Source organism: Gopherus evgoodei, chromosome 7 (assembly GCF_007399415.2).
Source record: "Gopherus evgoodei ecotype Sinaloan lineage chromosome 7, rGopEvg1_v1.p, whole genome shotgun sequence".
Lineage (NCBI taxonomy): Eukaryota > Metazoa > Chordata > Testudines > Testudinidae > Gopherus > Gopherus evgoodei.
Genome location: NC_044328.1, coordinates 15,176,275 through 15,464,632, shown reverse-complemented (window position 1 = coordinate 15,464,632; position 288,358 = coordinate 15,176,275). Strand labels below are relative to the sequence as shown.

The 288,358-nt window shown below is 41.4% G+C and overlaps 3 protein-coding genes across 7 annotated transcripts; 2 read left to right on the top strand and 1 right to left on the bottom strand.

Annotated features, from left to right (window-relative positions):
- The first annotated feature begins 38,529 nt into the window (after nt 1-38,529).
- On the top strand, nt 38,530-45,253 carry VAX1 (ventral anterior homeobox 1). Its single transcript, XM_030569937.1, has 3 exons — nt 38,530-39,103; nt 40,862-41,049; nt 43,616-45,253. Exons 1-3 carry the CDS (start codon nt 38,866-38,868, stop codon nt 44,147-44,149), a joined length of 960 nt encoding a protein of 319 aa, XP_030425797.1. The 5' UTR covers nt 38,530-38,865; the 3' UTR covers nt 44,150-45,253.
- An 83,968-nt stretch (nt 45,254-129,221) lies between these two features.
- Nucleotides 129,222-228,852, top strand: SHTN1 (shootin 1). Of its 3 annotated transcripts, XM_030570750.1 has the most exons (18): nt 129,222-129,355; nt 145,472-145,524; nt 154,796-154,856; nt 159,564-159,658; nt 161,706-161,874; nt 164,530-164,627; nt 165,585-165,666; nt 169,654-169,748; nt 190,223-190,369; nt 192,193-192,346; nt 200,065-200,167; nt 206,248-206,330; nt 208,478-208,587; nt 211,947-212,000; nt 216,696-216,822; nt 217,591-217,774; nt 226,504-226,767; nt 227,899-228,852. In XM_030570750.1, the coding sequence occupies exons 1-17, from the start codon at nt 129,298-129,300 to the stop codon at nt 226,724-226,726; spliced, it is 1,896 nt and encodes a 631-aa protein (XP_030426610.1). In that variant the 5' UTR covers nt 129,222-129,297; the 3' UTR covers nt 226,727-226,767; nt 227,899-228,852. The 3 variants fall into 3 exon arrangements, with proteins under 3 accessions (XP_030426610.1, XP_030426609.1, XP_030426612.1); XM_030570749.1 differs by having other exon boundaries at nt 226,504-228,852; XM_030570752.1 differs by lacking the exon at nt 129,222-129,355 and adding an exon at nt 132,137-132,222 and having other exon boundaries at nt 226,504-228,852.
- Nucleotides 228,853-229,648: 796 nt separating this feature from the next.
- Nucleotides 229,649-262,158, bottom strand: ENO4 (enolase 4). Of its 3 annotated transcripts, XM_030570858.1 has the most exons (13): nt 261,987-262,158; nt 257,332-257,460; nt 253,612-253,802; nt 250,738-250,883; nt 248,461-248,630; nt 248,045-248,176; nt 246,084-246,149; nt 239,033-239,200; nt 236,915-237,040; nt 234,269-234,464; nt 232,946-233,013; nt 232,264-232,381; nt 229,649-230,376 (listed from the first exon to the last, which is right to left on the bottom strand). In XM_030570858.1, the coding sequence occupies exons 1-13, from the start codon at nt 262,146-262,148 to the stop codon at nt 230,165-230,167; spliced, it is 1,884 nt and encodes a 627-aa protein (XP_030426718.1). In that variant the 5' UTR covers nt 262,149-262,158; the 3' UTR covers nt 229,649-230,164. The 3 variants fall into 3 exon arrangements, with proteins under 3 accessions (XP_030426718.1, XP_030426719.1, XP_030426720.1); XM_030570859.1 differs by lacking the exon at nt 236,915-237,040; XM_030570860.1 differs by lacking the exon at nt 261,987-262,158 and having other exon boundaries at nt 253,612-253,755; nt 257,332-257,414.
- Between the last annotated feature and the right edge of the window lie 26,200 nt (nt 262,159-288,358).

Below are 288,358 nucleotides of genomic sequence, written 5' to 3'. Positions count from 1 at the left end.
GTCCTGCTCCTATTTAGGCAATGAAATAACTTAGCTTGTAAACAATTTGGCGCAGAGACTGTCTCTTTGTTCTGTGTTTGTTCAGCATCTAGCACAATGGGAGTCCTGATCCGTGACTCAGAAAATGGCTTAAGAAGAGGCTATTTGACAGGATGGGCTGCAGCTGGGTGAGGTGTAGGCTCATTATACAACCCTAACTGAACCTGAAGCCCAGCTGGGTAGGAAGAGGCTGGGCTTGTATAAAACCAGAAAGAAGGTGTGTGTGTGTGCTGAGAGAAAGGAGGAGGAAGAAGTCTGGAGAATATAGCAGCAAAAGTGATGCTGCATGGGCCTTAGCTGCTGATTGTAGGGTCTCTAGGCTGGAACCCAATGTAGAGGGCAGGTTTGGGTTACCCTACCTGCCACTGTGGGAATGGCATGGACTGGGCAGTGGACTTTGAAGACTGAGTGAGGCAGTTTGGTTAGAGAGACTTTGATACCCTGGGGGGAGGGCACTATAGTGATTTGGCTGGAGGGCCAAGCCATGAAAAGGAAGTGCTGTAGCCAGGGCCGGTGCTACCATTAAGGTAAACTAGGCGGTTGCCTAGGGTGCCAAGATTTGGGGGTACCAAAAAGCAGTGCCCCCAAGTTTTTTTTACAGTGGTTCCTCCCTGAGTGTGCAGTCACTGCTCCACTTCTCCCACCTCCCAGGCTTGTAGTGCCAATCAGCTGTTTGGCGCTGCAAGTCTGGGAGAGGAGGAGAATTAGAGCAGGGATGGTGTGCTTGGGGAGGACACAGGGCAGAGGTGAGCTGGGGTGGGGAGGTGCTGCATGGCTCCAGGGGGAGGAGCTGCTGCAGGGGGTGCACCTAAGGGTGGGAGGGGACGGGGAGCTGCTGCAGGGCTGGGGGGGCGCAAAGTGGAAGTTTTGCCTAGGCAGGGCCAGCTCTAGCAATTTCGCCGCCCCAAGCACGGCGGCACGCCACAGGGGCGCTCTGCCACTCGCCGATCCCGCGGCTCCGGTGGGCCTCCTGCAGGCGTTTTTGCGGAGGGTCCAATGGTCCCATGGCTCTCGTGGAGCTGCCGCAGGCGTGTCTGCGGGAGGTCCACCGGAGCCGCGAGACCAGCGGGCCGTCTGCAGCCATGCCTGCGGCAGGTCTACCAGAGCCACCTGCCACCCTCCGAGCAACCAGCAGAGCGCCCCTGCAGCATGCCGCCCCAAGCACGCGCTTGGCGCACTGTGGCCTGGAGCTGGCCCTGCGCCTAGGGCACAAAACTTCCTTGCACTGGCCCTGGCTGTAGCTCAGAGTATGAGAGATGCTGTCAAGTGAGAGTCTGGGACAAGGGGGCTGAGAAACCACAAAAAGAGGCATTAAACCTGTGGTGATCTAATACTGAGAGGAGCCAAAAGGAGGTGTCAACACAGTGAGTGGAGTGAACCCTATAACACATTACAAATAATAAGTGGGCAGCTTTTTCTAAAGAGCTTCACAGTTTTTCTGTGCAGAGCTTTTTTGCAAGTCAGCCAGGCATGTTGCAATGAGGAACTGCTGGTTGTGGAGCACTTTTGAAAATCTGACCCTTATTTAGGTCTATACGTGGGAGCTTGAGTGCTTCTGAAAATCTTGCCTGAATTGTGGGTTCTGAATACTTGAAAATTTGGTCTAGAGTGTATGGTAAAAGCTCAGAGTTCAGTCACTTAAAATTACCACAAGAGGGTGCTTAAGGAATGCATGGTTTCAAACTTGATAAAGCCTCCCTCCCAAATAGCACCAGCAAGAAAACAGACTACTCAGAGCGAGAGCCACAGATTTCACTTCACCAGAACAGCCACATAGAAGCCAGTGTAACTAAATATCAACCAACCCACCTAACTGTTCAAGAGATCTGATAAAGTTACTGGGTCAGATCATCAGCCACTGTAAATCAGTGAAGTTCTATTGGCTTCAATGAAGCTACACCAGTTTACACAGGCTGAGGGTCTGGCCCAGTGACACTCAGACTGCAGCTTGTGAGCCACAAGTGGCTCCTCATTGAGTCTCCTGCAGCTCTTTGCAGCCCATGATATTAAAACGATGTGTGATTTAATTATTAACCAATCAGGATGCTTTTGCTATGTTACTGACCCATTAAGTTATCAACTTGCACTAAGATATTGACTGACTTACAATATTTCCCCTGTCATACTGCTTAAATATGAATAGTGCTATAGTAAATGAAACCATGAATTCACACTACTTTGGCTCTTTTGGGTAATGTTGATTGCTGATTTGGCTCCTGAATCACTGAGTGTCACTGGTCTGGCCTAGTTAAATCAATCTTTGTAATGTGCCATTTCATAAAGAAATCTTCATTTCTAGGTTATAACTATTTTATAACTGTTAATTAAAACTCTGTTAAAACGAGTAAACAAATGGAGCAATGATGTTCTGGAGAGGGTGCCTGGGCACTTCTGTTTGAAATTCTGACACCAAATACGTGCACACCTCAAGGTTTTACCCCCCACCACAGATTAAGGTTTTAATAACATCCATTTCATTAATGGCCTGACAATGCCCATAGGAGTCAACCAACTGTTAATATTCTCTATGAGGCAGATCTTCATAAGTTGTCATAGCCCCATTGCAATTTACTCCACCTTACGGTCTCTTCCAGTGGGTTCCCCACCCCCCGGAAAATACAGTCTAATCATTTGAAGCAATGTGCAGTTACATTTATGCTTATTGCTCCTGCCTTGTTGGCATTTATGAAGTGCTTTTGTTTAAATGGTAGAACTCATAAATATGTCCCCCACTGGATAAGAGGAATCATTTTTCAGGGAGCCTTATGTGAACACATGAACTAATCATCGCTGAAACAGACACTTGTGTTATGGTTTTTGTTTTGCAGGCAAGTATAGAGGAAACTGGGCCACTCTGGAAATGATGTTTGATTATTGTTGAGATTGCTGTTAATTATAACTTGATTACTGTAGCACCTAGGAGCCCCAGTCATGGACCTGCACCCCCTTGAGGAAGGTGCTGTGCAACACAGAACAAAAAGACAGCCGTGACCCAAAGAACATGCAATCTAAGTATAAGACAAAAGAGAACAGATGGATGTAGACTGACTAATGGGGGAGTACAAGAAAACAATACTTATCACCATGATAGGCAGTTGTTTCTGCACACCAACAGCCTATGTCATTGTCAAGATTTTTTTTTTTGCAGGCCTCATGGCAAAGGAGAGTTTCAAGGAGGGATCTGAAGTAGAACACTGAACTGGCTTTGTTGATGTTTCCAGGCATGGAGGGCAGCATGAGAAAAAGCCTGAAGGTACTTGTTTGACAATTTAACAAGTGGGCGATGGAGGCTGGCCTCATGGGCTGATTGAAGGCAGGTAGTCAACTTTTTTGATACTGAATGAGGGATGGGTAAAATGGGGGTAGGCCATGCAAAGCCTTGACAGCAAAGACAAGTAGCTTATGGTTGATATGACAGAGAAGAGAAAGGCAATGGAGGCATGCCAAGAGAGAGGCGACGTGGTCAAAATGATGGGCTAGGAGAATGATCTTTGTAGTAGCATTCTGAACGGCTGAAAGTAGGGCAAGTTGGCATTTGTCAAGGCTAGAGAAAAGGATGTTGCAGCAATCGAGACACAAGATGATGAGAGCCCGAATGAGAGCTTTAGTTGTGTGGATGGATAGAAAAGGCCGTATTTTAGAGAGATTATGCAGAAAGAATCTGCAAGAAGTAGACACAACCTGGATATGAGGAGCTAGAGAGGAGTCAAAGTCAAAAATGATGCTCAGGGCGTGGGCTAGGAAGAGCAGTGATTTGTGGAACATAAACAAGAAAGCAAGGTAACCTTATGTCTCCCTTAGATTTCAACTGGATTTATCCTCTTGTGGAATTTGGCATGCATCTAATTTCTAGATTAATCCATAAAAAAGCAATGTCAGGATAACTACATGCCAGATCCACTTCCCACTGCCCAAACCAAGACACTCTGGTGTCTGTTTTGAGTAGATCTTGAATCCTCTGGCTATTTCTCATCAACACCATGCACAGCTATGTAGAGAGTTCACCCAGAGCAGGCCTCCATGAGACACAGAGGCTGTGCAGCCGCCTGGCTGGCTGCCTCGATCCAGGACTAGCCACCTCTCTAACACAGCAGAACTCTCCCAGTTTCACTACCTGCATTCACTTCTGCATGCCTGGGGATGGGAATGGAGGTAGAATTGCTCCTGAGTGGCTGGTTATTTCATTTCCATAGTAATAGCTGGACTCAATAAGTGAAATCTGTGGCATTCTTTCAGTAGGATTTTTTCTTTTTTAGCTCAGATTTGGACATGGAGCCCTGGGAAGCAGGATAACACAATCTAAGTGGCTAACAGAACTTACCACTCAAACATGAAGCACATGGACGCTGATATCTTCCAGAAGGTGTAACAGGATAGGCATGTACCTGACTCCCATAGACATAAATATCCCTAAAGAGGGCATTAAACATATAAGACTTAGGAGTGTTCTCTCTTCAACTTATTGCATCTTCAACCCACTGAATCGATCTCAGCTGTGCCGTTTGAGCCCGTAGTGTAGACAAGGCCTTGAGCACCTGTTATTTACATATTCTCAAGTGAAACTTGTGTCCCAGGAGCCCGTTTCATGAGCACAGTATGTTGTTCTAGGTACTTGCTGGAATAAAGAACGCACACTAGCTTCCTCATATGCAGTCAATAAGGAGCTGTCCGCCTACATGTGGTTTGATTTTTTTATATATCTTTCATCTAGCGCAGAGATTCAAAGGCACACTCCAACACATAGGGGCAGTGTGTGGATTTCTGGCACTCTCCAAGGGATGTAGGATTCAGAACTAGAGCTGAGTGGAAAACAGTTTTCCTATCCTATGGATATTTTTTGAGAGTTTTACATTTTTTTCCTCTCTAGAATTAGAATGAAAAATAAAAATCTCAGAAATATTCATGAACCAAAAAAACCCCAACAACAACCCATGCTTTTTTTTTTTCAGGTCAATCAAAACATTTCATTTTGATCATTTTTAAGCACGTTTTGATTTTGACTGCTTTTCCTTTAACTTTAACTGAGGAGAAAAGGCAAAACCCAAAGAGGAGGAGGAGAAGCAGCAGCAGCAGCAGCAGGGGAAAGCTGGTACAGAGAGCCAGTGGGAAAAGCAAAAGTCAGATGGGGAGGCCTGGCCAGAGCTGGGGAACCTCTGTGAATTAAAGGACAGCTCTTGCAGAGGTCCCTGAGAAGAACCAGACTTGTTAGGAGAAGCTGAGCCCAAAAGAAGGAAGGTGGAGCTCTGGCACAGGGCTAGGACTCACAGGCATGGAGGCGAGGATCAGTGGAACACTATGAGAAGCCTCTTGCCGTAGGCCTGAGGGGAGGGCTGTAGGAAGATGAGCCCAGAACAAGGGACTGGTCCTTGAGCAGGGGCAGGGTCTGACTTGGGGCTACAGAAAAATTCTGATGGAAGAGAAGTGGGTCTTGAAACTCTCAGGCAGGAGGCCTGGTAAGTGAGCCCTGGAACAGAGCTTAAAGGTACTGGGATCATGAATTAATGATTCTCAGGAGGGTAACCTGGGAGTGGTGACCTTTGGATAGAATTGAACAGCTGCTGTGTTGTAACTTTGTTTTGCTGTGAGGTTTTGAGAGAAACTTCTTTACTACATGGGAGCTTTGGAGTGTGGCACTTTATGTGAAAAAAAAAGGTTTGAACTTACCACTAAGACAGACAACATTCCTTTGTATGGTGGCAGGTGGGGAAACTGAGGCAGGCACACACGTCATGCCAGGGCCTGCTGCAGTAGGTTGCACAGGCAGGGGTTGCCTTATGACAGGATCAAGTGAATGGAAATGGAGTATGATACATTGGTTGTTTTTAAAGTGTTCCACTGTGTAGGCAGCATGTCAAAGTCCAAAAACCAATTTGTCATATACTTGGCGGCATACTGAGATGCTTGTGTAACAAAATACAGCAACTTCAGCTGCAAAATCTTTCAATACATATTAGTCAGGCTTTCAGCTGTGAATCACTGTGTGTGTTTGGATCTAAGATCTATTTTCTTTTCTGTAGTCTCATCCCTCATTCCTGGAACAGGCTTTTATAGTCTCTCTTTCCCACTGATTGCTACTTTGTTAATTTAAAGAAGAATCCAAATGCACTCAATAAACACCTAATGCCAGGGTATGCTGCAGAAATCACCATTGTTATAAATTAGGCGACGCTCTCATTTACAAGACCAGGGCCTGCATTAAACAAAATAAGTTTCTCAGACTTTTATTCCATTACTGTATCTCCTTGGAAATCAAAACACAAGGCAGGCTCTTCCCTTGGCCTTGAACCTACGAGGGTTTTCTTTTCTTTTCCCTCTATCCTCCTGAAGGATTGGAAGTGTGCTAGTGTAGACGAGAGGACAATAAAAGGAGAGCGAGCAAGTTGACAGCTGTCATGACAGCATGAATCACATTCATCTAGATCCCTATCTCCCTCCTGATGGATATGAGTAACTTACACTGAAGCTGAGGACATGTATACTATGGTCTCAGGTGCTCTCACTACATCCAGAAGTTACTTTATTGTAGCACTTATTACCCCCACCAAACCCCAAATCCTTCTAAAATCCTAAACTTAGGGGTAGAAACTCCTATTAAAAAAACAAACAAACAAACAAGGAAATGGGAAGAAGGAATTTCAACTCACCTGTTTTCAGGATCTCTACTCTTGGGGACGCCTTAAGAGGCTGAAAATTAAATAGCTAAGGAAATCTGCCTCTACAAAAATTACTGTCCCTGAGTGTGGTTCTCCATCCCCTTCTCCGTTCAGTTCCTGTGTTGCGACCCAAAGATTGTTTATCCTTCTACAGTCCTTGGTCTAGGTATGTGCTGAGTGATTGATTGCTCAAGGCCCCTGTCATGACTGAGACCTCGGTTGTCTGACCTACTAGTTAGAGCTGGTATTGAGAGCCAGGCCAGGTCAGATACTGAGGATCAGAGTCTGAGATATGCCAGAGGCTGGATAGAGAGTCAGAGAATGGGCTGAGTCAGGATACCAGGAGGACAAGAGCAGGCAGCAGAAGCAGATAGCGCAGAGAAGGTAGCTCTAAGAAGGGGAAAACCCAGTTGCACAGACAACTACTTCCTGTTTTTCTGCTTGGTTTAAATAGGAGCAGGGAACCAATCAGGACATCCCAGAGCTCTGCCAATCATATCTCAGGACTGGAGTCCTCTGTTGTAGTTGAACTTCTAGTTCTGATGACTGTTAAAAGGTCATTTGGCGGTGGGTCAAAACTTATTAGCTCCTAAGAGGACAGAGGTTTGACACCTAAGGTCTCAGCCAGTCCCAGGCTTTAGTAGGGTTATAAGACCCAGGAAAAGCAGCAAAGAATCCTGTGGCACCTTATAGACTAACAGACGTTTTGGAGCATGAGCTTTCGTGGGTGAATACCCACTTCTATAAGGTGCCACAGGATTCTTTGCTGCTTTTACAGATCCAGACTAACACGGCTACCCCTCTGATACAAGACCCAGGAGGAGATCATATACGTAAATGGCCAGTTGGAAGAGACCCTTGTTCTGACAACCTTAACCCAGAGTCTAGAAGTGAGAAAGAGATAGCAGCACCATCACTGGCTGCCTGACCAGAAAATCCCCACTGCTCATTGGCAGAAGAAAAGCTTGACCGTGGTACCGGACATCACATAGAAGATAATCTTTGGAAAGGGAAAGAATGAAGACAACAGCTTGACAGTGAGGCTGATAGAAGAATAGAAGGACTCTTGTATGCCCATGAAGAGTCATGGTGCAGAGAGTTGGTCTTTTGAGGGAGAAAGACCATGGTTTGATGTAGGACATGAGCCAATATGTCCTGTGAAAATGTGTCCTTGCCTCATGCATCCTACCCAGGTGAGGACTTATTGTTTCTCCAATAACAAAGACCCCTGTGCATTTTCTTATATGCATGGGTCTTTATATCTATGGATAGCCCAGATTCTTCATATAAGAATAATCTAAGATGGTAGACCAAAATGAAGAAGTAAAAATCAATATATGACAATAGGGATAGCCCACATACCGATCTTATTTGCTGAAACCCCTCCAGAAATACCTATGGAGCAATGTATGGTATGATTTGTGTTTCCTTTAGTAAACAGAGATGCACCTATTTTTTCCAGCCTTTTTCTTTTTTAATTAGAGATCAGAACTAAGCCTAAGTAAGAGGTCTGCTTAATATCTGACCCTGAAAGAAATCCCTGTAAAGTCAACTTTTATTAATAAAGCATTAACTTGAAGTTGCATTAGTAGAAAATGTACAAGAAATTCCAAACAGCCTTACTAAATTAAAGTGATTCTACTTTTCAAAAGAGCCTAAAGGAAGCTCAATTCCCATGGAATTTCAACAGGACTTGAATATCTTCTGTACTTCCTAGTAGCTGTGTGTAGTTGCTGCTTAGGAAAGTAAGTTTGACATCATGACTTCTGTGTTCTACTGCTGACTCTTCCACTGTCTGATGCTATGACCCCAGGCAAGTCACTTAACTTCTCTGTGCCTGAGTTTATGTATCTTTACAATCGGAATACTGCTACTTCCATACCACACAGTACTCTCGAGGCTTTATTAATTAATACCTGTAAAATATTCCTAAACCTCAGATAACAAGCACTCTCTAAGCGCAAAGTGTTATTAGTAGAATAATAATATTCACCAAATACTGTATTTCCAGGATTTTTGGAAATACATTATTCAGTGAATATTTTTAAACTCTTTGCCCAGCTGGGCTGAACATTTGCAAATAATTAATTGTTTACTTATTAATTGTAGATTGTTCACAAATGAATTCTTAGATGGTTTTGTTATGGTTAACTATTCACCCAGTGCTAATTATATTAAATATGCTGTCGGAAGTGTGGAGGTACTCTGGTTATTCTAGACTTTTTAAAAAAAACTCTTCATCAATTACATTGAGTACCAACCCATGCTTAGCTAGACATTATAAATAAATGATCAGGCTGAACCTAATATTCATCTCTGGGAAAACCTGGATTGAATTTGCCAGGCACAGAGTCTTTCCAAAGTCCAGAAAACCTATTTTTCCTGAGTATTTTTGTTAAATAACCATGCTAATTGTTTGCCCCAATTGTGCAAATTCCACTGGAGCAGGAGGTGTTTCTGATTATTCCCTTTGTTTATGGTATTAGAGTTAGATTATTGTTGATCTTATTGTTCTTATTTGTAACATGTTTGCCTCAGTAGGACAGGCATTGTGTCAAGCAAGTTGGAGTCCAATCTACAAAGCAGAATTTTCAGAAGTGGAGAAAAAAGGCTTCAATTTCTCAAGCAGCGTGCATATTACTCCTCCACCAGGATTATTAAATTCTAATTATAGCCTGTTGATCCCAGTTACAATGTTGTTTCTAAATACAGTTTTCTAAGGCTTTGACTGATATGTGTTTTATTTCTTAACCTGTTAATGCTTAGTAAAAATACCAAGTTTGCATAAAAGAGCAGGTGCACTTTAGCTTTCTCCCAATCAAGCTCCGTGATATGGGCCTCAATACTATTCGAAACGGGATTATGCACAGGGTGTTTCATCCTTCCAAACCAGCATGGATAATCCCAAGAACAGTTGTCGCCAATGCATTTCTTTAAATGCATCAGTCTACCTGCAGAATCTCAGATTCAAGGAAAATAGAGATGCATGAGGCAGCGCTGTGAGCACTGACATAATGAATCTAGACTCCCAATCCAGCCCTTGCCTCAAGTTGTACTGTAGCTTTGTGCTAGTCACATCTGTCTCAATTTCCCACCTCTACCACCATCTGTTAAACTGGGAGAAGAATACAGAGCTGTTTCAGTCAAGGGCGGCTCCAGGCCCCAGCACGCCAAGCGTGTGCTTGGGGCGGCATGCCATGGGGGGGGCGCTCTGCCGGTCACTGGGAGGGTGGCAGGCAGCTCCGGGGGACCTCCTGAAGGACCTCCTGTCCACCGGCAACCGGCAGAGCGCCCCCCGCAGCATGACACTGTGCTTGGGGCGGCGAAATATCTAGAGCCACCCCTGGTTTCAGTGGTTAGTGACTTATTGAACTTGATCCTGCTCTAATTTACATCAGTAACAAAACCCCAGGCCTAAACTCTTTAAAGTTCATGACATGCTTTTGTACATACCCAAACTGCATGTGGGGAATATGGGCCCCCAGATTTCCACATGCACACACCCTAAACTTGTATTCATTCACTAGGCATTTTTCATGCAGACTGTATAATGTGTAGGCCTCATTGACTTCAGTGGGAGCACAAGCAGGCCTACTATTTGTCAGACATTTTGGACATAAAAAGCACCATGTAAGTGCTAAGTATTGTCATTAATTTCCATGCACAATAGTTTGGTTTTAGATATTCACAAGCATATGTGTTGGAGAATGGCAGGTGTAGCTTCCAGCTGAGTCCCATAAGAGCTGGGCTCTTTTGGGGCTATTTCGATTTTTGGAGGGTGAGGGTGAGGAAAGAAGAAAAGTGCTATAAAATAACACTTGGAGAAAATAAAGTAAAAATGACTTTATAATCAGAGCTATTGGATTTATTAGTTTAATTTAAATTCACATTACAAAGTAAAAATTGGAAAGTAAAGCAAACTGGAATACTTCTTTTAAAAATCCATAATCTGGAATGAGCCTAGAGACCTAGTTGATATCATTTCCCTTTCTTATTATCATGGTAGAAGTAGCTTTAAGATCATTTTCTCTTTCCAAGCCTTACTCCCTGAAACAGCAATACAGTAATGGTCCCCCACCCCTTCCTTCCTTGCTCCGTTGTGAATAATTAGAATCCCCAGGTAAAAGGTATAAATAAACTTGAGTCAATTGCCTTTTTAACTAGAAAGGGATATTGCTACTTCTGTAAATATAGATGTATTTTAAATAACACTTTAAAAATTGCGGGGACAGGTACGTTTAAAAAAAATATTTATTTTCTCTTTTTTTTTCTTTTTGACCATAGGAAGTTGGCTGTGTCGGCTTTGCCACTAGAGGGCGCTCGTTCACTGGCTGGGCTGCGATAAATCAAATTATCCCTAGTTCTGCTACTCTTTAAAGTAAAGATTGAAAGTTTGATTATTAGAACATGCCATTACCATGCCATGCCATTACCATGCAAGAATTTCACTGAATGCGCCCGGGCATATGTGTCTGAGATCTGTTGCTGAGCTGGCAGGGGAACGCAGTAGCAATGTATTGTGCTGACAACACTAGAAAAATCCATTTTCAAGAACAGACTTTGGGTTCACAGGCCCTGAGCTAGTGGAGGGCATGAGAGCTGGCAGAGACGATGTGCTCAATCTTGCAAGTGAGGAATAGGATGCACATGCAAAGGATGAACATGCCTTGCAGCACTGGTTGATCCCAGGGAGAATTCAGGGATTTATTCTGGAGCGGGAGCCTACCTTCTTTGTTAAAGGTAAGATACTATTCAGACATTGAATGCAGATGATTAGGGGAAAGAAGGGTCTTAACTATGAATAATCTCTGGGGGCTTGGGGGGGGGGTTTAATACATGCTACCAGGATCCTACATTTCTAAACCCAATGATCCCAGAGGACGCACTACAAAGGGATTTGCTTCTGATTAACATCTCAATTATTTTCTAGTGCCATAAGTACCTGGACTAACCCCTCAAAGTGCAGCAACCTCAAGCTCCGGATTGCTAAAGCGAAATGTGTAGTGAGCCATGCGAATATTTGCTTCTGTGTTGTGCCGGATCAGGAATGTGCTGTGATGGAAAAGAGGAGTGTTAAATCCAATCACTATTAAATCTGGAGTAGACTATTAGCCTGGGTGTGGTAGTCAAGATCAGATTTTTTCCCCGCCCCAAGATATCACTTAGAATAAGCACATGAAGCTGATTTTCAGGTTATTGAACTAATAATGTCCTTAGGAAATAAAAATCTAAAGTAATCGACGCATAGGGTGGTTCTCACTAAGCTCATTGCTCTTTGAAACTGAAGTTACTTTCTCGCATGATGCACACTGACAAATCCATACTCTAGGTTTTGAGCTGTGGTTGGATTAGCTGGCAGCTACACCAGAGGTTTTTTTAAAAGGGAAAACAAAAAAACAGCCTGTGGGTGACTTTCTTTTTCTACTTTATGGACTCATCCAAATACCCATCTCATTGCGTCTGGCTCAGCACAGTCCTCAGATATGTTGTTTCCATGGTCTCGGAGTGCACCTCTGGCGTGAGCAGGTGCTGAGTCTGCTTAGCACCTGCTGCATAACGTCCTTAGACTTCAGAAAAGGAAAGTTGGCCACGGTTGGGGCGGGGGAGGGGTGAATGATGTGCAAATCTTCTGCTATTGGAAGCATCATGTTCTGTCGAGCTGCTCCTGCTAGGATTGTTGGGTTTATCTGAAACCAGCGACAACTTCTAGCTTCGCAGATTGAGGGACTTGTGGGACCCAGGATATAGGGTCTCTTATGTGTTTATTTAAAAACTCCCACAACCTGGTCTTTATAGTCACTGAATCGGCATAGCTAGAAGGAAGGTTGTCTTCAGTTTTCAAATGTGTGTATCTAGACCCAGAGAGAATTACTATCCACAAATCATTTTGTTCTTTTAAAGTATTCATGCTGTTGGGTGGGAGAGCAGTGCTCTAAAATAGATTGCCCAGAAAAATTGTTTCTCCTCCAAGGAATAAGTCAGGAATTATATAATAATAATATAAAATAACCGGACAATGCCATCTAAAACTAGCTCCAAGCGAGGCGAAGGGGACCACACCCATGAAACCTGGGTACATGGAAAGAGATGTTAAGTGAGGACTTTCGGGCTAGGCTGGGAGCAGTGGGCACTGTTTTTAAGAGGGTTTAGCCCTTCCAGAGGCCTGGAAGAAAGAAGAGTCCCAAACTTAGGGCCCTCAATGCCCGGTTTCATGACAGAGAACAACTCGTCCGTTTCCCCCGGTGCCGGCGGGCTCTGTTTGGCGAGGGTTGTGACGCGCAGTGGGCTCGATAGACAGATACTTCTGCCGCGGAAGACACTCTTGGCTCTCAGACGTGGGGATGAGTGAGTTCTGGGGGCACAGCTCTGCCATTGATTCGTCCTGGGACCTCGGGCAAACCCTGCAGGGCAACAGGTTCAGAAGTGGCCCCCCACTGGAGACAGTGACTTTTCAGGGGTGCTCAGTAGTTCTGATCTCCAGGACAGTGGAGCAGGGGATGCTGCGCGCCTCTGACAAGTTGCCTGGGACGGGGGGCTCCAGGGGGGTGCCCAAAACACAGGGTGTGTTTTCCTGCACTCCGAGGTCCCCAGAGCCGAAGCGAGCGAGGAATTAAAAATCAGTGGCCACTGCTGGATACTTGGCCGCTAAGCTCGTAGTGCTCGGCTCCAGCGCTGTCAAAGTGGGGGGTGTCCGCGACCCACCTTCTTCCCGTGTGTAGAAGGGCCGCGGGCGCAGGAGGACAATATGCGGGGTCATCTCTGGTCCGTTTGTGTTGTGTTTGTGCCGCTGACATGCCAGCAGCTCGTGGGCTTTGTGACAGAAAGAGGCGAGCTCCAGGTGCCCCCGGCGGTGATCAGAAATCCGGGCCAGACTTTTTTTTTTTTTTTAGATCATTAAAAGCAGAAAGGAAGGACCCCCTCCCTTCCCATTTCTCAGGAAGGAAACCAGTCTTGTAACCCACTGCGCCCTGCAAGCTGGAGACACACCAGTGCCCCTGGCCACCCGAGATCTGGGCTGGGGACTCTGGGGCGGTTTGGCTGCAAACGCGTTGCGCGTGGAAAACATCGCTCCCCCTTGCTGTAAAAAAAACCCTAAACACCTCGAAGTGAAAGAGATCCCGGCCCCACCCAAGTCACGGGTGGCTTTGCCCCCGGAGCCGGGCTCTCACTCCGGTTGGCCGCTTGCAAGCGGATGCCGGGTTTCACGGGGCTCTGCCAGCAGTAGAGAGGCTGGGGTGGGGGGGTTAACAAGATCTGACCAGACGGACACTCGCCCTGCGTAATGCAGCCAATGGCGGGGGGGACATTTAGCTCGGCTCGGGATTGTTCTAGTGCTGGCCAAACTTAAGGGCACAAAAGACGGAGAAATGGGAGGTCGGTCTAGCAGAGCCCCTCTGCCAATCATACAAACACCAGCCAGCCGCTGCCTGCAGGGCACCATTCCCCAGGCGCTGCCCCGCGCGCACAGCCCCGGGACTCAGCCTGGGCATCACGAGCCAGCTACATCTCCCATTGTGTATTGGGGGGGCTCCCCCCACATTTCTCCCTCTGTCCAGGGCAGCAGCACACAGCCCTGTGGGGGCCAAACTAGCCAGAGGGGCTGGAACTAGGGGTGCTGCCACAGCCCCTCGTTTGAAGTAGTCATAAGGCAAATGCATGGCTTGCGCCTTCAGCACCCCCATCTCTAAAAATTGTCCCAGCACCACTGAAAATAGCCACCCCCCACCCGCGCCTGCTGAAGTTTCCGGTGCAGCTCTGTGTCAGTGAGCCAGAGGTACTAGGTGGCACTGCTGCTCAGCGAATGGAAATCCCGACTCCCTCGCGCTCAGCCCGACTCCGGATTCGCTCTGGTTGCCCCCTGCCTTCGGAAGAGGAGCAGACGCGCATTTCGGTGCGGTTTCCAACCCAACCCACCACTTCAGGCCGCCCAAAGCTGGCTCAACCGATCCCAGAGGCGGTGTCGGGTTTGAACAGAGTCAACGTGATTTAAAAAAAACACCCAAAACCAACGCGGTTGCAGCTTTACCAAGAGGTTTCCACCCTTATACACTGGCATCACCCGAGAGGCAAAACGAAACTCCGCCTGAAATTAACGCGTGGTCGCGGGCCTCACCGCTTAATTCAAATTGAATCTTGATTTAAACCAAGGCCTAGCTGATTTTACAGTGGGGGTCAAGGAATGAGCATGAAAACGTGCCCTCCAAATACCTTGTCCCTGCCTCCGGCTCAGTAGCTTCATCACTGATTTCTCAACAGGGGAAGGCGTTTGTGGGTTCATTGCTTTCCCATCCTCCGTGAGATGTATGTGAGATCATAGGACAGATGCATTTGTTTAAAACAATCTAATCCATGTGCCTAGGAAGAGTGCAAAGTTCATCTTAAAAGGGACACACTTTTCTCCACACACACTCCTCAACCCCCAAAAAGAAGGAAAAGCAAAAAGATAAAGAAAAGCACGGATTCATGCATATCATAGTCCAACTCGTGTTTTCGTAGTGAGAATCTATTGTTTTCTCCCATACCTCCATCAGCTCCGTTCATGAAATATTAACTGGAGATTGCTAAGGGCGAGTCTGACCAGCAGCAGGAGGTTTAAAGAGAAAAGCAACTGCGGATCAGGTTCTGCTTGCGAGCTCTGATATTTGTTTCTTCTTTCAGGCCCTTGGAGTCTGACAATTCCTTTGCCGAGAGCACCGTGCAAAAAAGTCATAAACCGCATTACGTAATTGGAGACTATCAATAAAACCCTCTTTACAGGTTTTCTTGTAGGGGAAAAAAAGTCAAGGTGATGATTTTCCTAAAGAGAGCGGTGTGCCTAATTTCCTCGGAGTGTACAGGATGTAGCGGGCGGGGACAGCTGCTCGGAGGAAAGTGAAAAGCCGCAATCTAACGCCTTTTAGAGGAAGATTAACACTGGTTTCCTAAAACTGTCCAAACTACCCTGAAGATAAATAAGAGGATCTGTGCAGATCTGGCTTGACATTCTGGAAATAAAAGGCCGTTTACAAACTTCAGATAATGCCAAGCGTGTCCTAAAATGATTTTTTTTAAGTTGAGGGAAATAGTTAAACTTCAAAATGTTTGTTTAAAAAGTGTCATTTTAGGGAATCAAGTATCAGAGGGGTAGCCGAGTTAGTCTGGATCTGTAAAAAGCGACAGAGTCTCCTGGGGCCCCGTATAGACTAACAGACCTACTGGAGCATTCACCCACCAAAGCTTATGCTCCAATACTAGTCTATAACGTGCCCCAGGACTCTTTGTCGCATTTTAGGGAATATTGACTTGCTCTGTCGGTCCAATCCCGCAGTCCTTTCTCGGGCCAAAAAAAATCGTTCAAGTCAATGGAAGATGTGGTCTTAAAGACATCTTAGAAATGAACTTCATAGGCGTGTGACTTGTTTTAATGGTTTCGATCTTTCCCTACGCAATGCATTCGTTCGGACTCATTGTTAGAATATTTTGTTCTTGGGGTGTTATTTTTTGTAAAGTCTGGGTCTGCGGAAGGCGAGAAAGAACATTCTGAGAGGAGAAAATATGTTAACATAAGATCGCGGTGGTTTTTGTTTATTAAATAACAAAGCTTCCTCCTAACACGTTGGAAAAGACAGAATCGGGAAGGATTGGGATCTATTCACGAACGAATATTCTAAAATCCGTGGCACTGTATTTAGGAGGGAGATTTTTAAATATCCGGTAACTATCCTGAATGCTCATGTGACTTGAAGGGTTTTCAGTCAAACGATCAGGAGGTAATAAAACACGTAATATCAAATTGGGTATTCAAAAGTAGCCGAATACTGAAGCATGTAACCCGTTTTCAAAGGGTGAAACCTAGAAGGGAGCCGCGTGGTTATCATATCCCATTTTAACCGTGCACCTGTGTTCTAGCCAAACTGTTCAATAGGTAAAACGTTCGTTGTATATTTTTAAGTGTCTCCAAGAATTGTATTGACTCAGGTAGAATTAATTCAGTTTTAAGATGCCAAAACATAACCTCAGTGTGTTTTCTTTCTGATTGCAATATTTGGATATTAAGGATTCGTTGTTTTTCTGTTGTATTGGGATGCATTAATGAGTCCCTCTTTTTTTCCTAGTTTTCCTTTCAGCTGAACAAACCCAGCCCTGTGCTCGAGTTATCTGTGTGTTATTTTCGGGATCTCCTTTGCTGCATTCGGATTTACTGCGTGCGAGCTGTGACATTTATTTCAAGAAACGGAGCTGAAACCAATAGGAGCCTACTCGGAACTTGAAGCTGTTTGTATCTTACTGCCGGGGAAACACAGCAGCGAGGCGCAGGTTTGAAGCCCGCTCCACGCCCCGATCCAACGTGACTTCAGAGACGGGGTGAGAATTCGAGCGGCCTCGCTGCATTTTCTCAGGTGAATTGCAGAAGTAGCTCTTGGCTCCTCCCGTTTCCTCTCGCCTGATGTTTGTGCCCTGCACAGAAAACCCTGCGAGTCAGCCCGCAGATCAGATGGGTCTCCTCTGGGCCTGTATACGTGCTCAGGGTAGAACCCGAGCCATGGCAGAACCCCAGAGAAGCGCTCATGAATCAAAGCCAGTGGACAAAATAAAAGCTGCTGCTTCCTCCTCCTCTATTAAGTCTCGGAACAAAACATTTCAGGTGCCTCTCCCTTTAAGAGAGGGTCCCAGACACAGAAGGAAAAGGAGTGGGACCTCAGGAGGAGAACAAGCTTCCTGCGCAAATTTGGGCCCCACCAGCATCCCGCTCCCCCAGCTCCCTGAAGTCAGAGTTACGGGCTCCCCTTGACCCCACACGCCTTAGGGGGTATTTTGCTGGGGGGTGGAGGGGTCATTGGTTCTTAGCCCCGCGCATATCCCATGTGCCGGGCCCGTTAGCGCTCTCCCGGGTCTGGCCTCCCGTGCTGATAGGGATGCAGCGGGAAGCCCCCCTAGTTTTGAGGTGGCAGGAGACTGGGGACCCGGGCCAGGAGGGAGGCAGCAGGCCCCTAGTCTCGCTAATGCTCTCCTACCCACATCGGTGGGACTGTCCCCTCCCAGCCGCCTTTACGCACCAGCCCGGGGTCTATTAAACCACCCCAGAGAGGCAGCGCTGCCGGGCTCTGGTCCTGCCTCCAGGGTGATTTTCATGGCGCTTCGTGTGGCCTTTCCAGGCGAACCTCACCAGAGCCACAAAGGCCGGGCAGGGCGCTGGCTGGCTGGAGAAGGAAGCGGGTGCGCGCTGCGGGCTGCGACTCGCCGATCGCTTTGCGCCCCAAGGGCAGCGTCCGGCGCCCAGCGTGCGCTCTGCTCTGTGCTAGCAGCGAGCTTTCCACTGGCAGGTTACCAAGCCCAGGACCTCCCACCGCCAAGCCGGGCCGGGGTTGATTCTTAGTCTGCACCTGCCCCGGGAACCACAGACTCCAAGACAATGAAAGACAGGGTGGCTCTGAGTGCCAGGAGCTGCAGCTCGGGCCCCGGAGGAACAGGTGAGTTCACACAGCGCCACCTTCCCCTGATTTAACTCCGGTGTAGACGTACCCAGTGGCTTTGGGCCTGGGCAATGAAAGCTGCTCCTTCCAGTGGGCGTTAATTAGGGCCACTAAGCCATCCCCACATACTTTCCCTGGGCCACACCAAGGCACTAAACAGGAGATGCCATTGCATGATTTTAGTGGCACACTGACCACTCTGTCTCTGGGACCACTGTCAGCCCTGCTGTGGCTCTCACTGCAGGGAAACTGGGCTTAACTGACTTTTCATATGTGGCTCCCTCCACCTCTATTCCCCCTAGCAGTCAACATTTTCTTCTGGAGGAGCAAATCCCCTCTGTTTTGCTGGTGGCAGGTGCAGAGATGAGAAAGTAACTGAAGAAGCCATTCAGATGGCAGGGTAGAATCAAGAAAGGACAAGGGCACAGTTGCATACAAATCCCAAGGGGAGATTAAATTCTGGATGGATAAGGAAACAATATTACTGTGTAATGAACACAGGCAGTTTCCACTGGCAAATTAATTATATTTTATAACTCTCGGATTCTCTCCTGGCCTAATTCCCCCCCTACCAGTTTTACTATATGCTACAGCTCAAACAGACACAGGCTTAAAGAAGAAATTATTGGGTGAAGTTCTTAGGCCTGTGTTATGCAGGTGGTCAGACTAGGTGCTCCTAATGGTCCATTCTGCCCTTAATCTATGAATTATTATTAGTAGTAATTATCAATTGTGTAGTAGTTTGAATCCAGAAAAAGCAGAACCTCACTGAGGTAGTCATTACACATATATCGAGTAAGAGACAATTTTTGCCCCCAAAACAAACAAAGGAAGCATATATTATCCCTCTTTTGACAGAGGGGGAACTGAGGCACAGAAAGATGAAGGGCCAGACTGTGATATCCTTTCTCACATCTACTCTCTTACACCAAGAGTTCTCCAGCTGACTTCAGTGTGGCTACTTGTTCAGTAAGCTACAACTCAGTCAGACTGTAAGCTCTGTAAGTGCCTAGCAATAGGGCCCAGGACAGCAAGTCTTACAGTAATCCAAATAATAAATAACTCAGTATGAATATGAATGTCACAATCTGGCCCTAAGTGACTTGCCCAAGGTCACAAAGGAAGTCTGTGACAGAGCTAGGAACTGACCCTATATAAAATAGGCACAGTACCTTAACCACAAGTCCTCTCTCTGTTCACCCCCATTACTCCATTTAATTTAATGAAGTGGTTCCTGATTTCCACAGGTGTACATGAGAGGAAAAGCAAACCAGTTACACTGGAATGTACAAGAGCCAAAACAGTGTAGCAGGCATACACCCTGCCCCCGATTCCCAATGCAATAAATGGCTGTAGTGAAGGGACATACTAGAATATTTACAGCTGCAAACGACACTGAAGTTGTTCACTGCCAGAGGAAAGAATAAAATAAAACCCAGCAACTTCCCAGTTTAAATGCTAGGATCACTAAGACTTTAAAAGTCTGTCACCAAGTCCAATTATCTAGACCTAATTCACTCCTGATAATAAAGTCAAAAATAATTTGCAAACACCAGTAGTTTCATAATGAAATATTTTTTCGGTTAAAATGTTTGATTAGTGTCTGATTCGAGTGTTTGGGATGAAGGGGAGAAGGGTTTGTGCGTGCGTGGGCAGTGGGATGAGATGTTTATCCAGATAACCCACTCCTTCATGAGTATTGGAATGGAATGGAAACCAGAAATTCTGAACTGAATTAAGGCCACCTGAATTCTGAATCAGAGCATCCACACCTGGACTTAACTAACCCACTTTAAATTTGTACCTTTGGATTAACTTCCCTGAGTGCCTCCATGTAGACAAGCCCTGAGTCTCTGTGCCTTAGTGTGCCCAGCTGTGAAATTGAGATCATAGAAATTTCCTACCTCACAGGAGATAAATATATTTAAAGATTGTGAAATGCTCAGATACTATGATAATTGGGTTTATATAATTACCTAAGATAAATTCTTCAGTTACCACTATTACTATAAATATTTTGCGATATTGGAGTCACTATGTGAAAATCATTTGTTGTTTTATCAGACTAATATGCTGCAATGATCTATTAATATAAATTCGAGATGGAAATGACCTATTAGGCCATCTAATCCAGTCTGTAGTAGATAGTTTTCAGTCCAGTTTTAAATAAAAATAGCCCATCAGAATTACATCCCTTCTGGAGAGATTATACCACTAATGTAATTCAGGGAGGAAAGAAAAGATAACAGTGGCTGTTGGAAAATGTTTCCTGACATTCAGCCTACAATATCTTTGCTTAATTTTCATTTTGTCCAATTACTTTGTGACACGTCTCTGTCACCATCATTGTTTTCTCCTTTCTTCACAGCTACACCTATCAGAATGACCTGAGGATCCTTTTTACTAAAGAAAATGCTTTTAAAAATATATCCTGTCTTTATTTTTTCTATGAAAGGTTAAACAGAGGAGCCAGGGTTCAAGTCCAGCTGTCAGTACAGATGGGAAAGCAATACATAAGGTGTCCATTGTGGATGCTATACATAAAGATAATTGTGTTTTTTTTTCTCTGAAATGATTGGTGTACTGGGATAATGTTTGGTTTAGGAGTCTACACACATTCAATGTATTTTTTTCTTTATGAAGCATCTACTCAAGGAAAAAATTAGTCCAGTTGCAACAAATTTACAATATGCTATGGAAGTGTGAGCTGTGTGTCACACTAATACATTTTTCATTACATTCCCAAAATACCCTTCTGTGTTCTTGTCCCTTATGTACCCAATGCACAGTGATACCAAGTGGAATATCTATCAGCTCATCACATTAATTTACATTACAGAACTATACAACTTTAGCCAATGAAAAACAAACATGCTTTTTAAAACATGTACTTGCATGCATATGGTGTTCTCTGATTGGCTGATATACAATTCTGTTCTCTAGGCAAAATTGAATACGGTTAAATAATTGCACAGGGAACAACAAAACATACATGAGAATGTTACAGAAATGAACAGATGTAAATGAACAATTATAATTGCTGGATTTAGACCATTGTTATAGTATCAATATTTCCTACTTTAAAATACATTTCTCATCTTCGCTCTCATGTTTATAATATATATAATATGCTTCCACTCTGCCTTGATATTTATCTAGCAGCAAGAGACAATTATCCTGTGACAATATTCCATTCCATTGTCATTATCGCTTAAGCAACTAAAACAATGCTAGGATTGGCCTCCATGCAAGGACTATTTTATATTGCATTCCCTGTTGATTTTTTGGCCTCTCAATTATGTACAATGTGTGTGTGACAGTGTATAAAAACAATGAAATCTTTCATCAAGTTTTGGTAATTTTGTTTTTTACTTTAAAAATACTTCAGAGTTTTTTCTAAAGGGAATTAAGTTAAACTCAGGGTTCTTGAGCCTCTGGTTCTTAGAGAGGACAATTAGGTGTCGTACAAATGAAGGGACTATGGGGGAGCAGCTATTTCTTTAGATCTCTACAGAAGCACATGGGAAAACTCCCATTTTCATAAGTGTGGCCAAGATTTCACCCAGGGCATCTGTGGCCTAAATTTTCAAAAGTAACATGAAAGAAGAGCTCTGTGTATGCTTGTCTCTTTCACTGACAGAAGCTGGTACAGTAAAAGATATTGTCTCGTCTGTCTTGTCTCTTTAGTGGTTCTGATGTTGGAGGGGCTACTCAGATGTACAAAGTTAAGCACGTGCATAACTGTTTGCATGGTTAGGGCTACAGGTCCTCAACTGAAGCTCCTTGAATTTAATAAGCACAAACTATTATGGTTGTTTACATTGACATTTCCCCACTGTTCTTCTGTTTTGTCGATCTCAGAATACCGTACAAAATGTTGGACAATCCTGTTATGTGCATTATCCACTGCCTCTCAGATCAAATAATCCATCTGCATCACATGACCATCAGTTCATACTGTACATTATCCAATGTGCTAAGTTGGCCTTTCAATTTAAAAAAAAAATTTAGTTAGGCATCAAGGTCTTCACACAACTCTATTTCATTTTTAGATCATTGGATAATTCTTTTCAATGAGCTCCAAATTCCATCAGTAGGTAATTTCTAGAGACATTTCAAGTAGCTCAACATAAAAGTTATGCTTGATCTGTGGGTTTGTTAGCTATGTTAATTCTGTCTGTAAACAAAGAGCATTTAAAATCTTCTCTGAAGAGTATGATCTTGATTCTTTCGACACCTATATCATCACGGACCCAATCCAACAAAGGACTAAAGCACAGGTTGTCTTTAAGCATGTGAGCATCAAAATCACTGGGATGACTGATGTGTTTAGAATTAAGCATATATTTCAGTGTTTTGTTGGACAAAGACCTGTTGCCTGTTGTATTTGCTTTTCATTTCAATAAAGTATTTTAACTAGTGTGTTTGTTGAGGTAGGGGAGAAATCCCTTGACGTTATGTAAATATAACCTTTTTAAAGGGAAAATAAATCCCTGCATTTTACAAGTGTCTTTCAACCATTTAATTTTGCTAGTGTCACAAGTTTAAAACAATCATATTCTTGGTCACATTTGAATTTCTTTATGTTCAATTTCTCAGAAAAATAATTGATTTGTATTGATATTCACAGGAAGCTTAAGGTTCCAAATCATGTGTTCATAATCTGCCATGGATCTGACAAAGTCTCTTTCAGTACTCTTCTTATTCCCTTGTTAATGGTCCAAACTGACCTTAATTTTCTGTTTGGAATTTCACAAGCCTTCTTTTTTAATTGTAATTCCATACAACTCTTAATACTCCTGTTCTTAACCTAGTTATTAGATTTCTAAAATGAGTACAATAACATCTCTCCGCACATGTCCGTTACTCACTAATGCACATTTATTTGCCCCAAAAGAAAAAGAACAGACCACACTTAGTCCCCCAGGCCAGAGACTCAGGAGAGAGATGAATATTAACAAATTTAGTCACTCTCAGAGCAAGGAGGGGAAATGAATTCCAGAGTTGAAGGCTCTCTACTAAAAGTCCATGGGGATCAGTTGCCAGATGTTTGAATCTAGAAACTGCGAGCTTGATAGTAGATTTATTGAAATCCATAGAAAAGCTCCTACTGACAAGAATGATGCAGGATCAGGGCCTATGTAATTAACATGCTAAAATCAGCTGCTGTGTGGTGTCTCATTGACTATCAGGACAATTGCCTCTCCTCCACAGACATTTAGGACAAAGTCAATGCCTGGAATTGCGCCAAAAAAGCACAAAAAAGAAGTAGTGCAATCGTTGCAGAAGAAGTATAATAATATGCCTGATAACTAACAGTACCAAAGAGGTGAGCAGAAGATAAAGCTTCCAAGTAGTCTTCAAGTATAGCCTCATGTGGATCACATTTCAGTATTTCAGTCAAGAAGTCACAGTAGCATGGATTACTGAGGTGTGATAAGATCTACAGTGGAGAGAAAAGGTAGCAAATATCTAACCAGATAACGATGGGGAGGAAGTGCTTTTGGTCACTATGCTACCTGTAACTCCAACAGTAGCTGATCCAAAATCAACCCCCATTGCTGAACCACACATATCCTCTCATTACCTAGGAGGAAAACCCCTCCTACATAACAGACTTCCTCTCAAAAGTCTTCCCCCAGCCTATTAACATCAACTTGCTTAGCTGCATTCAATTGCTGACAGCTTGCCCTTATCAACTGCCAATTTCAGCCAGGTAGCAGGAAAGCAAAGATATCACACTATCTGATAACAGTCATGCATGTTATCTGCATATTTTATAGCACCATACTCCAACCCATCTGACTATTGCTCCCTCTGGCTCTCACAGGAACACAGGAGGATTGATAAGATACCCCACTTGGGAGGAAGGATCATCCTGAAGTTAAAACACTGGACAGTGAATCTATACATCTGATTTTAATTCCTAGGTCTATCACAGATTTCCTCTGTCATTTGAGTAAGTACTTTAATCTCTGTGTTCCTCAACTTCCCCATCTGTAAAATAGGGATGATAACACTTTTCCTTACCATTTTTTGGGATATTTAAATGGTAAATGGATTAGATGGCAAAGGGAACATTTCTTATTATGTGTTTATGCAGTGCCTACAACATGGAGCCTTGACCTTGGGGCTCTTAGGTGCTACTGGAATATCTGAAAGATCTCTGGGGGAAACATGATGGAAAATGAAATACAATATTGATAAATGCAAAGTCAGGCCCATTAGAAGGATTCATTTGACCTGCTCATGCCCCATCTAAATTAGCTGTAACAACTCAGAAAAACGACATCACTGTGGCCAGCTCAATGAAGATCTCTGCTCAATGTGCAGTAGCAGTTAAAAAAAAACCCAATAAAATATTGAGGTGCAAAAGAAGGAGATGAAGACTAATACTGAAAGGAATAGAATACTATGGTGTAAATTAGTGATGGGTGAGATTTTCAGAAATGCCTATGGAAGCTAAAGTCCAAGCTGTCATTAACTCTCCATGAGTTAGGATCCCTTAGGCACTTTTGAAAGTCCCACCCACCATGCCCTCACCTGCACTGCTGGGTTCAGTTCTGGTCACTCTGTCTCCAAGGGGCTACTTGTAGAGGAAGATGCTATGAAACTAGAGTAAAGATATTAGAGTCTGGGCCATTATGGAGATCTGCAGAATCCCCCGTGTGTAGCATCTTATTTTGGCTTCATGAGTGGATGGAATTTGGACTGTGGGTGGAGCTAGGAAAAACACACTACCAATTAATTGTGTTTCCATTTGGCCCCTGTGATTAGGTCATTAGGAACATAACTCTGGCAAAAGATAGGGGAAGGAGTTCTCTCTTTCTCCTCAGTTTGTCTGTCTCTAAAGGAACACAGTTATAAAATCACTGCTGCGTCAAGAAGGGTGGCTTCCACAATTAGTTTTAAGGACACCTAGAGAGGCATATCTAGTCTCCAAAGAGGGAGACAGGAGAAGCTGCCCCTAAAACCTCCTAGATCATAGATTCCTTAAGAGTGATCTAATTAACTAGATAGGTCTGGTACTGTTCAAGTGTTTAATTTTGAGCTTTGTGAGTACATTACAGTCAGCTGTGAGCTGTTTACTCTGGACTACCAGAGATAAAGTGCACTGATCATGGATCTGAGGGACTCTTACGTTCTAATCCCAGTACTAACGCTAATGTGCTACCTGCCTTTAGGCAAGTCACTTCACTTTTCTACATCTCCTTTGCCACTTCTGCGAACTGGGGATAATACTACTTCCTTTTCCTTGTGTAGGTTACTTTGTTAAACTTTGTTTAATGATATGAAGATGTAAAGTGCTATAATGTTTTAATGGAAAGAAAATAAAACCAGACCTCAGGAAGAGGTTTTCTGTCCCTAAATACACCGGGGCAAACTGCCTTTTCCTTTGTGCTAATCACAGGGATTAAATCAACCAAAGGGAAATTTTGTCTGAATGAATATTGAAGTTCCCCCGAACAAGCCTTATGACGCTGCTGTGATCCCGCTGAAGTGGTGGAAGCCCAAACACTGGAGTCATTTAAAACTAACCCAGGCAAAAACTGCTAATATTCTACATCAACAAGGGGATGACCAAGATGATGGGAGAGGCCCTTTCCTCACTGATCACTGTGATCTGGCTGGAACTCACTCCATCCTTCTCTGCCTGAAAGCCACTGTTGTGTTTTCAAATAGCACCTTGAAACCATCCTGTTTGCTTTAGTCCGATAGGTGCTTAACCCACCTCAATAGTGCAGCTTTCCATTCTCCCTTTGATGTCTGTACTTTGTGAGGACTGTTACTTGCATCTTTACCATTTTGAAAATCCAGCTTTGCTATTCCTCTCCTCTTATGCATCATTTGTCCTTTTCCATCTAAATCAGTCACTCTACACAACTCTGTGAACTGCTGTCTCCCTATTATGCTGTCTCTCTTCAAAGCATTTTTATGATACTTCATATGAAGCGCACTAAATAAAAATAAAATGCATTGTAGTGTTTTAATAGCATAATTCTTAAACACTTATGGACTCATTCTCTTTTCATTCCCATTGACGTTAATAGGAGTTCTGCCAATAGAATCATGAATTACTTCCAGTGAATAGGGGTGGCGGGAGGTGGGGAATAGACTCTGAAGGGTCAAATTCTGCCCTTCAGAAGAAAACAAAGGCTTAAGAAAAACAATCCTGGGGGATAGCTGCATACTGTATGGCCAGTGGAATTTCTACCAGTTTCTATTTGTTAAATTCAGTGTGCTAATTCTGTGTATCACTGTAAATCAGGAGCAATTCTACTGAAATCAGTGGATTTACACCACTATAAGACAAACACACAGCCACAGAACCTGATTGTGATCTATCTGAATCAGAAAGGGTTTCCACATCTGAATTTCTGCCAAAAGTGGCTAGTGTTTCACTTAGACTATACACATGACTCTGAATAAAGCATTCCAAGAATGTCTGTGTATCTTGTTCTCCAGTAACATGTGTTTTGCTGGTGCTGCTTAATAATTAGCTGTAAACACAGACCATTAAGTAACAGTGAATTATTACTATCACTTACATATTTTGAAATTATTTTGATGATACCTGCCAAAATGGAAAATCTGTCTAAACCCAAATATATCTGTTTTATGGTAATATTGAAAAAGAAGGATGGTCTTATAGCAAAGCACTCTACTGGAACCGAGAGTCAATTCTGGCTTTGCCACAGACTTGGCGTGCGACCTTGGGCAAGTCACTTAACCTCTCTGTTCCTTCATTTTTTCCATCTGTAACCTGGGGATCATGATAATTTTTCCTCTTCCATCTTTTGTTTGCCTTGCCTATTCTTTAAGGCCTGGACTGTCTCTTACGATGTGTTCATGCGGCACGAAGCACAACAAAAAGGAACCTAATCTCATGTTGGGCATGTCGGTGCTACTGTAATACAAACAACAAATCGTCATCTCCTTTTGGCTTGCTGAGTGACAGAGACATCCTAGTCAACTAATAGGAGGCACAGAAGACACAGTTCAACTTGAAATTAATCTTTCTGAAATTTAAATTAATATTAAAGAGCAGGTACAATATTGTAAAGCCTTTTTTCTCCTCGTTCATGGGAAATTTTCCAGTGTTTGGTCTGTAAGAAAGATAGTAAGAAAATTGAGATTCTGTCTTTTTTTATCCAAATAATTCTCTCTCAACAGTGTCATCTAGTTATAAGTCACTGCGGCCCAATCCAACTCCTGTTTTAGTCAATGGCAAACTTCCCTTGAATTCAGTGGGGCTGGACCCAAGGAATTGTTATCTCCTCAATCTGTTATTTCTGTGTTGGGAATTGGAAATTTAGTGAATTCCCAATTTTTCTACTGGGGGGAGGGGTTGGAAAAATAGCCAGGGAGTTTGGTCCCCAAATTCTGCAGATCTTGAAGCTAAGAGATCTGCCAAAGGCCAGAGCCAACTGCACTAAACCTCTGTCTTCTTGCACTGCTTTCTGATTCCCCTAGACCTTCTTCCAGCTCCATGGTAGCCCAATTCAGATGAAGCACTGTTCTCAGGAATCTTCCACTGACAGTTGTCCCCAGAACTTCTACAGATTCCATAGTGCATAGGGTAACCTGCATTAAATTGTAATGGACTGCCCCAAAGGTTTGTGGGTAGCATAGTACCTCGGAAAGCAGCTTTCCCCCCTGAGCTCCCACCCTCCTGCCTATCCTTCATATCTATTTACCAAGGGTCTCCATCACTGGCATTGTTAAATCGAGATTGGATGTTTTTCTGAAAGATAAGCTCTAGGAATTATTTGGGGGAAGTTCTATGGTTTGTGTTATACAGGAGATCAGACTATATGATCACAACAGTCCCTGCTGGCCTTGGGATCTATTAATTTACAAAGTCTAAACCTTGCAGAATACTAGTGGAGAGATTTCCATGAGTTGGGGGAAATTGCCATGGAGGCAGTATTCCCACCCCACCCCTGCCAGCTTTCTCCATGTCTCCCTAGACATGCGCTTCCATTCGCTTTCAAAAGTGGAAGTGAGCATCTAGGCCTGTATCTAGCATGGACTGGCTTTTCTTCCCTGCTGCTGTTCCACAGCGATCACAGGGTATACAGCTTACATCCCCCAAGGAAGAGAGTCTTGTTTTTTCCAGAAGACAAATAAGGTAGCCTACAAACATTTATTAGTGTCTAAGAAGAAATGGTCCATTAGTTTCCCATGTGGCACCATTAGTCTATCAAATCCAGCCTCCTACTTCTGGTAATAGCTATTACCTGATACTTCAGTGAAGAGCAAAAACAAAAGAACAAATACAATATACCCTTCTGGAGTTGGACTGTGAAATGCTGTACGTCGGTGGAGAGCTTGGGAAGGGGTGGGGGGTCTTTCCTGCCTTCTGCATGTGATCAGTTTACATCCTGTGAGATTTGATAAACCCAGTCATTGTCCTAGCTTGTATAATGAAGTGGTCATAACATTACCAGTCCTTTTTTATATCAAGCCAGGATATTTTCTTCAACAGTAGCAAAGTCTGGCTATTTGCCTTCTACAGTAGCAATTCCCATAGGTTGGCTGTATGTGTGGAGAAGCATTTACTTTTCATTCCAAATTTATGGCCTTTTCATTTAATCTGGACTTTGTTCTTGTATGGATCAAAGTAAAAAGAAGGTCTGATCAATGTTTGCTGCACACTTTATAATTCTGATTGACACAATCAAGTCTCCCTTCATTCTTCACTGTTCCCTGCAAAATAATTCTAGGCTTTGCAGTCTCGTCTCATCTATAAATCCGACCATACCTGTAATTATTTTCATCAGTGTTTCCTGGAACTTTTTAGTCTCTGCTATATATTTCATAAGGGAAATTGACCAAAACTGAACACAGTATTAACATAAGTGTATACCATATTTCTTTATCATTATAGCCTTTTCTGCATTCTTTTCTATCCCCCCTTTAAAGCATCCAAGCAACATATTTTCCTTAAAAAAAACCTGAGAAGAAACAGACACTGATGATTCCTGCTGCAGGTCTTTTTCCTCAGAGGCACGTGCAAATTCAGAGCCTATCAGATTATTTGAGCAATGTAGCCAATATTTGGCAATGTGCATTACCTTATATTTATCCGTGATCAACATAATCTCCCATTCTGCTGTCCAGTCTCCCAGTTTGTTTATGTCCGTCAGGTAAAATATCCATCACAAGGTGAAGTCATCCCAAATCCTCCCACAATCCTCCGTAGATTTTAATAACCAAAACAGCCGTAATATTGGCCACTCTTGCTAACGCTTCATCCACTTTCTCCTACAAGTCATTAGTAGGTATACTGAACTATTATAGGTGCCCATTTGAGGAATGTCTTTAGTAACAATAATGAAACTCTCCCAGAGCCCAAGCCATAGGTCAGATCCAATAATGTATTGTAAATGTAGGTAAAAATCTCTTTTCATATGGTCCAACCGTCAACTCCTAATAGCTCAAGAGTTTCAGGGCAAATATTTGTACAGTCAGTATCCCAGGTTTCCTAATTGTTATAGTTGATAAAAATACAGAAAAAAAATTGTGGAACAGGTTTCAAATTATTCATGATTTTTTTAAAAGCAAACAAACAAATAGAACTCACTACTTGATAACCTAATTTCAAAAAATTGAAAAAAAGTGTTGTAATTTCAAAATTTTCCAACCATTTCTATTGACTGTCACATTATCTCAAATTCTGTGCGCTGCCTGAGTTTATTGGACATGCTGGTGTTAAGGGACACAGTGTAAAGTTGGGTTTCCTAGCTGTCATGTGATCCTAGCCTCTAGATGGTGCCTGAGTATACCAGGGGATGGAGATTCCCTGGTGAGCTTCACTGGTGTGACCTGCATTTCTTTGCTAGAGGGTTCCTCATATGGACTTCTAGGGAATAATTACAATCCATTCAAAAAATGATCATATAAGTGCAGGATTGGAAGGGCCCTTGATAGGCCATCTAGTGTGGTCTCCAGCACTGAGGCAGGACTAAGTGTTATCTAGACCATCACTGAGAGAGTTTCTTTAGACTGTTCTTTAAAACCTCCAATGACTGAGATTCCACAACCACCCTAGCTAATTTGTTCCAGTGCTTAACTACCGTGAGAGTTAGGAAGTTCATCCTAATGTCTAATCTAAATCTCCCTTTCTGCAATTTAACCCTATTACTTCTTGTCCTGTCCTCACTAGTTAAGGAAAACAATATTATCCTCCTCTTTAGAGGAACCTTTGGAAGACAGTTATGTCCTGCCTTCAGTCTTCTTTTCTTCAGACTAAACAATCCCAGTTTTTTTAATCTTTCTTTGTAGGTCATGTTTTCTGGCCCTTTAATCATTTTTATTGCTCTCCTTGACTTCCTCCAATTTGCCCACATCTTTCCTGAAGTGTGATGCCCAGAACTGGACCCAGTATTTCAGCTGAGGCCTTATCAATTCTGAGTAGAGTGGAAGAATTTCTTATGTCTTGCTTAAAACACTCCTGCTAATACATCACAGGATGATGTTTGCTTTTTTGCAACAGTATTACATTATTGACTGATATTTAGTTTGTGATCCACTATGACCCCCAGATCCTATTCTGCAGTACTTCTTCCCATGCAGTCATTGCCCATTTTGTATGTGTGCAACTGATTGTTCCTTCCTAAGTGGAGGATTTTGCATTTGTTCTTATTGAATTTCATCCTATTTACTTCAGACCATTTCTCCAGTTTGTCAACATTATTTTGAATTCTAACCCTGTCCTCCAAATCGCTTGCAACTCCTCCCAGCTTGGTATCATTCACAGACTTTATAGGTGTACTCTCTATGCCATTATCCAAATCATTTATGAAGATATTGAATAGAACCAGACCCAGGAAAGATCCCAGCAGGACTCCACTCTATATGCCCTTCCAGCTTGATGGTGAACAACTGATAACTACTGAGTACACTTTTCCAACCATTTGTGCACCCACTTTATAGTAGATTCATTTCAGCTATATTTCTCTAGTTTGTTTATGAGAAAGTCATGTGAGACAGAATCACAAGCCTTACTGAAGTAGAAATTAAAAACCTCTATTGCTCCCCCTATCCAAGGCTTGTTACTCTGTCAAAGAAGACTGTTAGTTCGACATGATTTGTTCTTGACAAATCTAAGTCAACTATTACTTATCACCTTATTTTCTTCTAGGTGCTTACAAATTGATTATTTGCTCTGTTATCTTTGCAGGTACCAAAGTTCAGCTGACTGGTTTATAATTCTGTGGGTTGTCCGTATTCCCCTTTTTAAAGATAGGTGCTATATTTGCCACTTTCCAATCTTCTGGGATCTCTGTCATCTTCCATGAGTTCTCAAAGATAATTGCTACTGGCTCAGATCTCTTCAGCCAGTTCCTTAACTATTCTGCTTGAAGACATTTAACTTGTCTAATTTGTAACTTGTTCTTTTCCTATTTTAGCTTCAGATCCTATCTCATTTACATTGATGTTCACTATGTTAGTCATCCAGTCACTACTAACTATTTTGGTGAAAACTGAAACAAAGGCCTTTAACACTTCGGCCACTGCTGTGTTTTCTGTTCTTGTTTTTCCCTCCTCATTGCATGGTGGGCCTTCCCTGTCCTTAGTCTTCCTCTTGCTTCTCATGTCCTTTATCCCTACAAATATCTCCTCTGGGGCTAATCTGTCTTTACTTCTGCTTGTAACAGGGTTCATTCACCATTGGGGCACCTCCTTGTGGCTGTGTCAGTGGATTAGTTCCACTGAGGTCAGATACCTCCCTTCTAATGATTGCTCACTCCACATTCTCCCTCAGTCCACAAAGATCCGTCTTCATGACTCAGCCCTCCAGCCAGGTCCCCGCATAGTCTTCCCCTTCTGGGATATCAAAGTCCCATTGGATCTGCTGTCCATATGCCATTCCAGGCAATCTTCTTGTCCAAAGCCAGGTCCTGTGCCACATTACCAGCAGCTGGTAGGGGGACCTGGGCCTGCCCACTACTCTGGGTTCCAGCCCAGGGCCCCTATGTCCAGCAACTACAGTCTGCTTGTTCCCAGACCCTGTTGCTATTTTCCTCGACTACTTCCTCCCTCAGGTTTATGGGTCCAAACTCCCTCCTCCCAGGGAGTAACTGTAGACTACTTCCCCTACAGCCCCTTCTCTTCTATCATCCCTATATACAAGCCCAACTGCTCCTTCCCAGCTGAAACAACAAGGAGTCTGGTGGCACCATAAAGACTAACAGATTTATTTGGGCATAAGCTTTCCACTGGACTCCCGGTTGTTTTTGTGGATACAGACTAACACAGTTACCCCAATACTTGACTTCCCAGATGAACTTCATCTTTAATTAAGATTTATTGCTTGCTGACTCTTTTCCATCTTAATTGACTTAATTTAAACTGCTCTACCTTGTGTGAGGTGGACACCCCCTCGCACTGCTGCTATCTGTTATGGGGTCAGTTTGCAACAGCTTTAGAAAAATATCACACTGCAAATGGCCTTTGTTGCTAAAGTCACTGGAGAAAAACATCTGAAGGAGTCTTTGGATCCCCAAAGGCTGGAGGAAATAATAAAGAGGTCACTGCCCCCCTCTAGGTTTCAGGGCCTGAGTTCCAGCCCAAGTGTGAATGTCTACACTGCTGTTTTTAGCCCCCTTGTATGAGTCCTGCAAGCCCAAGTCAGTTGACACAGGCTCTGAGACTCACTGCCGTGGGCTTCTTTTTGCAGTATAGACAAACTCAAAGAGTCCAACCTCTCAGTTCCCTATTATATCTTCAGATAATATTGCGTCTCGATTCACATTTTTTCGTGTCCAGGACAGTGTCACTGTTACTTTCCAATGGGCTCAGTTTAGTTTCTGTATTTAAACAATGCAGAGATAATCTGGCAAATAGTGGCAAATCTGCACTGGAGTAAAAAGCCAGACAGTTCTTATTTGTGTATCAGGTTGGCAAGCTGGTGTGCATCTGTGTAAACAGGTGTGGGAGTGAACTTCTGTATGTGATTATTTAATATAAATAGTTGAGTTAGCAACTGCTTAGAGCCCATATTCACAGAACAGGCATGGAATGACCAATGTGTAATAAGTAGGCATCACAGCCCTGTGCAGATGTTTGTTAAGAAATGCCATTTGGAACCCTGAGTTGTGACCCGTTTCGTATCAATGTCTTTCTTTGTATAGTCCTCTTTTGTGAAGTGGTCTTTTTACAATAGAATTGTCTTTCCTTTGCTGTGGTACATGTAATGGTCTTTGAACATTATGTGTAGGATGAATTCGTCACCTCATATCTTTTGGATATGGTAGAAGGATATGCATGTTTCTGGACTAGAGCAACAAGATATACCTGGGCATTAAGCCATCAACATAGGCTACTGTGAGCACATCAAACCTGTCCTCTGCTCTCTACATAGAATATCAAATCAAGTTCAAGGATCTCAATGTCCTGGGCTGAGGATATCTAAAAGATTGCCTACAGCTCCAGGGTGAGGACTGTGGTTGACAACTTGGCTCCTCAGCCACAGTGGGACTGTCCACTGCAAGAGTAAAGGTCATCTGTGCAGGAAACAGAGTGTTTGCAGGTCCTGGACTGTGGAGTGAACTTCCACAGGAACTAAGGACCATCACTAACCTCAACACCTTCCACCCCAAGTGCAAAGGCCACTTCTTAGATTGTCCCTTTCTAATGTAAAGCAGCATGTATATGTTAAAACAACTCTTAAGGAATAGATGAGTGAAAGAATGAACCTCACTGGACAGTTGTTAATCCCATTGCTTAATGCACTTTTGGAAGGTGCTCAGATACTACAATGATGAGCACAGTACCAGAACCTGTAGAAAAGAGAGAAGATGCTTCAGATGGGGATGTGCACTCTGCCTTCCTAAGACTAACTTTTCCTCAGAGTACCAAAAGTGTGACGTGGACAGTCTTCACCCATTAAATAACAACTTGATGGCCATGGAAGTTTCTCATATATTTCTCATGTGTTCGGCTATCAGAATTAACAAGGGTGTTGGGATTTGGGTAGGAACTATTGATAGCAGGATTCTTATCCTGCCATATTTCCATTCATCTGTCCCCTGGAGGAGGCCAGCAGCCTGCTCAGAATCTGTTACTCTAGCTCATATGCTGGAGTTTCGTTTGGTTCCACCTCACCCACTGGACACTCATTTTTGCATAATGTGGAATCACGTACCCCCGTCCTTGACTCTCCTACTTCCCCTATGTATCCTGCCCATATGCCCTGTTGAGCAGAGCTATGTAGCAAAGTGTGCAGAACCCGAGTTACAAGTTCCTTCGCCTTCTGCTGCATCTGGAGTAGGCTTTAGTCCACAGAATTTGCCCGTAAGCTTTGTGTTTTTCAGCTGCCTCTAGAGATCCACTGCCATTTCACCTGCACATCTCAATACTGAATTGAGACAAGTGTCATCATCATATGAGGCTGTAGCCTCCAAACAAAGAAAAAGCCTATTTGGCTGATCCTGTAATCCCTGGGTGTCAAAGAATCTCCAGACCAGGCTCTCTAGATGGTCAGAAACTCAGATCCATGAGGAAAACTATTCGAATAAGAGTCTGTTTTACGCAATAAACTAAGTGGGTTACATCACAAGATCCTTTTGCTGAGGGTTTTTTTCTTTTTTCTTTTTTTCTTCAGGCATAAGGACTGTAGTTCCACAGCAGTCTAGCAAGCCACACAGATTAAAATAAGCAGTAACATGTTGACTGCAGGATCAGCTATGAGAGAGGCTCTGGGACTTCAGACCTCCTAAACCAGGAATATTTCACAGACAAAGAAAAAGCTGCAAACTAATAGAAATCAAGGCTTTTCTGTGTTACTGAAGGAAAGAAAGTTGGAATACAGACCAAAAAAGCAGCATAATCAGCGGCTAAACTTTATACTGTCACATGGTTTTATATTAAACAAGATAAACTGTGGGGAACAGGGAACCATCAATGTGGTAGTATATCTAGTAGATCAATGTATTTAGTATTATCAGTATTTAGTTAATATACTAATATAAGCTTTTCAAAGCCATGTTCTACAAGGAATATTATAATCTATTTTCCAGAGAATGAACTGTGGGTTCATGTATTGTGTGTTTGGTCATCATTCTGAAGTTTGTTTTTTTTTTAAAGTGATAATTGGGTCCAATCCTGATATTACTAATTCCAGTTTCACACCAGCGTAAAGTGCACAGCTCTGCATTCAGTGGAGTTATTTGGATTTATGCTAATTCCAATGAGAGCACAATCAGGCTCCATCTCTCTCAGTTCTTGGGGAGAAATAATGTTCATTAAAATTTATTTTAAAAGTAATGGGAAAAGTAGGATGTGTTGGGGAGACCAAATTTGGTGAGTGGGGGGGCTAATTAATAAGTGATCTCTGAGATAGTGTTTACAAACATTGGTCCGGATCCTACAATGTAGTGACTATGGGTGGACCCCCATTAAAATCATTAGGTTCCATGTGGGTGAAGTTTGTTCCCACAGAGTTTAAAAGTTGGGTTGGGGTCATGATTATTTCTTATTCTTCCCATCATTTATCACTCCAGACACTTTCATGGTTTTTGAAAGTATCATCATAGAAATGTAGGACTAGAAGGGACCTTGACAGGTCATCTTGTCCAGTCCGCTGCAGTGAGCCAGGACTAAAAGTATCTAGACCCTCCCTGAGAGGTGTTTGTCTCATGGCAACCCAGAGGATTCAGGGGGCCTGGGGCAAAGCAATTTTGGGGGCCCCTTCCATAAAAAAAAAGTTGCAATACTATATTCTCGTGGGGGGCCCTGCGGGGCCTGGGGCAAATTGCCCCTCTTGCCCCCCGCCCCAGGCAGCCCTGGTTTGTCTAACCTTTTCTTTAAATACTCCAATGACAGAGATTCCGCAACCTCCCTAGGCATCTGTATTGTATTTTAAATGTATGCAGGCAAATTTAGCTGACTTAAGAGGGGAAAAACATTTTTTATAATTGTGTTACATAAAGCTACCTATATGTTTACAAACAAGTTTTATAGCCAAGTCCATAGGAGATCATTCATTTAAGGCAAAATTCCCATTAACTCTGCTGGGCTTTGGATCAGGTGCTTTACTGCAGGAAAGGCAGAGAGTAATGGCACATTAAACTCCAAATACCCTGCCTCAAATAGTGTAACTGAGTTGAATAACTACCTGTTTGTTATTATTCCTAGATATTAGCATAACTAAAAACTTGGGGGTGAAATGTCGTACACACACCCACACACCTATACGAATATAATTATAATTTCTCTCTCTCTACATTTCACAATTTACCTACTTTGTCTTAGAACATTTATTATGTAGAAATGTTTAAAATAATAGTCTTATTCAGAATTTTTTAGACTCAGATGGCCAGCCAGGACTGCTACTGCCACACTTCTCAATCATATAGATGTATACCTCACTACCTGCATGCTGTGCGTATAGCTCATTTGTGCACAAATGTATTCCTACTACTGTTACCTTTTGCTCTCTTACTTAACCTCTCTGTTTGTTTGTTACATCCACTTGTGTCTGTTAACAACTTCCTGTGCAGCATCCATGCAGGGAGCAGCTCACAGGATCGGGCCCTTAGATTGGGGGTGGGATTGTTTCTCCCTTAAATATCTGGAAAGTGTCTTTCACCATAGGGCCTCCAGCTGATTTGAAGCTCTAGCCACTACTGCAGAACAAAGAATAACTAATAATAACAAACCATCAGAAATTGCTGAAATTCATTTGCTTTAAGGAGAAAGAAACCTGTTCCAGGCTAGAGACATTCTGCATAATGTATATATTAATTATATATATAAAGCACAGGAACTGATCCAGGTCTCAGGAGTGACTTCTTTATCTACTTCTGACACTTCTGAGAATTATAATAGAAAAAAATCTAGCTGTTCCGGGCAATTATTGAACAATACTTGTTAGAGACAGAATAATCTGAAGTGTGTGTAAATTGCATTCACTTTTTAAATTTGATTTTATTTCTTGGTCTGAAATATGCCTATTTACATTAGTTTAAACTTAATCCATAGATCAAGGGCCTGCCCTAAATTATCCCAGCATGAATCACTAATAATTCTTTTGAAGTCAATGCAGTTACATCAATAGGATCAGAATCAGACCCACGAAGTTGAGCAGTGTGCAATATGCACATAACTGGGTGGGGTGCTGCAATCTGATGTTGACTTGCTATGCTGTTTGCAATGTTAGTGGTCTGCACAGTACCTTCAGCTGGGTAAAGATGCCCGTCACCACCCCTCAGACACAGAGAATCGGACACAGAGAGACAGGAAAACCTGACACTCCTGGATTTGTGTGAAAAATTCTCAAAGAAAATTCTTTCTCTCCCTCCGGCCCCTAAATTCTTTGTGAATGGGGCCAGTGCAACATGTGGCCTTTCACCCCACCCAAGCACCATTGCCAGACAGCCACACTCAGAGAATTGTTTGTTAATAGTCCAATTAGATAATTGCCATCTTTCACTCCTTTTGCTCTACATTTCCCATAAAGGAATGAATAAGGAGAGCAGCATGAAGAGGGCTTCTGCCCTACAAGGTGACAAGAAGGGCTGGAGCATGCTCTTTGCACAAGGCCATTTGCTTGAATTGAATCATTGTAGCCTAATCAATGGTCTTATTGGATTACTGGCTGTTGCGGTTCTCAAAGATATTGTAGCAGAGACAATGAAATAGACAGGGTAAAACTTTTTTTTTATCCTTTGGTAGATCACGCAGTGGAGATTTTTCACAGGCTATCTCTCTCTCTCCCTCTCTCCCCTCCTGGATCTATCCGAACACAAAGCTGGCTTCTTTTTTTTTCCCCTTCAATGAGCAGGCTCTACCAATTGGTTCAGTGTTTGTGAAGGTGCAGAATTAGAACACACACACACACACACACACACACAAAAAGCAAGCATCTGAACTGAATTAAGGAGAGGTAGGAGTTTAAGATGGCTGTCTGTGGAGAGATGGGTTCAGGAGGATTTCTGCTGGGCTGATCTTCGGCTTCCTTGGCTAGACCCTCTCCAGGGGGAAACTTTTTTTGTGTCTATTGGTTGGTTTGTTTTGTTTAGACTCCAGGCTGCTTTTCTGCCACTGCATTTTTCCAGCCTTTCCTAGCAGCTTTATTCAGATTTATTTGGCGTGTCTTGGATAAAGCTACTATATAATCTGGAGGGTCAAAGGCAGACTGAAGAAAGTTAATAATGGCTGCTAATGGTGCTAACAATTCAGGGTGAATCTTGTCAAAAGTTTTTTTTTTTCCACCCCCCTTTCTGGAAGTCTCAGTCTTTTGATTGTGTGTTTCCTGAAAGCAAGACCAATCATTTCAGTTTATTCACTGGCTAAACTCTACTTGATTGGGGACAAGCACACAAACCATCCATTACGATCTGATATATTATCCAAACAATTTAGTGTATTCATGAGGTAACCTAAATGTGGAGGCTGCAAAATTACCCGTAATCAATTGAAACAGCGAGTGCGCGTCCCTCTGTGTGTCTAACAACTACATGTCTCTGTAATAAGGCAGACATTAAATCATTTTGGAGTTGTACTGTTGAGTACCTGATCACTGGGGCTCAGGGAAGCTGGACAGTCACATTAGGACGCAGGGATTGAGGAAGAAGCAAGCTGCCTTTCTGTTGGGATCAAAGCCGACCCTTCCTGGCGAGAAGTGCTTTTCCAGATCCCCACGGACCTGACCGCAGGCTGTGCAATATCCAAGACTTTCTTTTCTTTTCCTTTTTTTTTTATTGCATTACATGTTTGGGAAACAAGACAAAATGGACGTTAGATGCAATTCAGAGGCTGAAGCGAACCGGGTCTCGAAGAACGGACATAAAGAGGGCAAGGAAAGCAAAGGATCTGAAGGAAATATTTCTACTTCTTTTTTGAAGGATCAGCAAGGGACTTATTCTGCCTCGTCCGTGTCAGAAGATTGTAATAAAAGTAAATCTAGTTCTGCAGATCCGGACTATTGCAGGAGGATCCTAGTTAGAGGTAGGAGTTTTGGAGGCATTTTGTGTGTGTGTGTATGAGCGAGAGGTCGGACTTTTTATATAAAAAAGGGTGTTGGGGTTTCGAGCTGTTCCTCTTTTACTCCGGATACAGAGAGGGATACCGCTGTAGATAGTAATGCGGTATTTCCAGTGGCAAGTGGTTCCAAGTCTAGAGCTGTTTGATAGGATCTGATGATTATTTTTTTTGTCTCTTTTATCAATGCACCTCTTTGGCTCATGGGAGAAGTCTATCTACTTTACATTTGTTTCCCACTTTTTCTTGGTGCTTCTTAAACACCAACCATTGTGGCTGTGAAATACATTGTTTACAGCCTTTCTAGATTCGCCATAGACTTTCGAAGCGATGCCCTGGTCTGCAGAGAGCATTGCAAGTGTCAAAGTCCCCTCGCGGGGCTGACGGTGTGTCCGAGGGATTTTGGTCAATGCGATGAACAAACAGTTTAATTTTGTAACACCTACGTTTCTCTCCCCCACGTGAAAGTCCTTGCTTTAGCTGCTTCTGCACTCCTCGGACACTAGAAAGGAGACGCCCGGAGAAAATAATGTATTTCACCTTCTGCATCTGGGTGCATATGTGTTGTTTGTGGGTTTTTTAGATTTTTTTTATTTGTGTGTGTGTGCGCGCGCGGAGGGGATATATAAAATGTAGGGGTTTCTGCTGTGTCCTCTGTCCCAGTGTCCATAATGTGATGTGGAACTGACAGTGGAAGAAGTATGTTTTTAACAATCACTGTTTACATAGCTTCAAAAAGAAGACAGGAAGGATTGAATGAAGTTTCTGTATATTTATTGTTTTTAATTCCCCCCTCCCCAACCTCCGGATCATTTCCCGGTCCACTAATGAAATGATTTTATAGAGCTCCGCACAAATTGCCCGTGGAAATTACCGTTTTATTAAGGTGTTTGGGGAAAGGGGAATAGAATTATAATAAAATTAGTGCAAAGCAGGCCTGGTAAACAATAATTAATCCTTGCGCGACCGATTGACCCCACAGAGGGGTCAGATTGAAATGATGTGGTTATCTATGACTTAAAGTGTATTATGGAGGTAAAATTACGGAAAGCAAGGCTGGGAATGCTTTAGTGTAATCTGAATCGAGCTCTAGCATGACAGTTGTGTTAATAAGATTTGTCCTGCTTTCTTTAGGCTGGTGCTAAAATAAAAGTGAGGCTTCTCGGTGTGGTTTGTTTTAATTTCCCCCATTCCCTCACCCTCCTGGCATTTTTAAAGAGGAAAGAAGCGGCCATAACTCTGCCTCTCCCGTGCCATTCGGGATGCGAGATGCACTTAAAATCCCAAACCGCCCCACGGTGAAACGGAACATGTTGTAAACTCGAAATGGCCCTGCCCAGGAACTGCTATACAGCTGCTTTTTGGCTTGCTAGCCGATAATAACAATAACCCAGCAGCACCAATGAATAACCCGACAGTGAACAGGGCCCACGGACGCTTGGTGTTTATTACAGCACTGAGATCTCCAGTGAAATGTATTAAACGCCCCTCAAGAGAAAGTCGGGCTGGGGGAATTATGTACAGCTCTCTGACCTAGCGCCTCCTTTTTTCCTGGGTACGGTAGCCCCATGCGATGTCCTGATTTTACCAGCCCGATTACCGCCTGGTTAACCTAAACGATCCTGGCGTTGGGTGAGGGCGCAGGCTGAAAGCCTGCCCGGCAGCTCTTTGCATGGCTCCGAGAGCGGTTCCTTGGTGTAAAGTGACTGCGCGTTTCTTTGCCAGATGCCAAAGGTTCAATAAGAGAGATTATTCTGCCTAAAGGACTTGATCTGGATCGCCCTAAACGGACCCGAACGTCTTTCACCGCGGAGCAGCTGTACCGGCTGGAGATGGAGTTCCAGAGGTGCCAATACGTGGTGGGACGGGAAAGGACCGAACTGGCCCGGCAGCTCAATCTTTCGGAAACTCAGGTAGTGCAGAGAAAGCACCTGCTGCTAGGTACCTCTGAGACCTCTTCCCCTCCCCCCCTTTCCCGAGAACACTGAGTCCCAGCACAGACACACTCCTCGGGGACACAGCTGAAGCCTCGTCCACCTAAACACCTGCTCGCAGACTTACATCGACTAGACAGGCAAAGGCTGCTTCTGTTTTCAGAGCGCAATGCCTGGTTCACACAGGATCACAGGCCTCCTGGCAGATACAGGCGCACACTTTGTGGCAAACCATTTCCCCACCGATAACCACAGTGATCTGTGAATATTCTCTCTCTCACACACACACAGAGCTGCTACACCCTGAAAGAAAATAGTGGGGCTTAAAGTACCTGACAACTCGGTTTGGTCACAAACTGAGCTACAGAATGTAGCAAATCTGTTCTGGAACTCAATAAATGAGGGTGAAGAGGTTTCTGACGAGACAGTAGGTACACAATGCGCATTATCAGAATGATGCTGGGGCGGGGGCTGGTTGCTTTCCAAATATGTGGCATTGAATTCCGTACTGGGAGGTGTCCAGGTTTGAAAGGCGATACAATGCAAACCACCTTTCATAACACAAATCCACATGCAGGCAGCTGTCACTGTTTGCATAGCTCCAAGGCTTCCCATGAACTGTTGGGTGGATTCGAAAAAAGTTTTATGCCCTTGTCAGCAGTTTAAAAAAGTACGCTACTGACAAGCATATAATCAACAAATACAGAGATCAGAACTGATTTTCTATTCGATATATTTACTTGCCCCTCCAAACTTCTCTTGTTTGATTTTGCCTGCCTATGTGCTTTACACTGATTTGTTTGTTTTGTTTATTTGTTTATGTTTGGAGTGTGTGAGAGTGCGGGGAGGTGTTTTCACAGAATCGCATGAGAATCGCGCTGCGTTAAAATTGACTAAAATACAAACTCTGTTTTGTTTCTAAATTCCTTTTTACCTGGCCGCCTGGGGGGGGGGGCGCGGTTTGCAACACCGGCCATATTTTAAGTTTTCAAGTGCAAATTTGACAACAAAAAAAAGTATTCTTTGCATCTCACAAGAAGCAGGTCAGGCCCCTGAATTACAGAGGGAATTGGCTCACCTTACTTTGCAACAGAGGTTCTGGGCGAAAAAAAAAACCAACCTCTCTCTAAAAACTTAGAATCTCCCTAACTTTTTAGAGGGAGATTTTTTTTTCCGCCCAGAATCTCTGTTGCAAAATAAGGTGAACCATTTCCCTCTGTAATTTGGAGTCTGCGGGTCCCTTCCTGCAGTGTATGGGGCAGTCTCTAGCATAGGAGGTGACTTGGAGCTAAGTATTCTACCTGGGAAGGAAATACTGTATGGAAAATACTCTGCGAAGGGAAGGATAATGTATTGCGCCAGAGAAAAAATGAATTGTATTATTAGCTGCTTTGGAGAAAAACGCTAGAAAATCCCCAGTGCTTCGTAACAGAAAATAGACAGTTGGTAAATAGTCCTACTTTTGTATGTGCCACTGAATTAAAATCGGATGTATTTATCTTTCATTCCTACCTATTATTACATGAAATAGATTGGTGGACAATAGCAACGGTTCTGCCCTAGGTAACTGCATCTCTTTTTGTTTTGAGGGATTGGAGGGGGGGTAGTTCCAGGGCCGTGAACAGTGTGGCCTGTATGATTGTGCACTGCTCGGGGAATAGTTATGTCCGTTCGAACAATTAAAAGTGCAAGGGAGGGGGTAATAACCCCTAAGTCAGCGAAACAAGAACAAACTTCTAAAGCCCGATTTGGTATGTCCTTAAAAGATCACCCGGTGCAATAAATCCCGCTGACACGCTAATGAGCCTTTCTTTGCCGCGGGACAGGTATGTATGACAAGTTAAACAGCCTCGGAGGCTATAGAAATACAAATTGTATTTCTTTTAGATAAAATCATATTTGAAAGGGGCTAATGGGGCTCTGACCTGCTATGAGATGTGGGGAAAGTGCAGAGCAGCTGCACCATGCCTTCTCGTTTGGCGTGGGGGCTGAGAGAGGCAGCTGGAAGGGAAGCGACAGAGAAGACCCACGTTGCTGGCACTGGATGAGCCGATAACTCCTCGCTGCCAGGGAGGGAAGAGGAGCGGAGTGTGCAGCTTAGGGGCCCGCTGGATTGTTCCGGGGAGGGAGAGGGTTCCACCCGCTCCAGGCTTAAGGCTGGCTCGGAAATAAAACTAATTTAAAGAGTCCGATCCTGCTACCGCTGAAACCCAGGGCAATATTTCCGCTGGCTGCAGGAGAGGAGAACCCGGGCCCTTTAAGGTGCCTCCCGGTGCTCCACAGCTCCCAAAGTCAGAGCTCATTAATCCTAGGCAGGATCCCCTCCCTCCCGCCCCCTTCGTACAAAGTGCTGCTGAGTGGTTCATTTCAACTTCCTAAGCTTCCCCTCCCCCGACCCCAGTCTCTCCGATGCCGTGTAAACCCCCTATTTCGGAGCGGCCAAGCCGGCGTCCATTCTCCAGCGCCCGGGCCGGGCCGGGGGTAAATGGAGCAATGCCCCTTGGCCCCCGGCTGGGCCCCGCTCACCCTGTGCCTCTCTCCCCAGGTAAAGGTCTGGTTCCAGAACAGGCGCACGAAGCAGAAAAAGGACCAAGGCAAAGACTCGGAGCTGAGGTCCGTGGTGTCGGAAACCGCCGCCACCTGCAGCGTCCTCCGGCTCCTGGAGCAAGGCCGGCTGCTCTCCCCGCCGGGCCTGCCCGGCCTCCTGCCCCCCTGCGCCACCAGCGCCTTGGGCTCCGCGCTGCGGGCCCCCGGCCTCAGCATCGGCACCACGGGCACCACCAGCTCGGGCACCGCGGGCGGCTCCCCGCACCCGCCGGCGGTGAGCAGCGCGGCTGGGCCCCCTCAGGCTGCAGGACTCCACGCCTCGCCCAGCGCCGGCCATAACCTCTTCAGCCTGCCGGTGCCCACCCTCCTGGGCTCGGTGGCCGGCCGCCTGGCCTCTAACCCCTTGACAATGGCCGGATCCCTGGCAGGGAACTTGCAGGAACTGTCAGCCAGGTACCTGAGCTCCTCCGCCTTCGAGCCCTACTCCAGGACCAACACTAAAGAAGGCGCTGAGAAAAAAGCCCTGGACTGACTCTGAGTAACTCTATGTATTTATATTTATAGTATCTATTTGTGGGAATATTTATGGAATAATGACACGTTAGCATCTCATCAGCCCTCCCTTCATTCCCCACCTCCACACACCATCCTGCCATAGCAGCCCCCCAACGACCATGCTTTCCTAGCCAGACTCGCTGCCGAATGCAACAAGGGACGAAACTATGTTTAGAGGAGAAACCAGGAAGTGGACAAACTTCTCACCCGAGTGTAGCAGCTAAATAAACGGATTCCAGACAAAACAGCCGGGAGGCACCGCTCTTAGTGATGGAGACCCCTTTATTTTAGCGTGGGAGGGTGTCAGGGAGGAAAGGCAGTTTGGGGGAGGTTTGCAGGCAGCTCAAAGCCAAACATTTTGACTGCATTCTGAAGCACACCAATGCAAACCTAACGATTTTATTTGGGAAACGAACTGAGGAGGAGCGGGGAAATGGGAAGGGGGAGTTGTTTGCAGTTTAATCAGAACCATTTTGACTGCATTCTGAATTAAACCAACGTCAACCGATGGGGAAGTCGATTCCAAACAAACAGACATAGAAATGGAACCTTCAGGTGGATTTAAATGTGTCGTCAAGACTTCAGTGACTCTAAGCACAAATTTGCTCAAGGTTTTGTGGCCCCATATATGTATATGATGACTGCACTACATTAACCGTTTGGTATCCTAGTTTTTATTTATATTTGCCCTTGATATAGACCCACTCCAGAAAAAAAGTCGTATCAACTTTTTTTTTAAAAAAAATCTTGAATCTTTTAAGGATCGGAACAGACTGCCTTTAAAACCTGTGCATTAAATGCAGATATAGAAAACAGTGGCTTTAGATTTGTTTTTATTTAAAACAATCTTTCACTTCGAGATAATGCAACGCCCCCTTTTTCTAGTTTCAAGAGCTAGTTCTTCGAACCAAAAATAACATAAAAATGTTGTAAAAGTAAACATGTTAAATAAGGAAAAATAAGGGAGAGAGAGAGAGTGGCGTGATTGCATCTATACCTATTGAAATGGCAGTTTTTTCGAATTGAGTTTCTAATGCTTTCAAAGTGTATCCAAATTAAACATCTTTAGGGTCTCCTCCCTTCGTAATACTCTCACAAATTACTTTATATTTTACTTTCATTTTGATTAAAATGAAAATAAAATATAAAGAACATATTTTTTTTAAAATACATCCGTGTAACAATCCCGTTTGTCCTTTCGCATACTAGCTACAGTTATTTTTCTCCATCCACCAAGGTGTTTATTCCAAACTCTCGCATTCTGATCGACTCCATCCATCTTAAGTTTCAGTACTTGAATTTGTCAGAAAAAAAATTCTGTAGTTAGCGAGTTTGTTTGTTTTAGTTTTTCATTCTTTAACCTTTAATATAAGGCGTTTACAAACTGTATAAATATGTGCCACCAAACCTTAACCAAAAATAATTACAAAAAATTGAATGGTTGCTGTAGTTTAGAAAATTAACTACAAAACAGAACTGGAGAGAGAGCGGGAGAGAGAGAGCAGGACAGAAAACAAAATAGTAATTTTATTGTGAATTATTTACGTCTGAAGTTTCTAGGCAATAGTGGAGAAAATATGAATGAATCGAGCGCCGAGAACTTGCTACTAACTTTTGTTCTGAATGTTTTTGGATATTTGGATGTTTTGTATTTATGTGGTGGGAGTGAAATATATTATATCTATATGACGACAGAATTAGGTGTACTTCGTCTTATATTTAAAACACCAAAATTATCATTAGGTATGTACGACGGAAAATGTCAAAAATCCTTTCTCGTGGATGTTCTGAAGTCGATTGCCTTGCTGGAGCTCTAGTTCTGAACAGATGGGACAGTTTTGGATTCACGGTGAAATAGCTGAGTTTACACCGGTTTTAAAACAAACAAAACTCTAAACATAGTTGTTTATTTAAATTAGGACTGTGATTCAATTGATTAAGCCGCGGGCTTGCTTCCTTTCGGACCAATAAGTATTTTACTGGCCCCTAAGAAGTATCATTTCCCCATGTGTTAATAAAAAAAAAACGGACACTGCAGTTACACGACGCTAGATTTTCAGAATAGAAGTTCCCCAACCCTTGTGCATATGTAATCTCTTTATATAAAAAAAGAGAAAGAGGATGGGATATTAATGATAAACCAAAGGGCTTTCAGTAAAGAAAGAATCCCCTGTGAGCCCGATCCTGAGCACAGTGGGGAGTTTTGTCTGAGAAATCAGTGCAGGGCTGGGCCCTCTAATGATTGCCACTGTTATGAACAGAGATTTGTGGAAGTAAAAAGAAGAGAGATTTTCAAGATAGCTGAAAGTCTAAACCAACGTCGGTTGCAATTCACGTGGCTTCCCGCAGAATGCTGGCGGAATTCAAGCGAATAAAAATTGTTGCCTAGTCTGGATTTCCTTATGCCCAGTTCTCAGTCGTGTCCCTGTGGTTCTCGTTTGCCATTTTTTGACTCGTAAGTGTAATCAAGTTCCTTGAGATCAAAGATACCAACTAACCCGTCATGTCCAACACGGGGCATGCACTTCTTAAAAAATCCATATTCTGTAGCCACAAATCCATCTATGGCTACAGGTATTTAGCCGCTTTTTAATAACTGCTGGATAGCAAATGTCTCCCAGATCGGAGCACCGGCGAATCTTTTATTATTAGGGGGGCAGCATTAACAGAGAACTGCTTTTTTTGGTAGAAATCAGAATTGTGCTCAGTTATCCAGGAGGGGTGGTAATTTTTTAGCAGTTCCTGCCTCAATCTGTAAGAAAAAGACCAGTGACTGGAGAGGTGTAAGTTAAATTCCGAAGGACATTTTTCATCTCTGGGTACCCAGTAATATCCCCTGTCACCAGCAGTAGCATTTTAAGGAGTTACCAGGCATTGTTTACGCTCCATCTTTATTTTAGGGTTGTTTCCAAAGCGGACAGCTACACGGCTCCACAATCAAGTGGAGACTGGAAAAAAAAAAAGTTTGCAGACGCGTCACATATGATCGGGGAATATGGATCTGGCTGTTTAATGAAGCGATTTGTTAAAGGGTCGATTTAGACTCTTTATTTTAAACCTACAAGAGACGAAAATAATTAATCAAACTAAAGAAAATGCACACTATGATGAAGGAGTCTCCAAACAAGAATAAAACTAAGTTTATGTTTTCTAGAGGTGTTTTAAAATTAATAATAATAATTAATAGCGCACGGTTTTAGTCCTTGCGCGACGGGGGAAAGGGAGAAGAGATTGTGCACTTCATTAGTTTTGTTTTCTTCACCAAAAAACCCCACTGTTGCTAAAACAGCTCCTAGTTTGCCCCTCCCCTCCCCAGCTTCCAACCTCCCCCCATCCTCCTTCGTTATGAATATATTACACTGTGGAGTCTGTCCCGGTTGAAATGTACAAGCGTTTATATTATAGCCCATTTCGAAAAAAAACTGCAACTGCATTTTGGCAGATGAACTGATCAATAAAAAGAACACGATTGTCTTTTCATCTCCCCCTGCCTCTGTCTTTCCGATTGAGCCAAGGCACCTTCTGAGGGTAACTGTTTATCTTGAGAGCCTAAAATTGGTGAAGCTCCTTGACGATATACATCGGCTTCCTCCACCCACCACTTACACCCAGTTCGCTGTTCTTGTTTTCAAAGACCCCTCTTCTGCAATAATGAAAAGTGTATTTGTCATTAATAAAGCATTCGGGGGCAATTTAAGTCCATTTCAGGATTCCACCCACACACCCCACTCTATACAAGCACTACACAGCCTGCGGGTTTAAAAAGCAAAGGGGAGGCCAACATCCTCCTGCATCTTCGCCATGTCCCCCACTCACAGCTCTGGAGTCATGCCCGTGGAAAGCACTTCGGATCCTCCCCTGCCTTAGGTTTGTATCTGATCGTTACAGAGAATGCGTTTGTTGGAGCCAATGGAAGGTTCAATAATCCACATTCCACTTGAGTTAGAAACTTTTGATTAGGGCAATAAAGTCCGAAGCACCTGTCTTTACATGATGGCTCGGAAGGGTGTTTATTGTTCATTGCACGGGTAAAAGGCCAAGCCAATATAGGCCCAGTTGTGCTGACAAATTCACGATCGGGCACGTGGTTTGGAGCAAGAATTTAAATGAGGGATCTGTTTGAAATTACGTCTCTGCCTCTCCCCTTTAAATTCCAGCCACCCAAATTCTGTTCTCCCATTACAGCCAGGATGTTAACAGAAGGCATTGGAGGGTGAGTTCAAGACAGTCAGTCAGTCTGCGCACTCTGATTTCCAGTATTACTTGACCCTGATTATTGTCAGACCCTTAGGTTCCAGGTGGAATGATGGGGACAGGGAGTAGATTTTCCGTTTGTTTTTTTTTTGTTTTTTAAATTATCTGACCGCGTTGGGGTAGGGTTATAAATTCTTCCTTTGCTTTTCAACACAAGGAATCAAACAAACCCCGAGGCAATTATATGTGAAATTGTAAGCTAATTTTTGTGGGGAGAGGAGGGAATCCCACTTGTAGGTTTTTTTGTTTTTTTTTAAAGGACAGGTTAAATCCATATAAATCTATATCTCATTTTCTGTGTCATCAAAAATACCTTCCTTTATTAAAACGCAAGGACTGTGTCGAAGCTACACCCTGCCACTTTATGCTGATTCTTTAAGTTGTTGCATTTCTTTCAAGCTTGGAAACGAAACATAAAGTGCCTTTGTCAGTTTGCATTGGCTAATCAGGTTCACTTCCTGGGTCTCCGGCGTGGCTATGTCTGTTTTTGGTTGCCGGTCACAGTAGCATCTGAGCTCAAATGTTTCAATGTTTGAGCAGCATGCAATGTAGGGGTAATATTTAGGGCCAAGGCAAATAAACACAAACCCCAAAACTATCTCCAGGGAAGTTTAAAAAGGAAATAATGGAAAGATTTATACTGCTGGAATGAAATCTTGCTTTTGTAAGACCTACATTTAGCACCTAATTTGACTCGAGAATTAAGAGTCTGGCATTGATTATCTGTTGTTGCGTAGCCAAACCCAGGGGGGACATTGACACAGGGCCTGGTCCTGCAACAGCCCTCCCTCAGGTGAAACTCCTATTTAACTCAAGGATCAAGCCAAGGACCCAGGTAGAACATGCAATGCAGTGTCAGCTATGCCCATTTATGGGGAAATGCCAGCTTTCCAATGGTTATATATGAAACTGCTATACTGAGGGGAAATGAGATTTTTTTTCCCCCCTCATGTATAATGAGCCACTAAGGTGTGGGTTAAACAGAGCCCTAGCTACAAATATGGGTTAAACACATTAACAAAACACTAGCTTTGATCTGAAACATCACCCCTTCCTTCATAAAGTGAATCAACTTTGTGAGGGGAAACACTGTTAAGTCCAGACCCAGCCTACAGGGAGGTGATGAGGCTATAGCTAGTGCTGAGTGAGTAGTTCATAGCTACTAGGTTATTTAAAATTTTCTGTTCACAAATTGTCTGCCAGCTGCTCACATTTATTTGAGATTCAGAATGATCCACTGAATAATTTCTACAGCTCATCCTCCTGAGCACACAGTTGGCGAACTGTTCATTGAAAGCTTTTGACATTTGAGTCTGGTTGGCTAATTTTGACTGGAAACCAATGTCAGCTGTATTGTTGCTTGTTTCCACACTGGAGGACTGTAACTCTTTAAAATCAGATGTCTGGTGCGAATATTGGTGTTTCCAAATTCAATGTTATCTTTCCAGGAATATTCACTTGAAATTTGCCACTATCGTAAACTTTCCTGCTAATATATTTGTTTGTTGGAATATCCATGGCAAGCGAGCACAAAAGAGGTAATGCAAATACCATTTTTTTTGGCTCAAAGCATATTCATATAGGTTTTTTAAAGGCATTTGCCCAGCGCTGGCTGCAACACAGACTCTTTGATTAACTGCCCCTTCAGGCCCCCTGTGCCATTGGCTTTGCCTAAGTGCAGATCTAGTAGCTCCTGCAATCAAGCCTCCCTCATATTAGCCTATTAGTGTCAGTACAGAACACACCTGGTGACATGAAAGGAGGCTCAGAGGTCCCCTGATTAACTACTCTTCCCATTCCCCACCCACAAAAGGCTTCTGCTGCACACCTGCAGAACTTCCAGGCCAGGCTTTTCACAGTGTAGGTGAATTACACCCACAATGAGCTTCTTGCTGTGTGAGTATTACCATTTCCTGTTCACTTTATTTATTCATGTGGGCCTAATTCTGCACTGTGATCCATGCAAGTGGATATATATTCAATGATACCTATATAGATATATAAACATCTATTGAAGTAGTTCATTTTTAAAGGCATAATAGTCCCTGTAATGTTTGCTGTGTAATGGTTGCAACATTGTGGTCATATACTTGAATGTTTTCTAGGACACTTTCTCCCTATGCTCCATCCTACCATCTAAGGAAAGGATGGGATGGTTTCCCTGACTCTCATAAATTCTTCCACTTAGAGATAATAAAAACACTTCCAAATAGCAATAGTTAGAATAGACCAGGCTGCACCAAATGGCAGATGTTTTCCAAAAATTTCCCAAGGAAGCTAGGTGCCCCAGAGCTATTTGTGTAATGCTGTCAATAAGTGAGGTATGTTTTCCAGGCTCAAAATATAAATAGAGGAACTGCCATACTAGATCAGCCCCAAATTCCATCTAGTCACATATTCTGTCTTTTAACAGTGGCCAGTACCTTTCAGGGAAAGGTGTAAGAACATCATAGTAGACAGATGTGGGATAATCTGCCCCACCACCAACCACACAGAAGTGTGGCTCTAATAGAGATTGTGCTTCAGGAATTAAACAAATCTTTCCCAATCTTTGTTATAATTAATTATGACAACTGTAGATATGCTTAATAGCCATATACATGCCCAGCGCCATTTTGAATCTTATTAAGTTCTTGACCTTAACTTCCTGTGTCAATGAGTTCCACAGATTCATCTTATGCTGTGTGAAAAAGTATTTTGTTTGATCAGTTTTAAATTTCCCACCTTTTAAATTTTATTGAATGTCTCCTGTTCTTGTTATGAGGGTGGGAGAACAGAAATTCCTAATCTACCTTCTCTAGCGCATTCACCATGTCCCCTATTACTTGTTTCCTTTCTAATGTAAAGAGTCCCTTTTAAGAAACATTTCTAGCAAGTTGCACTTAATACAATTGCTAGCGAAGTAGTATTGCCTTTCTTTAGTTATGGTTATGCATGAACATTTTCCTTTCAACTGGGAAATAAATTAATAGGTCTCCAAGACTCCTCTTCAAATATATGTAGCCCATTGGTCAGTTCAATGCCCTGGTGTTAGCTAGGATGGAGACCATCACACAAGTTGGGACTTGTCTAGCATTCAATCCCTTATATAATAGCCTGGCATTTTGGCTGACACTGGGGATTGACTCTCTACACATTAAGCTAGTGAGCCAAACTCTGTAGCTGTGAATTGTAACAGATCCATACCTTCTTGGATCAGGCTCAGAGGAGGACAAACAACATATTAATGAGTGAGTTGCATACACACAATCATGTCCATATGGCTTATTACTAGGGTCCTACCAAATTCATGGCCATGAAAAACACATCATGGACCATGAAATCTGGTCTCCTTCCATGAAATCTGGAGTTTTGAGTGCTTTTACTCAATACTATACAGATTTCATGGGGGGACCAACATTTCTCAAATTGGGGGTCCTGACCCAAAAAGGAATGCAGGGGGGGGTCACGGTCTTGCCATTCTTATTTCTGCACTGACTTTAGAGCTGGGCAGCCAGAGAGCAGCAGCTGCTGACTGAGGACCTCTCTCTGCAGGCAGCAGTGCAGAAGTAAGAGTGGCAATACCATATCATGCCATCCTCCCAGCCAGCAGCTGCTGCTCTCCAGCTGGCCAGCTCTGAAGGCAGCTCTGCCACCAGCAGCAGTGCAAAAGTAAGGGTAGTTGTACCACAACCCCCCTAAAATAACTTTTGGGTCAAGACCACTACAATTACAAAACTGTGAAATTTCAGATTTAAATATCTGAAATCATGCAATTTGCTATTTTTAAAATTCTATGACAGTGAAATTGACCAAAATGGACCATTAATTTGGTAGGGCCCTATTTCTTATCTAATAGGGATACCATTTTTGTGGTTACATATAGTTAAAACAGAGATAGTACATCTCTATGCTGACTCATGAGAACCAGAAAGTGCCCGACTAGAAATCAAACTGACTTGTCTATTTTGTCCCAAATACAAAGAGGAAATGGAGGGGTGGGGAGGAAGGGTGTAAAATGAGTTTGGTTTTATTTTTTGCTTTTCATAATTTAAAGTGGTACAAGTATGATAAGGAAATATAACATAAATGGGGACATTCATCCCTGTGTACAATGACATCATTCCCATTGTGAGTTATTCTGGGGATGAATTTTAATTTTGACCATGTCCCCTGTATTTCTGCTGTTCTGAACCAGTATAAAGAAGTTCTTGCTATACTTTCAGAAGTGAGTGGGGCAAATCCAGCATTCATGCCTCACACATTGGCATGAAAGGCAGCAGAAAAGGTAGGGTTTTGCTGTGTGAGTAGGATGTAAGGTGGGTTGGACACTTACCATGCATTAAGGATCTGACTCCTCCTGTGACGTGCAGTGACAGACAGCACTGCAGGGGCTCCCCGTGTCTCACTGTGAAGAAAATTACTGGGTGAGGACTGGCTGATAAAGCAATAGGACCATTGAATTTGTGACCATGTGGCTCCATTAGCCATTCCACCCCAGTTGAAAAGTTTCAATTACATCCTACTTGTTCCAGTCAGTACCTAGGTTTTGACCGGAACAACAGGTCTATTTGCCTACTGGTTCCTGAGGTTACTAGTTCTCCGAGAGAAGTCAGAGACCAACAAAAACAAAGGAAACCAAGATTTTCATTGAGGGTACTAGAATATCTACTAGGATGCAGAAGCTACTGCAGTACATGGCTGTTGTGTCATCTGTGCAATGACTCCGCTGTTGATCTGTAGCCTGTGGGGGAGAAGATTCTGTTCCCTGGAGGACAGCAGACCTCCCTAGTCGGTTTACTCAAGACTATGTGCTTGATACAGGATTTAGTCTAATATACACTGTGATTCACTTAAGCACTGCTCTACTGGTGTTCTGCTACTATAGCTAAAAATATGGTGTCTCCCACCAAATTATGTTGTTGTTGTTCAGGCATGGGCCAGTGAAACCACACACACATGCACATTGTACTATTATGTTCTCTTCTATTTCAATTCCCAAAGGAAAGTTCACTGTCTCAGCGAGTTAAAATACACATAACTAACACATGTTGGATAAAATAAAGGGTTAGATGGATTCTCAACAGAATTACCTGCTTGAGAGAGTTGCAGGATCATCTCCATCTTTAAGATCCTTAAGCATAAAAAAATTAAAGCACTTCAGTTCACCTTTAAGACGAAGAATCCTAATTTGTAGAACTGCAGCATTCTTCACTTACATTCTAGCTCAGGGTTCAACAACCTTTCAGCAGTGGTGTGCCATCTTCATTTATTCACTCTTGTAAACGGGTTGGGACTCACCACCCACGGCACCTCCTGCTGGTGATTTCGGGAATTAGCTCAATTCCAGTGGAGTGCCCCCTCCTGGTGGTGTCCCATCCATTGTTCTGCCCTCTGCTCTCCACTGCTGTCCCTGGACCCGTGTTGCTCCCTGCTCAGCGGCATCCTCTTCAAGGCCACTGCTCTTTGGCAGTGTCCCTTAGTCCATCTGGACCCCCTTCCGGGGATCGGTGATCAGCAGTCCCCCACTCCAGCCACTATATGCAACCACACACCCCAAAGTCTAATCTCTCTTGTCAAGGATCTGGCATAGGCTGTAACGGCCGCTCCCTACAGCCGATGGCTGGGTGTACGGCAAGTAGGAAGGGGGGGACCCAGGCCCACCCTTTACTCTGGGTCCCGGCCCAGGGAGCCTCTGGCATCAGCCTCACTGTCCTCTTTCTTTCCCCTCATCTGTCTGTTCCCCTGGGCCGCTTCCCCTACGGCCCCTTGCACCCGCTAGGCCCTTCCCTTCAGGGCCTACAGCCTGGCAGCTGTGGGCTAGAGCCTTCTAACCTCCCTGAGCCTGCCCAGCACTGCGCTGTCCACAGTGCTAATCTCCCCCTTGGAGACTGACCTTCCCCTGTTAAAGGCCTGGGACAGACTGACTGCTCCCTTCCTGAGCAGCCTTTATATATGGGTGAGCCTGGCCCTGATTGGCTCCCTCCAATCTGGGCCCTGATTGGCTCCCCATAAGCCCTTTTCTAATTGGCTCCTGGGCTGCGCAGGCTTCTTGGCCTGCCACAGCCCATCTCCCCACTACAACTCTAATTTAAGATTTCGTGTGCCAATAATACATTTTAAGAAGATCTTTCTCTAAGTCGATAATATATAATTAAATTATTGTTGTATGTAAAACAAATAAGGTTTTTTAAATGTTTAAGAAGCTTCTTTTAAAATTAAATTAAAATGAAGAGCCCCCCGAACCAGTGGCCAGGACCTGGTCAGTGTGAGTGCCACTGAAAATCAGCTTGCGTGCCGCCTTTGGCACGTGTGCCATAGGTTGCCTACCCCTGTTCTAGCTAGCGCTCCCGAGGTGTCAAAAGGTGAAAACCATTTATAAAATGCATCCTATCAAAAGCATCCAAACTGAGGAGGGGAAACCCACCCTCATGCTCAGAACTAAGGTTTAGTAGCTTCTGGGGCACTATTTTGCACTATCCTGGAGCCTACAGAATATGGTTTGGGTGTGGGATGGGGCGGTTCAAGATTGAGCATGGCTGGGGCTAAGGTGGAAGGCCATCTCTTTCCCTCTGCCTCCTGCCCTGCAATGGTAAATTTGCACCATAAATAATGCATCCCTGAGCTGTATTTGCTTTTGTACAATATCCCCTTCACATTCCAGTAGAACCATGCCTGGAGGCTGTGCAGAGGCATAGAATCTTTGTGCAAGTGTCCCTGGCTGCCTACATATCCCCTGGAATCTGAGGGCTCTAGAGAGTGGGGATACCCCTGGCCTCATACATACATGGACCTATGGGAGAAAACTCCATTTGGGGAGCTTCTCTTTCCCCAGCGCCCGCCCCCCCATGGATTCTTGCAATCTGTAGGAGAGTTGGAGGGGTGGAAAGAGGGTGTTAAACTTAAATATCTTGGCGAATATCTCTCCACTTTGTAGATGTGAGCAACATGTACAACATCTAGCACAATGTGGCCTTGATCTTATTAAGGTCTCTAAGTACTACCATAAAACAAAGAATAAAGTGAGAAAATGTAGCATCTGCCATAAGGACTAAAGAAGGAACAAACAGACAGAGACATCCTGCATGTACCTTCCAAGACCATCTCCATATTTCTCTGGGCACAGTACTTCAAATATTTCCAAGTGTAGATGATTATTGAGAGGAATTAGTAAAAAAGAAGCCATTTCATCAGCTGGTGGAGAGGACTTTAATTGTGTTAGGGCTTCAAATGTGAAACCTTATACTGCAGACGCAGCTGTTAAAACAACAGAGTTTTATGGAAATAGTCTTGGATTACTGGCCCCATGGAGAGAAGCATTTCAAATGAAAAAGGATTGTACTTATTATTCTTTACTGAGTGGCTTATCTTTGGGGATAGATTTCCCTCCCCCAGTACTAAGAGAGGTGATATTACAACCCATCCAAATGTTCCCTATACATATTTCCAATCGCGCTTTTCCCTTTATACAGTTCTGAAACGGTCTTGTAAGTGAATAACACAAGACCAGGAGAAATAAAGTGGTGGTTATTTACCAACTACTTATTAAGGCCATAAACCTGCAAAGACTCGTGCAGGTGCTTAACTTTACACATATGAATCATACCATTGACTTCCAGTCTTTGCAGGATTGGGGACAAAGTGATGAAGAATTTGAAAGAATTCTGTGAGACAAACAGGTTGCCATAGCTGATATGACATTACTTATTATATTTTGGGATTCATTTAGGTCATTCACACTTAGGCAAACTATTCTATTTCAAATTTCAAAGAAGAGCTGTGTGAAAGCGGCAAAAAAAAAGGCTGCATGAATATTGCTTCAAATTTTTAAATGTTAAATTAAGCCCCCTGAAGAGGGCCAGCACAAAGCATATGCACCATTCAAATCTCATGAAAGCTAATTTTCAGTACATAACCCCATATGATGGCCTTCTACACAGTGGTGCATTTCTCCCTCACTATAAGCCACATTTGTACCACTTTTGTATTTTGTTTCCATGTACATTTGTGCTATCGAGATTTACTAGCAAAAATGATTATTGGGAAATGCATTTCATAGCTACATACATGAGTATTCTTGGAAATTGGATTTTAAATTTATGTGCAAGAAGTTGCATTGGAAGTGCTTGCATATTCCTCCAGTCAGGGAACAGAAACAATACCATGCAATGTCTCTAATAGCACAGCTTGAATTTCCAAGAGTTGCGATCAAAGCCTAGAGTAAAAATATCCAAAAATCAAGTATCAGAGGGTAGCCGTGTCATGCATCTGAGGAAGTGGGTATTCACCCACGAAAGCTCATGCTCCAAAACGTCTATTAGTCTATAAGGTGCCACAATATCCAAAAAGTTACTCGAGGAAAGCTGATTCGTAGGTAAAAGACTAAACTCATTGAGTAAATTATTTGTTGTAAATCTATTTCAGCTAATAGTTCAAAAGAGAATATTTGGATTTAGAATGAAAGGAGCCAAAGGTTATTATTAGAATTTGTGTGTAGAACTCTCATACCTGCCAATGTGAGTCTTTGGGTGTGGATTGGTAATCGACCCAATCCGCAGGTAATATAGCCACAGCCTTCCCGTTTGGCCTCGGAAAATAGAGAATACTGGGTGTGCCACAGGGTAACACATACATCTCAAAGTGTCAGCCAGAAACGATTCCAGAGCATCTCTCTCTGAGGCTGGTAAAGTTGGAACCAAGTTGTGAGAACATAAGAACGGCCATACCGGGTCAGACCAAAGGTCCATCTAGCCTAGTATCCTGTCTACTGACAGTGGCCAATGCCAGGTGCCCTAGAGGAAGTGAAGCTAATAGGCAATGACCAAGCGATCTCTCTCCTGTCATCCATCTCCATCCTCTGGCAAACAGAGGCTAGGGACACCATTCCTTACTCATCCTGGCTAATAGCTATTTATGAACTTAACCACCATGAATTTATCCAGTTCTCTTGCCTCTAGTTTGTCACCTACTTTCGACACCAGTATACAAAGCTGTGGCTAAAGTTCTAAGTGCTTTGAGAGAGGGGTTTTAACATACCTGACCTTAGAAGAAAAGGGGAAAAAATTAATCACCCAGGATTCCAGTTCAGCCAATTAGGCCCTGTAATCTAGCTCTTTGAGACAAGGATTGTTTTCTTTAATGTCTGTACAGTGCCCTGTGCACCAATGGGCTATAGAAACAAATTAATAGTAGTAATAATAATATTCCCAGGATGTCCTGATGCAGAACTGTTGACAGTCAGAATGCCACCTGCTCAGAGGCTGGAAATCAAGCCCAGTCATGCCAGCCTTGGCTGCTAAGGGAATGCATGTTATATTTTTCCAAAGCAACCCCTGAGGAAGGCAAAACCTTTCCTGAGTAACATTGCACACTAAAAACTTATCAGTGGCCTGCCAACCACATCAAAGAACAGTGGCCTGCAGCTAGCCAAGTGGAATGGCAAGACTTTCAAGTTTCTACGCTGGGTAAACAACTCCCCATCACCATGCTCCAGAGTGAAACCCATGTTTGTATAGTCTGTCTTTGATAAATTAAGGTGGTGCTCAGATCCATCTTCCTCCCACTGGAGATCACAGAGGGACAGAAATAGGTACATGGGTACCTCTTGCCCAATGCAATGCAAGCTCACTCACCTGAGGAGTCTCAAAGAAAGCTACTATGAATAGCAGGCTGTTTCCAGTCATCCTTCTGGATGCTGCTCAGAACCTAGGACAGTGCCTTCACTGTCTGGCTAATGATGGGCTGATGAGTCCTCCCACAGGGAAGAATTCCTTCCCCAACTCTCCAACCATTTAAGAGATGTCTGTCTTCTGTCAAAGCAAACTTTTGACAGAACACTCAGCTAGCAAATACAACTAGAAGCCAAAACCTCCTACATCCTGTCAGCCAGCGTAGATTTCAAATCATTGTGGCATGAAGCACATCAATTTGTCTATGGTATTTAAAGGTGCTTTTCAGCTTTGTATCTCAGCATCAATTGCATAATGATCTTGAACCTCCATATCAGGACAGCAAAAGGCTTGCATAGATTGTTTGGCTGGATTGTATTCAAGAAAGAAACTACACTCCAATTTTTTTTTAATTCTTGTCCTTTACTGTAGAAGTCCTTTACTGCGAAAGTTTCTAAAAATCAGATGGCAGGACAAAGTGCCCGATACTGAAGTCCTTACCAGAGCCAGTCTGCCGTCAGTTCACACCCTGCTGATGAGAGCCTAGACCAGATGGGCCGGACATGTTGTGAGAATGTCAGACGAGCGCATTCCTAAACAGCTCTTCTACAGAGAACTCACCCAGGGAAAGCGCTCCCATGGAGGACAAAAGAAGCAGTTCAAGGACACGCTGAAGACCTCTCTGAAGTCCTTCGAGATTAACACCACCGCATGGGAAACCCTCGCACTAAACCCTCCAGCATGGCGCAGCCTTATTCACACAGGCAGTAATACCTCTGAGGTGAGGCGCACTGTTGAGGCTGAAAGAAAGCGTGAGCTGCGCAAGTCCAGAGCTGCCTGCACATCGACAGTGTCATCACATGACTGCCCGACGTGTGACAGGACGTTCCACGCCTGAATCGAACTGATCAGTCATCTTCAGACGCACAGAGCCCGGTCATCGATCGAATGAGGTGTCGAGGTCTTCATCGACAACGATGGACGAGCATAGATACATACAAAAGAAAATAAAATATAATTTTCATTATTTATTATCTACAGATTAACAGTAGTATATGGTCCCTTACAGTATACAAGCAATGTGTATTTACAGTGATATGCTTATCCTGTGTGTTAGTTGTACATGTAACCCAGTGAGAAGACTTTTATAAAAAAGAGTTTGAATGCACCACCAAAGAGTGGATCTAATGTGCAATTTGTTGTTGATTAAAATCTTAATAATAAGTCAGAAACGAGATTATATGTTTGAGCATCTATTTTCATCAAGGACAATGATTTAATCAGAGTTTATAAAATAACGTTACAGCAATCCCAGCCTTGCTGCTACTTTTTTATCCTCTCACAACCTCAAGTGCATAGGGAATCTATCCATTTCTGCAACATATTTTGGTCTCATGCTGGTCTATACATCTACATGACACTCAGAAGCCTCAATTCAGCTTCTTCCTCTATTGTTAGGTGTAATGTTTCTCTTGGCCATCCTCTAGCTCTTCCCAGGTAGTTTCCATATTATAATTTGATGTGGAAGTCATGCTGGTGTCTCCTAAATTTGTCCATCACTGTCTTCTTCCCATATTGAGCTTTAGGTTGGTTTGCTCTACTCAGAATTTCTGATTTTGCAAGAAACTCTGTCCAATGGGCTCTGAAGATCTTTTGCGGGCATTTACTTTGGAATGAGTTAATCTTATCAATTTCTGGTTTCGATATCTGTGACTCTACTCCTTAAAGGAGGGCAGACATGGTGCCAGTGTTAAAATCTGTGTTTTTGTATCCATGCCAATCATGTTACATTTTAAAATCTTTTCAAATTTATGGAAGTTGTTTGCTGCTTTTTATATTTGTTGCTGAATTATCTAGCATGGTGTCACCATCATTCCATGTCTCACTCCCTAGATAGATAAAATGTCTGACATCTAGTGTTTCTCCATCTATTTTGATGGTTGTTTTGAGGACATTGATAGCCATATATTTTGTTTTCCCCTTGTTGATTAACATACAACTTGTTTGGTTTTGTCTGCCAAAAGGTGGGTCTTTTCTTCCCTTTAGCAACATGTTGAACTAAGCAGGACAATGTCATCGGCAAAAGTGAGGTCATTCAATTGTGCTTTATCATTTGTTCATAAAATTTCTCAGTTGTATTCTGTAGTTACTCCCCTCCTGACTCTAGTCAATGAAAACAATAGTGGAGACATAAAACACCCTTACCTTATTCCAGTTGTCACTGCAAACCATTGGCTGATGTTAGAGATGGTGACAACTGCACATTTGGTATTATACAGAGCCTTGAAGATTCTGATTATTTTTGCTGGTATTCCATAGTATTTTTCCAAAGGCTGTCCTTGTGTACACTGTCAAAAGCCTTCTGGAAATCTTTAAAATTAATCAGGACATCAAAAGCCTTATATAGATCACACTTTGTTCTATAATGTGTCTGAGAACAACAATATGGTCTGCACATGACCTTTCGTGGTCTAAAACCTCCTTGTTGCTCTTGAAGTTGGAAATCTATCTGTTTCTTCATACATTCCAGGATGATGTTGCACATGATTTTCCCAGTCCCTGAGGGAAATGTGGTTCCTCTCCAGACATTATAATAACACAGTTATTCTATATTTAAATTTATAATATTTAGAATATATTCAAGCAATAGCTTCAGTTCAAACTAGCCAGAAATTATGCAAATTTATATGTCGGGCCAGGATAAATAATAATTTCCTACTTGTTAATTTAGTTTCTCACTGCCGTTCCGCACAGTGAGTTTAAATCTTCCAGCTGCCTGATGGATCCAGGGGAAAGTAAGGCTCTTGGGACATCACTTCCATATAAAACCCCAATTGACTTCAATGGAACATCTCGTATGAGTAAAGATTTACAGGATTTGGCGATCAGAGATTTTGCAAGCAACTCAACATCTATATTTTTATAGATATACACACATATCTGAATTTAAAAAAATCCTTAAAGCAATCCTAATTCCATAATGAAGCAAGGTGAGATGTCCAGGTTGGCACTGAGATGTTAGGAGAAATCAAAGTAACAAGTAAGAAGTTATCATTCTGCAACATCCTTCTATGCTGGCCAAGGCAGTGAGAATTCCAATAGCAGTGTCCAATATTAGAACAAATGTAGGGTAGATTCTTAGGAAAACATGAAGAGATTAATGGACTGCAGCATGCAGGACCCAGTTTCTGAAAGCAGCATATGCAGAGATTGTTCAAGCAAGGCTGTAATAATAAGAAAAGCATTTGTGGAGAAACATATGGCTTTCTTCAATATGTATAGATGAAGCATCTACCTTCTCAGCTCAGGATGTAGAGATGATTCTTGAGCAATAAGCCTTGATGGAAGGCAAAACTGCTTTACCTTGGGCAGCATAGATTTTTATTGATGCATTGTTGAGTTCAAAATGACATTGAAACCTTATCTAAGACCTTTTTTTTTCTTTTTTTTGAGACTTCAAAAAAAAAAGTGAATAAATGCCAGGGCACATGGGCTGGCTGAACAAAGGTCAAGTTATAGAAAACAAGACTCAACATCTTGTAGTCAAAAAAAGAGAGAGAAGAAGAAAAGGAAAACACGGGTGAGCTTTCACACAACGTTTTCATGTCAGTCACGAGTTTTGTTATGACCCATTAGATGGCACTCTGACCGGGACATTGTGTCCATTGTTTTATGCATTTGACCTTCTGTCTGTCTGTCTGTCTGAATGCAGTACAATGTGCAGCTGGTAAGGAAACAGTTTTCTTCCTTCTGTACTTGGGTTACGTGGGCTGAGAGGCAACATTTTTAGTCTTGAGTAATAATAGAACAAGACAGTCTGCTGGTGAACTCATGCTAGGACTTTCTAAATATGAGAATTGTTACAAAGTGCTGAGAAGTGTCAATCTGGGATATTGGGTTGGTTCCTTATACAGACCAAACCAACAGTGAAGTCTGGACTCAAATTTCTTCTAAGATCAGGTTATTCGGGTCCAAAGCTTCATTTTGGCCTCACCTTTAACGCAGATTTGAAGGGCCACATCTCACAGGCCAATTAAGAATTGAGGGGAGGCAGGGCAACTGGTGGGCTGCCCTATTTTCAAACGTGCCAAGAACTTAGTAAGATTCATAAAGGATTAAACATTTTAGCAAGAGTGTAGTAAGCAAGACATGAGAAGTAATTCTTCCGCTCTGATTAGGCCTCAGCTGGAGTATTGTGTCCAGTTCTGGGTGCCACATTTTAGGAAGGATGTGGACAAATCAGAGAAGAGCAATAAAAAATGATTGAAGGTCTAGAAAACATAACCTATGAAGGAAGATTAAACAAACCCAATTTTTTTCAGTCTGGAAAAGAGGAGACTGAGAGGGGACACGATAACAATTTTCAAGTATGTAAAAGATTGTTATAAGGAAGAGGAAGAAAAATTGTTTTTCTTAACCTCTGAGGATAGGACAAGAAGAAATGGGCTTAAATTGCAGCAAGGGAGCTTTAGGTTGGACATTAGGAAAAACTTCCTAACTGTCAGGGTGCTTAAGCACTGTAATAAATTACCTATGGAGATTGTGGAATCTCTGTCATTGGAGACTTTTAAAAGCAGGTTAGACGAACACCTGTCAGGAATGGTCTAGATAATAAGTCCTGCCGTGAGTGCAGGGACTGGACTATATGACCTCTTGACGTCCCTTACAGTTCTCTGATTTATAAGCTTTCATGCTGCAGGCTACAGGTCAACTTTTCAATTTGACAAGATTTGGAGGACACTTCCCTTCGGGGCGGGTTACACCATATGGTTCCCAGCAGCATCTGACAGGATACTAGACTAGAAGGACCACTATTTTGATCTGGTGTGGTAATTTCTATGTAAACACGTCTGAGCACATGCACAAAGATGCAGACCCATGCAGAGAGTGCTCGGATAGTTTCCCTTTTGACTCCTAACATTTTCCTCCATGAAAGTATCATTTTTAATTAATAATGCAAGCAGAAAAAAGAGGATGGAGTGCAACTGTTCTGTTCACAGCATACACACAGAGAAGTTATACAAAAGCATAAAATCTCCTGTTGCAACAGAATAGTAGAATCCAAAACAGAGAGACAAAGCAGGCTGCTCCCTAAAATGCAGAGACACAACTCATCCCACCTTACTATAAGCTATCTGGCTGCAAACTGACTACTGAGGGACACATCTCGCACATTTTGTAAAACTCCCTTGCCTGCAAGCAAGACACGGAAAAAACTCTGACATGTGAAATGACAGTCCACAACTTTAACAGAGTTTTCTATATACCACAGCAGTGTTTACTGACAATTGACATAGAAAGAAAAGTTACCCCCAGGGGCTGGATGCAGGAAAACAACTGAGCAGCCAGCCCTTTTTAGGGGAGAGACATGAAAAGAGATTTACTTTTTTACTGTCTCCATCTGCTGGTGGGAGGACTTTGCCTCTCTATGCCAGCCCTGATACTGGTTACAGTATTTGGAGAAAATCCACTGGAAAGCATAAAACAACATAGTTTTTTGAAATCTAACATGACCCTTAAATAGATAGAGTATATAAAGTTCCATATTCTTTAACAGTGGGGGCCTGATGCTGCAGTTCTTGTGTACCTGAAATTCTCATGACTGTAACAAGGGTTTTAGCAGCATAAGTACTCCAGGATCTAAGCCATAATAGAATTTGTCAGTTTTTGCAACTTCAGTCCCAAGCTTGGATTTTTTTTTTTAATTTTAAGTTTGAACCAACTTTTAAATGAACTGTAAATATTGTATGAAGACAGACACTCAACAAGTGACTGGGACTCCAGCTGTGAAAGAAAACTTTAGAAACCTGGACCTCCCTTAATGTGAAATTGGTCTAATTCCTGGAGCTTTTATAATGGCAAATTGTGCATGCTTTCCACCACCCATGTGGCCCCAGATTTCATTATTACATTCTGCGAAGCAGTCAAATTCTTCACTGGTATGGTCTACTTTAAAGGGTCTCTGGGTTTGAACTTATGTAGTAGTAAGCCACAAACTAATGCTGGATCTTGAAAACATCACCATCCTGAAAGATGGGCAGTGATGCCTTTTGGTTCAGGGTTCAACAACCACTCATATGAGGCTGGCACAAGTGCCTAGGGCTAGTATATAGCTTTAAACTGTGTTTTGTGCATTATTGGTTTAATTTATTAGTTCCCTAACATTTGGGGGTTTTATTTTGTTTTTTTTTAAGTGATGTGTTTTAAAAAAAAAAAGCTAAAAAAAGTTCCTAAATCCCAGAATTATGTAAATTTAGGTGCAGATATGAATTGTGCACCAGGTCCACCCCCCTATTTTTTATTTTGACAATGTGCTTTGTAATCTATTGTTAAGTTGTACTTGCAAAAACAAAAAAGTGCAGCGCAAATCTTGTATTTGGAGGTGTAGGTATGTTTTAGCCTGTGCACAGGCTGAGGCAGTATTTCTTGCACGAACATATAAAATACACTTTTCATTTTTTATTTATGTTGGTCTGGGACTGCAGCACGTTTTTGTGGCAAAAAGTGTTGCTATGCTAGCAACAGGTGGAATAGCTCCACTTTGCCCTCTGACACACAGCTCTTTCCACTGGTATCAAGTTCCCCTTGACTGCTGTACCAGCAGAAAGGCACACGGATTGGGGACAAAGAGTGTAAGTACGATAATTTAAGTAAGTGTGTGTGATTACATCTCTTGCTAGTGGCCAATAGGTGCACAAGGACTTCTCAGCACATCCAGCAAACACGGACACCCAGAACTCTGATTCCCTAAGCCCAGGGCTCTCCTACCATAACATCACAAGTTTCTGTTCGACACTGGCTCACAGAGCAATATCAATGATCATTCCGAGGGAGGGGTTCTCAGCAATGATACTGTTAAAAGGGAAAGCAGAGCACTTCTCTGCCAAGCCGTGTTTCCAGCAGAATCACTTTCCAAAGAGCATTCACTTTCAAATCAGTAACTTTCCAGTATATTTAACTTTCAAAACAACAGCAGATTTTAATGAGGCCTTTTTAGCAGGTACAATGGTTCTGTTTTTAAGGGTGGTGCAATGTTGAAGTGCATGGCTGTGAATGGGCACAATGTTGTAGTATTTGAATGGATACAATGTTGCCATCACAAATATGTGTAGAAGTGTTTAGAAGTGGGTGGAAGTGGAACTCTACTCAGGCCCACTCACAATGTCTCCTCTCCCCTAACAATTTCTGTGAGCCTTCTTCTCTCCCTTAGTAGCACCCCGTGTACCTCAACATTCTCTTCCCAGCTGGCTGACTGTAAGCCCTGGATAAAATTAAGAAAATGTAGCTCTGAAAAATCAGTAGAAATTTCCTCTGAATGAGTTTACTATCAGACTGTGGCAAAATCTCCTAAGGTAGGTCACTAAAGCCTCAACACGAGAGTTGTTTAAAAATGGAATAGAAAAATCTCTGTAGAACACAGTGTACAAATCAATCGTGGCTTGGGCCCAGTAGGGAAAACATGTGATCTTACTGATTTCTGTTTTTAGAACCAGGTGGGCTAGTCACACAACACTACATTGGTTCCCATTCAGCTCTGTGTTTGCACAGCACTTAACATAATGGAGCTGACATCCTTATGGGAGGGGAAAGGTCTTGGCATGCTACTGCAGTGCGTTAGCTGTAGGAGCAGATGAGGGCACCAGCAGCCCAGAAGAAAGAGCTCCACAGGTCACGTGAAGCCCATGAGCTATAGATTGTGCAGCAGCAGTATTTAGTTATGAAGATTTGCCTCCCTTACTGAAAATAAACAACCTGAGTCACAATAAGTGACTCCTTCTACCCTTTGTTGCATTTCACACACATACTATACATTTTGAAATACAAACACAATTACTGTGAACTGCAGATGACACCATTGAATTATGTGTTGTGACAATAGCATAAATTATAAGAGATGAGGCAGAAATAGGTAAATAACTGGAGGGCATGATCTCTTCTTAGTGCTTATGCGCAGCTCCCATTAAAGCTAACAGGAGTTAAGTGTGCAGAATAAAGGGACAACTAAACCCATCTGCCAGCAGTTCTCAAACTGTGGTCCAGCCGGTACTTTTAGAAAGTCTACAGAGCTGCTTCTATCACAACAATGAGGCGACTCTCAGGCTTCATGAAATAACACACTCTTCTAGCTCTGCCTCTATTCGGAATATTTAAAGAGAATCCACTTTCTGGAGTCTTGTTTTAACTCATTAAATCCCAAGATAAATAAATTACCTCCCTTGTCTTGGTACAGTAGCATCATTCCTGTCTTTTCCAGGTGTTTTCTTAGTGTAAATTTAATCCTGAACAAAGTGCAGAAGACCCCCAAAAGTGCAGCTGGGTGTGCAGAGTTGTCCTGTAAAATAGCCTAGAGCAGTGGGGATTGTAGGCAACATAGGGATAGAGGAAATACCTTATTGATCAGATGCATGGTCTACTTTGTCCAGTATTCTGACAGGGGCCACCATCAGATATCTCAGAGGAAGGAACTATAAACTATGCAGCAGGCAGATGTTGGATAATCTGCTTTCCAGGGAACAAAGGGAGTTTTGACACTAAAAGTCCTCTGAAATAAACAGAACAGATATCAGATGAGGGAATGTGGACAACCTCCTATCCCAGCCACATCAAACAAATATACCTCTAATATTCTCCTTGATAATGTCCTATCGTTGCTTTTTTATTGGTTGACTTGGAGGGAGGAGACTTGGTGGCTGGGAGGAGAGGAGTCCATGTGAAGATCTTTGATCTCAAGCACTTTACTTTGGTTCCAAGCAGGGATAAGCTACACCAGTGCAAATCCCAGCTCTGCCTGATTACTCTAGGGCAGAAGTAATCAAAAGGCTGACCACAGGCCAAATATAGACCATCAGATGCTTTTGAATAGACCCTGAAATCTTTTTATTTCCTTATTATCATTAATGTTTTTTGTTGTTATTTTCTCTGGAATCTGGATCTTGACCATACCTTGACCAAGAAATTTGGATCTTGACAAAAACTAATTGACTACCCCTGTTCTACAGGTTTGTACTAGTGCTGCTACTCATAGACAAGCCAATGTTGGGACAAGCCAGTCAAATACCATGGCTGAGGGCTCGTATGTGGTAGGCAAGGCATCTTCAACACCTTTGTGTGGTCCTGCGACTTTCACAGAGAAAAAACTTGCTTTCAGTGCAATATTATGTTTTGAAAGAACTATATTTTCAAAAGTGAGACAACGCAGTGGGCAGTAAATGGAAGCGAAGCTATTAAGCTCTTTTGGTCACTTCTCTGGTCTCAGCACCAAATTTTTTATATAATTTTTTTAAAAAGTGAAATGAAATATTTTGAAATCTGTCCCTTCTGGGGGTCCAACCCAACACCCATTGCAGTGAGTAGAAATATTCCCATGGACTTTAATGGGCATTGGATCATGCCCTCAGTGAGAATTTACTATGGAATTTATGTGAATCAGTAGAATCCCTCTATTCCTCCTAGTGGCTTAAGATGAAGGAAACCCTAAAACCCATCATACATGGACATTTGAAACATTTTCTGTGATTTTTCTGCTCTGCTGCCGGTACCAATGGAAACACCCTGCCAGAGTGTTGGGAAGGTGACTGTGGGAGCTGGGAAAGAAAAATGATTTGGGTGACTCCATCTGCAGAATGGAAGATAATTCTCACTACTGTGTGCACTGGGAAATCCAACTGCACTAATATTCTTACAGTCACATTATTGACTTCAAAGGGGCTGGGATTTCACCCAAAGTTTCTTCTTTAATTTGGGTGGGCAGAATGGAATAATTTAACTTCCCTTCAATAACTGTTGATTTGCCTATTTCAGCTGTTGTTTTTACGAATTCAGGTGGGTCCTATAATGATAAAAATACAGCTTACTCCTGCTTATCCAAACTGTATGGAGGTGTGACATACCAGAGTACAATCCAGACTGAGTAGCTATGTCACCCCTGCACTTTAACCTGGGGTGCCCTTTACAATAAGTTGTTGTAGACTCCAGCCTGGACTGCTCACAAATAGCCTCCAGCATGTAAGTCACTCCCAGCCATGTCTCTGTGTGTGTGCTCCAGCCAGCCAGCCAGCCACACCTTGGCTCTTACCAGCCTGGGTTATGCTGTAGGATGACCCCAACACACCTCCAGTCCCAGATTTCCCCCCATAAATGTATGTCCTGTAGTGCCTCTCCTGGACAATACAAATATATTGAGTCCATTATTCTTTTAATATGCACAAAACTTGCTACCCCAAATGGAGTTACCTGGGCACTTAAACTTGAACACAATGGATTAGATAAAACAAGTTCATTAACTACAAAGAGAGAGATTTTAAGTGAATACAAATAATGAGGCATAAAAGTCAGAAATGGTTACAAGAAAAATAAAGATAAAATGTTTACTATTTTCCACTTAAGAAACTAACTTTGTTGCAAAGCAAGCTTTCTCTCCACATCCCCCAGCAGATTACTGACCAAACTCCCAGGTCAAGACCCCTCTCCCAGAGTCCAATAACTGGTACCTTTGCCTCTTCAGGTGCAGTGAAAGTGATGGTCAGGGAGAGAGAATGGGGTGCCTGGGGGTGTTAGTCCCTGCTTTTTTATAGTTTCAGTTCGCCTCTGGAAAAATGTTTCCAATTAAGACTCAGGTGACAAAGAGAATATGTGGAAGGATATTCCCTGCTGTTTTTTTTTCCAGCTGTTTGGACTTCCTTTGTTTTCCTCTTTGCTTAATGACTCTGTATTTCTTAAATGCAAATTAAGGCAAGCACTCATTCCTTCCTTTGTTTAGGACAAACCTGACTTCTGCTTAGGTAGGGCTGTGGCTTTGGAACATGTGTTGCTAATATCATACATCTTATAACTTCACATATAATGTTGCCACAAACATTTTATCAAGACAATACTGACCGGCAAATGATAAGTTTTCGAATGATAACTTACAAAGCATATTTTGTACAAAGATTATCACAAGAGTGTATAGGGTGTGAATACAGGGGTGTATTCCATCACAGAAGGACAATGATTTTATTCAGGTAACCTGGAGTTCAGATAACCTGAGAAGGCAGCCTCTTGCCCCAATCCCCCTAATACTTCCTCTTGCAGTCAGAAACAGAATAGGGTATAGCCTTTACTGTTGTCACTAAGCAAGCAGAGTAATAGCAAGGCAGTAGACTCCATAGCACCTGGGCTCCTCTTGCAGCTGCTCAGCTCTGTGGGGCAGCACTGGCTCCTGTGGGCCACCCAGGCAGCAGCATGGAGGCCATGCTGAAGAGGGAGCTAGGTACTTCATGATGCATCAGCCAGGGCCAGAGCTACAACACCAATCAGGTGAAGAGCAACACCATGGCAGAGATATGGAAAGGAGGCCAGGGGGAAAGGATGTGCATGCAGACATCTGCACACAGGTGGCAGGGGCTTGACGAGGAGGGTGTTGCAGGTCAGCAGCTGGGTAGGGTGGCTAAGTGGGGGAATTGCATCCAGGCAATTGTTTTGTGGGTGGGGAAAAGAAAGGCATTTGGATAATGCAGAGGTTCAGATAATAGGGTTTGGGTTAAACTGGAGTATATTGTAATTGTGGGCCAGATGGTGTCCCCCGCCCCTTCCAATGTGAAGCCCACCAGAGGAAGACAGACAAACCAGAATGTTCTGAGAGGATCACCTTGCAGTGTTCCCTGGCTGTTATCCCTTCAAGAGCTTGGCCAGGCTGGATTGATTTAAATCACCAATTTTAATTGTGATTTAAATCAGCAAGCAGAAAACCTTGAATTAAATCATACATTTTAATTGTGTTTTATATTTGTATTTTTTAGTTCTTTTTCCTAAAGACAGATTGATTGTCAGTGGCAACCATTATAACGGTTGATTTTCAACCAGATATATTCTACACTTGAATTTGGTGCATCTTTTTGTTAGTCAGGATGATACACTATATCTGTACACGTTCTTCTTTAGATAGCTTAACTACCATTTATTCAGATTCTTATTTTTTTATGTTAAGCGCAACATTTACCATTTTCAATTTAATGTTTAGTATATTTCATATGATTTTTACTTGCAAATTGTGTCAAGCTCTATTTGCGTGGAAATTCAATTAAAATGCACAAAAACAGCATTTTTAAAATGTATTTATTTATTATTAAATAAAGCTACATTATGTGTGCTGGATACTTAACTTTTTTCTTATCAAAAAATGCTTTGCGTAGAAACTTAAGTGATTTATTCATCTAGACTACTTATCTGTAATTAATGAATTGACTCAAATGTTTCTGGTCAATTGTCCTTCAAGATTTTAGAACTAATAGATCTCAGCCTCTCACACCTAGTTTTTATTCATAGACCGGAAGAGGAAATACACGCTTTCTTGTTTTTTCAGCTCCCAACTGTTTTCTCAATTTGGAATCTCCTAGTCACAGAACTGAATTAATTGAATGAGCTGAAATGAAGAAAATATTCTCTTTGCATCAGCAAAAGAGGTTACTGCTTTCAAAAGCTGGTTTAGCACTTCAACAAATTCATGTTCCAGATGGTTAGTCAGTGACTTCTACCAGCTCAGTGGGCTGACTTGCTTTAAAACTTGGCAGCAAACGTGTACTGTCTAATATTATTTTCTGTATTTAATTTAATTTTTATGCAAATGTAGGCATTTAGATCCATTTCAAATTTAATCTTAAATAGTTTTTTATGAATAAACCTGTATTTAATTTAAAACATTCAGTTGAAATTTAAAAATCCATTTTAAAAAAAACATCTATTTTTTTTAATCTACCATGAGCCTGGATAGGGATTGTCAGTGGGCAAGAGGTATGGCCTTCTAACCCCCAAATTCCCCAGACATGCTGTAACAGAGATGTCCATACAGAGATCTCTCTCTTCTGTCCTGCTCTGCTGCTCCCTTGCTCTGACACCATGGTTTTTTCAGGAGTCATGCTAGCATCGGCTGATTCCTACATAGCTGTCCACACCCCACATGTGCCATGCAGGCCAGTTTTCTGTACAGCCACACACAGCAGCTCCTTTGGAGTTGGGGGCGGGGGCAGGACCTGTGGGTCTGCCACTGAGCCATTAGGCTACACAGAATGGGGGTGCAAAGACACGGCGGCTGCTATGAACCAAAAGCTACACTCATAACTGCAGAGTAGATTTGCTTCTACTCCACAGTATTAGGGAGTTATTGCTCCCAGTGACATGCCCAGCATCCAATCCAGCTACTCAGGCTGGGCAATGGAAACAGAATTTAGGGCTTACCGTGCATATTAAAAGGAAATATGTGAGGGCCTGTTATATCTCTTTATTAATAGGTTTTGACTAATCCTCTATTCATTGATGTCCATTATGAGATTATATGGCTAAAATTAGGTTAGGACATACAGTATGTCTATAATGTTTCTAAAATAAAAAATAGTTCAGTGATTAGGGCTGAGACTGGCAACTGACATAATGGCCTTTGTTGACTGTGGATGATTAGTTAAGTGCTGCAGCCTTGCTTTGTCTTTGCAAATTAGAAAGGATGTCGTTCTGCTCTATTGCAAGAAATATAAGTACTGTGCACAAGGCACAAATGTACATGGTGAGAGGGAATCAAAAGCTCCAAGCTGGCATCAGTGAAAAATATGGTAGGGAGGACCAATTCTTAGAAGACAAGAGGCTTTATTAGCCGTTACAATCATGGTTTATTTTGCTCAATAGAATTTGTATTATGGTACAACATGTTATATGTTTTAAACCCTTTTCTAAATTATTGTATACGTGATAAGTGAATAACTGTATTTTTTTTACATAATTAGACATGTGGGGTGTATTATTAAGCTGTCTTAAAATGCATATGTTTCCTTCAGGATCTGTGACCACATCTCAAAGCGTGATAGACCAGGTTTGGCAGAATTTGGCTTTAATAATGGTAACCAACTCACGTTAGTAGTTAATACAAAAGGAAAATATAACAGTAAATTCATTCTAGTATTAAGATACAGGCATTTCAGTAACACCAGGGTTTGACACACTCCAGAGGTACCCACCATTTTAGACAATTTCACTAGGAGTTGTAGGCGTTGTATACAATTCAAATGTTCCTTGTTGTTGGGGATGCCACTTACTTTAGTTCAAAACTTCCCTGTGTTACACGCTGTCATACACACACACACACACACACACACACACACACACACACACACACACACGTACCTGTGTCTCCTCACTTTTATCAAAGTATTTATTTACATCAGACGTGAAGAATCATGAAACACAGATTGGAGAAAGAGCTGGTTATGTTAAATAATTTAATCCCAGGTATCTTAATTATGCTGCAGGGGATAATATCTTTTTTTATTGGTGGGCATCCCTTATTTTGGGACTTTCTTAGACATGACATCCCATCTTTGGGCCCTGGTAGGTTGGAGGAAGAACAAACTAATGGGTAAGGTACTGGACTGGTAGTCAGATAACTTTGGTTCTATTTCTGGCTCTGTCATTGGTCTGATTTGTGACCTAGGGAGAGTCATTTCACTCCTCTGTTCTCCCTCCTACCTTTTCTCTGGCTTGTTTGTTTAAATTGTAAGCTTCTTTGGGCAGAGACTGTGTGTTTGCAGAATGCCCAGGACAATGAGGCCCTGATCTTGGTTAGCTCCTCTAGGTGCTGCCTTACATATGCGACATAATAATAATAAACTGCTCACAGGAAGTTTTCAGTACCATGAAAGATCAGGCTCTATTTTTCCACTCTGAAAAGATTGTCACAGGGAGCAGCAGGCCTAGACTGGAGTGTGAAGGCTGAACTTTGTGGGGAAGTAACACAGAGATCAACTGATAATCACTACTCTGTGTCAGCTACTCTTGCCAGGCCTGACATTCTCACTACACCTAACACACCATTGTCAGAAACTGTATCTAAAAGGTGGCATGTAATGTATTATTGGAAAACTCTTAACTCAGTGATCATTAATACTATTCTGTGGGGTAGGTGCAGATAACATATGCAAAATTACAAATGTGCTGAAATTATGTTCTTAAGATGTGTATCTGGCGGGACATAAGATACTTCATCCTAGGCAAAGGAATGTGTATCCAAGGTAAATCGAGAGAGATTGGAAATGTATTTACGTCAAAGGTAAACAAAACCATCAACATAGGGAGTGGGGGAGGTAGTTAAGAGGCTATCACAATGGGGGGGGTGAAGGAAGACTGCAAAATTAACATGGTATCAGCTCCCTGGTGGATACAGCAAGCTGCAGCCCCAAGAGGGCTTCCTGCCTCCTAAAGCAAAGTCTTTGAACTTTGGAGGATATAAGCAAGGACAGAAAATCCTTTTGGTATCCTTCACCTGAAAAGGCAAAGGAACTGAGCATTTTGAGATCTGTGATGGGTCCTGGCTAGACAGTCTGGTCAGCCATGCTGGGGGAAAAGATTCTGAGAAACAATTATTTGAAAAAGAGAGTTTTATTTGTCAAATCGGGCTTTAGTCTTACAAGTGTATTTTTATTTGCATGTAACCCTATCTATCTTTATTTCTGATACCTGGTATCACTTAATCTTATGTGTTTGTTACATAAACTTGTTTTACTTTTACTATAAACCAGTTCAGTACTGTGATTGAAATAAGTGTTTGTCAAACCCCGGTTAAATTAAAGCTCCCCAGTGTATTATCTCTTTAAAGGAGCAAAGACCTTAATGTCTGTAAGTGTTCAGGAGAGGTCTGGGTGCTTCAGGAAGATGTCTCTGGGGAACTCAGGAATTGGGGTTCATTGTTTGTTAGGCAAGGCTTGGATTGGCAGAATCCTGAGGATTTTGTAAGGCAGACAAGTGGCTGTGTCAGGAAATTTTCTCACACCGCTTAGCAGAAGAAAAAATTCTCACTTGCTGAGGCTGAGAGGGATTACACAGTAACTCACAATACAGCAGATTGTCACAGGTGTTCAAGGAAAATCATATCAGTCAATAAAGATCAATTTGTGTCAGACTGAACCTTATGAGATCATTTTAAGCTCATCTTTATGAGCGCAATGGTTCCTTTCGCTATTCTTAACTCCACATTTAAGTTCAGAGCCTACTGGGAGCAGGGAAAGAGTTCTGTAATATAGTAGATTCTTGAAAGGCTGAGCTTTGCTTTTGACACTAAAGAGAGAGGAGGGGAAATATTCTATCTAGTGTACTGCTGCTGCACTAGATACACAACATGGATGAAATGGTGTGTGATTCCAGAGGTGGCATTAGAAGTATCCAACAGGGGAAAAATAGCATAAAATGAAAAGTTGAGTGTAAACTGTACCATTGCCTGAGGAGTCTATTCACTATTACTCACCAATGGGATAAATGCTGGGGAAAGCATAGCCATTTAGGATTTGCCATACCACCCGATTAGACTAGTGCTCTAGTAAGTTTGGTATCTTATCTCAAGTTATGGCCAATGCCTCATACTTCAAAAGAATGCAAAGCTTTAATACACCTGAAATGACATTGGCTTCCCACCCACTGAAGTCTTCTATCCTCAGTACAGTGACACCAAAAGTGAACATTCAAGGGATCTTTTGCAGAACTCATCTTTTAATACTAGAGTCAAAGATAAGCTTTCTGGCTCCCTCTAAGCTCTGCCCAAGTTTTGTTGCCTGCCTATGTTTGCTAAGATCCTGTTCCATCCTTTCCCAGAAGTGGGTCTACCAAAGCATCCATACAGGGTTGAATGTGCCATTCCTTACTCAGGCAAAACTCCCATTAATTTAGGAGCATTTTTGTCTGAATGAGAACTGCAGAATTTGGGCTTCCTTATGTTTCTGGTCATAGTGGAAGAATAGTCTTATAGGAAGGGCAATATGTTAACTGAAGAGAAGGATAATTGGAGAAGCAGCTCCAAAGAATACAATGGGACCAGCAAAGAGGAATCTAATCCCTCCACCCTATGCTCTCTTTGTGCGTGAAATCCTGGCCACCTCGAAGTCAATGGGAGTTTTGCTACTGACTTCAGTGGGACCAGGGATTCATTGTATAAATGGCCGTGGCACCCCCTCTATTTGAGCCAGAAAGCCTGGCCAGACAGTCATGCAAGATTTCTCTCTGTGTACATGATATGGTGATCTCATTGGTGCCATTGGCAGGAACATGCACCGCTGCAAAAACCCATCTTGCCATTAGCAACCTTCTGTGCATTCTGTTCATTGTGTTTCCTTTGCAGAAAGGCAAAGACCCTGGTTTTTAGATTGGTGGAACTTGAAGCTAGACGAAGTCAGACTGGACATACTGGATACATTTTTAACAGTGAGCGTAATTAACCATTGGAACAATTTACCAAAGTTTGTGATGGATTCTCCATCACTGACACCTTTTGTAAATGAAGATTGGATATTTTTCTAAATGATAAGCTCTAGCAATTATTTTGGGGGAAGTTCTATGACCTGTGTTATACAGGAGGTCAGACTAGATGATTGTTATTGGATAGGACCAGCCAAACAGGGTGAAAGAAGATGAAGGCCAGGAAATATGCTGTCCAGACACAGGTGGAAACATTGTTGATGGAGCTCATATGCAGCCCTAGTGAGAACTAAAAGGTGTCTTCCTCTGAATGAACTCCTGGGGGAGATGAGACACCTGTCATCCCCAAAGATTAATGCTTTCTGTAGATGTAGTTTGGCGCTCCTATGCCATATGGATGAATGGAGTCCATTGATAGTGGTGAACTGAACAATGGGTAACTGATGATAGAAAAATGGAGGCCAGCACTTTCAGTCCGTGCGCTTGGTTGATACAATTTGGAAATATTGTTATACTTGAGATGGGCACACTGCTTAATAACAACACAGTACCATGGACGGTAGTCCCGAGTTCCCAGGCCAGAACCCTGGTACTAACAATTCAACAAGACGTGCAACTGATCTCAGCCATGTTACTAGGACTTGATTTCTGTAGCAGGGATGTTTCAGATAAGCCTTTGTTTTAAGAGATCTGGAAAAATCCAGTTATGTAATGTTCTAAAAATTGCCTAATCTCAACAGCTCAACTCCTCCTAACTCCAAAAAAAAAACAAGCCCCACCTCCACTTGTGATATTCCAAAGTCCATATGAGCTTGTTCATGACTCTCCCCTCTTTACTACAATTACACCCATCCAATGAGGTGATAGAAACAATGCCATGTACTAAAGTGGCCAGTCACACACTGATAACAATGAACAGCAAAGACATATGGTGAACACAGTTCACAAACAATCTGTAGACTAAAATTTGCTTTCGTGTGACAGTCACAAAATCACTAACAACCAAATCTGTGAACAACTAAAGAGCTAAATTCCTCAAATAAAACTTTTTTCTATAAATTTGCCTTGCCCTAGTAGTAGAGATCCAACCTAGGTTTTATTATATACATATACAAATGGTACATTGTTTATGGAGAAATAGTACAGTATATTAACAGAAATACAACTAGAGGAAAATCCATGATGAAAATATTTTATACCATATCAGCTTCTGCCTTTGTCAGGCAATAAGTAAAAGGTAGCAGAGCATGATATTAAGATGCCACTACCTAATACTTTCTTGAAAATTGCCCTTTAAGAGGCAAATGACAATGAACTGTGTCAGATAGAGCTTTGACCTACTCAATCCTTATTCACAGAGTACACTATGGTACACACGTCCTTTGAGTAAACAGTGAAAGGCTCCATTCCAATACTTACACAGGATCTAGTCTCCCACTGATGTACTAGGGATTTATGTAGGTGAGTCCCATTAATGCTAATGGTCGTTATGTGTGTAATTCTCCTTTTTCAGCAAGGAGAGAATAGACCTTTATATTTCTAAGTAATTACAGCCTTGGCACTGTTAGCATTTCCCACCTCTCTTCTTCCCCCGCCCTCCAATAGGTTTTTTCCTTCCCTCCCCAGCTTTGATTCTGAGGGGTGTGGGAAAGGAATTTTTTTTTCAATTGAAAAAGGAAAATTGGCAAAATAACTGAAAGGTGAAACAAATGTAACTAGATCCATTCATTATTTGAAAGAAATATTAATGCAGAAAGCCAGTTTACATGCACTGTGTATGCAGTGCTTTTGGGGAGCAGTAGTGGTTTGATTTTCTGAAACCACATGTTGATTGATTGTTTTTTACTTCTGGTCTGTTTATTTTAGAGGGAGGGAAACTAATTAAAATGACAAGGTCCAGAAAATATATCTATTTTCAGATAAGTAAAATTTCAGTACTAGGAGACTGTTGGTAAAAACTAGATAGCTAAGTAGAATGAAGACTTCTTAGAGTGAAGTCATTGATTGACAGATATTACAGGTTGAATCTCTCTAGTCCGGCACCCTGGGGACCTGACTGGTGCCGAACCAGAGAATTTGCCGAACCACAGGAGGTCAATACAGTAGTGTAGCAAGCGGGTCTCTTTGTTTTATTTCCCAGAGGCAAATAAATGGAACAATGTACCAATGTGCCCTTTTCCAATTTCTGCAACAATTCCACCTTTTGCTGTATCGATATTGACAATGCTAATGCTCAGCAGCATTACCAACACTTCCACAGCTTGCTGGTCTCTTAGAAGATATATTTAGGGGTAAATTAGAGCTATATAACAGCACAGAACACTGAGAGCCAGGACTGGTGGCTGTAAACAAACATTGCCAGAAACTTGGCCCCACCCACAATAAGCAGACATCCGGCTAACTAAAATCATGCCAGACCATAGATGTTGCTGAACCAGAGAGTGCCGGACTAGAGAGGTTCAGTCTGTATGAGTGCTACTATAATCATCCCTACAGTTTGTAAGTTGTGATGCATTGAAATAACCCAGACCTTCATTCCACCAGCTGAAGTTTCTCGACATCAGAGTTCATTACAAGTAGTTTCTGAATGGATTTAGGTGTCTAATGAGAGGCACCCAAGTTTGAAAAAGTTGGTTCTGAAACTGCCTCTGCAAGTCATATCATATCTGTGCCTCAATTTCCTCAACTATAAAAAGGAGATGATCTTTTTATATCTGATAGAGGTAATCTGAGACTTAATTTATTAATGTTTGTGAAGTGCATAGATATTAGAAGGATGAGCATCATAGAAATATGTATTAGTAAAATCTGAATATCAATGTTGTCTACCTTTTATCTTGAAATCTAGTAAAATGTTCACCTAAAATGATCTGGTTATTAGATTCTGCAGTTTTCAGTTCCATCATCTTCGAACACTAATATACTTTTTTTTGTGTAAACAGTTTTATCACTAAGCAAACTCCCACATTGGATTCAAATTTGACATCAGTCCAAATTGAAATGGAAAGAACAAGTCATCAAACTTGATGCAAAGAAAGACAATGAGTTTGAAAGAAACAAAATGGGAAACCACTTCTGTCTTGTGTTCTTTGGGTTCTGTATTTGCATAATGCAACTCAGCCCTGGGGACAGATCCTCACACACAGCCAAAGAGAACCGATCACAGCAGGATGCGGGGTGTTCAAAGGTGTCTTAAAGTTTTGCCCTGCCCTGATCCCGATGCTTCTCTATGCATGCTGTTCTCCCTGTACTATGTTACGGCAGCTACACTGTAATGGCCACAAGAATCATAGCCTAGGACTGGTGTAGCATAGGTGTATTCCAACTACTACATTTTCCCTAGCCATTTGTCCTTGTTCCCCCATAAACTCCTATGTCAGCTTTACACTTACAATGGGAACATCCTTGTGATGGGACAGTTAGGAAGAGTTTACAGCCAAAACAACTGTGCAGTGTGCAAAATTTTACACAGATTATCTTTATTCCCTACTTTAGGGCTTGATTCTGAAGAGGTGTGGATGAAGATTCACAGAAGCACTGCACCAGCAGCAGGACTACTGAGTATGGTGCTTTGTTACAATTCACAGTAATGACATTAGGAGACGGAGGCAGGCCCTGCACAGGCGTGGGCCTGCAAGAAACCTGTATTCAGTACATGTGTACACGAGGCATTGAGAGCAGCTGTGACTACCCCTGCTTTTCATTTCTTCTACATATAACTCCTTAGCACACTCAAATGAGATACTCCTACTGACAGTCGGTAGTAATAACTGACTATTTTTTTTAAAAAGCAACCTCCACTCATACGCACATTCCTAGATTTTTAAGGGCCCATTACGACGATCTGATCTCATCTCCTGTATAACAGACTAGAGAATTTCACCCAGTAATTCCTGCATAAAGCCCATAACGTTCACTGAGTTGTAGGGGGCACCTGTGCTCTCCTTATATCTTTCCACTCTCTGCATCTCTATCATGCCCACTTTTTCTCCTCCTCAACTTAAGGTATGTGTTTTTTCACACCCCTGAATGACTAAAGTTTTAGCACTGAAAGTGGCAGTATGGACACAGCCTCAGTGTCGGCATATTCCTATGCTCAGTTTTCAGAGCACCAGGCACCTTTCTCCCTAATGGCTGGACACTTTTCTGCACAAGTGCTGATCAGCTATTAAGTAGAAAGTGCTTGTGATTTGGCTCTGTCTACTTTATCTATCTAATCACATATAGACACTAAAACTCCTTCATGTCTGCGGGTCAGGATTCCGTAGCACCCTCACCCTAGTATCTCAGGTTAAATCTTTCAGAAGGGCTCAGCAGCCTGCAGGATCCACACTCTGATATTCTTCTTTAAGTTACTATGTCTTCCTGCCTCTAGGTATCTCCTCTTCCACCCTTATGCTCTTTCCAACGGTTCCACGGAAGAGCCTTTTCCTCTGAATTATGATTTGATTAAAGAGCAGTTCATCTACAGCAGAAGCATGCTGCCCTGTAGAAAAATATTGCAAAGAAACAGGAATAAATATTACACAATGTGAAATGTTTCTTGTTTGAAAAAGATGCAGATGGCTGACCTCAGCAGTTTGGAAATATCTATTCATCTATCACTGTCACCATTATTACTATAACTAGTATTAGAAATAGTAATTAGCCTAGGTGAACTGAATTAAAGAGATAGAAGTACTAAGAAATGAAACCTGCCATTGGATGCAAGTCCAAATGACGTCCAAGAGAAGCTATACATGCTCATTCAACAGCAGAAATGTCATCATAAAAATGTACTACAACTTTGTAAGCAGATCTAAATAGAACACCAACACACAGACTGGCTCATCTGTTCAGTGGATGGGGAGGCCTCTCACAACATTTTGCTTCAGCTTTTTCATTTAAACTCCTGTATCTTTCTTTTTATTGTGTGGTCATGACATTTAGGGACCAATCTTGTCACTGATTCCTGTCTGGGGCCAAGTATTCTCGTTTTCCACTGAAGTCAACAATTTTTGGTTGCACACATGAGACACTTTAAAGAAGCTTGATTTTTAGAGGGCCAGTGCCCAGCACTTCCTAAATAGATGCTCCCTTTAAAGTGTCTCATGATGGGTACCCGAGCATTGAAGTGCTTTTGAAATCTTTACCTCTTGAGTTACTATTAATTTCTCCTTTTTTGCCTTTATTTTCACCATCACTTAAAAGACGAATTAAAATGCTTTTAAAAACACACATAAATAAACCAGTGTCAGATGTCTTCTGGTAATGATTTAGATTTCTGGTCCAATAAAAGATATTACCTCACCTCACCTTGTCACTCTAATGTAAATACATTGTAAAGATGGACATTACAGGCTTTCTACCTGCGTGTGTAGTTTATAACTAGGATTTGAGTTCTTCTTTTAACCTTTCAGCTCCTAAGTGAGGATATATCCAGCTGGGGTTCATTTTATTTGGCCCACACTTTAAGGCTCTTTTGTGGCCCTGTGTTGTTTCTAAGCCAGATCTTGCATGAAAGATCTCGAGCGGCTCTCCAGGAAAGGAATTAACATAAAGTGTCAAGGCAGAAGTGGTGGTGCTGTTGTTGTTATTATGCTGATGATTGTTATTGATTCATATTGAAGTTGCTCCTTGAGGTCACCAATCAAGGTTTATTACTAGATGCTGCATTTTTGTCTTTGATATATATAGAGATGCCCAGCTTAATATTCTTAAGAACATAAAAATGACAGACTGCCCTCCCAGTTCTTCTGTTAACAAAGATTCAGTGTTGTAAAGTCATGAAACTGCAATGCATGGGCAGATGGATCATATATACTTACTGTACCCCTGACATTTTTTGTTTTTGACTTACAGTAATAATGCAACCATTTTTTGGTGTTTGTTTCTAGTATCTAATTATGTTATTGTTCTTTGAGCTGCGGGACTGCACTGGTGATGGGAATCTATTATTTTATACTTTAAATTCTTCCAAGATTACAGTCACTCATTAAAAAGAACATCAGAGCAGCTGTCCTTTGGTACAAGAATTGCTACACTATGTTTATAGCTGTCTTTTTGTGTATATTGATTTGCTATGGGAACTTTTTCATTGGATTTTACATTCAGCACCTTGAAACGTTTTCATGAAAGGCATCTTCTAAGTGTTTTGCCCTTGCCTAGAGCAGAGTCTAATGAAAAATACTCACTATGAATAAATGCAAAGATGAAAATATCCAAGATGCATTCTAGTTGAAAACGTGGCATTCAGAACTATTATAATAATACACACACTTTATATCTTTCTACTTTATCAGGCTGTGGGAGGCAAACTTCTTTGACCTATGAAGTTGATCTGTGAACTGTGTCAAAAAATTCAAAACCTCACAGTTGAGGTTTGCGCATTCTATTAGCATAATTTGCCACCCAAGCTGTAAATGTATACTTTGTACAATGGCTTGCTGCACAGATAGTATTTTACAACTTCGTAAGGGAGAGTGTTTATATCTAATGTTTCTTACATACTTTTGATTATAAGTTTGCCACAATAGCTGTGCTTCCCCCACCCACCCCCAATCTGCTCTGGCAGTATTTAATGAAAATGTCTTCTCTAAGGCATATGCTGAACTTCATTTGTGTAGAACAATAGATATGCAGAATAAACACAGAACCGTACTTTGGCCTGAACTTATCCGCTTCTGATTTAGCAAGATGAGAGAAGCGGTTTTTGGGGTTGTTTGGGGAGGGGGAGGGGCGTGTCTTTTTGTTTTCCTATCCTTCTGCAAACCTTTGAGATATAGAGAAATGGCTTATAGGTTTAAAGAAACCAAATGGAGTATTTGAGAATCTGAATCTGAAACTGAAATACAGGCAGGCTTCTGCTTTTTGAATAGAGGGAATGTTTGTAGGACTTCACTGTTACTAAAGCTTTGTACGACTTATTCAGAACCAGACCCATGATGTGTGTCCCCCCCCCAGCCCCCCACCTCTGTAGCTACACCCTCCCCTTTATAATTCCTGAAATTAAAATGTGTTGGAATGCTCAGTGCTGCTTTTCACTCTCTTTTGAATGGGCCCTTTAGTTTTTCACACCAAGGTGTCCTTTGGGGTGCCAGGTCAGGCTACCAAAACAGCTTCTAGGAGGGGATTAGGACCAATTAACATCTTTGTACACAAAAGCCACTGGCAGCTGAACAGGCGGCCTGGTGGCCTGCTCGGGAGCTGCATTTTAAATAGGGGCCTTCTGTACTTGAGCTCAAGTGGGAAGAGGCGGAGAAAGTTTTTATTTATAATTGAAAATGCTGCTCCTGGATAAAGTCGAATGAAAGGCAGAGTGGTGTTCAAAAGTATCTAACAAATACCATTTGAATATTGGCCTTTATTGTATGATTTCCATCAAGGATACTATAACAATCTAGCCGTTTTTCACTACATATTGAGATGAAGTGATTTTTCTTGTGAAGGAAAAACAGTTTCATCCACACATTGCATCAGTCCTTCTGTTTTTTAAATGCAGCTATACTTTAAAGTCACCAGATAGGGTTGCTGCTGCAAAGTGATATACAGTCTTAAAACCCGTTGCCTTTTGAAATGAATGCTATCACAGGGATACCTGACTCACCAAACCTTTTGTTTACAGAAAAATGAGACAATTTTGAGTGGGTGGGTGTGTGTGGGTGGGAATCAGTGTTTTATATGAGTAAATTTGCTTTTATATCCCTTCAGTTTGTTAATAGAGAAAAATAATAAAGAGCCCAAAGACTGAACTGTTCAATTCAATTGAGCCAGATCCTCACTTGGTGGATGTCAACAGAGATCTATTGACCTTAATGGAGCTATGCAGATATATATCAAGTGAGGATCTGACTAGATATCTTTACTGTGTTCTTCATTGTTTTTTCTCCATATCACCTTTAAATCATCACCCTCAGGATCTGATCAGACGTTAAACAAAAGAAGAAAGGCCAAAATACACAGTGTGCGCATTATTATTGTAAGAAACCTAGTGATTTACAATGGATTGTAAGTGTTTTTTTCCTGAAATTCTAGATTTATACCATGCTTTAAAGTTTGTGATGAAACCCTTCCGCATTTTTAGGATGAGACTTTTTCAAACACAGTGTTTCTAATCACAACATAAGCATTTCCCCCTACTTTCATCATCATAATAATAATGCATTTTCTGTATTTTTATAGAAGGAAGTCATTACTAGCTCTTCTTTAAACCAGCATTTTTGATAGGGAAAAAGTTCATTATAGATAAGAATAGCTTAGATTTTATAACACCATCAGAAAAACTACAATTGTCATCTTGATTAATATAATTTTAAAAGGAAGAATGGTAATGATGTGAAAAAGATTTAAATATACCAACAACCAGTTCAAGTAAAGCCTCTATAACAGTAAATAAGGACACCAACAATATGCCAGATCTTCGGTTGGTGCAAATTGGCCTACTTCCCTTGACATCAGTGGATCTAGGTCAATTTACACCATTCGAAGATCTGGTCCCATAGACATACATTGTCTTTCATGTCCTGTGGTATTTTTTCATTTATTTTACTTAAGTCAATCAAATATGGATTTCCATCTCAGTTGAGGAGAACCAAAAAACCCTAATTATGATCATTTCCAGCATCCTGGTTTTTATAAATAACTACAGATTCCATTTAGTGTGACATTTTATAACAAACATTAATATGTACTCTTTGTGTGGCTTTACCCCTTCCTACCCCCTCTTTAGTTTCAGATACTGTATTGTATTTCTTCCAACATGTTGATTCTACCTCATGTTAAATGGTAATTGGCAGTAGTATAGGTGGGGATAGAAACATTGTTATATTTTGTTCATTTTTCACACTTCAGCAGTTATCCTTTTCTCTCCCTAGCTGTTCGCTTATTAGTGTATGAAATGCAGGTGTGTGGGAAATGGCAAGTAGACATTGACAGGTTATTTTGTTGGCCACTGCCTAATTAGTAGCATAGTGCATGCACCCTGCTAAGCTTTAGTGTGGTGCAGTAGAGCTGGTCTGTTCTAATTTCCTCACAGCTTTGATATTCACCAAGAGATTGACGGTTAGCACAAAAAGCCAAAGCGCGACGGAGGCCTGCAGAAACAATGGCCCTTCTTGCTTGTAGACACCACAGATGTGAGAGAAAGCTGACTAAAAACAATTGGCCAACACTGTCTAATTGTCTCCAATGTCAGCATCATTAATGTTTTCCCATGTAAAAAGTGAAAGGCCAAGGTTGTATCCTCCCTTTATTTTGAGTCACATGATTATGTAACTTACTGAGATTCATATTAAGTCTTAATTGTATTTGTGCAATAAAGAAACTGAAGCTACCTTGAATTCAATGAATATGTACTTAATTAATTTTGACAGCCTTTATCTTTATTACCTATTGAATAATCACAATCAGAACTAATAACATTTATAAGCAATTAAAATTACAGCCTATTTAATGATAATATATGTTTACGTCTTTTGCTGAGATACAAATTATGAATACTTATTACTGAAGAAGTTGTTTGCCTGCCAGGAGGATTCTTGTTTGTGTTAACAGCAACAAACAACAATAATCAGTTCCGTGTGTAATAGTGCCTTTCACATCAGACAATCTCCCAAAGTGCCACACAGCAGAAAGGGATTTGCAGAATTTAAAGGTAATCACTAAATGGCAAGAATTATAATATGCCTGAAACAAAAAGGACCAAACTCTTCAAAATCACACACAAAGCAAGTACGACAAATCACAATATTTTAGCATTTTCATTATTTTAAAGCAGTGGTTTTCAACCTATCATCTGCAGACCACCTGGAGGTCTATGTCTAAGATTTCCAAAGGGGTCCATAACTCCGTTTGAAAATTTTCAGGGGTCCAGAAATGAAAGAAGGTTGAAAGCCACTGTTTAAAAACCTAATTTCCTCCAGCAGGAAAAAATTTCCATTAAGGGTACAAGCCATATTCATTTAAAATTACTTCAAGAAACTGTACAACACCAGGCACTCACTACTTTGTATGCTACTTGGAGATTGCCATGGTACTGCACAGTTCCAAGACAGTCACACTCATAAGAAAGCCAAGGTGTTGTCTAGCAAAACACCCATGTAATAGCTTCAGGATGATCACTGCTAGTCACATGGGTGTTTATAAGCAGAATATTGGCTTTCCTATGGTGTTGGCCACATTAGATTTGTTGTTGTTTGCAAGATGGCCACCATCAGTAGCTGAATGTGGGGAAAATAAGAATAGCTAAAAAATCAAAGAAGCCTGTGATGGTTTGGAGGACGTGTCTATGTACAAATTATGAACTTTGAACTCTGTATGTCTGTGCCTTATATTGACTTTACTGTATTCTTGCATCATGCTTCTTGGCGGTAAGGAAAGGGGGGAGTGGTGCCTGTGTGTGGACCTCTGAATGGGACAGTTGTTAAGGACCATCAACAACTGAATATACCTTGCTGCCTAGCAGAACACTTGGGAAGCTTCAGTCTAGGTAAAACCAGTTATTTCCACATCTCAAGAGGGAGAGGAGAGGACAGTGGAAAATATCCAAAAGGGGAAGAAAGAGACAGAGGTGTTAATGCAGGCTTTTAAAGACAGAGAAGCTAAGAAGTTCAAGTGGAGGAAGAAGGCATGCTCCTGGAGGGAACCTTTTGGACTGCTGCACCATTTGAAGCGGAAGGAAGTGGTTGTAGGCACTAGGGAGGTGGTTTCATCATCCGGAGAAGCCTGAACTGGAGAAGTGAGATCCAGGTTTTCCCAGGATCACCCCTTTTTTTGAGGCAGCTGTTCCTGGAAGTTAATAAGGGTGCTCAGTACACACTGCCATCTGTCCAGTTTTATGGGCTAAGCATCATCCTGGATTTTCTGGAGTTTTGTACCTCAGAGGTGGCAATCCTCGGCCCAGGAAAGGTGGTTTGGGACCCTGAAAGGACTCTATCCCAGTCCCAAGGTATTCTCAAGAGCACTGAGGAAACTAAGGTAGGAAATGGTGAAGATATTGTATGGTTTTGCCTAGATTTTATATCTGTTGTGCTGGCTAAAGTAAAGAATGATTGGTTTAGAAATGCCTCAGCAAAATCTGTGTCTTTTTGGCTTCAACTATCACATCCCTAAAGGGATAAACTATTAACCGGGGCATCCAGCAGAGTGGGAGCTCTGGGGAAGGTGTATTTAAGATACAGGGGAGTCTTGTGGGGTTTGGTACTGGTCTTGGGACCTAGAGCAGCTGGACTGTGAGGTCCCACTTCTGAGGAGACGTACTAGATAGACAGGCTCTGCCCAGGGAGTGATCCTAAGGCTGAAGAAAGAAATAGTGCCTGAAATCTACCTATATCCCAGGAGATCATAAAAGCACACAGATACAGCATGTGGGTCCAAACACAGCAACAGGGGGTGCTCAGCCAGGACTGTGACAAAGCCTATGTAGTTTCAAATTAAATCATGGAGTTATATGTTTAACCCAGTTTGACTATTAAGAAAATTAACATGAGTGGGTCAGTGGCGGAGTGGAGGATCACATCTAAACTAGGTTTAAGTTGCTGGTGTGAAGAAAAGAGGGGACCAGTAGGGCCTCAAACTTCAGAATTTACCTAGAGCCCCAGAAGGTCTTAATCTGGGATTGTTAAAATGAATCTTAATTTTGAACTGATTAAAAATCTATAATTACAGACTGGATTAAGTAATTCACTTTTATTGTCAAATTGCCATATGGCTTTATACAAGGTCTAGGTAAATTATTACATTTACATCTTTATTTCACTCTGATGCTGGTAAACCAGGTGCCAACTCTGGACAAGGCTGTATGCATCTGCTGAGCACTGACTAATTCATAGCTGGAAACCAGACCAGCTCACCTGCATGTTAATATTGTTCGATAGGTGTTAGACTTTTATAAAGATGTGTTTGGACTCTATAAAATGCTTGTAAGTTGATGCATTACATGTTATGTCTGTATCTCATGCTGTAAGATAATATGGAAGTTTTGCTTTATAATTGTAAACATGCCTACTCTGAACTTATGAACCTAGGCAGGAAGAGTGGTTCCTCCACCCATCAAGAATAACTATCAAGACTAAATTGGGCATTGTAGGACAAAAACTTGATTGATTCCCCATCCACCCATGAATAATTTACATGCAGGAGCTCTCATCCCCTTGGTTTGAACTCTGGGGGAAGGACATATAAAGATCCTCACAAAAAGAAATGGTTATCTCTTTGCTGTTTGAACTCTCAGGGGCATCCGACGAAGTGGGTATTCCCCCACGAAAGCTCATGCTCCAATATGTCTGTTAATCTATAAGGTGCCACAGGACTTTTTGCTGCTTTTGCTATAGGACTGGCTAGCACTGTTGTATTTGGTGTGAGATCTAAGGTACAAACTGATCTGGAATAAATGATGGGTCTCTTGGGACTTGGGAGCAGCCTGAGTATTTTGTGACCTTTGGTATAAGTGACCATTTATCACTAAATCTAGTTTGCCCAAGTGGCAAGATAGACTGGAATGCCTAAGGGGGCTGTCTGTGATTCTGTGTTGCTGTGATGCAGGAGTTCACATTTGTTACTGGATTAGTGAAATCTAATTATAGAGCGCCCAACTTGGGATGTCTGCTCTGCTTTTTGACAGTCTGTCGTGGGGCTGGTACTCATGGCCATGATCCACTCCAGACACTGTGATACCCATCCATTGTAATGAGTGAGTTTTGCAACTGACTTTCACATAAGGTTATTTATTGCAAGGAATAGGCAGGGCTGGCTCCAGGAGTTTTGCCGCCCCAAGCAGCCAAAAAAAAAAAGCCGCAATCATGATCTGCGGCAATTCAGCGAGAGGTTCTTTGCTCCGAGCGGGAGTGAGGGACCCTCTGCCGAATTGCCACTGAATACCTGAAAGATCCGCCCCACTCCGGAGTTACCGCCCCAAGCACCTGCTTGATAAGCTGGTGCCTGGAGCTGGGCCTGGGAATAGGATAACAAATGACCAATGGACACTATTGAGCATTAAAAATGGACTTGTTTTAGAGTAGCTAATGGCTCATCAAGTCCATAATATATACTGTAATAAAATCAATGTATTAATTAAGCTGAGGACTAACACAAGAATAAAGGTCTTATAACTTTGAAAGTTTCCTGCTTTCTATGTATTCAAATGTAAGATGCTTTCCCTGAGTCATGCAGTTTGTCAATATGGTGGCAGCTTCTCATTTGATATTTGTTCTGTTTTATTCTATTTATTTCTATTTTCTTTGTGATTAAAATGAAACTGAGAGAGACGTGTATTGTATCCCCTCAAAGGTAGTTGGGGGTTCGAAATCAGGAGTCCTGAGTCTCGATTTGGGTACTGCCCTTCTTAGCACTGCTGTGCTGATGTGAGGGGACTCTACAACTCCCCAAGCCAGCCAGAAAAGATAGAGCCAGCATAGTAGCTAGTGATAGGGTGACCAGACAGCAAATGTGAAAAATTGGGATGGGGTGGGGAGTAATAGTAACATATATAAGAAAAAGACCCCAAAATCAGGACTGTCCCTATAAAATTGGGACATCTGGTCACCCTAGCTAATGACTACAAAAAAAGATGTCCTGTGACTTCAGAGTAGTATCAAACTGGTGGTTTGTGATAGAATGGATGCTGGAGGAAGAGATTGTCTGACAATTACACAACCATATATTTTGAGATTTTTCCCCCCTTCCTACTATAAAAATCTTGATATTAAAGTTCAGAGCTTTTCATTTCCTAGTTATGTCAGTGAATTACGAATGCCAGCCCAGATTTTCCCTATATCCCTAGAGGCTAGCTGATTGACAGTAACCACAAACACAGAATCAATATTCAACATATGCAATTTAAGGGCATCGCCTCAACAAGAGATTCACTTTTTACCCTGGCCTCCCTGCATAAAACAGAAAAGAATAAGCCCTTTGTGCTGGATGTGTTTAAAACATAGAAGCAAAGCGTACGAATGGTGCAACAGGAACCCATCATATCCCCACTGACACTAATACCAGCAAGTCCATTGCCCCCCTCCCTCCCCTGCACAACTTTGTCTGAGAGCTGGCCACATTTGGGATTTGCTCCTCCCCTCTCATACTAACACACACTGCTGGTTAGAGTTTCCATCTCTTCACCTGAAGTTGGTAGGAGATCTGGGGATTTTTTTGTTGTAGTAGGACCTCTATGTTCCCTGAATTTCATCTCATTTTGTCCCTCTTCACTTTTAAAAATGTTCATGTGTTTAACTTCAAAGCAATAGAAAAGCAATTGGACTTTGTGGCTTAAGGGTGGATTTTGTAGTTGTTGTTGTCTTGTCCCATGAGGTGGTGGATTAAGTGAAATGCTACAAATGACTACTCCAAAGTGGAGTCCTGCTCACCAGACAAATCATAGTCTTAAAGACGGTCATGGTTGTTCAGTGGTGCCTGGTTGCTCACAAATAGCTTGTTATGCTGACTCTTGAGGGCAAACTGTCTGAAGACCAGCCCTTTTTCCTAGTTTGTTGACGTATAGCCAAGTACTGCAAGCACACAACTGACAATGTTAAGAATCACATGCTAATTTTCAAATCAATAGTTTTCATGCACAATATTAATATTAAGTATTAAGCCAGTGTTCACTTCAGGGACAGTCTAATGTCTTATCTTTGATCCTCCAGCATTGTTACCTAATATATATCATTTAGATTAAAAATGCTCCCAATTTTCATTTACTTATGATCATGGCATGCAGCATGATTATAAAGATTAATTACAATATATTTTGGACCAAATCCTTGGGTAAAGCCAAAATGCATTTGGTGCAAATCAGGAGTGGCATCCAGAGATGATGTAAAGCTCTCCTTTACGTGACCCTGATGCTGGTGCTGCTCTGTACTTGCTCCCTGTGAGCAGTCTTGAATGTAACCTAGACTGTCTGTAATGGCCACAAGTACCTGAGACCTCAGCCTAGGATTAGCATGGCATAGGTTCATCCTGACTACACCCCTCTTCTGTAACCACACCCCCTTTTCTCATGATGCTGGAAGTGTGTCGGGGGGAGCAGATGTCATACAAGCCCATACATCAGCTGTACGCCACCATAAGCTGTACTCAGTTAGACTGGTTGTGTAGCCAAAGCACTTCAGCAGTGTAGTATGAAATTGCTGCACCACTGGTAGTGGTTTATTCTACTTTGGAACTAAGTACTGAGAGTGCAAAATACATTTGTTAATCTCACTTTTATGATAGCTCATAACTTACACAAGCAAATACCTTTTGGGCTGAAATTTTTAATGCATCACGTCAAACCAAAGATGACATATTTTATGTGAAGCCCGAATAAAATTTGGGTGAGATTTTGTTTGTTTTTAGTTATTAAAGCATTTAAAAACATGTTTTTCCCAACATGTTTCTCTTAGATGTTTTATCTATGGATTACTCAAAACTGACTAAATAATTGAAGTTATATACATCAAACATGGCTTGATTTGTAGATCTCATAGTAATCTAATATTTAAGATGAGCTTTAAGAAAATTGGTACAGTAGTTCTAAAGTTATCAGTATTTAAATTTGATATTTGGTCACACAGTCAGTAGAATTTTTCTATTCCATTGTTTTTTGGAGGTACCATTAAAGAAGAGCCACTTAGAACATTGTATAGGCTTAGCAGCACTTAAGTATAGCAGTGTCCTTAAGCCAAAGTTTAATAGTACTTTTGGAGCTAGAAGCCCAAATATACCTCTAAAAAGAAGGGCATGTCTGTAAAAAGAATTATTTTGCCCTGTGATTGCCGTGATAACTCTATTTTAAAAACTAATATTTTATACTTAAAATACAGCTGGTTGAAAAAAGAAACAAAAGTTTCATGAACATTTTTGAAATTTTAAAGTTATTATTGTTCACATTTTTTAAAAATATTTGCTATGCATCTTTTTGAAAATCAACATTTTGATATTTCAAAATTTCAGTCTTTTCCCCCTCTACCCTGTTCTCCCTCGCATTTCACCACTGGATGCAATATAATTAATGACATCCTGAATTTTACATTTTTGAAACAAACAAACAAACAAACCATTTTTCATACCAAAAAAAGTTTCTAATAAAAAAATGTGACCAGCTTTAACTTACTTGAACTTATTGCCCATGGGTATAACAGTTTTCAATGATGGTACAGCATACTGTGTGTATGCGTCCTTCATCCTTTTGCATGGGGTAGGAAGGTTGCTCTAGATAAATCTCAAATCCTACTAGCAAGGTGCTTAAGGAGTTAAAGGAGGAAGGAGATTAGTTTAACCTTTTCAGTTCATGCTGCAATGGATGCCAAAGTACTGTCTAATTCAGATTCCTAAATCTGTTTCCCTGCAAATGCTGTTTTATGCTCTGGCATTTTTTATTTTTAATATATTGAGATTTTCTTTGATGTATGTTATCCATCTTGGCAAAACCCAGTTATTTAAATAGCACTGTACACTGTGGGGCCTGAAGCCTGAGAGAGAAGAGAGCTCAGTGCTGTCCCCTGTTGGTGAAATGGGACAAGAGCAGACCAAAATTGCTTACAAACTGCAGAGAGGCTGGTGAGGGAGATATCTGCCCCCATTTGTTGGAGGGCAGGGAGAGATTACTGAATAGGCAAGGCCTCATTTGCATTTTATTTTGTGTGACATCTTAGGGCATTTTGGTTAAAATACAGTTCAGTTTTGTGTTTGGGGGGCAATACAATGCAATTGACCTTCCTGGGAAATATAAAGACAAGACATTGTTATTGAATGGGCTTGGGGTCACCCTGACAGACGGCTGTCAGGCACAGTTGGGTAAGGGAGCCTTGACAGACCGATGGTAGGGTGCGGGAGAGAGAAGGAGAGGGCTGGCCGGGCTGGGCTGGTTGTTGTATTGTGTTGTGTTATCTGCTGCTAAGAGTCCCTCTCTGGGGGTGGAGGTTCTAACAACTGATACCACTGATCCTGCTTACCTACAAGCTGAGTCGAGACTGCAAAATGTGGACAGAGCAGACTGGCAGCATCTCCTCTGAGGCGACAGAGCGTGCAAATTGGCTGCAGCACTTCAAGGGGATGGATGGCTCAAGGTAGCAACACACCTAGGCAGCTTAGGCTGACACCCGAGAGAGCAGCAGTCTGCCCAAGGAACTTGGTTGTGAACCTCACTGCCCAGCAAATAAAGCTAAAATCACTCCAGCTGGGTAAGGGTGTAGTGTCCGCTGAGCAGTCCTGGCAGCAGTGAGCAGCTAGAATCCTCAGACTTCTCCAGCTCAGGACAACTAATGGTGAGTAGGGAGCTGGAGAGGAGGGAAGTGGCCAGAACACATCAGCCACTCCCGACACCCAAAGGAGGTCCGAGGTTGGGACCCCTATTCAGACGCCCTCGGAGTAGGGAAGTCTTACATCATAGCATTTGTTAATTCGTTAAATTCTGGTTTTCCCAAATTCATTCTGCCGTCTTTCTTTTTACACCCCTTGTACCCCTACATAAAGTTATTTTTGTTGTAACCCCTGGACTCAGTGCTTGAGAAAGAACAGACCATCAGGATACCCTGGGTGATATATATAATTTCCAAAGTTTCTGGGGGGGAGCTCAAGTCAATGTTAAAGTCTCTAAGGAAACCCCCTAGAAAATTGAATCCAACCCTTTTTTGCTGCTGACAACACCTGGCAGAATGGTAACAATACTTTTGATTCCATAGCTACCTTATCAGTAGAAGAGACAAATAAACAAAGCGAACCTTGCTAAATATTAGCAGGCCAGGGAGAAAATGGACAAAGGGCCTGTAGTATCATGCACTCAGATAATGGCAGTCCACTGTAACATCACTAAGAACAACACTATTGACTTGTAGTCCATTATGAATGAAGGTGTTAGCCTAGTTAGATGGTCTTGTTTTTCAAGACTTTCTAGTGGCTTTTAGGTGTGTTTTTTTTTTAATATCTTCATTAATGATTTTAAAAGCAAAGGTCTTTGCTTACATTTAAAATACTTTTCCAGAGCCCTGAAGCATCATAGCCTCTTGCTAATGGATTTCTGAATGCCATTTTCATTATTCTGTTTTTTTTTTACAAGACTCTTCTTTTCCTTTACATTATTACATTTGCTTTTGTTAAATGGCTGAGACTGTTTGTCACTTACATTCAGTCCTTCAAATATTGTTCATGTTTATCATTAATAGAGAGAGTGATTAATTTGTATGAGAAGAATAAAACCATACACCGGTTTGTATTTGGCAGCTAAGTGTACATATAGAGTGACTACATTTGTTACCAAAATTAATAATAGACCTGTCCTTTCTCAGCATAAATCAATAATACAGTTATTGGCTTTGAAGTATAGATCCAATTAAGAGTGTGTTGCCTAATGTTTCATTGAATATTATACAAGTGTCCAAAGACTCCATCATGCCGGAATAAATAGCTTCAAACACATCTGATGCATCATTTTTAGGGGCAAATATTTCAAGCCTGATTCTCCATTGTCCTTGTGCCCTGCGTAGTCATTTACACCTGTGCAAAGTAAGTGTAAAATGCTGCTGTAACCCACTGATGAGTGTGTGATATGTGTAAACCTGTCTGTGCTTGGTCTACAGAGGCTATCAGTCTGTTACATCTCCTAGCTAGAGGACCTGGCATTTAGCAAAAGCTGTGTAGGGGTAAGCTTTTAGCTCTGGAGGTTCCTGGTTTAATCCTCAGTCTCAGTCAGAATGCTGGTTGTCACACTACCATTCTGATTTAGCTCTCAGATACCATGGTGATGGGTTTACACTGGGGACAGAATAGAACAGAACAGACCAAAAAGTGGAGAATCAGTCCTTTCATTTATCTTATGTCCAAAGCTTAAACTGATTAGGGACCTGATTCCTCGTTGTACTAATCTTGCTCAACTCTGGTATAATTCCACTGACTTCAGTACAATGGTGAGTCAGGCCCTAGAAACAGAGACTGCCAATTCTCATTCCTTAGTACTTGTGGTACCAGTTTGTGGTCTTGTATTGAGCCGTGAAACATGTACAGCAATGACGCTGGCAGTGAAAGCCACCTCCCTCAATGAGGGGTTTTACAACTGACCTACGGGTAATATAAATAATATATGGAAATACACCTATCTTGTAGAACTGGAAGGGACCCTGAAAGTCATTGAGTCCAGCCCCCTGCCTCCACTAGCAGGACCAAGTACTGATTTTTGCCCCAGATCCCTAAATGGCTCCTCAAGGAGTGAGCTCACAACCCTGAGTTTAGTAGGCCAATGCTCAAACCACTGAGCTATCCCTCCCCCACCATAACCATCTGATCTTGGTCTGTCTGGCAAGACTGCCAGCAGGGGATGCTGTTTAGTGCCAATTATTATGTTTAGTGCCAATTATTATGCAGACACCTTTCCACTTGGACCTGGGTGGAACGGATCACAGATCGTTTCCTAGAGGCCACACAGCAGCTATCCGATGGTAATGACTTTCAGTCACGGACTTTCAGTCACGCTCGACTGGCTTTGAAACATCACCTCAGAGATGAAAAGTAGGGCTGGCTGGAAAGCAATAATTCTATTTCATGAAAAATGTCAATGTGTCAAAATTTGTTTTAATTCCAACATGAAATAGAAATGAGAACTTTCAAAATTTTTCCTGGAAAAAATTAGAGTGAGACCTGCCCCAGAATAACCAGTGGCTTAATAGGTAGGACACTCACCTAGGATATTAGAGACCTACATTCAAGTCATTGCTCCAAATCAGGCAGAGTAGGATCTTGAATTTGGACCTTTCATGTCCCAGGTGAGTGCCCAACCCCCCAGGCTATTAATTGTTCGGGGGGGGTCCCTCTTTCTCTGTGACCAGAAATTACATCATGGACCTGAGAGATCTTCCTGCTGAAACTTGTCAAAACAGGCACGTTTCCATGGAACATTTTAATTTTGACAAAATAGCAATTCTGACTGAAAAAAGTTTTGTCAAAAAATTTTCAGCCAGTTCCAATGAAAGGTTTGCTTTTCCGTTAGCAATCCCCCAAGCCACCCCAAATCTCTATTCATTTTCTCATGTAGATAGTGCCAAATTCTATCCTGAATTACCCCAGAATAAATTCGCTGAAGTAAAGGGAGTTGTTCTGAATTTACAGTGGCATAACAACAGCAGAATCTGGACCTTTGTTCTAACTGATGTGTTGTTATGAATTAGTCCTGTGCATGATAGGCTGATTAAGCCAATTTCTTTTCTCAGGGACACCTGTGACACCCTGTTGATCTCAGTGGGGCAGAATGAGTGTAACTGAGAAAACACTTCTGAACATAATTTAAATAGCAGATGTAATTTAAAATGTATGTGATTCCTATCAGTTCAGAAGACTATGCAGTTTGAGTAGTAACAGTGGTATTTGCTGGCATTCACTCTTTACAAACATACAACACTTCATAAATATTTAACTGTGCCATTGGATTTTACTATGGTGTTTTATTTATTGATGTATTTTTCCTTAAAGTTTATTTCAATGATTTCAAATATGTCAATAAGATGACCTACTATTCTTTGTTTGTTTCTGTCAGAATAAATCAAGAAGAAAGCAGTTCTCAGGGCTTTGTGAATTATGTTCAGTAATTTAAAATATCTTTTAAAAGACTTGATTGCTATGAATTACAACTTTAAATACCCTAAATTCTTCTTTTACTTCAATAGGTTTTTAACTTTATGATAGACCAGTTACGCTATCTATGATTCATAACTGATATACTAATAGAGAAGAGTCAATGATAAGAATGAATTATAATAGCCCTCATCTTTAAAAGCAGACTGAGCTGTTTTCAGGGTAATGTCTCCAAGACCTTTAACATGCCAAGCATGGACCATTAAGGTCACTGCAAAAGGAACACTGCCACGCAGGCGGTGTTTGCTCATTGGCGGTAAAACTGTGTAAAAGGGGAGCAGGAAAACAGCAAATGAGGTTGTCTAGACACAGCCACTGATGATATTTTACTTTATCTGCCTTGTCTGTTTAGGTTGTAAGTTCTTCAGGGCAGGGGCTGTCCCTCATATACGAATACACAGTGTTTAGTAGGGTGGGGCATCAGGCTCAGTTAGGGGCTCTAGGTGTTAATTAATACAAATAATACATTATAATAATAGCTAATAACTGAATACAATCCTGATTTCAGGGACAGACCCTGGGAAATGCCACTTGCATGTTGGGGTGTGGGCACATCAAAGAATCTGAAACATTAAGTACAACAGAGCTGTAAAAAGAAAATCAAATCGAGGGAATGTGTGTCTGATAGGCTGAAAGAGGAGAAGAAAATTAAAACTTTCATTGTACTACAACTAACCTAAAACTACCCAGCTTAGCTGTTGCCAAGCACAGGAGTGGCTGTGTTCTGCAGACAATATCTTTTGTTGAAATCTGACTTTCTTCTTCTGTTCTTCATAAATCTTGTTTTTGAGTAGAGCACTTGAACCTTAGGCCCCAATCTTGTAAACACTCATGAGCATACTTAGGTTGTGTTTGCACTTGACTTCAATGGGATTGTGTCAAGTTAAGAGAGTGCTCATATGTATAAAGTTAGACCTCTGAGTGCCTTCAGGACCAGAATCTTTGCATGTACTGAGGAAAATTGCTGCACTATGTTCTTGAAGAGAAGCCAACATTCTGACCTCTTGTGAGAGGCAGGTGAGGTGATAATGGTACCTTATCCTGGAACACCAGGTTCAGATAACCACTTCACTGGTGTTATCTGGACACTGACTGTACCACAAGGAGCCCAGGGAAAGCTAATATGGACTATGAGAAATAGCAGGAATAGGAAACTGACCGTGTTTCCTAAACATGTGCCTGGCTTTTGGTGGGTCAGGAGGTTTTTGCATATTTTGGAGTGACATGGAGGGGAAGGACATACATATTTATATTTTATGCCTTTCACCTGTAGATCACTAGTTCAAATCTGGGTCCAGACAAGTATTTATTGGGTAAAATTATATGGCTAGGTATAGTTTCAGAAAGTTGCCATCCACTGGCTCCTTGTTGGCTGTAAAATGGGCTGGTGGGCTCAGGCCAGCAAAAGTTACAATCACTCTTGGTACTCATTGGAAGCCTTAGCAGGAGGCTAAGGACTGGATGAATGTAGAGACTTACTTAACATCTTACTTGTACAGGTGTCCTTATCAAAACAGGGTGCACTCAGGAAACTTGAACTGCTAACCTTGATCTATAGCATTTAAATGCACAGTATAATCAATCCAGCACCCTTCTTGAGCACTAAACTAATTTGAAAAATGAAGAAATTGGCCCAGCAGAACCCAGGTGCAGCAAGGGGTCCCTGAGTGCAAAAGAGTTGGGTGCAGTTTCTTATGCCAGCTCTCCATTGGTGCATCAGCTGTTCTAACCTATACCAGAAGGGATCATCTACTCCCTGAAAACAGTTGACACATACACTCTTTATGCTAGAGCTAAGAAGGCAAGGAGGCTTATGAGCCTGCTATACTGGCTCTATGCCAGCAGGAGACACACTGCAGGGAGTCTCAGCTGTGGAGGTGGCCAATTTCCAGACTTTTTGTGCCAATGCACCAGGCTAGAAAATCTGTCCCTGGTTTAAGTGCAGATATGTGTTGTTTGAAAAGACAAAAGCCATTTTGTGACATAACAATACAGGATGTTTTACGTCAGCTGTACAGGCCTAAATGTTAATTATTTTCCATCTAATGCACTGTCGCTTTTTATCTGTTACTAGCTACCGCAGAATGCTTCTTCACCAGTCTGACAAGCATGTGCTAGTTATTTTGACAGAGGTAGCTCTTATGTGGAGGTACTGCAAGAGGTAAAATGTAAAAGCATTTTGCCAAGCACTTGTTCCAAAGAAAGTGTCTTAGTACTTGGCTGCTTTATTGTCTCCAGAAAAGGCTGAGAGAGACATGCATGGATATGCTGTTACTCAAAAACCTGTTTGTGGGAAGGCTGTTAGGACTGTAAGTCAATAGATTCATAGAGTATGTGTTACTGGAGCCAGAAAGCAAGCACTTATACCTGGTACCATGTGTTATACTGAGTAACATTTTTATTTTGATATATCAGTTTTTCTGGCTAAATATGTTTTAAATGTTCAGGAACTGGGCAGAGGCACAACAGTCTAAATTTTAGAGAATTCTACAGTGTTTTATCTAACTAGTCTTCAAACGACCAGTCCCATTGAAGTCAGTTGGTCTATTCACAAGAAACAGAATTATTTGGGTGTGTTACGAATTTTCAGGATTAGGTCTGAAACACTCAAATTGGATGCCAAAACATGGAGACAACAAGAATCTCAGATCAACTGAAAATCTGTTTTGTTAATCTGGAGTAATTGCCTTCACCTCATTGGGGTCACTTTGGATTTACACCAATGTAACTGACAAGAGTAAGGTCTTTATGGCGGGGTGTTTTGTTCTGAATCTGTGTAGTGCCTAGCATTATGGGGACCTGGTCCATAGCTGAGGCTTCTAAGTGCTACAGTAATACAAATAATAGAAGAGAATCTGACCCTTATACATCAAGATCACAATTTATAAAAAATGTAGACAGAAAAGTAATGTAAGACAATTTCCTCTTCTAACATATGCAAAGTTAGCATTCAGCAGGTGGATTGTTGCTCATGCATAATATATGAGGAATGTGTGAATCTAAACGTGGGAGAAGAATGCATGAAGTAGGAGAGAAAGATGGGGAGAAAAAACAACAACAAATAAGCAACAGAAATACTCAGCAGTTAAAATCAGAACATTTTCTACCAGATCAGCAGTGCTTTCTTTAACTTCACAACCACCACTTTCATGTCAGAGACCTCTAGTCTCACGTGCCTGGGCTTAAGGGCAATCTTTTATGGAACTGTGAGCTCTTTTCAAACACTTTTCCTTCATGTATGAGGGGCAGTGATGTGTTTTCTTTAAGCAGCCAACAATAAAGTCATCTTGTTTCACCTCTGTGCTTTCTTGAGCTGACATACTTGTTTCGTACAAGGCAAAGAGACACTTATTTCTTCTCTTTGATTTAAAAAAAAATCAGTGAATAAAGCCATATCTTTTTTTCAGTGATTGGCATTCAAGTAACCCTGGAAATAAAGACAGCTGGACAGAGTCAATTTTCATGTCCAAAGTAAAGAAGTCAGCTCCCCTAAGAATAGAGATTACTTTCCCTTGATAAATCTTTGGGTTTTTTTCACCTAACATCTGTGAACACTTGGAATGGTCTCTCCTCTCCCAACTCAGTGAAGCTTACAGCACTCTCCTGCCCATGTTCCACATGCTCAGCTCAGTTCCTGCTATCCTTGGGATAAAAACTTGTCTTGGCAGATTGCTAAAAGAAACACAAAGCCTGGTGCGTCTCAGACAATGGGGCCACCAGAGATGAACTCCCCACTGCACTGGATATCAGATTTCTAGACTGCCCACTCCACTAGTGTCTCCTACAGGGACATAGTAGGCGACTCCCTCCAATTAGGGATAGGGGCCACTACATCACCACAGGTACCTAGGAATTCCAGCTCTCCCAATGGGAAGATTTCCTAAGATGGTAGTGCCCAGGGCCACAGAGGCAACCAGCAGTGCAAAGGAATAACTTCAGGGAAAGTCAGGCTCAGCCCCTGCAACCCAAGGAAGGAGCATGCTCAGTCATTTTTGAGGAAAGACATATGCTCAATCTGATTGACATGTAAGAGCTGTGACGGGATGGATCATGCTCAGTAAAGACAGAATCTTCAGAGAATATAGCTGCCAACTCTAACAAGTTCCAACTGAATATGTGCAAACAGACTTTTCAGAGGCCTATACCTTGGCCAAGTTGAGACAGGGTTTCACAAGGATGATAAAAGGCTGCGGCACTTCCCTGACACCAGGGCAAACCACAACCAAATTTCAAGACCCTGCTCCAAGCATGGTGGCATTATTGCATCTCCCTGAAACAGCTATAAGAATTTTTTAACATGTGCAAAATCATGTATTTTTTCCCTGATCACATTCTCAGAAATGCCTTGAACCATTTTTGCTTAAACTTTCTTTTAAAAGAATAAATAAATTAAAAAAATCAGCCAGAGAGCCCGAGCAGTTAGTCTGACAAAGTTATAGGCAACTGAAAACAGGGTCTTATAACTGAAAGTGTCAGGCAACCTTAGCACTGTCTTGTAGTTAGTCTTACATTAGGAGAATGAACAGAGGTGAAGTGTTTTGTTTATTTGACATATTTATAATTTTGTGTGCTTATCAGTTGCATAGTTATGTATTTATTCATATTTTATTGTGCTTTATAGTTGGGAATAGTAAAACTTTATTCTATTACATTTATGGCAGCTAGCTGAAAATCACTGACGATGGAGTCCCTTGTAAAAAGAGTTGACCTTTCCAAAATCTTTAACTTTTAGCATGAAACTTGAAACCACCCATTTTGTATTATTTAAAGAGCCAACGGTCTGATTCTCAGAGGCACTGAGCACCAGCAGCTCCCAATGACATCAGCAACATTCTGAAAACCAGATCTTAAGTTAAACCAATCAATGAGTGAAACATTGTATCTTAATTCCCATCAAATTAACAGAATTACCTATTATTAAAATCAAAGGTAACCTGTTTTGTTTGAGTTCCCTCCTGTTCCATATGCAGAATTTCAAGGCAGTAATGTAAAAAACAGGTTCATTTTGTATCTTGTCAGGGTTTTTTTTATGGTTCTTTCTTGGAAGTCTTGTGCCACAGAGCAATCTGTTCTTTCTGTTGATCTTCTGCACCAGTAATTCTTTCTTTTCAGCTTTTAAAATCACATTTCTTATCTTGGCATGTGATGATTCAGAGTTGAACAATTGACCCTTTGCCTTAGAATAAGCAGTAGCAGCAGTACTAGTGGATGTGAAGGCAGCAGCTTCAGAACATGGTAAGTCAAAGCATGGAGGCTCACAGCATGAATGGCATGCTGTTCAACAAAGCAAGCCATTTTAACACGTTTTACGAAACTAACCATTCCCATGAACTATATGATGACTAAAAATGCACAAGTTGACATTAAATCTTGCCCAGGGCCTGATCCAAAGAAGGACTCCCTCTCTCCAACTTTGAAATTTTTGCTTAATTGTGGGCTCAGGAAACACACAATTCAGGTATCACTAGGGTTGCCAACACTCCAGGATTGTCCAGGAATTAAAGATTATGTCGTGATGAAATCTCCAGAAATATGTCCAGCCAAAACTGGCAACCCTAGGGGGCATTGCAGACTCTGATTGCATATTGAAAACCATGCAGTCTACACATATGTCTTCTCCCTCTGTTTGTGAGAGCAAGTGAGAGAACATAAGATCTCAAGTAAGACATTTGATCTGGCATCAGAGCACATGACTGCAAGTGGTTACCACAGTAATAGCAAGAGGTTGTAATATTCTCTGTTGCATAGCATGTAATCTTGAGGGCCTGATAAATGAAACAATACAAGAAATTGAATGCACAGAGAACAGAGAAAGAAGAAGTAGATCATGTGAGGCAGTGAGAAACTGTTGTAAATATGGAGCCAAATCCTCAGATGTTGTAATTGGTGTAAATTCGCAGAGCTCCATTGAAGTGACTGGTTTATATCAGCTAAGGATCTGGCTCTCTGAGCTGAATCACTGCACATCACTCTAAATCTGAATGGCAGTACTTACTCCAGACTAGTGTAAATCAGATCACCAGAATCTGGTCCTTAGGATATGTCTACACTTCAGCAAGGAGCGAGTGTCCCAGCCCAGGCAGATAGACTTGTATTAGCGGGGCTCAAGCGAGTGTGTGTCGACATTGCATCTCAGGCTCACCTGACCCCTAGGCTTGAAAGCCCGAGCTCCAGCCCCAGATGGAATGTGCACGCTGCTATTTTTAGCACGCTAGCTCAAGCCCTGCTAGGTGAGTCTGTCTACCCAGGCTGGGGGGGCTCACTCTCAGATGCAGTATAGACACACCCTATGTTTCTCAGAAGAACTATATTAGATAGCTGTAGTGGATGCTGCAAATGCTGTGAAGCTTTGTTCAGATTTCTCTTCTTACATAACATTTTTGCTCTTTCTAATTTCTCCAGCATAGTATTCTTGTTGACACCTCAAATTTATTAACTTGCAGTAAATCTATAGTGTTCTATTTTTTAAAAAAAATATTATTATTATTATTATTATTTATTATTTTAGTGCTTGCTGCCTGTTTATTCATTAATCTTGTTAATGGTTCACAGGAATTTCTTTCACGGGAAGATGAATGATGTTTAACCCCTTCCGTCCCCTTCCATATTTTCTTGATTTCAACAAAACAAGAAAGGCAAAAAAGTAGAACATATGTTGTTTGTCTTGCAGTCATTTCCACAGAGACATTAGACAGCATTTCAGGCACTTAGCTGATATAACCCTTCTGCCAGGTGGAGCCAGCAGCAACCAAGGCCGAGTTCAATATCTAGGAGTTCCTTTTCAACAATACAACACAGAACCGGCTTGCGCCCTCACTCGGTAACCTGGGAAAATTACACACCATGCCTGGCACCTCTAAGAGGCTATATTTCCTCACTTGCAAGCACAGAGTCTGAGGGCTGGTCTACACTATGGGGGGAAATCGATCTCAGATACACAACTTCAGCTACGTGAATAACATAGCTGAAGTCGAAGTATCTAAGATCGAATTACTCACCGTCCTCACGGCGCGGGATCGATGTCCGCAGCTCCCCATGTCGATTCTGCAACTCCGTTCGGGTTGGTGGAGTTCCGGAATCGATATAAGCGCGTTCGGGGATCGATATATCGTGTCTAGATGAGACGCGATATATCGATCCCCGAGCAATTGATTGCTACCCGCCGATACGGCGGGTAGTGAAGACGTAGCCTGAGTGTAGAAAAGAAACTTTTAATAAAAGAAGGGAAGTCACCCAACATTAATTAGGGAAAATGCTACAAGCAGGATTCATACTCATAAAACTGTGAGCAGGACACCCAACCCAAGGTGCGTGGGGCAGTGTCTTCTGCCTCATGTTCTTCAGTTCTACAACCCAAAGTGCCTTTTCTGTGCCCCTCTCTTCTCCCTCACCATACCCCATTCACTGTGGTTATCCTTGGTCAGTGAGGACCCAGGGTTCAGAGATGCATCTGTGTGAGTTCACCTCCTACCTGGGGAAGAAGGCACCGTGCTCACTCTGCCATCTGACCACTTGCTCTGGCTGGCCACCCCACCAGCCACAGTTCCTTTCCGCTGGCTGTCCCACCAGTTGCAATTTCTTTCCTCTGGGCACCCTGCCAGCCCCTTGTTCTGCTCGCCGCCTCGCCAGCCACTCTTTGCGCTTTGCCAGTCACCTTCTGCCACCTGCCTCTCTGCTGTGACCTCTGCAGGTCAGTCTCTTGAGCATTCACCCAACTCTTAGCCCACGTCCAGACTACCTCGCCATATCGGCGGGTTAAAATCGATTGCTCAGGGATCGATATATCGCGTCTAATCTAGACGCGATATATCGATCCCCGAGCGCGCTTATATCGATTCCGGAACTCCATCAACCCCAACGGAGTTCCGGAATCGACACGGAGAGCCGCGGACATCGATCCCGTGCCGTCTCGACGGGTGAGTAATTCGATCTTAGATATTCGACTTCAGCTACATTATTCACGTAGCTGAAGTTGCGTATCTAAGATCGATTTTCCTCCCCTCGTCTGGACGAGCCCTTAGTGACTTTCAGCACTTAGTGGTGCAGGCTGGGCAGAAATGCTGTTCCACCAAAAGTGTTTTCAGCACTAGTGAGCACTTTACATAATGAAAGACTCTTAATGGTGCCTATTTAGCTTTATGTTTGAACAATGGGGAGGAACAGGTTAAACCAGACCGGGGACCATTAGGGAAAGACCATATCTGGCTGCAACACCTATTCCCACTCCTTTTACTTTCACAGGGGTCTAATATTAGAGCCCTGACTTAGTGAGTCCATTTCAACTGAGGGTGACCCCTCAGTTGGGACAATATCAGCATAGTTCTACTCCCCTTTACTCATACAATAACGTTAACAACATTTCACTACCTCTGCATTCAGTACTAAAGTGATTTGTAACCCAACACCAGCCAAAGTTGATCACTTGGAGCCACACAACTCCTGTCTACTGGATACCGATGCAGAGCAGGTGTGTTCATGTAAATTCAGTTTGCTCCTGAAGTCTCTTCCTCTCCCCAACTAGCTGTCAGGGGACAGTTAATTCAGACCCTGCTTACACTGCCATAACCTACCTTGCAAGGAAGTTCATCAATTCTTTGATTTATTAGCAGATTGTTATATTGCACTGGTCTTGTTTAAACAATGATCTCTAAGATGTCCTCCATTTTGTCTGCTAATGCTATGTTTCCTTATGGGTCTGTGTGAGTTTTATTTATTAATAATTATAGGATCCATAATGGAAGCATTTTAAAAAATATATTTTTGCAATCTTGAGTGATTGATGATGAGTTTTAGTTCCCATTATGAAGTCTCTGTTCAGAGCCAGATATAGTGTGGCCAAGAAATGTGCATGGTTTGCCATACAGTTTTACTAAGGAACCTTGCTGGTATCCTGACATGGAAATATAGAGTCTTGGAAGGATGAGAACATATTTTTTAACATTTGTGTTTATTGATATGGTGTTAAAGATATAATGTCCTAAAAATGGAACAAATTCTCTCAATTACCCTGATGCAAATCCACTGATGACTCCTTTTAAGATCAAGGCAATTATTGCAGATTTACACCAGTATAATGAGATAGAATTAGTACGGTTCAACTTCTAATGCTTGTTCTTGGAAGTGTTGAAGTAGAACTACATGGAGAAGTTAGCCTTTGAAATAGTCTCCTATTGTTTGGAATGTTCCAAACTAGCCGGGACCAAAAACCACTAGAAAATAGATTGCATAATGCGCGGTCTGGGAGATGGACGCCCTGGCGGAATAAGTATTTCACCCTCTCTAATGGCTGCCATTCAGTTCCAGATTCTGTAAGCTGGAATTCACAATATTCTCTTGCTTTTAGCCCCTTTAAAATCTATTTGGCATCTAGAAGATGTTGGGCCAGATCCCTATTCTGGCTTCTTTATATTGCTACAGCAACAATGCTCTGTGTTCCGTGAAGAATTAAGGGGATCTGTGGGAGTTCCATGCATGGAAGAAGAAGGAAGACTCCAGGAAATGAGCTCCATCATGTGGAGAGGCCTGGTCTACTCTGGGGGCGGGGGGTGTCGATCTAAGTTACACAACTTCTGTAGCTGAAGTCGACGTACTTAGATTTACTTACCGTAGTGTCTTCATTGCGGTAAGTCGACTGCTGACACTTCCCTGTCGACTTTGCCTGTGTCTCTCGCTCCAGGGGAGTACTGGAGTTGACTGGGAGAGTGCTCGGCGGTCAATTTATCGCGTCTTCATTAGACGCGATAAATTGACCCCTGCTGGATTGATTGCTCCGGAGGACATGCCCAGAGAGGAGAATTTTCTTCTCTGTGTTCACAAATGCACTGGGCCAATACATCCTCAGTGGAATTCCACTGCAGACAAAGGGCCCACTTCTCTGAATTACCCCATTGGAACTCCATTGAAATCAACAGGAAGTAAATCTGGGCAGAACATGATCCAGTGAAGTTAAACTAGGGGATGAATTTGACCGAATTCTCCATTTTCTTTTTCTCAGCCTGATTTTGAATTGACAGTGTTAATAGCAACAGAGCTTGAGGTTTCAACAGCTGCTTCTCTGTGGTAGTGCAGGTCAGCAAAATGGAAACTCCTTTGTAGCGAAGGGCATACAAATAATTAATACTCTTGGTACCTAGATGTTAGAGCACTGAGCACATTAGAAATACCTTGATAGATAGGTATAAGGATCTGTCATTGATTGTCTTTATGGAAATCATGTTGCATATATATATTCCCCCTCCCTCAACCCTTTTCTGCCTCATTAAGGCAGGGTGCCCATATTTCCCAAAGGGAAAATGGAACAGTGCATGGGGCTGGCCCAAGACCCTCCCTGCCTCGGAAGGGCTGGCCCGAGCTCCTCCCTCCTCCCCGCGTGTGGCTGGCCCAAGCCACTTGCCTGAGCCCACCTCCCCACACAGGGGACAGGCAAGGCTTAGGCAAGCAGCAACACACATACTACATAGAGTGACCGTATTACTCAAAGGCTGGGGCTGGCATCACTGTTCACCCAAGACCTGCCTGCCTCCCACACAAGGCTGGTGCTGGTGTCGCTGCTTGCCTGAGCCCTGCCTCTCTCTGCCCCCCAGCGTGGGGCTGGGATTGCAGCTCCCTTTCCCCTGGAACATTCCTCCGCACCCCATTTTTTTGACATGCTGGCAAAAGCAAATGGGAAAAATGCCCACTTTTACAAAAAAAAAAGTTGGGATGGCTGGGACAGGGCTTAAAAAAGAGACTGTCCCGGGCAAAATGGGACATACGGTCACTCTTCACTAATGGCCTGAACCAAATCACACTGAATTTAATTGGAGTCTTTCTACTGACTTCAATGAGCTAAGCTAACATGGAGGGACAGGTACTCAGCTGGTGTAAATCAGCATAGTTCCATTGAAGGCAAAGGGGCTATGGTGATTTACATCAGATGAGTATGTGGCCTCTGTATTTTTACTGATGGATTTATTTATTTTTGTCTAGCAGCTCCAAAAGTGTCATCAGGTGATATGCCAGCACAATAGCATTCAGTACTAAGTAAAGAACTTGATGTGACAGCTCTAATTAAAAGGGGGAAAAAATTATGAGAGGGAGAGCCCAGGTGCCCTTCATTTCAAACAATAGGTATGTGACCCTCATTATGTGCTAAACAGAGTGTGGAAAATTCTGCAACAGAGTCAAAAATGCCAAATATTGTTAGGCTGTAAGTAAAATTCAATTCAAAGAGATAAACAAAGTGTGAAGATAGCTACAGTTGCACATAAATGCATTATAGAATATGTATTGTGGAAGCAGGGCAACAGGTTATTGCTAATAAGCTGCAAAATAGCTTAATATAAGTGGAGTGATATGCCCTTCCTGTACAAATTAAATTGTGAAGGTAACTGTTATCTAACTGTATAATAAAAATTCAGGCAAAGTAACTGTAGCACTGAATTCAATAAATATGCATAATGAAAGTCTATTAACATAATATGAACAATACCAATAGACCTTGACCATAGTACAATCATGTAGTTCAGCCTCCACTAAATTGGATTTACTAATTTTTGCAACATTACATCAGCTGTTTATCAAAGAACAAGGGCTAGAATTGCCCTGCATATCTGAGGGGTAAGTTACTACAGGAATAAAACAAACTCTTTTTTCAGTGCCACTCTCATTTCATCACTGGATGAGTGTGTTTTGTTCAAAACGGCCAACAAGATAAACATCCAGCCATGCAGAAGTCACTCTTGTCCCTGCTTCACAAAGCACTGAGAGATTTGCTACCATGCCACCGGAATGATTAAGATACTTCGATTTGAACAGAGATGCATTTAATATATTTTCCTTTCCCAGAGCTAAAGGATCTTCCCCTTCCCTGAAGAAAAAATAGCGTATTTTTGTGATTTTTTTTTCAGAGTCTTTTGGGTAACTTATTACAATGGTTTAGAAAATATCAAAGCAGTGTCCATTGCTGATAAGTGCTGCTGCAGAAATGTTTCAAATAATTATTTATAGAAGAGCAATATGTAGGTCTTTTATCTATCCACATACAATTTATAAAAATCTCCACTATTGCCTCAACACATTGAGTAGTTTTTGCACATCAAGGGTCCAGTTCTTTGCTGGTTTAAATAGGTATGTCACGCACAGCCCCAGCAAATCCCATCTCCTTTCTTGTCTTTAGGCTTCTCTCCTGTGTTTCCATGCCTTTGCGATATACCTCAATAGGAGGGGGCCCTACTGTACATACTGCATCTGTCCTTACCCTTCAGCACCTCCTCGTAGAGGATGAACATTTATTTGGTACTGTCTGCATGAAATTACCCGGTACCAGAGTAGTCCTTTTAAAAACAAGATTTATTAAAAATAAAGAGAAAATAGTATGACAGTATGGGGAATAGGTCTGCCAATTTATGAATTCCTTTTATGTTGTGAAATATCACTTAAATTGTAACCTGAAGTGGGATTAAAACCTCCATTTACTAGCAGAAACAGACTTTTGTCTGGGAAGTTGAAACAGAAACCTTGAATTGCCCTACATTTTTGGGACAATGGGTTTGTTACTAGCAGATACATTGACTCTGCCCACTGACCAATATGGGGATTTGGAGCATGGAAAATTGCCAGCAGAAGTAGAGAATCAGAAAAGGTGTTACAGACTTTTTAGAAGTGACATGCTCTCTAGCAAGGGAGCCAGTCTATTGCTAGAAGAAGAAGACATGGCTGGAGGAGATTAAGCAGGAGGGACTTTGTCTTCTTCAATGGGCACTGACCAAACACAAGAACTCTCAGGAGAGGTGAGAACTTGGAGGGTGTGAGGAGGAAGGGATTGCATTCAGACTTTTATTTTTTGCCATAGAACTGTAACTCTCCTGGGCAGTCTAAGAGTAAAGTTTGGGTGTTTAAGAAGTTCCTTTGCAAACCTTTGTTATTTGATTTAAGTGCCATGCAGTCCCCAAAGAATTAAACTATACCCTATATCACCCACCAAAAGTGGAACTCTGGAGAGTGTTCATAAGTGACCGGAGAGGCTTGGGAGGTTCAGCACTAGTTTCAGGATATAGGCAGTTTGACTTTGAGTCTCACATTGCAAGGAAGGGGGGATTTCACAGCTTCCCTTAGAAGCCTATTTCAGAGCTTAACTACCCTTATATTTGAATTTTTTTCCGTAATATCTAACCTAAATCTTTCTTGCGGAAGATTAAAACCATTATTTCTTGTCCTATCTTCAGTGGACACTGTAAACAATTTATCATATTCTCGTTATAACAGCACTTAACGTATTTGAAGACTGTTATCAGGTCCCCACTCAATCTTCTTTTTTCAAGACTAAACATGCCCATTTTTTTAACCTTTCCTCATAGGTTATATTTTCTAAATGTCTTATCATTTAGTTGCTCTCCTCTGGACTCTCTCCAGTCTGTCCATATCTTTCCTGAAGTGTAGTGCCCAGAACTGGACACAGTACTCAGGGGTGGCTCTAGGTGTTTTGCCACCCCAAGCACAGCAGGCAGGCTGCCTTTGGTGGCATGCTTGTGGGAGGTCCCCGGTCCCGCGGATTCAGCAGCATGCCTGCGGAAGGTCTGCCGAAGCCACGGGACCAGCAGACCCTCCGCAGGCATGCTGCCAAAGGCAACCTTGGCTTGCCGCCCCAGGCACGTGCTTGGGGTGCTGGTGCCTGGAGCCGCCCCTGACAGTACTCCATCTGATGCCCCACCAGTGGTGAATAGAGTAGAATAATTACCTCCCATGTCTTACATACAACATGCCTCTTAATGCACCCTGGAATGATATTAACCTTTTTCACAACTGCATCACATTCTATTTGTGATCCATTATAACCCCCAGATCCTTTTCAGCAGCACTACCACCTAGCGAATTATTTCCCATTTTGTACTTTTCCTTCCTAAGTGAACTACTTTGCACTTGTCTTTACTGAATTTCATCTTGTTGAATTCAGACCAATTCTCCAATTTATCAAGGTCTTTTTGAATTCTTATCATGTGCTCCAAAGTCTTTGCAACCCCTCCCAGCTTGGTGTCATCTGTAAATTTTATAAGCATGCTCTCCACTGCATCACTCAAGTCATTAATGAAAACATTGAATAGTACCAGACTCAGGACTGACCACTGTGGAACTAGATGCACCCTCCCAGTTTGACATCAGAGCATTGATAATTACTTTTTGAGTATTACCTTTCAACCAATTGTGCATCCATCTTATAGTTATTTCATCGAGACTACAAGTCAAAAGCCTTACTAAAATCAAGATATATCATGTCTGCAGTTTCTTTTTATCCACTAGGTCAGTAATCCTGTCAAAGAAGGAAATTAGGTTGGTTTGACATAATTTGTTCTTGACAAATCCATGCTGGCTATTCTTTATGACCCTTTGGTCCAGTATTTTTCCAGACTTTGAAGTTAGGCTGACTGATCTATAATTCTTGGGGTCCTCTTTGTTCCTCTTTTTAACAATAGGTACTGTGTTTGCCCTTCTCCAGTCCTTGGGGACTTTGACTATCTTCCATGAGTTCTCGAAGATAATTGCTAACACATTGACTTTAATTTGCATGTCCATCATTGTTGGAATTGTCGGATCCACATCTTCTTGTTTCCAACTTCTATTGTAGATGATCACAGAGGTAGCACAGATTTGCATCTTTTAAAATCTCTCATCAATTTTCACTTGTTACAAAATATAAATTATTTACAACCCCTTTGTCACAAGGTTCAATTCCACTGAAGTACATTTACCTCAGTAGAAAATTTCACACTATGGGCTCATTCCTGAAAGGTGATGAACACTTCAACCTGGTACAACAGAGCATTTAATTCCATGCTTAACTTCAAAAATGAGTAGCCTCATTGATTTCAGGGAAACACTCAACTGAAACTGCTGAATTTTGTCTGGTTTCCATTAAAAAGTATCCATTAGTCCACATTTGTTTGAAACTCTATGCTTTGTGAAAGGTTAGCCTCTTACAGCAAACCTAGCCCAACATTTGGATTTATAAGAGATCTGTGTCTTTCAAACATGGTGTTATTAAGTCTGAGTCAAAGCCCTTCTTTGACAGGGTTACAGGCCTAGTGAATGGGGGAAGCATTAGATGTGATATATCTTGATTTTAGTAGGGATTATGGTAGTCCCAGGTGACATTCTCATAGCAAACTGATGAAATATGATCGAAATAAAATTACTACAAGGTTGATGCACAACTGGTTAACAGACCATACTGAAAGACTAGTTATCAGTGGTTCACTGTAAAACTGGAGGGCCCTCCAAGGGGTCTCTCCTGTGTCCAATGCTAATAAACATTTTCATTAATGACTTTGATAATGGAGTGGGGAGTGTGCTTATAAAATTTGCAGATGACACCAGCCTGGAAGTGGGGGGTGCAAGCAGGGTAGAGGATAAGATTAGAATTCAAAACAACCTTGACAACTTGTGTCATTGATCTGAATTCAACAAAATTAAATTCAATAAAGACAAATGCAAAAACGATTACACACTTAGAAAGAAAAATCAAATGCATAAATACAAAATGGTGAAAAAATGGCTACAAAAATATGATGCTGTTGCAAAAATGGCTAATATAATTCTGGGTGGTATTAAAAGTATTGTATACAAGAAAGGGGAAGTAATTGTCCTGCTCTCCTTGCCACCGATCAGACCTCAGCTAAAGTACTGTCTCCAGTTCTGGGTGCCACACTAGGAAAGATGTGGACAGACTGGAAAGTGTTTGGAGAAGAGCAAGAAAAATGTTAATAGGTTTAAAGAATGTGACCTATGAGGAAAGGTTAAAAAACTGGGCATGTCTTTTCTTGAGAAAAGAAGATTGAGGGTGGACCTGATAAGCCTTCAAATATGTTAAGAGCTGTTATAGAGAGAAAGGTGATCAATTGTTCTCCATGTCCACCTAAGGTAGAACAAGGAGTAATGGTCTTAATCTGCCACGAGAGATTTAGGTTAGATATTAGGAAAAGCTTTTTAACTATAAGGGTAGTTAAGCTCTGAAATAGGCTTCCAAGGGAGATTATGAAATCCCCATAATTGGAGCGGTTTTTTAAAGAACTGGGTAGACAAACACCTGTCACGAATGATCAGGGTGTACTTAGTCCTTCCTCAAGGTAGGGGACAGGACTAGATGACCTGTTGAGGTCCCTTCCAGCCCTACATTTCTATGATTCTCTGAAATCCAGGGGAGCCTTTCCCACTGCAAGCTGTGTTTGCATGTGTACGTGTTTTTGTGTAACCCACTGGTGACTGTGTATTGCAGGTTCCTCTCTGTGCTTAATCACAAACAATGTGTCTGTTTCATCCTGCTAAGAATGTTTGGCTCTTTAGCTCAAGTTGTAGCAACTCATGCTTTTAGCTCTGGAGGTCCCTGGCATGTTTGCCAAGATGGCATCCATCACATTTGCATTAGTGTTTGTTGAATCATCCTAAAATACTAACACTCACAAATATTTCTTTTCTATTAGCTGTCCCAGTAAATAGCAAAACATTGAGAGTTGTGCAAATCTCAGCAGTCTCCGCTCACAACCTATCTAGTCCTGTAGATATGGAAATATGTATTTCACCTAAGTTAGAACAGAGGAATATTAGAAACATTCATGGAAATATGGTATACTGCTTTGAAAGGTGACTAGTTATAATTGTGACTGCAGACATTTTTTAATTCTGCATTTAATATGCAAGACCATTAATTGAACAGTAATTACAATATTTTAAAATGCCATACCAACTGTGTTTAGCCTTTTTCAGATTTATCCTCTAATCAGTGTTCCATCTTCATTGTCCAGGCGGATGATGCATGCCATAGTAGAAGGGAATGACTAGGAAATATCATGCCAAGATCTCTAATCAAATGGTAAATTTTTCAAATGAATATGAATTATTTGCTTTTATTATTAATCATCATTGTAATCTGCTTATGAATATGTGTTGATTAGTTAGTTGTCATCTTAGGGAAACAATGACAGCTTATATTTACCCAGATATACTGTGCTAGAGTTATTATTTACTACTGATTTGATTTGATGGGAAAATTTACATTACCTCAGCAGATAGAGCCACTTAATCTTATTCATGATGTTAATTATATACTCAAATATATTGCCATTTTATTCTTTATGGCTACTATTATCTGTGTAACAATTAGGTACACACACACACACACACACACTGCCTGTTATGCAAATAGTAAATATCTTCAAGCCATGACTTTAGTCATACAGCCATGAGCTGTGATCTTGTCTGCTTCCTTAAGACAGGTCTTATCTATACATGGATATTAAACTTTCAAGGAAAAACTGAGGAGTTGCAAGGATTGGAATGGTTGATTCAGTAGGTGATACTCTTCCATCTGAGTTAGGACTGAGCACCTATCACAGCACATGTTTGGGTTGGGTTTTTTAATTGGATGTAAAATTGAGCTCCTGACCATCTGTAGCTCTTAAAGATCCCACAACACTTCTAGCAAGTATAGGAAGGGTTAGACAAGTTCTAATGTGGGCAGCTGTATTCTGCCCATCAAATTCTTCTTGAAATTTCTATTTGATCAGAAATTCTTCACTTCCTTCTCTATACTGTTGTTCAGTGTTGCCATCATACTCTTTTAACTAGTTGATATATTTCACCCCGAAGATGGCTGTACTTCAAGAGAAGTTCTATACTCTGCAAAAAATAACACCACAGCATTCCCAATTTCTTGACTCTTGGGTTCAGATCAAACGTTCTTAATCTGCAAGATCATTTTTTCTAATTGTCAATCCTTCAAACTCAGCCTGGAATCTGACAGTCAAGCAGATTTCTTTCCTTCTTGCTCATCACCACCATCAATAAAGGTTTTGTAGGCTAAATTACTGGTATCCCTTCAGGGACACCTACGCATCTCCATTGTCATCAGATTGTTACTTCAGTTCCAGAAATAAATAAAAGGAGAAGATAGGCAGTGAGGGTCCAAGCACTTGTTACAGTGACAGTGCTCTGGCAATCAGTAGAGCTAGGCAAATTATTCATAATGAATAACTTTAGACAAACTTTGCTTCTTTTCTGTTTGTGAATTGCCTGTGAGCAGATTGTTCTTTTCTCCAATTTACTTTAAATTATTTACCTAATCTTTTCTGAGGACAACTTTTTTATCTGCAGATTACTGAAAGCAATTTGTCCCAAGTATTCTGTATTCAAAATGGGAGCTGTTTTGATAGGTCACGTGTAATGTGTTGGGTTGTTTATTGATAACTCATCAGATAACTATGCTTCATCAAGTTTATTAAGTAAACGTAATAGCACATACAGACAGGAAAAGATTAATTTTATCTAATCCATCTGGCTAATCCCCATCCCCATCATTCTCACTTTCATCTCACTCTCTCTCACATTCATTAGTCCCTTGTTTATTCTGAGGAAGAAATTCCATGTGATCTCTGAGCAACCCTGGGCTTGAAGGGGTTTCTACATCACCATTCCCAGAGCCTTCACACCAACATCTGCATCCTGCTACTCAGGGAAGCAGTTTCATGCAGTTAAGGGCATTAACTGGGTCTCCAATCCAGGAGTTACTGAAATCATACTTGTACTGCTGACAGCAGTCATCCCAATCATCCTTATCTGGATAAGGATGTGCAGAGGGGCTTAGTTCAGGTTTAAATGCTGCAGTTTGCCATCTGAGGACCCATCCGTGTTCCTCTGTCTTTCTTCATCTGTTTATAACACTTATGATCTATATGAAGTCCCCTTGCTTTAAATTCATGAATTTAAAGCAAAAAACTCTGTGAGGACTTATTAAATCTTCTTTTTGTTTCCACTGTAACTTTTCATATTCCTTCTTAGTACAGCTGTCCTGACATTCTCTCAGCTTACAATTTGTCTCTTCCAAGCTACACATGGTATCTTTCTGTTTCCTGATTGGAGAAAAAGTCTTTATGCTAGTACTCACATTCATGAATTCAGAGTTTTTTCTGTGAATATTCCCTAGTGTTTCCTTACATTCATTGTTTCCATGAACATTCACGCTAGCTAGTCCCCTCATTAGGGATATCCATGGAGCACAAACACAAAATGAGATCTTAAAATTTGAACGAATTTGCAGAATTTTTCTGCAAGTTGGCTTCAATAATATAATATATGGAGATATACCTATCTGATAGAACTGGAAGGGACCCTGAAAGGTCATTGAGTCCAACCCCCTGCCTTCACTAGCAGGACCAAGTACTGATTTTACTCCAGATTCCCTAAGTGGCCCCCTCAAGGATTGAATTTACAACCCTGGGTTTAGCAGGCCAATGCTCAAACCACTGAGCTCTCTCTCCCCTGGGCATAGTAGTCCATTTGTGCATGATGAATTGCAGGATTAGGAAGGCCTGTGAACTGTAAATTGTCTTCAACTTCCATTGATTTCATTGGGATTTGAGGATGGTCAGCACCTCTCAAGATCAAGCCCAAAAAGAGACAAATCATGAAAAGCAAACCTTCCGTTAGCATTTTTACCCAACCGTTTCAATATTTGGTTTGAGGCAGTTTTGCAGGCCCACCTGAGTATAGAATTCACATTCTTACCCATTGCATTCAAAGTTCTCCACGCTTTGGCTTGCTCTTATTTTTGAAACTTGATTCCAAATGTGTGCATCTGCACATGTTGTAACTCTGGGTCTTATTCACTGTTTGTTATACCTCTGTTCCCTTGGCAATTTCAAGGGCACAGCTCTTGCAGGCTCTAAGCTGTTGGATGTATTTCCATTGTTGCTCCTCATATCAGTGACTCCCTTGGAATTTTTAATGCCCCCGAAAGAGTATCGTTATTTTTTGTTCTATACTGTGTTTGTGATCCTCTTATAAAATGTCTACATGCATATGGAAGGTGTTTTATAAAGGTACCTTGCAGGATTGGGGCCTCTATAAGTAAATATTCATCAATGTATTTAAACATGGGCTCAGTCCTATATTGTTTAGAGAGGGAAAATGCTCTCTGACTTCAGTAGCTTTGCCTGCATAAAGAACATAGTATTGGGCTTTATAAGCCATTGAAATATGCCTGAAAATCCTATCCAATCAGCACTCTAATGGGAACTAAAAGCTGGATCTTCTCCACTACTTGCTTACAATTCACTAATTTCCACAAACTCTCCTGATAGCAAAGTTTTTTTCTAAGGTAGTTGTGGACTCTGATCTCACAAGGTGCAAACACCCAGTTACTAAAAAAACCAACAACTTGCATTTTTTTTTTTGCACTATTCACCAAGTTAAAATAAACAGACTGTGAAGGGGTTCACTTAGTGCTAGAGTGCTGCCTCCTGGCCAGGCATGGCATAGCACCTCTCCCCTCCAATGGCGACCCCTGCCAAGCATTGCTCCAGTGCTGTGGTGCTCTCTCCTTCCATTACTTGGACCTTAAGCCAGGTCACAACTTCCTCTCCCTCTTCCAAGGTAATAGGGAGTCCAACAAAATAAGAGTTCAATGTCCTTATATTTGGCCTTGGGCTGCAGCACTGTGCCCTGTGGTCCTTGCCCCCTTTTCTCAGGGCTCTCTATTGTCCTTGTCCCCTTCTCTAACCTCATGCCACCCTACCAGTGGCAGGTAAGGGAGCCCAGACCTACCCACTATACCAGGTTCAAGCCCAGGGCCCCTATAACCAGTAGCTAAGGTCTACTCAGTCCATCTCTTGCTGCTGCTTCTTGGGCTTCTTCATATCTTAGGCTTTCTCCCCCACGACTTCTCTAGGTTCTCCTTTCTCTCTGCTTCAGGACTCTCAGTGCTCTCCCCCTGGGATCCCCTAATAAAAATTCCAAGCTAAAAGTATAAACTCTAACAAGTATCCAAATCCTGCCCTGTTAGCAGGGCTTACCACTGGAGCCTGCTCTATGCTGCCCTGGCTGCTTGCCAGTCTTTTCTGGCCTGGTTATGATCCTAGGACTTCCTCCACACACCCCCTCTATTCTCAGATTCTGTGTAGCCCCCTTTCTGCTACAAACTTCCTTTCTTTATACTAACAAGTCAACTCATGGCCACCTGGGCTCCCTGATCATTTAAACCTGGTTCTCCTTCCAGATCCAGCTTGGTATGTTATTTGGCCTCTGAGGCCCACATTATCCCATTCAGGGCTTCTGTGGGGCACGCACCTCATCACACAGACAAAAAGAGAAAAAACTGAATCCCTGTGAGATAACATACATGGATATGTCATACTGAATATTTCATGGGTAGAACCAAGTCAATTACCTTAACCTCAAGAGAAGTTAATCAGATAAGCAGAGCGTTTGGCTGTCAAATGCTGTTACCAGTGACTGCAGTAAAAAGTGGTATTTAACAACATCCGCATTTACAAAAGAATCTGGAAGATGGCCAGCAAATGTCTCCTATTACCTTGAAATATCTTTGAAATTCCAAAGGTTTACATGAGCTAGGAGAGGTGAATAAGGCATGCCAGGATTAGCCAATGATTAGAATAGTTCCTGTTGTTATGTAAATTGCCATTTGGGGAATTATGTCATTAAAAACTACACAGCTGGTTTGTTTGTACAACCACAAGTCTGCCTGCTCACTTTGCCGAGGCCGGTGCTGCTGCTAGCAATAAACTCTCCTGGAGCTTGAGGCAGGGGGTGCAAGGAATGGAAATGTGACTAGCCCTTGTGCAAAGGTGTAGTTGGAGTGAGGATAGCGCCTTGCATTGTGCTTGCCCTTTTCCCAGGACTGGCTCTAGGCACCAGCAAACCAAGCAAGTGCTTGCAGGGGTGGCACAATTTCAGGGGCGGCGTTCCAGCTTCGGCCGTTGCGTTCATGGAGGGTTTGTTTTGTTTTGTTTTGTTTTGCTTGGGGTGGCAAAAAACCTAGAGCCAGCCCTGCCTTTTCCCTATTGGGGGTCACACACAACTGACACTTAATTGTGGAAATATTAGTATAGGAATAAAGCATTTAGAGCTAGATTGTGATTTAAAGTTGAAGCTTGTGGTAGCATGGGCTGCACTGCAGTGGAAGCTCCGAGCAGGAGTTTTTGCTGGCTCCAGTAATATTCCTCCTGGGGGTTCCCAAGGAGCACATGCTGCAGCAGCAATAACAGCACTGCAGAACTGAATGCATCACGCAGTCTAGTCCAGGAGTGGCAAGCACTACTGGCCAATGCAGAGTGGAGAGGTAGGGCCCTGCCCCTTGTGAGAGCTGCTGTTGATGCTAGCAGTATGGAATTCCACATTGTCACTGTCTCCTGCACAAGGGTAGAAGTTGGTTGCGGGGTTGTTCCTTGCATCTCTTTGCTCTTCCTCCCCTACTTCTATGAATACTCCTGGTCCTGCCCTTTACATAGCAATGCCTAAATCTAGTCATTCCAAATGCTATAGAATTGCTCCAACTTCACAGGATGATCCTAGATCTCTCTCACAACTGAAGGAAAAACTGCAGATGAGAAGAGTATTCTTTCAGGTATAAGACTGTGTACTGCTCCAAGGGAAGAAATAACAAAGAAGTCTGAACAAATGTGTCAGAGTATCTTTTTTCTGGTACAGAAGAAAAACATCATCTGTGCTAAAGCCATGTGGGAGTAGAGACTTCTGAACAGTGAATCATTCCTTTAAAAGAACAGACTTTGCAAATCCTTCAGAATATCCACTTCTCGTAAGCATGTCATGAGTTTTGACTGAGAGGGGGACTGATTATTACATCTTAGCTTTTTTCCATCTTTAAAAAGAATCATAGATAGTACTTTTGATGCAGTGTGTGCATCATAATAGAAGAAATACGAAGTAAAGGACCAACATTCATTGGTACAAGAGATGCCTCTTAGTATATTTGTGCCAAAAGAAAGAGCAATGTAGTTCATGCTGTTGTATATTGATCCTTCAGTATACAGTGTCACTTATAATCCAGTTTCTGTCAACATTGAAGATCGATAAAATGCATAGTTAAATAAAATGAACAGCAACCAATTTTAACTAGTTTAACATAGAAACCTCGCTCCTGAATTAATTTAAAATCAGTCAATACTGCGGTATCTTCATACTGTCAAGAGAAGAAGGATGGTCCAATGATTAGAGTACTAGCCTGGGACTCGGGAGACCCGCTGTCAAGTCCTTGCTTCTCACAGACTTCCTGTGTGACCTTTAGCATGTCACTTAGGGACAGATTTTTAAAAGTACTTAGGTGTCTAAAGATGCAGATAGTTGCCTTGTAGGATTTTCAAAAGCACCTAGGTGCCTAGGTGTTTTTTTAAAATCCCACTACGTGCCTATCACATCTTTAGGCACTTAAATACCTTTAAAAAGATGTCCCTCTGTGCCTCAGTTCCCCATCTGCAAAATGGGGATAATAATAGTTCCCTACCTCACTGGGATGCTGTAAGGATCAGTTACATTAAAGATTGTGAGGCACTCGAATGATGGGGACCATATACCTGCCATAGATAGGCTGTTTTAAAAATACCTTGCTACCTTAACCAGAGCAGCTGAGGAAAATTATCTTTCTTGAATCTCTACTTAAAAAAATAAATGGATACAACATCTTAGGTTTTCTCAGAAAAAAATGTTTAAATTCATTGTGCTAAGAACAGAACAGTGTCTGAATTCCAGGATGGGACATCTGGCCTTCATTTGATCCAAAGGGTTGTCAACAAACCAAAGCCCCCGTCCCATCCCTTACATAATGACTCCAAGTGTATGTCTACAATGCATAGCTGGTCCATGTCAGTTGACTAAGACTCACGGGGCTGTAAAATTGTGATGTAGACATTTGGGCTCAGGCTGGAGCCCAGGCTGTGGGACCCTCCTGCATCACATGGTCCTAGAGCTTGGGCTTCAGCCTGAGTCCTCGCATCTACAGCTGTTTAACAGCCCTGAATCCCAAGCCCAGTGAGCCTGAGTCAGCTGACTGCCTTCCCCCTCAGTACAAACTTTGAGAGTCTGTGGGCCACTTCCAACCCAAGACTTCATGGAGCCTGTATTAAATCGCCCCTGCAAAGAGAGGGCTTCACAGAAAATGTAAAGCCCCCTTTGTGTTGCTAGAGGGATGATGCATGTTCATTCCCCCCAGCCCCATTGCCTTACTGCCCACAGATAGCACCATGATCTGAGAGGATACATGTGATTTGGGGGCCACTCTACCGCCTATTCTGGGGAGAGGTATGTGAGTGTGGAACTCCACCTTAATTGTATGAGGTTTAAGGTGAACTTTTCAGAATTCCCCTTCCTAAAGGGCTTATTACTACAGAATGTTCTAACGCAGTGAGTCATCTGGCCCCTGGATTTCATTCCCAATTCAGCCCCTGACTGCCGTGTGAACTATGGCAAGATTTTAACCATGCTGTACCTCAGGTTCCCCATCTATAAAATGGGGACCTGGATAATACCCACTTTTGTAGAGATCTTTGAAAACATCCAATGAAATTGCCATATAAATTCAAAGTTCAGTGTAATTATTAGTACTGTCTTTCATGAAGTAATAACAATCCCTTGTGTAATTATTTAGGTGTTCTGAAACCCTGTGATGAATGTGAATTTGCTTTTACTCACTGCAAAAGCCTTTTCTGTTCATAATAGTTTACAACATTGGCAAACAACAACAACAAAAAAACACAATCACAATACTGGCATTTTCAATCTCTCTTTTTTTAAATAACCCTGAAGCAATGAAGTGTATTCATGTTACAAGCTAATATTATAAATTCTTTTACAATATGGGAGAATCATCAGACTGTCTAGTAGGAGAGTTATTTTCTCTTTTGTGTGTTAAATAAAAAGAATCTCTTGTAGCAAAATCTCTTTTTGGAACACTTGGTTAACAAGAAACAATATTGCAGTGCCTCCCCTGGCTATTATTAAAATGATGGATCTGTGAATATTTTCACAAAATGCTTATTTTTCAAAGTATTACAACTTGACATAGGTCCAAGTCAATAATAATAATTAGTTAATAAAGATTTAATGTGGAATTATGGAAATGAAATTTTGGCACAATTCCATAGTAACATATTAATTTTAAAAATATTTATAATGGAGGGTTTGACTGAGTCTCTTCTTTCAGAAGATCAGGACGGATTCTGTCCCCAGCACTGAAGGCATATAACAGCCTGCCCCTCCCCGCCCCTCAAGGGCTGTTCTAACTTATACTGAGGACTGTCATATTAGTTTTGTGATGGTAAAAGAAAATGTAGGCTTACATTTTTAAAGGTGATTAAAAACTGATTTTGGGTGCCTCAAATTTTGAACAAGGCCTCATGAGCTGCTGAGCATCTGCAGATGCCTTTGACTTCGGACTGAAGTTGTGAGTGCTCAACATCTGAAAACCAGCCCACACATTGGTTAATAAAACCAAATAGAGGGAAGGGGACTTTCTGATTCTTTACAGTGAGTGTGTAATTTGGATTCAGGGATTCCAGCAGCTTGCAGTTGTTTTTTTAGAGGAAATATATATTAAATGTTTGAGAGGGAGGTTTACACTGTATTGTAAAACATGTTTGTAAGGTATTATTCAGTGATGTACATAAGGTTATTTTTAGTCTGTTGTTAGAAATTGTGAATGAAGCGTTTAAATGAGTCTATCTTTAAACAGTGAAATTCCCCAAAGGAGGATTAAGGCTTGCTTGTGCAATGGGGCGAGCACGCTGGGCATTGATCCAGTGAAGCGTGTTTTTAAACTTAAGTGCCTGAGTAGTCTCATCAACTTTCAGGATTAAGCCCTCAGTGCATGTCAGGGTTGGAACACAGCCTATATTTAGAATAACACATGGGTTCCTGTGGGACTTGTACTTTGCAGGTGTCATTGGGGCTGGGCAGGCAAAGTGCAATTTTGTGGAAGCTTCTGCAAAATCTGACCAGATCTGGAGGTATGAAATCCCTTACTCTTTTGCAAGGGGCAGGGAGTAAACACTGACCCTGATAGGAGCTTTGGCAGCCAACTCCATGAGATTTCCATCCCCCTCCTATGTCATTACATCACTGGAGAGAATGTGGCTATTGATTATTTTTTGTCACCAGTGCCTGCATCGATGACCTCACCATATTTCCTCACTTTAACTCCTCTGCTTCCAATCTTAAGTTCTTTGTGACTCAGCTGCTATCCACCATGCCAACCATTAAACTGGTTTCTGTTTTCTTTAAAACATTAAGTAATTTTTGTGTCTTTGCATCATTTGAGCTATAATATCTGTGTGTGTTGAGTTTTCACAATGACTAACATGACCCAGAGGAGGCTGGCTCCCTGAGTATGTTTCAGTTCAGCCATGGTTTTCTCCTAGAATTCCTTTTAGGGTATTGCTGAGTGGCTCATTTTTTTTTTTAATGCAGAGCAAGGTTGGTAGTTCAGGATAAGAAGCTAGGTAAACCCCAGGAATTTGTATGCTAATCTTCTAAAACAAAATACAAAAGTTTATGGCTTTTTCTATATCATTATAAACATTTCAACATAGAGCAGGGGTAGGCAACCTATGACACGTGCCAAAGGCAGCACGTGAGCTGATTTTCAGTAGCACTCACACTGCCCAGGTCCTGGACACCAGTCCGGGGAGCTCTGCATTTTAGTTCAATTTTAAATGAAGCTTCTTAAACATTTTAAGAACCTTATTTATTTTACATACAACAATAGTTTAGTTATATATTATAGACTTAGAAAGAGACCTTCTAAAAATGTTAAAATGTATTACTGGCAAGCAAAATCTTAAATTAAAGTGAATAAAAGAAGACTCAGCACAGCGCTTCTGAAAGGTTGCCGACCCTTGACATAGAGCATGCAAGTAATAAATATATAAAAGGGAAGGGAAAATCTCAGGTTTATATCAGAGTTTATTGCAATCTTAGGGGGTCCAGTTCTTTGGTGATATGTTTATTTGCAATCTGTCATTCAACCACTAACTGTTGTGTACTAGGCTAAAACAGCATATGTTCCTTGATAAACAAGGAAGAAAAACTGAAATGCAAGCAGTGGGGAATCCTGTTTGTTGGTGTTTGTAGCTGGGTTTATTAAATTCCTCCTGTGCAGGATGGACTGTGATTTCCTATAGAGCGTTAATTCCTACTCCCAGGTCAATGAGCCTGCTTTTGATTTTACTTAAATTGGTGCAAATCCAGAGTAATTCCACCAGTCAGTAGAATGAGATCAGATTTGGGCCCCCTCAATTCAGTGGGAGCAGTCCTGGACTCAATGTGTTTTTAGATTTTGATGATTATGTATTGAACACATGGTTCACAATTTACGTAAAATCAGACACGTTGGATTCAGCAAATCTAAAAGTTGCTGGGAAGTGAGTATGTTCTGTTATGTTCACTTTATTTACAGTTTTAATAGTCAATTGCTTATCTTTCTTGCACTCCAGTTGCAGTCATGTCCTTAGTGGGTTTGAGTGTGGGGGTGATTGAATCAGCTAGTCAGTCATCTTTACTGTACTCTGCATCTCATACAGTATCAGATGTTACCTCATTTTGTAAATGAAGGGATCAAAACAATACATCACACTGGAGTTTAGAGAACTTCACACACATGAAGAACACATATGAATGTTCAAAGGTCGAAAAAAATTCACTGCAAGTATAAGTTCATGCAGATCTTCTGCTTTCTTTCCAGAACTGGGCATTAGAATGATCAAGAATTAGCTATGAGACAGGAAGTGGAGAAATACACAGTAGATGTTTGATGTGCATATGAAGAAACTGAACATCTCACTGAAAGAGATCTTACGAGACTGGGAGTATGTCTACTCTATGGGATTATTCCGATTTTACAGAAACCATTTTTTAAAAACAGATTGTATAAAGTCGAGTGCACGCGGCCACACTAAGCACATTAATTTTGTGGTGTGCGTCCATGTACCGAGGCTAGCGTTGATTTCCGGAGCATTGCACTGTGGGTAGCTATCCTGTAGCTATCCATAGTTCCCACAGTCTCCCCTGCCCATTGGAATTCTGGGCTGAGATCCCAATGCATGATGGGCCAAAAACAGTGTCGAGGGTGATTCTGGGTAAATGTCATCACTCAATCCTTCCTCCGTGAAAGCAACGGCAGACAATCATTTCACGCCCTTTTTCCCTGGATTGCCCTGGTAGACGCCATAGAATGGCAACCATGGAGCCTGTTTTTCCTTTTGTCACTGTCACCGTATGTGTGCTGGATGCTGCTGACAGACATGGTACTGCAGTGCTACACAGCAGCATTCATTTGCCTTTGCAAGGTAGCAGAGACGGTTACCATCCCTATTGCACCATCTGCCATTGTAAATTGGCGATGAGATGATGGTTATCAGTCATTTTGCACCGTTTGCAATTGGAAATTGGTGATGATGGTTATCAATCCTTTTGTACCGTCTGCTGCTGTCATGGGTGCTCCTGGCTGGCCTCGCTGAGGTCGGTTGGGGGTGCATGGACGAAAATGGGAATGACTCCCCGGGTCATTCCATTCTTTATGTTTTGTCTAAAAATAGAGTCAGTCCTGCGTAGAATATGGGGCAAGTGTACTAGAGAAGCAGAGAGCACAGCTGCTCCGGGTCAGAGCCCCAGAGATCCCGCAGAAATGATGAGCTGCATGCCATTCTAGGGGGTGCCCCTGCAACAACCCCACCCGTTGCTTTCCTCCTCCCCCAACCCTCCTGGGCTACCATGGCAGTGTCCCCCCATTTGTGTAATGAAGTAGTAAAGAATGCAGGAATAAGAAACACTGAGTTTTTAGTAAGATAAAATGAGGGGGAGGAAGCCTCCAGCTGCTATGATAGTCGAGGCAGGACATTAAAGGGGGGGGGGGAGAGGAGCACAGCCTCCCGCTGCTATGATAGTCCAGGGAGTACAGAATCTTCTTTAGACATGAAAAGGGTGGGGGCTGATGGAGCTCAGTCTCCAGCTGCTATGATGAGGACGGTTACCAACCTTTTGTACAGTCTGCCAGGAATGACCAGGAGTCATTCCCATTTTTACCCAGGTGCCCCGGCTGACCTCACCGAGACCAGCCAGGAGCACTCACGGGCTGTAATGATGATGGCTACCAGTCATTTTGCACCATCTGCCACCGGGAAGGGGATGCTGGTGTTCAGCGCTGCAGCACCCCGTCTACCAGCAGCATGCAATAGACATAGGGTGACATTGAAAAAAAGATGAAAAACGATTTTTTTCCCTTTTCTTTCGGGGGGGGGGGAAAGAAGGGTGTGAATTGACTACATACACCCTGAAACACCTGGGAAAATGTTTTTGACCCTTCAGGCCTTGGGAGCTCAACCAAGAATGCAAATGCTTTTCGGAGACTGCGGGGACTGTGGGATAGCTGGAGTCCTCAGTACCCACTCCCTCCCTCCATGAGCGTCCATTTGATTCTTTGGCTTTCCGTTACACTTGTCAGGAGATTTTTTCAAATGCTTTGTCATTTCGTCTTCTGTAATGGAGCGCTGATAGAACAGATTTGTTTCCCCATACAGTGGTCAGATCCAGTATCTCCCGTACGGTCTATGCTGGAGCTCTTTTTGGATTTGGGACTGCAGCGCCACTCGTGCTGATCAGAGCTCCACACTGGGCAAACAGGAAATGAAATTCAAAAGTTCACGGAGCTTTTCCTGTCTACCTGGCCAGTGCATCTGAGTTCAGATTGCTTTCCAGAGCAGTCACAACGGTGCACTGTGGGATACCGCCTGGAGGCCAATACTGTTGAATTGCGGCCACACTAACTCTAATCCGACATGGCAATACAGATTTCAGCGCTACTCCTCTCGTCGGGGAGGAGTACAGAAATCGGTTTAAAGAGCCCTTTATATTGATATAAAGAGCTTCGTTGTGTGGACGGGTGCAGGGTTGATTCGGTTTAACGCTGCTAAATTTGGTTTAAACGTGGAGTGTAGACCAGCCCTGCGACGAGAGGACAAGAGAATAAAGAAGTGGGGAGGACAAAGAAACACTGATCAGTTCTTTGTAGTTTACTCTTATGAGTTTGTTTTTTGTTTGTTTCTTACTGTGGATATCTTTATCTAATTGCACCTGCTATGTTTGTGAGCATATTTTGGGTAATGACATGTATGCCCTTGTAAATTATGGGTATACTTGAGGAAGGGAAAGGGAGATGCAATTGATTGGTCAGTGTGAGAATAAAGTTTAAATTGCTAGCTATGCCCCTAGTTTAATAGATATTCCTGGAGTGAACACAGAGCTGTAATTCACTTGAGAGGCTCTGCTGATACCATGAACCACAGGACTGCAGCTCCAGCAGTTTATGACTGGCAGTTGGTCTCTAAGAGTAAGTTCAACCTTAAATTCACTCTTGGGGTGTGTGTTATGCATTGTATATACTGCATTAACTTCTGTATTTTACTCTGAAACTTCAACACTTCAGTCAGTAAATGTTTGGTTTCTAAACTAACCAAGGTCAGTGAAAAAGGTAGGTTGGTTATCTTAAACATTGGGTGACATGAAAATGGCAGGATAAGCTGGGATATTTTCACTACCTTAGGTCTCAATTGTGCCCTTTAAGACATGGGTCTACACTGGGGGCAAGGCAGAAGCATGCTATCTCATGAGGAGACATTGTGCTCCAGGAAAGAACAGAGATGGGCCTGAACCAAAATCCTTGATCCAAACATCCTTCCAAGCTCGGTGGGAAGTTTTGAATGCTAGAAGGAATGACCTGCAGCTGCTCCTCCTGGCCACTATGTGCCACTGGTGCACCTTTCCTGCTTGTTTTACCCGTCTTCTCCTACCTTGCCAAGCTTCACGGCTTAGCTTTGTGTCCTCTTCCCATCACTGTACAGGGGAAGGTGCGTTGATGATAAATGGAGGTTTGGTTTATGCAAATATGTAAATTAGCTCATTAAATGTACACAGAATAGCACACACACAACTGCACTGTGGACTGGCATGGAAAGAGTTTCCTTCCTGCCCCTTTCTGGCATAAGAGTAGGCTTGGAAAGGTTAGATTTTTCTAGGTAAATGTCAGTATGTGTCTATTTCACCACACACACACAAACCAATGGGAAAATATTTCCAATAATAATTATTTGAAATCTACAGATAGACAACATTTGTCTTACTTTTCTGAGTACTTATTGGCATCAAAATCCAATTATTTAGAGTTTTGTATTAGGTGTCTCACAATATATAATAGTAAAGACAGGCATGATTTGTTGCTTTAAGGATATTTACTTCGTATATTTTGACATGTGATGTGAAAAGTTGTGTTTTAATGGTTATAAATAGGGCCCTACCAATTTCATGGTCCATTTTGGTCAGTTTCACAGTCATAGGATTTTTTTTACAAATCATAAATTTCATGATTTCAGCTATTTAAATCTGAAATGTCATGGTGTTGTAATTGTAGGGGTCTTGACCCAAAAAGGAACTGGGGGGAAGGGTTGCAAGGTTACTGTAGGGGGGGTTTGCGGTACTGCTACCCTTACTTCTGTGCTGCTGCTGGAGGCAGCTCTGCCTTCAGAGCAGGGCAGATAGAGAGTGGCGGCTGCTGTCTGGGAGCCCAGCTCTGAAGGCAGAGCTGTCTCCAGCAGCAGCACAGAAGTAAGCTTGGCATGATATAGTATTGCCACTCTTACTTCTGCGCTGCTGCCTGCCGAGCTGGGTCCTCAGTCAGTAGCCACCACTCTCGAGCCGCCCAGCTCTGAAGGCAGCAGCGCAGAAGTATGGGTAGCATGGCACCATATTGCCACCTTTACTTCTGTGCTGCTGCTGGCGGGGCGCTGCCTTCAGAATTGGGCGCCCAGCCAACAGCCACTGCTCTCCGACTGCCCAGCTCTGAGTGTGGTGCAGAAGTAATGGTGGCAATACTGTAACCCCCCTAAAATAACCTTGTGACCCCCCTCGTAACTCCCTTTTGGGCAGGACCCCCAATTTGAGAAACGCTGGTCTGCCCTGTGAAATCTGTATAGTATAGGGTAAAAACACAGAAAAAAACCCAACAGATTTCCAGGGTAAGGGATGAGATTTCATGGTCTGTGATGTATTTTTCATGGCTGTGAATCTGGTAGGGCCCTAGTTATAAAGCTTTAACTTTTTGAATCTCAACAACTACTGTCACTAAATAATTGTCCATCCACCCCCATAATTTCCTACAACTGTGAAATGTAAATAGATAAAAATAGGAAAAACGCTTAAAAATAAACAGTGATATGTATCAATTATAGAAAATAAAAAGCAAATTCTTCTAAACATACCTAAGAGCAAACACGTGCTTCCCATGAGCGTGGGATCTGCTACTGTGAGAGGTAACTGCTCTGGGGCAATGATTATAAAGGGTACATTTAGATTCTTTGACACTTGCATGTTTCTATTTCTTTAATAAAAATCAACAATCAGAATGCTAAAGCCTATTCTTTTATATTGCTCCAGACTTCAACTAGTCTTGACCTCGCATCTGCCCCAACATGTTACTTTTACATTGCCCCTGCCCAAGATTACACTGACCCCACTCATCTCCTTCCCCCACCTGTGCCTCCAACATGCCATGTCTTCCTCCTGCACCCCCAATCTGCTCTGAGTCTGTCCTAAGGCAGGACATGCTTTGCTTACAGCACTGGATTTGGGGAAGCCAAGTGCAGTTCCTACCTCGGCCTTAGACCCTTGAGCAAGTCACTTCACCTCCCTGTGCCTCAGTTCCCGATCTGTAAAGCAGGGATAATACTTCTTTTTTCCCACCCTCTGGTCTATTTGGATTCCAACTCTCTGGGGCAAGGGCTGTTTCATTATATAGATCTCGTGACACCAGGCCTCAGTGCAGTTTCTGATGGGTGGTAGAAGTATATCCTCCAGGGGTTGGCAACCTTTCAGAAGTGCTGTGCCAAGTCTTCACTCATTCGCTCTAATTTAAGGTTTCATGTGCCTGTAATACATTTTAACATTTTTAGAAGGTCTCTTTCTATAAGTCAATAATGTATAACTAAACTATTGTTGTATGTAAAGTAAATAAGGTTTTTCAAATGTTTAAGAAGCTTCATTTAAAATTAAATTAAAATGCAGAGCCCCAGACCAGTGGCCAGGACCCAGGCAGTGTGAGTGCGATTGAAAATCAGCTCTTGTGCCTTTGGCACGCGTACCATAGGTTGCCTACCCCTGATATTCTCCCACCAGCCACCCTTGCTGGCCTCACCCCTTTGCTGCTCCCCCAGCTCTCCTGCTTCCGGGACTCCTTATTTCCCAACTGTGCGCCTTGTCTTGGTTCTCACCCCCCTGCCCTGCCCCTGCAGCTCCCGGGGCACTGCGGGCTCAGCGCCTGGAAGGGCAGCAGCAGCAGCAGCAGCAGCAGCCTGCGCCAAGAGCCCTCGCACATGCTCACTGGGCCCGCGGCGGCGCTGTGAGCATGTGCAGGAGGAGGCCGGGCCGCCACCGCCGCTTCTCCGGGGCTGTGTCTGGCGCGCCCAGGTCCCTCCCAGGTGAGGCTGTGCTGGGCGGGGAGAGGTGCGGAGCGGGGCGGGCGGGCGCAGCAGAGCCCCCTGCCTGCCTGCCTGCCGGGCAGCGGCCGCGGCCCCAGCCTCTTTGCAGCCCCTGTCCAGCTCCGGGCGCAGCCGGCGGCATGAGCGGGTCGGACGAGGAGAAGCAGCTGGAGCGTCTCACCAGCCTGAAAGCGCAAGGTAAGGCAGCTGTGTGCGGGCAGCGGCGGCCGCGGGCTGGGAGATGAGCTGGTGCCTTTCAGGGAGCGGCTGCTGCCTCGGGCTCCGTGGCAGGGTCAGGCGGGCGACAGAACAATTGCACCAGCTGAGCCCACGTGCAGCGGGACATTTCCCTTCCCCCCCGCGGCTGCAAGCGGGGATTGGCATTAACCAAGCGGAGCAGGCGAGGCTGTGCCAAGTGGGGCCAGGCGCTGGCTAGGCGGGTGTGTGCCTGAGCAGCTCCTGGCGCACTGATGTATGACTCAGCCTGAGAAGAAGGGTGGGGAGAAAGGCACTGCTGCAAACGAATTACCTTGGGCATCATCAGCCTCACGCCTCTACCGTGGAGCCAATAAAGAGGCCGGTAAGGGAGCAATTTCAGCGAGGGTAGTCACTGGAGGGCCTAACTTTGAGGCCTGTTTTACTCTCCTTCCAACAATTGTGATTTTCTCTTGTTTCCCATACTCTCTCTCTGTCAACTCCCTGTGAAAGCTTGTCTAGTTCTAATGGTTAATCTCTTCCCTATTCACTGCATATAATCACCTTCCAGCATCCACCTATTTTTGCTTGGTTGGTTGTTGTAGCTAGGTCAGCAGTTGGCATCGGAACAATAGATGTCGGCTGATTTGGGTTGATGGGATAATGAAATATTTTAAGATGTACATAGGTTAACCTATCTCTTTCTTCCTCCCAGCAAGTGAAAAATAATCATGTGCAATAAATCCAATATCAAATGCCCAAAGAAATTTCCTAAAATGAACCCCAGACATATCTTCCAAAAGAAGGCTCATTAGGCAAAATCTTCCTGTGCAGAAATGCTATTTGTTTCATGTGGTAAGAATCCAGCTACCCAACAATCTTCTAAGGGAAGCTAAAACCATATATGGTTCCTTACCATTTCTGAACTAACATCCAGAGTCACTTGTCACCCTGAGCAAAGTGGGATGTGTTTAAGTACTGAACAGATAATGACAACTAAAAGTTCATTCACTGAATGAGAATTATAATCCACTCTTGATCTGGGTGCAAACCTCACACTGACATCAGTGTGTGTTCTCATGTGCCTTGGGTGGCATAGAGTCCCAGGTTAAATTGAAAATGGCATTTGGCCCTTGTTACCAAATGAGTTTGATTCTCATGCTTTAGTTGCTATCCTCTGCTTTTCGTGAAGGCATCCAGTGCTTCAGCTCTGTAGATGTTGAGGTCTTTAAATGCATATTGTCACAGTTCAGAGCAACTACACCTGTATTTCCCCTCAGTCATACAACAAGGGCACTTGCTCTCAGACTTCCAACTCCTAAGCTATTGCCCTCCAAGGTGGAGACCCACATGTCTGTCCCTGCTGACCCAGTATTTCCGGCTTCATAGTTCCTGCCTTCACTGTGTTATTCCCAACACAGACAGGTTGCCTAAGGACACCTGCTTGCTTTCTCTTCAGATATGGTTAATAGGTGTAATTGCTACAGTTTTAAACTGCCACACAGTGCTTCCTAGGCAAGCCTACTTTATTTCTAAAGTAAAAAAGCATTACAGAGAAAACCTTAAAAACAACAAAAGAAACTACATGCATTCTAATGAGTTTACCAGAGACCACCCCAACCCTATGGATTCTAGCAGGAGCAGTCCTTCAAATCCCCCTCCAAGGAGATGCATTGTGATTGCAAGTTCATCAGAGTTTCAATTTAGAACAAGCTTATGGGACCTCAGTAGGCCCAATACTTCCAACCCTACCGTAAGGATTGAGGCCCTCTGTGGACCAGGGATCCTGTCCCTTTGTTAAACCACGAAGAAGGCCATGAGCTAGTTTAAAACCAGGTTATTTTTAAAAAAACAAAAGACAACCCTTTCTTTGTCTCTTGGACCCTGGGGAACCTCGTTTGAACAAGTATGATGCAATTTTCTCCTTTCTTGAGTGGGAATGGGGTAGGTCTGGTGATTGGTATGGGTGCTTACATTGTGTATGAATTTAGTCTGATGTATAAATTGACCTCCTCTCCTCCACTGTACAGCAGAAGCTTTGGTGGATCCTTAACCAAAATTCAGTTGAATTTTTTTGAGCATCAGCTCTAAGACTTCAGATAGTTTTAGAAGTGTTGTTGTTTTTGTTTTATTTTTAATTTCCCAGTAACTAACCCAACTGCTGGATCTGCTGCTGCTCTAACTTGTATTCTAGCCTGTGAACAAGTTTAATAAGTGTTCATTCATGATTCTTCAGTGGACACATTTCTGTAATTCAACACCAAATATACAAATTCAGATAGTTATTCTAAACAACTCGTCCTCACAGCTGTCCATCAGCACCGTTGGTTCCAAAATACCAACAATCACTGAAATGACTACGCATTTGGAGTATTCCTCGCAGACACTTGGGGGGAAATCCTGGTCTTACTGGACTTGGTTGGAATAGGGCTAGGATTTCACCCTGATGTCCAGGGATCTCGGGCCGGACAACCATAACACTGTTAAACATCTAATGGAGCTCATGGCACTCCAGGAAATAAGTTGTTGAAAAGATATCATGGCTCAAGTATGTGCTGCCCTAGATGCGTATCTATTCTTGAATGAGACACTGTCACATGCATATGAAGAGTGATAGTTTATCCTAAATTATATACATTTGTCTTTAAATGTAGGAGTTTTACTATGCTATTACAAAACCTAACAACAATAGAAATATTGCCACGCTTATGTGAGTTTGGGTTTTTTTTTTAAAGGAAAAAATATCCCAATGGAAAATATTTTTAAACATTTATTCCCTTGTAGTTTACATCTGACAAATTCCAGCATTTTACTAGGACATGGGCCTGTAAAGTTCTACTGACATGTCTAAGTTCTGGGAAATGCCAAAGGTGAATAACTTTTAAAATTTTATTATTTAGGTTTTTATTTGTAATGAACTATAAGTATTGTTAAACAGATAACTAAACTTGCTTCCTTTTTATATAAAGTTTTAATCTAACACTGTCCCATTAATATTGCAGATAAGAGAAAAAGGGGAACCGTTTTAGACATTTATGACTTTCCTCAGATGATAGAGAGAAGCTGGCTTTAGGGACACTCAGGAACTGCAGGCAACATGTAACTAGAATAAATGTTTTGAAATCTTACTGACACTTTTTGTATAGGAGTGGGTAATGGTATTTCTCTAAACATAATGCTGCTAGCACAGGGGTCTGATTTCATTATAGGTTAGAGGTACATATTTGGTCAAAAGTCCTCTCTTCAGTTAAACAGTGGTGAATGGTGTTAGATTGCAATCTCTTGTAGGATTTCTGAAGAGTCTCCTGTGGATTTGAAAGGGTGGAAAACATTCAGCAAACCTCCCCATTCGTGCCCCATGATATTGAGCCTCCACCAGAATGGTTTTTTTTCCAAGGGTATGAAAATCTTAAGTGATGTGTGAACTAACCAGATAACTAAACCTCCCATCTTGGTTGGTAAAGCTGGGAGTGGCAATAGGGACACTGGAGCTGTTTTTGTGGAAGCTATGTTTCCCTCTCACCAGCGGGGAATAGCTGGTGGATTTTCCAAGGTCTCTGTATTTCATCTGGGATACTTGATACTAGGGTGACCAGATGTCCTGATTTTTATAGCGACAGACCCGGTTTTGGGGTCTTTTTCTTATATAGGCTCCTATTACCCCTCACCCCCTGTTCCAATTTTTCACATTTGCTGCTGGTCACCCTACTTGATACTGACCATTCTTTGACTTGCTCTGTTGCCTAGTATATAAAGCGTGAACGCCTTAGAGCAGTGGTTTTAACCTTTTTGCATTTGCGGACCCCAAAAAATTTCAAATGGAGGTGTGGATCCCTTTGGAAATCTTGGACGTGGCGTGCACACGCCCAGGTTGAAAATCACTGTTCTGTGTTGGTGGTAACCTTTTGCAGACCTGTTAGACATAGGTCTGCAAACTCCACCTAGAAAACCACAACCTTAGAGAAACATGATTTCAATCTAGATAACTCTGGATGTAGTGTATTCTCACTAGTTTGAGCCTGTAAAGAACTTAATTAAGTGATTTGAATAGGTATAGCAGGGTCTGCTATAAATGTAAAAATTTAGATTCATAGGGTATCTCTACACTGCAGTTAGACACCTGTGGCTGCCGTGCCAGCTGACTCGGGCTCAGGGGCTGTTTAATTGCAGTGTAGATGTTTGGCCTTGGGTTGCAGCCCAAGCTCTGGGACCTTTCCACCTTGCAGGGTCCTAGAGCCAGAGCCTGAATGTCTACACTGCAATTACCTGCCTTTTTCTGCAGGGAAGCGCTGGAATTCAGGGGGAGGGGAGGCATTTTCTGCAGGCACGAAGTCCCGCAGAATCCCCCCAAGAGTAATAGAAGTCACATCAGTGCCAAATATGGAGGTAATATGATCTCTTTCTTTGATATTCTCCTGTTGATACACCCATGGATCATATTCGCTCTCCCCGCCCCCGCATCATACATGGAGCTTGTGTTCAAGTGATTATATACCATGACTCCCAAGTCTTTTTCAGAGTCATTGCTATATATGTTACCCGGGTTTACCATAATTGATATTCCAGAAAATTCTCCAACACCGCAGCTCCATTAAATGGCACTCAAAGTTCCTATGAAAGCAGGTAGTCGGACTGCAGTCTGCAGAAAAAAACTGTCTATTGTGGTAATCTTAGGTACCATACCAAACTGGGTTAGCCAGTGCATCATAATAGTGCTTTATCACTTGATCAAAAGATGGGTTTGGGTTAGCTTTGGCTCCATTAGCCAAATGTTATTTTGCCATCAAAGTTAAAGGGATAACAGTGTAGCCAATCACTTAAAATACCAAGGGTTATTGACCACTGAATGAAAACAGCCATTAAGTCTCTTGGTGGCCTTGCAAACTGTTGTAGTTTACCTCTATCTTCACCATCTCATCTTAAATATCAGTTTATATTACATGCTTTTCTTCATCTGTCTGATAAGTCTTAGCTAATACCATATTTGCCAAAAGTATGATTCATTTCACTTCTCATGTCCAAGCTGTCAGTGCATCTGGATAGTTATGAATATATCCAAAAATTATCTGTTTAAAAAAAAATATCCCAGGTAATTTTGAACAGAGCAGAACCATACGCTTCCCAAAGAACTGACTCTGTACTAATCCTATGGGATTATCTTTCAGTAGTACCATAAACATATGCCACTTGCAAACTCTTAATGCAACCTGACAAATTCATTTTCATCCTTGGTAGAGGACATATCTCTGAGTAGACGAGGGAGCCGCGATGGTCGACTTGCCGCTGTGAAGACGACCGGATAAGTCGAACTAAGATACTTCGACTTCAGCTACGCATATCTTAGATTGATTCCCTCCCCCTGCCAGTGTAGACCAGCCCTAAATTGAACTCTTATCCATAATACGCTAATCTCATTAGACACAGTATTTCATGGTTCTCTCTCTTTACACACAGGGTTGCAGAGGATCCCTTTAATTCATTATTCTGACAGTTTTCTTCCCTATCTTCTATTCTGACAGGTTTAAGTATTTTTTTTTTCATTATCCTTTTAAGATCAGGACCCATTGGTTCTGTATCTATGCAGGAAAAGCTACTGCCTGATGCACGATCACCTCTTTTTGAGGTGATATCTGGAGAGAGATCACCACTAGAGAGAGTAACAAACAATCTGAGAGGTGGGAAAATGCCCGTGTTTCATTGAGAAATGTATAGATTGGATGAAAAATCTGCTCACATGTGAACCAAATATGTTTCTGGATTTTGACCATTTTATTTTGTAATGAAGCAAATTCATAGAGGAGTCATAAGTTTTCTCGTTCCATTCTTGGCACCCATAATTCTGTAGATTCTGTGTGTTGATTTTTTCTTTTTGGTCACATGTAGGGTAATCTCAGACTTTTGAAGGGGTTTGTCTATTATCTGCTAGCAGACTGACCATTCTTTCTAGCTGAAGCAGCTAACCATACGGTGAGGCCCACATATGAACAAAAAGCAATGTGTTTCTAATTACTTATTTGTCTACAGAAATGTTCTCTAACTGGTTGGGCTATGTGTTGTATCCTTCTGTGCTATAAACCATAGGATAGGGCAAGACCCCAAGAAACTCCACAAGGTAAACCGGCATGGAAGCTCCCAATTAAATCTCCTCTCAGAGGATGGCTTATGGGGGCTGTGGCAGAGGCCTCCCAGCCCCATGGATCCTCGAGATCTGTACAGAATGGAGGATCAAGTCCTGTGGATGATTGGCATTTTTATAGTGTATTCTCTGTGCTGTTTTTTTCTCTTTTCCCCTGCAAAAGTATGGCTGCTACATGAGTTTTGCTTATGTTGCTGCCCACTGTGCACTCACACAAATCTACCCTGCAAGAGCGCTCATAGGGAGCATGACATTGTTTTTCTGGCAGTAGTAAGTGTGAATCCAGTGGGCTATCTATGGCTCTAATGGGATCCGCACCTACCCATCTTTACCTGAAACCCTTTTAGGTGTTGACTCTGTGGAGTTTGGAAGAGAAGAGGGAACATAAAGTAGAGCCTCTGTTATCCTCCTTTTATGCCCTAACAGCGATTAACAGTTCTTATCTTTGCTACACTTGTTTTACTATGGTGGGGTACTATTGTTTGAGAAATGTGCTGTGGGACAGACCCAGTCTGATTCTTGGATCTAATCTCTTGCTTTCCTGCAAGCACAACACCATCACCTCCGTAGGGCAGGTCTGCACATAAAGCTTCTCCTGCTTAAGTAATGTTGGGTAAGCGAGTGATTTATTTATTTAAACATCATTTCTATACCAGCAAAAGCGCTAGTGTTGACACATTTATACTGGTGAGACTCACTCTTTTGCTAGTGTAGCTTATTTCATTCAGAGAACCAGTCTAAGCTATCCTGGCAAAAGCACCCTTGCCAGTATGTGCTGGATCTGCTGCAGACCTTTTTGGGTGTAGATTAGGTATTCATCTAGAGGAGCAGATGATGGACTAGCTTTGCTTTCCTTGACAGCTTTATTTAACATCTGATTAAATGACCATTTCAACCTAGTAACTCTGATTAAGTGGAATCCTTGGTTGATTTGACATGGAAGGACACTCAGCCTTATTCTGTGGAGGTCATTCGAACCTCTTTAAAATAAAAATACAAAAACGTACACGAAAATAGCATTGAAGTTACTTGAATGTTTGCAAGCTGGGAAATGTGAAACATTAGACACACAAACATTTTAGAGTGTGATTTTAGTTGGAGTAGGTACTGACACCTATTGTTAATGTTGCCCGACACTTTCCATTGTAAGACCCTGGTTTTGGTTGCTTATTACTTTGTAAAGCCTAATTTTCCATACCTGGTATCTGCCTTAGACTGAATTTTTGGAAAGTTTCAGCAAAAACTGTTCAGTCATTTCTCAAAATGAGATAAGGAAAAAATATGACTTGCCCATTTAAAAAAAACAACAACCCACAAAACAGTTTCATTTAAAAGCTGTAGTGCCTGCATGCTTTGGAACAAGGACTTGAAATTTGGCAGGGTGGGGTGGTGCAGTGTGCTTTTTTTGCTGTCTCTCTGAAAATCCACCTGAATGAGGCCAACTAATGAGACTCCGAAAATTGCAGTTCACACTTGTTGGAATTTGATGGGTAGAATACTGAAGATTTTGTTTGTACTGAGTGTTCTCCATCCTGGGGCACCAGGGACTGAGCAGAACTCTTCCTGCAATTGCTTCTTCCATTCATCCAGGACTGATGTGGTGCCAGGCACAGGAACTGAGGGAGACTTTGTCTCCTGTGCTCCCGTCGTATCCCATACTAGCACACAGGCTGAAAGGCGGAAACAATCAGCTTTGAACTCTGAATCAGGGTTGCCAGCTTTCTAATCACAAAACACAGAACACCCTTGCCCTATCCTCTGCCTCTCTCCTCCTCTGAGGCCCCACCCCTCCTTACTCCATCCCCCCCATTGCTCGCTCTCCCTCACTTGCTCATTTTCACTGGGCTGGGGCAGGGGGTTGGGGTGCAGGAGGGGGTGCGGGCTCCAGCTGGGGGTGCAGGCTTTGGGTTGGGGCTGGGGATGAGGGGTTTGGGGTGTAGGAGGAGCCTGGGAGGTGGGGACAGGGGCTTCAGGTTGTGGGAGGGGGCTGTGGGAGAGGATATAGGCTCTGGGCTGGGGGTGTGGGCACTTGAGTGGGGCCAGAAACGAGGGGTTCATGGTGTGGGAGGTGTGCTCTGGGTTGGGGCAGGGAGTTTGGGTGCAGGGGGGGCTCTGTCTCCGTCTGGGGCTGTGGGCTTTGGAGTGGGGCCAGAGATGAGGGGCTTGGGGTGCAAGAAGGGTCTCTAGGCTGGGGCCAAGGGGTGTGGAATACAGGAGGTGGTTCTGAGCTGGGGCAGAGGGTTGAGGTGCAGGAGGGAGTTTGGGGTGTGTGCTGTGGGAGGGAGTTTGGGTGCAGGTGGGGGCTCAGGGTTGGGGCAGGGGATTGGGGCACAGGGCAGGGTGCGAGCGCCGGGTGGCACTTACCTTGGGTAGCTTCCCGGAAGCGTCGACATCTCCCTCTTGCTCCTAGATGCACTGCCTCTGCCCACAGGCGCCGGCCCTGCAGAGCCCATTGACCATGGTTCCCGATGAATGGGATCTGTGGAGCCGGCGTTTGGGGCAGGGGCAGCACGCAGCGCCCCCGTGGCTGTCCATGCACCTAGGAGCTAAGGGACATGTCGCTGCTTCTGAGGAGCCACGTGGAGCCAGGTAGGGAGCCAGCCAGCCCTGCGCCAACCGGACTTTTAACGGCCCAGTCAGTGTGCTGACTGGAGCTGCCAGGGTCCTTTTTTGAGCTGGTGTTCCAGTCGAAAACCAGACACCTAGCAACCCTAAGCCAGGGCCAAGCAGAGTGGCGAGGGAGAAGAGTGGTAATGGTGAGGTAGGAGGCTGGGACTGGCATGTGTAGCCTAGAGTGGGAAGTGAAGATTTGGATGAAGACAGGGTGGCGGCAGGCAGGCATAGAGGGGAACGTGCAGAAGGGTCTGTAACTGCTTGAGCGCACACCTCTCAGAAACTGGAATAGAACCCAGGATTCCAGAATCTCTGTATTCCATTTCTGTCAACAAATAGCTAAAAACCCACTTTCGAGGTGTCTCCTCCCCCTGCCAGTGCAAGCCTACACAGAAGGTGACAGCCTACTATTGCCGTCAGTTACTCTATTAGTTCAAGTGGAAGAGGTGTGTGGTGTAGACCTAAAGATTCTAACTCTGCCGATGAACCGTGTGGGAATCAATATAGTTCCACATGGTAGAATTTCTGTTTCAGTTTGCTTTGTGTCTTTTAAATCTAGAAAATGACATACCAAAAATACATTAAAGGAATGTAAGTTTACAAAGTCTAGAACTCAGAAGTAAGGAAGTGCCAGAATAAATGTTGCTGGTGTATCCTTATATAGGCTATCCTGTGCATCTTAGCAACCTTAACATTTCCAGTGTTGTTTTTTGTATGTAATATAATATTTTATTTTATGTTTACCATACTAGAAGATTCTTGTTGACTTGGACTGCCTATATAACTTCTTTTCTGATTTATGATCATGCATGCACAGTACACTTAACTAGGTTATTTGTTTTCTTTGAACACTGACACTGTAACATTGTTATTCAGTGGTATGTCTTGCAAGCTGTCTCAGAGGAATACAGTAGGTTGCATTAACAGCTTATATGGCTTATGATTCCTGTTTTACTGTGTGTAAGTTTTGCTGGCTTGTTTTTTCATGTGATATATCCTCGAACATCCTTAAAGATCAAATATTACTTTCACTGACAGTGTTTGAAATATTGTAGAGTATGTTTTTCTTTTATTTCACACAAGAATTTGTTGTATACAATACTTGTACTCTGTTAATTTCTAAGATCTCAGTATATTTCAAACTTCACAATCAAGTAAGCTGGAAACTGAATTTTTCTGTATGCTGACATAAATGTGTGTGTTTCCATGTAGGAAATATTTTATTGTATGAGATACTAATAAAATATTTAGAGTAAGGTTAAATGAATGAAACAGCTAATAGTGACATGGGTTTCACTCCTGCAAACAGCCCTCAAGATTCCTGTTGACTCTGTTGGACTGACCGCTTAGAATTAGGGTTGTACATGTTTGTGTATGTCAACACATAATGCTTTTCTTTATTATAACTTCATATTGTCTGAGTACATTTTACCGTGTATGTTCTATATGGTGTTTGTCTGGCATTAGCGAAGAGTAACTTGCATTAGTGCATCTAAAGATTGCAAGAAAAAATAAGATAATATTTTTGAGGTATTAGGTAATGAAAGACTGCATTATTATGCATATTTAAAAGGGGACAGAATTAAAGTTACTACCATTTTGTATACAATACAATACAATACGATACAAATTCTGTTGTATTTTCTGTCTTCTGAGCATTTGGATGTGCTAGAAGCTTTATAAATTAGAGAGCGGCTCCCTCCTGCTGGAGAATTAAGAGCATGTCAGATCATAGGGGCTGATCCCAACTTGAGATAATTCTGTGTAGCTCCTCTGAAATCAGTGAAACCACGCTGATTTACACCAGCTGAGGATCTGACTCTACTAAGGGAACTTTCAGTCCATAGTGATGTTGGCTATGATGGTAAATGGTACTAGCACAAGTTATTACCACTCACCCATGAAAGTGAATTTATAACAATCTCACCCAATCCCTATACACACCTAATTGTCAATAAAGACTTTTTTAACCCAGAAAACTGCAAACTGTCCAAGAGTTGGGTAGGGAGAAAGAGTCTTAACATTAAAATGGGGATTTTTCATCTATTCAAAATCAGCTGAATGGAGTTTGCTCAAACAGAAAATATTACACCTGTAGGCTGAGATTAAGCATGAAAATTTTTGGCCCAAAAGGTGAACATTTCAAAAAGTTATATAAAAGGGTGATATAGAGAGCACTACTAGAGCACTTTTTATGTAATATACATAGGTGTGTCTGTCTAATGTTAACTGTAAAGCAAATTCATCGTCGCATACTTCTGCTTTTATTACATTGCTCCAGTAATAAATCCACTTTTAGCATTTGTGTAATAAATTAATATCAAATAATGATCTACTGTTAGCACACCCAGTTCCAGGGAAAACGTATCTTTAACCTCATTATCAGTAAAACGGTGACCACTACATTTATATTTTTGTCTTTTGCTTTAGTTGTTTGCTAAAGTTCAGCCTAGTAGAACCTCGCTAATACACGTTTTCGTGAGATCCATTGTGAACAATTGAATTTTGGGACCAAGTGAACATAGTATCAGTGTGTAGGCAAAAAATGTACCTTGTTCAATCATTTTGATAATTTGTGACTTGAATATTTTAAATAATAATAATAGAGTTGGAGGAGGTGTTTTCAGCAGGGTGGTGGTGAGCCAGCATATCTGCACTCTTCTGGTGGCCCCACGGTATTTTTGCAGACTTGAACCAAAGCAGTCATGTGTTCCTGAGTCTGCAAATAACTAGCCAGGAACAATAGGCATCATTGTGATCTCACTGATTTTTACACTAATTTAAGTCCATTAGCTAATCCTTATTTACATTAGTATAACAGAAATCAGAATGACACTAACTATAAGAAATGTGATATATCCCTATTATACATAAAAACGATATGTGAGGTGGTTATTCTGAAAGTTAATGTTTACAATATAGACCATGTACAGTGATAAGATGTTACACTGCTGAGTCTTTCATTCAACTATTCTAGAATTTTATGGGAGTAGTTTGGGTAGAGCGTCACCACTTTCTCCCTCTTCTGACCACGGTTGTTCATAATGTGGCGCTTTACTGGGAAGAGAGCACCAGTTTCTTTGTGCAGACTAGTGATGTTCTACTATACTCTAATTCACATTTTGTATGATCAGGATAAAATAGCACAGGGCTGGGCGCCAGGAACTCTTGAAGGGCTCAGGTACCACAATGGTGCTATAGTACAAGAACCTTAATAGACTAGAATAAAATCCTGGCTCTGCCACTGACTAACTGTGAGGGTTTGGGCAAATCACTTCACCATTCTGTTTCTGTTCTCCTTCTATAATCTGTTCTCTGCCTGCCTGTCATTAGTATCTGTACAGGACTTTAAACAAAGTGCTGCGTAAGTATGTGGTACTATTATTAATTGTCATGAGTTTACCCAATAAATTGTTGAATTATAAGAAGATGATTATCAGTCACATGTGGAATTTTAGAGTTAAGTGAATCTTCTAGATGTCTGATCCTGGCTAACTTGAGTTAGGAATGCCACTGACCTTTGTTTGGTATCCAAGTGCATACAGTATGGACTTTATACTCGATGCTTAAAAAACAAAAACCTGCATGAAGGCGCGACAAGGAAAAGGTTGTTGCATCTTTCATCGGATACTTTTTAAGTGCCACCCTCGTTCTACTCTAACCAAATATCTGATTCACAGCATAGATCCACTTTTTTAAACTTTTGTGAAGTCACCTCTAAAGAAAGCTTGTACTGTTGAGCTACTTTAGGGAAGAGATTTATTAAGAACCCTTCAACTAAAGATTCCGTAAAAGATGCCTACACGTCTCCTCTGGAGGCTGTCATCCATATAATGTTAATAGAGATCTTAATATGAAACAAGGTTCTTCTGAGTCCATGTCAGGTGTATTAAAACAGGGAAAAGGGGGCAACTTCTTAATGACAATAAAAGATCATGGCCTAAGAATTCTTGATTGATTGATTTTTTGTGTATGGGGCTAACAAAACAGTAGGATGGAACGCAGTAGGAATTCCAGGCTTAAAACTAGTTTGTGTATCCAGTCATTTTAAGTCCTAAGTACCTAGTTTGCATTATCCTTAAACAGGGCTTTGGAGCTGTGCTCCTGCTTCGCTCCAGCTCCAGCTCCAGGCAAAAACTTGCAGCTCCACTGCTCCTGGCTCTCCTCCAAAGCCTTGTCCTTAAATATACCTAGAAACCGTTAGCATTTTCCAAACAGCTAGACCTACTAAGACAACAAGAACCTTTATTTTCACATTTGTGGCTGGGGTCTACTGAGATTACAAACCTCTTATTTCATGGTCATAAACCAAACCCAGAAATTTCTTATAAAGAGAATATTAAATTTGCCAAGAGAGAACTTAATTTTATTGCTCTGTTTTCTCTGTGTGTATATTTTTCCCATATAGTTTCCTTATTTGTCAGATCTGCAGATGTCTGGTGAGTTTACATGTGGTTTGTGGTCACATTTTCAGTGGTTTTGTTGTACTTTTCTCCTTGAAAGCGCTGGGTGGCTCTGTACAGACACTGTGGTTTTGGGGTTGCCACAGTTTGCAGCCAAGCAAAGGTGTGGGGGTGAGAACCTCTGTTAGGAAATGGAGTTAGATTCATTGTTCTTGTAGCCCAGAGTATTCGTTTTTGCCACACGCTCTCATCAGCTGCTCCTGTAAATGGCTAACAAAGAGCGTATCTACTACATTGCAGTTGGCAGGTGTGATTGCAGTGTGTGTACGCATACCTGAACTAGCTTTGGGCGAGCTAGCTTGCTAAAAATAGCAGTGTAGCCACAGTGGCACAGGCTAGTTGTCAGAGTACGTAATCTGCGCAGGATTGTACTTGGATGGCTAGCCCATGTAGCTGCCTGAACTATTGTGGCTACTAGTTTTTAAGGGGTTAGCTAGATCAGTGCTAGTTTGTGTTTGTGCGCACATGCTGCAGTGGCACCTCCTGCTTGCAGTGTCGACATAGCTTAAGCTACTTTTAAGGAAACCAGCATCCTTGAATTATCTTTTGCAGTTGATATGACCAGTCAGCTCTTACTTATTCTAGTTAGCTAATCTGCAGACACACAGAGGCAAGATGGTCCAGTTGCTAGGGCACTGGCCTAGAACTTTAGAGACCTGAGTTCAATTCCTTGCTCTGCCACAGAATTCCTGTGTGACCTTGGGCAAGTCTCTGTGCCTCAGTTACCCATCTGTAAAATGGGAATAATAGCACTTCCCTACCTCACTGGAACATTATAAGGATAGATACATTAAAAAGAATTGACAAGTGCTTAGATAAGACAGTAATGGGGGCAGAGGGTATATATAAATACCTTAGATAGAAAAACACTTGCAGACTGCCAACAAGTTTACCATTTTGGGCTTGTTTACAAGAGAGAGTTGCATCAGTTTAACTTAAATTGGTTTTTAAACCAGTTTAGTTTACTGGTGCAAAAAGCTGTTTGGGCACTCTTATTTTGTTTTAAAGACCATTCCTAATTGACTTAGCCCACGTCCAGACTAACCCGCGGCATCGGCGGGTTAAAATTGATTGCTCGGGGATCGATATATCACGTCTAGTCTGGACGCGATGTATCGATCCCCGAGCGCGCTTACATCGATTCCGGAACTCCATCAACCCGAATGGAGTTCCGGAATCGACACGGAGAGCCGCGGACATCGATGACGCGCCATCTAGACTGGTGAGTACCTTGATTTTAGAAATTTGACTTTAGCTATGTTATTCACGTAGCTGAAGTTGCGTATCTAAAATTGATTTTAATACCCTAGTCTGGACGTGGCCTTAGGCAAACTGAAATAAATCTAGTTTAAACAGAAATATGTGTTCACGTATCCTTTTGCCCCGGATTAACTGTATCAGTTTAAAAATATCACCTTAAATTAAACCACTGCCAGATACTGAGTGGTTAAGTGGGTAAGGTGGAAACAATGGCTAGAATAATCAGATACTCTGGTTGCTGTGTTTAATGGTGCGTCCCCCTTGAGAGTTACATCATATTTCCTTTTGTATTCTTGAATTTATTTCCACAAGGTGTCCACGGTATCTCAGAAGACAGATAAATTGCACATGGTCCCTGTCTTAAAGACCAAAATATGTTATGACACAATGAAGGGACAACAAAACTGGGGGGTGGGAATAGGTCAAAGAAGACAGTGGTCATTGCATTGAGGTTAAGCCACTATTCAGCAAAGTTGTGTGCACAGCAGTTTGAGCAAACAAATGTTGTTTATAAATGTATAAATGTATAAATCAAAGGCTTTTTACAATAAAATGGAAGCTGGAATTTCTAGTTCTCCGGTAATGTACCACATTAATGATTGGGATGGAAGGATGGGCTCTCTCTTGAGACTCTGAAGACCAGGTTCCATGCCCACCCTCTTCACTGACTTCCTGTGTGACCCTGGGCAACTCGCTAAGGGTCAGCTTTTTAAAGGTATTCGTGTCCAACTCCCAATTTAAATCAATGGAAGTTAGGCTCTCTCTGACTCCGTTCCCCATCTGTGAAATGTGGCTAATAGAACAGTAGTGTTGTGAAGATAAATACATTAAAGATTGTGAGGTACTCAGAGATTACAGTAGTGGGAGCCATAAACGTATCTTAGATAGGATGATTCATGAGACACCAGCACTGAAACAATATCTGATCCATAATCTGTTCTAATTTGGATTTAAAACCATGAATCCCTGTCACTGTGATTCTGTCTAACTCCTTGTTGGTTGAAAAAGTTGATTGATTTTTAGGACACATCTTCTTCTGCAGTTCTCTGGCCTGTATAACATGGGAGGTTAGATTTCAGGGGCGGCCAACCTGAGCTTGAAAAGGAGCCAGAATTTACTAATGTACATTGTCAAAAAGTCACAGTAATACGTCAGCAGCCCCCATCAGCGTCCCCCCTTCCCTCCCCCGCTGCTCCCAGAGCCTCCTGCCCACCGGCAATGCCTCCCCCTCTCTCCCTGCACCTCCTGATCAGCTGTTTTGTGGCGTGCAAGAGGCTCTGGCGGATGGAGGGGGAGGAGCGAGGGCACTGCAGGCTCGGGAGGAGGCGGAAAGGGGTGGAGTGGGGGCAGGGCCTGCGGCAGAGCCAGGGGTTGAGCAGTCAGCACTCCCTGGCACATTGGAAAGTTGGCGCCTGTAGCTCCAGCCTCGGAGTTTGTGTGTGTACAGGGAGCCTCATATTAACTTCTAAAGAGCCGCATATGGCTCGAGAGCCACAGGTTGGCTCCCCATGGATTAGATAATCGTAATAGCTTTAAAATGAGTGAATATGAAAGTCAATGGGATTTCTGTGCATGGAGCAGCTATAGAATCAGGTCATGAGTGTACTATTAAAATATGTTAATATTGTTTTTAATTCTTTTTTGTAGCTATTGGTGAATATGAAGATCTTAGAGCAGCAAACAACAAAAAGAAAGAGGAGGTTTGTACTCTGCAGTATGTTTCCTTAATACCTAATGTACTAGATATTGGAAGTCTTTGTTTGTCCACTGACTTCAGCTGAGTCAAAGTATATCAAGGGGAATTTTGTTGTCTGTTGTAGCAGCTGAAGGCTAACTGTATGCTAGAGGTGAAGATTAACATGCAGTGATGTGTATGATTGCTGTGAGACAAACGTGCCTCAAGGATGTATCAAGATCCTTCTTGGCCTTATGCCTCCAGTACCCGTATTGTAAATTTAAATCCCAATGATCACACAGCTAAGCCTTGTCTACATTAGAAAATTATGGAAGTTTTTAACGGTGGATGCAGCAGCACCCAGTGTAAAAGTAGTTTAAATATGAATGTAGACCAAGTAAATCATTCAGAAGTATCTCGGGAAGACTTGCTTCTCCCAGGTCTGAATCTCATTTGTCAGAACCGTTTATGAAATGCATATTATTTAAAAAAAATAAAATCTAAAAATATATTGTGAATGTAGGAATGCAATTAAAAAAAGAAAGCCTTTGAAATCAGTCATCCCTCCAGATTTTTAATTCATTTTAATAGAATTAGAGATTATAGATGAGCCTGATCTTAAAGCCTTGATGAAGGTGAAACTCCCCTGGACTTCATATGGACAAAGAATTGCAGGGTTGGACTTCTTAAAGTAAGAAGTAAAGCAATGGCGGTCTCAGAATCATTGGAAATCCCCAAGTGACTCAGGGATTTAGCCACACTACTTCCATTGAAATCAGTTAAGAGTTCTGCGGCCTTTCAGTGGAAATTGTTAGTTGCTAAATTGCCTAGTTGGTTTCAAAATCTCAGCCAGTGACTCTGGGAGTGCACCAAGTTTGCTGCTCAGGCTTTGAAGCTTGTCCTCCCTAGACTTCAGAACCCTGAGCTCCAGCCCAAGCCACAGCTATTTTTAGAGTGTTAGGGCAAGACCCACTACCCAAAATGTGTCGACCCAGGTGGGGAGGCTCTGTACCTGGCCTGTGTAGACCAACCCCGCAGTGGGCTAACAGGGCCTGACTAATCACTGTGGGGCCTGGAAACCACGACCCCTTACCCTTGCTGTGCATGCTCCAGGTGGAAGGGACAGATAGAAGGAGGCACCCCAGCTCAATCTGGGCTGGCTGAGGAGGGACGTGTGCTTCAGGCTTCTGCGAAGGTGCCTGTGACTCTCCATGTGGTGTGAAATCGTCAACCTGGACTACGTGTGGATGAACAGCCGCCTGTGGGGTGGGGGGACCTGATTAGTTAAAATGAAGTGGAGTGTGGTGGTGTTTTTGCCATTCAGTAAATGTACCATGTAAATGAGGAAGTCGTTTTATTGTGGATATCTGCAATAAAAAGAAATGTGGGAAGTAGCTGCGGGGGGATGGAGGGAAGAGTGTGGGCAAACAGTGAAAGTTCTCCCTCTTCTTTATGAGTGTGTTTTAGTTTTCCAGTCCACACTGGCAGTTAACGCACATGGGATAGATTTTACTTCTTAGAAGGAAGTTGCTAGATGGACATTCCTGATCTCACTCTTTGAAATATGTTTCAACCGTATTGCAAATATGGTGCAAAATGTTAATGGAGAGTCTAGTAAAGGAAACTCAAAACTGGTTTCCCCACTAAAATTTAGCAATGTCTGTAGCTATTTGACTCTTTTGCCTTCTATTGTCCTGAATGCATTTCTCTTCTCCCTCTCTTGCCTATCCTTACAGGCCCCCCCAACAAAATCTATCTCTCTTCCCTAGCTAGTTTTTCTCATTTTTTCCATTCTGTTCCTTCTTTTGCTCCCAACTTACCTCTCCCACACCAACCCCTCCCCCCACCCTGGTATCATAGTGATTCATCCTGCAGTCTAGGAGAACTAGTCATATCTGCCTTCATAGAGCTTCCAGCAGGACTGATCAACATTTTTTTGTCAAAGCTTTCCTCCTTCCCTTCCCCCAATAAAATGAAATTTTTTGCAAATAAATATAATTGTTCAGAATTCCCCCAAAATTAAAAATTAATTTGGTTTTTGATAACTTTTTTTTTGCCTAGCTCTAGTGCTGAGCATTGTGGTCCTGATTCTGCAAAACACCACAACATGTTTAACTTTATTTTAACGAGGCTGCTTATGTGCTTAAAGTTATGCATATGCTTATGTTCTTTGCAGGATAAAGGTCAAAATGCTCTGGACTTTGCCACATCAAGCTCTTAGCGAGAATAGGAGAAAGCAGGGTCCAGTGCCGGGGTTCTCAACCTTTTTCTTTCTGAGGCCCTTCCTCCAACATGCTATAAAAACTCCACAGCCCACCTATGGCACAATAACTGATTTTCTGCAGATAAAAACCAGCACCTGTGTTAGGGGGTAGCAAGCAGGGCAATTGCCAGGGGCCCCACACCACAGGGGCCTGCTGCAAAGCTACATTGCTCAAGCTTCAGCCCCGTGTGGCGGGACTCAGGGCCCCGGGCTTTGGCCCCATGTGGTGGGGTTTTGGCTTTCTGCCTGGGCTCCAGCTAGTCTAATGCTGGCTCTGCTTGGAGGCCCTCCTGAAACCTGCTCACTGCTCCCCAGGGGGCCCCGGAGCCCTGGTTGAGAACTACTGGTCCAGTGGATCGAGCATAGAACTTGAAGTCAGGCATTCTGATTGCTGTTCTTTGCTGTGCCAGTCTCTCACTGTGACCTTGAGAAAGTTACTTCACCCCTCTGCATCTCTGCCCATTTGTAGAATGGAGATAATGACAGATAACTACTTTGCTTTGAGATTTACATGTGAAAAGCATTATATAAAAGCTAGGTAGTCGTGTATGTGCTTCTATCACAGTTTATTGGCTATTTCCCTAAATGAAGGTGTACATTTTTTGTGCATATGGAAGATGCTGTGCTAGATATTTTTCTTTCTTGGAAAAAGGATTTTAGTCTATATTAGAAATTCAGGTAGAGTTCATCACACAACAAACAGCTGTGTTCAAAAGTAACCTGAAAAGAAAAATGAAAACTAGATCTGTGCCCTTTGTACATCTTTAAAGAAGGCCTGAAAGTCTTTTTGTTTTATGTTAAGATTCTTTGCTGCTTGGTTTTTATATTGGAAATTAAGGTCTTGTCTATCCTGTTTTCCCCTGGAAGATTCTATTAAAAACTAGATCATGATGTTGGAGACACCAGGGAAAACCTCAATGAGAGAGGAAGTGGTTTTAAATCAGGCTACTTAAAACACTTTTTGGCTAACATTTTAAAACTCAAGCACCCAAGTAATAGGAGAAAAGATATCTTAGTAAAAAATTCAACAATTCCCCCTCTCCCATCTTGTTAAGGTGTGACGAAGAACACCAAATCAACATTGAGATCTCCAGTGAGTTATCCAGCAAAATAAGACTGACATTCCTAATATTCAAATAATCTGCTCCCCCCCCACTTCTTCCTGAAAAAAATTCCTTTCCAGCCTGGTTTACGCCTCGTAATGGAGTGAAAAAGGCACAGCCCCGATTATTTTCCTTTGTAGGTCACCTTTTTATTTAAAAAAACAAAACAGAATAGAACTAAAGATGTCAAGGTAATTTAACAGTCAACCTAACCCCCGCGCCATAGATACTTAATATGCAGCACTGAAGCATTTAAAGTCAGAGATTGAATAAATATTTATGAATACTTGCTATAGATAATCACACAGGAACTACTTTTGTGCATCAGCATGGGCAGTGTTTTGTCACCCTGCCAGTGGAAAAGGGAATGAGACAGATACCTTTCGAGAAACAGTATACGTAATACAGTATCTCTGATACAGTTTGGTATTGTTAATTTCCCTTTCCTTGTGTGGCTTTCACAGAGCAGGGATTGCTAATTTGGAGTACTTTAAATTTTAATAAACCTTTATTTAAAAAAAAAGGGGGGAAACTGTATGTTTTCATTGTGTTTGCTGTATATGTGCTGTTTCTTTGAGACCAAATGGGACATGGTACTGTAGTGGGAAAAGGAAAGTAATTACTTGGCTGTTTGAAAATGAATCTCCTATTAACGCCCGTCTGTCTAGAAACAAAGGAGGAGGATCCCTATGTTGATGGCAGGCCTCTTTCTCTTTACGTTGAATGTAGCAAATGCTATGTGATTCCTTCTTGGACAATACTTAATTTTTAATTTGATATTTTCACTAAAATTGTAACATTTTAAAGTGCTTCATAAAATGACCATGTCAAGAAAAAAGGAATTTTTGGCTAAGCAGTGAAAGTGGCTTACTTCACTGTACGATGATTAAGTAAACTTTGATGCATCCAGACATCTAGGATAAATAATCTCCCATGATTATTTAAGTGAGTTAAAATGTATTAAGCCATTCTGTCTAATATTTGGCTCAGAAAGACTGTTCTCTTACTTTAAGTGAAAAATAAATTGTCTTTTCTCACCTAGGGCTTGATCTTGCACCATTGCAGTTAATGGGAGCTTTGCCATTGATGTCAGTGGATGCAGGATCAGACCCATAGCTAGATAACTGAGCCAATTGCAAGGATCTAGGGGTGAAAGTCTGGCTTCATTCAAATCAATGCAAAATTCCTGCTGACATCAATGTTGCTCAGATTTCACCCTAGGGCTCCAGACTTTCAGTGTGGTTTGCCTAGTGGGCTCATATGTCCCTGCAGAGTCTCATTTAAGTCAGTGGAGCTCGGCGCGGGTGCAGGCAACCACTTAAACTGGTCACATTGCGGGATCAGAGTGTAGAATAGGCAATGATGGTTTTTGTGCTATGCTGACCCAAGATGCAGGTCAATTTTGAAGTCTTCCATCCCTCTCCCAACATGTCCAATACTGTACTGCATGGATATCTTCAGTATTCATGTATGTCCTCTTGTAGCTGACTTCTTACATTAGAAATGATCTTTTCTTTAAAAATAGAATGCTGGCTGGCAGATTCCATGGCTACCAGCTAGGAGTACTGAAATTTCAGAAAAACAGAAGGACTTTGACCTTCCACGGCTCTAGACTTGCAGGCAGGCAGAGGATCTGCTAATTGCTACTGAGGAATTGCTTAGTAACTTGAATAACCAGAAGGCAGAAATCTAACCTTTAGTATCAGCTAGTTGCCAAGTCTCTCGAGCATGATCCTTACATGTACCAGCTCTTGAAAGATCAGGTCCTGGAGAGAAATTAATGTAAAACTAATTCAGTAAACTGAACTAAAAAGATCTGGTTCTTAAAAATAGCAACAGATTTCTGTTTGCTTGCTAAGAAATTCAGACTGAGTTGTTAAGTGACAAATATAACATCATAATAATCTGCTGCATTACTTAATAAAAAACCCAAGTAAGGACACTATAAATATTAAACTACTGACATGATAAACACAGCTGTCTTAAATTCATATTTTATCACAGCAAAGAAGCCTTACCTCTGACCCATGGATGTTGGTGATTTCTTACGTACCCATTTTTGATTTTGGTATCTAAACATTTCTCTTTTAAAGACTACGGCTAAATGGGAATTGTTAGTTAATACTGACAGCAGAAGGTTTGGTAAAGTACTTACAATTACTGTTTCACAAGAAAGTTTTATATGTATTTAAAATCAATGACACACCTTTTTTCAAATTAATTGTTATGTTATGTACATGTATTCTTGCATTTGGTGTAGATCAATGTGATTATTGATGTGAATATAAGTTATATACTTTTAAAGTTTCTCTTTCAACAGGATTATTTATTGTGTTTTATATTTTGCTAACACTGGAGAAAGAATAGTAGTTTTGGGAGCAACTGGCAGTTCTAGATTTGATGTCCTTAATTATTCATTTTCTTCTTTTAAATGCAAGGTTGATTGCTTTGTTTCAATTGTGATAAGCAACTGCATTGTTATCACTTATCAGTATTGTTTCTTGAGCTGAAAATGTTGTTTTCTGAGATGTCCATGTTTATTTGCAACTTTTATTTCTATTTTTTGTATAAGTAAAAGAAGAACCTTTTTTTTCTTCTCATTTTAAGAAATGGGATGGACTGATCTTCATAGCAAGTTCAGTGGACTTTGAGTAGGGTGGGATTGGCATGGAGGGTCTAACTGTGTAGATCTGATTGCACGGTTGAAGTCAGTGTGCTCGCTGCTTCCCTCACTGAAATCAATGGCAAGTCCCCCTGCCTTTGTCTTAAGGCATAACAGCAGCAAATGAAATTGTGTGAGAAAATTATGACTTAGAATAGAAATTGTTTGGAAAGTTAGGAACCAAGCCTGTAGGTCCTAATCCTGCAAACACACATGAATAACTATGCATGTGAATAATCACGTTGCCTTCGGTGGGACTGCTCATGTGCACAAATGTTTGCCTTAGTCATGTAATTAATCCTTATTCATGTGAGTAGTCTTAAAGAGGCTTCAGTGGGGACTGCTTGTGTAGACAACCCATGTGAGTAAAGATCTGGAGGGCTGGGTCATTCACTTTCCTTGTTGTTATATTATCTTAACAAAATGTTTTACTAGGAGATTTGGAGGGTGTTTTATCTAGTGGTTAGGACCAGGGATAGCATTGGGTTTTCTGGGTCCTATTCTTGACGGGCAGTGATCCAGTGCAACCCTGGGCAAGTCACCAAGGATCCAAAGCAATGCCCATTGAACTTGCTGGAAAAACTCTCATTGATTTCATTGGGCTTCAGATCAGGCCCTTAATCTCTTTGTATATTTACAACTCCAGTAATAATGCTTACCCACTTCCCTGGATGTTGTGAGGCTGAAAGCTTGTGATGCACTTTGAGATTCTTGGATGGGGTGTGGTGGATCAGTACGCCATGTCATTGCTCTCCAATAGTAAGCATTGGCTGGCAGTGGATCACACAGAATCTCTTTTCAAGATAGCAGTGCTCTCCAGTGACCGTGGCAAGTGAAACAACAATTTTAAGTGCATAATTTTTATATCTTATTTTGCACTGCTCCACTTCCCTGGCGCTGGTCCCTCTCCTAGCAGTGAGGTAAGACAAAGGCTTCCTGCTGGGAAAACTGAGAGGGAGGAGAGGAAGCAACAAGACCTTAGTTTAATTCCTAGTTAATGGGAACTGAGGTATCACTCTGCTTTCCCCTCCCTTCCTTTCTCTTTTGGGGAAAAGATTCAGTCATTATGTATAAAAAGACGGAAGGTACTGAGACAGCGCTTCATTCAGCCTTTTCCCCCTGGCTGTTTCTCCCTCTTTAGCTACTTGGAGCTGGTTGTATCTCTCCCCCCAGCAGTTACAGTAAGAAGCTCCCAATCCCATTCAGCTCCCTGCCAGTCACTACAGCTTTCTTTCTCCATCCCCTTCCTGCCTTCACTACCCTCCTCAGCAGCAGCCAATCCTGCCACAACAGGTGTCTGATCCGCTCCCCACTTTGCAGCTACTCACACTCCCTTCACCTCACATGTTGAGATAGGCCCGGGGTCTTCAAACTGGGGGTTGGGACCCCTCAGGGGGTCGCAAGGTTATTACATGGGGGGGCCGCGAGCTGTCAGCCTCCACCCTAAACCTTGCTTTGCCTCCAGCATTTATAATGATGTTAAAGATATTAAAAAGTGTTTTTAATGTATTGGGAGAGTGGGGGTCACACTCAGAGGCTTGCTGTGTGAAAGGGGTCACCAGTACAAAAGTCTGAGAACCTCTGAGGTAGGCAGTCACTTGCTCAGTGCAGCTCCTCTTCCTCATGTTTTCCATAGGATGCCACCAAAGTGGCTTCTGCAGCTTCTGCCGAGACCTGGCTTCCAGCTGCGGTGGAGACATCCTCTGTGGCACCTCCTTCTGCTGAAGAGCAGGTCCTGTCTGAGGTCCTGATCCAAAACCCATTGGAGTCAATGGAAAGATTCCAGTTGACTTGGACTGACTTTGGATCAGGCCCTTTGTTGCTGTGGGCCCCTCTCCTTGTTGTCTGGAAGTGGGGCCCCTAGTGGGCAAACTGAAAATAAAAACATAAATATAACGATCTTTTTCTTTTAAAAATCAAAAACTGTTTAACCTGTCATGAACTTCTGAAATGTTGAAAGTATAATCTGGAAATATAGTTACACTGTAAGGACACTGATCTGGTGGATCCCCTCCATCTCTAGTTATTGTGGTCCTGTATAGCTACATGTGAGAAAGAATGTACTTACACTGGGCATTAGAGGGAAAAGGTGGGTGAGTGATATTTTTATTAGACCGACTTCTGTTGGTGAGAGAAATAAGCTTTTGATCTTACACAGAGCTCTTCTTCAGGTCCAGGAATAAGAAGAGCTCTGTGTAAGCTCGAAAGTTTGTCTCTCTCATCAATAGAAGTTGGTCCAATAAAAAATATTACCCACCCACCTTGTATCTCTAATATGCTGGGACCAAGACAGCTGCAAGAACACTGCCTACTTACTTTGAGCATGTAAGTTATGTGGAAAAATCTCATGACATTCTATTTTTCTGTAATGGTGTCATTCTTCCCCATAAAGTCATGTGTTTTCCATGATTTGGATGATCACTTACAATATGTGTCACGTGAGCTATACTCATTATTTCTTGGAATTGTATCTATTATATGGAGTTGTGAAAGCTGTAGAGGCAAGTTACCAATTAAGTGTTCATTTTATTCTTCTCCTTTGAAAAAGCCTTTCCATCATAAGAATGACACTAAGAACACTGACATCTCTTTTGCTCTAATACTGTCACAGCCCCTATTTCTACACAAACCCCACAAAGACAACCCCCCGACACCATCCTAAACACAGTTTTGATCCCAAAAAGGGAGAGGTGCCAGAGACTTTATGTAGTGCACTACGGACTTCACCATTGCGGTTGAGTTTACACGGAAGGCACTCAGATACTGTGGTGATGGGCAGCAGTATAGACCTCCAAGATAAAGATATTCTATGTATATTTGTATAGAAATGTAGGACAGTGTGCAAAAAAGCGGTTGGCATCTCTGATAAATATAATGTATATCTCCCATGCCATTAATGTTACTTTTATTATTGTAAAATGTAGGATAGAATTTACTAACATCTGGACCAGTCAATGTGACACTTCTAAAATAACTGCAGACTAGCTGTACTTGTTTCAGTAACAGTACACTAGTAAGAAAACTGATTGAACTCCAGAGGTTTTTTTTACAGCTGTGATTTGAAACATCTTGGACAACAACTTTTAAATACAGATGCTCCACAGATCTCAGGGGACTGAGGGCAAAAAGATGATTGCTTTATAGATTCATATACGTTATCTCTCCTTACCCTATCCCTATGGCTTTACATGAATATTGTACAAATTATTAATTATATGACCATGTTCACAGTTTTACTTGAATTCTTATTTTCTCTTCCCCGGTACAGTGCGACAAAATTAAACAAGAGCGTGATGAGGCAGTCAAAAAACTTGAAGAGTTTCAAAAAAGTAAGTAGGCATTTTAGTGGGAATATGAACACTTAGAGTAAGAGCTCAAAAGATAGTAGCCAAATTCTGCTCTGTCTCCTCAGCTGAGTTATTCTGGAATTATACACCTGTAAACTGAATAGCTATTATACCCATGTAAGTTGAGTAGCTGGAGTTTTTTGGTGGGAAGGGAGTCAAGCTGCTAAAAGAAAAGAAATTATCGATGTCCCTTGGTAATTTTTATAGCAAGTCATATATTATTCTGTGAAAAATGTCAAGATCAGTTTTACACTTTTATGGTAGTGGTTCTATTGACATTGTGTGGTATCTGGAAGTAACAAAGCACAGCTAATGGGAGTGTAAGTATCCTAGTGGAATAGCTCCTCATGAGGGACCATTACAATGGGATTTTGGTCTGTTATGTCTGGTTTGTGTCAATGCATGATGACCATTTAGAAATACAGGACATGGAAAGCACACACAGAAATATACAGTGTGAGACTAAGTTAATTTAAATTTTATTTGGTAATTGTTCACAAATACAGTTATAGAAAACAAACTTAAAAAATGGTAACTTTTACTATCCTCAAATGATCTTGTATAATTGCTCCATAAGGCAAGGATCTTCATAAATAAGAAGTCTAATTCCTGTGGAAAAAAACACAGCCTGTTTGGGTTTTTGTTATGATACTGTGAATACCAGAATGTGACAAAAATGTCAAATAGTTAAGCCTTAAAATTCAAAGTAATATTTGATGTAAAATTTTATAGGTTTCCTTTATCTTCCTTTCACATTTTTAAAGAACATACCTTGTAAACATAGTGATAAAATGCCAGGAATATTAGGATTTTAAGGCAATAATAGAGTCCATTATTTAAATGACAATATAAAAGGCAATTATATTGATGAAGAGCTACACCGGCTTTGTGTCTGTGAATAAACTTGGCCTGTACTCAGCTTCTATTTGTTCTCCTGGCATAAACACATATTGTGTGTGATTCCAGTTTAATGGGGCCCCGTTTGTATGCCAAGCAGCTGCATTTTAGGCCCTATTGCGTGATTTCATAGCTCTCTGAAAATTGGTTCTATTCAGCACAAGAGATAGAAGGTGGTGGTGGGGGGGAAAGCTTCAACACACAATCATTTCTTTTCAATTGGAGCCAGCAAGGTTGATGACAACATGACCATTGTGTTATAATGATAAGACCACTAAGGATCTGTACCTCTCATCAAGGCTTTCACACAACAGCAGATACAATTTAATTCACTGCTCTGTCAGCAGTGCTGATACCATTATGCTGTCTGTCTCCACAGTTATAATCACTGTCCTCCGAGAAATGCAGTTGAAATGATCTTGAGCAGTCAAAGAAACTCTCAATTAAGGCTGCCACTTCCAATGTGTCAGATTGTGTCTTATGCACTTGGTACAATTTTCACTTCCAATCCTGTTTATTTACAATGTCTACCAGTAATTATGCTTAACGTGTCATTTAGTGAGGGTGCCCCTGCCAAGGAGATTGTTGGGTGCTGCCGTCCCATTGAGTGGGAGTTTCTCGCAGTCAATGCCATCAGCAGCTTTTAGTCCCTGATGGGATGCAGTAGTAATGTTGATAATGCAAGTATCGTGCTCATCAAGTCATAATTAGATGCCACTCAAATGTGCCACTTGTAATAACAGTGTTGATTCATGTTTTCTCGGTGACTGCAACTACTAATTAGTTAAGTGGTTTTTGGCTGGCCTGCATTTGCTGCAGATTATTATTACCCCTGAAAAAACGTCAAGGTTAGAGATGTTTCTGGCCACTTAGTGCTGCTTTATGAATTTTAATATTAACATAATAAGAACTTCGGGCAGATTTAGGAAGTAATATATTTTTGAATTTAATTTGGAAAGAATTTTTTTCCTGAGTGTAATCATAATTGCAGGTTAATTAAGCTTAAGTGAACCAAGAGTAATCTTTAGTTGTTCTATGTGACCTGGTTCTGATTTCCTAACTTTAACTAGTTCTGCATGCAGGATTTGAGATAAGGTTCTTTCCCTCTTGGTGGATATATCCAGTATAATTTATCCATCCATCCTCAATTTCTGAGTTTATGATGCAACAAGAACAAAAGGAAAAGCACCAATAGTCAATTTCTTAAGTTTTCCTCTTTAAAATATATTCCTCCACGTCCTCCAGTGAAGGGCAGCAGCTTTGCTCCATGCCAATAGTGTAGTCTTTCTGTTAAGCAAGCATAACTGGCCACAGAAAGATCACCCCAGCACAGGAGATTCCACAACGATTGAGGAACTCCCATGTTCCTCTTCTCTCTACTGCCAGTTTTAGGGGACGTGGTCTGAGGATAGATAGAGGTTGTTGGCCAGGATTCCTCAATATTTTGCAAATATCCAGCTGTTCTTTTGGTCTTTTCAGGCTGTTTATGGCCAGCAGAAATTAGAGCAGACAGACAAAGGGCTACTTTAAGGCTTTATCTGCATTGGAAACTGAATGACAAACTTTTTTCGTTCAGGGGTGTGGAAAAAAAACACTCCCCCAAATGACAGAAGTTTTTCAGTTGAAAAGCACGGGTGTGAACAGCGCTTTGTCTGCAGGAATGCTCTCCTGCTTGCTGCTCATTGGGAGTGGAAGCTTTTTGTCAGAAGGAGAGCTCTCTCTTGCCGACAGACAGCGACTACACTGCGCGCCTTTTAGCAGCACAGCTGTAGTAGCACAGCTGTGTTGTTAAAAGGTTCGTAGTGTGGACAAAGCCTTATTTATGCTGGAGGACTAACGCTGCACATAGTGGTCCCAGAATCAGGGAACGTCAGGGTGAGTGTTTTAGGTCACTTTGGCCCAACTTGCATGGCCTCCCCTTTCACCTGTAGCCAAAGACTTGCCCCATAGTCTCCAAGTTATTTTTAACTTCAAAACATAAAATTTTATTGCATTATTGACTAAATAGAATTAGCAAAAGTACGTTTGTAAAATAGTGGTAAAACTTCTCAACTGTCAGCACTTTGCTATCTTCCTAAACTATTTCATCTGTGTTGTGCCCATCTGTGTGGTGTCTGGGCACTAGTAGGGTCTAGTAGTGCCCATTTTTTTATATCTTTGTCTAATGAACTACATAGTCTGAAAATATTTTTCCAGTCACAATTCTCAAGCTTGTTTTGGGGGAATAAAATATATCTATTTCTTTAGTGTGTGAAACTGTTAAGTTTTAATTCTGTATCTTCCTGGTGATAAATAATACAAATGAATTTTTCAGTTTTTCTGTCTTCAAGCTAAATTCTGCTGTCCTTACTGATATTGTGTGATATCATAGTCTGAATAGTCCTATTTCCATATTAAAGTCTTGATTCTGCAGTTGACTCCATGCAAGGAAAGCAATCTGCCACCACAGAGTCAGCTGCAGAATCAGGGCCCCAGGACACTGAGGGTGTCAGAATCTAGCCCCCAGAGTAAAGATGGTGCAGTGGTTAAGATGCTAACCTGAGGACTTGAGAGACCTAGATTCAATTCCCTACTCTGCTACAGACTTCCTGTGTAACCTTGGGCAAGTCGCTTAGAGGGGAGAGCTTTTCTAAGCCATAAACGGTGTCTGGTGCTTAACGCTCACTGAAAGTCAATGTGAGTTAGGCACCTAACTGCCATCTGTGCTTTGAAAATCCCCCTTTAGTCCATCTGTGCCTCAGTTTCCCCTCTTTAAAATGGGGATAATAGTACTTCCCTATTTTATGGGGGTTTGAGAATAAATGCATTTAAATATTATGAGGTGCTCAGATACCAAATCACCTATTTCACAATCACTCTGACATGATCTCAAAAGTTCTAATGTGGATATTTCTGTTGTGTGTTACTATCTGATCATCACTGTATCTTATTTAGGCCCCAATCCCACAAAAGGATCCATATGAGTGTTGGGGTCTGCCTATGTGTATTGTAGCAGGACTGGGAGCACAGGTTGTAAAGTCTTTCGTTTATGTTAGTACAGGGCCAGGCACAGAGAGAAATCAAGCCATAAATAATAATTAAAATACAAAAGCTTTTGTCATTGCATTGTTCCAGTTGCCTAGTTTCAATTACAAATAAAGTCAGGAAATGCCCAAGTTAAAGTTTCAGCAGCAGTATTAACTAAGCTGTGTGGCATGCCTGTTCTGTGGCTTTTATAATACAGTGTTCAGCCAACAACAGAATCGTACATTGTGCCTGGAATGGTCAGTGAGCCCACTTATGAAGTAAGGTACTACTCCATGTGAGTGCTCTGTGTTCTGAAGGAACTCTCACTTTGGAGCAGAGACTCTCTCCCTTCCACTCCCCGACCCCTTCTTTTCTTTGTTTAGCTCCTAGCATGATGGGGTTCTGGTCCAACTAGGGTGCCTGTGTGCTACTACAATTCAATTAATAAATGATGATTATTGTCAAAATTGTCCCTTCTGGCCTTAAAAATCTATCAATTTATGACTTGCTTTTAGCTATCTGAAACTTCTGTAATTATCATTTTGCTAGCATGGTTAATAATATTCTGATTGTTGCTTACAAAGTATATCTCTCATTCTGTTTTCATAACCTTTCCTCTCTACATACATTTGTATGGGTTGTGCTTTTCTGATTTGCAAAACCATTTTAAAAAGTTTTTGATGTGGAAGACAGTGTAGTCATAATCATGGGATGAGTGTGTCAGTTACAGTAAAAAATTAGTCAGCTTTTTCAGCTTTGTAATAAGCACATTTTCCCATTTTCTAGTTTCTCACATGGTTATCGAGGAAGTAAATTGTATGCAGAACCACCTTGAAATCGAAAAGACCTGCCGTGAAAGTGCTGAAGCTTTGGCTTCTAAGGTGAGAACAATTAATACAATTGTTCAGTTATATCTGTATTCTGATTTCATTATCTTATTCTGAATGAAGGGTGTTGGGTGTGTGTGTGTGTGTGTGTGTGTGTCTCTGTAAGCACAGCAGATGCCTGTTTGCCTTCTTTGAGATATGAAATAGCTTTAAGATAGTAAAAGCTATAATTCATATGTGAAACACTGTAAAATGTATCTGTTGTTTTGATGGAAGGTGCCCTCCTTTTAGAAGTGTCTGTTTAGTTATGCTTTTGGAACATTAAACAAGATACCAGTAATTCATGGAGCATTATTTTTTATAGTCCATTTTATATGTGTTTGGGCTAAATGGTAAACAAGTTTAAAACTATCCCACATGTGACATAAAGGAATAATGAGCATCTCAGTATCTGAATCAAATGAAAAAGTCGGCCAAAGCATTACATTTCAGGTGATTGTTCGTGAAAGCTAACCAAGGGCAGGCAAAAGATGACCTCCAGTGCTCTGTTGATTGCATCTAGTCTGATGAATTTACCAAGTGTGTAATTTTCTATATTCCATCTAATCAGAAGTACATTATTATTAAAGAATGTTTTTATCTCTGTGTTATGTATTTTTGGTTGTGCAAAATGCATCTGAGCCACTTCATCAGAAAATGGATTACAGCAATTTTGAACCAACTTTCATTAGCAATGCCAGCTGTTTTTTTTGCCTGCCCAGAGTACTACTTCGGATGTGGCAGAAATCACACCAACAAGAAATCTCTTTAATTTAGATGCATTAGCAATGTACTTTCCAGAGGTGTTTACTTAATTGTTTGCATAATGACAAGATATTAGAATTCATAAGGTAGTCAATCAGCATATAACTAAGAAAAGTAATTTATGTATGTAACTTTCCTCTCCTCTGTTCATTATTTGTAACGTACATAGTGACATACATGGGTGGTTAAAAGACTTGCACTGTCCAGTAGGGCTGATGTGCTTGTTAGTATGTGCTAATTAAAACATGCAAGATTCCTCATGCTTCTTTTATTTCAGTCTTTGGAAATGAGATATATTTGAAGAGGCTCTGTACTCAAGCAGATCTCCCATGTTTATGGAAGGGAGTTTTGCCTAGGTAAAGAATTCAGGATCTTTTCCCCAGTACAGGTATCCCTTCTAATCAGAGGAGGAAGTATGGTCTCTGGCTGCATTTTTCAGATTGCATAGACCAGGGTGCATTGCGTGTCCTTGCGGGCAGATCTGGACCTGATCTCTGTGGAGGCAGAGAGGGGTGCTTGGATGTTGGCACATGGGCATGCAAACATTGCACAACCCTTGTGCATCGTGGAGGTTACCTTTGGGGGGGGTGGCTACATGCATGCAGGCAGAATACAGATGTGGATCAACCAAGTAGAGGCTGGGAGGGAGACCGAAGAATCTTTTGCTATCTGGATCCTCCAGTTCTTCCTGCCAGCTTGCTTCATGGTAGGATTTCATTTAAGCTCCCTCATTGTTCTTTCCCAGCCATGCATCTGCTTAGCATCCAACCCAACTACTGGGGATGGGCATTGGCCTGTGATTATGACCCATATTATATTCGATGATTTAAATTCTGTGTTATGATTGTCTTTTTACATATATTGAACCTATGATGTTAACACTCTGGCATCAAAGTAATTAGAAGTTAATTATGACTTCTTTAGGATTAGCACTTTTATTAATGCCAATGTATGGTGAAGAATAGGAGCTGTGACAGCTATCACAAAGAATATATTGGATTAAAGTAAGCATGCTAATTAATTGATTTGAGCCTATCTAGGATATTCACTAACCAGGAGTACCAGAGAAACATTTCCTGTGTGAAGTAAGAAATGGGCCTGACTGAACCATAATGTCCACTTCAGAGTAATAGGGGGCCAAACTTCATGGTTTGGGCCCCTCTTTAGTGTTAGGTGCTGTGTTTTAAAGTAATATCATTTTGTCTTGCTTGCTGCATGATTGATAAATCTTCTGGTTAAAATAGAGAAGAAAAAAATATATACTTGGCTAAGTACTGTGTGTATCTTTACTTTTCAGTTGAACAAAGAAAATAAGACCCTGAAAAGAATTAGCATGTTGTATATGGCTAAACTGGGGCCAGATATCATTACAGAAGAAATTAACATCGATGACGATGATTCATCCACAGAAACCGAAGGAAGCTCGGGTTCGTGCAGCTCGGTGTATTGTCAACAGCAAATGAAAGGTGAGCTCTGCTGTTGAATAGACTGCACTGTGCAGGATAACTGTTACTATCTCAAACACACATACTGTAGAACAAGTTACAGTGCAATGATGGAGTCCTACACTCAGGTGAGAGATTTCAGTGTTGTTGACTCAATAAAATAAACATTTGCATTAGTCTAGTAACAGTGATAGGTCAGTCACTTGTTACTTTTTACATACACAGAAAGACTGAGGGCAGGGTCACCTATGGCATTATTTCAGCTGCTGTTTGTGTAAAGTTTCTTCAGTAGGCATGCAAGGCAGCGTTCCTTGTCATCTTTCATTTAGTATCTCTATATTTCCTGCGTCCATCTAACTTTACATGAGGCACTATCAAAATAAATGAGTTAAACAGGGACTTTGGCACTGGCACAAACAGCAAAGCTTGAGGGTGACAAAAGGTGCTTATCCCAGAGAACTCTGCTTTATTAGTAAGTTTCTGAGCTCTCTCTTCTTTTTTTGCAAGCAGTCCCTACTGGAATAAGAGCTTCCCTCCCAGCCTGATTCTGCATAAGCTTGTGTTGATTATGATGGCATGACTTCTAACAAAGGACATGTATGGATTTCCCCAATTCAGCATTATGAGACAGGTTAAAATGCTCCCTTTTTAAGAGAACCTCTACTCTTTCTAATTGCAATAACAGTAATCCTACTACTTTCAGAGTGTTTGTGGTTTTAATCGTGTTAATTACTCTCAGTTTAACTTGTGTGACCTCACTTAATTACTATACTGGTGCAGCCTATGCTAGTGAAGAAAGAGTCTGAATATAAAGATCAGACACTGCAGACATGAACTAGATAAATGTCAAAACACCCCCATGTAGTAGAGAAGTATGATTCTCCCCATTTTACCAACGAGAAAGCTGAGGCACAGAGCAATTAAATGCTTTGTCTAACACTGCACAGCAAATCGCTGTCAGAACTGGGATCAAACTCCAGAGTTCCTAGTACTTCCCCTTGGAGAAAGAAGCCAAGGATCCTGTTGGAGGTTGAGAAGAGAGGGAGCAGGGAAAAGTCTGGTTGGGTACTGAGAAGAGTACTAAGGAAGTTGAGGGGGAGAGAATAACTGAAAAGTGAAAGGTTCAGGTAAGCATGTGCACAGTGAGGGTGGGGGGAAAGGGCATTGTATCTCTTGTCATTGTTGAAGACGCCATTATAGAAGGAAATATGGTCTGTTTTCCAGGAGTTAGAATAGCTGGTTTCTATTCCCTGCTCTGTCACTTGACTCACTGTGAGATCTTGAGCAAGCTACAATCTCCCTGTGCCTCAGACTTTCGTTCTGCACAGTAGAAGGATAATAAATAATCCTGCCTATCTCACATCGGTGCTGGGAGTCTTCCGTAACATTTGTTAAATATTTGTGATTCTTGAATGGAAGTGCAAAGTATTTTAGCAGTGGTATAATAGTCACTGTAGTAGGAGGGGTTATATTGTCCCATTGGCTGGAGGGAGATCACATTTGTTTAAGCAGGGAGATCTTTGCTGATTTGCTCCAAAAACAACACACAGAAAACACCCCCAATCCTTTCCAATGTACTTGCCCAGCTACTTGCATGGAAAGTTCCCTGGGTGCCCATCCCAGAGAGAGCAGGGTGGAGGCTGCTTTCAGACAAAAAGAAAACGTTTGAAAAGCCTAATATTTCCAGGGATTTTAAATAATTGTAATCCCTGCTCCCAATATGCGATATCCAATATGTCCAGCAACCATCTCTGCCCAGTTGCAATTGACTAGGAACAGACGTTGAAGCTAATAGTTTGGTATTCAAAGAGCAGCAGCACTATGAAAAATGGAAGGCAGGTGGGGAATGAGAGGGTTTGGTGAGAACTAATAGAACCAGTAAGTCTGTATCTTTGTGTCTCCTTTTTTTTTGGTGTGTTAAGCAACAATTTTAAACTAAACCCTTATGTTCCCATTAAGAATTGATTGTAATCAAATGTTTTATTCCATTGTAATTTAATTATCAAAATCTGAAGTAAATTAAGAAACAAATTCTGAGAAAATTACTAGAATTAGCTCTTCTATCAGTAAAAAGGTTATATGCTGACTCACTTCAAATAATGTCACAAGGGTTATAAATTGGCAGCTATTCAGGAGTATTTCTTCACAGAAAACCTCCCAAAGTATTAAGTGCCTGTTGTTTGTTTATATCTTATTGTGACAAGAAAGAGATCGTGATCTGAAAGGAATTTAAGTGCATTAATTTGTTTTACAGGCAGCCTCTAAAAATATTTTTCTGTTGCCACATGGCCTCATCTTGTGAGGTGCTGAGCATCTCCTGAGGGGACTGAGCGTCTTCAGCATCTGGCAGCATTGCACTCATAATAGCATGTTGCCTTGCAGAAAGAGAGTTTTCAGTAGAATGCAGTAAAAGCAAAGACCAAAGAACTGGACAAGAGAGATTACCTTGGTAGAGCAAATCTGAAACTGTAGCCGCGTTGCAGATCTGTTGTATGACACCTGAGAGAAGCATGTGTCTGTGTATGTATTTATGGAACCAAGGCTATGACTGATATTTTGTCTTTGCAGCCCAGTGTGTTTCATGCTCGGCTGTATCCACATAATTGTTGGATTCCCCACCCCACCTCCTCGAGTATAAGATGAAAAATATTTTTTTTTCCCCTCCTGAAAATGTAGAGCTGCGAGATCAAATTATATCTGTTAAGGAGCAAAAGAAGACCTTGGCTATTGAACTGGAAAACCTGAGGCGCAAACTTGTAGAAGTAATTGAAGAAGTATGTATTGTATCATGGAAGGCGAGACCATTAGTGTGCATTCAGTACCTTTTGTATGTAGTGTTGGTTGAAAACTGTCAGTTGTGAAGTTAATTGAATACTATCTAATCGGAGGGTTCACCAGTCTTTTACTATGGACCACTTCATAAGAGACGGGTCCTTTCATTGACCACCTTAATGTATCCCCTGACTCCCAAATTTTTTGATTTTGTGTGGATGTCCAGGAAGGGCTTTGTGGACCAAGGATTGTTATTCTCTGGTCTAAACTGTGGTGTTATCTGCGGTGGGTCTTTCCCTGATTTTTAGCTATCGGCAGTCACTCATCAATGTAACTAGACAGGCAAAGGGGCTGTTTTGAGCTGGTGGCATGTACCTTTGTTTCATACTAGAGTAAGCTGTACTGATGCAAATCACAGCTTATAATCATTTGTGCTGTCTGCCCTACACCTGCATTCAATATGCCAATCAAAAGCTCTTGGACAATAAACAGAGACATCCTCTCCCTCCCTTTGTCCCTCTCCGCACTCCAAAAATTGCATAACTGTAGCTTGCCTGTGTTAAAATTCAGTCAATAGTGGGTAAGCTAATAACTTTTTAACCTGTTACCTTGGAATCTGTCAGGATAAAGACAATGTAGAAGTGCAAATATGTAATTGGTGTGTATCATGAAAGTGGGCAATTCAATCTCCAAAAGACCCATTTGGTTCTGCAGTACTTCATAACGTTTGAAAACAATATTATATCGAGAACGGAAATATCAATAAGTCAGGTGGGGAACGCCCTTAAACGCCTTTGAAAATTACAGTCTGAAGTCGAAAGTAACCCTCCAGTCAGAAATCAACTATTCAAAGTAAATCTTTGCATGTAAAATAAGATGCAATAATACATTATGCTGCTAATTAGATTCTCACTAATTTATTATTCATCTGTTTTTGTATCTTATTTATACTCTTCTAGGTAAATAAAGTAAAGGAAGAAAAAGCTGTTCTGACAGCAGAAGTTCATGAACAGAGGAAACTATTGGAAAAATGTAACCGAGGTGTGTGTTCTCAATATTGTGTTTTCATCATCTCCCTCCCTTGCTACTTTATCTCCAGATAATCTGCAGAGCTTTTTCTTAAATTGTGTTGTAATTTATCTTCATAGTGACCGAAGTGACATTCGGGCCATGTTGTGCTAGGCACTGTGTAAACACGTAGGAGACAGTCCCTTCTCTAAAAAAAATCTCATTCTTTAAATAGTCAAGACAGGTGAAAGGTGTGAGCAATGGGGAACCAAGGCACAGAGAGATTTAAGTGACTTTATCCAGGATTTCAGAGGGAGTCTGTGGCAGAGGTGGAATTTTAAACCCAGATCTCCTGAGCCCCAGTTTGTTGTCTTAATCACAAGGACCAACCTTCCTCTTAACTTACTACTTAATTTTAAATATCTACAACTCCTGATGCATTGTGAAGTTTTACATTCAAAACAGCACACACAAGGGCTGCATCCATCAATATTCAAAGAGAATGATCTTCCCCACTCATTCAGCATTTCCTGTCTGAAGTCTTCTCCAACTCATTTCCCCACAATCCTTCTCCACCAACTCCCATGGGAAAACAGGTAGGTAGGTCCTGCAGCATCCCCCAAAATCTTCAGGCTGTTACACACCAAGGAGCCCAGTGAGTTCCGAAGGCCACGGTCTTCTCACAGAACGTTCTTTGACCAGCTCTGTTCTTTTACACCAAAAAGGGACTATTAATTTGAATCCAGCAGTTGGCAAGTGTCACACTGAGACACAGATGTGATCTCTCAAGTAGTGGGGATTCCAGACAATTTATGATGTCATAGGAAGATGTACACAGGATCAGCGTAGTCTGTCCCCTTCTACAGCATTGTGAAATTCAGGATCCTGCTGTTGGCTTGAATATTTAATAGGAAATGCTTGTATTTGTTCTTGATTTGTGAATCCCACAGGCAGTTATTGAGCACAGGGAAAGAGTTTGCAGAAACGTCAGTGGGCTTTCTGGGAGCTTTCATAGATCATGGAAGAACAATAGGACGATGGAACAAACTGCCTAGGGAAGTCATGGAAGCTCCTTCACTAGGAGTTTTCAAAAAGAGGCCGGATAGCCATTTGTCCTGGTGGTTTAGACACAATAAATCCTGCATGTTGGCAGGGGGGTTAGACTAGATGACTCTTGCATTCCCTTCTAACCCTGTGGTTCTGTGATTCTATGTATTTCCTCACTTTCACATGCAGTTCCATTGCTTGAGCATGAGAGAACGTGAAGGCAGCACTTTGAGGACTCTAGAGGTACGTCTACATGGCAAGCAGAAACACACAGCAGTGAGTCTAAGAGCCCAGGCCTACAGACTTGGACTTGTGGGGCTCAAACTACGGTGCTAAAAATAGCTGTATAGACATTTCAGTCCGAGTTTGAATGTCTAGACAGATATTTTTAACACCGTAGCATGAGCCCCATATGTCTGAGTCTGTAGACTTGGGCTCTGAGATTCGCTGCTGCAGGTTCCTGCTTGCCACATGGAAATACCCTAAAAGCATCATCAGCGTGATAGACTATGCCAAGGAAATGTCTGCTGGTCTGGTGTGATGGAGGAAAGCAGGGGCTCTTCTTAACGCCTTCTACAATGTTTCGTTGAAATATCTCCATGTGCTTGAGCAGAGGGGCAATCCATCTGCCTAGATCCAGTGGAGTAGGCTAATACCAGCCCAGCATCTAATATAGCAATATACACCGCTACCCGCCTATAACGTGACCTGATATAACACGGGTTCGCATATAGCGTGGTAGCAGCAGGGCTCCAGCGGCGCTTTAAAGGGTCCAGGGCTCCGGCTGCTGCGGGGAGCCCCGGGCCCTTTAAGTCACCGCCGGAGCCCTGCTGCCGCTACTCCGGGGCTGCGGCCGTGGGGCTGAGCTGGTGATTTAAAGGTCCTGGGCTCCCTGCAGCCGCCGGAGCACGGAGCTCTTTAAATTGCTGCTGGAGCCCTGCCGCCACTACCCTGATATAACGATGTTTCACTTATAACACGGTAGGGATTTTTGGCTCCCCACGACCGTGTTATATTGGGGTAGCGGTGTATTTCAGTTATGAGTGGTAATGCACGTAATAGAAGTTCCCTACCACCTAGAAGATAGGATACGTAGGCAGACAAAATTACTTGACAATAGACTGATCCCTCTGTACTTTGTGTGAGCCAGCAGAGCGCTGGAGATTACCGATTTGCCAGTTGTCATATACTCTATTCCTGTTATCTCTTGTGTTCCATGCAGCTCTGTTGCATAGTTCTGTAGATGTAGAAGGAATCAATTATTCTGGCCAGGATTGGTGAATTATCGTAAATTTTTTCTAATTGTTCTGTTCGAGAATTTTCTTTTTTAAATGTAATTTGAGAATCAGTTGGATTTTAGTAGCCTATAATCCATGTCACAAAGTACCTCTGACAGTGCTTTGCTTTAGACATAGTTAAGCTCCTCTCCAAAGAGGCAGGGGATTTGCCAAGGGTGGTGTTTGAAATTGTATGTCATTACTCCGGAAACCAGTCCTTAGTCAGTTAGAGCTGAAGTGCATTGAGAGAGCAATGTGTGCAAGTAGTCATTAAGAGACTTTTTTTAAGGGTTTATTGATATTACTCACAGGTCAGGATTGAGGTGTATGAGCAGAACAATATGAGGAAGTTTGCACAATGCCTGGCCTCGCTATGGCTATTTTTTTAGCCAGCAATATCAGTCTCACTTGCATGACCATTGTTTTAATATGTTACACTCAATAGTACCGATATTACCTTCTTGTTGCAATCTCATTGGCCTCTGAGGTAAAGAGACCCCTTGCTACAGAGCCACTAATCTCTGGTATCCAAATGTCTGTTTCCTGGAACTGCATGCTGCTTTACAAAATATGCAACAATCTTTTATGGATTGAGTATTACACTTATAGGGCTAGATTGTGGCACATGCTGACACAGGGGAATAGGACCCCATTTACATCCCTGTGCTCGTTACAGGGTTACTTGAGTCCAGGTCTGATGGAGTAAGTACTGTTGTGCACTAGCTTATTCCTTCCTGTAATATGTGAGTGGGGGAATGAGCGGAGTCTCACCTTATCCCTTGCTCACTGGTATGCAACAACACTGAAATAACCATCTTTATCTAGAAATATTGCAACATCGTTACCAGAGAAAAAGAGGGAGAGGTAGGAGAGTGGAGAGAAGCAAAACGTAGACTGATTTTTTTCTGAGTTTTACAGCCTCATGGAAAATAGAAATGAAATTTTAAGCTAGAGACATTTCATGGGTTTGGTTTTAACTAGCCACAGTGGTGGGTTCCATTATTAAAAGCCTACATGAATGGATAAAGGTGTTGGGGGAATAGCATACTTATCAGGTCTTACTATATGAATAAGTATTGTTGGGAATTTTTTGGGAGGAAAAGTTAATTTAGAGAATTTGATATGGAATATAGTCAACTTTGCACTATGTACTGCCAGTGTTACAGGACATGAAGCAAATAATAGAAATAATGTCCTTTGTTATGTTTATATAACAAGAAATATCCCAAAGTACTTTCCAAACATTACAAAGCTTGGGATGTGTATGTACACTTGGGGAGCGTGTACATACACAGACGTACATAAATTATAAGTAAATTGTGTGCATCATTTCACCCACCATTGAAAGGTAGCCATCTCTGGGTGGAATTTAACTACGTAGCAGTCCATAGCAACACAGCACAACAGTTTAGGACCAGAAGGAAATAATGTAGTATCTAATAGTTCAGTGATTACACATATAAAGAGGAAGTTTAAGGGACAAAAGGAGTGCAAAACAAAATCGGAATATTATAGGTGGTTGGAAATTAATGTAGAAATATGGACATATAGAACTACACATTTTTATATTCTTTGTAAGGAATCAAAATATATTGAGCAATGTTGTCCCATGGCCTGATAAAACAAACTGTATTTTTGTTAATTTCTTTGCTAGCTGGTTTTTATTCATCTTTGTCTGGTTTTGTTTTTCAAATAGTGTCTGTACTGGCAGTGGAAGAATATGAAGAACTCCAGGAAAACTTTGAGTTGGAAAAGAATTTACGGAAGAAAGCAGAGTCATTTGCACAAGAGGTGGGTAGTTCAACAGAAATCCTACAGATGAAGGAATTCCATAAAATATGGGTCTTGTAAAATACAAAGAGGCGAGAAGAAGTTTTGATGGTTTTATGGCTAGATCAGACTGTTTAGACCTCTTACAGACCATTTCTATGGCATTGAGCAAGTCACTTAACCTTCGTCCATCAGTTTCCCCACCTGTAAAATCGGTCTAACAATACCTACTTCACAGGTATTTTTAAGGACTAATTCTACAATGTTCATAAGACACTTTATTATCATTTCGTGGTAAGTGCCTTAGAAGTGGAAACTATAATACATTTATATTAATTAATGAAATTGGTAAAATGTAACATTTCCCTCTATTTCATTTTTTAAGTTTTGCTATTAAATTTGAGATGGCTCAGACAGTCATAACATGAGAATTTATATTCCCATAATATGGGCTTAATGTTGCAAGGATGACTTGCTTTTTTCACTGGCTTGGAGTGGAATAGTTTTATTTGCAGAATATATGAAGCCAACCAAAGAAATACGACACAGCATGATATTCAGATATATGCAAATATGTCTGCAGTTTGAAATATGTCTTCAGAGGAGACTCAGTTTTGGTGAAGATTTCAAACAATCATCTGTGCAGGGGAGCGGCATAAGCAGATTTCAGTGTTGTGAAAATACAAAGAAGAAAATGAGCTTTGAGAGAACATTATGGAATGTCTGTGATAACTGTCCCGATAGCTTCTTGGTCAATGGGTTTCAACCTGTGGTCGGCCGACCCTGGTGGTCTGCAGACTGTCTCATATTTCCAAAGGGATCCGCACCTCTATTTGAAATTTTTTAGGGGTCTGCAAATGAAAAAAGGTTGAAAACTACTGTTCTAGGTGACAGTATTGTTCACCATGGGAATTCTGATAAACTCTAGCGCAATCTTGCCAATCTCAAGCACTGAAAAGTCATGAGATTGGCTTAAAACTCATGCAGTTTAAGAAATAATGCTCTTCTTCTTTGCGTCCTGGTTTTTGAGCTTTAAGGTACACATGGGTTATGTTATCAAGCATTTTCTCCATAACTATGTAGGCTAGAAAAATTTTTTTTTTAATAGAAGCTGAGAGTCTCAACTAATCATGTGACTCTGGAACCCAGGTTTTAAGGAGAACACCAAATATTGCAAGACTCACAGTAAAATAAAAGTTGGCAAAACTGCAGTGTTGTGAACGGTAGAAGTACGTTAGGTCTAATTTGAAATGTCTATTCAATTTTGAACACCTGGGTGCAGACAGGCGAATAGAATGTGCTTTCTTGGGCGCACAATTTCTTTTGGACAATTGGCTGGCTTTTTATTTTTTTTTTAACCAAGACTTTCAAGAAATCTCTGCTGGATAATTCCTGTGCATCTAACTCCACCCACTATGTTAGTGATCATATTGTGTGGTAAGGGCATTTTTTGACTAGGAGATTATGGAAGCAAATGGATATGTTTACTGGATGCAGTGTTTGCCAACTACACCTTTTTCTTGGTCTGGATATTCATAATGCTTCATAGATTAAGAGAGTCATAGAAAAAGTTGTTCCTAAAAAAAAAAACAACAAAAAAAAACCCTCCAAAAACCACCAAAGTGTTGTTGATCTGAGAGCCCTAGGTAGGTTATGAATGAACTTAAAGAACTGGGGACTCTTTAGGGGAAGAAGAAGACACTGTGAGTGTAGCCCACAACCACACAGTGCTATGCTTTGTCGTCCTCCTGCTGCTGACTGGGCCATATACAGAGGTGGTTGAGCCTGCTACAGCCTTGGCTAGCAGAGCTGGGTTTTTAGCTCAGTTGGTGGAGGCACGTGCTTTTAGAACGAGAGGTACCAGGTTCAATCTTCCCTCCCAACAGCCCATAAGTCAAGAGAGGATCTCTGCTGACAACATGATGCTTATAAGGCTTTCCAGCTCCAAAACTCGCGTGCACTGCTGCTGCACGCATAGCAAATAACTTTCTAGTTCCTGTTCAGCTTTCTATTTGAATAATTGGCCCAGCTATTCATTAATACAGATATTCAAGGAGAAAGATAAGAGTTTCAAAGTCAAGGGTGTATAGGGCCAGACATTAAGGGGTCGTTAGGTACCTTAAGACACAGATGGGTGTCTAGTGAGATTTTTCAAAAGTATCTAGGCATTTAACTCCCAATGATTTCAAAGCTGTAACAATTTACTTCAGTTTAGGAGCTGTCCCATTGACTTCAGTGGGACTGCTTCTCTGAATAAGGAATACTCATGTATTTAAGGCTTTGCAGGATTGAACCGTCTACATAGAAATGAATGACCTATGGTTCCTTTGAAAACTATCCAAAAAAAAAGACTAGTGGAAGCAACAGAAATAGAGTAAGAATAGGGCAAAGATTCTAGTGTTTAGTTGCCTGGAGGTGGTTGGTCTGGTTTTGGTTTTGGGTTTTTTCCCCATATATTTATAATTAAAATTGTCAAATATAGTCATCTGCCATCTTCTGATACACATCACAATCCACTCAACAAGCACACCACCCCTTTTGCATTCTTGTGCATCATATCCGCACTGAAAATAGAAAAGTGAGAACAGGATGGCAGTGAACCACTCTAAAAAGAAAAGCCTTCATTAGACAGCTGGCAGGTTTTCAAGTATCATTGGCTATACATTTTTTTTCAGAGAACTACAGCTTGTTGCCAAGTACAATCCTAATGAATATGTCAACAAGAACAACAAGCTGAACTAGATCTGCAACACATCATTCTCCAGGGAAGATGTCTTATGCTGTTACTCTATTTCAAAAAATAAATAAATAAAATTCTGCTCCAAGTAATCCCAGAAACTGTGGAACAATGTTTCAACTATTTAAACTAGTAAAGAAATAGTATGTCTGAGAGTAACAGTAAGGACTTGTCTACATGGAGACTTTGTGTGCAGCAAGTTGTGGTGTGACTGTACTGCGCACTACCTTGCCATGTGCTAACTGACCACGTGGACCCTGCTATGTGCAGTAAAAGTTCCATGGTGTACTTTGGCTTTACTGCTTTACTGCTCTTTTGAAATGGAAAGCACCGTGGCTTGCCGTGCACTAAGGCCTAGATTTTTAAAGGTATTTAGTAGGGCTGTCAAGTGATTAAAAAAATTAATCGTGATTAATCACACTGTTAATAATAGAATTCCACTTATTTAAATATTTTTGGATTTTTTCTACATTTTCAAATATATTGATTTCAATTATAATACAGAATACAAAGTGTACAGTGCTCACTTTATTTTTGATTACAAATATTTGCACTGTAAAAAATAAGAAATAATATTTTTCAGTTCACCTAATATAAGTAGTGCAACCTCTTTATCATGAAAGTTGAACTTACAAATGTAGAATTATGTACAAAAAATAACTGCATTCAAAAATAAAACAATGTAAAACCTTAAAGCCTAAAAATCCACTCAGTCCTATTTCTTGTTCAGCCAATCGCACACTGGTGTTCTCATGGCACTGTTGTAGCCAGTGTCACAAGATATTTACATGCCAGATATGCTAAAGATTCATATGTCCCTTCATGCTTCAGCCACCATTCCAGAGGGCATGCGTCCATGCAGATAACGGGTTCTGTTCTATAACAATCCAAAGCAGTGTGGACCGACACATGTTCATTTTCATCATCTGAGTTGGATGCCACCAGCAGAACCTTGGGTCGAGTGCTGCATTTATCCTTAGAAATCTCACATTGGTACCTTCTTTGCATTTTGTTAAATCTGCAGTGAAAGTGTTCGTAAAATGAACATGTGCTGAGTCATCATCCAAGACTACTATAACATGAAATATATGGCAGAATGCAGGTAAAATAGGGCCGGAGACATACAATTCCCCCCCTCCCCCCAGGAGTTCAGTCACAAATTTAATTAATGGATTATTTTTTTAACAAGCGTCATCAGCATGAAAACATGGCCTCTGGAATGGTGGTCGACAAATGAAGGGGCATACCAATATTTAGCATATCTGGCATGAAAATATCTTGCAATGCCGGATACAAAAGTCCCATGCAAATACCTTTTCTCACTTTCAGGTGACATTGTGAACAAGAAGTGAGCAGCATTATCTCCTGTAAATGTAAACAAACTTCTTTGTCTTAGTGATTTGGCGGAATGAGAAGTAGGACTGAGTGGACTTCTAGGCTCTAAAGTTTTGCATTGTTTTGTTTTTGAGTGCAGTAATGTAATAAAAAACTACATTTGTAAGTTGCACTTTCACAATAAAGAGATTGCACTACAGTATTTGTGTGAGGTGAGTTGAAAAATACTGTTTCGATTGGTATTCTATTGTTTAACAATGTGATTAAAACTGCAATTAATTAAACCCTTAATTATTTGATTAATGAGTTTGTTACCAAAGCAGATTTAGATTTATGTGATACACAAGAGAGTGCCTATCATGAACCAATACCAACTAGAGTAAATCTAGCAGCCTCCTGCAAATGACCAGGAATGACCAGTCAAAAGGGAAATAAAAATCATCCACTGAACAGAACAAAGATCATTTTTTCTTACATGACCCTCAGCACACACCCTTCCCGCCACAAAAGCCTAGGGAAAGAGATGGTCTTTGAAGCATGCCCTTAGGGTCTATTTGGACCAAGAAAGGGAGGGTTTTCCAAAGTCCTGAGGCTCTTGAACAACATCTTGCTAGCAGACCCTCTTCTTTAATATCAAGGGACCTGGAGCTTGAATGCTTCCACTGGTCACAACTGTGGAAGTATGGCAAGGGGAGAGGGGGCAGTCTCAGATAGAAGCCTCTCTGGCCATTTACGGCCAGTTGAAGTCAATGGGACTCTTTCCATTGGGTTATTTTATTTTATTTTGTGTTAAGAGTTTTGAATCAGGGCCTAATAGTATCTTATAGATCAAAAACCATACCTGAAACTCCACTTCAGTGTATTCAAAACAAAAGCAGTTACAGATGTGGAAACTGAAGTGAATTATTCTCTCTCTCTCTCTCTCTCTCTCTCTCTATTTAAGTCTAAATGTCTTGCTCTAAATACTTTGTGCTTAGGGTAGTTTAACTTACTCATCACACTTACTACAAGTAAATGGCAGTTTCTCCTCCTTTAAGTCTCCTGGGGCTATACAATTGGTGCTGTTTTATTACCATTTCCCCCCATGTTTGCCTGCCGTTATGTCCATATCATTTTTATATCCCGAAAACCAATATATAGGATTACTAAAGATCACCTTTCATACCCTACATTTTGCTAAGTCTTTTGCACTTCTCACCACTGCTTTAGCTTTCCCTTCTGAAGTGCAGCATAGTTATTTACTTCTGAATACCGGATGATGCAGAGATTGTTGTCTCTGTCAGAGATAAGCCATTTGTACCTACAGAACTAGGATATTTATCAAAATGTACAAGGACACTGTCTGGTATCGTGGACCCAGAATTTTAAACTGAATGAATAAAAGCAAAACAAAAGTATCTACAGAACTGAAATATTTTCATATATGAAAAAATTATCTGTAAGCAATTTTTAGTATAGATTCAAATTTTGCCCTGCAAAGTTGTTACCCAAACATTGCAGTATTGTGCCAGTGCACCAGAACATAAGTGACATTGATTGTAGAAACTACCATAAAAGTGTAAGTAATTACTTTTTTGACTTTACTGAATTCTGACAATGAAGAAAGACTAAACAAAGAAAAAAGTGGCAAAAAGTAATGTATATGTAGAAATTATTTTCGCTATTAAAAGGGGGACTATCATCTTAAAATCACTCCTTTATTAATTTTTAATCTATTGTTACAAATAACACCTCAGATTATTTTATTTTTTCAGTTTGATTTACCTTATGCATTTGACAGTATAACCAACTGGTCAGTGTGTGTTGCATCTCCTCCTTTGCATCATCCCATAGAGGATATGAGTCTGTCACAGCTCTTATGTGGAGAGCCTGACTCTTTAGCTCAAGTGCTATACTTAAGCTTTTTAGCACTGGAGGTCCCTGGTTTAATCCCTCGTGTGCAAGCCAAGATAGCAGCAATTATTAGTATGAAGTCCATTTTACTGCTTCCCCTGTATATTCAGTTTCTCCTATTGTTAGTTTTGGTCTTTCATGAGCAGCAGGAGAGAGAAAAACGTTAAAATTTTGGAAAATATGATGGTAAAATCAGCATTTTTAGAGAGACTCAGGGACAGGAGTATTTGAAACTACTTTTAATAATTTTGACATTGATTTCTAGTTGGTAACCCTTTAATACTCTGAGGTGGTGTTAAATGCACAGACCACAATCCTGCAGTCACATCCATGCAAGCAGATCCTTGCACTCCTGTGAAGCTCAGTGGGGCTTCGTATGGACACAAGAATCCAGTCACACAGCTGACTGCAGATTGGTATCATAGAAGAAATGTGTTTAGCAAAATATGATTTTTAACACATTGGTTGGATATGATTTTGTAATGATTACATTATGTTAACTCTGGCATTTCAGGAGGAGGCTGAGTGGGGGTGGGGCTTCAGGGGAAGAGGCCAAGCAGGAGCGGGGCCTTGCGGCAGAGTGCAGGCAGGGCCCTGGGGGAAGAGGCCGAGTGGGGGTGGGGTGAAGTGGCAGGCGGGGTGAAGTGACCGGTGGGGCCTCGGGGCACAGCAGGGGGCAGGGCCACTGTACGGGTGCTGGGGTCCACAAAAGATTAATCCGGCCCTGTGGGTGTTGAGGACCCCTATTTTTTTCGGTGGATGCTTGAGCCCCAGAGCACCCACGGAGTCAGCCCCTACGTCATGAATATCTTTTGCAACATCTTGAAGTGCTCTGATGTCTCATTTTGTCAGTCAGGTGGGTTTTTTCTTTATAACTGTAGAATATGTGCTAAACATTTTGCTAAATGGAGTAGAACTTGCTTTGAATATATCAGAAACATACAGGCCAGTGGAGCGAGTGTTCATTGTGATGAACAGTATTTGGAGTGAGTGTAGACACTGTCCAAGCCATTCTTTCGCTCAAAGTTAATGTTAACCACACTTGTTCAGAGCTTCATGATAAATTCATTCAGAACACTGTTACTGGAAATAAGACACCACTCTGAGTAATATGCATGTGTCACTGTTGAGTAATGAGCTGGCAATAGTAATGCCAGCACATATGCTTTATCATAGTGCACTTCTGTCTTTTGTAGGACTATTTTGTGAGCCAAGAATTATTGTCCTGGCGTTTTATTTTGAAAATAGGGGCCTTTTACCTAGAGGGTTGGTCTGTCTGTTGGTCAGTCTGTTGGTCTGTCTAGATTGAACACCTGCAGCTCCTCTTAATTTTGGTGGGAGCTATTCATGTCCAGTAGGTGGAATACAGGGCCCACCCATTCAAATCAAACCCTTCCCTGCATGGTTATGCATCTCCCAGGTGGCACTTTTAGGGTACCATTACTACTGAGATAGTGGGAGTCAGGAAACCGTGCCCACAGCTGGAATAGGGTCCATTTACTGCGCCTTGTGCCCCTTGTCTTTGCTATAAGTGATGAGGATCTGCCACTGAAATGCAGGCAGTTGGGAGGGGAGTATGTGTGCTAGGTGCAGGTGAGAGAGAGCGAGCGAGCACGCACACACATAGGAATGAGAACACTTGAAAATCAAAGCTTTTGATTAAAAAATAAATCCAGTGCTGCTTTAATTATAGTCGCTCTGCTAGCACCACCATAATATGTATTTAATTAATCAAAAATGATGTAACTTCAAACATTTGAATTCATTCTCTTTAGAGGTTCTAAAGAAACTGAGTAAATATTGTCAGCTGTGGTGAGGAAGGGGGGGAGAAAGGAAGAGGGTTTAAAGTGAGTCATCCTTTGTGAAAGCTAAAGGAATCTGAATAAAAGAACTAAATAAATGGTGTGTGGGGGGGGGAGAGGGAATGGATGAGGGAATAGAAAATCTGTATCCACCTGAATAAGCCAGGGCTGTTAACCAAGGGATCTTGGCAAGCATAATCAGAATGCTAGTGTCATGTTTTAAGTGACATTTTAAGATTCATCAGTTTTTTGTGAAATGCTATACAAGAAAACAAAGGCACATAGAGGGGATCTTGAAGGCCACAGCAATAATGTAGAGGCTAGACCTGAAAAGCAATATTCCACAAAGGAAAGCAAACTGTGTTACATACCATAAACACAAATGAAAAGGAAGATATGACAGTGCTGGAAAGCAGGGGGGGAGGGTAGAGAAGAGCTAAGGATCTTGATGCTGCAGTCGCATATGCTTAATAAAATATTTAATATAAAAGATTTATTAAGCATGTATCTTGCCTTGCAATGATACTTGTAAAGTGCTTGTAGACACTTTGTTAGAATCTCTCATTGGCTCCTATACAGCACCTGCACCTGAAATTACTTTTGAAACCTTGCTGAGAAATGACTCAGTATGTTCCTCCGAATTAAAGTGCCAGGCTGTTGTTTTATGCTGCTCGTGTCTGAGAAAAATTAAAAACAAGTGTAGAGTTGCTGTGCAGGTTTTTAAGGGCTGCTCTTACTTTGGATATTGGTACAGTCTCTGGCCAAAACACATCACCTGATGAAAGAAACAGGCTTCTGTAAATGTTCATGGTTTGGATTATATATTTTATATTTTAAGAGGCCAACCTAGGCTTTACCCAGAGGTAAATTCACATTTTATAGTCCCCTTTTTAATATAGGTTTTAAAAAACCCTGTATTGTGCCCTGCCTGCAGCTTGCTTTAGTTTTCCTCTCAATCCCTGACCATTACAGATGCATTTTAAAAGTGTGTATATACAGTACAATGTATCTTTCTGTATGTATACATCAGCCATACAGTACCATAACTGTATTTAACTTTGTTACCTTCAGAGTGCCCCTTCTCATTATGGGGCCCTGTGAAAGTGCTTGGCTGGCACGTTATTTAATCCAGGATTGAACCTTCCTATATAAAAAGGGCAGATGCTGTTATTATTTTTGTGACTCTTAAGAAGGACTGTCATAATTGCTACAAAGGATGATGACCTGTGCCCCTCATGAGATTGCATGCAATTGAGTCAGAGATCTGAGTGTGTTGCATTAGTGATGAACTGCACAAGAACTCTTGTTTAGAGCCATTAATAGCATTTGAGTCATTTATAATGACCATGTGGCATGTTTGCAAGTGGATAGCGCAAGACCTGTGCTCCTGGAAAGACTTTTCTGTTATGCGTACCTGCGTCTATGTATTACCAAGGACAGTTTAACAAAAGCTGCTATGTAATAATTAGACTTGGCAGAATTAAACTTTAATTTTTGATGGATAATATATATATATATTTTTACTTTTATCTATTTAAATGTTCATAGTTGCAGGGAATAATGGAAGGAGTCAGACAAGAATTATTTAATGACAGTAGATGTTGAGATTCAAAAACTCAAAACTTGATAACTGTTAAAACAGAAATTGTCAACATCTCATGTCAAACTACAGAAAGTAAATATCCTTACATCAAACTTTAATAATTTTTCCAGCAGCATTTTTCTTTGTCTATCTGTAAATTTTGATTATCTTCTGAGGAAATATTTTTGTGTGTATATGACAAAATTAACATTTACCCGATAAGGTAATTCTTCCAGGCCTAGTCACAATAATTAATTCACTGCCTAGCTGGTTGAACTGAAAATAATTGAAATAGAGGAGGGATGTGTTTAGGTCTTAGACCCTGAGCTTGAATCTTGCCACTTTTAGAGCATGATACAAGACTAATCTCTCTCATCAAGCTTTCATCTGAGAACGAAGTTGTGAAATGGCCACAGCTATGTGTGCTAGGAAGTGTACCACCTAGATTTGATTCCTCTGAAGTCAACCATTTAATCTGTTGGGAAGAGGGTTAAGAGATTTGCTCCTCTTCCAGGAAGCATCTGATCTGTTTCTAAATGGATTCAGTGGCATCCAGATAGAACAAGACTGGTGCTTTAGGAATATATAGAATAATATAATCCATTCTATATGATGCTAAAACGGGAAAATGTTAATTGGAGAACATTATTAAGTAGCAGTAAGATTCTCTTGTTTTGGACTTGTGGGTGATGGTGCATCCTATAGATGTAAGATAATTGGTATGACTTGGTGATGAATTTCCTCATACAGAGAAGACTGTAAAGATGTGTGTCATGGTAGAATTCCCCACTCTGAACCTTAACGTCCAAAAGATGGGGTACCAGCATGAATTCCTCTAAGCTCAATTACCAGCTTAGTACTTGTAGCGCTGCCACCAACCAGGAATTCCAGTGCCTGGTACATTCTGGTCCCCCCAAAACCTTACCCGGGGACCCCCAAGACCCAGTCCCTCTGGATCTTAACACAAGAAAAGTAAACCCTTTCTCTCACCGTTGCCTCTCCCAGGCTTCCCCTCCCTGGGTTACCCTGGAAGATCACTGTGAATCAAACTCTTTGAATCTTAAAACAGAGAGGAAAATTCACCTTCCCCCCTCCCTCCCAGACTCTCCCTGAGAGAGAAAGTAATCCTAACACAGAGAGAAAATTAACCTCTCTCTCCCCCTTCCCTCCTTTCTCCTCACCAATTCCCTGGTGGATCCAGACCCAGTCCCCTGGGGTCTCACCAGAATAAAAAAAACAATCAGGTTCTTAAACAAGAAAAGCTTTTAATTAAAGAAAGAAAAAACAGTAAAAATTATCTTTGTAAATTTAAGATGGAATATGTTACAGGGTCTTTCAGCTATAGACACTGGGAATACCCTCCCAGCCTAAGTATACAAGTACAAATTAAAATCCTTCCAGCCAAATACAAATTTGAACTCCTTCCAGCCAAATACACATTTGAACTTCTCCCAGCCAAATACACATTTGCAAATAAAGAAAACAAACATAAGCCTAACTCACCTTATCACCTAGTACTTACTATTTTGAATCTATAAGAACCTGTATCAGGGAGATTGGAGAGAAACCTGGTTGCACGTCTAGTCACTCTCTCAGAACCCAGAGAGAACAACAACCAAAAACTAACAGCACACACAAAAACTTCCCTCCCTCAAGATTTGAAAGTATCCTGTCCCCTGATTGGTCCTCTGGTCAGGTGGCAGCCTGGCTCACTGATCTTCTTAACCCTTTACAGGCAAAAGAGATATAAAGTACTTCTGTTCTATTAACTCCTACTATCTGTTTATGACAATGTGTAATGGAGCACGCACCTGCAAGTGACTGGGAGTGGTACCACAGTCCCTTTCTCGCCCCTAGTGTCCCTTGCAGGCTGTCAGCCAACCTTGGGAAGTCTTCAGTGGCTTGGCCCTCTGGCCAAGTCACAACGTGTGAGTGAACCCCTTCTGCTGGGATATTAAAGAGTCCAATAAATAAATAAACTGTCTCTCTGCCCTTGCTAGGGTCTACAGCCCCGGTGTTGGGGATCTTTAAATGCAGCCCCTGTCATAAACAGATAGCTAAGGGTTAATGTCTCTTTCACCTGAAAAAAAAAATAACCTGAAGCACCTGACCAGAGGACCAATCAGGGCCCTGGACTTTAACAAGCCATTCCTAGTAACCACGAATGCATCTGAGCGTGGTATAGGAGCATGCTCATGCAGGAAGCAACAGATCACAACTTCCATCCTGTCATGTTTCTCAGCAATAAACTGTCTAATAGGGAAAGTCACTGGTCAGTCAGTGAAAAGGAATGCTACGCCATTGTGTACGCCCTGAAAAAGCTACGCCCATATGTTTGGGGACGGCGGTTCCAGCTACAAACTGACCATGCTGCGCTAAAGTGGCTTCATACTGCCAAGGGGAACAACAAGAAACTTCTTCGTTGCAGTTTAGCTCTCCAAAATTTTGATTTTAAAATTCAGCACATCTCAGTAGCTTCTAACAAAGTAGCTAATGCACTCTCCCGTGAGAGTTTCCCACAATCTAGTAGTTAAAAAGTGTCCTTAAAATGTACAAGTCTGTTAGTTATATACTTAGTGGTATATGTAAAGGTGCATGTGTTGTAGTAATCTGTTTATTTTAAAGTTCTAGAAGGAAATCGCCGCCAGTGAGCTTCCCCACTGTCTGCAATTTGGGGGGCGTGTCATAAACAGATAGTTAAGGGTTAATGTCTCTTTCACCTGAAAAAAAAAGTAACCTGAAACACCTGACCAGAGGACCAATCAGGAAACAGGATTTTTTCAACTCTGGGTGGAGGGAAGTTTGTGTCTAAGTTCTTTGTCGTCTGTCTGCCTGTATGCTCTCTCGGATGAGAAATGATTTCTGTTTCCTAGTTGTAAGTACAAAGAGATCAGATAGTGAGTTATATGGTTTTTTTTCTTTTGTATTTACATGTCTATAGTTGCTAGAGTGCTTTAAATTGTATTCTTTTTGAATAAGGCAGTTTATTCAATATTCTTTTAAGCAATTGATCCTGTATTTGTCACCTTAATACAGAGAGACCATTTGTATGTATTTTTCTTTCTTTTTTTTATATAAAGCTTTCTTTTAAGATCTGTTGGAGTTTTTCTTTAGTGAGGAACTCCAGGGAATTGGGTCTGCAGCTCACTAGGGAATTGGTGGGAGGAAGAAGTCAGGGGGAGATCTGTGTGTGTTAGATTTACTAGCCCCTGACTTTGCATTCCCTCTGGGTGAAGAGGGAAGTGCTTTTGTTTCCAGGACTGGAATTAGAGAGGGTGAACTCCCTCTGCTAAGATTCACGGAGGTTGCTTCTGTGTATCTCTCCAGGAACACCTGGAGGGGGGAAAGGGAAACGGATTATTTCCCTTTGTTGTGAGACTCAAGGGATTTGGGTCTTGGGGTCCCCAGAGAAGGTTTCTGTGGGGACCAGAGTGCCCCAAAACACTCTAATTTTTTGGGTGGTGGCAGCAGTACCAGGTCCAAGCTGGTAACTAAGCTTGGAGGTTTTCATGCTAACCCCCATATTTTGGAGGCTAAGGTCCAAATCTGGGACTAGGTTATTGACAGCCCATTGTTTGGAATCTTCTTGAGGTCTATACCACTTTACCTACAGTAGCGAGGGGAAGTCAGGCCTGCCCACTATTCCAGGTTCCAACCCAGGGACTATATACACAGTAGCTCACATGCTGCTCAACTTCAGTCCTTCACGGCTATTTCCTAGGGCCTCTTCCTACTGGGACCTGTATCCCCAACCCTATTTCAGGGCCACCATTCTCAGGTCCTTCTCTCCCATGAGGTAAGCTTAGCCAGCCATAAATTCTGACTATCAGGCTCCTTTGGCCAGAGAGGAGAACCCTTCTTCACTCCACTGGTCCCAACCGGAGTTGACCTGCTGAGACTTTGCAGCTCCTTTTATCTGAGCCTGCTGGGCTCTGATTGGCTGTTGTTAGCCCTTGGAGGACCAGGTCTCTCTAGCTTCCAAGATGGATGCTCCAGTGAGGCTTCTCTAGGCAGGCCTGGAGGACTTACCATTGCTGCTCTTTTCCTCCCACCCTGCTGCTTCCTAGGGTGGGATGTGGCAGAGCAGCGGGGTCTTCAGTAAGGGGCCATGAAGGCCTGGTACGCCTCATCACAGTGTGATGCTGTGTTTTTGTGGGTGCTACCATTCTGGTAAGGATTCAGCCATCCGCAGCTTAAAATGCGATCTCTGAATGACTGTTCAGGGAAAAGTATGCAACGGGCAAGGAGCAAGGCAGTAAATTTAGTTGAACTAACGACAACTGCTGCCTTGTTCTTGGTGAATTAGGCCACTTTCCTTCGACCCATAGAATTAATAAATGCAGCACTTGGCACTTTGTATAAAACGTATCCTCTTAAAAAGGTTGTACAGATTGAACCTCTCTAGTCCGGCACCCTGGGGACCTGACCGATGCCAAACCAGAGAATTTTCTGAACCACAGGAAGTCAATATTGTAGCGAGCAGGTCTCTTTTTATTTTTATCTCGCCGAGGCGAATAAACGGAACAACGCTTGCAACACCACCTAGCCAAGGCTTTCTGGCTCTCTTCATAACAAAGTGTCGTTGCACTGTTTTACTGTATTGGCACAAGGAAATAAGTAGATAAAGCATGAAAAACATAAAATGAAATCATGCCAGACCATGGATGTTGCCGAACCAGAGAGTGCTGTACCAGAGAGGTTCAACCTGTACAGCAATTAATTAATTAATTAATTAAAATATCACCAAATTTGATACTGTCCTTAGCAAAATTAATATCCTTTAAAATATGAACCACAAAATAATAAAATATTATGAACAACTAGACAACACGAAGTCTTTAACTGATCCATACTGCTCACCTTTCTCACTCGCTTCTATTGTTATAATAAGTGGCAGCCCATCTACTTAGCAAACATAGGTAGGGGTCCTGTTCCAGAACTGGGTACCTGTTCAGGTTTGACATAAAACTACAAGGCTATAATGCATCTGCACCCCAAGGTTATGGCAAAGTGTAGTTAAGTGTTCCCATCCCATGAAGATGATCTTTCAGTTCTTCTTTGGATCAAGCAGCAGGCCTGAGAGTTTGAAACCAGAGTCAATCGATAGTTTGGCAGAGAGTTGGAATCTTGCTCCCTTCTTCCCATGGGACTGCCAAAATAGGGATCAAGCGTGGAATGTGCAAGTTGTAATTTAGCCTATAATGAAGGGGGTCATTTGTTGGAACAGTCTGAAAATAGTGCCAATATTTAACATTCTGAATGTGGCCATATGTATGGAAACCCATGGCTTTAAAGTGTTTTTCTTTATCTTGCTGAGCTGCAGTGTGGGGGGTTAGTTTTGAAAATCTCCAAATTGGAATCTGGATGTTACCTAGATGAGGATCAAAGTTCTCAGCATTACATTTTAGCTCTCCTAAACAGGAAGAATTCCCTCTTCAAATTTGACATCAAAATAAAAATCAAGTGCACAGGATGCAGAATTGTGTAAGGGTCAGAGGATTGGAAGTTGAGATACCTGGGAGAAAATCCTGGTACCATTGAAGTCTATGGCAAAATCCCATTGATTCTTGTCCCAGCTCTGCCACTGGATTGGTGCTTGAGCTTGGCCAAGTTGCAGACATTTGGTCCCACAGACTCTCTATCTATAAAATAGGAATAGAGATTTAGCATCCTCTGTAAAATATAGAGAGATCTTTGGATGAGGTGCCCTTTATCTTTATCAAACTATTGTTCTCTTTAAGCCTTCTTTAGCTGTAGTAGTAGTTTCAGTAGATTCTCCCTAGCACTGGCTTATGCTTCAAGTGTTGATTGGGATGCTCTGCAGATAATTGTCTCCCAGGTGGTAAAGTCAGAACTAATTGATCAGCTAGTTAAACCCCATCACAGATCAAATAATCCTTTCAAGTAGTTCTTTTGCCTTGTCAACAAACACTTTGTTTGATATTTTGGTGCTACATCCATATATTCTGTGCTGCTGAAATGTGTTTTAATTAGATGGTCCTGGAAATTTATTTTTTATATATAATCAAAATTAATGTCTTATTTAGCGCAGATAAACTGACCTCCCAAGTGAGGGTATAATGATATTTTGCCCTCTTCATTCTGCTTCACTCAGTATTTTCTGTCCTATCCTGTTTTGTTCCTTTAATTTAGGGCCTGATCTTGCAAATACTTAAGCATAGGTATAATATTTTAAATCAGTGGGACTACTCATGTAAATAAATTATTCCCATGCATGATTACAGGATCAGGGTCATACATAATAAGCATTTTTTGGGTTTAGAAATCTCCTTTTCTCCATATTGTAAGCGCCATGCACATTTTCTGTGATGCTAAGAAAGTAATAAAGTAGAGGTAGTAGAAAAACCCAGGCAGTTTTCTGTGAAATTTTTTGAACAAAAACTTTTCACTCAATTTTTTGATAGAAAGTATTTGATTTTCACAGGAAAACCTTGAAATGAAATAAAATTAATTACAATTTTATCCGTTTTTTCAAAATCTAGTGAGTGGCTAAGTTGCAGTGTTTTATGTTTCTTTTTGCACTCAGTAGGTTTTCAAAAGCTGAGGTAATTTGGAAAAGTTAGAGTGCACAAAGAGAACCTTCCCCAAATTATAGCCATCATTCATTCCTTTAGATTTGTTGGCAAAAAAGGAAGTGAAAGGACAGAAACCTGGAATTTTGAAATTTCAATTTTTTTTCATGTTTTGAAAACAAATTTTTCAATTTTAAAGTAAAAATTTTTATTTAGCTTTGAAAGTTGTCAGGAAAATTTTGAAAAAAATGAGTTTTTTTCACATGAAAAGTTTTTTTTGACAAAATCCCATTTTTCAGCAGGAAAATGTTTTGACTGAAAGACTGTGACCAGCTCTATTAATAACATATTGTATGCACCTTAATTTGGGCTGCCAAACATTTTTCCCCAACAGAATTATAGAGAAACTTCTAAGCTGTTTTCTCATGTTCTGTCTTTCTTTTCAGAGATGACTTAAATTTCACTGGGGGCAACTATTCTGTGTGACTGAGTGACTTTGTTGTTGTTGATCAGTGGAATTATTGGTTTCAAGACTCCATATGCCACATTGATCTCTGGTGTAACTTTGAAGTTCCCAGTCCTGATTTTTCTTTACCTTGCCTCTCCTGTAAATCACAGACACCAGTGCAAAGTGAGTGTAAAATGCTACCGTTATGGTTTTGTAGCATATTTCAATCCAGAAGCAATTTTTAAATGTACATATTTGCAATGTTGCTTCATTCTAGTATAACGGAAAAATGAAGCCTTGCTAAACATTAGCCCACCAAATAGCCTGATTGTTCTTATATTGTGCAAACCAAAATAACATGGCACAGAAGTTAAGCCTTTTAAAAGTGGCTTCTGCTCTTGCTCAATAACTGCTTGCTGGATTTTCAGTATGGCTTTTTTTGAGATATTTAAAGAAGTTTTCACTCTGCTTCTAATTTAGTGCCTGCAGTAAACTGCAGACAGCATCAGTTATAGGCACAAAAGAAAGCATTCAGTCTACCAACAGATCCTGGGTGTAAAAATGGGAGTGTAAAATAGAAACAATTTTTCTAATATGTCTTTTATTTTCCATAATATGTGACCCAGAATGCCACCTCAGTTGAGTCAGTAGGGATCTGTGTGGCCAGATCACTGGGTCCATGCAGACCCTCACTGAAGTCAGAGAGGTGCTATGTAGGTGCCATGGTGGAGCTCATTGCCATATCAGGGTCAAAGATCCCTTCCACTGTCAGGTAATGGGAATCTGTCAACATTAAATGCTATACGTCTTTACCTGACTCAAATGTTTTGCTCTCCCAGGCAGACAATAGATTTTATACTCTGGTGAGGAGTGCTCCAGAAGTATCTGTAAGCAGTTAAATTATTACTCTTCAAAGATGTGTTTTCTAGATGAGGAGACTGAATACATAAAACAAGTATATGTAATATAATGGGTGACCAAGAAATCCTGCCAGACATTCAAAATTTTGGATGAGCAGCCAGCTTTAAATCTGAACTACTTCTTTGCTTTTGGTCAGTTTGTGGCACAGTTTTAGTATTGTTTAATTGGTCTTTTAACATATATTTGTAGGACAGTATGGCCCCTGATCATGTTTCAGTGTGCAGAAGGGAATGCAAAGTGGCTGTGCATACCCTAGTCAGAAATACAGCCATCTGCCCATCTTAGTGTTTTGTATAGCACCCATCACTGTAGTCAGGGGTGAAAGTAGAAATAAGGACTTACCGGTACGGAGCTGGGTTGGGGCTGGCTCTGGGCCCTGGAAGGGGCGGGGCCTTGGGCGGAAGGGGCAGGGATGAGGGGGTCAGAGCCAGCCCCGGACTGCCCTGTACCGGTAAGTGCCCTCCTCTCCCCTGCTGGGGTATCAGCGGCAGCCGGGGGCTCCAGCAGCAGTTTAAAGGGCCCAGGGCTCAGCCGCTGCTATGGCCCAGGCCCTTTAAACTGCTGCCGGAGCCCCCGGCTGCTGCTGCCACACCAGGGCTCTGGCAGGCTCCGGGGGCTATTTAAAGGGCCTGGAGCTCCCCTGCTTCTACCTGCCCGGGCCCTTTAAATAGCCGCCGGAGCCTGCCGGAGCCCTGAGGTAGCCACGGCAGCCGGGGGCTCCAGCAGCAGTTTAAAGGGCCAGGGCAGCAGAGGCAGCGGGAGCCCCGGCCCTTTAAATAACCCCTGGAGCCCTGCTGCTGCTACCCTAGGGCTCTGGCAGCAATTTTAAAGGGCCCTGGGCACCAGCCACCGCTGAGAGCCCCAGGCCCTTTAAATTGCCGCCTGGGGAAGCCGGGCCACCCCCGTACAGCACACCGGTTCTTGTTGGTACGCCGTACCGGGGCGTACTGGCTTACTTTCACCTCTGACTGTAGTATATAAGTACTGCACAGGACAATTAGTTCTGTGTAGTGAGGTCTCTAGAGGAAATCTCTGATCCATTTGCTGCTCTGTGCTCTCTGCTTCCTTCTTTTCTAAAGGAAGGTGGAGAGGACCAGGATTTGTATTGAAAAGGGTAGGGTAAGGCTGACTTAAACCTAATCCTGGCCCACTACTCAGTAAGTGACCATGAGGAAGATAATCCATTCCTTTACTTCAGAGAAGAGTCATTGCAGTTGTTGCAGGATGCTAACTTCTGCTGTGTGGTGGTCCCACACCCACACAACAGTACCTGTTTTTATATAAGTGGAGGACTGGAGCCTGTAGTCATAGCTTTCTCTTCATTGGGTGCTTTCAGTTCATTATTGCCTTTCCCACTGCATAGCTCTACCCAATGAGGTGTTCTTTGTTGGCTTTTTTAATATTAAGGCACATTGATTCTCTCTCTGTTTCTGCATTCGAATTGCATTTGTGAGTCATCTAGACTGCATCAAAAGTTAGGGCTAGTCTACACTAGAAACGCTACAGTGTGCAGCTGTACTGATCAGCTGTGCTACTAAAGCAAGTCTGGTGAAGACGCTCTGTGCTGACAGGAGAGCGCTCTCCCGCTGCCATAATAAAACTACCTCTGCAAAAGGCGGTAGCTATGTTGATGAGAGAAGTTCTCCTGCCGACATAACGCTGGCTACACTGGCACTTACGTTGGTGTAGCTTATGTCACTCAAGGGGGTGACTTGTTTTCACCCCTGAGCGATGTAAGTTATACCGAAGTAAGTGGGAGTGTAGACAAGGCCTCTAAATTCAGCAAGGTCAGTAGTTGCTCCTTTTTATTATCAACCTCATAATAATACATTATGTAGCCCAACAGAAACATAGCCCAACAGAGTGCTGGATAGAAACTTGCTACAGAACTCAGCTACATAAATAAATACACAGACATCTGATTGCATTTCCTTTTTTTTTTTTTTTTTTTTTTTATAATATACCGTGACATCCAATAATAGTGGATTGGAAGAAATAGTTCGTCAGGAAGTTGTGCTAGTAACTTTGGCCAGAAAATAAGCAGTGAGGGAAATTGTCAAGATTTCATGGAGCTTTGCATTTATAATAATTTTGGTCATAAATCATTCTGCTGAAAAATTGATCCATTTTTCAGCAATTTGGAGACAATCACTGTACTTGGTGTTTTTCATAAATGATTGAAAGTGTCTCCCACAGGATAAACACCGGCTATGCAAAACCCAGCATTCTCATCAGAAATCTCCTCTCCTAGTTACACTTGTCATTTCTGCTACAAAGATCGGGTTCTCTTTGGGCCAATCCTGGATTCCTTGCTCACCCAACCCCTCATTGACTTCAGGCACAGCCCCATGTTATTGGCAGCATAGAGCTGCAGGGGTAGCTCCTTGGGGAATTTTATTGCAAGAAAGCAGAATTCTCCCTGGAGCTCTCCAGCAGACAAAGGGAAGTACCCTCTATATGTGATCAGTGCAAAGGCCTGAGCAATTCCTTTTGAGGGCCTAGTGGCCTACTGAAAAGGCTTGGAGTAGTGACACCCACCTGATTATTTCTCCCCACATCCTCCAAACCAAAAGTATCAACATTTGGGAAAGGGAAAGAAGTGGACAGTTCAAAAATAAAAGAGGAACAATGGCTTCAAAGACAAGTTGTTGAGAGTATCTCTGAGCCCCATTTGTACTAGCCTAAAATCACACCATAACACACCATCTTCCCTGTGGAGTAGGTATGGTGACTGATTACATAGACTTGGGTTGAAAGTCACCTCCCCACTGTGTGTCTCTCTCTCTCTTACACACACGCACACATGACACCACCAGATAAAATCTACCACCTGACAATTAGATTGGGTATGAGCCTCTCTATGGTTGCTGTTGCAGACCCGGGGCTCTTTTGGCTCCTATCCGTGTGACTGAATGTCTCATCTAGTGAAGAACTGACTGCATAAGTGCTTGTATACCAAGTGAGCTTTAATCTCTTAAGAGAATACTAATTTAAAGCCTCTATGAACTTCAATTTCCGAGTGTTGCAAACACACACAATTTTAATAATAAATGACATTGTTCCCTTAACAAGGAGGCACTTTATGCACTTAGCTATTGTAAACTTCCTCTCACCCCGAGTTTCTTAACCAATGCTAGAGGATTTATTGTGTTTATTATTATTATTATTTATCTGGTTCCAGTTAAGATGGGAGACTTTACTTAACCATTCAGGTTTTTTTGGGCATGTGTGTTGTTTTTGGCAGATGTATATTGAACAAAACAAGCTGAAAAGACAAAGTCATCTGCTTCTGCAAAATTCTGCTCCTGATCAGCAGCTTATGAAAGCTTTAGATGAAAATGCCAAGTTGACCCAAACACTGGAAGAAGAGAGACATCAACACCAGCAAAAGGTAGTATAAGATTTTTCACCTGTTGTAGGATTTTAGATAGCTTTTCAAAACTCATATTAATTGCCGTTTATTAAATATGCTCAGGACAGTTCAATGCAGAGGTCTGGTCCCTGCCCTATCCCCTGTCTCTTTGGGTCGTTGATAGGGTTTGAACACAAAATCTTCAGCATTTACAGCCTGATTCAGGAAGGCATCTTTCTTCAAGACATCCGGTAAGCACATGCATAGCTTTAGGCATGTACTTAAAATTATGTCCTGAATAGGGATGAAGTTAAAGATGTTCTTTCCTGAATCAGGTCTTGAAAGTATGCTCCTTTAACACTGGAGGTAAAGGAATGACCCCTCTAGCTGGTAGATGTAGTAGGCGCTTAACCCTTCTGTGAACCAGCCACTAGACACCGATAAAGGCATGTGTTAGTATGGATTACCAAAGCACTAGGAGACTCAGTGGATAAGTTTGAGTGTTGCTTTTTAAATTAATAGGGATGATATGATATCACATTGACGTGTGTTAATATTTATGTGCCTTGGGGAAAGCAGTGATTTTCAGGAAGGATTTAAATGAAGAGAAGGCAGGATCCACGCATCCTGCAATGGGAAGGTGGTTCCTGGTTCCAGAGATGCAGGAAAATGAGAGTAGTAGAAGGAAGTATAAATCCCACAGTATCGGGGAACTACAGAAAAAGATAGAAATTATACAAAATGCTGCGTATGTGTGTGCTGTGGAAAATCCCAGAGTTATGAAAGACATGAGGAAGACGGCATCTCTGAAGTAAGACTATGTAGTATGGTATCTGTTGATCTATGACCATTTCCGGCAGCTGAGGATCTGCACCTATCACTTTAGTTTTCAATGTGTGTATACCATAGGGCAGTGGTCCCCAAACCTTTACATCCATGCACTCTACACCCCCACCTCCCCCGGAAGCCACAGTGGAGTTGGGGTCATGGTCAGGAGTGGGGCTGGTGCTGCAGCTGGGGCTTCGGCTGGGAATGGGGCTGCAGTTGGGTCTGGAAGTAAACCTGCAGTCGGGGCTGGGAGCCGGGGGCTGCGGCTGGGATCAAAGCCAGGGCCAGGAGCTGGTGGCCAAGGCCAGGGCAGACCTGGGGGTGGGAACTAAACGTGGGAGCAGAGGAGGGCTAGGTGGTGCTCCCTCCTCACCGCCCATGGGGTCTGGCCTGGGCCCTGCTGTGCCTCCCTGAATATTCCTCCATGCCCCCCGCCCCACAGTTTGGGGACCACTGCCATAGGGTAATGCTCAGTAACTGTACTTTCACATGTACAGTAAAGCTAAAGATATATTCACTTAATATATTTATTTAAAAACCTACTTGAGGTGTAATAGCTAGTTTATAGAAAATCTCTGATTTTTTGTAAACTAGACCAAATTGTGTATATTTAATAGCTATGGAAGCGATACCTTCAACATACTTGAATGCTGCCACTCAATCTGATGTCATTCTGTAGTTCATCCATTGACAACTGCATGAACTGTGGAAGAAGTGAGTTTAAATTATAACCTTTAAACAGAAGCAGTTAACTTAAAAAAAAAAACTACATTAATGTTTGCTTCAAATGAAGAAACTGTGTTCAAATAAGATGATTAAATCTCTAAAGAAAAAAAACCTTTGTGGCTGTCTTTCAAAACTGTTTGCTTAAAAAGACTTCTCATGTATATTACTGCAGCTTACCGTCTTCCTGCTAATCTCATATTCCTAAGGCCTACGGTGTCTGGTAGATGGCCCAGCTATTCATCAAGGCAAAAGACAGAATGAGCATTTATTTTTTATTGTAACAATGTCCAAGTGTTTGCCATCCGCAGGTTAAAGAATTAGAAGAGAAGCTAGAAAATGAAGCACTACATAAGGAGATCAGTTGTCTGCAGCAGCAGCTGGGACTTCTGGAAGAAGATAAAAAGCAATTGGAACTACAGTGGCAGAACTCTGAAGAAAAAGTTAAAAACCTAAAGCATTCAGGTAAAATAACTTAATTAAATTAAGTTTAGAAGTGAAATTCTCTCAAATGTTACTGATGCAGACCTAGCAGAATTATACATGATACTTTTGAGATGAAGCCATGAGCATCTGTGCATAATTTATGTTTCACTGCATGAAGTTCAATGACTCAACTCAACATAATGTCTAGAATCTGTTCAGTAGAAAAATCTTTTAAATTGTTGTGGCATTGTGATGAGGTATACCAACCTCACTGGAGAACAAGGAGTTAAGGAACAGCTCTGGTCCCAAGCAGCCCTGGCCAGCCACACTTGCAGGGCCTGAACAGACTGGAGGCTGAGGCTTTAAAAAGGGAAGCAAAGCAGGTCAGAGGCAGGGGGCAGTGGAAGGGAACAGATGGCTGTGCTGTGGGAGAAATGTTGCCCAGGAACTCATTGCCTGAGACCTGACAATGCAGACCTCTGCAGACCTATAAAGGAGAGTCAGGTGACTGAGTGTGCAGGTCAGAGACTTCTCTGATTTACTGTGGGAAGCTAAAGGAGGCTTTCTTAGGAGATGGCCTCGGGGGCGGCTGTGTAACACTGCAAGGTAGAGTGTAGCTGCCCACCATAGGGCCCTGGACTAGAGCAGTGGAGGGAGTGGTCCAGGGTTCCCCTACCCACTTCAAGAGGATATTACAATTACAAGAGCATTCACTTCGGTTGAGAACCTAGCTGGAAAAGACCTTGACTGTTCAAGGGCCTAGACTCCAAGTCCCCATGTTAAAAGGAAGGACTGGAAATTCTTGGAGAGATGGGGGAGGCACTGAAGGACGGGACCATGTTTTCAAGAGGAAGATGGCCTGCTGCCTTCCTGCTTGACCACTAAGCAGCATGGTTGGTGGTGGTTCACCTTCCACAGGCATATAAAATTAAATCTTTAGGTAACTCCAAGTCTACAATAAGTAAAGATTCAATGCAGTGTTTGCATGTGAAAGGATAATTCTTTTAAGTTCAGCTGAAACTTTTATATTTTTCATTGATTCAAAAGACATACATAAATAGAACATGACTGTTCTATTAATTCTTTCACAGAGATACACACACAGTACACCATGGCTTATCACAGGGGTCGGCAGCTTTTAGGAAGTGGTGTGCCGAGTCTTCATTTATTCACTCTAATTTAAGGTTTCACGTGCCAGTAATACATTTTAATGTTTTTAGAAGGTCTCTTTCTATAAGTTTATAATATATAACTGAACTATTGTTGTATGTAAAGTAAATAAGATTTTTAAAATGTTTAAGATGTTTCATTTAAAATTAAATTAAAATGCAAAGCCCCCTGGACCGGTGGCCAGGACCTGGGTAGTGTGAGTGCCACTAAAAATCAGCTCATGTGCCACCTTCGCCACGCGTGCCATAGGTTTCCTACCCCTGGCTTATTATGTAGCACCCGTATTGTACAGATGATGGTGGGGGGGGTTTCCATATGTGGAAAAATTCCATATGTGAAAGTTATCAAGCAACTTAGGAAATCACACAAGCATTTAGTCTTGATCTAGCAGTTATCGGTGAATTTGTGGGAAAGATTTAGGCCTTCAGACTGAGTTGTGAGAAAACAACCCCTGCTGAAGTGAGGTTTTTTCCTCATATTACAGGCTCTTCTGATACTGACATTTAAAAGGTAAATACTGTATTCAGAGCTTGGCACAGGGAATTAACCACACAACTTCTGTGGGTTTTAATGTCTGAAATCCATGGGAATTGTGTGTCTAATTCTCTGTGCATCATGCTAAACATTTATCCCTTTACTATCTGACTGAAAAAATTGTCTGACTTTCTGACTGCTATTTGTCCAGTTCATAGGCTAAACCAAAGCCTCCAAAACACTGACAAAAATCACTTACAGTATGTACAGTATGGAACAACTACTGTAATTTAGTTATCAAAGTCTTATATGCTAAAATGGTGCCTGACCAGCTTACAGCATCATGCCTATTAAATGCTAAAAACTGTAATTTAACTCTCTTTATTTAAAATTGCCATTTCATAATAAATTCAAAATATAGTTAGCAGCTGGTGAACTACTGTTTAACTCTCCAAACACAGCTGGAATGTGTAGATGGAAAATGTCAGAGAGAAAAAGCATACCAATGTAGTGGTGTGAGCTTCTGGAAAAAATATTTTACAATTTCGTGTATGTCAAATTAATCATAAACTCATAGAATTTAGCTGGAAAGATGTATTAGATCATGCAGTCCATCTCACAATCAATGTGGGGTTGTTAGATGCTCACTTACCATGATGATAAGAACACATAAGCAGATAAAATTCCCTAGAATATATTTTCTTAGGGCTCGCTCGTTCAGTCTATTTTTATAAGTCCCAGGTAACATGGTTGTCATAGTATTTTCCTGATAGCCATCCTAAATTTGGTATGTGATTAAGTTTAAAAACCAGAAAACTATATAATTCCTTTCCATCCTTTAGTTTTACATCTATCATATCATTATATTTCATCATCTCCCCTCTGAGTCATTGATTATCCAAGCTACACATAGTTTAGTTTTTCCATACATTTTCAACTTCATGATCATTGTTTTTCCTCTTCCCTAAAGAATTAAGTGAAAGTTCTAAGATGCGGAGAATTGAACACCTGAGTAAGTTTCCCATTGTTACAGCATGTCTCTGAAAGTGGGGAAATTGAAAATTGATCCCAGGCTTCCACCAGATTCTGATTCTGGCACAGTTTGTTTCATGTGCAATGTGGATAGAAGGCAGCCAGGTGTCCAAAACATGTGAGATACACGTGGAAATACCATTATTTTCTACCGGGGATTGTGTGTGCCTGTCATGTGCAATGCTTTGAAAATGTAACCTAGCTGTCATTATTATAATTACATTAATAAGGTCATTCTGGTTATTGTTGGCATTTTCACTATGTCAGATCAGATACTCAACATAATTATTAAATTTAACAACAGTGGGGGAAGGAATGCATGCCAAAATAGGGGAAGATCACGTTAAAGGGTGTTTAGATAAGTTAGAAATACTCAAGTTTGCAGGGCCTGATGAAATTCATCAGAGTACTTAAGGAACTAGCTGAAGCAATCTTGGAACTGATAGCAGTTCTCTTTGAGAACTTGTGAAGGACAAGTGAGGTCCATGAAGACAGGAGAAGGGCAAACATAGTACCTATCTTTAAAAAAAGGAGCAAAGAGGATCTGGGAAATTCTTGACTAGTTAGCTGAGCTTTGATACCTGGAAAGACACCGGAACAAATTATTAAGCAATCATTTTGCAAGCATCTGGAGGATAAAAGGGTTATAAGGAATAGCCGATATGGATTTGTCAATAATAAATGATGTCAAACCAACCTAATTTCCTTCTTTGACAGGGTTACTGACCTAGTGAGTAGGGGGGTAGCAGTAGATGTGATATATCTTGATTGTAGTAAGGCTTCTAACAAAGTGCGTGATGGCATTTTCATAAACAAACTAGGGAGGTGTAGTCTAGATAAAATTATTATAAGGTGAGTGCAAAACTTTTTGAAAGACTCTACTCAAAGAGTAGTTATCAATGATTCACTGCCAAACTGGGAGGATGTATCTAGTGGAGTTTCTCAGGGGTCAGTCCTGGGTCCGGTACTATTCAATATTTTTCATTAATGGCTTCAATAATGAGGTGGATAGTGTGCTTATAAAATCTTCAGATGACACCAAACTGGAAGGTCTAGCAAGCATGTTAAAGGACAAGATAAGAATTAAAAAAGACCTTGATAAATTGGAGAATTGGTCTGAAGTCAACAAGATAAAATTCAATAAATACAACTGCAGAGAACTTCACTTAGGAAGGAAAAATCAAATGCTCAAATACAAAATGGGGAATAACTGGCCAGGTGATATTATTGCTGACAAGGATTTGGGAGCTATGGTGGATCACAAATTTTATATCAGTCAACAATATGATGCAGCTGTGAAAAACGGTACTGTTATTCTGGGGTATATTAACAGGAATGTTGTATATAAGACATGGGAGATAATTGTCTTGCTCTATTCAGCACAGGTGAGCCTCAGCTGGAGTACCATGTCCAGGTCTGCATGCCACACTTTAGGAAAGAGGTGGCCAAATTGGAGAGAGTCCAGAGGAGAGCAACAAAAATGATAGGAAGTTTATAAAACCTGAACTATGAGGAAGGATTAAAAAAACTGAGTCTGTTTAGTCTTGAGAAAAGACTGGGTGAGAGGGAGACTGATAACAGTCTGCAAATATGTTAAGGGCTATTATAAAGAGTATGGTGTGATGGGTTTGGTCACAGAGACCCCCTTGGGACTGTCACTGACGTGTGGAGACTACCTCAGAGCCTGTTTTCTCTGCCAGTTTGGGTCTCCAGAACCCTGTTTTGTTGAGCCAGATACGCTAATCTGCTGCAACACAGACCCAGGGTCTGACCCACGACCCCAAAGCTGCAGACTTAACTGAAAACAACTTAGCAAGTGCTCCTGTCTCTAGCATCAGACACCCAGCTCCCAATGGGATCCAAACCCCAAATAAATCTGTTTTACTCTGTATAAAGCTTATACAGTGTAAACTCATAAATTGTCCGCCCTCTATAACACTGATAGAGAGAGATGCACAGTTGTTTGCTCCCCCAGGTATTAATTACTTACTCTGGGTTAATTAATAAGCAAAACGTGATTTTATTAAGTATAAAAAGTAGGATTTAAGTGGTTCCAAGTAATAACAGACAGAACAAAGTAAGTTACTAAGCAAAATAAAACAAAACACGCAAGTCTAAGCCTAATACAGTTAAGAAACTGAATACAGGTAAATCTCACCCTCAGAGATGTTCCAATCGGCTTCTTTCACAGACTAGACTCCTTTCTAGTCTGGGCCCAATCCTTTCCCCTGATATAGTTCTTGTTAGCTCCAGCTCAGGTGGTAACTAGGGGATTTCTCATGATTGGAACCTCCTTTGTTCTGTTCAACCCCCTTATATAGCTTTGAAACAAGGCGGGAATCTTTTGTCTCTCTGGGTTCCCACCCCTCCTTCTAAATGGAAAAGCACCAGGTTTAAGATGGATTCCAGTACCAGGTGACATGGTCACCTGTCCTGTGAGACCCTATGCCTTCATTCTTCCTGGCCTGAACCACAGGAAGGCTTGCAAATAAACAGAGCCATTTACAACCAATTGTCCTAGTTCATGACTCCTAGTTTGTCATCAAGATTCCAAACCACCATTAATAGCCCACACTTTGCATAATTGCAATAGGACTTCAGAGTTATGTTTCATATTTCTAGTTTCAGATACAAGAATGATACATTTTTACAAATAGGAAGATCACGCTCAGTAGATTATAAGCTTTGTAATGATACCTTACAAGAGACCTTTTGCATGAAGCATTTTCCAGTTACATTATATTCACACTCATTAGCATATTTGCATAAATTCATATGGAGTGCTGTTATAACCTTATTCCCAGATTTGGACCTTAGCGTCCAAAATATGGGGGTTAGCATGAAAGCCTCCAAGCTTAGTTACCAGCTTGGACCTGGTACTTGCTGCCACCACCCAAAAAATTAGAGTGTTTTGGGGCACTCTGGTCCCCCTGAAAAACCTTCCCTGGGGACCCCAAGACCCAAATCCCTTGAGTCTCACAACAAAGGGAAATAATCCTGTTTCCCTTCCCCCCTCCAGGTGCTCCTGGAGAGATACACAGACACAAGCTCTGTGAAACTACACAGAGTGATTCCCCCCTCTCCGTTCCCCAGTCCTGGGAACAAAAAGGACTTTCCTATTCCCCAGAGGGAATGCAAAATCAGGCTAGCCAATTCAACACACACAGACCTCCCCTGATTTCTTCCTCCCACCAATTCCCTGGTGAGTACAGACTCAATTTCCCTGAAGTAAAGAAAAACTCCAACAGGTCTTAAAAGAAAGCTTTATATAAAAAAGAAAGGAAAAATACAAATGTTCTCTCTGTATTAAGATGATACAACACAGGGTCAATTGCTTAAAAGAATATTGAATAAACAGCCTTATTCAAAAAGAATACAAATCAAAGCACTCCAGCACTTATATTCATGCAAATACCAAAGAAAAGAAACCATATAACTTACTATCTGATCTCTTTGTCCTTACACTTAGAAACAGAAGATTAGAAAACAGAGCTACTTCTCCAAAGCTCAGAGACAGCAGGCAGACAGACAAAAGACTCAGACACACAATTCCCTCCACCCAAAGTTGAAAAAAAATCCGGTTTCCTGATTGGTTCTCTGGTCAGGTGTTTCAGGTGAAAGAGACATTAACCCTTAGCTATCTGTTTATGACAAGTGCAATTAACAGACGGTTATCAATTGTTCTCCTATCCACTGAAGGTAGAACAAGAAGTAATGGACTTAATTGTCAACAAGAGAAATTTAGGTTAGATATTAGAAAAAGGGCATATATAAGGGTAATTAAGCTCTGGAATAGGCTTCAAAGGGAGGTTGTGGAATCCCTATCATTGGAGATTTTTAGGCGCAGGTTGGACAAACACCTGCCAGGCATGGTCTAGATTTACTTGGTGCTGCCATGGAGCAGGTATCTGGATTTGATGACTTCTTGAGGTCCTTTCCAGTCCTATATTGCTGTGATTCTATGGGGAACCCATAAGTCAGGCTCCGATTCAAAAAAGCCCTTAAAAACATGCTGAAGTCCATCCCTGTTCAGGCCAAAATGCTTTCCTGAGTCAGAGGCTCAAGCCCAGGCTTACCTGGAAATACGTGAGTAATCCTGTTGAAGTCATTTGAATAGTCTTTAGTGTGGGAGAAAATTGTTTGGTGTGGTGAATATTGCACATGATTTTAAGTAAAGACATGCAGGTGCTGTTCTGTATGATAGTAGGTTCTTTACGAATGACTATGCAGAGATTATTTAAACCTCATATCACTCATTTACATAAAGCACAAAATGGATTTGAATGTGCATTCACAGTATTCCTTTTCCTTTTTACATATTTTATTATTAAAAAGGGCACCATCAACATAAGAATCTCAGATGAGTTTTTAAAGTCATGTAAGGAATTTAAATTAAAATGTAATTAATTTATAATTAATAGGAACTAAGGATCCACTTCGGAAGTCCCACCCCATCCATCTGTCTGAAATTCCCTCTATACATAGAAACAGCTGCTAAGATTTACTGTAACTAAATGACATTAGAGAAAAATATATTTTTTCACTGTTTCCCCTTTGTACTGGGATAGCTTTCCCCATTGATTGTGTAGATCTCTCACATAGCAACAGAACAGAAAAACGTGTTTTAAAGAATATGACTCTAAACCTACTAACATTTATCAAAGCAATGCAAGGTAAAGAGTAGAAACTGAAATGATTTTTTTTTAATTGACTAAATTTCCAGTTGATGTGATGTCCCTTTCACAGCTGGGAAGTGTAGCAGCCATTCTGTTTTCTCCTTAAGGCTCCAGTCATTGTGTATGAAGAGTTTAATATTATGCAGCTAGGCATTCAGTTATCAGAAGTTGCCTTGATTGTAGAAATTGTATGCAGCTAGATCAGTGTTCTTGGTAAAGATGAGTGCAAAAGCTACCACTGACCCAGTGTGATAGCAGATCAGCCATTGAGATGTGCTGCCATTTTGCTTTTGAATGAATCGGTGGCTTTCTTTACAGGCAGAACTTCTGTTTAGGACTCTGGTTTCAAATCACCCAGTAGCTTTTACTGAGAACTCATTCTGCTTTTCTGTTGCTCTCATGCAGTTGATGAACTCCAGAAACGAATATATAGGTCAGAAAATCCAGCACCGCCACCTCCACCCCCACCACCACCACCGCTTCCTCCTCCCCCTCCCAATCCAATTCGGTAAGTGCTGTAAGTCAAGATATTTGGAAACTGTTTTTCCTTAGGCAGTGGTGTAGGCTTAGCAGTTTTGAACTCAAGCAGACTGAGCAGTGAAAAACCATCTTTCTTTAGCTGTTCTGGGCTTCTTTTCTTCCTCTCCACTGGCTGGCCATCTTGTCTTCCATGTTTGGCTGACAGACTAGACACATTGACCAGTCCCAATTAGTGTTTGTCCTCTGTGAAAGTAGAATGAATTATATTGTAAAAATAAGAATGGATTAAAGAAATGTTATATGTACTGTGATACAGCATGGCCAGAGGGCAGCAGGAGAGTGTTAGTAGGGAGTCTTATTCCCTGCACGGGGAAGAAGGTTTGCTGTAGATTAACTAGAGCACCTGAAGCCAATTAGAGCACCTGAAGCCAGTTAGAGCACCAGCAGTCAGTCATGTGATAAAAATCCCTGCTTCAGTCAGACAGTGTGGGAGTTGGAGCAGGAAGGTTTGGTTGGAGCAGAGAGCAGTTTGAAGGAGTTAGAACAGAGAACAGTTTTGAAGAGAGACCAAAAGGAAAGTTTGGAGGAGTGCTGTGGAGAGCTGAGAAATCCAAAAAAACCCTAGGTAATGGGCAACTGGCTTATGTAGAAGGAGGGTTAGAAGCCCCTTCACAAGCTGAAGGGCAGGAGAGGGACGTAGCCCAGGGGAAGGAACCGCTAGTTCAAGTGCTTCGCCACAAACCTCAGGGCCCCTGAGTTGGGACCTGGAGAAGAGGGCGGGCCCAGGTGCCTCCCTCTCCACTCCCCTCCTCAAGGACACTAGTGGGGTAATTAAAATACCGATTCAGAGGCAAGCAATGGTGCCCTGAACTTTCCCCAAAGAAGAGAAAGCGTGAGACCCAGCATAACAATATCGGCAATTTGCCACACGTGGTGTCGGGTGGGATTTGCGCGCTGGAGACTTAGACCAGGGTTAGGCAAAACCCTCCTATCCTTAAGATGGACGATGTGGTCAAGGCCCCTATACAAGCCACCGCGGCCCAGCAGGAGGCTACCTGGGTCCAAGCAATCGCCCAACAGGAGGCGACTAGAATGCAGCAGGAGACCAATCATCTGTTGATGAGTCAGGCTGCTCAAGACCGAGCCCTGCTGAAAGACCTGGTGAACCAGATGAAGGCCCTTATGGAGCAGAATCGCAACTGTGAAGGGACCCGGACCGTACGGGCTAGCCATTGCCTACAGAAAATAACACGGGAGGATGATGTGGAGGCATACCTCCTGGCTTTTGAAAGAGCAGCCCTGCGGGAGGCCTGGCCCCGAGATCAATGGTCTGGTATCCTTGCCCCATTCCTGAGTGGGGAAGTCCAGAAGGTCTACTACGATATGGCTGCAGAGGCTGCAGCAGATTATTCCCAGTTGAAGGCAGAGATCCTGGCCAGGTTCGGAGTAACGACGAGCCCAGAGGTTCCATGAGTGGTGGTAAAGGGAGGACAAGACACCCCGATCAAAATTGTTTGACCTGATCCACCTGACCCGGAAATGGCTGCGTCCTGAGGCCCTTAGCTCTGAGAAGATGATGAAGGTACTGGTATTGGACCGGTATATGAGAGGACCACTACCAGGTCTCAGGTCTTGGGTTGGCCAGAATGATCCCTCTACCTATGATGAGTTGGTCTCCCTCGTGGAAAGACAGGTGGCAGCCCGCAAACTGTTCCAGACCCCAGGGGGAAGAGTAGAAATAGGCCCCCTGCACGTGAGACTTTTGGGCAGGACCAGGCCGAAGATCCATTATATGCGAACGTGAGGGAGGAGGTAGTGGAAGTAAATGGTGTGCCTGTGGAAGGAAAGGCCATATTATGTGCTCAAACACGATCTTTTGTACAGGATAGAGCAAATACGAGGGGAAGAAGTAGAGCAACTCTTAGTCCCACCGTAACACATAAGGGCAGTACTAGAGTTAGCTCACAGTCATCTATTTGGGGGACATCTAGGGGTAGACAAGACCCCTAAGAAGGTTTTATTGGCCAGGGATACATGCAGAAGTCCAGCGCTATTGTGCTTCCTGCCCTGAGTGCCAGTTGCATAGCCCCCGACCTCACTTGCAGGCCCCATTAGTACCTTGGCCTATTATTGACATCCCTTTCGAGAGGTTAGCCATGGACATAGTGGGCCCATTAGAAAAATCGGCACGGGGCCACCGAAACGTACTAGTCATCCTTGACTATGCCACGCGGTATCCAGAGGCGATTCCTTTAAGAAACCCCACATCCAAGGCAATAGCAAAAGAACTACTACAGGTTTTCGCCAGAGTGGGCATCCCTAGGGAGATCCTGACAGACCAAGGAACCCCGTTCATGTCAAAACTAATGAAAGACTTATGTGCCCTGCTCCGCATCCAGGCCATACGGACCTCAGTCTACCATCCACAAACAGATGGACTGGTTGAGCGATTTAATCATACCCTTAAAAGTATGATCTGGAAGGTGGTAGCACAGGATGGAAAAGATTGGGATACCCTTCTACCATATCTAATGTTTGCTATACGGGAAGTTCCCCAGGTGTCTACGGGTTTTTCTCCCTTTGAACTATTATATGGACACCACCCATGCGGGATATTGGATATCGCCAAGGAAGATTGGGAGGAACAACCCAACCCAGGAAAGAAAGTCATTGAGCACGTGACACAGATGAGAGAGTGAATAACTTGCGTAACCCCGATAGTACGGGAACATTTGGAAAAAGCACAAGAGGCCCAGCAGACATATTACAACTGTCGGGTGAAAGTACGGAGATTTCAGCCGGGGGAACGGGTGATGGTGTTGGTACCGACAGCAGCAAGCAAACTTCTAACCAGTTGGCACGGACCATATGAGATAGTGGAAGCCATTGGGGAAGTGAACTATAAGGTTAGACAACCGGACCACCGAAAGTCAGAGCAAATCTACCACGTCAACTTACTGAAGCCCTGGCATGACCGAGAGACGAGTCTGGTCATTCGAGGAGCTCTACCTCAGACAGACAACCCACAGGGACGGGTAAAGATATCTCCTGACTTAACCCCAGAACAACGAACAGAGGTCATTGAAATGATCCACCGGAACCAGGATGTATTCTGTACACAACCGGGCCGAACGACACTAGTCCAACATCATATTGTCACCAGCCCCGGAGTAAGGGTGACGATAAGACCATACCGAATACCGGACGCTAAAAGGGAAGAAATTAGGATGGAAGTGAAGAAGATGCTGGAACTCAGGCTCATTGAAGAATCTCACAGCCAGTGGTCCAGTCTGATCATCCTACTCCCCAAGTCTGATGGCACCCTGAGGTTTTGTAACGACTTCTGGAAATTGAATGAAGTATCCTGCTTCGATGACTACCCGATACCATGCATTGACGAGCTGGTTAATCAGTTAGGCAAGGCCCGATACCTAACCACTGTGGATCTGACAAAGGATATTGGCAAATTCCCCTGGCCAAGGATGCCAAGGAAAAGACTGCCTTCTCTACACTCAGTGGCTTGTTTCAATACACTGTCCTCCCTTTCAGACTCCATGGGGCCGCTGCAACATTCCAAAGACTTATGGATAGGTTACTATGATCCCGTGCCAAGTATGCCCCCGCCTAACTAGACGACATAGTCATACATAGCCCTGACTGGGAAACGCACCTAGAAAAAGTAGAAGCAGTGCTGGACGCCCTGCAAAAGGCCAGTCTCACTGCTAACCCTCTCAAGTGCATGATAGGACTAGCTGAGGCCAGATACCTCGGGCATGTAGTAGGGAGAGGTTTGGTAAAACCCCAATGAGACAAAGTGGAGGCGATACAAGATTGGCCTTGACCAATCTGCAAAAAGCAGGTCAGAGCATTTTTAGGGATAGTAGGATACTATCGGAGATTCATCCCTCATTTTGCCACAAGAGCAGGGCCATTGACGGATCTGATAAAAGCTTGGGGCCCCGAGATAGTAAAGTGGACTGATTCAGAGGCAAGCAATGGTGCCCTGAACCTTCCCCAAAGAAGAGACAGCGTGAGACCCAGCATAACAGTACCGGCAATTTGCCACAGTACCTTTAAGCAGAAATAAGAAATGTTGAAATACAGGTGCCAGGAAAAGAAACATTAGGCATAAACAAGGGTGCTAATGGCAAAACATTAACAGAAGATCGGTAATAGTTAGTAAGGAAATAAGATATGCATGCCTAGCCCAGGTAAACGTATCAGATTCTGCTTCCTTTGTTATCTTGTTAAGTGCTCGCCCTTTTATCTGTATAAATAAGATAGTTTGTGTTTTGAATGCTGCTCACATTATCTGAGTGTTATTAGCAGAGCGCTGTGCTAATAAAACAGAGTGGTCTGACAAACTGTGAGTCCTGAGTCTAACTTTGACACCTCCAAGAAGTACTCAAGTTCATTGGTCTGTTTAGACAGCGATTTTTGGGGCAGGAAGGGATACCTCTTTGATCTGAATTTGGAAGGCTGTTCTTCCTGTTTATCTGATAGCTGTAGTTATAGACTCCTATGTGACCTAGAGAAGTGCTTATCCGAATCACTGTTGTTAGGGTACTCTCTGCAAGCAAAAGGGCTGGATTTAGTACGTCTGCCTCTCATAAAGAGATTATTTTTCAATGCTTCGAACAATTAAACAAGATGAAATAGACTGTCTGCAATCATTCCTAAATGTATCATCTCTGGAGTACTGTCTGTAGAACCAAAAGAATTTGCATATTATGTAACAGCACAGATTGCCAGGAAAAAAAATCTGTAATGACTAATAGGGGCAGTAAGTGGGTTCTTTTCAGAAGTTTATTTTTAATTACACACGCACGCATGCACACACACACACATGTCCATGCTACAGCTGCCATGACAGGTAGTTCAAAAAAAGACAGCAATAATAAGTATAAATAGAGTATTCATCATCAGCTTATGATTATTAAAAGATAAATGGGTATTTCAAAACTTGACGTGAACCAGATGTAAATTATTGTACCTTAATAAGAAATCAATATTATTTAATGAAACTGTATTTCTTTGTACGGAAGTCTCCTTGACTGGGAAAAAAAAAAGTTATTCTGAAGTATTCTTGGGATATGTTCTTATAGCATATGAGGAATATACAGATAAAATTTAGCCATAGAAGATTATGTAGCAGTGTAAACATCTCTACAGTGTTTTTGATAAAAGGGTACATTGCCAAGTTCAAAGACACGATTTTAAATGTAAAATTTCCTCTGTGTTACTAATAACTTAAACTAAAACTGAAAGAGTATTAAAGAGAGAATTTTCTCTGAATTGTATAGGGTGGCTGTTTCCTCTTTGCATTTTTCTTTCAACTTGGACAATGAAAATAGACTGGTCAGTTTCACTTTTTGTTTCTGATCAGTTTCTAGTTTTTCATTTTTAGTTTTCATGTGTTAGGATAATGGTGAAGTGCTTGTTTTGCAAACACTACAGAGGAATGTTTTATGTTTTTTTATCAATGGAATGAAACACTTCTGTTGGTCGTAAGTTTTGTAAACATTTATTTTAAAAATAACCCCTAAATTCTGGTGGCATACTTAGCCTGAAGGTATCTATTTCACAGTGCATATCATGGTGGTTTTTTAAATTTATTTATTTTGAACACAACACATAGGCTCTGCTTTTTCTTTTGATCTGGTAAATGTAGGCCAACAAATATTCATTGAAAAATGCGGGAGTGATATGACCACCCTCTCACAATGTCCTCTGGAGAATAATGCTTGACATTAATATGTGCAATCCTTCATTTTTTGTTGTTGTGCGGGAGGGCTTTAATTTCTTACATGTCACAATGCCATATTACCTTTTAATACTCGGATCTTAAGTGTTCTGCATGAAGCCTGGCAATAATACAAGAAAAGTAAATAATATCTTTGTATTTGTAGGGGTGCTTCACCTCTGTCTCTGCATGGAAATGATTAACGCCTCTTTTATAAATAGGAGAACTATAAATCAGTGAAGCAAGCGTTCAATGCTAGCTTGTTTTACAATATATGACGTATGTTCAGGGTCAATGCTAAAAGTACAGATGTTGCTCATAAGAGAAAGCAGTGTGACTATCTTCATTTTAATTGTCCTGAAAAGGTCCCTTATGTCCATGATTCGTAAGAGGTCTCATCCTAGCAGCAGTGTGAGCAAAAAAGAGAGAGCTCCTCAGCAAGAATCAGGTATGGCTCATCCTATTTCAAGCAGTGTGGATCACTTGTTAGAAAATTCAAACAATATTTCTGTGAAATAAAAAAAAAAATAATTAAAAATGTAGTTTTCAACAACCCACCCATTTTGGAAGTATTCACCTCTGGCACCAGTTATAATGCAAAACAGGTTAGTAAAGACTAATAATTGTTACCATCTGTTCGTAATAATATGATGATATGATAGCACATGGAGGGCCAAAGGTGCTAGGTGCTATGCATACACATAGTAAGAGATTGTGTCTGCCCTGAAGAACATACCTTATAAGACCCCAGTCCTGTAAACAGTTACACCCAAACTTAATTTTATGCAGGTGAGTAGTCCCATTAATCCTTATGCACATAAAGAAAGCACATAGGTAATTACTTGCGGGATTGTTACTGTTTTCTCATTGTGTGTAACTGTATGGCCTAAATAGACAAAGCAGAGTAGGAGAAAGGAAGTATTATTATTCCCGTTTTACAGCTAGGGTAACTGAGGAACAGGAAAGGTCTCTCTTGCTCTAGTGGTTGTATCTAACTTGCAGGCTTCTTTTGACCCTTGTTAAGGACTTACAATGAATGGTTCCTATTCCTCACAGCTAATTAAGCTTTTACATTTAAAACAGACTGTTTGGGAAATTAAAGCCTGGCATTAAATTGATATACAGTATAGGAACTGCCCTTCTGTGGATCTTCAGTGTTACCAGGAGAGAGGGTCTACTTAAAATTCATGTTATTAGGCACTACAGCAGATTTTAATAGTGTTGACCATATTTCTCCATCTGTCTCTCTTAATTAGGTTGGTCATTTTTGTATGGTGCAATTACATGGTTTTAGTCATGTCTTCTAGTGCATAAATATGCTAGTGTGAAAAGCTCACCTTCATCAGATAGGACTTTTGGTTTTACTTGAACATTTCACAGGTCTGTACCAGGTCTGCTGTTGGGTCTCTTGGAAGCCAGATCCCTTGGTGGTATTTAGGTTTTTCATTTTTATATCAATGCCACATTGTTTAGTTCTATTTTTTTTTGCTTTTAAGACTTTTGGGCACACATTCACAAGATTCTTAAACACGCCCATAACTTTTAGCACACTGAGTAGCCCCATTGCTTAAAGTTAAACATGTGCTTATGTATCTTGCTGAATCGGAGCCCTGATACTGCTTCATCTGTAGGCATCATTGACTTGACCATCTTGATCAACTCTAATGAAGCCAATGGGATTGTTTCCATTTACAGTGGTTTAAGTGAGATCAGAATCTGACCTCCTGATTTAACCAGGGTTGCTAGTTAGACCTGCATCTCCAACTGCTCAGGATCAGCCCCCTGGTTCCAGGTCTGAATTTATATACTGCACTATCTTTTTCTTCTGTTGGTAAAGCACCTAGGGTCCTGGTCCATGACTGGGGCTCCTAGGTGCTATGATAATATAAAAAATAAATAAATAATGATCTGACTATAACAGGATGGAAAGGTTGAGGGCCAGATCATCAACTTGTGTAAATTTGTCATAGTTCAGTTGAAGGCAATGGGGCTGTAACAATTTACAGCAACTGAGGAACTGTCCATAGGATCCCGCATATGGTTGTGAGGTTCCTGAGTCATCCTAAATCCAGGTGCTACAACTCTGTAAAAAGATACAAAGTAGATTCTTCTGACTTCTGCTAGCATGTAGATCATGTTATCTCCATCTGGGCATACCTTAAAGTGATGTAAGGGGTGCCTCTCTAGGGCAGGGGGAGCTAAGGGCTGGGACAGAGGAGGTCCTGTGGGAAAACCCCATAACAGCCAAGATTTGAGTTAAAAAAAAAAAAGATTATGTTTAAATTTAGTTCTCATTTACATTAATAATACAGCTAAACTGAGAGAGGATGAAAGTTTGGATTATATATAGTGTGTATATATTCTACCTGCTCTCACTGACATGAGGAATTTTTTCAGTTATACAACTATCTGCATTGCACGTTAATTGTTGCTTGATCATTGATTTTCGTGACTAAATTACTAACTATTTATAACTTGCAGCATGTGATGAATGTTACTTATTTTTATAATATATCTCTTTAAAACGTGTTTTCTTTATGTTTCTTCCTAATATCTAGTATCTTTAACTTGACACTATCTATACCTTATGAACAGGGGAAGAAGTAAAAGACCTCAAGAGACAAGCAGTGGAAGAAATGATGGATAGAATTAAAAAGGGGGTTCACCTAAGGCCAGTTAATCAGTCAAGCAGATCTAAGACAAAGGTTTGGAATAATTAAACATCGGTTTCTTTGTGTGTTTAGTCTTACACTGGAGGAAGATAGAACAATATTAGCCTGGTACCAGGGGTGGCTCTAGGAATTTTGCCGCCCCAAGCACGGCAGGCAGGCTGCCTTCCGCGGCTTGCCTGTGGAGGGTCTGTTGGTCCTGCGGCTTCGGAGGACTTCCCGCAGGTGTGCCAAAGCCGCGGGACCAGCGGACCCTCCACAGGCAAACCGCGGAGGCAGCCTGCCTGCCGCCCTCACAGCACCAGCAGAGCGCCCCCCGCGGCTTGCTGCCCCAAGCACGCGCTTGGCGTGCTGGGGCCTGGAGCCCCCCTGCCTGGTACTGTAATGTATGCTGAAAACAAATGAAATGTACCATAATACATTTCTCAGGGCACAATTTGTTTTTTCCTTTTTCCTTTGCTTGTTGTTTGGCCAGAATAAGGTAAAGTAGTGGGTTTAACTGCTGGACTATGCACCATTCAGCCTCAAAGATTGAAGGAGGAGAAAATAATTGAGAAAAGGTACAAAAATAAGGCAGTGATTCCAAAACAAGATGTAATTTTAAAAGGTAAATCAGGAAGAGCTGTTGTTGAATCACAGAAATTAGAGATGGAATAAGTTACTTTGTCATTTCGTTCATCTCCCTGCTAGTGTATGATTTTCTCTGACTGTTTGTTCTCCAGAGTTTTGTCTAGTGCAATTTTAAATGAGTCAAGCAATGGCTCAATTCCTTAGGAAGCCAATCTAACAGATCTCAAGTTTATGATTTCCCCCCTCCCCCTCGATAGTCTTCAAATGTTGTTATACACTTGCTGTGCCTCCCTCTATGCCCGAGTGTGCACATGTACACACTCAACCCGGAGTTTTCAAAAGTGACTAGTGATTTTTGTGTGCCTCAGTTTCTAGGTTCCCAAACTGAGCACTGAAAATCACGAGTCACTTTTGAAGATAGAGGCCTTAGTCATCATGTAGTCCAGCTATAAATATTGCACTATTTTTGTCTTCATGTTATTCCTCCAGCCCTTAAATCATTTTTGTTGATCCTTCTTGAACTGTCTCCAAATTCACAATATCTTTTTGATATCTGAAGTGTCCAGAAAGGTCTTGGGTGCATTTGTCTTGATACAGATTGGAACTAAAAGAGAGTACCTTCTCAAGCCTAACAGTACAATAGAGGCTACTCTTTTAGAAATCCTAAGCAAACATAACAATAAGGAAACTGAACAAAAATAACAATCTGAAAAGGAATGTGATTGGGTTATGTAAAGGAAATGTTCCAAAAGACTTGATCCTTCAACAGCACAGACTAGTGTACTTTCTATGTCATCAGTATTTTTTCTTTCCCCTTATGCAAGACACAGCAGTAATGTGTGAACCTATCTGCAGCAAAGTGTTTTTTAATGTCTGCATAAAAGCTTGAAATAGCCTGCATGCAAAAGTAAGATAATGGAATAGTGGTTTTCAAATGTTTACATTTAAACTAAGTAAATCTTCTCTTGATTAAAGTAGCAATTATCTTAAGAAAATAAATGAAAAGTTAGCCCTGTGCCAAAAAGTAAAGCTTTTTCACTACTGTGAAAGAGGTTGATCCTATAAATGCTGAGAGTCTTTCCAGCTCTTGTGATTTTGTCACAGTTCATGTGATTCTTGGTGTTTTTTCATAAAAGTACAGCTCCTGGAGTCATGGGATTACGTGAGAGACTGATGTTTTGTTTTGGTGTTTTTTTAGAAAGTACATTTCTAGTCCTTATGGTTGCAGAGGTGAGCTTGAAAATACATGCAGTATGCTATGAGCACTGCATAAAGTCTAAACACGTCCTTATAAAATTAACATCTGTTTTAACAATGCTAATACACAGGTGAGCCAGATTAGTTTCCAGCTCTGCAATTGTCAGTGTTCACTGAGACCTAGGGGCCTTGGCATGAGCTGGCACCTGGTCTGCCAGAGTCACAGTAACAACCAAGGTGGTGTCGGGTGATCTGAGTTACAGTATAGTGAGCCCTCTCCTGACCTGTATGTAGAGTTGTGCCTAGGGCCTTGCATTGCCTTCATTCAGCACTGGCTGACTGTCCTCTAACCTCTGACTTCAAGGGAACTAAAGGTACTTGGACTGAAATACTGTAGATGAACCTTAATACCTCAAGCAATTAATGCAGTGATAGAGTGCAGCTGGATAGCAGTTGGATCTGTTGTTCCAGTTTGCTCCCTGCAGGGTGGGTAGGCAGGGGCAGTCATTGTTAACTGTGACTAACTCGTTTTCATGGTCACCCGTCCCTTGCTCTCACTAATATAATCACACAAAGGGATTCACATTCATTGAAATGTATCGTTTGGCAAAGGAGATTAAAATAATTAGATTTATGCACCTTGAAAGGAAAAGAGCAGAAATTAGTATCCTAGAGAACCTTATGAATATTTATTGTTTTAAAAAAAAATTAAAAGAACCAAACCCTAACACTCAGATATATTTCAAGGGGTAGATGCTATTCAGTTAATAGACTCTAACCTGCTGATTTCGTTCTGCTGAGTCTGAATGAAAGCTGCCATTTTACTGCTGCTTCCCAGCAGGCCTGATCCTAAGAAAAGCAGGGAACCAGCATCTCCCAATGAGAGCACTGGGCCCAGTCCTGCAGGGTGCTGAGCACTGTCCACTCCCATAATGGCACTCAAAGTTGTTGCCAGGGCAGCATGAGACAGCCTGGAAAGAGGGAGGGGTTCTACAATGATGTGGCACTGGTTTGACATAATCAATAGTCTGTGTTAATATGAACAGTATGGGGCAGAGGATGGAGCAAGAAGACTCCTGCTGCACCTTCTTGTATTTGCTGCATGGTTGCCATTCACAGTAGCTGTCTCTAAATTCCCATGTTCCCTTCTCCCCACCCCCACTGGGGGGAGAATTCTGAGATGGGAAAGAAGGCTGCCCCTCCCCAGTTCCCTTCCACATCTGTCCTGCCTCTAGTGGTGTGGGAGCGATGGGAGAAGTGGGGAATGAAGGAGAGCAGTAGTAAAAAGGGGACTTTATGTGAACTCCCTGGTTCTGTTGCATTCATTTTATTTAATATGTTTTTATGCTGAAATGTTAATATTCAATTTACTAAAGTACATTCGCTAGAATTCAAGTTATTTAATTTTCTCCTTAATTCCTAGTTAATATCTTTCCAAGCATTGGAATATTTTTGGAAATACTAGCAATTTTAAATGTTAATAAATTTACATAGGTCTTGTCAACAAACCCATTGCAGATTCATGTGGTGTTTGTCCTAAAATACAATACTAAACAAACACACACATCTTGCACAGTCAGTATTTGCAAAATCAGATTTGATTATGTGTGTGTTTTGTTTAATTGCAGCCGGAAGAACCAAAAGCCTCTGATAGTGCAGTGAAGGAACTCAAGGGAATACTGGTAAGAACACATGGTGTTTACATTCCATTGTTCTCTTTTCACATGAGATGAGAGGACATTTTGAGGCTGGATGGATAGATATAAATAGAGTCAAAGAGAGATTTCTCTGACTCCCTCTTTCTTGATATCTGAATAGATATAGATATCTAAAAACCTAGAACACTCTTATCTTTCTATCTGTATTTATTCATATAAATATATACAGATATATAGTTACTATATGTATTTGATTGTCACTAAATAAAGCAGTTATGTTTGATATTTTGCTCATCTTTAACAAAATGTGTTCAGCTTATTTCTGTTTTGTAATGTACTTATACTGTAAATTATACATGTTCAGTAGCTGCTTCTCCTGAATAGATGCTTGAATTGTATTGAATAAGAGTCAAATCAACATAGCTTCTCCTACTTGGGTTCTCTAGGCCTGAGAGTTAAAAGTTGAGGTGTAACTTCAACACATGCATAGAGTGAAGTCCTATCCTCATTGAAGCCAATGGGAGTTTTGCAATAGAGTTCAGTGAGCCCAGGGTTTTATCCATAATATGTTAATATTATTGTACACGTGCTTAATAGACAATGTTGCAGTTCCTAACAATCTATGCTAGGATTTACATAACCTTTATTAGTATATACTATAGTATTGTACAGCAGTGGTCTGAAATACTCCAGCTGACAGCATTGCTACTGCAGTGTTAGGGGCCATTACTATGGTATTTTAAAACAGGGAACAATATTTTATGCCACCATCTTTGGCTTACCTGGTTACTCTCTTCTAGTCCAGGAGATTTTGAGTTCAAGCCCCCCAGTGTGATGTGCTGAGAAAGGGGAATTTGCAGCAGGGGTGGCAATCTTGGGGTAACATTAAACTGGAGGTAGTTCTGTCCATCTTTGGCAGAAATTATTCTTTAGCTGCAAGTTAAAGATCCAGTGGCACCTTTGTGAAGAGACTGGAGGATCACCCTGATGTCCTGGCTAGCATTCCGTTAGGAGCTAACTTCTGTTGTCCAAGGCTGTGAGTGAGCTATTGCAGGGTACGTAATGGCTGGTGCATTTGCTGTCAAGGGCTGCTTCTTCACGACTGAACTCAGTGTGTCCTTTGCCATTGATTTCAGTCTGAGCAACAGGAGACCCATGAGCGTTGTGCTATCAGTATCTAGCTCAGAGCTTTTTGTAACTTTTCAGGATATTTAGAGTATGAGAGGTGTTATATAAACTAAATTCTAGTCTATTCTTGAGACTAATCATTATGCACAGTCAGATGACAAACATGGGGGTGAGTACTGAAGAAAAAAATACTTACATGTTTGTTGTTACTGTGCTAATTGTGCATTCCATGCAGACCTCCGTATAATTGTTATAAACACATTTATGCTCATTCTGTAAATTGCAGAGTTCAAGGAAAGCAACTCATTTCTTTGGTTTACTTTTAGGTCCGTAACATTAGTACAGTGCCGGGGACTATTGCTCATTAACAATGCCCCAGCTCAGTTAATTTCAGAATAGCTGCAAAGTAAAATATTTTAATTTATTGAGGGACAAGCTGTTTTGATGGAGTCCTGGAAGTAGTGCTGCCTCTGTGACTTACAAGCTGCTGTTTGCTTTTGCAATCTAATACCCCCGTTCTTGAGTGTACATGTACAACACTGTATCTTGTATCTCTTCACCAATTACTCTCTGAAGAAATACACCACTCCTGGAGTCCAAACTTTTCCTGGCAGCCATGACAGTAAGTAACAATTGCACATGCCTGTCGTGGAACGCTGTAGGAAGGCAATACCATATCAGAAAATAGTGCCATGGGAGCAATGGATCCATAGAAGAGAGTGAATTGGACTGAGCTGAAGATATCAGTTGTGTGCTGTCTCAAAATAGGGGGAAGAATAGCTCAGTGGTTTGAGCATTGGCCTGCTAAACCCAGGGTTGTGAGTTCAGTCCTTAAGGGGGCCACTTAGGGATCTGGGGCAAAATCAGTACTTGGTCCTGCTAGTGAAGGCAGGGGGCTGGACTCAATGACCTTTCAAGATCCCTTCCAGCTCTGGAGATAGATATATCTCCAATTATCATTCTTATTATTAAAATAGCGAGCAACCAACTCAAGGTCCATAAGCTCAACTGGTTAGCAATGATTTGCACAATGCAGGGCCTAGGAACAGATGATATTGGTCATGTTGTCCCAGAGATCAGAGCCAGGTAACTCCACTTTCAGAATATTCTCTTGTGGACTCCCACAAGTCTAATTGTCTGCCCATATCTCTTTAAAAGGATACATGATGCCTTTTAGGAGTAATTGTGAGATGCTGTGAAGTTATCAACTTCAGTGAGAATCTCATGACAGTTCAAGACCAGGCTTTCCTCACAACAGGTCCAAGACTTTGCATTCATACAGGAGGGCAGGGCCGACACTTCCATTTAGGTGACCTAGGTGGTTGCCTAGGGCACCAAGATTTGGGAGGGCAGCAGACTGCTCCGGTGGACCTCACACCGCTGGTTCTGTGGCTCCTGTGGAGCATCCGCAGGCACGCCTGCAGCCAATCTACCGGAGCCGCGGGACCAGCGAACTGTCTGCAGGAACGCCTGCAGGAGGTCCACCGGAGCCACAGGACCAGTGAGCCGGCCCTGCGCCTAAGGCACCAAAAACCCTGGCGCCGCTCCTGCAGGAGGATATCTGTATGACCACAGGCCTCAAAGTCTTTGTACACTCACTCTTTTGGCCTGGCTTTCTCACAGACGCAACTAAAATTAGCAAAGGAGGGAGAAGCAAGAGGAGGAACAAAAGGAGGTAAAAACAAGCAGGAGGAAAAAGAGAAAAGGAATTTGGAGGAGAAAAGAAGAAGGAAATGGGGTAGAGAGAGAGTACCCTAGACTCCATCAGAAGAAAGCAGGGAAAAAATTAAGGCTATTGCCACTGGTGAATTTCTTTTTAACTTGGTGGGAGGCACTGAGATACTACAGTGAGAGGGGTGTAGTTATAAACGTCTGGAAAGAATACATGTAACCTTCTTTCTTGTCACGTGTGTAATATTGCGAGGAATGAGCTGGATTTCCGTGTTTTAATAATAATTTTTGACAACTAATTCTCACTTAGTAACACAGTTCAACAGTGAATAAATGCATATTGCTGCTTTCATGCAAATGAGCTTTACATCCTCATGGGTAAACCTAGTGTATTAGATGATTTCTCACAACTCCACTTCAGCATATCCACCACTTACGAGAATCAGGCCCATGTACCATATGAAAGATTCTGTTGGTAAGGAGGTTGTTGAGATGGTGGTTTCTTTTTTGTTGTTTGTTTTTTTTGACTCAGCCTGATCTGAGCTGGGATACACTGCTGAAAACATGCTGTGTGGGTCTCTAAATGTGTTTTTTGAACTGTCAGCAAACAGGCCTTACAAGGGTCACAAACGATGGTGAGGCTCAGAGAGAGACAGCAATAAATACACGTCCCAAATTTTGAGCTCCATTTATAAACATTTAGGGCAATTTTACAGTCAATTTGATATTTGACAAGGTGGCAGTGTAACTGCAGCCAGACTGGAGGAGCCTACTGAGTTTGCTTTGTGCCAGTTAAAATTCCAGTGGCAGCATTTTTAGGGGTTTCAGCTTAGGAAGACTTTTTCTTAGGAGGGCTGTAAAATAAGACCCTGCCTTTTGGCCTAACCAGAGTCTACAAAAGTGTTAGTCTCAGTATAAGGCAGCGGTGATGTTGATCTGTATTCTGTGCATGCTAAAAGGAAGCAGTAACCAGAGATCTGATAGTGCCACCAAAAGACATAGCCAGGCCTATGGAAATACTTAAGTTTTTAGTGGGCAATGAAGGATTTGTGAGATCAGCACGAGCATAGTGGGTATTTTTTTTTTTTGTAAATTAAATGAACCTGCTCTAACGTTGGTTAGTAGGGCAGTTTAGCATGCTGATTTGGAGGACAGTGGGTGTCACCTGGGAGTGAACTTCATTTAGAAAAGGTTGCATACTGTAGTAATCAATTAAATGTGATTCTTTGGTATTCAGCTAATAGAGAAGGTTTGTTACTAACAAGGTATTCCTCTTGTAAAATCTTGTTAAGATCCTCACAGCTTTAACAGGGGAGTATTTTAGTGTTTCTGTAAATAGTTGGGTTTGTTCCAGTAATGATACTTAGCATCTACATAGCGCTTTAGAAATACTCCACCAGATTTACCCACTCAGAGCTAGCCTGACTCCTTACTACAGAGTGAGAATCACCAGGAAAGGGCATCGTTAGCTTGAGGTCAGGGCTTTGTGGAGTCTGTTCAAGGGATGTGGTAAATTACCTAGACATAATCTCTCCCTTGCCAGCACTACCCGCTTCTTGGCCAGCCCAGGTCCCTTGCAGGCTTCCCCACAGATGGAATTTTCCACTGCCAAGGGCCTTCTCCTGAGCTGATTATGGACCAGTAAGCCTCACAAACACTCTGTAATCATGGTTCTCCCCATTTTACTGATAGGTAAATTGAGATAGAAAGGTTAAGTGCCCTGCCCAGTGTCCCAGAGGGACTCTGTGATAGTATTAGAATCAGGAGTTCCTGGTGCATAGTGCTGACCAAGCAGAACTGTTACTTAATGTAAATGATAACACTTACCATCTCCAATACCTGTTTCACTTGTTTGACCTTATCTGCTGTTTTGGAAGGGCCTGTGTTCTGATGACCTTCTGTGAATATTTCTTATTGCAGGAAACACTCAACAAATCCACCAGTTCAAGAAGCTTAAAATCTCTTGAAACAGACACAGACAGCAATGAAACTGAGTTAGAAAGAATTTTACGGCGCAGGAAGGTGACAGCCGAGCAAGACAGCAGTAGTAAGTTGTCCTTCGTAGTCCTACTGTTGTGTTTTATAGAACTTGTGTTAAAGCTATTTAAACGCCAGATTACTTTGTCTTTAAGTCCTTTCCAGGATCACCCAATGTTAATTGGGAGAGCTCTAATTCCTTTCCAGCTGATTCACTTCCCCTTAATAGCTGCACTCTGCCATCACGATTTTCTCTAGTATAAATGTCTCTCAGTGCTCTCCACACACCCTTATAAACCTTCTGCTCCCGAGCTCACGCAGCATTACTGAAGTCCTTGGACTGACTTTGTCACTCTGTGCTTCCTGCAAAGGTGTGTTTCATAAACTAACGTAAAATAGGGGAATGATAGCTTACGGCTGCCATCTTGAATTCACTCCCGCCAAAGAACAAGTATTTGTGGCAGCTTTTAATGGTTTTAAAGCTTTGTTCAAATATCCTTTTATAGCAGAAAAGAGAAACATTAACACCTTCAATATACTCACCAGTCCATGCTTCTCAGCTGAGTGAATTCAGACAGCAGCTGAGGTTCTGTAGTTCCTGTGGGACCCTTCTAAATCCTAGGCTTGGCTGCATTGTGCCATGGCATTTTGACACTGTGAAGAGAAAGAGGCTGATTCTAAGTGGAATGCATTTCAACACTTTCCATGAACTAGAAGCTACCCTTTAAGGAATTGATTTGACCTACCTAACTGACTGGAATTACATTGAGCTGATCTGTGATTCAATACCCATGACAAGCAGAGGTAACAAAAATGCTAAACTCTGTTTGGGTTTTAGGTCCGACTGGAGTCTTGGCCACATCAGAATCCAAATCCATGCCAGTGTTAGGTTCAGAATCCAGTACAGCACAAACAGCATTGAACAAGAAAACTCTGGAGGCAGAATTCAGCTCCAAAACACCTGAGTCGGGCAAAGAGTCTGTTCAAATGAAGGGAAGTGCAAGTTCTAAGGTTACATTTCAGTAAGTAATGCTATATATGGACATCCAATCATATGTTAATGCCAAACCTGTTTCACTGGTGTATATTTATGCCATTTACATCACTTGGTTAATCAGGAAAATGTGAAATATGTAACTGCCCATACAAGTTATCTCCCAGTCCCACTTGGAGATTGAACTCTCCATCATAACAAAGCTCTTCTCATCCTAGAGTCAGTGAAGGTACTGCCCAGAGATATTCAGGATCTCTTGCTACAAGAAAGATAGTGGGACTTTTTGAGGAATAGCAAAATGTTTCACTTGAGGTGTTTTCTCCATTCTCAATAAAGAAGAGGGGATGCATGTGGGCAGTGTATTCTTGGTTTTAAAAAACAAACAGCCAGTTTGTAAATCCAACATTAGTATCAAATAAACCTGACCAATTGAAAAGTGTTTGTTTTGGTTTTTGCCCTCAATGGACCAAAAGGAATGCACATTTTCACAATCTCAAAATAACATTTACCAGCAGGAAATGGAACTGTCGAACTATCCGGAAGTCAGGATTTAGCTGCTGAAAGAAAATGTAGAATGAGATACTATTTTGGCACAACAGACAGAGGATTCTTTTGGTAAACAGATTGAAGCTTCAAAGTGCCATTTAAGCATCAAAGAGTTAATCCTGCTTCAGAAATATACATTTCAGACGGATCCGGTTGAGGATCAGTTTGTTTTATAACAATGCAAACCTCTTTTTGAAATTAGTCTGCAGATTTGCTTTAGTTCTCTTGCCAGGATGTTTGTCAGGTAGTCTGTCACTTAAAGAAAAAGGAAATAGGTGAGACAAATCAGATCAGCAGAATATTATAATCATGGTTAATTAAACCTCTGATTTCCTGTTCCATCAGTAGAAAAAGAACACCTATTCTTGTAGGTCTCCATGGCTTAGTTCAAAGGGGAGAATCAGGACAAATGAACTGGAAATTCAATTCAGATATATTTTTGGTGAACTGGTATTTGCTTTATTCTCTTGTTGGTGCTTTTATCTCTGTCTCTCTCTTTGGTTTTTGTTTTGTGTTTTATTTAGTGAAAGGCCTTATATCTTTTTTGTGCCTCATAGTTTTATTTAATCCTGACTGAATTTTAAAAGCAAATTTCCCTCTTCAATCAGGTGTCTTCCTCCACTGAAATATATTCAATATGACTCCTTAACAGAAGTATGATCTATACTTACTCTTTATCTTTCTGATTTCAATTTGTTTAAGAGTTAATTTGACCTCAACAGTGTAGCTGTATTTTTTTTTTTTAAACCAGCACCATGAAACAGAGTCAATTCAGTAGAGGTGAGTTAGTTTCTGAGAAACACTGCATTGTTAGTCTATAGATTTTTACCATTTTGAACAGATAATCTTAATCAGAAAATTCTGTGACTCTTATCACCTTTTGTCTACCTTTTATTCCACCAAACTAAGTGGAAATTACATTTGCAAGAAAGGAAATGAAATAGTTGCAGGCCCAAGGTCTTGCAGAATGCGTGGTGAATTGACAGTGAAAAGGATCTTGTGTTGACAGTCACAGTTGTTATGTGCTATAAAAGCATATATGAAGCTTAATTTATTTTGCAGTTTGCCTATTCTGTAGGAACCTAAAAGACACATTTAATTTTAATCTCTCTGTTAATGCACCAATACAGATGCTGTGGGCCAGGTTCTCTAGTGAGGTATGCTGTTCCATTGGTGTAAACTGGCTTAACGGGGGGAACCGTCCCAAAGCTATTGTCAAGGAGGATCCTCCAATGGAATACAGGTGGTGTAGGGACTCTTGTGCTGTTCCCCCTTCGTGCTGCTGGGCTGGGAGGGAAAAGAGGACCTGGTCAGGATGCCTTGCATCATACTGATACCTAACTGCATTTTGGTCCATTGGGGTTGTTCACAGCCAGGATTAGTTGGAGCAGCCCATAGGCCAGGGATCAGCAACTCTGGCAGACGGCCTATCAGGGAAATCTGCTGGCAGGCTGGGACGGTTAGTTTACCCGCAGTGTCCGTAGGTTCAGCCGATCGCAGCTCCCACTGGCCGCGGTTCGCCATTCCAGGCCAATCGGGGCTGCTGGAAGCAGTGTGGGCCGAGGGATGTGCTGGGCACCACTTCCCACAGCCCCCATTGGCCTGGAACAGTGAACTGCAGCCAGTGAGAGCTGCAGTTGGCTGAACCTGCAGACACTACAGGCAGGAGCGGCGCCAGGGTTTCTGGTGCCCTAGGCAGAATTCGGGGGGCGGCATTTTGTGTGCTTCCCATGGGGCACGCAGGAGCTTCCAGTTCCGCTCCCATCCTGGCGCCGAAGAAGGACCCTCTGCCGAAATGCCGCAGGCGACAGAGGCAGTCATTGAGCCGCTCAGTTGCCTGCCGCTGTTTTCCACAGCACATTGGCAGAAGGTCCTTCTTTGGCAGCACAACGGGAGCGGAACCGGAAGCTCCTGTGCACCCCGAGTGGAGTGCACAAAATGCCGCCTCCTGAATCCTAGTGCCCTAGGTAACCGCCTAGGGTCACCTAATGGAAGCGCCGCCCTGGCTACAGGTAAACAAACTGTCTCCATCCGCCAGCAAATTTCCCTGATGGGCCATGGGCCAAAGGTTACCGATTCCTGCCCTGGGCCCTAATGTATGTTGCTTCGGAAGAAGGACTCAAGTCAGGGCAAAATCATTTTGCTGAACACAGCTGACAACTTGATGCTGTAATTAAGCAGCATCCTAGATTTACTTCCTGATTAACCAGGCTGGTAAGAAACAAACAACACTCTGCTTTGACCAGACACCTAAGCAAGAGGTACAAGCAAATTATCAACTGTCACCGTCCTTCCCACCCAAGATAAGTGGCTTTATCCATCTCATTACCATTTACATTTCTTTAAACTGACAAAAGTTTGACCTTTATTATTGTTTTCAGTGTTTTGTCAGACCACCTACAGTGCACCCTGCCATGCAAGAGTACAGGTTCCCTAATTACAGGAACTCTCTTCCCATGTAATCTGTTTTTCTCTGGTTTGCTCTAATTTTAAATGTAAAGATCTATAGCATCCCTATCGAAAAATCATGTAAACAGTCCTGCATGGTGTATTGCTTTTTGCTTCATTGTCCGAGTGGTACTTAAAGAATGTTAGCTAATATTAAAGGCCCAATTCTGTAACCTTTACTCATGTTGAGTAGCTTTTACTCATGTGAGTAGTCCCATTGCAGAAGGGGATCATGTAAGCAGTGAAGGCCCAACCTTGCAATCCAAACACATGAATAATTTACTGACACTAGTACCCTCACGCTTCACTGAACTCAATGAGAGTTTTGCCGTTGACTTCAGTGCGGCCAAAATTTCACTCATTGTCCTTAAATGGAACTAAGCATGTGAATAAAGTTACTTGAGTAGAAGTGCTTACAATAGTGACTTAAAATAAAGTAACTGGAGTACTCCTATATATGTAAGCGCTCCACAGTCTGAGCCAGGATTCTAGAACTGGGCCTCACGTGAGTAGGTGCAAGTCAGTTCTAAAACATCCCTGCAAACAGACAGACTGATCGTATTTCAGAATTTGGAAAAATTAGTTTAGAGCACAATGCTTTGTTTTTCACTATCAGTCCAGTGATTTCAATACAACTGGTTAACAAAGTGAAGGCTAGAAGCTGTTAATAAGCTGGTTTGGCATCGGGTTGGGGGTGGGGAGGAAGGCGAAGGAAGGAATGGGTCACAAACAGAAATTGAGGGCCTTAGCTCAACTTTAAGATGACTCCCCATACAACTATCCTTTCAAACATTTATCCCAGCAGGAGTCTAATTTAATGGCAATTCCTCAAGAGAAACTAGTTAATGTTGTGTTCGGTTGGAAGCCAAGGGAGTTCCCATGGCTCCCGTGGTGTGTACACACAGAAAGGAAAGGTGTGCCTCGCTCTTCCCTTTTTTTTTTTTTTGCACTTAGTAAACATTTGTTTCCAGGCAGTAGATGACTCAGTTAACAGAATGAACCACACAGAGGGGAAGGCTTAATCTGATGATTTTATACAATTAAAGGATTTGTTCTCCTTCTCTCAGCTGTAATCTTAGTACCACTGAATTGTCTACTGACACTGCAGGAAACAGTTCGGCCTCAGCGAGACACAGCTACAAAGGTTTTCCGTGTGCAGGTTGAACATGGACAATTAAGCTTGAACAACAAAATGAGGAGGACAATGGGATGTTCTGGAAGTTAGAATCTTCTTATTTTTAACAAATACTTTTAAAAGTAGCTGACATAGATTCTGTGTGTGTGTGTATGGTGTTTGTGTGTTGCATATGTGTCTGTGTCTATATAATGAATAAAAATACCCTAAATTAGAGTGCTGAACTGAAACAATATTCAAAACCATTCCATTTCAGTGACTTTCACCGATTATTCAAGTACATGCTATGGCAGGCATAAAAGTGACAATGGTTTTTAGGTGGTTTGAAAATCCAGCCCGCTGATTATGGAGTATTTCTAAAAATTCTGTTCTGTTGAGCGTTAAATTCCTTGTAGCTAACTACTACCTGCCTAGGTTTAGGAAAGAACTTCCAACATGGGCAAGGTATTCTATGATTGTCTATTAGAAGATTTCTTTCTCCTGGTATTGGCAACTGTCAGACAGGAAAAAGGAATGGCTGGACCACTGTTCTAATCTACTGTGGCAATTTCTACATTCCTGAAACTCACATTTGAAAAGGACTAGAGTGTAAAGAAGGTTTTATGAACTCTATGTACTAATAAATCGGGTGTTTGCCTTTAGTCCTTCGCATTTTATTCACTTCTCTGCTGCAGATTCTGAAATGTTTTCATATGCATTTCTGCGGCACTTGCTATGCTCACGCTCTGAGGGTGAATTTACTTGCCAGCTAATGTCTGCCACACCTCTGTAGATGGCTACGGTGGGCCTGTGCTTCCCTAAATAGCCTGGTGCAGAAGGGGGTCGCTGGGTCCAGAGACAGGTTACTGATCTGTGATTTGTCCCAAATCCCTGTCTTAGGGAGTTGTAAAGGGCACAACGGTTGGAGTAGTAACCTCTGGAAAGTTGCATTGCAGCCTTGTCACCTGCCTGTGGATTGAGGGAGATAAATGTCACACATACTGACACGCTGTTCAGTTCTGTGCATAAAGCCCATTAACTTGAGTTTTGTAGTAGAGGAGTGAATTTCACCTTAGTTTCTGGAAGAGGTTGTAGGGAAGTTTTTCTTAGTAGACGTGACAAACAAAGTCTCAGAGACAAGCTCTGCGTAGCTGGAAATCATCTCTCTTTCACTAACAGAAGTTGGTCCAATAAAACATATTGCCTCACCCTGCTTGTCTCTCAGGCCCGACCTGGCTACCACAACACTCAAAACCGAACCTGAGTCGCAGTTTTGGTTTCTAGGTAGTGTAAGCTGCAGTGTCCCACAATATGATGGTAATCTAGTCCACAGCTATCATAAAGCTTCAAACCATGTTTAGTTTTGCATGAGGGTAACACACTTTTTTCCAGGGGATTTTGCTTCGATGTGGTAAATTAATAGGGAAATCCTGAAATCGTGGTAAGTGTAGAATTGTGTTAATGACATCAAAATGTGGGATCAAAACATCAATGTTTCAACATTGTTTTTTCATTCTCTTAATGTTGTCGTTTTGGGCTTGTACTTTTGCAAATGATCAAGATTCTGTCCAGACATGTATTTAGAAGTCTTTGGCTTTTAATGTCTATAACAAAATGATATAATTAACAGAAAACCAGATTTAAATAATCTTAAAGTTACAGTGCAAACCAGTAACAGAAAGGAAAATCCACATCAGAGCTGACAGAACTGGTCCTCAGTTTGTCCTGTCATTCTGCAGCTGCCCCCAAGGTCAGAATCATTGCAAAAGCCACAGTGGCACTAGTTCTCAGATGGATTGTCAGTCATAACTCTTTGTTTTACTGCTTTTGTTGGCTTGTGTCACGGTGTTAATGTGGGTATTTTTATGTTAAAATTACAAGTACTCCTGCTCGAAACTGCAGGGGAGCTGACATATTAGACTGTCAGTTATATTACTGTTTATCATGTAAAAATGTATTTAGGTTTCGTATAATAGATTAGAAACATTTAGTCGCTTTGAAAAATGTAATATGTGTGGATTTAAGCATTATTGTTATGTAAATACAAATTCAGAGAATATTTCCATCTTCAACACACATTTGCACAACTAATAATTTGAGTTTGACATCCAAAATAAAATTCTGAATGGAAAGAAGCTTTGTATAGAGCTGGACGTAAATTTCTCAGTCGGTTGGATTTGTAGTAATATATTTTTTTAAAAAGGCAGTTAACCATATTATGCATTAATTGCTCTCCCAAGCTTTCTTTGTGGCAATGAAAGTTGGTAGTTTTTTTATTTTTTTTTTTTGACAAAGCATGGAATTTTCTTTGCCTTTTTAAAATGACTATATATTTACTCTTGGGCTGAAACTTTATCATGTCCAATTTCTGTTCTATTTGAACTGTTAAGAGTGAGATATATAAATAGGATTTATAATTTAAACAATAACACTCCCTAACAGCAGTCTTGACAAACTGGTGTAGCTGTGTAAAGGATTTGACGAAAGAAATACTAGTAAAATGAACTGTGAATGAATAGTCATTCTTCTTTTACACTAGAAAATATAACACTGGACTTAATCACTGGATTTGTCCATTAAACTATTTTATATTGACAGATTTAAATCTTTCATTTTTCTGTCCTTGAAAGTGGTAAATATGATTGCAGTTTTATCCATTTTTATTGTAAGTGAAACAGACTTCAGAGTGTTTGGCTGTGCATCAGTTGTTGGATGGCTGCCACGCACTAATGCAGACTCCCTGCTGTGAGCCCAGTGAAGAATTATACTTTGATTCACCAGATTGTATTAAATAGTCCAGCTGTTGAGATTTGAAAGATAGTTACTTCCGAAGTGAAATAAAAATGAACGTGGCATTTATGGCTTTGACCATTTTTATAGTGTTGAGCAATCAGCTTTTCAGAGGTAGCACTTTCTAAAATAACCCTCTGGTAGTTACAGTGCTCTGAAAAGTTTCATTCACTATAATGTTCAAAATATCCCACCTTGTATTTTCAGCAAAAATAAGCTTGAGTGAGGCATAATTTGCATAAAATAAGCATTAGTTTCCTTGTTAATTTTGTGTGTTTTGACTATATTCAAGTGCGTCTGCAAATGTATCTATTAGTGCCAATTTCAGAATTAATTAACTTGTACTGAAGCTCTTATGTTAGACATGATGCTTGTGAAAGTCGCTTGAACGTGGAATTTCACTAAATACAAACAACGATGTGCTGTTTGAAATGTAGATGCACAACATTCGTCTCTTGCGTAAAACAGATGAGAAATTTCACTCTTAAGGTGTGGAATACAAACCGTCAGTGCAACTTGCCATTTCTGTGACTTTACTTGCATCAGTTGAGGTTGCAGAATTTACTACTTCCCTGTCAGTCAGGTAGGAGCCCATGAAATCTCATCACTTGAGTTTCAGTTGCTGAACCAGGTGTCCCCTCTCCCTGTTGTCTTTCTGTCTCCGACAGAACAGTCACATGAAAGTGCAGCTCATAAGAGATGGAACCATCACATTCACTTCTTTTCCTTTAGTAGATTCTGGTTTTTCCATTCAATACTCAAGTTCACTTACTGGCAGCGTGGAGATGCATTGTTGATTGTGTTGGAGAAAGGCAAAAAATGGCTCCAGGCAAGTATGTGCAGCTGAACCCAGCAGTTATGTGTAGTTGGCCCCTCCATGAGAGTGGAGTCACCAACTTGTTGGTGAATCTAGGGCTTATCTACATTTGGGATTTTTGCACTGATGTGGTTCATCTGCCCATGCTTACCTAATCACAAGGATGTAGCTGCCCCAAGTAGACCCCTTCCATAATCTCTTTTAGGCTAAGTCATACCCGTGCTAACCCTATTCAACACTGATGCAGTTTATCTACACTAGGGGTTTGCACACATGTAACTTCACTAGTACAAAACTCCCTAAAGTAGGCAAGCCCTTACAGTTTGCTTCGTGGTGGTCTCCCTAGGCAGGCACCCACTAATATTCTTCTTCCTGTGAGAATCTCCCCACAGCAAATTATCAGAGTATAAGCCTATCTCAAAAAGTGTAGAATCTGGGCCTATTACCCTCTGCATGTTAGTGAATCTCATGGCTGGATTTTCAAAAGTGCTCTACATTGAGAATGATGCAGAGTGGTGAGCACAATTTGAAAATCTGACCATCTAGGTCTCTCTACCATGTGGCAGAGTTTAGGACATCAGAGGCTGTGTTCATCCTCTTCAAGGATGCAGAATGCAGATGTGGGACAAGAAGCCAGGTTTTCCCTACTTTGCCACAGGATTATGGTGTGAAAATCCCGAGTTTTATTTACTGCCATCTCCCTGGCTGACATGTAGAACCTAAAACCTGGGGTCCAGCTATGAGCTGGTGTAGAGAGATCACAGAAAAAAGAATGTCACTAAAAAGTGACTTTCTCCTTCATAGTCTGAAAGCCCTTGTTTGCTGCTGTATAACTTAATTTTTCCTAGTTTACTTCTTAAATTCATAGTATTTTTAGTATATTAACTGATTATTATACTTGTGTGTCATTGTCTGTACAATGTAACTGTCTTGGTCATCCATGCTGTTAATAATTTAAATACATTTCTGCTCACTTTTGTTCCAAAAATGTGATAAAGAAACCTTTTATCTGTGTATTTATTTATTCTACTTTTCTTCCCAGGTCACCTAGTTACGTGGGAATTGCAAGAAAAGCTGTTAGCAGTGAAAATCAAATGGAATCCATTGTAGTTTTAGATCCTGTTTCCACCAGTGAAGCACAAACCAAAGACCAGATGCCTGAAAAAATCATAAATCAACACAAGACAAAAGAAGAAAAAAATAAACAATTATATAAAGAAACTAGTGTTGATAAAGCAAGAGAGCCAGACAGCTCCAACTGCTAATTGTTATGCTAAAAGGCTGAGACTTTTGGAAGTCCTTCTCAGTAAGTATAAATTGCTTAAGTGAATTGGCAAGGGCTATATTCTGCACTCCGAACTATACTCAGTAATAGCTGACTGAAATGGCCTATTGTATGCAGTTTTGTTATAGACATTAGTAGGTTCCATAACTATGTACAACTCAAAATCCCTTTTTGTTTTGGTCTCGTATGTGTATTTTCCTAGATAATTGGTTACTCACAATATTGTTTTTTAATGTTATCAAAAAAATCCCAATTTTTTTTTTAAAGTGTTAACAACTGGACACTTTGTAAAGGCCGAAAAGGGACTGATCCAAAGACCACTGAAGTGAGTGGAAAGGCCCCTCTCTGATTTCACTGGGCTCTGGATCAGTCCCTAAGTAGGTAATCACACAAAAGTACCTTTCCTCATTTAGACTGGGTAATATCAATAAAAATCAGTTTTAGAGACACTGCCTTAAAAATGTTTTGATACCTATTTAATACAGGGCTTCTACTGATCTCCTTCTCACTAACATCTCCACACAGGCTATTTTAAATCATTTTAAAGCACAAACATGAAACAGTCTCTCCAGTAAATGGTTGACACGAGCAGGGGAAACAGGCAGTGCAGTTTGCCAGTTTGGTACCAAGAATTTTGCTAACTGTTTCTAAATTTAGAATGTTAAACTTCCTTAGCCTGTGGGAATTGAAACTCTGTTAAGATCTGTTCCTACTTCCATTGAAATCAATGGAAAGACTCCTATTGATTTCAGTGGAGGTCCTCAACATAGTGTGTGACAGGAAAATAATGAACAAGGCCCAATCCTGAAAAGCTGTGCCTATGTGGACATTCCGCTTGCCCTTTACTGGATCACAGTGTGACAATCCATTCCTCCACATCATTACACACGTGCATAGGAGTCCATTGTAGTCTGGCTTTAATAAGCCAACTTGTGGTTCTGAACCAACTCCCGCTGAAGTAGATGTAAATCCTTTTGAGTTGAAGATGAAGGATGGGCCTGTGGTTAATGCACTGGGTTGGGAGTCAGGAAATCTGGATTCTGTTCCCAGCTCTGACACAGTTTACTATATGTTGTTGAGCAAATCACTTAATTTTTCTGTGCCTCAGTTCCTGTCTTGTTCTCCCAACTTTTGTCCATCTTGTCTGTTTAGATTGTAAGCTCTTCAGGGCACGGACAGCACGTAGCACAGAGGAGATCTGAAGTTGGTTGGAGCCTGTAGGGGCTACTGTAATAAATAATAAATGTTACTGGACTCCTTTGAGTAAATGTCTACAGGATTGGGGCTCTCTCGGTCTTGCAATTGATCTGCACTCAGAGCTCCCATTGACTTCAAGAGCAGGTCCAATATTATTACTTATACACAAACTTACAACGTGGTCTTTGTAAGCCTTCTACTGTGGTGGCATGAGTTGCGTTATCATGTGATAACACAAGTACCACATTTTATCACAGCCTTTCTTTCCAATGAAGATAGAGCCACAGGTATATAACTTACTCTTCACTACCAATCCCCACTCCTTAGACGTTTTTAAAAATTAGCACAATATTTCACAACTTGTCTACTACATTGAACAAACAAATGTAATCAGGGATTTTTTTTTTTAATTTAAATTGAAGATTGGTGTTACTGATGTTGAGTGGTAATATACTTGAATGCACTATTTGATTTTTTTTTTAATGCCCATACAATACAGTGATAGTATTTTAACTATTGAAAAGGATGAATCTGTTAAGTTTGTTCGCTTGGCTTTGCATGGAGCTGTCTGGTGCTTCTCTTTTAGAAAGAAAATGATAGTCATGAATTTGGTAATTGTGCCTTTTTTTTTTCTTGGCATGTTTGCTAAGCAAATCTTGCGGTTGATCTAATTAGTCAACTAAATGTATTTCCTAACTTTGGGGAAACTTGTCATTTTCTTGTATATCTACATTTCTGTGGGTTTTTTTAGTAGATAATTTTACACTTAGGTATCTGTTTGCTTACACTGAATTTGAAATGTAAAATTTTATAAATGTATTTTTCCTCAATTTATTACTACTGCTGTATATGTTAACCGCAAGCTGTCCTAAAACAGATTTTTTTTAAAAAATACTTTTATGTAAACTATTTCTGTTACACTGATATAAATTATTTCTTTTCACTGTTGCTTATTAAAAATCTTACTGACAGTTTCCCAGACACTGTGAAATCTTCATTGTTATTACTTACTGGAAAATGGGGTAACCTCTTCTACCTGTGCGAAGTGCAGCTCTTTTTGTCTACACTTGGGGCTTCCACTGATGTAACTGGCCATTAATTAATAGAATCAGGGTGAAATTCCTGATGTACACCAGGCTGATGAGAGGTGTTGAGGACGTGTTGTGTGATGAAATAGCGTTAACAGTCAAGTTTCTTTGTTTTCATGAAGTGTTTGCTTATTACTTGTTCATAGTTGTTCGTTCTTAAATATAAAGCTTTGTCTATTGATTTGAACATGATGCCTGTTATTGTTTTAAAAGTAAATATAGTTATGTAGAGTGTAGAGAAAATAATGCTATTAAAACATCCAGTACTCCAAAATCTTGTTTTAGAGATGATAGGTCAGATTTTCAAAAACTTCTCACTACTGGCCTAACTCTGTTTCTACTGAAGTCAGTGGGAGCAGAGATAGGTCAGTGTGGAGCCATTTTTGAAAATCCCACACAAAGTATCTTCAGATAAGTGTTATTGGAATATCTAAAATAAGAAATGACTTACTTTGTAGGATTATTTTGTGTTACAAATTTACCCTGGCTAAAATATATACAAAGAAATACAAACACCTATTTTAGTAATGCAGTGTCTTGTAGCAGAACTAGAGAGACAGGGTGAGTGAAGTAATAGCTTTTATTGTACCAACTTCTGTTGGAGAGAGAGACAAGCTTTTGAGTTTACACAGAGCTGCTCTTGGTCTGGGAAAGGTACTCAGCATGTCACAGCTAAATACAAGGTGGAGCAGATACATCAGAATTAGAGACTAATAAAACATGCGTAGGTACAAAAACTCAAAATAGGATGGGTTTGAATTAAGACAAAGTATCGGTAATCACTGAACTTCAGGCATTTAAAAACAGTTTATTGTTAGTTAGATGCCAGGGTAGAATTAATGGCAATCAAACAAGTGAAATTTGATTCACTGAGAATTCACTAGAGCCTTATTGCATCTGCACGAGAGGGAAATCCTTGCAACCATGTGGAAACTTAAGTATGGTTCCAAACAAGCACATGATCCCTTCCTCACAGATCTAATGGCGTCATCAGAACCTAAAACTCCAAATTTAGGATCCACTCCTGTGTGGTGCTGAGCACCTTTAACTCCTGTTAACTTTAATGAGAGTGAGTTGAGGATGCTCAGCACCTTGATGGACTAGACCTTTGATATCACCTTAGTGCCAAGCTGTCAAGGAAATATTGATGGGTCCAAGTTGGTAGCTTCATTGAGATGCAGTGTACTACCATGTAAGGAAACAGGATTTTGGTCATGGGCCAGCAGAGGCTGAGAATGCTCTGAAGACCATGGGTCCTGCTCCGTGGTAGGGAGTGCATCAAGAAGTTCTTCCACTGTTAGTACCTCTTCAGCAAAATCAACAAATTCATGGTTTTCTCCTGAACCTGCAATGGAAAAAAGTTTCTTGATTGTCCTAAACAAATATGCAGACACTACACTAGATTTAAAAAAATATAATCCCAAATGATGCATGCATTATATTTAATTTACATAAGTACACAGTTTTAATATTAATGAAAACTCACTACCTCCCTGGGGTCTGATCTGCAACTGACAGAGCAGCTAGGCCAGATTGTTAAAGGTATTAAGGTGCCTAGAGATGCTGATAGATGCTTAATGGGATTTTCAAAAGTGACATGGCATCTAACTCCCAGATGCCTTAACACTTTTGAAAATCCCACTAGACACCTATCTGCATCTTTAGGTGCCTAAATACCTTCGGCAATCTGGCCCTTAGAGTCTAATGGGGCTAAAGGCAGGTGTAGCAGTTCACCCATACACTTGGTTGGTTGCAGGATCAGAACCTTGGTCCATATCAGCCTGCGTTAATTAATTTTCAGGGCAGAGTGGTAGGTCTATCTCTTCTCCCTGATCTATGTGGAGATGAGAGTAGTTAGAGGTGGATGCGGATTTTGCTACTGGGGTTTATTAATGCGAGAGCAGTGTTATCTGCAGGAAACTGCTGAAGTTTATGAGGTGTATTTTTAAGTATTTGTCAGTGCTTGGTATCTTCTGTTTAGTGTACTAAGTACTGCGCACTAAGATACCCATGAGCCAGTTAAGTTCATACCACTGTAGTTATCTGCCCCATCACTTGAAATGCACATAAGAAAGGTTGTGCTGCACATGCATGTCCAGCTAAGTCCCTCTCCTAGTAAAAGGGACATGGTGAACTTATATTTGGGCTATTATATTACTGTATTTCTGTTAGTTGTTATAGTTTTTACATATGTGTAAAGTAAATTGATTTCATTGATTTTTTTTTTCATAGTCCCAGCCAAGACCAATGCAAAAATGGTGATGGTAGGGAAGTAAGCAATGTGTGTATATATATACTTAATCTGAAGTGTTGTTAATAGGTAAACATTTTATTTACCCCCCCAAAATTAAATTGGCTGTGTTCCTTTAGCTGCCTCACCCTCCGAATTGAACATAAGGAAGGCTATTACCCTTGTAAAGAACATGTAGAGTACATGGTTGCTGACAGTTATACATATCTTAGACTATAAGAAAAATCTAGAGTCAGTGTAAGTACAAAAGAATGAAAATGTATCACATGCTACACGTGAATATAAAGTTGTGTGAAAAAAATTTGAGATATTAGTCAAGAAATAATACGCTATCAAAGGGTTAAAGATTTTGGGCTTTTATTCTCTCACTTACACAGGTAAAAATCAGGAGTGACTCCACTGAAGTTAGTGAAGTTATACCAGCATAAATCCGGTGTGAGAGAAGATGCAGGCCATATCGTGCATCCTGGTACTTAGAAAGAGCACAGCCAAGGTTGCACAGGCATCCTTAACATTAGTGTTTCTGACTTTTGAGTGCTTATTCATGCAACCTGAACTTTCTCAACATAGTTTTTGTGAAGAATATTACTGTGAAATGGGTTGTAAACTAAAGCTTTGGTTGTGACACATCTGCTTTTGGCTAAAATTTTCTGTGAGGAGAAACCTTAATTAAATTTAAATTAGATTATCATCTTATTTTTGCCAACATGGGCTTGAAGATTCTAACCAATTAATTCTTCTGAAAAATGTCATGTAAGCTACTCCTCAGTCAGGGGGGAGTATTTTAACATTCAGGTAAACAGATAATCCATTAGGACAACAATATACGTTGTGGCAAGTGCCATCCTAGTTTTTTGTCATTGCTTATTTATAGTCTTTTCATTCCTTTTCCCTCCCGTGGAGCAGTTTCAATCATTCCTCCTGCAATCTTTGTTCTCTTATTCATTGCAAGCTGAAAACAAGTAAGAAAGAAGCTCATACGCAGTGTTCCATTCTTGGCCAGTTCTTCCTCTATAGCAAGAAGGCGGTTGTATTTGGTCACCCTTTCTCCACGGGAAAGACCTCCCAACTTGATAAACCTGGCACCCAGGCCAACAGCCTTAGGACAAAAAAGTGCATTTTTTAAAATTCCACAGTTTAGCAATGGAAGTTGCTTTCTTCCTAGTTATTTAACTTGGTGTCCTAAGGTAAATCCTACTCATAATAATACTTCTCATCTTTCTATGTGGGAATAAAACCTTCCTTTAATTAAAGATGTAGTTGGAGTTGCACACTAATCACTGTCATAAGATGAAATTTTATTTGCAAATGCAATGTCAATACAAAGAGACTATCAGAGCTAAGATGTACTATACAAGATTGTTATTACTACTCAGGTATAATTTCAGTAATTCATTTACATTTTCACAAACTAATGCAAGCAAATAGATAATACACACTTTTAAGTATGTTCTCTTTATCCTCCTTTGGCAATTTTCTTGCTTTTTAAAAAAAAATAAAAGTTCAAAGATTAACTGTCTGTAAAAGGTGACTTTCTAAGGAAAAAACCCTTTTAATAGATTATATGCCTTTCTCAAACACAGACAGCCTTTCTCCTAAATACCAGTTCATGATAAAAGCAATGGTTTAGCAATTCTGCAACTGAACAGCTTTCAATACATACCAGATCTACAAGGCTATCATCAGAAGATTCTCCAGCTGGACTTCCTAATATGGCGATATGTCTTTGACCTATATAATAAGAGACTTTAGCCTTCATTAGGAAATGTTTTATAGATTTCACAAAAATATAGATTTCACTTTTTATATATTAATTCTTTTGGCTCACTCTGAGGTTAAATACAAATAGGGGAAAGATGGAGTAAATGTCCTCCTGATAGAAAAGTACACAATAATATCAGTTGCAATATAATACCTGTCTGAATTTTTATTATTTCTCCTTTTACCTTCCTAAATCTATTTCCTTTCAGCCTGGCTAAGGTGACACCTAACATCTGTGCTCTAATTCTTATAACTACACCTCTACCTTGATATAATGCTGTCCTCGAGAGCCAAAAAATCTTACCATGTTATATTAAACTTGCTTTGATCCACTGGAGTGCGCAGCCCCTCCCCGCTTCCCCCCCGGAGCACTGCTTTACCACGTTATATCCAAATTCGTGTTATATCGAGTTGCATTATATCGAGGTAGAGGTGTACTCCAGGCTAAGTTGATCATTCTGGCAATGTATTCCAGATGGTAGAATAGGTTTCTAGGTACTGTATTCTAATTCTAAATGTATTCTCTAGCATAGCACAAGTGATTCCTCTTCACTATGAAAAAGAGCCCTCCCACCTGGTGTGATTTAAATCCTAAAGTTCACTATTCATTGATTTTTGACATGGTGGTTTTTCATTTTGTTTTATTTTAGGGAGGAGGCGAACAGTTGGATATATGCAAATGTATCCATTTATAAAGTCTCTGGGAACATATAAAGAACAAAACAAGATATTGACAAATGTAACCCCCCACAAGTATTACGTACAGTAACAACCAAGGGTCAATAAAAAGAATCCTTAATTTAGCTGTCTAGATTACATTTGTGGACCAGTCTGGTTTTGTTTGTTTGTTACAGGTAACATTTCAGCTTCCTCCAGTTCAGCTTTTGTTTGTTTATTTGTTTTTCAGTTCTGGTGTCTGAATATATAAAGTTTAGCCATAGCTTGAAAATACATACACATTCCAGACATGCACAGTATCACTCAGGTACATTTGAAGCACTGGAACATATTATAAGGATTCATTAAATATTTTCAGAATATATGAACTCCTCCTACATGTATTTGGCAATCAAGCCATGAGTTTTAATTTCTTTTAACAAGCACGTCCTAAACTGTCAATGGCTGTATTTAAATGTGAAATATTACATATTTATAGATTGCATAAGTGTAGCTGTCTTATGTATTCATTATTGGGTTTTGAAATTCAGACTTTTCCACTACTCACCTTCTAGAAGTCGGGTAAGTTCTGTGAGGTCAGATATCTTGGTTTGATTTGTATATTTTATTATAAGACCACTGCATTTTGGTATGTTTATATTTTGATCCTCCACAAGTTTAGAAATACTTTTGGCTGCATCTTCTGCAATCAAATAACATCTGGAACCAACAGCATTACATATATTGCTCCATTGCTGGCCATCCTGGGTAAACAGTAAAGTAAATGATTAGTTGTTTAAAGGACAAATTTAGGAAAACAATCAAAAAAAAATGTTGAGGGGTGAAAATAAGGTGTGGGGAGGCATAGGGAACACCAAGCATGAAATCGTGACCTCACTAAAGTTTATGGCAAAACAGCCATTGACTTCAGTGGGACCAGGATTTCGCCCCAGGGCTATCAATTCACACAGAGAAATTATTTTTATTAGCAGACACAGATCAAATATATCACTGGCATTTTGTTTGGCTGTAGGGATTTTGCTAAAGGCAAGAAGAGAGCTAGTCACAGGTAAAAAACATCAGCTCTCCCCTGCAGACTTGGTTAAAAGAAAACTAATGGAATATAAAATAGTTTCCAGTCACTTGATCCAATATAAAATATGGTTAAATAGCTAGAAATTATTTATTTTAAAATCCCTATCATTTAAATATGAAATAGTGAAACAGGAAGTAGCCATATAATCAGCCTGATGACATGTATCAAGACAGGAAGATAAGAGCTGCAGGCAGACTCAGAGAGAACAGCAAATAAAGTTTGCCTTTTTTCTGTTCACAAATTATCTGTGAATAGGTTGTAAAATTCTCAGATGTATTTGAGATTTGTGAATTTCCTCAGTTCATAATTCTTGCTTTACCAATCACATAGAATCTGTATCTGTAATTAGAAATTTGCACTGTGTAGGGCTCCAATTCAGCAAAGCATTTAAGCACATGCTTAAGTCACATTGAAGTTAATGGCACTTAAGCACATGCCTAAAGTTGAGCACTCACTAAAGTGTTTTGCTGTATAAGAATGGACGGATGATATAGGTCCAGATTAGTGATATTTCTAAAATGCCCAAATGTTTGTGGCAAAGCTGTGTTGTGAATAAGCTTTGTCATTTGTTTTTGTTAAATACTGAACTATTGTAAGCTCTTCCATATTCAATTTTTGATATTCTGGCAGATTTCTATATTGAAAGCACATAACTTCATCACAGCAGCTGTCAGGGGAAGTTGGAAGTTTGGGCAGCTAAGGAACGATCTGGGCTTCTGGCACCTCAGGAAGGGCGTGAGTCAGTTTAGAACTGTGAGAGAAGCAAAGCTAGCTATAAATTTCTGTTAGGATGATCAGCAATTAAATTGTTTTAAACTTTCATATTTAAATGGTCACCTTTAGGTTTCAGAGTTAACAACTCATTGAGATGAATGGGGCAGTTCACTCCTCTCAGAGCTATTGTTTCAGGCTATGAGCAGATTCAGAAAGACAACATTGCATTGGTTTACCCTTGGTTCACATTTATAAAGTCTTCTTCATAAGCATGAAGGCTAGAAAGATGCATTGTTTTTAAATGAAAGCTTAGGGATTTGGTGCACAGTTCTTCTCCAAGGGATAGATTCCACATTAAATGATGTGGCTGCAGAACTGTGGAAAATATATTTACGTGGCTACAGTTGGGTTTTTGTCTTTCTGAAATATGGCAAACCTAAATATTAACATCACTGGAAACAATGATAAAACCATTGATATTTAAATTTATAAAATCTGTCCCTTTCATCCATATACATGTATCTTAATATCATATTTAATATTGTTCTACTTAATTATGATTAATTGGCCACATCCATTTATCTCTTCTAATTTTGATTTTATTGGTAGTTAAATCTAATGTTAATATACTCCAGTTAATTCTATGTGGTTCTACCACTCCTTTTAACTCTGTTGAGCAGCACTGTCAAATATGGGTTTATATTGCAGTATGAGTGTAAATGTTGGTGCAATAGTATCATAGCAACTTATTTCATTACTAAATTATTCTTAGGAATACAGCTATGTCTAAATCTTTTTTCCTGCTGCACAAGTAGTTTTTCATTTTTGCAATGTATCTAAAATACTATATGAGCACCTAAGAAAGGATGTGTAATTAAAATGAGACTGGCTTAGCAAGTTGAATCTGCCAGAACTTCATTTTCATTTAATTCTTTAAAACACATTACGTATTGTATATCTGCATTATGCTCACACTAATCAGGATTAATTTCTGTCAAGTGTCATGTCAAATGTATATAAAGTAAGGGCCATTATCACCAATTAGTGGACATGTGAATAAAGTCTGACATAAATTTTCATTGTGTGTGTCTCCAAGAGAGAGAAAAATGCCACTTTTTCCTTATGGTTTTAATTTTTGGTAAACAATGCAAATTCAGTGAAATTCTCCCCATGGTTCCTGATGAGTACACAAGGCCTGTGCAGAGAGCTAACATACGACCTATGCATCACATATGTATAACTTAAGCTCTCAGTATGGGGATTAAGTAGGATATAGATGGTGTACTGGCCCTCTGGATAGGAGTGAATTTCACCCACGAGTGTTTATGTATGACTTCTTATTTCCTTTAGAAAATATATTTCTCAGAGCATAATCTAAAAGCTTTCAAAATATCTCTGTCTTACCTCTTTCCTCAGGGGATCTATTAATGCAATAATTGAGGGGTATTTATTAATTAGGTCCACGTACATATCGACTATTTCATCAGGACTCTTGAGTGTTCCAGTCAGTATTTCATATTTTCCTTTGGTCTAAAAACATAAGTTAAATGTGTAAAGGAAAAAAATGGTAGCAATTTTGTGGTAAACAATTTTCACTGCAGTCATGCAGATCCAGTGGCCATAAAACCCTCCCGAGGTGAGTGCAGGGTACACGGCCCTTATTTCAGTCCAGAGACCATTAGCTATTTACTCAGGCTTTGTGTGAGGTGCATGGAGTTTACCTCATGCTATTTTTATGTCCTAGGCAGTGTTGCCAACTCTCCTGATTTTATTGTGAGCTTTACACTATTTGGCATTTTTCTGAAAGCCTCTGCTGCTGAATAAGACACTGCACAAAAACTACTTCTTTTTTTTGTGAAAAAAGTTTCTAGCCCTAATGGATGCAGAAAAAAGCTTGAAAACATGAACTGAGTGCACACTAAAGGCTCAGAAACAAGAGGGCAAAGAAAAAGAAGCAAAATACATTGTTTTTATGCCACACTTATGATTTGTGGGACCTGACTCACGATTTTGGCATACCTGAGGTTGGCAACACTGTCTAGGTAGTGGTAGAATTAATGGCAGAATGACAAACTAAGGAGAAGTTCTAGCTTTCATCACTTTCACACACCATTAATGTTATGACAGTTCCCGTTATTTAATCATTTAAGGTTCTGTTCATTTTAAAATAGGATTTCTGGGTGTGCCAAATTGACCTCAGTTGGCATGGTTCCTGTTACACACCACAAGCATCTTATAAAATGTCTGATATTAAAAATGAAGGGTTTCTGTCACTGAAAGCAAAACATTAAAAAAACGCATTAAATACTAAGCCAGACAGAACAGGTATTTGAGTACATCTACGCTGCAAGAAAAACAAAAACAAAAAACCTGCAACAATGAGTCTCAGAGACTGGGTCAATTCACTTGAGTTCACAGGGCTTGTGCTACGGGACTAAAAATAGCAGTGAAGACATTCTTGCTCAGGCTGGAGCCTGGTTCTGAGTCTCACCCCCCTCACTGGGTCTCAGAGCTCAGGCTTCAGACCCAGCAGGAACACCTAGACTGCTATTTTTACCCTGTAGCACAAGCCCACATCTGAGACTCGCTGCTGCAAGTGTTTTTGTCATTTTTACAGAGTAGATTGTACCCTACACTTGATGTGTGTATAGCGTTAAAGCATAACAGGTGTTGTACAATAAAATACAGGGTCGGGGGGGGGGGAATAGTGTGAATGGATTACAGCAGGAATCCATTGCTTTGCAGAATATGAAGATATTTAGACATTTAAAGACAAAGTGAGTGGTGGAAGCTAGGCATATAATCTGCATACTGATATGAATGAAGTTTAGATCATAAGTGAAATGAATTTGGCTTGCTTGATTTAACTAGTAGTGAATATTTATCCATTAAGCATTGCTAAATTGACAAGGATTGATCAGAAAAGTTCTCAAATAAAGAAAAATAGGAGTAACGCTGGCTGGCAGAATTAGCCTTTCAGTGTTTTAAATTCTAAAGGCCACCCCGTGAATAATGGGCCACACCCCACATGAAAAGGGATGGATGATTTAGCCACAACTGTCCCAAGTGTCTCTAAAGCAAGCCACAGCTGCTATGCCAGGTCATATAACAGTGTGCCTTGCTCCACACAAGGTTTTATTCCTGGGTACCCATTCTGTTAGTAGGTACGGGTATGTCTCACCACACTAGCTTGTCCCTTGTTCTCCATGTTCATGTGCAGAGAGGTCACTACAGAGCTCTGCTGCACAGTACACAAGGGGATGAGACAACTGAGTGGTCTCCCTGAGGCTTGCTCCCCTTCCACTCACCCATACATTTTTCGCTGTTTTGGATGGTGCCACACCACAGGGGGCTACATGTTCAAAGCCTCATGTATCGGGGCAGGGGACTTGTCTTTGTTGTATGGTGTACACTGCCCAACACAATGCGGTTGTGACATCTATGTGCTACCGCAAAACAAATAAGAAACAATAAGCAATCACTTTAAAATCAGTTAAAGAAGAGATATTAAAAATAACTTACATAGTCCATCAATTCATGAGCAGCACAGTTTATTGCTAAATGTACATCTGTTCCTAGTTCCAGACCTAGATTCCTGCAAGCTGTTTGCAGTAAGATCAGAGGTTGTTCCAGACTATCGCACCCTGTTATTAAGCACCCCAAATGGGATATTCTCTTTAAAACTGATGGCTGGAAATAAAACAGAAACAATGTCTGTATTAACATATATATATATATATAGCTACAGGACAGTAGGATTTCAGTCAACCTCAGCTCAGAAAAATATAATGTTCTCCCTTCACAACTGATACTGAAAACCTTATGGACAATACCCTATATAAGGAGAGGTTACCAAAAGCTGGTCCATGGAAGGAAGGCTAGTCTGTGGAACTATGGCTGGTCCCAGGGTTCTGACTCACTTGTTTCCAGCTGCTATAGTTCATTAAAAGACCACCAAAATACTGTAAAAGCTCTCTTAATATTGCCTTTCCACATAAGCAAATTTTGTAATTGCCAAAAGTCTGTTATGAAATTACAAATGGAAGTTGGTCTGCACATCTGAGATTGCCTTGTGGATCCCCTCCCCAGCAATCTCCATTAAGAAGTGGTGCATGCTATGAAAAAGTTTTCCTTGCTGTAGATTATGCCTTTTCAACACAACTGTTTCCTTTTCCTTCCAACTATCATTTAAATTTTAAACTCACTTCCCACTCAGTTATCCTTGTCCGTTACCCCAACGTGATGCCATTGGAACGTTCAAGAGGTAGTACAGCTCTTTCAAGCCTTCATGAGGAAACAAATTGTTGCAGGAAATATAGCTATGTTATGGTCTTTATCGTGTTGAACATCGGACAAAATGTTTCTCATGTGGGAATATACTAGCCGTAAACAGATTTGTACTAAATCAAGTGTTTCAGCTTTGCTTTGGTGCTTAATCAGCTACAAAAATTGTGTTGCTTTATAAACTCTACTGCTATGAATGTTATGTAATAAATATAGCTGTGTTAGTCCCCGGATATTAGAGAGACAAGATGGGTGAGGTAATATCTTTTATTGGACTGACATCTGTTGGTGAGACAGACTAGCTTTCGAGCTTACATAGAGCTCTCCTTCAGAGACCTCATGGGACTATGTCTATGTAATAAATGATTCTTTCTTAACAACAGGTGTATGAACTTCAGGCTCTCCCGGCTCTACCCTGATGCAGAGCCTTTGTACTACAAATTCATTTGTGAGTGCTCTGTCCCACAATGGAATTTGGACTCCATATGCAGTAGCCCCTGCTTATCAGCAGGTTACAGCATGTACTACTGAATATACTAGCAAGTACAGCTGAAATCTTAGACTGGTAAATTGATGCTACCACCTAAACAGATTGAGCACAGCTGATCTGAATAACTACAATAGCTGTAGACCTGGGATTCTAAAGAATGACATCATGACGTTGCTAAGGTAACTCAGCAGAACTGGGTTCCATTGAGGAAGAAGTTAGTTGGAAGGTGACAGTGTCTCTGCCTAAACTCAAGAGATCTTGAAGGAGTAAGACCCATAAGAAGGAGCAGAAGACTAGCTACAGGGACTGAGTTGGGGACCTTCTCTCAAATATAAAATTTGGAAAGATGGGTACAGTTCAGATTACTGTGAGATAGAGAGTCTTGTACCAGGATGGAAGAAGTGAAAAGGCAATTTATTTCACTCATAGTTATCTAGATACAGCATTAAGATGAGAATATGATCCTGGAATGGATAGTGCATGAGTGAAGCAGTCCACCTGAATGCTATCATATTCCCAGAATAAGGCTTAAGTTTGTATTTTCATATGATTTCTCTAAATAGTTTCTTTTCAATTTCTTTATTTTTGCTTCCTCCTGAGGCCTGGTCTACATCTAAAACTTATGTTGACCTAGCTATGTCACTAAGAGAAGTAGTTAAACTGACCTAAGCCCCAGTACAGATACTGCTAAGGTTATGTCTATGCTGCAATCAGACACCCACAGATAGTCTGTGTCAGCTGACTTGGGCTCACAGGGACTGGGCTTGCAGGGCTGTTTAATTGCGGTGTAGATGTTCAGGCTTGGGCTGGAGCCTGAGTTCTCAGACACTTCAAGTGAGGAGGGCCGCAGAGCTCAGGCTCCAGTACTAGCCCAAATATCCACACTGCAGTTACACGGTCCCTTGGCCTGAGCCCTGCAAGCCTGAGTCAGCTGATGCAGACCAGCCACTGAGTTTTAATTGCAGTGCAAACATACTCTACATTTATGGAAAAATTATTCCATCAACCTAGCTACCACCTCTTGAAAGGATGGATTAACTACAGGGGCAAGAGAAAATGTCACTGTAACAAGTGTCTATACTGGGGTAGGCAATCTATGGCACGCATGCCGAAGGTGGCACGTGAGCTGATTTTCAGTGGCACTCACACTGCCCAGGTCCTGGCCACCGGTCTGGGAGGCTCTGCATTTTAATTTAATTTTAAATGAAGCTTCTTAAACATTTTAAAAACCTTATTTACTTTACATACAACAATAGTTTATATATTATAGACTTGTAGAAAGAGACCTTCTAAAAATGTTTAAATGTATTACTGGCATGCAAAACCTTAAATTAGAATAAATAAATGAAGCTCGGCACACCACTTCTGAAAGGTTGGCGACCCCAGGTCAATACTATGAGACTATCGCAGTACAGCTGCAATGCCGAAGCTGTGCTGTTGTACCATCTGTAGTGTAGCCAAACCCTTTGACATCCGTCTCATATTTCATCCTTGTGAACTGTTTAAGTAAAGCAAAAAAGTAGTCTAAAATTCATCTGCCCTAGAAAACAGGCTATGTTTGAACCAGGATGTAACAGGGACTCAGTCTTGAACTGCTATAGGCTAAATGAGTGCCTGCTAGCATTGCGTTATATACAGACACAAAGAAACAAAACATAGAAGTCCCTTATATGAATGATTTAAATTACTTAAAACACTGTGCTTTTTGATAAAATAGTATATTGACATTTCATTCATTATGAGGATTTATATACTGCACAGCCAACTCTCAAAATACCATTTTACCAACCACTTCAGGCTAAAAAAGAATTAAACCAAAACACCCTTCTATATTAAGCAAAAGTCCCAAAACTTCAGTATAACAATCCTCACCCCAAAATCCATTGCTATTTTAATAGCTTTGATTTTAATTGTTTACTACTTTCAGAGGGGTGTGGTAAATCAAAGGTAGAGTGGTTTCCCAGGTAATTGTGCTGCCAGGGATAGGAAGCAACACACAGGGACAATCTTTACATGCAATTGTCTCAGTAATCTATGTAGTGAGAGGGTCATGCTCTCTGCCTCCTCACTGGCCTCCCAAATCCCTCCCCTATGCATATGATGCATCGGGGTCTCCATGTGATAAACCATGTGGAGTACCCCCTCACGTTTTTTGGGGGGGAGAGGAGGCAGTGTTAGCTAACAGAATCCAAAAAACACTTCCTATTAGATTATACAAAATGTGTCCTATCTGGAATTTAGAAGTCTTGACTTTGACCTTTTAAAGTGGCCACTGTCAATGAACATTTTAGAACGTAGAATGTTTGGGCTTCCTGTTGTTCATAATAATCCTCTGGAAGCTTAAAACTAAAATCTATTTTCTTACCGGAGCTTTTTTCACTGCACTACGCGCGCTGCCTTTTTACTGTCTGTTAGCTGAGGGTTGGACTGTTGGCATTGAAGAAAAGCAATGAAGCAGTTTTGTTTGGGAAAATCCAAGAATTACATAATTATTTCAGGGAGAGAAAAGAAAAAAAAAGAGTTGATCAACTTTGATCTCATAACATTAAGTGCACTCCTTTAGGTTAGAAAACAATTTGGAAAACACAGAAGAGGAGTATTCTGTGTACAATACAAAGTAATGATGTTGTTTTATTACCACACAATAACTCATCTCCAAATGTTCATTTCAATGAAGAATGTGCATTGCTGCTTTTTCCAGAGAATTTTCACTTTGTGTGCCAACTGCATATGTGCTCCCAAAAGTGTGGATCTGGACTGACTACGCACATGAAGAATAACTAGGGCCCCAATCCTGAAAAAATGTATGCACACACTTTATACTTTGTCAATAATCCTACTGACTTCAGTAGAACTATTCTGCGTGTAAACTCTGTGAAGTTGCAGGATCAGAGTCATTTCTTTTATATTGTACTTATGCTGGAATGTAGTTCCTTCTTAATGCAGTTTTTTTGTAAGGATAATGGAATAGCTGGTTATCTCGTGTTTGTGAAAATGTTCCATTCTACATTTCTGATTAAAGTTCAATGTCACCAAACGGGGTGGGTGTGTGTGTGTGTGTGTGTGTGAGAGAGAGAGAGAGAGAAGAGATGGCAAAATACATTGTTAACGCACTTAAGGTTGCATGGCTCATGCCCTTCCAGAATGTCAAGTGCAGAGAAACTAAAATTTCTGAAAACCAGGAAATACAGAGGTAAGATAAATGCCCCCTAGAGCTGACAATACCCACTGGAAACTATCTGCATGCACTCCAGCTGCATTCACTGTGTAGTGTAGCTGTACTAAGTGGTGGAGGAATAAAATTGAGTAGCTTGGAACAGCTGATTTTTATATGATTTTTATATGAAGAGATCTGGGTCTGAGTCCCCTCATGTATGTTATCAAAGCAGAGAGGTTTATGGGTAACTTGAGGTTCCAATCTGCATCATTTCAATACAGAATTGTGTAGGTTACGTCAGTAGCAGGACACTAGAGTCTTCTTGCCATGGGTATTGACAGTCGAAAGGTGAGATATGAAAGAACTCTGTGGGTTTAATGTTGGAAGGGGAAAGTATAGGCTTAGGTGGTATCTTATCTGCAAGTGTGAAGAAGCTGTAAAAGGGTGGGAAGCGATTTGTTAAATTTGACAAGTGTGATACACTGTCAGGAGAGTAGGCTGTGTGTTTGAGCATAGGGCAAGTCGAGGTAGCACTTGGGAGTGTTTGTATTATGGGCACCACTCAGAGAGAGTAGAGTTAAGGTTGCATCAGCATTTACCCGAACTCTTATTTCCTGGCTTTCAGACATTTGAGTTTTGCTGAACTTAATGTTCTGGAAGTGCATGAGATATCATCAGGCAACCTTAACTCTGTTTAAAAAAATTAGAAAATGGCAATAAACTTCATTAACGCAAAGAAAAATGTTTGTTGGTAGATGTTTGTGTTCATTCAGACAGTTTTAGTTTTCACCTAGGTTTGTAATCGATATGCTTCTGTGGCTAGGTAATAATTAAAAAAACCCTAGTTTTATATGGTGCTTTCCATCGGTAGACCTCAAAGAAATTTACGTCATTATCCCCATTTCACAGATGGGAAATTGAGACACTGAGAGGTGAAATGACTTGCCAGCAGTCTCCCAGCAGGCCAGTGGCAGAGCTAGTAATAGTCCCAGTCCAGTAGTCTTCCCACTAGGTCACATAGTTGCAATGTGATTCCTCATAGCTCCTCCCCCATTCCGTACATTTTATTGTCATGGAATAGGGATATTGTTGTGCTTTGAAATGTTTGCAATATGTAGTTGCTACCAGGGCCAGTCACAGAAAACTCATCCATGGTCTATGTTCCCAAACCTTGATAGTTTTAATGCATGGTGGTTACAATAACTTTAAGAGTTTGAGAGACCTGTGTGTTTCACTCATTCTCCACCCTTTATCCCACCATTCCTCACAACATAAAGCCCCTCCACCAATATTTCCAGCTTCCCATCCGATCCCATTAAGCCATTAGTTGGCACTTCAGAAGCCAGAAGTTGCTCCTTGCTATCTCCTGCTCTGTGCTGCTGCATGCACATATCACAGGCAGCAGCTTACTGGAAGGTGGCACACCAGCTTAGTTATATAGCCCAAGCTGCACTAAGCTAGGCCCTCACACCCATTACCCATCCCAAGCTGGGACTCTGCCCCTGCTTCAGTCAAGCTTCCCCAGCCATGCCCCAAGTCCACCCAATTCAACCCTCCTCCAAACTGGGCTCCCTCCACCACACGCTCTGGCTAGCCCTTCCCATCCCCGCCCACTCCACACAGACTCATAGACTCATAGACTCTAGGACTGGAAGGGACCTCGAGAGGTCATCGAGTCCAGTCCCCTGCCCTCATGGCAGGACCAAATACTGTCTAGACCATCCCTGATAGACATTTATCTAACCTACTCTTAAATATCTCCAGCGATGGAGATTCCACAACTTCCCTAGGCAATCTATTCCAGTGTTTAACTACCCTGACAGTTAGGAACTTTTTCCTAATGTCCAACCTAAATCTCCCTTGCTGCAGTTTAAGCCCATTGCTTCTTGTTCTATCATTGGAGGCTAAGGCGAACAAGTTTTCTCCCTCCTCCTGATGACACCCTTTTAGATACCTGAAAACTGCTATCATGTCCCCTCTTAGTCTTCTCTTTTCCAAACTAAACAAACCCAATTCCTTCAGCCTTCCTTCATAGGTCATGTTCTCAAGACCTTTAATCATTCTTGTTGCTCTTCTCTGGACCCTCTCCAATTTCTCCACATGTATGATATGTATCTTAACTACTCATTTTCTGGATTTCAGGGAAAGGGGCTCAGACACCCAAAGCTGAGCAGGGTCCCCCAGATCCCAGAATACACAGCCAGCAATGGTGTAGAGCTGAGGTGCAGAGCTCCACCATAGTCCAACATGTACACAAAAGGACTGACAAGCCCCCAGTTCCCTAAACCCCCAACTTCCTCTGCTACCCCTCATGTTCTACAACCCCACCTGTCTTTTCCCTTCCCACCCTCTCAGTTCTGACCCTCTCCTCCTGAGTTGAGCCCCCAAGCCCTCTTCTCTTCCCTTCCCTCCACTCATTTCCATTTCTCTCTCCTCCCCATAATAACCCCATCCCTCACAGCAGATCCAACCCTCTCTTCCCTTGTTACCACTTACTCTTGCACCCGTCACCCCTTCCCTCCCAGCGAGCACTCACACATGTAATTTATTTTCTTTAAAAAAAAAAATAGTTACAGCACCTTCTAAGTACTCTGCTACATTTAGACTACATAGCTCAAAAACACCCTTGATATTTATCTTACCCCTTTGCTTACAGGATCCAGCAATCTCATCATTTGTTTCTGAATCTCCAGAAGCCTTTCAATACCCTTTAAATTAAATAACAACAGTCATCCAAAACAGAATTATTATTTTGGATTAAGAATGTAAATAAAAACATTAAAGAATTTTCTTTTATTTAAAAAAAAAAGTAGATCCTGATGCACACATTCCAGTGGAACTTTTTATCCTATAGGTCTGATTAGCATACACAAAAATCACAAACTATCCATGCCCTTCTGATCTGGTCAAGCTTCTCCAATGTTAGAGGGCCAGTAGCACTGGTGCTAGGACCAATGATTCCTTGTCTTGCTGAATGGGAGTAGGCAGAACCCTAAGAAGAACCGTACTTGAATTAACAACCAGCAGCCACATTGGTCTGCCCCCTTAAGAGCTAAGAGGAGGGGAAAAGCTAGATGACTGCCCCAAAACTCAAAAAGTGATGCAGGCACCAGGAAAGAAGGCTACTGGACTATGCTCCACCCCCATATAACTTCAGCTAAGGGGATGTGCTGAGAAAAAGAGTCCCTAGTGGATAGGATCACAAGCTTGTTGAGGTGATGGTATTCAGGGATCAAATATCATCTGTATATCTGCCCATGCCTACTAATCAGCACTTCCCTAGATCTATTTATGTAAAGGCTTGTCTATACAGGGATACTCTGGTAAATTAATCTGAATTATGTTTTAAAGTGGATTAGTTAAACTGCATGAAACCCCTGGGTGGACGCTCTTATTCAGAATTAAAATGGTCTTAATTTGCTTTAGAGTAATTCACTTTCTGAATCAAAATGTCCATCCAGGGTTTTAATACAGTTTAACTAACCTACTTTAAATTCACACTTTTAGTTAATTTGGATTAATTTTTCTGAGTGTCTTTTTGTAGACAGATCCTATGAGATTAGCATCTAAGCACTTCAGAAACACTTATGTATTTATCTTCCACAACTCTGTGAAGTAGGAAAGTATTGTGATCTCCATTTTACAAGCAAGGAATGGAGGCACAAAGAGGTTAAACTCACAGAAGAAGGCTGTGACAGTCAGAAAATAAACCCGAATCTTGAATCATAGTCTATTACTTAACCACAAGACCATCCTTCCTCTTCAACTGAATAGGGAAAAGATTAACCCTCCCCCTTCATAAATCCTATGTCTTCATATTATGTTAATCATGCCTACACAGGTGCACTAGTGGAGGCAGAGGTCACAGTCGATAACATAACTACACAGAGGGCACACTATGCTTGCTACTGCATGTTGTAGCAAAGAATCTTGTTGCTCCCCCCTCAAGTACTCAGGAGGCAATAGGTTATGGTAACAATTATAAACAACAAGAGTAAAGCTCAGCTATTTTGTTCAGGTCACTGGCATACAAAACAGAAAGTACAGCTTTAATGTAGGCATCTTGTGCAGATACATTCTTTAATGCCAATACTGTTAAGCAAGTAAGGTGTTGACCAGCCTGCCCTTATCCACCCTTCCTGCCTTTTAATGGGTTTCTGTTTTTCTTTGCTTTCCCTTCTACATAGGTCCATTTTAAAAACAATTTGTTGGTAAAGATTTTTATATCTTATTGTGTTCTTTTCTTGGAGTCATCCTTTAACTGTGTCCTATGCACTGAATGATATGATTTATTACCTATGAATGGCAAGTTTCATTTTATACAAGCCTATTATGCTTCCATTTTATTACAAAACTCTGCTGCTGCTTTTAATTGAATTGATTCCTGTGATCCACTATATACATACTTTATATTTGGAGATCTGCAATATAAAACATTCCATATTCTAACCATTCAGTTCTGCAATAACATTTTGTTAAAGGAACTTTGCCCTCACCCCTAAACAGAAATAAGTAATCACTTTCTCAGGACTGTATCTAAAAGGTATGAGGTCAATAAATTATGATGTCATACAATTCAAGTGAAAATAGTAGCATACAGTACTTGTTTAACTGTTAACTCTGCGGGTGGTATGAGCATCACTTCTTTCATTAATTTCAGTTTTCCAGATGACGATTTCCCACAGCTCAACAGAGTGACCATTGGTAGCGGCATAGTCAACTCCTTAGGCAAATCCTGAAATTGAGAAAGCCATGTGAAAATAAGACTGTTTAACTCTTATTGTTTAACCAAGTGTTTTCTTCTTTATTTTCACTACAGATCTGATCCAAAGCCCAATGAAGTGAGTGGAAAGATTCCCTCCATTGATCTTAATGAGTTTTGGATTATGTCATATAAGTAGTCATCTGACAATGGATATCAAACTATACAGCTTTTCACTGAACATTCTTGAAGTACACAACTCTGGAACAGTGACTACAGCTGAGACAAAATAAAAAAACATATATATTGACAATTACCTGATCATGTTTCATCAATGCAAGATGTAGGTACAAAGGTGTGTTGTTAATGGTGGCACCAGTTTTAGCAACAGCAAGTGATAATCCTCCAATGGCTATGCTGCCACAGAGCACTGGTTCGATAGGTTCTGCAGGTGAGATTGGTTTCTCTGCAACAGAACTCTTCTTCCCTAATGTGATTAAGAATATTTACAAAATGTTTTCTTGGTTTAAAATTCAGTTGTGCACCTACAATATCAGCATCCTACAAATAAGTAAAATATTGCCATTTAAATGTTATGCATATTAACTGATGTACTAATACAATCTTAAGTATTAATCTGATGTGTATTTCAATTAATCAATGTATTTTTTGTTGTATCTTGCAGCTCTCATCACTTGGGATTATCTTGATCTGCAACTGCACAATGTATTCCACCTCCTTCTGATTTTAAATTCACTTCCTTCAGCTTGCTTTTAACCACTGATCTCTATATCTTATCTTTTACCCTTCTCTGTATTTAGATGCAATAATCTGGTCTATCAAGCTCCATACACAAAGCACGTTTTGCATGTTCTTTATTTGTTGTAAACCTCATCCCTCCCTTCCCTTCGTTCTCATCATTTTCTGCATTTATCTAGTTTACATTATAAGCTCACTGAGACAAAGTGCACCCTCTGTTTTCTGCTAAGCAACATTAAGTAGAAGAATATAGCACCCTTAAACCATGACCTGAAGGGACCAGATTTTCAAGTGTTCAACACTCACAATTTTTCAAAAGTGCTCAGCATCCAACGTATCTCCTTTGAAAATCTTATTTATTTTGGTTCCTAAATACATGCTCTTTTGAAAAATCTGACCCTTCATACAAGAATCACAGAGCAATTTTCAGTAACAAAATACATATGCAACAGAGTGCATTTATAGTATTGTAAGTGAAGATTCACCAAAATAGGACCTGAACTACATTTACAGCATATGATAGATTCTACACCATTTATACCTACAGGGTAAAGAGTAGCACAAATAGGGACGCAGTAAGTGAATGATCAAAAGCTAAAGCAAAGAGTTGTTTTGTTCTCCAAAGATTCTTTGTAGGAAACTGCTTTTTGTGCCACATGCAACCAGACAGAGTACATTCTAAAACCAGCTAATGGCAGTTGAGTATCTGCTACTGCTTCACGGTGAGTCAGTAGTCATATCCATTGACTTCTAATAGCCAAAACTGGCTTAAATAAGTGTAATTTTTTCGATTTTTACATTCAGCAAGAAATCAATGATAACTATTGAAACTAAATAGTCAATGACAGTGGGGTATCAAAACCCACTAAAACTACTGTGTGAAGCAAAAGATGACATCTGAGAATGGACATAACTGTGGATAGCATATCTAATAATCTACGTTGAAAAGTAGATGTATATTTGCATTAATGTGCACATCTATAACACAATATCAAGAAATTACACTGATCTTACAACGTAAGTAAGAAGACACGAACAAGATAAACATGATGAGGCAGCAGCAGCAGAGGTAATGGCTCACTCCCCAGTTCCACAGAAAGAAGATAATAGAAAGGAGGCCCTTTCTCTGAGGAAGGTCGCATGTAAGTACTCTTGCTCCTTACTTTTGCCCATATATTTATTACCTTCGGTCTCTACCACCCATTTTCCTTTGCTCATACCACTTCCTCTTCCCTCTCTCCTTCGTCATCTTTATTCTTTCTGCTTTTCCTCTCCACACTGCCTGATTCCCTCTTCATAGACCCCTCCCTTTCCCTCCGTATTCTGTTTGCCTTCTTACCTCCATTCTTCCCCCTTTCTTCATTCCGTTTCTGTGTTCCCCAATATCTCTTCTCTTCCCCCATTGTTTTTCTCCCCGTCTTCATTCCACTCGCATTTTCCTGTTTATTCCTATGGTTCCCACTTCCTCCCCCATCATTTTCATTCACATTCTCCTCCATTCCCATTCCCAGGATGAAGAGTACAGCTAGGCCAATCACAACCTGGAAAGAGGCTCCGTTACACTATCCCATGTGGTTGACTGAGCCTACTTTGTTCTCTTCTCCCCCTCTCCCAAGCTTTGCAGTGGAGATGACTTATCCTTGCTGACTGTGACTGGTGCTCTGGGAGAGAGGAACTGCAGCTAGTGGCCAGGAAGGAGGTCTGGGATACAGCTACAAAAGGACTGTAGTGAAGCATTGCTACCCTTCAGTGCTCATTGGGAGCTACAGAAGGTACACTAGCATCTTTATTGATTACTATCTTGCAAGAAATATCAGAAGAAAATCAACTAAAACCTAATTTGACTCCTTTTTTTTTGCCAGATGGTGTTACAGCTGATAAAGCTGGAACATATGCAGGTGCAGAAATTGCTGCTTCTTGTTCTTCCTTTTCAATTGCCTTTCTTTCTTTTTCTTCTTCTACCTTCTTTGCAAAGTATTCACTGATGGGAAAAGAAAAGGCATAATGATTAGTTGCTGTTAAGGATGATTCCCCACTCTGGCACTTTGAGTGCAGAAGGTGGGGGCCTGCAAGGATTCTAAAAATTAATACTGGTGACTCCAGGCTTGCATTAAACTCCTAAGGTTACAGCTTCTCTCTGACCTTGGATGTGTAGATGCTGCCACCATCCAAATGCAAAAAAAAAACAAAAACTCTTTTGAGAACACAGAAAGGCGCACTTGGGAATTCCTTCCTGTGAGGTACCCTCAAGTACTTTCACACCCAACTCCGGGGAAGAGCTAAGAAAGAAAAACAAAGGAAATCAGCTGTTGCCACCAGCTAATTAAACAACATATGCACAAATCTCTTAGGGACACAAAAATCCAATCCTGTTCTTAAAGAAGGTAAATTTTATTAAAAATAAAGAAAATACATTTGGAACTTGGGCTTTTTGCTAGATCAAAAAAATTTTTTTTTTAAATTAACAATCAAGATAACTCTCTTGAGGTTCAGCTTAAAGGTTACAAGAAAAACAAAAGCACCTGGGGTTAGCACAGAGGAGTCAGTAAGAAATAAAACAAATAAACTAATCACATCTTCCTAGACCGCCCCTGACTTACTTACATATCTGGGGTTTCAGATAAGCAATCTCTAAATATGGTCTGATGCTTTTTCATACCTGGCTTAAAGCTTCCTACATCATAGCCCAGCCCGGTTCCTGCTCTGTGTCTCCTCTTTCCGGAGAACAGCAACAAATAGATAAAGGGAAAGTTTTTTCCCAATCTTAAAAAGTTCTAGCCCTCCCATTGGCTCTTTTAGTGAGGTACTCGCTCCCTTTTTTACCTATGTTTTTTTTTAACTCTTTACAGGTAAAGCAAGTAGAGAACAGCTACCAAGAGGGATCTTATAGCTAACTAGCTGGGTTTCCATAAAAGGAAGCTACCTTCCACCTTCATTTATCACAGTTGCTTAGGAATATTCTTAGGTAAATGAGGAGCAGGCATGGGCTAGTGGGCAAAGCACATGCTGGGAGATGAAGTAAGATCTATTCATGGTTCTGCTGCTGACTCCTCGTGCGAACTTGGGAAAGTCAATAAACTTATTTGTGCCTCAATCTAGCCATCTCTAAAATAGGTTTAATAATACACATCACAAAGGGATGTTATAAAGCTTAATAGATATGTACTTTGAAAACTTTGGACAGAAGTAACAGAAGGGCAAAGTATACATATTTGAATAAGGGTGGCAATGCTGTTTAGTAATTAAACCTCATTTTTCAGCTATTTCATATCCTATTGAATTGAAACTCAGAGGAGATGGCTTAGTGGTCTAAACAACTAGGTTGAAGTGCAAAAACACCTTCAAACCCAGCAAGATTGAGCCAGCTCTTTATCCTTCCAAGGTAAATAATGTGACCTCTACACAGAGAAGACCCTCAAAAGAAAGACTTATTTGTTTTGCATGGATATTAAAAATCCCATGACACTTTCCCAAAGTGTCAGAATTTGGCTTAATTTGCTTATCCAAAAGATCGTCTTTTTCTAGAGTTGAGCTCTGGTTATATGGCTGCTGCTTTAGAAGTGGCTGTATTTTAGCTGTTTGTATACAATGGAAGCAACATATAGAGCAGTGTTTTTCAAAGTGGGGTCACTGCTTGTGTAGGGAAAGCCCCTGGTGGTCCGGGCCAGTTTGTTTACCTGCCCCATCCACAGGTCCAGCCGATCACAGCTCCCACTGGCTGTGGTTCACCGCTGCAAGCCAATGGGAGCTGCTGGAAGTGGCAGCCAGTATGTCCCTCAGCCCACACTGCTTCCAGCAGCTCCCATTGGTCCACAGCAGCGAACCACAGCCAAAACACCTTTTGGGGCACTTCAAGTTAGCCTATATTTTTTTCTTACAAAGGACCAGATAAATGTTTTATAAATGGAAAAATATTACTATTCTCCACTGCTTCATAATTTCTCCAAGATCACAAGAAGTTTGTTTGGAAAAAATGCAAATGAACTTGATTACAGAATAGGTATTTTCCAAGGAAGCATAAAACAGAAATCAGAAACTTAAAACAGAAACAAAAGGAGGTTGATAATGATCCCAAGGTATGAGCCTTAGATATCCTCTCAGAGGGGCCTACTTTGAAAGAGTACTCCATCAAAACCAGAGATTTGTAAATACACTATGTACAAAATTAATCGCAGTGCTGAGGGCCCATGGAAGGCCACTTATGTCCTGCAGCACACTAGAGGATGTGGCCAAGCTGCTGGCTGAGTAAGATTCCAAACAAAGCTCCATGAGCTGCTGAGGGAAAGACCACTGGATCTGTACTACCGCATACTGAAATCAATGGAAAGACTCCCACTGACTTCAATGGTCAGTTCCTTACATGGATCCAATGTGGGGACTACGGCTGATATTACAGGTCATGTCCAAAATCAGAGTGTGTGTGTGTTGGAGGTGTATTCCTAACTCCCATCTTTGTATTCTGCACAATGCTGGTTTATCTGGATTTTGTGCAGGCTGGGATGAACTTCACATTATATAAATATACAGCACTGGAAATAATATAGTGCAAGGCTTCTAGTGGCAATAATATCCTAGAAATATTATGTAGAAAGAATTAGGAATAACAATAGAAAAAATATTGAGATTTTGCACGAATTATTTATTTACAATTATTTGCAGGAATTTGTTTTACTACAGTAAAAATCAGTGAAATAATATGCAAGACCTACCCAAGCAGCTCATCAGCTTTACACTGGTCAGCAGGTTGCAGGTCTCTAAGCATTTCATTCAGTGATCCATTTACCCATTCCAGGGCTCTATTAACAGTGTCATTTCTTTCGTTCTCATCAGCATCAATTGCTTCAGGAGAAGCACTGTCAAGGATTTCAGAGTGAGAAGAGACCACAATGGAACAAATGCTCTGCAAAATGATTGTGAAAAGCTTACAGACTCTTCCATTTCTAACTTTGAAATGTCACTTTAAAAGATTAAAATGATATAGGCTTAAACATATCCCCCCTCCCAGGAACTTAATTGATCCCATACTTCAGGCTTTTTCTTGGTTTCTTGTACTTCTGCACTTACAGCTTTCCATCTAACATTCTCAAACCATTTATGAATATTACTTATGTGTTAATTCTCCTGTCACATAATTTGTATACTCATTTTATAGGATGGTAAAGTAAAGTTCAGAGTGAGTTAGTGACTGACCCTGGGCCTGTAGATGTGATCAATGCCAACAGAATTTACACGCACATGGTGTGCCAGTCCAATTCCAATTCAGTGAGGCTCTGCATGGAGATTGGGATCAGATTATAGAATCTGGACCTAAAACAGTGACAGCACCAGGAATAGAACCCAGGAGTCCTAGTTTGTGTTTTAACCACTAGAATGCTATTTTCACTGTGAGACAAGGTGGGGGAGGTAATATCTTTTATTGGACAAACTTCTTTCGGTAAGAGAGAGAAGCATTCAGGTTACTCAGAGCTCTTCTTTAGGTCTGCTGAAGTATGAACGTCTCTGTGCAAGTTCGTGTTTTTCCAGATCTTTCAGCAATAGAAATTCTTTACAAATATTACTGACAATAGATTGCCAAATGTATAAAACAAAATTGGAAAAAAGATGACCATAGGTAACTTTAAAATTTTTTTTCAAAATCTCGCATCCATTTCCTCTTCTGAAATAAGCATCTGCCAAAATAAGTTTCATAAGTGTTATTTACCTGGCAATATTATAGGAAGATGTGGCTATAAATTACATTAACAACTGAGGGTGAATGACAGTATCAAACAAGTATAAATGCTGGTGAATCATGGTTAAGGATACAATTCTGTCACAGACGTCATGGATTCTGTGACTTTCTGGGACCTCTGTGACATCTTCTGCGGCAGAGCTAGAGCAGCTGTCAGCCCTGGAGCCACTGGAACAGCGGCCCCAGAATAGCTGGCGGTTGGCCAGCCCAGGCTTGCTGGAACAGCGGTCCCTGGCCCACTGGAGCAGCAGCTGGCATTGGATCAGTCCCTGTGGGGCTGAATCAGCCTCTGCCACAGGAGCAGCAGCAGGGTTGGAGCAGCGGAAAGCCCTGGCAGCACTGTTTGTGTCCCTCTATCCACCCGGGTATTTTTAGTACAAGTCAGGGACAGGTTGTGGGCTTCCATGAATTTTTGTTTATTGCCCACAACCTGTCCCTGACTTTTACTAAAAATACCCGTGACAGAATCTTAACCTTAATCATGGTACAAGGGCTGTCTATTGTTGCAGTCAAAAGTGTCATATAATGACAATGTGACCTTTAACATGAAGTCCATTTTGATCAGTGACTAATTACTGTGCATCCTTTACAGATTCCTAAGGATGATTGCATTAAGGATCAAAGAGCCCCGTGGCACCTTATAGACTAACACGTCTGACGAAGTGGGTATTCACCCACGAAAGCTTATGGTCCAATACATCTGTTAGTCTATAACAGCGTTTCTCAAACTGGGGTCACCACTTGTGTAGGGAAAAGCCCCTGGCGGGCCGGGTCAGTTTGTTTACCTGCCCTGTCCGCAGGTCAGGCCGATTGCGGCTCCCACTCGGTGCGGTTTGCCGCTCCAGGCCAATGGGAGCTGCTGGAAGTAACGGCCAGTATGTCCCTTGGCTCACACTGCTTCCAGCAGCTCCCATTGGCCTGCAGCAGCGAATTGCGGCCAGTGGGAGCCGTGATCGGCAGGACGTGCGGACAGGGCAAGAAAACAAACCGGCCCGGCCCACCAGCAGCTTTTCCCTACACAAGCAGCAACCCCAGTTTGAGAAACATTGGTCTATAAGGTACCACAGGACTCTTTGTTGCTTTTTACAGATCCAGACTAACACAGCTACCCCTCTGATACTCTGCATTAAGGATGTTAGACAAAATGAACCTTAAATACTTTTCAAACTGGATTAAAAAAATATACATAAATTGTCTCCTTTTCTGAGCATTTTCAATGAAGTAAATCATAGTTCTACTTCTAGGAGAATGTAAACAGCTACCATCTGTAGTGATGTAGAGAAATAAGATGGGTAAGGTAATATCTTTTATTGGATCAACCTCTCTTAGTGAGAGAGACAAGCTTTTAAACTTACACAGAGCTCTTCTTCAGTTCAGGGAGTATCACAGCTATATACACCGCTACCTTGATATAACACCACCCGATATAACATGAATTTGGATATAACACGGTAAAGCAGTGCTCCGGAGGGGCGGGGCTGCGCACTCCAGTGGATCAAAGCAAGTTCAATGTAACACAGTTTCACCTATAACGCGGTAAGATTTTTGGCTCCCAAGGACAGCGTCATATCGAAGTAGAGGTATATAAGATGGAACAGGTTGTTTAGCATAACTAGTTAATACATGTTTCAATGGACCATTCAAGGTGAAGGGTCTTCTAACATCCCTCCATTCATTGGGGGGAAGGGGGAAAAAAAAAGTAGCTTGGGGGTAGCGGGTTGTTAGTGGGTTATAGATTGTTGTAATAAGCCATAGATCCAGTGTCTCTATTCAGCCATCTATGAAACAACCCTGGATGCTAATGCGGAATAATGCTAACGTGAGGGGAACACGGCACTAGTCTTGAATTTCTGGAACACACAACAATATTCTGAATGGAGTGAAATATACATTTCCCTAAACTCACAGGGTGAAAACCCGTTCATTCACATGAACTGTGTTAATACTAGACTGCATGCTTTTTTTCTGAAATACAGTAGCGTAATAGGAAGAGAAAGATATGTAGCTCAAAACATATGAAGGAAAATAAATGAAGAGTAAAAAACAAGCAGAGCTATCTCCAAGAACAGCGACAGCCCTGATCCTGCAAACACATATATGTTTATGTTTATGCACATGAATAATTCTGTTGACTTCTGTGGGGCTACTGAGCACATGCATGAGTGTTTGTAGGACAGGAGCCTCATCTAGCATATTACCAGTGTAAGAAGACTGAGAAAGGTGCCATTGAGACATTTTAAAGAACGAAAAGCAAGACACAGAGCTCCAAAACTCATGTTATGCAGGGGGGATGAGTTAAATTAGGGTCCAAATGTGAGAAATGCTAAAAGCTATATCCTGTCACCACTGGAGTAAAGAGGAGTTTTTACGTATGGTTGCTGTGCCAGTATAACAGGGCAAGGACCACGGTACAATTATATGACAAAAGACAACATACATCAATGTAATATCAGATGTGGGTTACAAATTAAAATATAAACAAAGCATTATTATTCCGAAAAGAGTAAATGTAGTTAATTTTCAGCAGAGTTTTGGTACTTCTGACTTACAAAAGTAAATCATTCAGGAACTTGATCCACATTTAACTCCTCCATTTTGTCTCATTAATTAAAATGAGCCATCATTAACAATGGTGGAGATGAGCATCTCTCTGTAATGTTCTGTTAGGATATATAACAAAATAAGATGCAGCTCATACCTTCTCATGGTTTTTAACTGTGCAAAATATTTCCACTTCTAATGTTGGTCGACCAGTTCCATCAAGGACCTTCCTTCCAATTAATTTGCATATTACTGGAGGTTTTGAAAATTTAGAGAAGTAGTTAGCCTTGAAGAAGAGAGAGAGTTTGATTAAAAATATCAATTTCTGTGTAAATAATTCTTTCATTTTATGTTAGCATTAAATCCATCATTTGGTAAATCTATTTTTGCGTCTTGATATTCATCAGGATACTTTAGTATTCCTACTCCTACACTGTGTGCTTAAGAGCCAGCCACTCTAGAACCTAGAACCTAGTATACTTACTGCTGACAATCTATATAGTACTATTCATTTCTATTCAGGTTCATATTGTGACAGATATTACAGCCCTGTGCCATATATCTGAGGAATATTGTATTACATTTATGGATGGTTTATGTATGATTGTGTCCTACTTCATGGGGGAGGGTTACCACAGCTCCTCCAGAAATTTAAAAACAGTAGGAGCTGACTGCTCCTAGGATTATATGCAACTCCAAGACATACCACCCCTGGGGTGGTTTGCATATACTGTTTTAGACTGGGTTTTCCAGAGACTAGGAAACAAAGAAAGGGCTTTCAAAGAATGAGCTTGAATTCACCTGTGACCTTCCTTTTGATTCAGCAAATGGACAGGACTACAGATCCCAGGGGGACACCAACCCTGGAGGGAGGGGTTGGAAGAGTGTTGACCTATCTGGGCCCCCTAAGACTGATGGATGATTTCTCATATGTTTATTAATGAGCATGTCAGAACCTTCATTGTTTTTTATGTTTTCTCTGTGATGCTTTTACCCTAAGAATAAATGTGCTCGCTGAGAAAAAGCTGCATGGTAACTTGTAATTAGGCTCAGCAGGATTCAGTTTTAATCAATAACGGTCAGTAAACATCCATTTCAGCTGACACACTGCAGTTAACTGAAAAAAATATCAATTGGTACCAGACAGGACATCTGTAGGGATCTGGTGTCGCTGGCCCTTAAGCAGTGCAGGGAGCCCCTCTGCAACCTTGCTGTCATGGGAGTGAGTAAGCTGGTGCCAGCCAGAGAGGAGGCCACTCCACTGCTGAATGCCTCCTGTGGCAGTACAGGGAGCCCTCAATAGCCCTTGTGGCACTGGAGTGCTAAGAGACTCTGTTCTGCCTGCCACAAACGCAGCCTCCCCCACACTCTGTGCCTGCAGGGACTGGATGTCACCAACCCTGCAGCTCTGTTGTCACTGTAGCAAGGGAGCAGGGCCATGACACCAGTGATGCAGAGGGCCCCCTACATGGCCACATGACTGGTGACACCTGATCCCTGCAGGCACAAAGTGTAGGAGAAGGCTGTGGTTGTCCTGATCTAGAGAAGCAGAGACCATCAGCCAGAACTGCAAAGATGAGGATGAGCCCCAGCTATAGGGGACGCCATCCTGCTGCTGAACAGTTCCTGCTCAGGAACAGCTCCCACACCTCTGACTGGTGAGTGGGTGGGGTCGGTGACATCCAATCCCTGCAGACACAAGATGCAGAGAAGGATGTGGTTCTGGCTTGGAGTTGTTGTCCCTGGATATGGTTGTGGCTCTGTCCCTGGATGACAACTCTGCCTCATGGCCCTAGTCTGGCCTGAGCTCTGCTTTCCCTCACTAGGACCCCAGTCTTCCCTGCACCTTGTGCCTGCAGGGATCCAGTGCCACTGGCCCCTCAGCTATGCAGGGAACCCTCTGCAGCTCTGCTATCATGGCTCCATTCGCTCATGCACCAACCAAGAGTGTGAGAGCCATTCCCAGACAGGAACTGTTCAGTAGCAGGGTAGCTTCCCCGTGGCTGGGGCTCATGCTCCTCCTTACCAGTCCTGGCTGGGAGTCTCTACTCCAAATGTAAGGGGCCAGGACAACTGAAGCTTACCCCGTACCCTGCCTTGCACCCTGGGGTCTCTGACTCCTCAGCTTCACAAGGACCTCCTGCATCCCACTGTTAGCCCTGCCCTAATCTGAACACTGTCCTGCACAGCTGTTAAAATAAAAATAGTTAAATAAAAAAAATCTTAAAAATGCAAATTGATCATCAAAAAAATCTTAAATAAAAATCGATAATCCACAATTAGAAAAAAATAAACATTTAATTCTGCGAAGCTTTCTTGTAATCACTGGCAATACACTGTTCATAGCCCTCAGAAAGAAGCCAATGCACAGGTGCTGACTGTTAGACCAAATGGCTTGCTGAGGATATCAGTGTTTGGCAGGGGGTGTGCATCCTTAAAGCTCCTGGTCAGAAGGGTGTGGAACATGGGTCCCTGCCCAGAAACAAGTGATGGCTGTAAGACTGGGCAATCCTGGAGTGGACCATGGAGGAGGAATAAAGGTGCAGTTACTCCTGAAACTGACACACAAAATAAGCCCCTCACTGCCTGATGGCCCACCGAGGAGTTTCTGATGTTGCAGGTGTAGGGCACTCTGTCCTTGAATAAGCCATATTAAAAAAGACTGTACCTGTCTGTCTCTAGAAAGCAGAGGGGGAAAGGCAGAGGAGAAAGCCAACCTACTCCAGAACAACTTTGCTAAAGCCATTTGGAGGATGACTCACAGGCTCTGGCCTTAAAGGCGCATTAAATATCCGGTAACACTTCTTAATTTATTAGCTAACTGGTTAAGTAAATATTAATGTACAGTACTTTGAAGATGTAAAATGTTATAGATCCCATTTAAGCTCTAAGTGTTCCTGAAAAAAACACTATAAAACAATCCTGGCGGCTCAAAAAAGCCATCTTCCTTCAAAAAGAGGTTCTCATATGCAGTGCTATGCATACACTGTTACTGAGGGCATCATGTCTGCCACTTTTGCCTTAATTGTTGCATGCAGTGTGGTTGTAGCCATGTTGGTCCCAGGATATTAGACAGACAAAGTGGGTGACATAATATCTTTTACTAGATCAACTTTTGTTGGTCTCTTGTCTATCTCACCAACAGAAGTTGGTCCAATAAAAGATATTACCTCGCCTGCCTTATCACTTTTGCCTTCATAATAGAAGTTAATTAGAGGAAGAATGTTTCTAAGTTTATAGAGGAAGCAAATGAGAGATCTGACTTCAAGAAAAAGGATAGAGAAAAAAAGATTGTTTTGAATGCCTCTCTTGCCCAAGAGAAGCATTTCATTGTCTCAGCTTTTTTTCAGCTGAATATGTAGATAATATCACAAGCTGACTTGGTCAAGATGCCATAGGAATCCTTAGTTATTTACAGTTGAGTTCCATCTGTGTTAATATGTTAAATGCCCAAGAGGGAAAAGACAAGACTAAGAACTAAATCTTGTGGGTTTCTAAAGAGAGCTGGTCTTAGCAAAGAAGAGGAATCATCACCAAATCCAGGGAGTGATTTGTGAGGTGGGAATTGAACCATAACATGTGGAAACTAGAAACACCAGCATAGCTATGGATGCAATCCTGGTGGATAGAGTGGTACACAATGTGGGAAGCTGCAGTGAGGAGGCAGAGGTATACCTAACAAGTATCCTAAAAAAAAAAATCAACTATCACAGCATGATATAATCTTGTTTGATTTACTTTCTTTCTAGTAAAACATAATCTGGAACTAGTGGTCACACCTTATCAGGGAGAGTAATGAAACTTGAGGTCAACATGGAACAATGCAATGAATAATACCTGAGATGTAAGACTTCATTATCACAGACACATTTGTATAGGAGGAAGCATTGGAAGGCAATCTTTTTAAAACAGCTTCTAGAGTATGGAGTTGGCCATTCCACTATTATACTGATTGGATATTTTATTGGCCACACTAGTTCTCTGCTGCTGGCCAGAGCTTTGCTGAACAGCTGCAAGGTAAAGCTTGCCTGATTCTTGTCCATTTCACTGAGGCCCACAGGGATGAGAATACCAATAGTAGTGTGAAAACTAACCAGACTCCCTTTATCTTCATTCTTATGATGCGTGGCAGAGGTTTGCACAATAGTTGTGGCTGTAGGAGCATCTGCTTACAGTCTCAAAAGAAAATGCTTTGCAATCTCGTTAGTTCAATCGAGCTAGTTTAATGTGATTGAATAGCTCTATTAAAGGGGTCATCTAATACTGCCATTCCAGCAGTGACAACCCCAAGCATCCAAAAAACATGCCCCAGGCCTTAAACTGTGACAGATCTGTTTTAAGCTAAATAAAAGGAAGGGTTACTTTGTCCTCTGGTTTCTGGGCTGCTAGGGTGCAGGTAGGTCTCACTATTAAGCTTTGCTCCACAACCAAGAGGGCTGATCACTCTTTCGGTGGAGACTGAAATTGTCACCTAATCCCAAGAATCCAGGAGCTGGGGCTTTACGAAAAATAGCACAGAGCTGAGCCTGGCAGTAATGTCGTGCAAGCTGGTGCCCGCAGGCTCAAGCACTATCTCATGGAAAGGTCAGTCTGGTGGAGGCCAGGAGGCTGGGGGTAATTCTCTGCCCCTGCTAAGGGGGGTAAACCTCGTTCTCACTCCCTCCCCCCTGAGCAGAGCTCCTAGCCTCAACCTTACCCCGCCCACTTGTATTTGCGAGGGGGATTATGGGATCTGTCGGGGGGGGGCGGGGACAGCTCGTGCAGCGCCTGCGTATTAGCCGCTCTCCCCCGCTACTTGCGCCCGGTAGGTACCAGATGGCCGTAGAGGTCCGGAGGGCGCAGGTAGAACGTGGCGTTGAGCGCCTCCTCCAGCCGTTGTGGGACTTCGTTGCTCCGATAATACTCGGCCGCCTGGTGCCTGAGTTCGGGGAGGTGCCGCCGCCGCCGCAGCTCGCGTTCCCCGCCGGGCTCCATGGCGCCGTGAAGGCTGCTGCTAGGAGACGGAGCGCGTTCCCTCAGCGCCGACTTCTCGCGCGACGGTGGCCTTCCGCGCGCCCTCTGCGAGGAGTCGGGGGTCAGACCCCTCCCCCCTCCCTCAGCCTAGGGGCCGGGACGCCTGGGTTCTCTCCCCGCCTCCGCCAGTGAGCTGCTGTGTGGCCCTGGGCGAGTCACTTACCGGCGCTTCAGCTTTCCCCAGGAGCCAAAGGGGGTTGAGGGTATTTGCTCTGCCTCATAATGGCCTTTGGGCTACACGTGACTGGTGCGTAGAGGTGGCAGATGCCATGGGTGTGTGAACAGCTGGGAATTAATGGAGAGGATTGGATTTGCCCTGGCTATAAGCTGCCACGTTGGTGGGTTTACTTTGGTTAACGAGTCAGATGTTTACAACTTTTCTTTTTCAAGGTGGAGGGTCCGCAGTCTCGTAGACTCCTCCAGGGTTGGTTATGATCTTGAAGGCTAGACACTTTCAAGTGAGTTTCCTTTTGTAGTAAAAGAGTGAGCAACAAAATTGCGCAAGATTAACATCCTGAAAGAGAGAGAGATTATAGCTTGTGAAATATCTAGTGAGGACAAAGCTGCCAATTGCCTAGTAACTTTACTTCTGCTTTTAAAAATCTTTTACATTCAGTGAACAAAGAAACATTTCACAGCGCCAAGGATCATTTGTAGTCTACAATTTCAAACCAAAAAACTTTCACTTTGTTGCCTGGTTCGTTGGTAATTTTGTTGAAGTAACTGAAAATGGAGACACTTAAAATGCTATTAGCTGCACACTTCCTCAGTTCTAAAACCAATAGACCTTGCTCATTGTATGTTCACTTCTTGGGTGGGTGGTAATGAAGAAAAGTCACTACACAGTTGTTTTCTTTTGCCTTTGAAATATCACAGTACTTCTCTGAGGACATAATCCCTCTTCCTATGTCTGCTTTCTCAGAAGAATCTTCTGAACCGACTCCAGGCATTCCTTAAAGGAAGTGCCCAGGGGAGAGCTATTTGGATTTTCCCACTGTTACAATCTAACAAATTGAAAATAAAGTTCTTCAGACTCAGTTTCAGATTACTAAAATGTTAATTTTTTGCTTTATGCCTTCTATAAGGGCATTGTCATAAACAGATAGCTAAGGGTTAATGTCTCTTTCACCTGGAAAAAAAGTAACCTGAAACACCTGACCAGAGGACCAATCAGGAAACCAGACTTTTTCAGGTCTGGGTGGAGAGAAGTTTGTGTGTGAGTCCTTTGTTCGGGTCTTGAATTTGTCCCTCTCGGCTATGGGAAGGACTTTTCTATTTCCTGCTTTCTAATCTTCTGTTTCCAAGTTGTGAGTACAAAGATAGGTTTGGGTTTTTTTGTAATTACATGTATGTAGTTGCTGAAATATGTTAAATTGTATTCTTTTGAATAAGGCTGTTTATTCATAATTCTTTTAAGCAATTAACCCTGTATTTGTCACCTTAATACAGAGAGACCATTTTTATGTATTTTTCTTCTTTTTATATAAAGCTTTCTTTTTAAGACCTGTTGGAGTTTTTCTTTAGTGGGGAACTCCAGGGAATTGAGTCTGTGCTCACCAGGGAATTGGTGGGAGGAAGAAGTCAGGGGGAAATCTGTGTGTGTTAGATTTACTAGCCTGACTTTGCATTCCCTCTGGGTGAGGGGGGAAGAGAGATTAGCTCTCGGTACTTCTGGTTTACAAGGCTGGAAACGGGGAGGGTGGAATCCCTCTGTTTAGATTCATGGAGCTTGTTTCTGTGTATCTCTCCAGGGACACCTGGAGGGGGGAAGGGAAAAGGTTTATTTCCCTTTGTTGTGAGACTCAAGGGATTTGGGTCTTGGGGTCCCCAGGGAAGGTTTTTGGGGGGACCAGAGTGCCCCAAAACACTCTAATTTTTTGGGTGGTGGCAGCTTTACCAGGTCCAAGCTGGTAACTAAGCTTGGAGGTTTTCATGCTAACCCCCATATTTTGGACGCTAAGGTCCAAATCTGGGACTAGGTTATGACATGGTGTGCAGTGGTGAGATAGATAGAATCCAGAAGCCAGTAGGAATATTATATTTTTCTTTTCTCTGCTAGGGGCTTTTAAGCAGAGAGAAACAGTTTGGTTTTAAAAGGAACCAGAGAATTTTTTTTCCTCTGCTCTCTTGCAGTTTCTGGCTTGCATATTAAGCAAGAAACCATTAAGTAACTATTACGGGTCTTTTGTCACACAATAGCACTCCCATTAGGAGTCAAATACCAGCACTATACACATGCAAATAAAGTGGTTTTTCTGGTTTACTTTACATTGAAAAGATTAGCTAGAGGAAGAAAGGGGAAAAAGGCACTGTTGCTAGGCAGACGCCAGGAGGCAACAGAGCCTGCAGTTCAGACAATAAACACCAGAGGGCATCCCAACACAAGAAAACAGGAACCATGACTTCCAAGGAAAAAAGGGAGGCAGAAGAACAAATCAAAGAAGCTGAACACAGGCGACAACTGGAAAAAAGACAAAAAGAGGTGGAGCTGAAAGAAAAGGAAGAAAGCATCAAACTCGCAGCCTACAAAAGAGAACAAGCAGCCAAAGAGGCAGCCCACAAAAGGAAACTAGAAGAAGAAGAGGTGGCCCACAGAAGGAAACAAGAAGAAGAAGATGCAGCCCACAAAAGACAGATAGAACTCCAGAGGGAGGCCCACCGACAGGCCCTGGAATTAGAAAAGGCTAAGCAATAAGCTTCAGCCAATCCTAACAACCCTTCACCAATTATGGTTCCACATCACAGAAAATTTCCCACCTACAAGGCAGGTGATGACACCGAGACCTTCTTGGAAAATTTTGAAAGAGCCTGTCTTGGGTACAGCATCCCTGAAAACCAGTACATGGTAGAATTGAGGCCACAGATCAGTGGACCTTTAGCAGAGGTGGCAGCTGAAATGCCTAAGGAGAACATGAACGACTATAAACTTTTTCAAACCAAGGCCAGATACAGAATGGGGATAACCCCGGATCATGCCCGTCGGCATTTCAGAACCCAAAAGTGAAAACCAAATGTGTCATTTCCCAAATACGCCTACTACGTTGGGAAAAATTATGAGGCCTGGATATCAGGACACAATGTTAAATCCTTGGAAGAACTGCACCTCCTCATACAAATGGAGCAGTTCTTGGATGGTGTTCCTGAGGACATAACACGGTACATACAAGATGGAAAACCCAAAAATCTCACCGAGGCAGGGGAGATTGGAGCCAGATGGATGGAAGTGGCAGAAAGCAAGAAAGCTACTATCAAGGGGGACGAATACCCCAGAGGGCACACCGACCATAAACCCTACAACCGAAGACAGCCAAAGACCCCACATACAACCCAAGTAACACCACAGACGCCCTATTCTTCCACCTCACCAGTCTCCAGTAACTCACCTCGACCCAGTGACCCATCAGATGGAAGATGCTTTAAGTGTAATGAACTGGGACATATCAAGGCCAACTGCCCAAAGACCGCCATCCGAGTGCAGTTCATTACATCACCATCACCCAAAAGATCCCCAGGCCCAGATGCCTAGGCAACACCAGGGCTAACACTGTGTGCCTGGCTCTAACAGACATTTTTGCCAGGGTAGGTTGGCCCTCCGACATCCTTACTGATTCAAGATCTATTTTCCTGGAAGGGACCATGCAAAAACTATGGGAAACGCATGGGGTGAACCACTTGGTTGCCACCCCGTACCACCATCAAACCAATGGCCTGGTGGAAAGGTTTAATGGAACTTTGGGGGCCATGATATGTAAATTTGTCAACGAACACTCCAATAATTGGGACCTAGTGTTGCAGCAGTTGCTGTTTGCCTACAGGGCTGTACCACATCCCAGTTTAGGGTTTTCACCGTTTGAACTTGTGTATGGTCATGAGGTTAAGGGGCCATTACAGTTGGTAAAGCAGCAATGGGAGGGGTTTACGCCTTCTCCAGGAACTAACATTCTGGACTTTGTAAGCAACCTACAAAGCACCCTCCGACACTCTTTAGCCCTTGCTAAAGAGAACCTAAAGGATGCTCAAAAAGAGCAAAAGGCCTGGTATGACAGACATGCCAGAGAACGTTCCTTCAAGGTAGGAGACCAGGTTATGGTCTTGAAGGCGCAACAGGCCCATAAGATGGAAGCATCATGGGAAGGGCCATTCACGGTCCAAGAGCGCCTGGGAACTGTGAACTACCTCATAGCATTTCCCAATTCCTCACTAAAGCCCAGAGTGTACCATGTTAATTCTCTCAAGACTTTCTATTCCAGAGACTTACTGGTTTGTCAGTTTACAGTCCAGGAAGATGATGCTGAGTGGCCTGACGGTGTCTACTACAACGGGAAAAAAGACGGTGGCGTAGAAGAGGTGAACCTCTCAACCACCCTGGAATGTCTGCAGCGGCGACAAATCAAGGAGCTGTGCACTAGCTTCGCCCCATTGTTCCCAGCCACCCCAGGACGGACTGAACGGGCATACCACTCCATTGACACAGGTAATGCTCACCCCATTAGAACCCCACCCTACCAGGTGTCTCCTCATGCCCAAGCTGCTATAGAACGGGAGATCCAGAATATGCTACAGATGGGTATAATCCGCTCATCTACCAGTGCATGGGCATCTCCAGTGGTTCTGGTACCCAAACCAGATGGGGAAATACGCTTTTGCGTGGACTACCATAAGCTAAATGCGGTAACTCGTCCGGACAACTATCCAATGCCACGCACCGATGAGCTATTGGAAAAGTTGGGACGTGCCCAGTTCATCTCTTACAATAGACTTAACCAAGAGGTACTGGCAAGTACCGCTAGATGAACCTGCTAAGGAGAGGTCAGCATTCGTCACCCATGCGGGGGTGTATGAATTTAATGTCCTTCCTTCCGGCCTTCGAAATGCACCCGCCACCTTCCAGAGGCTGGTAGATGGTCTACTAGCTGGACTGGGAGAATATGCAGTTGCCTACCTCGATGATGTGGCCATTTTTTCGGACTCCTGGCCCGAATACCTACTACACCTGGAAAACGTCTTTCAGCACATCAGGCAGGCCGGACTAACTGTTAAGGCCAAAAAGTGTCAAATAGGCCAAAACACAGTGACTTACCTGGGGCACCAGGTGAGTCGAGGATTCATAAACTCCCTACAGGCCAAGGTACATGCTATCCAAAAGTGGCCTGTCCCAAGGTCAAATAAACAGGTCCAATCCTTAGGCTTGGCCGGATACTACAGGCGATTTGTACCACACTACAGCCAAATCGCTGCCCCACTGACCGACCTGACCAAAAAGACCCAGCCAAATGCAGTTAACTGGACTGATAAGTGTCAAAAGGCCTTTACCCAACTTAAGGCAACACTCATGTCTGACCCTGTGCTCAGGGCCCCGGACTTTGACAAGCCATTCCTAGTAACCACGGATGCATCTCAGCGTGGTATAGAAGCAGTTCTCATGCAGGAAGGACCAGATCACAACTTCCATCCTGTCGTGTTTCTCAGCAAGAAACTGTCTGAGAGGGAAAGTCACTGGTCAGTCATTAAAACAAAATGCTATGCCATTGTGTATGCCCTGGAAAAGCTACGCCCATATGTTGGGGAACGGCGGTTCCAGCTACAAACTGACCATGCTGCGCTAAAGTGGCTTCATACTGCCAAGGGGAACAACAAGAAACTTCTTCGTTGGAGTTTAGCTCTCCAAGATTTTGATTTTAAAATTCAGCACATCTCAGGAGCTTCTAACAAAGTAGCGGATGCACTCTCCCGTGAAAGTTTCCCAAAATCCAGTAGTTAAAAAGTATTCTTAAACTGTAAAAGTCTGTTAGTTATATACTTAGTGGTATATGTAACGGTGCATGTGTTGTATTAATCTGTTTAGTTTAAAGTTCTAGGAGGAAATCGCCGCCAGTGAGCTTCCCCACTGTCTGCAATTTGGGGGGCGTGTCATAAACAGATAGCTAAGGGTTAATGTCTCTTTCACCTGAAAAAAAGTAACCTGAAACACCTGACCAGAGGACCAATCAGGAAACCAGACTTTTTCAGGTCTGGGTGGAGAGAAGTTTGTGTGTGAGTCCTTTGTTCGGGTCTCGAATCTGTCCCTCTCGGCTATGGGAAGGATTTTTCTATTTCCTGCTTTCTAATCTTCTGTTTCCAAGTTGTGAGTACAAAGAGAGGTTTGTTTTTTTTGTAATTACATGTATGTAGTTGCTGAAATATGTTAAATTGTATTCTTTTGAATAAGGCTGTTTATTCATAATTCTTTTAAGCAATTAACCTGTATTTGTCACCTTAATACAGAGAGACCATTTTTATGTATTTTTCTTCTTTTTATATAAAGCTTTCTTTTTAAGACCTGTTGGAGTTTTTCTTTAGTGGGGAACTCCAGGGAATTGAGTCTGTGCTCACCAGGGAATTGGTGGGAGGAAGAAGTCAGGGGGAAATCTGTGTGTGTTAGATTTACTAGCCTGACTTTGCATTCCCTCTGGGTGAGGGGGGAAGAGAGATTAGCTCTCGGTACTTCTGGTTTACAAGGCTGGAAACGGGGGGGTGGAATCCCTCCGTTTAGATTCACGGAGCTTGTTTCTGTGTATCTCTCCAGGAACACCTGGAGGGGGGAAGGGAAAAGGTTTATTTCCCTTTGTTGTGAGACTCAAGGGATTTGGGTCTTGGGGTCCCCAGGGAAGGTTTTTGGGGGGACCAGAGTGCCCCAAAACACTCTAATTTTTTGGGTGGTGGCAGCTTTACCAGGTCCAAGCTGGTAACTAAGCTTGGAGGTTTTCATGCTAACCCCCATATTTTGGACGCTAAGGTCCAAATCTGGGACTAGGTTATGACAGGCATAAATAAAGCATTGGTGTGATTGAAGCCCCCAGTCATCTTCTGAGGCTACCTATGATTGAATCAAAGCTTTGATGACGTGGTTTTTTCCCAACACTGCTGTTAACTTTAGGGAAGCAGTGAATAGAAAGTAGTTTTAACAATTACTGGTTCTTGTTGAGTAACCCCTTTGAAATAAAAGTAAAAATTCTCTTAAATATTTATCACTTTAGTTTACTGATACACATCATGTTAGTTTTTCTTTTCTTTATTCCCTTGTAATTTCCATTAAGACTGATAGTTGCAGGTATGTAGTAAAAGGAGGATTTATTCTATGATCCTACCTATTATTGTGTAGTTAACTGATGAATAAAGCCATTTCATGCCATCAGTGATGCCTGTGCAACCCTATTATTGTCAGTAGGCTTGCACTGGTGTAATTAGTGGGGACTCAGTAAACAACTGTGTTAATTGAAAGGAATTCAACTCTTTCTCTTAGCTTTGTTGATTCTACCATGCTAAGAGAAGTAAAACACTTGTAAGTAAGTAAAAAAACTTGTATTTGTTACTAAAGTAAACAGATATGACTAAATACCTGCGAGGAAAAGATCAGCTGAGGATAGAGATGTCACTTGTACAAATTTGTGCTCTGATATATTATTATGTACAAATGGCACCACCTTTCTCAGTAGAATTTGAGTGATGGTATATCATGGATGAATTTAGCCTATTGAAGCTAACTGGATTGCACACCTATAACTAAGGAGGAATTTGGACACCTGTTATACTTGTCATTATTGTATTTCAATGTATCATAGTTCTTTCCTGGTCTTCCATAAGGAGAAGTTCAAATTTCTGTAATTTAAAAAATATTTTAAGGATTAAAATTATAGAAACACACATATTGTAAGTTTGCCACGGGACCGCCCAGAGGATTCAGGGGGCCTGGGGCAAAGCAATTTTGGGGGCCCCTTCCATAAAAAAAAGTTGCAATACTATAGAATACTATATTCTCATGGGGGCCCCGTGGCAAACTGCCCCACTGCCCGTCCCCCTTCTGGGCAGCCCTGGTTTGCCATCAGTACTGCAGTGTGTAAAAATCCATTTACATTACAACAAAGTATATGCCTTAGTAAATATGTAAAATTAAAAAGTTCACAGACTGGATAACTTTTGTTTGAGAATGTATGGCAGTGAAGGGATTAGTGCAATTTCTTTCTTTTAGACCATCTTCAGTATTTAAATAATAATCTAATAGGATCATCAGATTTCCTCATATACATCACATAATTCAGAAGAATACCTAAAAACATTTTTCTCTTTATATTTCAGAAATTGATTGCATCATTTATATCTTTACTGAACGCCTAATACAGATAAAGAGGATGTATGTATATATTTGTATCATAGCAAAATAATACAAATAGAAAACAATATTACAAAGCTAGAACTAGTATGCCTAAGGCAGCAGTAGCTCAGACCTTTCAAAAGATGGTTTTAGGACTAAAATATGAGAGTTAGTAGCCTTTCATTTAGCATGCTCATTCTCCAAAAGATGTTTTAATAAAAGGAGTATTTTAAACCCTAATTTTGAACTGCTCTAAAGCGGTGCTTCTCAAAGTTGGGCCACCACTTCTTCAGGGAAAGCCTCTGGCGGGCCAGGCTTGTTTGTTTACCTGCCGTGTCCAAGGTTCTTCTGATTGCAGCTCCCACTGGTTCGCCGCTCCAGGCCAATGGGGGCTGCGGGAAGAGGCGCAGGCTGAGAGATGTGCTGGCCGCCCTTCCCGCAACCCCCATTGGCCTGGAGCGGCGAACCGCGGCCAGTGGGAGCCGTGATGGGTTGAACCTGCGAACACGGCAGGTGAACAAATTGGCCCGGCCCGCCAGGGGCTTTCCCTGAAGAAGCGGAGGACTGGCTTTGAGAACCACTGCTAGGGCACTGGAATCAAAAATGAAATATTCCACCAAATTGTTTAGCTTCCCATACCATGAGCAGTATCTAAGCTTACAGAAAACTGGCCTCAAATTTCTCTAATCTATTTGTGGATTGAAATGTGTAATTTTAATTTTCCTTAGTATACAGGTTGATATAGTAATGAGCAGTTTCAGTTTATGATTTCAAGGCCTACTACAAGATTCTGTTGTACACAAGTTATGAAGGGGCTGTTTATGGCGATCATGTCAAGGCCTACTTAACAGCTTCTTAGTTCAAGGATCATTGACACAATACACCATGACTCTCTTGGCAATGTTATTGTCTGTTGAGGTAGTGCACTTGTGAGCATACACAGAGCCTATATGTTAAAGATCCTTGTGAAATTTCTTATTTCAAACATATTAAGATAAGAAAAGAAATAAATGTATATCTTTATTCGTCAGTTATGCTTTGTACCAATGTACAATAAGGTGTTACTATTTCAAAAATAAGAGCAAGATAGCTTGCAACCTATTCAAAGAGCATATACTAACAAAAATTAAAAAACAGAACAAAAATCCCCACAACTAAGGTGAGAGAGCTGTGGAGCAGAAACAGCAGAACGTAATTTGAGTTTGTAAATGGAGCTGGCCTCTCCTGAACTAATCAGATTTTTCCTGGGAAAAAAGTGGCTTAGAGACAGCTGATCCTTCTTTTTCAGAGCATTTTTTAAATGGAGTCCAGATATATTCAGCAAATTTTTCACTTCTACAAGCATACGGTTCTAATTAATTACATGGAGATAGGTCCAACACATGTAGATTTTAGGGCCAGAATGTACCACTATGATTATTCTGACCGATCTCTGGTGTGACACAAAATTACACATAGCAATTCTAGCAGTGGAGAGGAAATATTCTTTCCTACACTTAAGTGAACTCTGTTGACCCCAGTGGGTTGTCATTGAACTAAGCATACCTTTAGTGAAGGAGTCTTATGCCAGTTATCTCCATTGTAAGCTTTTGAACTGCTGACCAATGTGACTGAATATTGAGAGACAGTCACTATAGGTGAGCCAGTGACCCATATAATAGTTATAAATGACTATCTTTTATATATTGCAAATAACTAATTTTAAATTACAGCTAACTACAAGTATCAGAGGGGTAGCCGTGTTAACCTGGATCTGTAAAAAGCAACAAAGAGTCCTGTGGCACCTTAAAAACTACAAGATGTATTGGAGCATAAGCTTTCATGGGTGAATACCCACTTCATCAGACACGTAAGCTAACTGCAAGTGTGTTTTAAAGTTAATATAATAATGATAAAGAAAAATTATTAGCTCGGTGTTCAGCTTTTGGAAATCACTGATGGGAAAACAGTTCATATCCCTTTTTTTCCTCAAGAGAACTGAAACTTCTGGATTATGGAATTCAAAAGGAAGGTGATAGTTAATATTGTTGTTTTTACACAGAATTAGTTCCTATTATTTTTCTCTTACACACACACACAGTATATATGTGGAGAGAGAGAGAGGTTTTTTGGAGACAAAATGAGTAATCATGTTTTCTTCTGAAATCACATTGTTTCCCAGGGTACATCCCTGACTTTTACAACCTTAATCACTTGGGGCATGTCTTGAACTTTTAACCTTTCCTAAGCTCTGATGCTGTGAATGATGGTCTATCCTACTTGACACACAACTAAATTATAGTTCAAAGTGGATGTCACAAACACTGTGGCACCATCTGAAGCAAAAATTTGACTATCACTTTGGGATAAACCCATAAGATCATAAAGTTTTCTCCATTCCACTAATTCAAATTTCTGCAATACATTTATCTCAATTTTCACGTAACCCCTTTTCCACTACTACTAATTTTCATAGAACATGAGTATAATTTTCAGACATGAAATTAATATTACAATACTAAATGTGATCCTACTCATGACCTGCTATAAGTCAGATGTAAATAGCTTCCTTTAGCCTTGGGAAATACTGTACAAGTCTTGGAGCGAAGAAGTCCTGAATTATGTACCCACTCCTTCCATTGTTGCCTTTAATCATGTCTTGTACTTGATAACCTTTATTAAGTGAAACCTCATAGAAGGATGGTAAATGTCATTTAACCCGTGTTTAAAAATCTAGGAAATTTCATACAAAAAGCTTTAAATGAATGATGAGGTTGCATTGGTAAACAGTCAAAAGTCAGGAAATGCCAATGTTAATACTGTGTGCCTGATTTTTAACTCTGCCTTCTTAATAAGAAACTTTGAGGGCAAATCACATGACACATAAAAAATAGTTAGAATAATAACGTAGAATGCAGTATAAATGCAATTATGTCTGTGTATATTTCTTCAGTGACTGAGCTACTAACACAAATGACTGTTCAGTCATATCTGTTTCAAAAAAAGTCTGTTCAATGCAGAGTTTGTAGGTAGCGATAACATTTATTTAAAGACAGTATTAATGGGTAATTATCTGACGGCCAAATCTTGAGTGGTGCTGAGCACGTTCAGTTTCTGTTGAAGTTAGTGGGATTTGCATGTCCACCAGTGGTCTCCAAAGTGGTGTGTGTGCACCCCAGGGGGTGCGCAAGACGATCCATTGGGGGGGCATGACAGGAGGAGTGCGGCCGGAGGGAGAGGGGAATGAGCGAGCTGGGAAGCTGTTCCTCCCTCCCCCGCAGGCAGGGCCACCCGGAATGCAGGGGCTTTATGGGCTGCAGGGCCCTGGGCTAAGGGGGCCCCGGGGCCTTGGCCTGCAGCTCTAAAGCCCTGTTCGGAATGCAACCCTGAGTCCTCCGACCCGTGGAGGAGCAGGGGCAGCCATGCAGCCAGCAGCCGGAAAGAAGCAGCGCTTTCCCCTTCAAAGCCGGCCGGAGAGAAGTGGCGCTTCTCTCTGGCTGCTGGCTGTGCGGCTGCCCCTGCTCCTTCTGAGTCCTCCAGCCTATGTTCACAGGGCCACATTCTGAAAGGAGCTTTAGAGCTCCAGGCCAGGGCCCCAGGGCCCTCTTAGCCCAAGGTCCTGCAGCCCCTAAAGTCCCTGTGTTCTGGGGGACCCTGCCTGCCGGGGTCAGAGGGGCAGCTCCCAGAATTGTGGCTTGCACACCCCCTGCACCGAACAGGAGCTGCCCCAGGTAAGTGCTCTGCACCTCCTGCCTACCCCAGCCCTGAGCCTCCTCCCAAACCCCCACCCTGAGCCCCCTCCTGCACCCTAACCCTAATCCAGACCTTCGAATTGCTGTATCAAACAGTGTTAAACCAAGATTTTCAGAAATAATAAAGCATATTCAATCACATTGCTCTCATTAAAAATATTAATATTTTTATGCGAGCAAAAAGGTTTTTTGTACCGTTAATAAATAAATACAATAAAATTATTTAAAAAATATTGTTTTTCATCTTTATCTCATCCTTTTTTATTTCTATATTTTTGTTTTATAATGTATATAATATATTAGTATAGTAGTACATGTATATAATTTATACATAAATAAATATACATATATGGGGGGGTGCTCAAAATTTTTTTACTGATAGAGATGCATGATCAAAAAAGTTTGGAGACCACTATCTTAGCAGATGGCTTGAAATCTAAGATCTGCTGGAATGCCACAACAGTGAAATTAGCGGTGTGAGTATCACAAGATATGTGTATATAAGATTTAAAAAAAAAAGTTTATGATATTGTTTGAGAAATAATGTGGAATTGTGTGATTACTTCTATTGTACAAAGGGACAGAATTAGGAAACTTCAAAGTTAAAAATGTAACCTTAATTTCTGAGTCCCTAGCAGTGGCTGACAGTCATCCCTGTGCTCTTTTCATATATAACAAGGGTACGCAACCTATGGCATGCGTGCCAAAGGCACTCACACTGCCTGGGTCCTGGCCACTGGTCCAGGGGGCTCTGCATTTTAATTTAATTTTAAATGAAGCTTCTTAAACATTTTTAAAACCTTATTTACTTTACATACCATAATAGTTTAGTTACATGTTATAGACTTATAGAAAGACACCTTCTAAAAACGTTAAAATGTATTACTGGCACGTGAAACCTTAAATCAGAGTGAATAAATGAAGACCCAGCACACCACTTCTGAAAGGTTGCTGACCCTGATATATAATTTCATTGAGGTGGGGAGGGAGTAACAAGTTGTCAGGTGCCTTCTCTCATTTCCTGATTAAAGCACTGACAATAACCAGAATTCAAGAATCAGATATATGTATAGCTGTAGTAATTTTTACTTGCTTCTGTGGATTTTAGGAAAAGTAAAACCCTGTAACTGCAGAGTAATGTGGTTTGTACAACATATTCTTCAGCGTTACATAATGACTGAAAACTGCACCGAGTGAGTGACTACAAAATATGTAATATGGCAACTTGATTATTCTACTGATTATTAACCTGATGCTTTAGATTCCTGGAATGGTAAAGTCACTAATATGTGTAATCTCATAACAAATTTTCATAAGGACCTGATCTTTCTGTCCTTGGGCTAGATAATGATGGAAGTTACAACAGTATAAATCTAGAGTGACTCTTTTGATTTCAGTATAACAGAGATCAGAGTCTGATCCAAAGAGTATAGTCAGAATTTTGCCTGAGAAATGAACGCGGGGCCAAGCTTTACATTTTCAGCGGTCAGCGTTTATGTATCGTTTTAAGAAGAATCCTATGCAGTGTATTGAAAAGCTGTTGAAATGGAAAATACAATAATAGATCTGCACTGTCACAGCAAAATAACTATTTAAACTAGAGACAGTACTTCAACTTTCTAGTTCTCATTTAGTAAGAATATCAACAGAAAACCAGAGTGAAAAAACTTGAGAATGATGCAAAGTATGTTTTGACAGGAAACCCTTCTCTTGCAGTTATACAGTGCATTTGGTCAATGTTCTGTTGAGTGTATGTGGGGCAAACCAATCATGCAGTCACAGCTTCAGCCAGAAAACAATTACACCGTACTTAAAGTATTCAAACATCTGTCATAATAATCACCCACACTACTTTAAACAGCAAGGAGAGAAGATACATATATACTGTTGACTTTTCATGACCAGACTGAGATAAGTAATAAATATACACAATTGTATTTACCGTGATAGTACATTGACTGTTGGCACCATCACTTTGACATAATGGTTTGATACTATCACCCACTCCTTTAAAAAATATACAAAAGATAAAACTAGTATATTGCAACAATTGGAAAGCAACTGTAAACACATTTCTTATGCTATTTACATTTTTATAGACATGCAAAGCATTGCTATTTAATTTTAAATATAAAGGCAGACTGACACTTCAGATCTATAAATTAGTTTCTTAAAGATTTAACTCAAAATTAAATTGTACCTTCATAATACACAGCATAGCTCTGAATTAACCTCTTTCGCATTATATTGGTTTCTATGTTTTGTAATTTTTGTTTGGGTCCCCTCAGAGTATTGCCTATAATGAGGTGAAAGTAAAGGCCAGACAAGCAAGTTATATTCCGTAGCTACTGTCAGATTTTTTTTGTGCTTTTGTTCCATAGGAGGTGGCTGGGCTTTTTCTTTGGTGTTTCCTCCCTGTAAAAAATAATTTCAAGGGTTGCCAGAAAATAGTATTTAAACTGCTCTTGCACCAGCTCAGCCAGTCATGGAAGTTCATTCAAAGGCCAAGCCTTTGCTTAAGGACAAGCAAAAGTAGCAGTTGCCACCTCCACTCAAGATGTTACACTTTTATCAAGGGGTCCAGAGCCAGTCTTCCTCGTCTTTCTGTCTGTCTGCTCTCCAGACACAAGACAAAAGTCAGTTGTTTGTTCTGGGAATCAGCAGACAGAATTATTTTTATGAGGGAACTGTATTCTCCATCCCTCTTCTACCGAATCTTCTTTTTCTCGCCACTGCAAAGAAATAATGGTGTATTAAATTCATCCAATGAATGGCAATACTACCATTACAATGTCTTAACATCGTACATCATACTGAAGGACCAGATGTAGCTGTGATATCTAAACTCCGTTATATATTATATATGTAATAGAGTGTATATGCATTATATTTATTTACTAGGATTTATCTGGGGATTTACTACAATCTAGCCTCATCTCCAGGCAGCTCCAATTACTTAACAAAACATAGTAAACAATAGTTCAGTTTTTCCAATATATAGGCTCACAATTTGTTTCAGTAGACTCCCCATTGGAGGAGAAAAAACAGGGCTCCTGCTGTACCTTTTTATTCTCTACAATCCCACCACTAAGAAATCCACATCTTTCGTCAAGCCTTGCAAAAAGATGAGTTTTGCGATGTACCTGGAAAATTAACAAATTAAGGCTCCAGGGTTCCAATAGTGTTACTATCCTTACAATAGGAACAGTGTGAGGATAGATATAATTTAGTGACTCCTAATAGCTACAATAAGTCTTTGAATATATTGTGGGTCTTTCCACTGAAGTCAATAGAGTTACTCTAGAATAAAAATGATGTAATGAACTGCAGGATCAGTTCTGGGATGTTTCTAGAAGTCTGAGCATCATCAACTCACCTGACCCCTTGAATGTCTTACTAAACACTACAATTAGTATTTACATCTGACACTATCCATATGACAAATTGTGGGACCATATAGTAAATTGCATTGTACTTCTGGCAGCCTCACCTGGTCTCTGCTTTCTGATAAATTTCCAAAGGATTTATCCTAACATTCTAATTGTCTGAGTACCTTCAAACAGTCATTCATTAAATAGGGAATATATGGTAGTTTGGTGTGGTATAAAAGTTTTTAAAGCTTTACAAGCATGGGTTTGGGACAGTTGTGATGCTCATGCATATTATAAATGATTGTGTGTGTGTAACAGAAAATTAATGATTGGAATATACGAAGTTGGAAAAAGTTACTTTTTGAAGGGGACATTCAACTTTGATCATATTTTGAATAAACTAACACACAAGTGCTTGCTTTCTCTTGTTTAAACTTATCTGCAAGTAATGATGGTAAAGATAATATCGAAAAGCCCATTTACTGCTCAAGTCTCCTCTTCCTGCAAGATCTCTAGGGTCTATATATATAATATGCTCATCTTTATTATAGACTATAGGTCTGTTGGAATAACTAGTGATATAAAATTATGTTTCTCCAGTGAGAGTGCTCTTAAAATTGTGTGGTATTACATCAATGCACAATATGTATCTTAGCAAAAACTCTTAGCAGAAATTCATGCTGTCACCTATTGGGAGACAGGGAGATGAATAAAATATCGGAAGCAAGCTATTTCTTTTCCTTACATGATTTTACTCTAATTTAGTTAAGAAAGGTTATTTAAATAAAATAGAACTCTGCTCTCTACCATAGCATTCTTTTGGAAGTGGTCATTTATTAAAATGTGGATTTGCTCTGATATGAACATTTTATGTGTCACTGCTGCCGCCAAGTGACAGGTTTGGAGGTCATAAAACTCATAGCAGTTTGTAACTGCGGTATCCAAATAATCCCCTGTCCTCCGACCTCACTCCAGACCCTCCCCTTTCACCACCTGCACAGAGACAACCTTCCAAGGCTATGCATTCAGATTAGCCCTTTTGTGAGTATGTTGTTATTTAAGCAGTGGACCGGGAAACATGGAGAAAATATAAATACACTAGGCATTTATAGCTGTATAATATTCTCCTCCCAGGATTCATGTCTGCGGGAGCAAATGACATGTAGGACTAAAGAAACTGAGAAGAATATTTTCGTGTGTGTGTGTGTAACTTTTTTTTTTAATCCCATGCAAACTGCTAATTTATTGAAAGTGGCCCTCAGAAAGCAAAATGACACACCAGGGGAGCTGGGTGCACAGTAAACTTATTATATATATAGAGAGAGAGATGAAGCATCTATACGCATCAGCTGCTTCTCTTTTGCAACCTCATTCTTGAACTGTGCTAAGAGCTTTTCAATTGCAGTGACATTTTCAGCCAAAGACGTAGTAGTTGTTGCAGAGCAGTGTTTTACAGGCAATTACTTTATCTGATCACTGGTGCAACCCCCCTCAAAAGGGACCAAATCGATCAAGTTAAATCATTACACAAAGCCAAGAGAAACAGAGGGATACACGCACAGAGAAAAAGGGTCTCATCTCATTATCTGGTGTCTGTGCTGCCGGGTCCAGGGATGCACACAATGAGGCTGGTCCTTTAAGACAATGCTGTGTGAAGTTGCCTCCTGTAGCTGTTGACAGCTCTGAATCCTCCCTTCCAGAGCTCATTGTGGCCACAGTGGGAGGCACCTGCAGAAAATGTGACAAAGCTAGGCAGGGAGCAAGAGCTTTTCAATGAGCTCCCCAGCTAGAGAGAAGAAGCCACACTGAACAACTAGACTGAGAATAGGCATGTGAGGGAAAAGGGGGTCAAACATGGGCACCTTAGCACTATTAACTTTCGAAGCACCGTACAGTTCAGGTTTCTGGCATCTCTTAACGTGCTTTTCTTCTGTTTGCTTAATATGCTGAGGTATTTAGCTTAAAAGCACTAAATGCTCCATTATGATGGGCAAGTTGTCCTACCCACTGATTATTGTCAGTAAGTAGTTCTTGCAGCATTTCGTCTCCCTTTACACTCCTAATCTGAGAAGGCAGGTAGGAATTTTTCCTCCTTCAGCTTCTTATCAATTATGAGCATTTTGAACACTAGTCAAAATAAGCTACCTGTTTGATTTACTGTGATTACAAAGCACAGACCAAACAAGGCTGGCTGGGTCTACCTACTGAGAAGAATTTCCAGAGTTGCATTATTTTATTTTTTAAAAGAAATAGACATGTAAATTATTTAGTATATATTTCCAAAGTGGCTTGGGGGGTCCCCCTAAAAATATTGATTGATAGCTACTGCTAAAACCTTTAGAAAACATAGTGTGTATGTGAAATACCTTCTTTATAAAGTGATATATGGGTAAAAAGAGCAAAGTATTGTGTGTGTGCATCTATGCATGCATGTGTAGCTTTCCATGCTCTCTATTTCTATAAATAAGTCTGGGAATCTTATTATTTTTGTATATTGCAGTGGAACCTATAGTCTTAAGAATCTAAGAAGATTAGGCCTGATGCTGCAAACACTTCTACACTTTAGCAACGTTGCTCAATAAAGTTGTGTTTAGTACAGTGGGTTCTGATTGGGGACTCTAGGCCCTATTATAATATAAAAATAAGATTCCCAAACTTGTTTTACATACATAGGTAACAATTGTAACAATAAGAAAGTGGGGAGAGGAGGATTGTGGGTAAATGGCAAGAAAATGCAGTGTTATAGGCTAGCTATAAAATTTTAAATCGAATCCCTTATACCTACCCATTATACATAGGTCATGTATATATGCATCATTTGTATTGCTAGGGCACCTAGATGTTCCAGTTAGGAATTGGGGCCCCAGGCGCTGTGTGCACACACAACTGAAAAGGACAAATACATAAAGATGCAGACATTTGAACACACATGCACCTATTTGTGTTTTCTCTCTTTTTATGTTTATGCCAGCCTGGGACACTGCTTTTCGTGTGTCATGCCTAGGTTAGTTGTGTTTAGTTCTGTTTGTAAACACCCCCCCAACCTCCCCTGAAAAGGTAAGAGATTGTCTCATCATTTCAGAGTTTGTTTATGCTTTGAATGTATCTAGTTCCCTTGGAGAAACTCTTCCCTACATCCCAAGCCCCCTTTGGAGAAAACAAGAGAACTATTCATGCAAAAAAGAGTGAGTGGGTGTGGTGGGGGGAGTATGCCACCGACAGACCCTATTGAAATGCACTGGCTGTTCATTTACATTCACACTTTTTAAAATAAAAATGTTAACTAATGATGTTAAATGCTTTGCCAAAGGTCTTGGCGGGTCAGTTGCAGAAGTGCCATTTCTGCCTAATTAGGGCTCTTGTGTGAGCCTGGGGGCCCCTTGATACAGTGGGTGACAAGCCAGGAGCTGACAGCTTCAATCGGCTCCAGCGGGAAGGTTGTGGCGGTCATGTTTTCCAACTCAGCCAGGTGTTAGCTGAATGTGGGGGAGCCTTGGCCAGACCTGAGCTCTTGTTTGATCTCCCTTTCTTTTACTCAGTCTATTTCGAGCTCTTCCCTTTGCCTGGCCCATCTCATGTCAAGGTCAAGAATGGGCTTGACTAAATCAGCAATTTCGTTTATCTCTGGGAGGTCATTAGCAGCCCTCCAAATAAACCTTGGGTATTGGTGCAGAAACAAAATGGGCTCCAGAAACCAGGCACTGCATAGTCTAAATCTAAAAACAGGTGAAAGGAATGAATGCAGATGTCCAGAAAAAAATCTTTCTTATCTATCTATAATAGATATGCCTTTAAAACCACAGATAGATATAATTAATAATATCAGCATGTATTACATACCTCTGCCAAGGCACCCTGGATGCTGTACAGTTTAAAGGCTGTCAGTCATGAATAATGATCTTACATTTATATAACCTTTCATTTTGAGACCACACAAATAACTGCAATCCAATATTACTTCCAGAAATCAAAATAAAACCTTCCCATTCTTTTGTCAAGACTCTTATCCCTCCACCTCCTGCTGGAATACTCTCTCTGTCTTTGTCTGTCTCTTAGATGTCCTGACATGTGTTAGCCATATAAATTAGATTGTAAACTCTTTGGGGGCATGAACTTCCTTACTTTGTGTTAGTGTAAATCACTGGTGCTTTGAATTCAGTAGAGCTACACTGATCTGCATTAACTGAGAATCTGGCCCAATATCTTGAAAGCACAAGGCACAACAGTGATATTTTATAAATAATAATCCTGAAAGATACTGATGGCATAAAATATTAGAATAAAACCCAGATTAGCCTAAACTTGCTTATTCAATTTCACAATTTTCTTAATGATTTGCATTGGAAACTCTTCCATTGAAGAAACTGTATTTCGTGTCTTCCGCACTGTTTGACTAATCCAAACTTCACTGCATGTGGGAGTCACTGTGTACACTACTGAAATGCAGCCAGCTCTGGGGTAAACTGTTTGACAACACAAAGCAACACCATGCAATAATTTAGGTCTGGAAATGATTAAAAAAGCTGTATCCTGTGTTGATAATTGTATGCATAATATACAACGGCAATGATTTTTTTAAATGTTAGGTAGGAAGAAAGTAATTGGAATTAGATCATTGAGTTTTATATCTTTACTCCTTTAAAAAAAATGTCCCTTGAATTCCCTCTCCCATCCAAAAGGCCTTATTGGAAAACTGAGGAGGTGCACCCACCCACTTCTAAAGGCCCCTCCCCTAGCACAGGGGAGGGATCACTGAACCCAGGAACCAACTGATCCCGTGGGACAACTAATGAGAAAACAGGGAGTGGCGTGACGGTCAAAGGTTCAAAACAAGGGTACCAGAGGAGGCCACTGAGCAGAGAACCCTGGACAGCACCTACTGCTGCTCAAAGGTGTCTAGGGAGCCAGCGGACACTGCCCAGTGGAACTCTGCCTGGAGGAATGAGACCAGGAAGGGATGGAAATAGCCCCCCAGTTGCAGAGCACCCCTTCCTCCAACATCCTCCACCTGGTATTATAGATGATAACTTTGACCAGAGCCAGGAGGAGGTTGACGGGAAGGTCTAGTGACTTCGTGGGTCCACTGATAGAGTGTGTGAAAATGAACAGGTATGGGGAAAAGTGCAGCCAGAACCTCAACAAGAGGTTCTGGGAGAGCTGGAATAGGGGCTGCAACCTGCCGCATTCGAGGTAGGCATGCACCAGGTTTTCCCTCACACCACAGAAGGGGCAGGCCTTGGGTATGGGGGTGAACCGTACCAGATACATGTCTGTGATCACAGCTCTGTGAAGGAGCCGCCAACCGATGTCCTTTGCGGGCCGTGGGACCAAGGTTGAATAAAGGCTGGTCCACTGGGGCTCCTCACTCTCCACAGGCGGTAAGGCAAGTCTGCCAAATTAAACTCTGGGGAAAAACAAATACAACTCCATTGTATGTAACAAATTTGTACCTGTAAAACAGTGGGAAATTGAAACCATAACCCAAATGGATTTGCAGGGCCAATGTCTCTTATGGCAGCAAAGTCTATGGAGTGAAGCACCAACATTCTGCTCCTGAAAGTAATTCAGTTCTCATACTCTATGAAATGCTCTCATCCAATAAGGAGCACTATCCTTAAAGCAGCACGATGATTATAAATGAGGAAAGCCAAGGATTCATATATTTGTTTTATCAGGACTGTACTACAATGTTGGCAAAAGAAATGTTGATATTGTTATTAACATGAAGAGGTAACTGCAAGATCTGCGTATTTCAGGAGTTGTTTTATCGAGCCACATTAGAAAAAATTCTCAGATTTACACAGTGGGTCCAACATTCATTTCATTGTCATTAATAATAGTCCAGCATACAGAACTGATGCAGTTCAGGCAAGAGAGAGCCATGGTGCAATTTGCAGAGGGGATTTTTTCCTTTCAACTGGACTATGTTGGAAAAGTATTTTTGCTTGTGTTGTAGATGTGGGAATACTTCAGTAGTGCTCAATGTCCTGGAGGGCATTGAAATCAAAGACACGGAAGCTGACTGCTCAATATTACTGTAATATTCATTGTTCCAGCATCCTGAATCGAGGTTTAACCTTCTCACAATAGATTTGAGCCTTTCTGGCCAGTTGATAAACATGGCATTGAACTGGTTAGCTGCAAAGTAAAAGCAATGGATTCTTCTCTGTTAAATGTTCAGTTAAATACAGTGGTGGCCACTTGTTTGAATCAGCATAACCAGCTGCATGTTGTCTGATTTCTTCATATGCAGTACCAATATCTAGACTTGTGCATGTGACCTTAGTTAACATCAGTTGGAGTTAGTTCCTCTTCCAGGCATATACCTAATTCCTTTAAGTGAAATGGAAGGTACCTGTGGTGGTTTATCTGATGAGCACTGAAAAACATGCTGCATGCTTTCTAGATGTTTACAATACACAGGAGCTTGTTGCTGAACAGGTATGTCCAAGCTCCATACACCAATGTGAAGGAGAAGCGGTGGCCATGCAAACCATTTTCTAGGCGATGAGTCAGGTTGGCTTTAATTTATATATTTTTTATTTAGCAAAATACAGATCAACATCAATGTTCTTTTTGTGTGATCCATGTGTGGAGAGTTCAAGAAGACATATTGTCTTAACCCTAGACCCCCAGGGAATCTGTACAAAAGGTCATACTGCTGCAGCCTAATCTAATATTGTTAGCTTTTTGTAAAGTTGGTGCATATAAAAATCTAGTCACCATGTTTTAAGCTGAAAACCTTGGACAAACTAAACACAATGGGCTGTGTCAAGGACAGAGTGCTAGCCTTTAATTGAATTTTCTTTCCATTTGTGGGTTCAAAACAGAACCTTGACATTACTTCAACTGTTTTATCTTTAAATTTAACTGCATGTCCCAGCTGAGTTTGAAAATACCTACATATATACTGTTCCAACATACTAGGCATTTGATAGCTTTCCTCTGTTAATAGCTATTTCATGTGTGCATTGGTCTGGGAAATCATTTGATTATTTACTATTGCTTTTCAGTATAACAATTTCTTCTCCATTTCTGCTGTGTAAGTAAAAAAGAAGCCCCTTTCTGTGAGTATTTTCAGAGTAAGGTCTTTTGTAAATGAACATAACAAAGCAGACATGTAGGGTTAAATCATGTTACGTGGAGGGAAAGGAAGGAAAGCCGTGCAGAGCTGGAAGCATCCTCTGCCACAGGAATCTTTATAGCCAGGAGAGATCTTTATTGCTGGGGGGTAGGGTAGTATTTTGCTGAAGCTGGGACAGCCCAATTCTGACAATTGCCATAGACTGCAGCATATGCACTAGCTCTCTGGTGGGGCTAGACAGGGACTTGGGGATGTCGTGTGCATTAGCCAATCCACTCACTGTCTGGAATGCTGTGGAAAGTGGTGCCAAGCTGATTTGTGGGGAGATAACTTTCTGTGCCGTACAGGACTGAACACTGAGGGCCTGATCCAATTCCCGTTGAAGTTAGTGGGAATACTCCCACTATCTTGAGTCAAAAATGGTTCAGGCCCTTAGTGAATTTACATATATATATTATTTCATGTTTTAGATTTTATTTGCATTTTGGTATGGAATCAGCAGAATCTGTTACGAGGTTCTGAAGCAGTCATAAGGGGAACAGATTTCTTTCCTCCAGATGGAAGCTTTAAACAACAGAGAATAATTACATGGAAATGCAAGAATCCTCAAGTAATTTATTGGATTTTATTTGCCTGATCTTTGCATGATGTGAATAGATCGACCTGGCCCTGAACTCTCTTGGCAGCTTCACGGAATGATTTAAACAAGATCAGCTAAAACAATTATGCTAGATGGGTTTTAATGATCAAGGAAACCAATTCATCAGCGTGTCTCCCCTTGGTACTTTCATTCTATTGCCATACACAATCTGACTTTATAGACTGGATATTTCTTGTGTAGATCAACCCATTAAAATCATTTTAAAAAGGCTTTAGAGCTCAACTGATGATTTGCCACATGAAATAAATATTTTAGAGTAGGAGCTACTGCATATGATGCGCAGGTGGTAACACTTCAGCAGTATACCATCATTAATAATGAGTTTGATTTGCTGGATTATTATTATTATTGTCTTTTTAAGGATAGACATTGTGCTCAGCAATGTACAAGGCAAAATGAGACCATTCCTGCCCTGAAGAGTGTCTGATTCCACCCCTCACCCGCACTGCTGATTGTCTTGGACCAGGCCCTGAATCCCTTGCTGGACTCCACCATGTGCCTGACTCCAAGGGCCTGTAAACAGTTGATGCAGCTGCACACAGTAATGAGGAGAAATCTCTTCTAGACCTCAGAACCATACTTCCATCCTCCCCTTCTGTTCACTTTGCCTGCAAAGTCTGTTGCTAATCCACCTGCTGAAGGCACAAACAGTTGCATCCTGGAACTTGGACTACATTACACACTTATGTCGGTATAGCGATGTCGCTCAGGAGTGTGGAAAATCCACAGCGCGAGTAATGTAGTTATATTTACCTAAGCCCCAGTGTAGAGAATGCTATGTTGAAGGGAGGGGTTTCCTGTCAACATAGCTGCCTCCTCTCAGGGAGGTGGAGTACTGACTACGCTGACAGAAGAAACTCATCAGTGTAGGCAGTGTCTTCACGAAGCAGTACAGCTGTGCTACTGGAGCACTGTAAGTGTAGACAAGCCTTGAGAGGTGGACAGAAAATTATCTGGCACATCTTCAAAAGATTTAGGTACGTCTCCATCTGCTGGTTGGGAAGAATTGTAATCCAAGGATCTAGGCTGGTACAGAAGTTCAAACGAAAATTAGTTTTTCGGGAGTGGATAGGTCTTTCCTTATGTAATCCAGATGTAATAGTTTATAACATTGAAATATCTTGTTTCATATGGTGGCAATAAGAGTTTTGACTGCTATGTATTTGGCCAATAGGTTAAAATGGTTTTTAAAAAACAGTGAAACAAGCTACAACCTTTTTCAAAGCCTGAAAAACATCCACTGTATTGCAGAAAGTCACTAATACAGAAAATCTGTAATGAAATTATTCTACAACATTCTCACTCTATCTTAGATCATCTGGCAAGATAAGAATAGAAGTAGGACTTCTCATTGTCTTTATCTAAACTTTAGGGGGTGCATTTTGAACAGAGGGTATTCCAGCTGAACATAATACATCAAATTCCAGAATGATTAGAGTCTGTGTTGTCTAATTAATTAGATTCCATGACAGTTAATTAAGTGCTGACATGCTGTTGCGAGTAGTATATGAGGCAATAAATGGCTGCTTTTAGCCTTAACCAGACCTGAAAGTCATTTGTTGTAACTATGCTAATGTAGCTCTATTAGGGGGAAATTACACACAAACATAGTAATGAAGATAGTTTAAGATTTTAATGTTTTTAAACAGGAGAATAAACAGTAAGACCAATGACAATACATATAAGATAAAATCTTGTAGACCTTACTCAAGCAAAATGCATGTTTAAGGAACATATTCTGGTGAATTTATACAAACATCCACTTTGAGGTTAACATGACTACTCCACATGAGGAGTAAGATAGCAGGTTCTAGCCCAGAGTCAACAGGAAATTTGCCTAGATAAGGAATAAAGACTGCAGAATTTGCTGCTATTTTTTCTGTTGCTTTCATGTTATACACTAAAATGAATAAATAAAGAGTGAGCAAGCACTTCTCCCGAGTGTCTGCCTTCTTGCACTCCCAAATCAAAGTTTAAATTTTTTTAAATTACTCCGAAGTGCTTATGGTTGCAAAGGTATTGTGAACAGTGTGAGTATAATCAATGTGGTGATGTCTACCGAAGTCTGCAGAGTGCTTGTAAGAATAGTTTTGAGATCTGTAAACGTCTTCCTTTCATTTCAATGGGCTGTTGATGCTGAAGCCTATTGAAAACATTTTAATGTGTCAGCATTAGCTATTTCACTGTTGATAAAATCATGCAGAAATAAAAGGATCATAGCATAAAGATTTGCACAATTTGCTGGAACTAGCATCTAATTTTACATGAGGAGACGGTGGAGTATGGCTTATGGGTGGACTTTTTTTTTCTAATCTGAGCCTTGCACTGCCATCTCGGAACTGAGGCCCGGCTTTGAATCTGCTGGGTCCAAATACGCTGCCAGCTTGTATGCAATGGTATAATTCCATTTTGCTTTCCATAACCTGCTATATGGTCTCACATCAGACAGCATGTTTGGGCCCTGCAGAGAAAAGCCAGGAGGCTACAACGAGAAAAAAATAGAACAGAATTGGATGGAGAGAGAAAACCAGGCATCCAAATAGGATGTCTTGTCACCCTGGAGCTGCTCTTATGGATGTGAAATGCGAGTAGGGGGCATCAACCCATACCTGCTCAATTTGAACACCTTATTATTCCAAAGGCACCTTATTATTCCTAAACTGTACTGTACATTATTCACCTTTTCCACTTCTCTTTCTTTTGCATTGAAATCTACAGTGTTTTGTGGGATGCATTTTTCTTTTTCTGTTACTCCTAGCTAAAAACATACTGTATCTCCAAACTGTTTTGATAGAATGCACGGAGAAGAAAATGATTCAGAGGGGGGGGAAAATCTTTGAATGTATTTTTTGAAATATATGAGTACTAAAGCTACCTTTAAACTCCCTGCAGGTTTAATAAGTGCCTGTTAAATTTTCTGGATAGAGAAGAATAATTTGCCAAACAAAATCCTCACTGTAGTACATTGGTTGCTTAACTATCTTTTTTAAAAAAAAACAACCCTTCAGAATAAATGAAAAATTGATCTGCTTGGTCACAAATATTAAATTGTGTTATCTGTCACTTGTTCAACACTGGCTTTTTAGAAGGGAAAACAACAATCACAATCAAGAGTTCTTCAGTGCCTGGAAGAAAATTGAAGCTATAAATGGACAGATGAATTATGTGCTTCCAGTGGTTTTCAAGGGAAGCA

What these genes read in the sequence shown, in the direction of transcription:
- VAX1 (XM_030569937.1), top strand. Translation starts at nt 38,866, where the DNA reads ATGTTTGGGAAACAAGACAAAATGGACGTTAGATGCAATTCAGAGGCT. An exon ending in CAGGAGGATCCTAGTTAGAG is followed by an intron (nt 39,104 to 40,861) that starts GTAGGAGTTTTG and finishes TTTCTTTGCCAG; the next exon opens with ATGCCAAAGGTTCAATAAGA. An exon ending in TCAATCTTTCGGAAACTCAG is followed by an intron (nt 41,050 to 43,615) that starts GTAGTGCAGAGA and finishes CTCTCTCCCCAG; the next exon opens with GTAAAGGTCTGGTTCCAGAA.
- SHTN1 (XM_030570750.1), top strand. Translation starts at nt 129,298, where the DNA reads ATGAGCGGGTCGGACGAGGAGAAGCAGCTGGAGCGTCTCACCAGCCTG. An exon ending in ACTTGAAGAGTTTCAAAAAA is followed by an intron (nt 154,857 to 159,563) that starts GTAAGTAGGCAT and finishes CCCATTTTCTAG; the next exon opens with TTTCTCACATGGTTATCGAG. An exon ending in CTGAAGCTTTGGCTTCTAAG is followed by an intron (nt 159,659 to 161,705) that starts GTGAGAACAATT and finishes TTTACTTTTCAG; the next exon opens with TTGAACAAAGAAAATAAGAC.
- ENO4 (XM_030570858.1), bottom strand. Translation starts at nt 262,148, where the DNA reads ATGGAGCCCGGCGGGGAACGCGAGCTGCGGCGGCGGCGGCACCTCCCC. An exon ending in CAGAGTTAACAGTTAAACAA is followed by an intron (nt 246,150 to 248,044) that starts GTACTGTATGCT and finishes TTTAATTTAAAG; the next exon opens with GGTATTGAAAGGCTTCTGGA. An exon ending in GGCCAAGAATGGAACACTGC is followed by an intron (nt 230,377 to 232,263) that starts GTATGAGCTTCT and finishes TTTCCATTGCAG; the next exon opens with GTTCAGGAGAAAACCATGAA.